Source organism: Cyanistes caeruleus, chromosome 6 (assembly GCF_971803275.1).
Source record: "Cyanistes caeruleus chromosome 6, bCyaCae1.hap1.1, whole genome shotgun sequence".
NCBI classification, from domain to species: Eukaryota; Metazoa; Chordata; class Aves; order Passeriformes; family Paridae; genus Cyanistes; species Cyanistes caeruleus.
Genome location: NC_141706.1, coordinates 5,279,853 through 5,494,900, shown reverse-complemented (window position 1 = coordinate 5,494,900; position 215,048 = coordinate 5,279,853). Strand labels below are relative to the sequence as shown.

At 46.4% G+C, this 215,048-nt stretch overlaps 8 protein-coding genes across 50 annotated transcripts; 2 read left to right on the top strand and 6 right to left on the bottom strand.

The window, feature by feature from the left end:
- Positions 1–3,543: 3,543 nt before the first annotated feature.
- IVD (isovaleryl-CoA dehydrogenase) lies at positions 3,544–18,623 on the bottom strand. Of its 2 annotated transcripts, none has more exons than XM_023928543.2 (12): positions 18,496–18,623; positions 15,110–15,199; positions 13,803–13,854; positions 11,011–11,180; positions 9,507–9,600; positions 9,120–9,256; positions 8,503–8,599; positions 7,340–7,433; positions 6,120–6,201; positions 5,569–5,673; positions 4,870–4,942; positions 3,544–4,743 (listed from the first exon to the last, which is right to left on the bottom strand). In XM_023928543.2, exons 2-12 carry the CDS (start codon positions 15,185–15,187, stop codon positions 4,610–4,612), a joined length of 1,116 nt encoding a protein of 371 aa, XP_023784311.1. In that variant the 5' UTR covers positions 15,188–15,199; positions 18,496–18,623; the 3' UTR covers positions 3,544–4,609. The 2 variants fall into 2 exon arrangements, with proteins under 2 accessions (XP_023784311.1, XP_086750771.1); XM_086894645.1 differs by lacking the exon at positions 18,496–18,623 and adding an exon at positions 18,064–18,216.
- On the bottom strand, positions 18,288–23,014 carry KNSTRN (kinetochore localized astrin (SPAG5) binding protein). The gene is made up of 8 exons (XM_023928545.2): positions 22,851–23,014; positions 21,791–21,923; positions 21,590–21,646; positions 20,880–20,967; positions 19,728–19,839; positions 19,378–19,430; positions 19,177–19,251; positions 18,288–18,623 (listed from the first exon to the last, which is right to left on the bottom strand). Exons 1-8 carry the CDS (start codon positions 22,912–22,914, stop codon positions 18,492–18,494), a joined length of 714 nt encoding a protein of 237 aa, XP_023784313.2. The 5' UTR covers positions 22,915–23,014; the 3' UTR covers positions 18,288–18,491.
- A 2-nt stretch (positions 23,015–23,016) lies between these two features.
- Positions 23,017–80,967, top strand: CCDC9B (coiled-coil domain containing 9B). 24 transcript variants are annotated; one of them, XM_086894633.1, is made up of 21 exons: positions 23,093–23,347; positions 24,409–27,594; positions 29,762–29,894; positions 32,412–32,465; positions 33,226–33,379; positions 39,576–39,786; positions 41,022–42,575; positions 45,528–45,681; positions 48,775–48,956; positions 56,738–56,851; positions 57,196–57,300; positions 58,478–58,642; positions 61,861–62,010; positions 67,793–67,867; positions 69,793–69,977; positions 71,293–71,354; positions 71,861–71,914; positions 72,347–72,452; positions 73,018–73,075; positions 73,417–74,229; positions 78,703–80,967. In XM_086894633.1, the coding sequence occupies exons 9-20, from the start codon at positions 48,891–48,893 to the stop codon at positions 74,197–74,199; spliced, it is 1,923 nt and encodes a 640-aa protein (XP_086750759.1). In that variant the 5' UTR covers positions 23,093–23,347; positions 24,409–27,594; positions 29,762–29,894; positions 32,412–32,465; positions 33,226–33,379; positions 39,576–39,786; positions 41,022–42,575; positions 45,528–45,681; positions 48,775–48,890; the 3' UTR covers positions 74,200–74,229; positions 78,703–80,967. The 24 variants fall into 24 exon arrangements, 23 of the variants coding, with proteins under 23 accessions (XP_086750753.1, XP_086750749.1, XP_086750760.1 ...); XM_086894629.1 differs by having other exon boundaries at positions 33,226–33,552; XM_086894637.1 differs by having other exon boundaries at positions 23,094–23,124.
- On the bottom strand, positions 23,807–43,530 carry DISP2 (dispatched RND transporter family member 2). Of its 3 annotated transcripts, XM_086894616.1 has the most exons (8): positions 43,377–43,530; positions 35,765–36,211; positions 33,415–33,444; positions 31,502–31,625; positions 30,565–30,680; positions 30,190–30,308; positions 29,175–29,272; positions 23,807–28,190 (listed from the first exon to the last, which is right to left on the bottom strand). In XM_086894616.1, exons 1-8 carry the CDS (start codon positions 43,448–43,450, stop codon positions 24,771–24,773), a joined length of 4,428 nt encoding a protein of 1,475 aa, XP_086750742.1. In that variant the 5' UTR covers positions 43,451–43,530; the 3' UTR covers positions 23,807–24,770. The 3 variants fall into 3 exon arrangements, with proteins under 3 accessions (XP_086750742.1, XP_086750741.1, XP_086750743.1); XM_086894615.1 differs by lacking the exon at positions 43,377–43,530 and having other exon boundaries at positions 24,771–28,190; positions 35,765–36,390; XM_086894617.1 differs by lacking the exons at positions 35,765–36,211; positions 43,377–43,530 and adding an exon at positions 34,037–34,301 and having other exon boundaries at positions 24,771–28,190.
- Positions 80,968–85,963: 4,996 nt separating the features above from the next.
- On the bottom strand, positions 85,964–86,647 carry INAFM2 (InaF motif containing 2). Its single transcript, XM_086894646.1, has one exon. The coding sequence runs from the start codon at positions 86,507–86,509 to the stop codon at positions 86,111–86,113; it is 399 nt and encodes a 132-aa protein (XP_086750772.1). The 5' UTR covers positions 86,510–86,647; the 3' UTR covers positions 85,964–86,110.
- Positions 86,648–86,723: 76 nt separating this feature from the next.
- PLCB2 (phospholipase C beta 2) lies at positions 86,724–128,156 on the top strand. 9 transcript variants are annotated; one of them, XM_023928531.2, is made up of 33 exons: positions 86,733–86,986; positions 96,815–96,892; positions 97,018–97,094; positions 98,420–98,488; positions 105,639–105,779; positions 106,438–106,517; positions 106,804–106,857; positions 108,848–108,923; positions 109,277–109,377; positions 109,670–109,836; positions 110,020–110,166; positions 110,374–110,531; positions 112,417–112,499; positions 112,707–112,791; positions 113,933–114,104; positions 114,896–114,993; positions 115,677–115,773; positions 115,891–115,975; positions 116,259–116,383; positions 117,339–117,493; positions 117,843–118,007; positions 118,969–119,068; positions 119,334–119,438; positions 120,355–120,440; positions 120,533–120,629; positions 120,802–120,855; positions 121,384–121,594; positions 121,791–121,962; positions 122,951–123,027; positions 124,649–124,744; positions 125,025–125,082; positions 126,877–126,963; positions 127,176–128,156. In XM_023928531.2, exons 1-33 carry the CDS (start codon positions 86,851–86,853, stop codon positions 127,446–127,448), a joined length of 3,765 nt encoding a protein of 1,254 aa, XP_023784299.2. In that variant the 5' UTR covers positions 86,733–86,850; the 3' UTR covers positions 127,449–128,156. The 9 variants fall into 9 exon arrangements, with proteins under 9 accessions (XP_086750732.1, XP_023784299.2, XP_023784303.2 ...); XM_023928530.2 differs by having other exon boundaries at positions 86,746–86,986; positions 97,015–97,094; XM_086894604.1 differs by lacking the exon at positions 86,733–86,986 and adding an exon at positions 91,941–93,605.
- Positions 128,157–131,077: 2,921 nt separating this feature from the next.
- Positions 131,078–157,003, bottom strand: PAK6 (p21 (RAC1) activated kinase 6). Of its 4 annotated transcripts, none has more exons than XM_023928527.2 (10): positions 156,914–157,003; positions 156,252–156,316; positions 147,397–147,605; positions 142,920–143,522; positions 139,267–139,758; positions 138,889–139,022; positions 136,158–136,284; positions 135,848–135,973; positions 135,040–135,174; positions 131,078–133,121 (listed from the first exon to the last, which is right to left on the bottom strand). In XM_023928527.2, the coding sequence occupies exons 3-10, from the start codon at positions 147,598–147,600 to the stop codon at positions 132,954–132,956; spliced, it is 1,989 nt and encodes a 662-aa protein (XP_023784295.1). In that variant the 5' UTR covers positions 147,601–147,605; positions 156,252–156,316; positions 156,914–157,003; the 3' UTR covers positions 131,078–132,953. The 4 variants fall into 4 exon arrangements, with proteins under 4 accessions (XP_023784295.1, XP_023784296.1, XP_086750739.1 ...); XM_023928528.2 differs by lacking the exons at positions 156,252–156,316; positions 156,914–157,003 and adding exons at positions 151,137–151,467; positions 151,619–151,750; XM_086894613.1 differs by lacking the exons at positions 156,252–156,316; positions 156,914–157,003 and adding an exon at positions 151,600–151,824.
- Positions 157,004–176,318: 19,315 nt separating this feature from the next.
- Positions 176,319–203,286, bottom strand: LOC111930493 (mitotic checkpoint serine/threonine-protein kinase BUB1 beta). 6 transcript variants are annotated; one of them, XM_086894609.1, is made up of 26 exons: positions 203,201–203,286; positions 202,707–202,812; positions 201,927–202,216; positions 201,205–201,258; positions 199,564–199,725; positions 199,159–199,218; positions 198,789–198,933; positions 197,868–198,064; positions 197,609–197,787; positions 197,301–197,494; positions 194,525–194,619; positions 192,522–192,748; positions 192,134–192,246; positions 191,523–191,620; positions 191,179–191,231; positions 190,296–190,380; positions 189,796–189,907; positions 189,020–189,309; positions 187,937–188,118; positions 185,813–185,959; positions 185,540–185,655; positions 185,107–185,268; positions 184,272–184,414; positions 181,046–181,217; positions 180,590–180,696; positions 176,319–176,882 (listed from the first exon to the last, which is right to left on the bottom strand). In XM_086894609.1, the coding sequence occupies exons 5-26, from the start codon at positions 199,704–199,706 to the stop codon at positions 176,693–176,695; spliced, it is 3,210 nt and encodes a 1,069-aa protein (XP_086750735.1). In that variant the 5' UTR covers positions 199,707–199,725; positions 201,205–201,258; positions 201,927–202,216; positions 202,707–202,812; positions 203,201–203,286; the 3' UTR covers positions 176,319–176,692. The 6 variants fall into 6 exon arrangements, with proteins under 6 accessions (XP_086750735.1, XP_086750733.1, XP_086750737.1 ...); XM_086894607.1 differs by lacking the exons at positions 201,927–202,216; positions 202,707–202,812; positions 203,201–203,286 and having other exon boundaries at positions 200,970–201,213; XM_086894611.1 differs by lacking the exons at positions 201,205–201,258; positions 201,927–202,216; positions 202,707–202,812; positions 203,201–203,286 and adding an exon at positions 200,751–200,955.
- Positions 203,287–215,048: the final 11,762 nt, after the last annotated feature.

The window sequence follows — 215,048 nt, the reverse complement described above, 5'->3', positions numbered from 1 at the left end:
GGATGGAGCATCACCGTAGGGCTTGGCTTCAGCACATCTCTGTACAGTGAAATCAGGACGCGATGACACTTTCGTTATGTGTCACCCTGTACTGAAATTGCTCAAAGCCCTGCACGGCAGGGAAACACCATCCTTCCCACAGGTTACCAAAGCCTCCCTTCCGCTCCTGGACCAGCTCCACAGGCAAGAAACCACATCCTCTGTCCCACATACACACGAGCACACTCTCGTGCTCGAGCTCCCCACTGCCCTGAAAGCAGGAGGGACAGGCAGTGGGACAGAGCAGGGGACAGAGGGGCTCTCCAGGGAGCTGCTGAGAGGGAGCCAGTGGTCCCACAGCAATGCAGTAGGCTGGAAATCCCATCTGCCAGCCCCAGCGGAACTCAGGACATCTTTTTGGGGAGGTAAACCACCACACCCAGGTCCCTGTGGAGGATAGGGGAGAGCCACTGCCTTGCCTGAGGTGCTGTGCAAGCGTGAGCTCCTCTCCCACATCCTGCACCTCTTGGTGTGGTTTGACCTCGCCTGACAAGGAAAGATTTGCTTTAACCACAGTCCAGCCCCACGACGGGGCCGTGGCTCCCTGGGCAAATGGGCTGTAAGCCCAGCTGGCCCCACAGACCCTCTGCAGCAGTTTCACCTCACAAACAGATTTTAACTCTGTATCCCTGGTGTGTTCATAAAGCAAACAGTTCTCTGATGCTGTAGGCAGCCCTACAAACACAGCCTCTGTTTAAACTCAAGCTCTGTCCAAAACTGTGAGGAGCTGTGGTCCCTTCTGCCCTGCGAAGCATGAGGCAGAACACTGCAGATATCCAACCCCATCTTCCCCACCGTATCTTCCACTTGTCCCTTGAGTTTCTGGATCAAACACTGGCAGTGTCTCAGCTCAGTGTGAGCCCAGATTTTCTACCACAAGCTGATTACCGAGTCCAACCTGTGCCTGATCCCCACCTTGTCACCCAGCCCAAAGCACTGAGTGCCACATCCAGTAATTCCCTGGACACCTCCAAGGATGGGAACTCCATCACCTTCACCTTCCTTGACATCCCCTTTCAGCGCCTGTCCACTCTTTCTGTAAAGAAATTCTTCTTAATATCCTACCTACCTGAACTTCCCCGGTGCACCTTGAGGCTATGCCCTCTCTTCCTGTCACTAATTTAACCTCATTCTGAATCCCACACTGCTGAAAAAAACTCTGTTACCTTGTACCATGGGTTTGCACGGCCAGGTTTTGGTACCCAGAGGGCTACAGGGGCGGCTTCAGTGAGAAGCTGCCAGGAGGTTTCCCCATGTCCAGCAGAGCCCATTCCAGACAGCTCCAAGATGCTACTGGCCAAGGCAAAGCCTAGCAGGAATGGTGGTGAACCTCCGGAATAACATACTTAAGAAGAAAAAAACTCAACTTACTAGGCAGATAGAATTGGGTCCAGACAAGAGTAGGGTGAGAATATGTGAGAGGAACAGCCATGCAGACAGCAAGGTGTGGTGTGGTCAGTGAAGAAGAAGGGGCAGGAGGTGCTCCAGGTGCGAGCTGAGATTCCCCTACAGCCTGTGGTACAGAGCATGGTGCAGCAGTTTATCCCCCCCACAGCCCATGGGTGTGCAGAGATCCACCTGCAGCCTGTGGAGGACCAGGGAGATGCCTGAGAGGAATCTGCGAGCCTGTAGGAAGCCCAGGCCTGTCCAGGGACCCGCAGACCCATGGAGAGAAGAGCCCATGCTGGAGCAGGTTTCCTGGTAGACTCGTGAACCTATGGGGGATCCACCTTGGAGGAGGCTGTCTGAAGGACTGACTCCATGGAAGAATGACCCACAATGCAGCAGGTCGTGAGAAGTTCATGGAGAGCCGTCTCCTGTGGGAGGGACCCCATGCTGGAGCACGGGAAGGGCTCCTCTCCCTGAGCAACAGCAGAAACAACTTGTGATGAACTGACTGTAACCACCATTTCCGTCCCCCTGCGCTGCTGTGGGGGGAGGAGTTAAAGCAGGGAAGGAGGGTTGGGTGGGGGGGAAGATGTTACCTCATTATCCTGCTCTGATTTTGTTAGTAATAATTTCAATTAACATATCAAATTCGAGTCAGTTTTGCCTGACAGTTTTGGGTGAAAGATCTCTCCAAATCCTTATTTCAACCCAAGAACCTTTGTTGTATATTCTCTCCCTGTCCAGCTGTGGTGGGCAGTGATAGAGAGGCTTCGGTGGGTGCCTGGCACCCAGCCAGGGTCAACCCACTGCATACCTTCATGAATAATTCCCCCCACTGTTCTCCATGCCTTCTCTGCTCAGTGGCCAGCCAGCTGCAAACAGGGCAAGGATCTTGAAAAGCAGGAAAGATGCAGCACATCCAGCCCTGCCACCAGCCAAATGCTGTCAGGCCAGGGCAATTTCCATCACATACCCACAGCAGAAACCATTCAGATGATATCCAGTGGCAGAGCCCCCTGTGTTTTCCCTGCTAGCTCTGCTGCTCTCCAGAGGAGCTAAAGCACAGCCCGCATGATCGCTGTAAATGTATTTCTTTGAAATGAGAATTATGGGGAAAAGCTGTGCTTGGGAAGACAGAGGGATAGGCAGGGAAAGCAACACCGTAGCTGTTGCTGCTGCCAGCCTGGATGTGCTTTGGTGGGTACCAGAGCCTGCACCTCCCCTCTGCTGGGGCCCCCCCAAGAGCACAGGCCACAGCAAAAGCTACATTTATTAGTATAGTATAAAGAGTAACCCTCATTTCTGCAGAAAAGCTCTGCCATCCCTTTTCCCAAGGCAGCTGCTGTAGAAAGGAGCGAGATTTGAATAACACAACCCTGCTGAGGATTTATGAATCTGTCCCTGCCCCTGTCCCAAGATTTGTTAGATATCGATTCATTTTACCTTCAACTCCAAGGTGCTGATCAGCCTGGAAAGTGAAGGTGTTATTTATTATCTGTATTAAAACCAGACCTCTCCAATGCTGAAGGACAGGTTTAAAAATCTCTGGGTTCCTTCCACCTTAGAAAACCTATTTTTAACAATCTGAATCTCACACCATCCTGTCATGGCTCTGACACTCCTTAGAAAAGTTCCTCTGGCAGGAATGGATCCAGGAATCTTTTTGTGATAAAACATCAATGTCAGGTCACATAACTAAATTCTTACCTCCGTGGACAGCAATGCACAGAGTATTTCCCCTATGAAGTGCACCTCAAGGTTCAGTTCCACAGCATTTCCAGATGCAGCTCAACAAAATATTCCTGACAAAGCACCTCTGTCCACCCTCTATCCAGAGACTTAGGCTGAAAATTAAACCCTGGGACGCTTCCTGCGTGACAGCCACCCACTGAGGCTGAATAAATATGAAGCTTTAGAGGAAGGTGCTACCACCAGGACTTCAGAAGCTCTTTCTGGCTCTTTGTGACTTTTATAAACTCTTGGGGACCTACCTGGCAATTAAGGAAGGTGAACTGTCTTCAATCTGTGGCATTTAAAATTCTGTGTTAGTCTACTGTCACCTGGTATAGACAGGAGTCAACTAAAACCAAAAAAATACACACAGTTGAAGGTGAGTTTTGCTAAAACTGCTGAGAAAAAACTGCCAACACGGCAACTGTTTAATTAACTGCTCAATCACATTTCCAGCAGCCCAATTCAACTGGTGATTCACACTTAAAGGCTGGCAGGTGCTGTGCAATTTCCTTTAAAAAGCCGGTTAAGCCCCGATTTGCTGGATACAAGATGCGCTGAGATCACTCACAAACACATTGCTCAGCTGCCTGGAGTTGGAGTGTGAGGACAGGCTTGGCCAAAACCACAACCTTCAGAGGGAACCAAACCCCAAAGAAGTCAGTTCCCTTCTGCCTGCTTCATTCATGGATGTCAAAACACAGCTCTGATGAGTTAACTGTCCCCAGAGTGATGGATGGTGACAACCCTGAGAGAATGATCTGGTGGGAGCAGTCAGTCAGCACAGCAAGGACTCAGGCCTGCACCCAAATAACTCCAGAAGCAGCCAGTATAGGAAAGACATTCTGCAAAGAAACATGCATGCGATTTAAAGAGGTTTTAGGATTCAGCACCTAAAACGCTGCTTGTGCGCAGATGACTTTAAACGCTTATGATTGCAACCCCACAATGTGGTTGGTGTCAAGTTCCTAAAATGGAAGGTATTAATCCCATTGGAAGGTCACAGTAGGAGGTTTCACCTTCCAATGGCAATATGCTAAATTCTAACTGTTCAATGGCACTCAGGGCTTTTTGGAAAGAACAAATTTGTTCCCTCATTGTTCATTTTGGTGGGTTTGGGTTGACTTTCTGTGTGCAGGAGTGGCTGCACATCCTCTGCCAGCCTGCCTGGTGAGGGGGATGAACCTCTGCCTTGCAAAGCTGAGAATCAACAGCTCATGAACACCATGAATAAGGATAATCACAAAAGAGAAAAAACACTTCTCCTTCCATGTACCCTCTGATTCATTTTGTCCAAGCCCAGTCCAGCAGCATTTGTTCCCAAAGCAGGCAGAGGGGACTCCACAAGTGACGATGCTGGAATGGCAGGCAGGAAGAAGCCGAGTTGTGCGCTCCAGCCTCACGGTCAAGGCCTCGTGGTGGTCACGGTGCTGCCCCTGCACCGGCGGCGTTACTTGAAGATGGCGTTGAAGGCCCTGCCGATGACGAGCCTGCGCACCTCGCTGGTGCCTGCCCCAATCTCATAGAGCTTGGCGTCGCGCAGGAAGCGCCCCATGGGGTAGTCATTGATGTAACCGTTCCCACCTGCCACACAAAAAAAGCCACAAGTCACACCCTGATTTCAGGGCTGAGGGTGGGACAGCAGAGAACAGAGACAGAGGGAAATGCTCCTGCACTGTGCTTGGCTCTGTCCAGCCATCAGTGACTCACCCAGGCACTGGATCCCATCCAGGGCCACCTGTGTTGCACACTCTGCTGAGTACAGGATCACTCCGGCGCAGTCCTACGGGACAGTCACAATGGGACAGTCAGGAAAGGTGTCACCTGCCCGTCTCCAGTCCCTGTGCTGCCCTCACGCTGCCATCTCTCTACAGACACCTGCTAAAAACCTAGAACTACTTGATCACAAAGCACAGGGACAGGGAGCTCCGGCAGTGTCCCTGTTATTATAGAACACTCACAGCAGGTCTGTAAAGGCCACGTGAAGACAGAAGAAGGATAAAAATAAGAAGTGCACCAGAGAAGCTGGCTCTCTCACAAAGGCCCATCAATCCCCCGGGAGACCAACGTGATTTGCTTTGGGATGCAGAGCTGTGTTCCCATTATTAAACATTTAACATCCTCCTCTAACAGAGGTGGGGGTGACAACACGTGTAACAACTGCTACAGCCCTTACAACAGCCAGGACTTCTGTCTGGGCTTCCAATAAACACCTACTGATGCTGCTAAATCTCTTGCCTTGTAGAAGGAGGCTTGATTTTAATTTGTGAGTGAAAATAGGTACTTTTGGTGTGAAAAGAAGACTCTTGGGGCTAAGGGGACTCATTGTACAGAGGCTCCCCCCAGCTGAGGCTCTGGGACTGGAGGAATTGCCCCAGGACACACAGCCCAGGTAGGAGTTGAGCTCACCTTGGGGTTGAAGTGGCCCTGGTCACAGGCTTTGGCCACGTTGTAGACGTACTGCCGGGAGGCCATGAGCCGCGTGTACATATCTGCCATCTTGCCCTGCATGAGCTGCACGGCCCAAAGACAAGGGACATTAATTAACACGAGTGAGCAGGGCCACCTGCTCCCCAAAATACCTCAGAAAAACTAGACAGGGGAGGAGACATGGACCCAGCAGATATGAGGCAGCTGGAGATTCTGTTAATTCACAGACCCCTAGACATCAGCCACAGTCCTTCACCCACCAACAGCGACCTCAGGGGAGCAGCAGGCTCAGAAGTCTTTTCACCTTCTCACCACACCTAGGATTTGTTGAGTTGAAAGGGACCTTAAAGTTCATCCAGTTTCATCCCCTTGCCATGAGCAGGAACCTTCCACAAGCCCAGGTGATCATTTTAACATCATGCAGCCCCAGCACCTTCTCCATGCAAAGCCCCCGCCACAACAAAGCTCTCAATCTTTTCAGTTTTAAAGAGAAAAGAGGACAGAAATTCCCAATTCCTTTTCTGCCTCACCTGGAAGTGACCAATTTTCTGTCCAAATGCTTCTCTGACATGAAGGTATGGAATTGCATGGTCAAGAACAGCTTGCATGAGCCTAAGAAGAGCAGAAGGAAAAGGGAAACAGCAGAACTATTACTTAATAATGATTTAACTTTGGAAGCGTAACCCAAGGCAAAAAGGTTCTCACAGCTAAAGTGATGTCCTGCTGTCTTCCTACAGCTCCACTCAAACAAGGCCAAGAATAAAATCCAAAGGTCCCATATTTCTCCCCAGTGCTCTTTTAGGACATCCTGTGGGAAGCTCTGTCCTTTTAATTCAGGGGACTGAGAATTGAAGAGCTTTCTCACAGCCACAGCCAGGACAGTTTGTGCTGCCTCTTATCTCCAGAGCCCCTCAGCTCAAGGAGTACCAGCCAATACCATAAAAAAAAAAAAGCACAGGTAAGAACAAGGAAGGGAAAAAATCCTCCTGCTGCTTTGTGGAAGTTGGTCTTTCCACAAGAGGATTAGCCCAGAGAGACCACTTGGGAGGACAAAAGGACTGTGGGGGGCCAATAATTACTGGGGAGCTTAAGGATTGAATAAATGAAGAATAAACCAGTTTGTGAGTCTCTGGACAGAGTGTTAGATTCTAAGGAATTGATAACACAAACGAGCTGGTTATTCCCTGAATAATAACGTAGGGATACACAAGCCAGCAACTGGGGACTGAAGCAGATTTATATCTCTGGAAAATTTTTTATCAAGACTGATCATTTCCAAAGCCTGCTCTGAAGGGTCAGTGGACACTGTCAGGCAGACTTGCAAACATTATTTCTGGCATTGCTTCTCTCATCCCTTGCTCCTCGCAGGGGGGTCCACAGAGATGCTTTCAAATTGGAAAACCACTGCATGAGGAGCTGAGAGCTCAAGGATGAGGCAGAGCACATTTGAGTGAGCTGTGGCTGCTGAGAGGGCCCTGAGCACTTCCAGCAGAATCCAGTTCAGCAGCTGTGCTGGTGCTGCAGTTTTGTGCTGGTTTTGACTGGGACACCCAGCAGCCACACCTTGCACCTTGCTTGCTTCCTTCCTACCTCTGACCCAGCCTCTCCTCTTCTGCTGCCCCGGTAACCCAGTTCTCCATCCAGGATCCACCCTACCAAGAGCTGCGGGCCCCAAGGGATCCCCATCAGGCTTGGCCATCACCAAGGACCCTTTTGGCCTTACAACCTATAAAAGATGACAAACCCTTACCCCAGGGGGCCCCCGGACAGCACGAGCCTCTCCAGGTCCAATCCACTCATCAGAACGTAGACTCCTTTGCTCAGTGTCCCCAAGACATTTTCAGCTGCAAAGAGCAAAGGAAATGTGATTTATTTATCTGCAAAACTCAGACAAGCTGCTGAGGGCCTGTATTCACTGGGGAGAGTAGCAACCTGGGCCAGTGGAAGGTGTCCCTGCCCATGGCAGGGGGTGGGACTGGATGACCTTAAGGTTCCCTCCAGCCCAAACTATCCTGGCATTCTATGAAAAATGAGTGAACAGCCTGAACCATTTCCTGGAAAAAACTGCTTCAGCTTCCAAAGCCAAAGATCAGAAGGAGCATTAATGGCCACAGTGCCAAGTGCATTAACTTCCAACACTGCAGTGATGTGCTTCTCCACGTCATCATCCTCTTTCCACGAGAACATGCTGCTGTGGATGATTCTTGGGACATGATCAGAGCACTGGGGCACTGGCCTTTATGACTTCAGGGTGGAGGGATCCAATACACTTAGAAATGTCAGACTTCACTGAAACCTTTCCACTTTAGCTTTTGAAGGTGTATATGGGGAGCAGGAGAGCTCCTTGCACTGCAAATGTGCAATTAGGATTTTTATGGTTCTGGATAAGACATCTTCTCCATTTGCTCTAGAAAGGCTAGAATTTTACTATCAACAAAAATTGCCACTGGAATAACAAATATTGCTATTACAGAGGCCTCTGCTGTATTAACCAGAAGGGAAAGGATGTCCATTTTCAGGCCCTGACCCCAAAAGAACTGAGAAATGTTACAAAAGCCTGTTGCAATGTCTGTAGTGAAAAAACCTTCAGAGCAACGTAGCTCACCTCCATACAAGACAAGAGCTCTAATGGAAACAAGTTTCTTGGGAAGCCTCAGCAGAGCTTTGGAGAAGCAGTGGTTAAGAATTAGGTCCATGAGGGTGAAAGAGCAGCGACCTGACAAGTGATGTGCTCCCTCCCTGCAATCCAGCAGATTGCACTTTTCCAGTTCCACCAGCTCCCTCAGAGGCTGCCAGAGAGCAGATAAGCATCTGCAAAGCCCTCCAGGTCACAGGCTGAACATGTGTGTAATTAGTGATCCAATTTATCTGATCAAGAAGACAGGAAACCACCATGATTTGAACTCAACTCACCAGGGACCTTGCAGTCTTCAAAGATCAGTTCACAGGTATTAGACCCTCTCATTCCCAGCTTATCCAGCTTCTGGGCTGTCCTGAAACCTGGCATTCCCTGCAAAGTCGAGGCAGTAAAAATGCATTTCACATCTCAGTTCTGACAGGCTAAAGAAAATCTCGAGATCTGTGAAATTCCCCTGACCACAGGAACATGTGTAGGGTGCCAGGAGGGAGATAAAGTGACCTCAGAAAGACCAGGTCTAAGTGCAAGTGCAGAGAAAACAAATGGACAGAGAAACACACACATATGAACCCTGTGTACTCATTTCCTAATGCATATAAACAGCAAACAAATAAATTATTTGGACAGCTGCCAACACAGGCTCTCCTACAGCAAGGGTTGGAAGCTGTGCCAGTAACCGAACTATTCTAATAATGAAGTTATGTCCATCAGAAGGTTTACTGATCTCAGATTTTATTTTATTAAAGGTTCCTTTCCTGACTGAAAGTCAGAAACGTAGTTTGTCTTTGAGGAAGAGGCTGGCAATTATGGAAGGAAAACCAGCTGACTTCCAAATGAGGCAGTTAGGATAAAGGATTCTGCTTTAAAACCCTGTGGGAATCAGTAAACCTACCTTCTCCACGATGAAGGCAGTTATGCCTCGGGAGGCCGGGACAGCGGTCATGTCGGTTTTAGCGTAGACGATGAGAACATCTGCGTCAGGCCCGTTGGTGATCCAGAATTTGTTCCCATTCAAAACAAAGTAGTCTCCTGGAAGCCAAGAGATGAAATCTGTTAGCTCATGACAGCAACACTGTATTACCACTCCATTAACTCCCTAACAGACTTCCCAGAGTCACTTAGGTTGGAAAATATCTCCAAGATCGTCAAGTCCAACCTCTGGCCCATCACCACCTCGTGAACCAGACCAGAGCACTGAGTGCCATGGCCAAATGTTCTTCGAACACCTGCAGGGATGGGGCCTCCAGCACCTCCCTGGGCAGCACAGGACAGAGTTTACCTTTCTTGTCTGCTTTCAGCTTCATGGACACAACATCAGAGCCAGAATTTGGCTCACTCATGGCTAAGGCTCCAATGTGCTCCCCGCTAATTAGCTGCAAGAAAAGACAGTATTAGCAAAAGATGAAGATCAGCAGCATTGTGTTTGCTCTTTAGCTCCCCCCTGCCTGTTTTCCTGCACTGAACCTCCACAGTTTTTGTTCTCTGCAGGAACTCAAAGGAGAGCTGCTGTTCCTGGCACAGCCCAAGCAAGGAGCTCCCTTGCCCTGTGCCGAGGGAACAGAACCAGATCCCGTTGGGATGAGAAGGGTGACTCAGCTCTAAGCTAGACAAGCACAGCCCTGCTTGCACAACATATGAGGAAGGTGCCAAGGAGCCATGCAGGCAGCCATATGCCTGTCCCCAGCTCCTGCCTGGGCTTTCTGCTGCTCTTTTACACAAACAGGAGCTGGTGAACACAAATGGCCAACGAGGGGGTGAAAAGGGATGGGAAAGTTCTCTGCGATGTTCTCATAGCCCAGTCCCCCCACACTCACCCCACAACAGCAGATGGACCCTCTTCCTGTGCCTGCTCACACCAGGCTCTGGCAGAGCTGGTGTGTCCACTTCACTGTTATTTCATCCCACCCTTTTCTCCTTGCCTCATTTTTCCCTCCCTGTGTACTTTCTTCTCCTCCTTTTGATCTCTACTTTTTTTTAAAAAAAGCAGACTCAATGCTTAAGATATGTTCAACCAATTCAATCCACCAGTGCATTGCTACAGAAGTCCCCATGAAGTGTTCAAATCCAGTTAAGCATCTTTAAGAGCTCTGTCAGGAGCCAAAACAAGTCAGAGCTGAAGTGACTTCACATCTCATTGAAAGGCAGAGTATGAAGCATGAAAAATACACCTGAGGAAGGAGGACAATTTGGGGTTACACATTTGCAGGCTGCATAGTGCTTTGAGGAAGTGATACTGCACTTTGCACGTCCTTTAAATCAAGTTTCTTGTGCTGATAATTTCACTGATAATCTCAGTAGCTGGGATTCAATGTGCTCATTGTTTTTACATGCATTTAAAAACTGAAATCTAATTAACGCACTTCTGAGTTACATCATCAATGCCCCAAGTGATGATGAAGTTTCACATGTAGTTAATTAACAGCCAAAGCAAGCGTTTGGGCGAGTGAGAAATTAAGAATATAAAATAAGAAAGGAGTGACTTTCATTCAGAGATCTCAAAATTATTTGGGAATTTAAAAAAACAACCTCCAGTTTCACCTCAAAGCCTCCCTTAGTAACACAACTCCATAGAGCTGGGCTATGCTGCCTGCAGACAAGGACCTGGGCATGGGATGAGGTCAATAGGGATTAATAGGACAAAAATTGACAGGCTAAGGAAGGGCAATTTAGCAAGTTCAGTACTTCCTAAGGTTTGGTCACCAAAATCTGCTGATGTTTAAGATGTCATCCTTGCAGCCAGAACCTAAATGCCTTCCAGTGCTGCCCCTCCTCCAGCCACATACCTTGGGCAGGTACTTCTGCTTCTGGGCCTCGTTGCCGTTGCGCACGAGCTGGTTGATGCACAGGTTGGAGTGGGCCCCATAGCTGAGCCCCACGGATGCTGACGCACGGGAGATCTCCTCCATCACCAGCACGTGGTCCAGGTATCCCAGGGCAGATCCACCGTATTCCGCTGGGAAGAGAGGAAAAAGCTCATGTTACCCACCACATGCACAAGATCCTGGGGCTGGGCTCAGTATCCAGTGAGATCCAAGACACTGAGAATGCTTCTGGGTTTGACTGTTGCCAGCTCTGAGCTGGGCACTTCTGGCTTTCCCCATCCTCTCTGAATTTCACTTTTCTCATTTTAAAGCCACAGGGATATTTTGTCTTCAGCATAATCTGTAATTGACTTGTAGAACATTTTATGTAGAAGATGCACAAGGACACATCTTGAATGTGCTACTGACATTGCACAATAATGGCTCCTTCTTATCAACTTTAGTATTATCACAAAAATTAAATCACCAAGTTGCTACCTCCTTAAGGTGAGAACAAAGGAACACAGGCAAGGTTTGAAAAATCCACGTATGTTTGCCCCTAAACAAGAAATTCTCAAACTGCTAAAAAAAGTGGCACTAAGAACTTTTCTAAGCCTACAAATGTGCAGGACACCAGAATTTTGATAAGTGTCTGACAAAGAAGGAGAATGATCCATAAATGCAAGTCATCAGTGACAAGCATGTCGATTTCAAGAGAGGATGAAAGAAGACAGAGCAGCACTGAGAGCCTAGCTAGGCACATGGAGTTGAGCCTAAAACTAATAGTAAAGATTACAGTCACACAGTAGATCAGAGAGAGAAGGCAGGTAAAAAGAGAAGGCTGAGAAATGCATAACAGCCTTGAAGAGCCAACAGCCTAAACAAGTATATACACATGTACCTCTAAACACATTTATGTACACACAAATACAGTCACCTCCCAACCTAAAAGCTTTGTTCTCCAGGTAGGAAACAAGTGGTTGTACTGCTAAGAGGTTGTACTGCACTACAACAGGACGTGAAGGCCGAGAAGCAACTGGGCAGATAAACTGGGAGCACTTACTCACCATCAATGTGGAAGCTGCAAGCAAAAGCAACAAGGGTAAATCTCTGTGTATGCTCAGAGTGACCAAAGGGCACAGGTCCAGGGGCTGCTGTCCCAAATTCCTCAAATGAACACCATAGCCACTGGCATCACACATGGTCTTTCCTGCAATGTCCCCCATTTTGACTCCTGCCTTTATCTGCAGGGCCCTTCAGCCTCTAAAATCTCCTCTCTCTACCACAAACCCAAGTTTAAGGGTTTGCTATCAGTACCCCAAAAGATGGACTTAACAATTTCTCATGTATGCCAAAACAAGAGGGCTTTTTATAATTTTTATTATTAATTCCTATATAATGTCTGGGTTTGGTGCTTTTGCCTCAAGAAAGGTGAGGTAACTGTGAGCAGCACAAATCCAGGACTGCTTTGCACTGGAAGAGGAACAGGAAAATGATCCTGCCAGACACCTCCTCATATAACACAAACCATAGAGTGATTTTGAATGATGCTGCCCTTTCAAAGCTACTCTTTGTATATGATATGCCTATATTATCATTCCATGGAAACTACATATTTACATTTCTTCACTTTGCACTTTATAAAACAAATGGAAAATTACGAACACCACGGTTATCTCAGTTCTAGGAAGAAAACAAACAGCACTGTTATTCAAAATGTTCCCTTAACAGATTTGAGGCACTGGTGCCCAAACATGCCATTTAATTGTGTACACCCTCCTAAGATTCCACACAATCCTCACATCCTAAATCCCAGTCTCCTCCAACAAAACCAATGTCAATAAAGAAACACACAACTCCACAATCCAAATTAAAGGGAAAAATCCTGGGTGTAGGAGGGTTTGAGAGGTAAACCTTTGAGGAAATCAAGAAGGACAGGGCTCGTGAGGGGATGGCTTATTTATAGTGTGGGAAACTGCTGTAAGCCTCAGGCACAACATCAAAGAAGAAAGAAGGTAAGAGTGAGGAAAAACAGGAGCAGCAGTAAATGGGGAAGAGGAGAGAAAGCAGAAATGCAGAATCCTTCAGCACTGAAAGCGAGGCAGAGGCATTATTCTGACGCATTGCTATTCAGCTGGATTCTGCAGAGCCTTTGCACAGCCACATCTAGAAAACAGATTTTTCCATAGGGAAAGAAAGGCCCCATCAGCCGCTTTTCTCCACTAAGGGCTTCTCCTCATTACCCTGCCTTGGTGCATTCAGCACAATCACGCTCATCTGTAACACTCATCACAACACTTTTCACCAACCTGCGCGAGGCTGAATAAGATTTCCCCTGATTTTTTTTTCTGACTGGTTGGCTGTGGTCAGCTCCCCATTAGTTATCACAGCTTTTCAAGGCATTATTTTAGACCCTTTGACTTCTCCCATTACAGATGGATGTTTGTTCTGGGATACTTTTATCTCTAGCTCTCCTTCTTCAAAACTTGTTTCATCTTAGAAAGGCACAAATACGTTTCAGCTACATGTGTTACATCTGGAGAAACCATTTCAGAGCAGTGCTTTTAAACTGTGAAAGGCATTTTGTCTAACAAGGAAAAAGGATTCAAAGTTAGAGAAGAAGAACAGTTGGGAAAGTTTCTTAAAACACAAAGATAGGACAAAATGGATGCCACATCACAAACAAGGCTGTTGTGAACTGGAAAGTGAGAGTTTAAGTAGTCTCTTGTCTGAGGAATCACCCATCGGAAGGTAAAAGATCGGAAGAGACTTACCAGGGGCTGTGATCCCCAGAACTCCCAATTCTCCAAGTTTCTTCCAGAAGTCCTACAAATACAGAACAAGCAGTCAGCCCAAACTGGCAGTCTGGGCATCAGCATAACAAGTTTCCCCAGGTATTTCACTGGACACATCTGTTTATCTGCGAGATATCATGAGAACGAGGGATAATACCTGTTCCTCCTGCACTGCAGCTCCATCCTCAGAACTGAAAAACGACACAGATTTAAGGACTCTAGTTATGCTACACATGGGAGGAGACTGTGGAATTCAGTGAAAGTTCACATGCCTAAATTTAATTCTGTAAGGATACCTCCTAAGATTTAACTCTTTGCCCACTCTAAGGAAAACTTCTGTGTTAATCCATTACCAAAACCCTGGAAATATAAAGCATTGCTATGAGCTGGCACTTTGAAACTCTTCCAGTAAAACAGGAGCTGGCAATTAGAGCCAAGGAAGCCTCCTTGGGGGAAGATTAAAAAAATGGGAATGTTACAGCCAAGACAAAATGCAGTGGCAAAGAATGTCACCAGGGAGGCCCACACGTGTCCTTTTTCTTGTGGAGCTCCTTTCCTCTGCTGTGTGGTGGACACATAGGTGAGTGCTCGTCATGTGGCCTCGGTGTCCATCAATAATTATCAGGGAATATCTCCAGAGACTTCAAGAAGTATCATACACAATAGCTCTGGATGACATCTGGAATGCCAGGCTAAATTTATACACTTCACTTCAAAGCTGCACATACATCCCTGGAAATGTCAACATCAGAACTCTGGGAAATCCTAGCAGATGTTTAGAGCTTTTTGAGTCTTGTGGAGTCTATAAAAAAACAATAGTCAGATCTCTCATTCCCATCAATCAAAGCACCCCATGGCACAGAATTTGTTTGGTTTATTAGAAAAGCAAGTTTCAGCTCAACAGTCAAACTCCACATTTCAACATTTGCACACAATATTTTCACAGCAGACCTGAGAGGAAATTCATGTCCAAGAAAGGGATTGAGCCAGGAGCATACAAAGCACATGTTGAGGAAGGAGCCAGAACAGACAGGCAGAAATCTCATGATAAGAATCCAAACGAGACCATTATCAATCTTTATTATGACTATTAGAGCTGGGTTCTGCCCCAGGTTGCTAAAAGTTGGTAACAAATGATAAAACAGGAAATCAAAAAAAGGTTTTCTCTGTGGCTTTTAAGTTTGAAAAGTTAACGCACATGTTCCTGTGGTGTGGCTTGGGATTGTCTGGACTAATGCAGAGATCAAAGCCCGAGAGGCTTTCAGAAGCACACATGAAATACTTGCCCGCATGCCTTTGAATTCGTTTTCCTGGTCAATCTGCTGGGCCTTTGGAGCCAAATGCTCTTGGCAGAACTTTGTCATGGTCTGTCTAAGCTGAGAAAAGAGGGGAGGAAAAACACATCCGTTATATCTCAGTGATGTATAGTTGTCTTCTTTCCCTGGATCCTGCCAGCATTCCCTCACCAGGCCACTCCAGCAACCCAAACCCAGAAGCACAAGACCATAAGGAAACCCATGGATCAGGTTACTGGCTGAAATACCACATAAAAGGGGCATTTCTTTAGTCTTTTAAAAAGGAGCTGATGTACGTTAGTCCCTCTCAGCATTTAACCTCAATTGTACCCTGACATGAGAGAATGTTCCTGAACTCCTGCCTGCACTGGGGCTTCAGGCATATTTTTGAGCAGGGAACCTTGGAAGTTGATGAACTGAGTTTATAATGTGCTAAACCCATCCAGTAGCTGCTTACAGCATCATTTAATTATGTGCAGATGCCTGTAATAAGCAGAGATATTAATTAAAATTACACTAATTGTGTGTCAAACTGGAACTACATTATCTACCTTACTACCTTCTACATTGTGGAAATTTGATAGAGCCAGGAATGTTCATTGATCCAAGTGTTAAAAATCCAAAATATTTTTCTTAATTGTAAACTCTGAACACTTACTTACATGTATGTTACAGAAGCCTATATGAATACTAACAATATATATACAGTATCTTAAATGTTTTTAACAGGAAGATTTAAAAACTTGGTCTGGATCTTATGGCAGAGTTTAATAATCTGTTTTTTTGTCTCCTTTTTGATTCTTTATTCCCACACATTAATTCTGGTGAAACAACAATTTTAAAGACTCAAATCCTGAGCTGTTAAACCAGAACCTGTATAAGGGGAAAGAGCAACATACCTGAGTATGCCCACACTCCTCTGCATTTCTCTGAGCCCCAAAACCTAAGCATCCTCTTTTTTACACTTGAGAAGCCATGTTAAATTTCCAGTCACATAGACCCTGGATTCCAGTACTACCAAACAAACTTTCTCCCCACTGCTAGATTTAGGAACTTAAAAAGAACCCCAAAAGCCATTAGATATCTTGCCACTGTGACAAAGCTGACTGCATTATACTTCAGCAAAAAGCTTAAAATAAATTAAAACAAGCTTAAAACAACAACAACAACAATAATAATAAGAAAATCTCAATCAGATATTGAGGATGGACTCATGGACTCAAGGCAGTCCTGATACCCTAAGCCAGTCTCTAACAGTTGTATTTCTTTTAATTCACAATTTCACTAATACTCCTGAAGATTATTTCTGATTTTTTTTTTTAGCTTTTCCACCAGACATATAGGAACAAGAGGAATATTTTATACTTTCTTTTATATTTGCTGAATATAGAAGTATAAATAAACATCAGTTCAAGCTGATAAGACCATAAACATTGACACACACGTGACAAGGAATAATTCTGTAGCAAGAAAGAAGAACAAGTAAGTTTATTTTGCAGATCTATATGCCTGCACCATCAGAATTATCTGGAAAGTGAGGCTGTAGCTCCAGTGTTTCATTGACAGGAGCCTGTGTGGAGCAGCCCTGGGAAGACACTGCCCTTCACTCCAAGAGCTGGGGCAGAAGGGAACACATCTGGAATGGTCAGCACTTGGCTGCTGTTGCACACAGAAAAACACAGCAAAGCTAAGGATCATAGAATCACAGAACATTCCAAGCTAGAAGGGACCCACAAGGATCATCAGTCTGTTGGAAATGACTTAACTCCCAATTTTTCATTAGCTGTTTTAAATTGGAAGCATGCCTACTTGTAGTCAGCACTAGTTAAGTTTCTTTTCCTCAGACACTTATTGATACTTTGATCATTAAATCACTAAAACCTTAAATTTGCTAAAACTAATCCTGAGAAGCTCCAATAAACAAAGCCTGAGGGAGTTGAAGATTGGACACCTGGGATCTTCAATTTATGGCCCTTCAAAGACATATTGGAGTAAGCAGAAGACACAGAGGAGACTGAAGCTTAGAAAGTTGGAAACTCCCCATTTGAGAAAAAATGATAAAACGGACTAAAGAAAGCGGGCCAGATTAGCATGAAGAGTGAGAAATCAATAACCAATAGAGGACAGAATACTAATTAATAAAGAGAATGATGCAACTTACAACCAATAAACATGAATTTGTTTGCTAAAAACGTGTAAGTGAAAATTTTTGTGTCTTGGTTTGGTGTGAAGGTCAGAAATTTGTCTGCCACACAAACACTAACGATAGTTAGTGTCTTAGAAAGTCTTACTTTTCCCAGCGTTTTCAGAGGTTTTCAGTAACAAGTCCAACTCCCAGCCCTGCACAGGAAACCCCAACTATCTCACCCCGTGCCTGAGAGCGTTGTCCAAGTGCTGCTCTGGCAGCCTGTGACCATTCCCTGGGGAGCTGTTCCAGTGCCCAACCACCTTCTGGAGGAAGAGCCTTTTCCCAATACCCAGCCTAAACCTCCCCTGACCCAGCTGTTGCCTTTCCCTGGGTTCCTGCCACTGGTCACCAAAACAGAGACTCGTTGCCCCTTACAGGAAAGCCGCAACCTGCAATGAGCTCTAAGAACCATCCTAAATCTTCAAGCGCCCCATTGGGCTGCACAACAAGCTGGGAGAGCTGCGACACTTCTTTTGGGAGATTGCGACGTGAGCGTTCCGCCACAGCGTCCCTTGGAGGATCACGTTTCTGACGATTCTCGCCGATCCAACAGGCCCAGCGCGGCCGCAGGGGCGGTCCGCTCCCGCAGCGCGCTCTTCCGCGCCGGAGCCTCGCGGGCCGGACCGGACCGGGTCGGTCGCTCCCGCGGGCCGCGCCCCCGCCGCACGCGCGGGGATTGGCCGGCCCTGCCCGGCCGCGGCCAATCGGCGCCCGCCCGCCCCGTCACACCCCCGCGGCCCGCCGGGCCGGGCCGTACCTGGCGCTGCTCGGCGCTCAGCCCGTTCACCGTGTCGTCCACAGCCAGCGCCGCGCCGCCGCGCCGCGGCACCGCCAGCGCCCGCCAGCGCCGCGCCCCGCCCGCCGCGCGCCTCAGCACCGCCATGGCCGCCATGGCCGCTCCCCGCCGCAGCACCGCGCGCAGGCGCGGCCACGCCCCGCCCCGCCCCGCCCCGCCCGCCTCCCGGCGCGGCCGAGCCCGAGTTTCTGCTGCACCTTTAATCAACCAAACCCACCAACACCCGACACACAACAGAGCGGCGACCCCCGACACCAGGCGAACCCTCGCTGCTGCCTCAGGCCCCCGTCCGTCCCTACCCCGGGAGGAAACAGCAGGAACTGGGCTTGACAAACAGGGACCGCTGAACTAGGGGTGAAAAAGCAAAAATCCCAGTCCATCCTCGTGCCTCACATTGCCAGGATATTCCCCAGCGCTTCAAGCGTGGCTGACCATTCCTTAATTTGAGCTTGGAAGTGGGAGTGCTTCTCCAGGGAACGCTGGTTTTCCTCTAGGACCGATTTCCATTTGGCCATCGCTGTCTGTGGAGAAGTCAGTGCACACCACATTTTACTAACACCAGAGTAAGGAACTGAAAAGCCAAGTCCTAAAGCACCTGAGCTCTTCCTCCTATAAGTCTGGGATTTCTTTTACCTTGCTTGCTTGTGGAAAATGTAAATTTATCTATGAGCAAAATTTAGGAAGTCTCCTATAACAGTTATATTTTAGCTCTTGGACTTCTTATCAAGAATTGTAGAACTGTACTTTGTAATTAAACTGTAATATTTTGGCCTGTATATTGGTAATAATTGAAGGCACTTGTGCTTGCACACTTCTCAGTTCTCCCGATGATTACCCAGGGTCACTGCTCTGCAACAGTTTCCAATTGAAATCAAATTATCTGACTTCCAGAACAACAACCAGGCCGAAGGATCCCTCTATTTAAATGGGGAATAACAGTTTCCTTAACAAGTGTGTTTATATTGAAAGAGGAACACTGCAGGTTTTCATCTGGTTCACCTGGAGAAAGGAGGACTAGGAGAAGAAAAATAACCTCCTTGAGCGTCTGGTGCTATCTGGTTGAGTCAGTCTTACCTCAAGCATCTCCTTCTCTTTTGCAACTGTTTGACAGTATAGCTTCAATTCTTCTGTGACCTTCTGAGTCAGCATCTGGAGAGTCAAAAGGAAAATGACTTTTAAAATAATGCAAATAAATGTGAGTCTCAGCTGTTTCAGCAGCAGGAGAGAAGGGTAGGGGCACACAGACCCCTCAAGGCCATTTCAAGCTTTTCTTACTGTTCTCTTTTCCCTGCAAGCACGTATCTCTTTTTCCTCCTCTATGTTTCCACCTGTAAGTAATTCAGGAGGTGCATTAGTAAACCTCTAATACATCACATTACATTGAGAACAAACAACTTTTCAAAGTAACTTTCCACAGCAAGAAATATTAAGTTAGTTTATCCAGGGCCTTCTACAGGAAACAGCTCTCTCAAGCCACAAAAAACTCCCCCAAATCCCCAAATCCCGGAATTCCAGCAATATTCCCTAAAAAAGGAAGGCCGAATTTCTTATGAATAGTTACAACAGAAGAGAAAAAAAGCATTCTGGAGAAGTGCCAGGATGTTAGCAAAGTGCAAAACCCCTACCAGGATTGATGTTTCTGCTTTCTATAATCATCATGGAAGTCTCCTGAATTTTCTTGAGCTTCTCAACTTCATGGACCAGCCCCTCATTCTTCTTTAACTCCCTAATAGTGCCCTGCCATTAAAACAGGCTGTAAGTGAGGCAAGTTTCCAAGGAGATTTTCTTCTCCTTAGTAGTACTGACAATAGCAAGTTCACAAGTGCTGCACTTGGCACCAAGAATTAGACCTTGCATTCTGTCTCTATCACCACAGAAAATTAGGCTGTTGCAGGTCCTTGCTCCAGCTTCTTGACAGGATTAATACATTTATTACATCCACACATCACACCAATTACTAGAAAAATTGATCATGGAGGAATTCCTTTTAGGCAACTCTATCTTTTCTTGTGCTCCCTTTTTTTTAGATAAATAATGTACACATGGAGGAACATACAAACATTGTGAAGAAAAGCCTGTCTTTAAGCCACAGCATTATTCCCTACACAACCCAGATATTACCAGGCAATTGGATAAGCTGATCAACCTCCCAAGTTGAATGCAATTCTTCAAGAGGATCAATAATCATGTGGATTAGGGTGATCTGGCTGATAATGTCAAAAGCTTTGGAAACATTTCATAGGAAGTCTCAGAGGCTCTTAAGAAAATCAAGCTGTGAGATAAGAGGAATGATCATCCCACAGATTGGGAACTGAAAAATAAAGTGAGGTTTTACAGCTGTCCATTACCAGGAGGGACTCCTGTACATGACAGAAGTAGAACTAGGTATATCTTAGAGTTATCTGTGAGAGCCAGGGAATAATAAAGTGCCAATTCTGAATCTCAACCTGATTCCACAAGATCAGGTCTATTTGAAACAGAAGTCCCTGAACAGTCCCAGCTCTCTCAGGCTTTCCTCCAGTCCCTTAACCATCTCTGTGGCCCTTTCTTGGACTCTGTCCAGTACATCCAGATGTACCAGGAGCCCAGGACCAGACAAAATATTCCCAGTTTGGCCTCCCCAGAGCTGAGCGGCTGGGAAAACAACTTGCAGAAGAATACAAAGACATTCTGATGAAGACAAGAAAACAAGCGAGACAATCCTTAACATGACTCTATGGATCAGAACATAGGAATTATAAAATAAAGATTTATTTATCTTTCTCTCCTATCTTTACCTCTGCTCTTGCTAGCTGTTTCTTGAGTGTTTCCACCAACTGATCCTTCTTTTTCAGCTCTGCTTCTAGTTGGTGTCTGCCGAGAGGGCTGTGGAGTTAAGGGGCAAAGACTCAGGGGAAAAAATGCCAGTGTTGCACACCTCCTAGTTGCACAACTATGCCCTTTTTTAAGTGTTTGCTTTTGTTTCTGACCAACAGATTTAACTAGAAAATTTGGCAGGAAGCTGCACATAGGTGAGAGCTTGTGCTATATAAGAAATGGCAAATGCATTACACAGACTCTCTTGCTGGGTTGCACAAGAGAGCAAGTTTTATTATTCCGGATCTTCTTTTATCAGCAGGTCCAAGAAGGTCCAAGAGGTAAAACCCTCATTGGTCATTAAACCAACACACCACCATCATTGGACAATTGGGAACACCACCTCTTGACTGTTTCTTGCAAGTAAGCAACAAGGATCCAAACAACACCTGCAAAGGTTGTTCTCCTTCTTCCAAGGACTCTTTTGATTCCTCCTTATGATTTTCCAAGCCACTCTTCTCAGGCCAGTCTGAGAAAGTTACGTGACTTGGCTTCACACAGGCTCAAGCTAATGCCTGAAGCCTAAAATCTCTTATTTGACCATTGGCAGTTCCCACAGAGAGCTCATTGCAGCCCTCCACAGGGGAACACCACAGCACAAGGACAGCTAACAGAGATGGGAGGGACATACCGCCTTGCCACTGTCTTCTTTGGAACTGGTTCCACTCTCTTGTCAGACTTAGGCAACCTTAAAAGAGAGATAAAATACAATTACCAGAAGACTACTGTGTTCCTGCAGATCACCAAGCCCGTTAGTTTGACAAAAGGTGCAAAATGAGGCATGTTTAGGACATCTGCCAATTAAATCCATTGATATTTTGCTTTGATTTACCCTTGGTTTGCAGCCTTGAAGACACTGTCCACTGTAACGTTTGAGACAAGCTGAAGACTGGGAACCCCGCTGAACTTTGGATCTGATGTTTTGCTGGCACATTTTCTCTTTGAAGGAAAAGCCACTTGCAATTCTGTGAGAAAAAGACAACTGTGGAAACACCTCAGCCTAGAAGTAACCTCCTTTAAGGTCTCTTAAGCCTTTAATTTGAGGTAAAGCAGTTATATCTGGATAAAATGGAGACTTTAAGGTAGAAGTAACTAAGAGCAGTCCTCAAGTTTTACCCAGGATCAAGTGTCCAGAATAAGCCACAAATAGGTCAGATGTGGACAGTGTTAAAATACAATTACCAGGCTAGCACTAATGAGAGTCTGAAATGATAATATACAATGAAGAAGGTCTCAGCATCAAGCAGACATCATGCCACAAGGTTGTTGTTCAATACTGGAAGCAAAACAAACATATGCCACATGAAACTCTGTTAAGAGACCTCCATATTTTGCTATGAGCAAATAGCTATGAAAAAAAACCCACAGAAAACTAGCTTTTTATGTGGAGTTTATTTCTCTTAAATCACAACTGTTTGAGTATATAAAGCTTTGTTCACTTAGTGGGCTCAGGAAGTTGCTTTTTCTTCCTCAAGTTAAATATTTTTCAAATGACACACCCATGAGCACATTTACATTAGAGCAATGCACAGCTCCCACCGATTTAGCCCAGCTTCCATGTTTTGAACAATAATCCTGGGTGCTTCCCGCTTATAAAATGCTATAAAGTGCTGTAAGCAGCATTAAAATATTTAAAAAAGTAAAGAGACTGTGAATGAAGCATCTTTCACATCAATGGGCCGCTGCCTTCAGCCGGTGGAGGGTACACACAGCAGGCTGAGCGTTAACCTAAATCGGGAAGAAACGGTGGAATAAAGCTTCTAATTAGATTCTGGAACAGCCTTCACGTAGCCAGGCAGAGATGGAGCTCCTTAACGCCAGCTCTCTGCTGCACCTCTCGGCCGAACCTCTCCAGCAGTGCTCCCGGGCCTCCCTCCGTGCCCCGCACTCACCTGCGGACGGCTCGGGGCGGCAGAACCGGGAGTGCAGGGGGATGCGGGAGCACCGTCCGTCCATGGCGGCCGCGCTCCCCTCAGCAGTTCAAACCGGACTGCGCGGGGACGGTTGGGCGGGTCTGCGCGTGCGCGGGGCGGGGCGGCGCGCGCCAGTGGGGATTGAGGGCGTGGGCGCTCGCGGGCCGCCTTTTTCGCGCCTTTTCTGCTCCGCTCCGTTTTCTGTCTCGCGCCCGCTCCCTCAGGGAAGGCGTTGGCCGCCATTACGGCCCAGGTGCGAGGTTCCTTCCTTCCCTTCCTTCCCTTCCTTCTCTTCCTTCCCTCCCTTCCCCTCGTCTCCCTTCCCCTCGTCTCCCTTCCCCTCGTCTCCCCCTCCCCTCCTCTCCCCTCCCTCCCATTTGGGCACTCGAGGCCCAAAGATCAAAGGGTTTGTGGCCGTCTATGCAGTCGTGTAGGACACAAAAGCTGTCAGGGCGCTGGTGCTGCTGGTGTGTGAGGTACGAAAATTGCCTCATCAAATGAGGCATCTGTATAAAGCGTTTCCCAGCTTAAAGACATTTTTACACTGCTTGCTACATGGATATCTTGATGGCTGGGCAATCTCTCCCGATAGCAACGAGGAGCATCTCCTTGAGGAGGATGCTGCAGTTCCAGCCTGAGGGTGGCTTTGGCTGCCTAAATACCCACCTGAACACTAACCATGACAATTTCAGGATAAAACCCTGAAACTGAAACATGAAATAAATACAGAATCACACACTTGACATATCTGACATATTTCAAACTCTGGTATTAGCTTTAGGGAGTTGCTGTCTCTCTCCCACAGTGCAGGGACAACTTGTGGATATCAGAAGAATAAGTATTTTAAAGATGTATACTTCCCTTTGGAAAATGTATTAGGCACTTAAAAGATGAATAACCACAGTGCTCTTGGTGAAAATGAAGCATCACATAGATTTTAGGAAAGGTTGTTAACAAGCATTTATTGTACATCAACTTGTAACTAGAGTGTTTTATTTTTTCAACAAATCAGGGCAAATAAATGTTTGTTTTCCTGTTTGTTTCTGGCAGAGGGGGAAAAAACCCTAAAATTCAACATTCAACAGATATGTGAATTTTAAAAAGTGACATATTTGAGTGGAATGCCTTGAGTGGAAACACACTGTAAAGAGGACACAACAAGGCACCTGAGTCCAGGGGGGACGAGGACTCTTTTCTCAAGGGGGAGATTCACACTGAAAATCTTTGGCAGTATTAGAATTCCTTCAGATAAAACAAACTGAAATTGTTACTGGAAATAGATTTGGGCTGGATTCTGCAGACTCTTCCATGGTCAGGAAGAGGCTGTGTCAACTCAGAAGTCTTGACGGGACTTTTTATAATATCTGAGCTATTTTGGTGGGGTCTGTGTATCTGGGCTTTGCATAAAGTAGAAAATTAAATACTTTAATTTTTATTATTCACAATACACTTCACTTGATACCTAGATTTTCAGTAGCTCAGTTTTGGATTTTTTTTAATTTTTTTTTTTTTTTTTTTTTTTTTTTTTTTACATTAGCACTCTGTCATTAAATACCTGGGGAGCTTCACCTCATTATTTCTTTCCAGCAAACAAAACCTAATCACCTTGTAGGAAATGACAAACCAGGTTTACTCAGTAAGTCCTGTGAACAGCTGTGAACATGGCACCAGATACTGGAAGTCAAGGGGCTTGTAGTCCATCACGATGGCTCCCACGTCCTCTCACTGGCATCAGATCTGCTGATTCCTGTAAAAACACACGTTTTGCACAGCTGAAATATTAAGAAATAGTCTCAGTCTCAGCTCTAGGCGAAGTGGGAGGAAAAAATTGATATTTACAGCTCTAAGGACATTCAGACTTCCCTTTTCCCTAGCAGCAGCTTTGCTTTCCGCAAGGTCTCAGCTGTTGTAACCGGAACTTTGTGCACTGGATCGTTTGATCCAAACATCAGGCATGTCTGGCTGGCTGTTGGGCAGCACGACCGGCCCTTCGTTCCCCAATCCAAACCGATTTTTCCATGAAGAGCTGTTCTGCTGTGATGCAGCTGGAGAGACATCAAAGACAGTCTCCCTCAGGTCCAGCCGCAGGGTATCTCTCTTCCCGTTCAGGTAACCTCGCTCCGCGTTACTGTAGGAGTCAGACAGCTCTAAGGCATCGGGACAGGAACTGGCTGATTCAGCAAGCTTCAGGCCTTGCTCAAAATCACTGATTGATGTCTCGCTGGAGATGTTGAGCATATCGAAAGAGCTGCCAAGAGAACAAAGGCATCTGTGAATTTTGTAGATGTCAGCAGCAGGGAGAGGGCTGTGGTCTGAGGTATAATCTGACTGCTGCTGGGCAGTGTCACTGGAGCACTGGGATTTATTGAGCTGCCCTTCTTCTTTCACGCCAGCCGGCTGGATGTGGTCCAGCCCAGACCCATCCCATGCTTTCAGACCGTACTTTCGACAGCGACAATCTCGGCAGAGTCTCTCCCTGTGAATTTCTGTTTCTGAGGTGCTGTGCTTGTAAGGAGAGGAAGTTTGCAAGGCGGGACACTGGCACAGGCTGACCTGCTGGTCTCCGAGGGCATCCTGCAGGCTCTGTCTCTCTCTTTCCAGGGAGGGGTGCATTCCCACGCGAGGGCATCTGCTGTCTTCAACTTGTATGTCTTCAGAGAGCACAGAGGGCCGGTTGGACAGCTTGCTTGTGGAAGTGCTGTTGTCAAAACTGTCACTGAGTTTCCTGGACAAGGGCTGGAGCTCGTATTGCTCGTTTGCAGTGTTGGACTCCTGGACCTTCCGCAACCGGTTTTGCTTCTCGCTGCCCCCACAGGCAAAGTTTCCATTTGGTCCAGAGTCATCAGAATAGTCTTTCATGGTGTGGGCACAAGGCCAAAGGATCTGCCCACAATTCTTCTCTGGGCCAAAGAAACAGCAGAGCGACTGGAAGAAGAGGCTGGCAAACCCACAGCTGATACAATTGATCATCATGATGAATATCCCCAGCTTCCTGTACGCCAGGACAGTGGCAGGCAACATAATGACCCCTGCAGAGAAGAGAGCAGAAGCTGCCATGGCTGTGGCACAGCTCATCTGCTTTAGGGAAAAGGCCACTCGGCTCAGGCGGTCGGAATGGGGACACAGGTGATAGGAGATGCAGTAGTTGACAGTGAAGTCAACAGAGAGACCTACTGCAGCTGAAATGAAGAGAGACTCCACTGCATTGAGCTGCCACTCCAAGAGGACCAAAAGGCCAACGGTTACCAGGACGGTGCCTGCAATGGCAGTAACTGAGAAAACACTAAGGAGAACATTCCAGGTCGTGAGCAGCAGCACCACGAAGGAAATGGCTATGGAGAGCCCCATGACCACCATGGTTTCTGTGCTGAGACTGTGCTGGAGGTTGTACAGCTCTAGTTTACTGGTAAACCATCCGTTCTGAAGCCCCATGGGGGCAGTTTTCATTTCCTCTGTTATCCAGAGGCTGATTTCCTCATAGAATTGTTTGGCTCTGCTGTAGTTGAAGGTATAGTGATAAATAGTTTGAAACTGCAGCACTAAGGCAGCGACATTTCCCTCCCCATCAAACCTGAGGCCCAGATCGTACATTTCTGCCCCTTCCCTGCCCTCTTCCAGGAGCATCATTTTGATGCAGTGCAGGAAGACTTCACTTCTGTAAGGGAAGGAGAACTGGTTACAGCAAAGGTTGAAGCTGTGGTCTCGCTGGGAGCACTGGCGACTGTCCATCCACCTGAGGAACTCCTCCATGAAGCACACAGTAGATTTCTGTTCTGAATCAGGATAATAAAAAGTTTTGTTCTTCACTTTTTGGCAGAATTCAAGAAGCCACTTCTGGGCATCAGGGTTTTGGATGGTGAAGGTGGTGTCTGTCACTAGGGTGCCGTTGCTTTTTGGATTGAAATGGTCCCCATTATCCACGGGCAGAATGCCCCAGACTATGATGACAGGCATGCGCTGGCCTTCTCCACGCTCCAGCCTCTCAAACATGAACTGGTGGCAGTACTCGGAATCGTACCTCTCAAAGGGGTGGCTCAGCCTGAACACTTGGACCGATGATGTTTCCAGAGTTGGGAGTTTGAGTTTGGGGTTGGAACAGGAAATGTAGGCACCTCCTATGGCTAGGGCAGCAAACCAGCATATCCAGATGTACCGAAACTTGATGACTCCACAAGGCAGAAGCTTTTCAAAGAGCAGCTTGGAGGTTTCAGACAGTGTGTTCTGGAGAGCCCGGAGGACGTAATGAACGGAGAGAGCGACTCTCTTGTGGCTGCTGTTGTTCCAGTAGGCTTCTGGCTTGTAAATGCAGGTCGTTGCGATGTAGCGCTCGTACAGCACGGCCGAAGAGGGCAGCCAGGTCATCATGAAAACCAGGTTCACCAGCACTGAGGTGCCCATGTAGACAGCGAAGCAGCGGATGGCTGTTATGTTGCTGATGTAGCTGGCGTAGAAGGCAGCACCAGTCGTGAAGCACGAGGCCAGCATGAGATAGGCAAAATGGTGCATGGTTTGACTCACCCACTGAGCAAGCCCAGCAGAAGGGTTCTGGCTCTTGCTGAGGTTCCACAGGTCGAAGAAGACGAAAGTGTGGTTGGCACAAATGCTGCTGAGAACAATGACTGCTGTCAGGTTGACAAAAGGGAAATAGGTGAATCTGAAGGCCACCTTGTACAAGAAGTAGGAGATCATCAAAGAGCTGACAACAGCAAGCAGGACCATCAAGGTAATAAACAGTGAACGTAAATAAAAAGAAATGCTTAGAAAAATAGCTAATATTGCCAGGACTGGATACTTAGTATCCAGTAAAAGGTAGTGGTGAAATAGCTTCTGTTTAAGGCCCAAGTCCATTCCAGTGATAGATGTGTAGTTATCAAACAGATCCCAGGTTTCAAGGTTGTCTAAGTAGATCCCCATCATAGATGCACCTTTCCTTGTAGGCAGGAAAAGCAGGCTGTATTTGAGAGAGGGCACTTGGTACTCCATCGTCTGGGGACTGAGAAAGTCCCTGTCGACCAAGAAGTGAAGCAGCTGGTAGATGGCGTTGAAGCGGGTGCATTTTTCTGGGACTTGGGCACACTGCGAGTGTTTCTGTCTGACAGCCTCGGGGCCTATGCAGGATGGAGTGAGGACACCTCGGTGGTAGTCTGGAGCACAGGCACGGAGCAGGGCCAGGGTGTGGGAGATGTCTCCTTGGGTTATCTCCAGACACGAAGACCTGTTGTACAGGACAGCAATGTAGTTCCCCAGGGACCAGCTTGGGCAGCATTCATTGGCTTCAGTGCGCTGGCACAGGTCTCTAAAATGCACATGTGAGCGTATCTGAAAAACATGAGGGGGCATCAGGTCAGACCCTTTCTTGCAGCCCCAGTGTTCCTTACTGACTCCAGTAATTCTCCTGTCCTGTTCCTGACCCGTCCTGACTCCTCTCCTCTCCTCTCCTCTCCTCTCCTCTCCTCTCCTCTCCTCTCCTCTCCTCTCCTCTCCTCTCCTCTCCTCTCCTCTCCTCTCCTCTCCTCTCCTCTCCTCTCCTCTCCTCTCCTCTCCTCTCCTCTCCTCTCCTCTCCTCTCCTCTCCTCTCCTCTCCTCTCCTCTCCTCTCCTCTCCTCTCCTCTCCTCTCCTCTCCTCTCCTCTCCTCTCCTCTCCTCTCCTCTCCTCTCCTCTCCTCTCCTCTCCTCTCCTCTCCTCTCCTCTCCTCTCCTCTCCTCTCCTCTCCTCTCCTCTCCTCTCCTCTCCTCTCCTCTCCTCTCCTCTCCTCTCCTCTCCTCTCCTCTCCTCTCCTCTCCTCTCCTCTCCCCCTTTCCCCTTGGTGTACCACCCATCCCTGGCCATCCTCCCAGTGACAAATCCCAAACACCAGTGCTATGGAAAGTTGGTAGACTTTAGTAAAAATTAAACCCTGTTCATTATTTATAAACACAGATTTGAAATTTTGGCTTCTATGGCAAATGCAGCTCATCCAATTAAGCTTCCCACTTGTAAAACTTGCCACCAGTCTCCAAGCTAGTAGCTCCACTTCCATAATTATGTTTTGCTGCATCAAATCCTCAGCAGCTTCTGATGGACACCTTTGGCTTCTGTACCAGCTCCTGTTCAGTTGCCATTTATTCTTGTTTAATTTGCAACTGGCAGGTGGGATTATCCCTATATTGCCAAGTCAGTGAAATGTTTCGGAATCCTCCAGGTGAAACTTCTTGTATAGCTTACATTGTTTTTTTGTCTGGCATCCTCTCAGCAAGACATCAAAGACTGCAGCAGACAGAAAAGAGACAGCCTGTACATGTGTTCTTCCTGCCATCACTGACCTTGTCTTGTTCCATTTGACACATAGACTGAATTGCTTGCAAGTTCCATAAGCTCCCAGCAGTTGTGGACATAAATACCAGCTGGGAATAGCTCTTTTCTGAAATAAAGAAGAAGAAGAAAAAAAAAAATCATAAAAGGATTAGATGATGAAGATGAATCAGACAGGGTGTTTGGAGTAGACTTTCTCTTCACAGAAAAAAGAAATTTATATCTCTGTCCATAGGACTGCTCTGGAGGGCTCCCTGGAGGGAAGCAGGTCACAAGGCAATAGTGAGCATGTGCCTTGTGTGACCTCACCCCTGCCCCTTGAAATTGGTCAGCAGCATTAGGCCATTTTCAAAATCAAATGTCAGCTTGCCTTCACTGACTGCTGGCATCTGGTTCTGCATCCCTGGAACAAGGGAGGAGCTTGAGCTCAGTCAAAAACCCCCAAGGACCTGCGGGTTTGGTGTGTGGCTTTTTTCAGAGGTGGATAGAAGGCAGGGAAGAGAATAAAAATATCTGCATGCTGTTCTTCTTTCTACTTATTAGTGCCCATTTTGGGACAAATTTGGGGGATGATGGAGTTTTCTGGTTTTCTCTACAGATTTTACTGCCATTTACATTTTTCAAGAAGGAAAGAAGGAACAGAGAGAGGGAGCAGACAAGGGAGAGGGAGCAGACAGCAAGCGGGGCATATGTTGTTTCTTCAGAGTATTCACTTTTGGTATGGGTAAACGGTGAGAACATTAGTCCTTTGATGTGTGCTTTCAAGGTATATTTCTAAAGGGCAAACAAGAAGTATGGCAAAGAGTTAAGAAGGAGAACCAACTCCTCTGAATTTCTAACTCAGCCTTTTCTGACCAGTGAGGTATGAAGTGCAGGGAGAGCACTGTCAGAGTTCTCACTGGTGGAATTGTACACAAGGCTTGCCTAGAGCAAATTCAGAGTATTCCCTGTGTCCTGAACTCTGACAGTTCTGTCAGTTGAGTTCTGGGTGTGCTGTATTTACTGCCCCATCAAGATTTCAGTCACCTGGGGGACCACAGAAGAATCCATCTGCTCCATAGATGGTTTCCACCATTCTCCGTGTCCTCGCTGCTTGTTCTCCCTGAGCAACCTTCTGTCCTCTGCCAATGCCAAGGTCATCATAGCTAGCAAGAGGGCAGATTATTGTTAATAACTATAATTATTAACAAGAGAGTGTCTGGCTGGGAGTTACATTCACTGACAAGGCTTACAGCAATAGGAAGCCGAAATCAATTGCAGGCACACAGACTTCAAACTCTCCAATGCCTCAGTTGATTTTAAGTGTAGGATATATGGAATTTACATAGATATTTTGGAATATTGAATATGTGACTTTGCAACCAACATGTTCCTCAAACCCCGTAAACCAAGCTCAAATACCTTTTCTTCTTGGCGTAGGGAGAAAGGGAAAGGGTCTTCTTGTAGCCTGTGTGGCTCTCGATATTCCTCCACACAATGAGCTTCCTGCCAATGTCAGTGTCCCGTGGCTCGAAACCCTGCACCAAGGAAAAGGGCTTTGTCACAGCTCCACTTCAGCTCAGCAGTTCTTAGGCCTTCTCTGACACATGGAAACTGTATGAGACTGTTACTGCATCTTGGAGAGATGCACAAATTGAACTTTCCCTGGAAATACTGCATCCCAGAGATAAGAGAAAAAATACAAACATGTTCCTTTTCCTTTTCTTCCTTTTCCTTTTCCTTCTTCTTTCCTTTCCTTTCCCATCAACAGTGGCTACAATTCTCTCTCCCTTATCTCCTAAGAATTTATCCTCCTGTACTAGTGTAGTAGTCCCTTACAGAAATGGCACTAATTTTCCTTTCTTTGGGCAAATTCTAGTGTGTTCTTATTTTCCCAAGATTCCTCCATGAACCAGAGGCAGGGATGATTTTAGGGAATGTGGCATTCCACATGGAAAACGTTCCATGTGCATAGTGCTCAGAACAGGGCATGCTCTCCAAATGAAAAGCCTCATGCACAGACTGTAGGAGCCAAAGCCAGCTCCTCTATCCAGTCTCTGCCAAGCCTAGCTATTCACTGTGGGCAATCCCAGCCTTCCAGTCTTGGAAAGGGAGCAAAGGGAGCAATCCCAGTTTGTGTCTGCAACATCTCCACACTGGAGTGAAGGCACTGGTGGGAGTGCACAGCACGGTTGAGGGATGGGCTGGTGGCTGCCGCTGGCATGGGCTGTGTTCTTCCTGTGTGTCAGGGGCAGCAGTGCAGGACTGGCACATTCTGCCCATCTTGGAGGGATGATATCACTGGTTGGGCATGGATTTTCCTTACATTCCTATTGATACCTCAGCTGTAGGGACTTACCATTAGGGGTTCTGAAAAGTCAGGCAGGTTCCCAACCAGCAGCCCAGCCACGGTGCAGATCGCTGCCACCGCGGAGCACAGCACCAGCACGGCCAGCGGCCACTCGGCCATCAGCTGCGAGTAACTGCAGTCAACAGGAGGAGAAAAAACGCAGCTGGTAAGATGCTTCTGCTCTGAGCACAAAACCTGCTGTTGAGCCAATGAGGTGTGAGTAACAGGAAGGAAAAAAATCAGGGTCTCTGGTTTGTGCAGTTATTTATTGTGAAGCTTGGAGTCTCTAGTGCAGCTATTAATGAACATATTACACCTCTAACTGGATATTTGCAGGCAGCTCTAATTAACTTGGGTAATTACATTTTGCCTCCCTGCGTTTTCCAGCTTTTTCAATCAGAAATAATAAAAACCAGACTCATGTGTCCTCGAGCAAAATGAAGCTTTAAACATTTAAGTTCAAAGAGTGCATTTAGAAAGAGCCTTTTAATTTCCCCCACATTGTGCAATGTTGGCTGGTTGCTGCAACAGTTTAGGCTACAGATTTACCAGTTGGACCCCGAGAAATCTTTGGATTATTCTGAAGAGTCCCTGAAGGTAACTGACCTGAGCAAGCCCACTGTCATTGATCTAAATTAATGTATTTAGACACTGCTCCAAATTAATATGAATTCACTAGAATACATACAATTTTAATGATGTATCACAAAATTTTGATGACATTAAAACCCTTCCAGGGAAGCAGCTTACTCTGCCTAAATATTATTTGCCAGTTACTTCTGTTCTTGAAGAGCTGGTGTAAAATTTTCTGTCCCCTTTGGAACAAACTATCTCCCATATAGGATGATCTATGAAAGTTACTCTTCCACTTTTTTTACCAGTGCAGGTTTTACTGTGTCAAGATTTTTGTCTTCTTCAGGAATATCAGTTGAGACATAAGAGATCAGAATGGATTCCTGCTCTGGTTTGGCAGGTTAGTTCTTTTGTGTTCTGATGTATTTCTGAAATATAACAAATTCTTTGTGCAAAAATAGTTGACAAGTATTTGTGAAGGGAAAGGAAATATTTATGAATTTTATTTGAGATGGAATGCTTCTCCTTGCCTGCTCTTTTGCCCCTTTTGCCTGGGACTCCACTATGGCTATTTTATCGTTAGAAGTCATCACAAGCACTTCAAACACCTTTGCACATGACTTTTGATTTTTAATTTTTTTTAAAATTTTGGTATTGTTTTGGGGTTTTTTTTTTCAGTTTACAATTGCCTTATCAAGTTTGTTTTCATAGACAAAGTCTTTACAATGAAAATTAACAAAACTGCTTTTTATTTATTAGAGTACCTAATTTCTGGAGGCTGTTTTGGATATTCCCATGTCCAATTACCAGAAAAGAAAGAACAAAACAAATCAGCTTCAGTCGCTGATGATGGAAGGTGCTTACCCAAACCATCCAGGAAAAAGTTAGATTTTAAAAAGTAGAAAGCAATCAAGTTATTTTAATTTTGATAAATGTATTTAAAATTTTCTGTCTTTTGAATAGATGAGTTTATTTCATGGATGTCTTTTCCTTATTTTCCTCTGATAGGATAAGCTGAATTAATCTTACATACATATATATATATATACACATACACAGAGACACATACAGAATTATATGTATAAAGCTACTGCATGGGTTAGAGCCAGGCACCTGCCCAAGAACAGCTACTGAGACAGTGTTACTATTCATTAATGCAGGTTAAATTGATCTCTCAAGCAAAAGGAGATTTTTCCAAGGAGTGGAAAGCCCCAGGAGCGCTGACCTCGCCTCTGGAGCCGGGCCTGCTGGGATGTCATCAGCAGTAACACTCTGCTTCTCCTAATATCAGGACAGGAGAGCACTGATCACAGGGTACAAGGACAGGAAGCTTTTGCTGTTAAACATACCTTTTTGGCATCCTGAAAGCTTTGTCATGTCTGCAGACAGAAAGGAAAAAAGATGTGATCATTTATTATTTTCCTGGGAAGTCCAGTGCTGGGCTGATCCCTGAGCAGGTTAACCCTTGCAGGGCTGTAAGCACCAAGGTGAGCCAGTGCTGACACAGTTCTATCACTGTGTGAATTAGTTTAATGAATAATAGAGTCTTTTTCTCTCCCATTTTAACCAAACAGGATGGGAAGTCATGCAGTCACTCCTCATTTTGCCCCTCTCAGAAAACCCTGCAGACAGTACTGGAAATTAGCAATGCAGTCCTATAGAAGTCCCATTTCAGATCTGATCCATTAAAATCTATCTGGTTTAAGTGCTTTCCATGCACTTCTTAAAGTATTTCTTGATGAAAGCAAACCTCTTTATCAAATCTCATGTGCTGAGCTAGCTACAACTGTAGATAGTTCTATATTTCCGGTTCAGCTCAGTGAGGATTTTCCCAAAAAGGTGGCTGTCATTTGTTTCCTGGGTCTCTTCAAAGACAGTGTCTTTTCAGGCTATAAGAGCAGAAAGTCAGTGGAACTGCTAAAAATATTTTATCTGGATTTTCTTCACCGATGAGCATTTGTCTCCTCCTACCTGAAGGTCTCTGAGGGGGGAAATAAAGAAGCCTTCTCCAGAGGATCTAAAGTTTGTCAATGAATCCCTGAGGACAAGCCTTCCACCAGCATCCTCTCAGAAAAGCTTCATCTTGGTGGGTCAGATATCTACAGGACCTTTTGTTCTGCTCTCTCTCTGCACTGAAAGGTCCCCTTGAAACATGCCCCAGAGTCTGGCACAGCCTTGGCTTGGTCACAACTTCCAGAGAACTGCTCCCACCTCCTTCTGCAGCTGTGCCAAGCTCTGCTCAGCCAGTGCTCCCTCCTCCTCTCACCCTCCTACGCTCCTGCTTAAACTGGGAGAAGGTCCTGCTGCACTCCAATATCTGTGTTGGGCAGATGGCCCCCCCTCCATGCAGCAGCCAACTGAGGACCTTGAGGCAGCTCATCCTTTCTAGCCTTGTTATGAGTGGGAGAAATGGAAAAGCAGTGGAGGAGAGCTCCCCATGGCAGTCACTCCGGGTGGCTCATGTAATAAATGATTCTGTGTTTTGCTCGTCACGCTAATGCTCTGTAGATTTGGGACAGAGAGGAGCAGAGCAAAAGCCTCCCCAGATTATCAAAGCGAGGTCTCTCTCCAGCAGTATACTGCCCATCCTGTGCTAATTCCCTCACAATAGCTCTTCAAGCAGATTTACTTGGATTAAAAACCTCATTCTGGCATTATTATGTTATCACTTTTCTGACTGCTGGTGCTGCACACTCTGCCAAGGATTTACAATCCAGCTGTGCTTCCTACTTAAATAACCTGTTACAGAGGACGTGGTTGGCAATCTTGTTGATGGCATATGAGTGAAAAAGGATCCAGAAAAAGGATCCAGGAAAGTGATTCAGATAAAGGACCTAGGCTCCTTTGACTGCAGTTCCTCTACACAAACACAAGCAAATTAAATCCTGTGTAAATAGCTGGAAAATGAGACTCTACAGGGCTTTTGTTCCTAACACTGCAAGGCTGTACACAGGCAAGGAATCCTGTGCCATCTTTTATCAGGATTCTGTGGCTACGACTACAGCAGTGAAGGGATCATGATCTCTTGTGCCAAGAGTGGACTCTAAAAGGCACACTCAGGAGGAAGGATGGTGCTGGCTGAAAGGAGTAGAGGTTGTAGCTCAGGCTGCTGTTAACCAGACACTACATACAAATGGATTCTGTCATGGACAACAAGGAATTCATACCCTGGTTGCTGCCGAACCTGGAAAGCCAAATAATGTTCACCCCTTTAGTATCTCTTACTGCTCAGCTGCAGCCAGTGCTTACCCTCTGCTGCCACTCCCTTCCGGCACTGGCAGCAGCTTCTGTGGGGGAAGGAAATGAACTCTGTTTCCACCACTGAGAACTCTGCCAAGATAAAGGACTGGCAGCTGGGTGGCTAGGAGTGCAAAGGGAGAAAATACAAAGGTAAAGGAAGATGGACATATTCACAGCTGCATGACCCAGGAGTGACTGAGTGACCTTGGCTTTAGCCAGCCACTCCCTTGAGAAGGAAATCCCACCTCTCCCTGGCATGGTAATGGCAGCTCTCTGTATGCCCATACAGAGGTAGAGAGCAAACTGGATCCTTCCATGTGTTTTGGAGCAGCTGCTGCCCCGAGCTGAAGAGCAAACCTGTGTTTCATCCATGCCAGCTCAGACCCTGCTCATCCCTCCCACTTCCCCCCACCAAGCCTGCAAGATGCCCTTTTGAGCCGCCCTCCGTGTGCCTCTTACCTGACTGTGACAACGTGATGTTGCACCGGCCGCCGCTGCCCGGGGGACCACTGCTTCCAGGGCATTTCCGAGGCCTCGTGGTGGGAAGCTGGCACAAGATCACCACTGGAAAGGTGGGAACACAGCACGGGCCTCTCACCATGCCCAGGGAGCGAGGGCAGGCCGTAGCTGCCTCGGGACTCCTCCTGGTTGCAGGGGTAATATGGGTGGTGCTGCTGTGAGTCCTGTGAGCTGGACGGCACCTGGCCATTGGACTGCGTGGAGCCTGGCCCAAGCGTGTGGCTGGAGGAGGGCAAGTTGTCTTCCCCCGGCCCGGGGGATGCAGGAATGGGGCAGTGATGGACTGGGCAGATTTTTTCCCAGGAAGTGCCACTGTAGCTGAGCTCAGCATTCCCGATCTCTGGCATGGCAAGGCAGGTCTGGCAAGGTCCTGCATTTTGTTTTTCCCTGTGAGAGAAATGAAGGGAAAGGTGGTTGAAAGGCTGCGCTGGGGAGCTGAATCCCAAGAACTGGAGATGCTCACATACCTCCCACATAACACAAATGTCAAACCTCACCCACTGTATCCTGTACCAGGAGTCAGCCCAAGGGCTGGACTGGATTATGCTTTTTATAAAGACGTCCATGACTCATTCAGGGATCCCAAGTGATGGAGAATCCTGTAATCCATCGTCTGTGTGCATTGCTCCAAAAGTTTGAAAAATTCTCCAGGATATTTCACTGTGGAGGGGGGTCCTAAATCAGGACCCAGAGAGATTACAGAGGCCTGGACAAATAGAAACCAAAGGAATCTGCATGTGAAGAAGCCACTCAATTATCTGCACTCCTTGGGAGGATTAATTAGTATGATTGCTCTGCAGGAGGACTGGCACTGCTCCATGTTGGGTCAGCAGGAGAGTGAGTCATCCCTGGCACTGACACAGCTGAGCAGTGAACTTGAGGGCTGTGACATCTAACAGGGCCTTCAGCCTCCAGCCTGGCACATTCCTTAAAGGCTCCCATGTCCTGCATGCTCCACCGGGCTCTTCAGGAACCAAGGATGACAGCAACAAATTTTATTTGTATTACCTTGTTGGAGGGGGATGGACTGGGATCTCTATAGATCCTTTGAAACTTGACCATCCTCTGGCTGCTGAATTTGCTTAGACAAAATATTTGCAGACTCCAGTTCCCAAGTGATGAGGTGTCTGCAGGATACACTTTCCTCTCTCCCAGGAATTTAAAACATTATTTCATTCCTATAGTTCTTGATTTATGGAGTCTGAGTGGTTTTGCTAGCTTGGAGAAAGTTTGAATAGTACTTTGAGGGACTGCTTAGTCTGTGTGACAACAAAAACCCCTTCACACAAAATAGATTGAGGTCCTTCTGACCCCAAAAATGCCTTAGGAATTGCTGTCACAAGAGATGCAGACACCAGCAGTTTCTGGTCCTTGTTCAGAGCACGTGCCATGGTCTCTTACAGCTGAATTATGTGTCTTGCTGCAGTGCCTGGCATCCAGGATTAAAAAGGACAAACAGTTCAGGCCAGCCAGAATCACAAAGTATCTCAAATCATCAAAGAATTATGAGTATTGGAGCAAGACTGCAGTGAGATGAACTTTAGCCTGAGGGACCTTGTGTGATATGGGAAAAAAATGAAGGTTAAAAGGTGGGGGAAGGATGTTTTTTATATTTTGTAGAGTCCCTCTCATTTATTTTTCTCATAGCCATAGAAAAAGGGCAAAATTTTAGTGATTACACGTCTCTGGAATTGCACCCAAAGTTAACTGGCAGGAGATTATCAGAGACAAAAGAGCCTGGAGAATACTATTAGCTCAGTATTGCTTGAAAATTGCTATTTTTTCCAGAAAGCAGGACATATTGGCCTTGGCAGTCTGTGCTGTGTACTTTCCAACATCGGCTGAGTTTATCAACACTGATAAACTATATTTAATTTTTGTACAAAATGGGTTTATTTCATTAAAATCATTACAGCAGAGTCACATTTGTGGTAGCAGTTACACCAGTGCTGATATGGACACTCATGCCACAGGCATCGCACTTAGCTTCATTTGCACACTGTACCAGTCCAGGGACCAGTAACAGAGAAATTTTGACTCATTAAGCCCCACCCAATGCTACATTTAGTTTCTAAGCCTAAAGAAAGCTGCAGCAGTTACAGACACACATAGCACATTCCTGGGTCCTGACTTCAGAAGCCATAATTGATATGTAAATGCAAAGTATCCGGAAAGAAGTCAGTGTCTGTACTGAAGCAGGTGCCAGAAAACCAGCAGACAGGTGTGTGCACACACCTTATCTCACCTCAGTGAGATAAGGTTGAGATCAGGTTGTCCCCAGCAGTTCCAGTGCTCATTTGCCTCTGAGCTGCAAGGCAAGGTACTGGTAAGACTTGAGCTGGTTCAATGCAGCAAGAGGTAGAGCAGCTGGCAAAGCAGAAGCTCTTGAACTGTGACAATGATACCCCAGTCAGCGACAGAACTTGTCAGATAACATCAACAATAGGCTTGATGTCCTTGCTGTCCTGTCCCAGGTGGATTAGTGACAGGATTACCTGGCCTTTCAAGCGTGTGATTTGTCTTAGAGCTCTTGTAAAGGTAGTTCACAACAGGAGACTCCACACTTGTCATATGTGAGATTACAAATGTGGTGCCAGCAAAGCTGCTCAGGAGATGCAATCTGAGCTGTTGTCTGGAGTTCTTACAGCCTCATCAGAGATGTCCCCGCACAGGCAGGGATTCAGGTGCAGCACAGGACAGGAGTGCTGCAGGCAGACCAAGGAAAGATTAGGGTCTATGGCAGTCAACACATAAAATCACATTTTTAATTAGTCATTACACTTCTCTACTAATTATAGAGGCAACCTGATAGGAGGATAGTAAACCATCACATCCCCTAGAGTGCTGGTGAGCTGCAGGGGCAGAGGTTGTTTGGGACAGCTGACCTGGAGGGTCCCTCAAGCCACACTCTCAAGCTTGAAGTGTAAATCATCCACTCTTCCCACGTGTCCAGTGACTTGTCTGTGGGGAGTTTGTAGTTTTGTACTATGTGGAATTTTCATCAGAGAGATGAAGTCATGGTAGTGTTATGCTTTGACAAGGTCTAGACCTTTTCTGACTCCCTTTTTGTTGCCTCTAAGTTCCTCTTTTTCCTTATCCTTGATCCCATTGTTTTCCCTAGTTTTTGCACACTTTAAATAGGTGATGCTCTCCTACAGTGCATAATAATTCATAAAGACACTGCCGCACTGACATCTTGTGTTTTGGTGTTCCTACACCTGTACTATGTTTCTAAACTTCTTTTTTCAAAGGAAAATCAAAATTCTTATCCCTTTAAACTACTCTATCTGCACAGCAATCTGGGACCAGAGGCTCTTCACGACTTAATTAGCCAGTCTGCCTCATCTGAGAGTGAGTATGTGACACTGAGCAGAACAAAAGGGCTTTTACAAAATACACTTTGAACATAGTCAGGGAGAGGCAGGAGACCATGCAATGAAAAATTCTTCCTCCACAAGCCTCTTGGCTACAAAACCTCCTGGTGGGGAAAGCAGATGCCAAACTCTTGGATATCACAGATTGCCTCCGGATTTTCCGCACATACGTTGGTAACGTTGAGTCTAATATTTCACATGAAATCACACTCTCCTTGTTTACCATCTTTGCTGTGAAATACTGTCAAGTTCTGCTCTTCCCCCGCATGTCATTTCCTAACTCAATCCCTGGCCTGCTCAGTGACTTCAGATTCTGGAATAACTTTGGCAAGTTTGGATTATTCACTCGTGACTTCTCTCCATTATCTCTTTTTCAGACTAAACAATTACAGCTCTATCAATCACCCTTCAGATATGAGTTCCCTTATGCTCATCCCTCTCCAACTCCATGACGATGTGACCTTGGCTGTCCACAATCTCCAGGGAAACCTGGGGCTTGCAAATAATGATCAGTTTGGATAATCACCGCTGGCAGCTCAGCAGAGTTCGAGTCTCCACTTGCTGCTCTCCCAATTAGCTGCAGTGCTGGTGAGCTTAACCTTTGGTCTGCTGAGGTCTGCACCAGACACGTAGGCTGCTCCTTCTTTGCCTGAAACCATGTTGCTATTACTTTTCTGGGCCCTCAGGACCCTGAACTATGCTAGAAAAAAGTTTCTGGGGATTTCTGATGTCTGTTTGCTGTCAGGCATGAGGAAAAGAGGGCAGAGCACCACACTGGACTCTATTTGCCACACTGACACTGACAAAGACTTTTATTTTTAACATTCATTCCCACTCTGGGCTGTGTCAGATATTCAATATCTTTGGGATTAAATGAACAGAAATGGTGTCTTGGCTGCAGAAAAGCCCCCAGAGGCAACTGACAGCCTCCATTTTCTTTTCCAGGTTCAGCTGGATACAATCTGAGAGATGCTGGGAAAGGAGAAAAGAAAGGGTGTAAGGGAAGGGACGGACTAGGGTTAACTGCTCCTGTTACCCACAGCAGTGAGCTGTGTTGCTCTTCCTTCCCTGTCTCTTGCCCTGAGATGTCTAGACAGAATAATAATCCAATTTATGGACCTGCCCGAGCCACTCTGAGTGCAGCAGTGCCTCTCAGACGAGTACCAGGGCACAAACACCCTACCTTGTATGGGAGATCCAGCAAAAGGACTGGAGCTTCTTCCCACAAGGAGACAGGAAAGAGAGGGTCAGGATTTTAAGGAGACAGCTTTCTGCCATTCCAGATCTGCAGAGATGTGGAGTAGTGGTGGAATACAGGGTCTGTGGCAGGAGCCAAGGGCTGTATGCTGTCAGTCCACCCCCCTGGCAGGGATTGTCTTCCTCTTCCAGAGACCAGCATCTTTCTGCTCCACAGAGAATGGCTGCAGGACCTGGCTTTAGGTTTTACCTGCTCACTCAGCCCCAGCAGGGTGGTTTACTAGAAACATGCTGTGTTGGCTTCTCGCTCCCAGCACATTCCCCTCAGGATGGTTCTGTTCTGCACCACACGGAGCCGAGCTGGGATAGAGGAAGCTTTGCAGGCAGGGAAATAGTAGCATATGGTCACCTTCCTTTCTCTAAGCAACTCCAGTTTTTGCCACTGCCTGGTCATGCTGTCCCCCACAAGCCACACAGCAGGAGAGCACATGTGGTTCTGAGAGGGTAATGGGCCAAAAATACTCAGCCTTTTGCAGGAATGGCTCCTTTCTCTGTCTGCCTAATTCCACCGGTTTCCCCCAAACCCATTTCTATACCCACTGCCTTTTTTTTTTTTTTTTTAATAGATCATTTTCCCCTTTGCATACTAAAGAGAGGATCAAGAAAGAAGCACTTTGCATATGAAAGATGGGAAACACCTACTGAGTGAATGGAGCTGTCTGATGCCTGACTCAAACTACAACTTCTTCTATTGCCAGAGGAATCTCAAGGGGGAATAAAAACAAGGAGAAAAATGGCAGAAGTCTGTACCTTGCCTACAACCAGAGCCCTTTTTCATCAGGAACTTTTGCTCAATTAGAAATTAAGTGCCACAAAATTTCATTCATTAAAAAAAAGAAACTAGTTTGATTCTCTTTACCTTTTTTTTCTTCCTCTAGCAAAGTTGTGTTTGCATATCAGCTGAGAAGTGTTCTCAAATGAAAAAGAAATATGAATTCTTTCTGGATTAAATCCATGTGCTATAGGTCAGCTTCCATCTAGACTAATAGCTTTTTCCTGGAGAGCTGTAAATGATTTTTTAAGAATGTGTTTTATAATGGAATTTAAATTTCTCTTTGAACATACCACCAGCAAAACTGCAGTGGAGCTCTTGAGAAAAAGAGGTTTTTTCGTTGTATTTTACAAGGAGATAAGAGTGCCCTTTCCCTGGGATTAGGGAAGGGTTCATTGCATTCACTGTCACCTCGTTATCTAGCTCCTGTCTCCCTGACAGGCAGAGACAGGCACTCCTGAGCAATCCATCTCCTCCTTTGGCTGCAGCAAATCCTTGTGAACTGAACAATTCCTGCGGAGTTCTTTTGTTTTGCTTTTTCAGTCTAGCAGCAGGATTGTGCATACCCTTGAGAAGACCTACAGTCTTTTTGTTAGTGAAACTCCTGAGTATGTTAAATCATCATGAAAAATTAATGAGACTGCAAAACTCTGCTTCCCACATAGTCTGCCAGGAAAAGTTTCATTTTATAATCCTTTCCATTGACTCGTGCTAACAGCCTTACCTTTACCCCAGGCAGCTGTTGCTGCTGCTGTGGGTACAGGTGTGTGTGCTGGGATAGAGCCAGACACGGAGGGCTCAAGGTTCCTACCCAACCTTCAGTGGCAGAACAGCTCTGTCTGCACTAGGAAAATCATGCTTGCTAAGCCTTGTTTTGAAGAAAAAAAAAAGAAAAAAAAAAAAGAGTGAAATGGAAAGGGAAAGGAAAAGACAATCCCCACCTCGGTGTCCCAGGCTGAAAGAGGACAGGAGGAAGGTGACGTTTTCTGATGTCTGTGTTTCTCTGCTGGTGAGGTGAGCATTGATGATGAAGAGCCTTGGCTAGGGCAGAGGGTGGGGACCACAGAGCTAGGACTGAGTGAGCAGCATGCGTGAAGTTTGAAATACACCTGTGTCAGGTGGCTTAACTCTGTAACTTACCTCTCACAGGCTGCAGTGTTCATTTCAAGACCTGTCCGAACGGCAAAGGAGTGCTCAGACAAGCAAAGAAAATGGCTCCAGTGACAGGTCAGCCCCCACTGAATGCGCGAGGTGTAAACCAGTGCTGGACTGTGTGAGAATTTCTGAAGACTGAGACCCACAGGCACTGCAGCCTCTGGCCGAGGACATCAGAGCTATCTGACGAGCAGTGAGTGCCCTGTCAGTGCCCCCGGGCGGGTGGGGCTCTTTCAGCCCGCATATCCTGTCCCAGACAGAAATGGAACCCTTTGACTTTCAGAAAGGATTTGTGTGCTGCTGACCTCGGGGTGTGCTCTGGTCAATCAGAATCTGAAGAGCTTATGTCTGTTGCCCGGGTCTAACAAGTGCCAATGTACTTGTGAATATGGGATGGCTCCTTGCCGATAATTATGGGCTTGTTGGTGTTTCCAGAAAATGTTGATGATTGTGGATGCTAACCTGGTTTAAGATACCAGGTAAAGGAGCATATGGCACAGAGGGATGAGGAATGTAGGGGTTTATGGAGGAGATCTTTGGACTGAAACACATGTTTGCCACAGCTGAGTGCAGTGAGGCTCTGTCTGAAACAGGCTGAGCTTCCCAACAATAGCTCTCCCGTTGCTGCAGAAGGGAAAGCACACCATGTTGCAGGATCGAAACCTGCCCGGGAGGCCAAACCAGGAAGCCCCCCCGGCACGACTGGCTCTACATGGTGTTCCTGGCCCCAGGGCAAGAACAGCCAGGGCTCCGGTTGGGCAGCGTACATCGCCAGAGCCCGAAGCGCGGGTGGGCAGCTGGGCAGGCAGCGAGGGACTCTGTCTTCTCCACCGGCGGGAGGACAGGAGGACAGTTCCTCGAGGGAACTGGGGGACTCTGGTCCCAGGAAAACCCAGTGGCACCGACCACTTCCACACACAGAGCCGGGAGTGGCGGCAGTTCCCACCCGCCGGGGCACCGGTTCCCCGCCCCGTCCCGATCGCGCAGCTCCTACCTGGGCGAGGCGGGGTCGCGACCGCGGTGCGTCCCCTCGGGCTCCCGGGGCGGCGGCGAGGGCGCGGCCTCCATGGCCGGCGGCGGCGGGCGCTGTCCGTGCCCGCGGTGCTGATCGCTCCGGAGCGGCGGCGGTAGCGCCCCGGCGCGTCCCGGCTCGGCTCGACTCTGCCCGATTCACCGCCGCTCCACCTGGCCCAGCCCCGCCCGGCTGGGCTCGGCCGGGCTCTGCTCGGTTCGGCTCAGCTCAGCTCGGCTCTGCCCGGCTGGGCTCTGCCCGGCTCGGCGCGGCGCTTGCGCGGCCGCGGAGGCGGGCCCGGCGCGGGGTGGGCAAGGGGGCGCAGCCGCCGGCACCAGGAGAGCTGCGGGGGGAACCGTGAGCCCCGGGGCCAGCCTGGCTGTCGGGGGTGGGGCTGAGCGTGTGGGTGTGGAACAGGAGCTCGGGGCACCGGGCATCTTTTGGGTGACAAGTGCCTCATCCCTGCGATTGTGCTCCTGCTTGGCCCGGGCTGGGAATGCTCCCAGACGTGCTCCTGGCCCTGTGTGACAATTGCAGGGCAGCGTTTTGAATTGTTGGCTTTTAGAAGCATTACATAAGTAAATGATTTTTTGAAATAGATGGTAGGTTTGTAACAACTAAGCCGAAAGCATGGAGAACACAAGGAGGTCAGGCATGTCCACCTCCTTGCAGGATCCTTCAGTCCTTGTCTATACATACCATGACATTGCTCTGAGCTGGGTGGTAGCCACATGTGTCTCCTTGTGCATGGGGATAGCTTCCCACAGAGCCGGTGGAAGGTGGCTGCTCCTTCTGTAGCTGCTCTCATGCCAATGACCATGCTAATAACTCGTGTAGAAAAGGCTTGGGGCTTTCTCGTGGCTGTGTGTATGGCACGGGAGTGGCAGTGACCCTCTCTGCCTTGTCATCATCTTTTGCATAACTGTGGGGACAGCTGTGACCTTCTTCCTCGTGGCCATGTCTGTGGACCTCACAGTGGCAGTGACCTTCCTCATGAGGGTGGCATCCTTTTTGCTTCACACATTCGGAACAGCTGAAGCAAAAAGGGAAAGTATTAGAGCGGAGAGTATCCTATAACTCCCACTAATCCTCTAGCTGCTTAGAGTAAGCCGTTCCTGCCTTAATGACTTAAATGCCCGAGGCAGTTTAAAGAACAAAAAGCTTTTCCTAATGCCAGGGTGGATGACTCTCTCCCACCAAAGGCCGACACCTCTCCAAACCCAGCAGGAGGGAGTTTCGAGGACAGGATGCGGGCAGTGCTGCTGGCCCAGCGTGGTGCTCCCAGCTGGCTGTGCTGCAGGGAACCAGCCTGCTGTTGTAAGCCTTAGCCACAGAAATGTCACTTGCCTGGTAGGATCAGATCCACTGCGAGGAGCAGCTCCAGAGCAGCTCGTATTGTGTGGCCCAGCAGGAAAGACTGAAACCTGGTATCTGCTGAAAAGATTGGCTGGTATTAATGTGGTGACAAGAACATGGGTGATATTTCCTTTTCATTCTCCCCGATACTAAATAATAATTCTTGCAACAGCAATGATAATAATAGAGCCATGTGAGCTGCAAGGATGGTGGGAATCAGCTGGATTACAAACATCCTACCGCTTCTGACAGACAGGCACATCTTACAGCTTTAGTTTGGCTCAGCCCGAGGTGTGAACTCCTTGTCTGGTAAGTGGGGGTGATCACGCTTCCTCACTCCCACAGCTTGGCAAGTTTCCTCTGTACTGCTGCAAGGTATTCAACACATGGATTAATTATTTTTCATTGCCCTTAGCCAGGGGCTACAGCAGGGCTTGTGCTCCCAGCTGGCTGCAAAGCGCTGCCTGAGGCAGGCAGCGGTGCTGCCCGCATCCCCCCTGGGGCTGCTGCCGCATGGCCAGGGCTGGGAGGGACCGGCTGTGGTGGCCAAGTCCGGGAATCCAGGAGTCCCTTACTTCAAAACCTGCTTGGCTTTCGCCCCTGCAGTGCAGCAGAGAAGGAGCTGCCTCTCCCAAGGAAGCTGATGCTCTCCTTAATGCATTGTGTCATTTGGCAATATTGCCACTCTGTGACATCCCTGTGCTTGGTGGCCAGTTTGAGACTCAGTGTCATTCTAAGGGAGGCATATGCTGATTCCAGGATTTCCTCTCCTTACAGAAACAACCTAAGGGTGAGCAGGAAGGACAAGTAAATGGGGTTTCCAAGCTGTTTCAGGAACATAAATATTTCCAACAAGATGATTTCATCAAGATGAGAACATCCTTCATCCAGAGGAGCTCCTTCTTTCACGGTGCCCAGCAAACCACGATGGGTAAGTCAGCAGGATGGAGGCCAAGTGGTCTGGAGCAGTTTGTTTGGATTGGGATGCATCCCTGCCTCTCCTTCTGCAGGCAATGCCACCCTTCATCTCAGGGAAACCATGCTCAAAGCTAACAGCTTGCAGTGGCGACACCACCGTGATGTTTTGCACAGTGCAAAAACACTCATGTCATGTGTTTTTTGGACACCCAAGCCCTTGAAGTCATCGTGGCCAAAGCAAGGTTGGGGATCATTGCGCAGCTGCCTTGGATTGCAGCAGACTGCTGGTTTCCAGGCAATGTGCAGTGGCTCATGGACCTGCAGCCAGCTTATGAACCCTGGTTTGTCACTGCTCACTGGAGCAATGAAATAGCCAGGGTATTTCTGCTGCTTGAAGCCAGTAACAGTGTGACAGATACCTCCCGTGCTGGAAGATTTCCATGGGTACAGCAGCAGTCCTGGCTGCTCCTGCTGCATTAACCTCCCATTGTCTCAGCCACTGAAATTGCTTCCTTAGCCAGAGAACAGCTCTCTGGTGGGGGCCCCACTATGTCAGCCAACTGAGCCCTAGTCACTTCACTGGGCAGAGCTTATTTTACAGGTGAATGTAGCTGCCCACCTTCTGAACCTTCAGGAGGGGTTAATTTAGAGATATAAAGTGCTTTAGTCATGGTTTCAGTGCTAGGACCTGAGTCAGAGATGTCTAAACATTTACATTTTACACCAAAGCCATTGGTGCTGGGTTACTGAAGAGAAGGGCCCAGATGGATGCTGGGTCTCTGTGACTGTACAGAACCAGTTTGATTTGCTGCCATCCCAGCAGCACGGCACAAGCAATGTCATTGTGCACAGGAGGATGTGTGTCTCTGCAGATGTTTGCACTCCACAGAGCCCACCTTTTTCCTCCTTGCTATGTCCATGGTCTGTGATGGCCTTTTTCTGATTCGTAGATGCAACAAAATTTTGAATTTTTAGGAGTATAACGACCTAAAAGAATAAGATTTAGCACCTGTTTTTTCAGTGCCATTTGTGACCACTCTGTACTGCAATTGGTTTGGAGGAGCTACCTTCCAAAATTTGTGCAACTGTCTGTGTTGATAAGAAGCATCCTTGCCAGCACACACCATTTTAAGGCAGGTTAAAAGGGGCTCAGGAATCAGGCTCACAGGCAGTTTTTGATTGTCAGTCATTATTTCTGTCCAGGGTGTGTGCTGGAGCATGGCCCACATGCTGCACAGAAAGGAGAGATCCATGCAGGGTACTTCTCTCTTTCTCCTCCTGCAGTGCTGGAAACCTCTGCATAGCTGTTGACTCAATACCAGGGCTGAGAAGGTTGCAGGCATATGGCAGTTATGTTTCTGGGCACCAGTACATTGCAAACTGAAGCAAATAAGAGATGTGCTGAATTTGCAGTGTGTTTGAAGGGGCAGGAGGTCCATGGAGACCCAATTCAGCTTTGTCTTGGCAGGGGAAGTCTCACTGTAGCAATACCGTCCCATTTTCCCTGGTGCTGCGTGCTGGGAGCGCAGCCACATTCGCTCTGAAGCTGCCCATATGTTCACACCACTTCCAAGCATGACTGACACTGAGCCAGTTCCCTCCGAGCATCCTGAGATATCCCAGACTAATTCATCCCTTGCACATAAATATTCTTCCTATGAGGATTTGGGACATAAATTCTCAGCCTGGAGAAGGCCGGAGAAGACACTGGGATATGTGACTAACTGTGCCTGTTAAAATACTTTCACAGCCTAAACAAGGTCCAAATGACACCAGTGCCAGTGAGTCAGCGCCATCCAGAGATGGCCCAGTTGACATTTTGGAGAGGAAATTGGCCCAAATGGCTTATTTCAGGAGAATCAGAGCCTTGGGGGAATGAAAATCAGTTCTTTTAGCTCAAGAGCAGTTAAATGAGTGGAGTGGAAATCTTACACTTCTCATGCTGTTGAAATGTTTCTGCTTTTTTTTTTTTTTAGCTTTTTTTTTTCTTGGTTAGAAACTGAGCTTCAGAAATGCTCCAAGTATTTAATCTGGTGCTTCCAGAAAAAGGCATCTTTATGTGTTTGTTCCAAACCTTTCTCATCAAAAGGTTTCAATAGCAATGGGGCAAAGGAAGAGCATTTTTAATCAGTTGCTTCTGAAGGTACTGAAAGGAACAAAAATATTCCAGGGAGAAAGGAAATGGAACATTTTTTTACAAACCCAGTTCTTAGCTCTGTATTGTAGCCCACCCTAATCCCATGTGTTTAGACTGCACAGTGTCCCCAAGCCTGAGCAATACCTCAGCCTTGCTGCAGAGATCAAATCAGAAGGGCCAACAAAATATCCACATTCCCAAAGGAGAATCACCTGGCTCAGGAGCTCACTCAGGGTTCATCCATCATCATTATGGATGCCCAGGGAATGGTATCACTACCACCTTCTTGAGTTATGATTTCCATCCTGTTGGAGCAGGAATTATTTTCACTTTCAGAAGTTTTCTGCCACTTGAATGAAGCACTCAGCAGCCAGGCACAGCTCAGCAAGTCTGTAAGTGCTTCATGTGATGCCCAAGATTTTTAACTTTTTTATATTTTTCATGTATTTGTAGCTTTGTAGATTACTAAAGCATGTCTATAGCTTCTAGTATTTTTCCTATCTTTCTTCCCTACATTAAGAACAATAAGATAACTTTATAAACCTAAATATCATGTAGTCATTCCAAGAAGAGAACCAACTACAAGGATGTCCTGTTTTCCAACCAGAATCTGGACTAGACATAAAAAAGTGGGGCAAAAGAAAGTTCTGGACTGCTTCCAGTGGGCACCCCAGGAATTATTCCCTAACCTTTTAATTGGACAGTATATGATAAGTATACTAATTGACTAGCCTTATAAAAATTGTAGAATTACTATACCATGTGTGATTTTTGCCATATCACGTGCTTGAAAGCTTTCAAGTAAAAGTTTGCTTTTATATTCTCTCTAACATTGTTGAAAAGATCTATTTTCCAGGCATCACATGCACCTCCACCCCTTCCTTTCACCCAAGTACTAATTATTGTTGAACTAGTCCTTTAATATTTAATTGCCACCTTGACTCCCCTTTTCATCTCCTCCCTTCCCAGGTGCCTCTGAGCCTCGTGCAGGCTGGTCCTTCCTGTGTTTGTCCTCCCAATCAGCTGCACACCTTGACCCTCCACACAAGAAAAGCCAGTCTTCCTGCTGAGCCCAGTCAGAATCCATGCAACATCCCTGTGAAGTGGAGCCCATGGAGAGTCTTCAGTCCAGTTCAGACCCTGGAGCCAAGGTTGGTCTCTGGAGCTTGCTTTTGAGTTCTGCTGGCAAAGGGAAATGAGATGATTTGTTAGGCTTTAATGGAGTTTGGCTGGGAGAGGCACCGAATTTGCCGCTTTCTTCTTCTTGCGTCAGACTCAAGGTTGGTCACTACCATTTGTGTAGCCCCAAAGCAGCCATACGTGGAATAATTTTGGCTTTTTGGAGTTCACAAATGGCATGTGACCATGTCAAGGGCAAGCTGTCTCCTGGCTGCTCATTTGCAGCTTGTGAGCCCAGGCCACTGGGCTGTCTGTGTCCTCCTAGATCTGGGCTGAAGCCGTGGGCTGGAATGGGGAAACTCCCTGGGCCCCTGCTGATGACAGAGCAAACAAGTTGCTGTCTGCAGCATTCCATGCTTTCCCCAAAGACTACATTTCCATAAAAGATGAAAAAACCGGCCCAACTGGCTGTCCCGGCCACTTTTCACAGCCTCACACCCTTCCAAGGCTGGATCCTGTGTCCTACATCTGAAGGCTGAGCAGTGAACAAGGTCAGCAAACCTGTATTTGTCCCTGCTGAGTGTGTCTGCAAGTGGGAAAAACTAAGTAGACAGATTAGTTTTTCATTTGCTCAGCCTATGACCACTTCAGAAGTCTTACACTGGAATGACAAGTTTTCAGGAGCAGAAAATATTGGGAGAGCTGACAAGATTAAAGGTTTTTCAAGGTGGCATTAAACATGGGTATGCACAGGACTTGAGGCAGGACCCTGCAGGCTGGGATGATGCACAGGGAAGGGGAAAAGAGGGGATGTCTTGTTCCGAATGGGAAGAGGGCTACTCTGCACATCCTGAGATGTTTCTGTGCTGTGCCATGACTGGTATCCCTTTGGGAAGTACCAACAGGCAGCTATGATCCTTACTGCTTTTAAGCAGGACCAAGCTGCCATTACATCCTTTAACTGTCTTTTGTAGTTTTAATTTTAATTGTATATTGATCCATTTAAAAACAAATGTCTCAACAGTCCTTTGATCCCCATGAGTCTCTCCAGCTAAAGCCCATTTAAGGGTCCTGCCTGGTCCCTCCTCCCAGTCAAGGGAACATGCTGACCTTTCTCCTCACCAGAGGAAACACCTCAACCCCTTTCTTATCCTGCAGTGCAGCTGCTTGAAGGACCAGAGCTGGGGGAGGCAAGAGGAATTCCCTTATTATGGACAAGTTTGCTCTGTGTTTGGCAGGAAGTATGCCTCCAGGCCTCTAGGAACTCTTCTTTGATACAGTGTTCCCTTCCCTCCCTGCATCTAAGGCCTGGAGAAGGATTGCTAGTTCAGCTCAGGAGCCTCGGGCAGCACATCGCTGCACACAGCCGTGCCTTCATACTCGGCTCTGTGCCTTATCTGCAGTCCTGACACATCATATAAAAACAGGCTCCCACGGCATCCAGGCTTCAGCTCCTTCAGTGGGCTTTTGGCAGCTGCCTCCCAGATCCTCCCAGCAGTTCCCGAGTGCCATCTGTTGACTCGATAGCGGTCATGCAAAAAATGGAGGGGAGCCAGGATAAGGCCGGGTGAAGTGCACTTGGGAAAAGTAGCAGCATGGGACTGAGTGGCTCTGGAGGAGTTTCACAGAGGGCAAAAGGAAAAGGAGGGAGGGCTCCAAACCAAAGCAGTTCCTGGTGGTGGAAGGGCTGATGAAGGGATGCCAGGAATACTTCTTGGGGCAGGCAAGTTTACATTTTTTGAAAAATCAGATTCTTTCCCTCAGTCTTTGTGTAAGGCAGAGAGACAGAGTCTTACCAATACAATATGGGGCAAAACTATGTGCCAGCTGCTGAGTGCTGTCCTGGAGCAGAGATATGGCAGGCTCCTGTCAGGGATGGTTCTTTGTGCCAAAACCGAAAGCCCTTGCAGCACACAATTAGAGAAAGGGACTGTTTTAATGTCACAAGCACAAAATGGAGAGGTCATTGCCCTGCTTTCATTCCTTGGCCCAGAAAAATCTCCAGCACACTTTGCCCAGAATGGAGAGTGAGAGCTCCAAGTAGGCAGCTGGAGGCTGTGCTTAAGGACAGTCAGTTGAGCCCCTGTGCAGCACAGCCACAGCAGGGAAATGCAGCAAAACCCCCTTTATATCCTCTTGATTCCTCCAGCTTCCAGGCCTTCCTGAAGGAAGCTGCTGTCCACCCCACATGCTGCTCCTTCAGGGGCAGCCCAATGTTAACAAGAGCTGACAGATCCATGAAGCCACAAAACCAACCTGAGTACACTCCATGTGCCCACTGTGCTGGGCAATTCTAGAGATGGCACCATCCAGAACACAAGAGAGCCCAGAATTAGACCATCCCACCTATGAAAGGTCTGGGATTTTGAAGAATAAAGAGATTAACTCTAGGTGTGGTGTACAGATTGCTGAGTGAGTAATGAGGCTGGTTTCTCCAGATGTCCTTCCTGTTGCACATGGATGCAGGATACACTCGCTGTCTGAAGTACTCTGTCAAGCTGCTGCATGTGGGAGTCACTGTCACCAACAGCCAGAGAGAGGAGGATTGGTGTCCTGCAGCCACCCAGGTGGGGGGATTGGTGTGAACAGGATTCAGTGTGTCCTTAAATCTTGCAGGACTCCCAAAATGTCATGCATACATCACACCCCACTCACAAAAGCAGGAGATTAGGAACCTTCTCTGTCTTCTTTTGTTCCCAAAAGCAAACCTCTGGGTACTGGAATCCCTGCTGCCTGGGTGATGGTCTAGAAGGCTTGCCCTAGCTTCATGTAGGCACAGACCACATGAGAAAGCAGTGCCAGTTTTGGGATTGACACTGCACTTTAGAGAAAATCAGGGGTTTTTGAGAGTTTTTTACTGGGTACAGCTGTGGTGTTACTGCAGCCTTTCCTGGCCACAGAGCTGGGAATGATTACATGCATATTCATAACCCCATAAAGTCTTAGCACATTTATAGGGTTCTGTTTTCTCCTCTGACTGTCCCACACAGGCACAAGCAAGTCCCCAAACCAGCCTGTTTTGCCCCACTGCTGCAGCTGTAGATGCTGCTCCCTTGGCTGTGCCCTTTTGCCCCTGGGTTTCTGTGTCTGCAGTGTTCACTGAGGATTCCCATTGATCTCAGATGATGATGCAGAAGTAAGTGCTTGTCATTTGTGCCACTCAGACATGGTAAAGGACAGTTGAGACATGTCAGCTCTTTGTATTGAGGTCAGGAGCAGCCGACACTGCCCTGGAGGGAAATGCAGCTCTCCAGCGACATCAGCAAAGGCAAAGGTGTTTTAAGGATCTTCACCCCTGCTCCTGGCACTGCTCATTGCTGGAAGAGCTTGGCCACACTGCCAGGAATGGTAGGGACGTAGGATGCTGTGAGGTCTGGAGAACTTTGGAGAAACTCCTTGGGAGCACTTGGCTTAAACCTTGATAATTTGAGCACGACATGGGCAGCACAATGGACCCAGCTGCACATGGTATTCACTCTGCACTGCACACAGAACCTGGCCTTGGAGTTTGGGGTTATGGTTTCTGCTTTAACCTGAACCTCAACATCAACATAGTGTGCAGTCTCCTTGAAGCCAGAGATATGTCCATGACACAAACAGGATAATGCACCAGTGCTGAACAAAGTGTTCCCATGAACACTCCCTGACTCAACCCAGTCCCTGGGTGACCTTGTCCCTATGGCCACCAGCCCAGATGAAAATGGGATATCACTCCACCCTCACAAGAGAGCATGCCAGCTTGGAAAACCAAGGCAGCGCCATCCCACAGTTCCCCTGTATTCCCAGGCCAAGGTAAAGCTCTACATGACTCTGCATCTCCTGCACAGCTGCGTCCACCACAAACCTCTTGACAATGGCTTGGGCTCTAGAAAAGCTCTTGTGTCTTTTTCCCAGTTTTCTGCCTACCTCTGAGTCTTCATTTCCTTCATTGAGCCTGAATCCAGAAGCACTGCCTTGGAAATGGTTTCAATTTCCTTTCATCATTGAGTAGCTACTAATTAATATAGGTCAGTCTGTCCCTCCAAGAGCTTTTACTAAGCTGTGCTTCCAGCTCCTTAGTGGTGATGTCCAACAACCCAGGTCACGCACAGAGTAGGGGCCAGCTTCTGAGTTCTGCAAAGTCTTTGCCAGGTTTTCCTTAAACCACTCCAGGTTTCAGGTCACACTCCTTGGATTTTGTGAGGAGCTGACCTGCTCAAAGGTCTTAGAGTGGATAGTGGGCAGCAGTGGACCAGCTTGTTTTTTTTAACATATGAACATAGCAGGGCCCACATTAAAGTTGGGCTGTGCATCAGTCCTTGGGCAGCAAAACATTCCCTGTTATTCTTCCATCTCCTGTTTGCCTCACACTCTATCTGTATCCCTTGGGACAGAGGGAGAGGGCAGCCAGTCTGTGCTGAGGAAGAGTGTAGCACATGGCCAGGACATGTGGCTGAGGCCGGTTCAGCCTGGAGGAGATTCATTGGGGTCCTCAGCTTCCTCACAAGGGGCAGCAGTGGGGACAGCTCTGATCTCTGATCTCTGTGACCAGGAACAGAAGCCGAGGGAACAGCTGGAGATGTGTCATGGGAGGGTTAGGCTAGATATCAGGAAAAGGTTCTTTCTTCCAGAGGGTGGTCAGGCACTGAGCAGGCTCCCCAGGGAATGGTCATGGCCGCAAAGCTGCCAGAGCTCAAGGAGGGTTTGAACAATGCTCTCAGGCACTGGGTGGGATTGTTGTGGTGTTTGGGCAGGGGCAGGAGTTGGGCTGGATGATTTGTGGATCCCTTCCAACTCAGGATATTCTATAGTGAGGTAAGGGTTCATGTGGTGACCCAAGATGCAGCAGCTGAATGCTGTTTCCTCAAAGCCCTGCTGCTACTTTTGACTCCTCTGGGGATTATTTTGGCAGCTTTCAGACAGGGACTTACAGGAGTCCCTCTGCTTTGGCTGTGTGCTTCCTGCTAGTCCTGCTGCCAGCTGGTGATGCCCACCCCACAGCACTCTTCTGTTCCTTCCTGAAAGGCCCACTTGAGCAGTGGGGAAATAATTTCCAGAGAATACTGAAATTAAACAGAAAAAGGCAAATCTGACCCATGTTTTCCTATGGAAGCTCATGCACACACTCACACTCACAAGACATCCAGGACCCCAGATATTTCCTGGCCCTGCCAGGCAGGGAGCCAGCCATGCATAACAAACAACACGACCCCGTGAATGGCCACGCAGCAAAGCCAAGCTGTTTGCCTGATCCATCCGTCACTGTTCACCCTTCTTTTCTCACTTTGAACGAGGGTTTGTGGCATCAGGAAGTTAAAAGGAGTCAGGAGGGGGGAAAAGGGGGAGTGTTTCTTTTAAAAAGAGAGTGAGATTGGAGAGGAGGACACAGGCACTCCAAACCCTGTCTGTGCTTGGTATATTAGGCAGCCAGTGCTCTTGGCAGGGAGCCCAGACGAGGCTTTTGTAATCAAAACATGATCTTGTATGCTGTGCAACCAGTGCTGAGAAAGGCCGTCTGATGGCTCTCCTCTTTTAGCTCTGCTCTGGAATCCGCCGGGCTCCGCCGCCGATGTCCAACATGCACCGAGCTGTGAGTGCTGCCTGCGCGGGGCCTGGGAGGGGCGGGGGCGCTGGGGTCCCTCACCCCAAAAGGCCACGCAAGGACTTGCACTCGCTTCCTTCAGGGTGGCCTTTCGGTGTTTGTCGCTTTGTTTTCTCGCCTCGCCTGGCTGCCAGCAGGCACAGGGAGCAAACAAGCCGTACCGCACCGCGGGGAGCGGTGCTGGGGGGGGCGCGCATTTTGGGTGCCGGGGTTTACATCCCTCGCCGGGGCAGGTTGTGGTGGCTGGCTCAGAACAAGGTGCCTCCAGGGAGGCAGATAACAAACAGAAACGCAGGCAGTGCTGGATGGTGCCTGTGCTGGTGAGGGCTTCAGCTGCAGCTGTCAAGTAAGAGGATATTTCTTAAAAAGAGCGGATATATTTGCTTACGCAGAAGAGCGTTTGTACGGGCCGCTCCTGTCCCCTTTCCCTCCCCCCACCTCCTGCCTTTCACACTTTCCCGACCCTGCTGTCTCCGAGGTCTCGCTGGAGAAGCAGCCGATCGTAGGAGCGTGTCTCTGTGCACGCAGAGACAGCCTGGAGCGAGGTGTCCCTCCAGCCCCCAAGGGGCTGCGTAGCCAGTGTGTGCCTCTTAGGAGAGGGGCTGTGACACAACGGGATGTCGTCATTTAAACTGAAGCCTGGAGACGATAGCTTTCCATTTTCTCCTTTTGTGACATTTTAATTTGCAGTAGAATGAGGCCTCCCGTTCCGTGGCTATGCCCTGCTCTTGGGGAGGCTTTGGGTTCAGCTGATTGCTGATTCAAAGCCATCGCACGTTTGTTCTGCCAAAGCCATTAATAACTCTCTGTCGCGGTGACATACGGGCACCTTGGCTCCCCGGAAGAGCTTTACTCTGGGGAGGGCACGGTGGAGCCACTTTCCATCCTGAGCATCAGCTTCAGCACGGGCTGGGGCAGCGGGTTCGTTCCAGAAACGGAGGAGAGGGCACGGCCCCCTGTTCTCGGCTGGCTCGGAGCGGCAGCTGACGAGCAAACGCTGACTGGGCTGAAGTGTACAATGGGTGAGCCCCTGGGAGCTGAGCGTGGGCTCCACACGCTGCCCAGCGCTTCGGCCGCGGGGCCCGGGTGTGCGGGCGAGCGACCACCTCTCGCCCGCAGCTCCCAGCACCTGCTGAAACAGGTTGTGCAGAGAGAAACACCTTAATGGCTTCGTTAATAAAGGGGAGGAGAAGGGCTGAACACCAGCAAACTTTCCTTCCAGTCACTAGCTTCCAGCTGGAAATGGAAGGACCCCCCTCCCCCTGGCACCAGCGTAGACAAAATGCTGACAAATGGGCAGAGGGAGAACAGCCTGGCAGGCCTTTTCCATTTTTTGCTTTGAAAAGAGAAGTGCACAAATACAACCTCTGCAGGAATTTTTAAATTTTTCTCAAGCCGGCAGCTCTGCCAGTTCTCCTTCAAAAGAATCTGAAGATGAAAGGGGTGTGTTTGAGGGCATGCACTACTTTGATCCCACCCTCAGCAGCCAACACCCCAGAGCTCGGTAAACAGTGAACCTGCCAATTTAGTGCTCCCAGAACAGCTTCTGCTCAGGTAAACACTGAATTTGGCTTTAATCAGCCTTGCAAAATGCCCATGGAACTATATCCACCCACAAAGGCAATCTGCTCATCTGTCACATACCCGATGATGGATGGCAATGGAAAAGCCATTTATTTTCCCACAGATCTTGACAAAATCCCATTGTCCAGCAGAAGAATGTGTGGAGGCGGTTTAAATGTTCCCGTTGTCCCACCTGGATGCAGATGTGTGCCTGTATCCCTGTGTCCTGGCAGAGCAGCCCTTGGCAGGGGCTGTTAAATCAGATACCCCTCACTGGGGATGCCAGTGGAGATGGGGCTGGCGCAGGAGCTGCGGTTTGTGCCATGGGCGGGTTCTGCTGCCTTTCCCTCACTGATGTCTGACACCCAGCACATCTCCTCCGTGCCCGAGAACACGTGAAGGTGAGGGTCATGTACTGCATGTAGATAAGCAGGGTGTTAACTCTGGAGCCCACTGACAGCCATCAAAGTGGGACATCAGTGCTTTGCTCAAACTACCTCATTGCAGAACAAAAATTAGAAGAAAAGGAAAGGTAAATTCTGTCATGAAAAAGTCAAGAAGAAGTGGTAGGGAAGGACGCTTTCACTTCCCACCTGGTCCAGACAGAAGGAGCAGGTTTTGTCCTCTTGGTATGATGACTGAGAAGGGCTTTGCTCCTTCTGTTTCCAGGATGCTGCTGTGGATGATGCCGTGTTAAGGAAGAAAGAGCAGAAAGATGTTGAACTTGATAAGAAAATCTTAGCTTTGCGGAAAAAGAATGAAGCGCTAATACGAAGGTACCAGGTGAGTCTGCAGGTCCTTACCTTCCTAGCTCTGATTTGGGGGCCTCCGCTCAAGAGTTGTAAAGTGTCTAAAGAAGATTGTCAGCACAGTCAGAATGACTGTGTTATATGGATCCCATGTTCATACTGGAAACACTCAAAGCAGGTGGGCAGAGCTCTGCCTTTAGCTTAGCCTTTGACTAAAATTCTTGAATTCCTTTGGAGACCAGACACTGACACTTGCCTCACTGCTGCAGAATCTCCACTCCCTCTTAGAGGTGGAGGTGGGTCCGTTTAGCAGAATTAAACAGGAAGATGAGCACCATCCAGTTACAGGCTTGTGATAAGGCAGTATCTGTGTTTCAGGAAATAGAAGAGGACAAAAAGCGAGCGGAACAGGAGGGAATGGCTGTTACCTCCAGAAGGCCCAAGCAGGATGGACTCACTATTACGATCACCAAAGCTCACAACGTAAGTGGTGCCTCTCCTTGACCACGGGCCAGTTCTCACTCCAGTCCTGCTGCTGCAAAGTGGCATTTCTGAGAGAGACAACAAAGTTCACAACGAAGTTCTTCGAGGCACAGGAAATAGCTCCTAAGCCCTGAAAAGTGTGGGTAAATTCTGCAGAGGTGTGTGATCAGAGTGATTTTAGGTGCTGCACATATGTTTCCAGCCATGCCCAGACACCCCTACCCATGCACAAAGAGATAACTGGCAGATGACTGGGTGTGTGAACAGGCACACTCGGCCCTGGACATGTGTCAGCACCACTGCAAATATGTAGGCAGAGGGTATTAGGTGGATGTATGTGTGTGTGTGTCACTGGAGGCATCAGGAGTGCCTCTGAGAATGCCATAGGCTGGGAAAACTTATGGTCTCCTTAGGCTTTGGGAGTGAGCAAAGCAAGTGGCCCTGGGCCAGAAGCTTTGAGTCCCAGGTTTCCTTCCTAACTGGACCAAATCTGATAAGCTCTGTCCACCCATCCTGGCAGCATGAGGCTTGGGAAGCCAGTCCTGCCTTAACCCATTGGTGAACTCCTCTGCCAGAGCACATGCAGAGCTTGCTGAGCCAGCCCACCCTGCTTTCAGCACTGTGGGTTGTTGGGTCCGGGCCAGTGCATTTCTCCCTTCCCACCCTGGCCACGGCCCTCGCCTCTCTCGCGGTGCGCTGCTGCACACATTTTTCTCTCATACAGGACCTGAAAGATGCAATTACCCAGACTGAACACTATGGACAAGATAGCCCAGCCCTCTTGATGGTGAGCAACACCCTCAGCCATCCACTTGGCTTCCAAGGCCACCTCCAGCAGGACTTAGGCTTTCCCAGGCTAACTCAGTGTGCTGCAGAAAGAGATGAGGATGACATTTCTTTCCCATAACTCTGGCATTCTAGTCTGAAATGTCAGATTTGTAAGTGCAAAGGATTTTTCAGCCCTGCTGTCTTTGTGAGTTTTGCTGCTGAGCAGACAACAAGCCCCTTGTTCTCCAGGAATGTCACAGTAGTGTGCTGGGCACAGAGAACTTCCTGGGGGCAAGGGCTGTCTGTTCTGTAGCTGCCTCCCCGCTTGTGTGCAGGTGTGTTTGGGGAAGGGAATCACATCCCTGAATCAAGGGCCTGGATTTGCTAATGGAGGTGGTTCGTTTTACAGGACAAAAGGGTGGTGAGTGAGAAATGGGGAAGCCCCTGTCCTACAAGCCCTGGGTTCGGTGTTGGCAGTGAGGAAGAGGAGGAGGAGGAGGAAGCAGATCATATGTTCACGTTCAGGATGGGGAAGAGGATGCAGCTGGCTGTTACCATGGACAACAAAGCAAAGGTGAGTAGGGAAGAGGATTGCTCTTACACTGCAGCCTCTTGACTTACAAAGGGGCTTCTGTTCTGCCTCTCACTTGAGCTTTCTGTCCAGTGTGACACATCCAAAGGGAATAGTTCCCTTCCTGTTTGTTTCCTCTCATTTCACAGTTCTTCAGCACAACCTCAGAGCTAAGACATGCTTCCCTCTCTCTGATTCTCAGGAATCAGCCCTCAGGCCTTTCTAACCCCCTCAGCAACACCCTCCACCCAACCATGTGTAGCCAGTTCCCCTTGTGAGGGATCAGTCACCTTATTGCCCTCCTGGGCCACTCTGGTGTTAAACGGTGTTGCTGTGCCAGGAAAGAGGGACTTGTTTGGTAGCACTGGTGTGACTGAATGGGGCACCACCATCCTTCCTGTGACTGCTGCAAGGTCCCAGCACAGAGCTCCTTGGCTGTGCAGAAAACCACTCACATTCAGTCCTCAATAACCTAAATCATAGTCAAGCAAGGTGCCCCAAAGAAAAGCCAGCTGGAAAGTTGCACAAACTGGACAGAAATCCAGGGGTTTCCTTTGTTCCCCTGTTCTTCCTGGCACATCTCGGATGAGTATTTTTAACACTGCCTCTGCAATCTGGGGCATGCCTCAGACATGAGATGGGCATGTCTCACCTTACAGTGTCTCTGTAAGGGGAGTGGTGTTGTTCTGACTAAGCTAAAAAGCTGGTGCCAGAGTTCCAGATCTCTGTCAGGCAGGGAATGACCCAGAACAAGCCCCGTGGAGGGGAGGAGTTGGCTCTGCCAGGCACTGTGGCTGTGACCCTGCTCTCTGTCCCTGTTGGCTGTGCATGGGTACTCTCCTTACATGACATCTCTCACTCTGGGAGCTGGGGCTCACTAAGGACCAGGATTTCCCAGTGTGGGACAAGCAGGCTGGGAGTTCATCCAGACTATTAAAATAAGAAAAAAGGAAAGAAGACACATGTGAGCCGACACATTGAGCAGAATGTGCCTTCGGGCGAGGCAGCTTAGCCAGAAGCAAAATGGGGAGGGAGAGAGGGAGGGATGGAGGGAAGAAAGGAGGGAAGGAGTGGTAAAGGGAGGGAGGGCAAAGGGCATTACACAGAAAATCTGGTGGTCTCCCAGCCTGCATGTGTCTAGCTACCACAGCTCTGTTAAATACCTGTTTCCTGTATTTCCTCTGAGGCTTCCTTGCCGCCTGCTCAATAAATGCAGGGCTTAAAGGCTTTGCCAACACACCAGCCTTCACACTGTGCCTTTTAACATCCAGTGTCACTTTCGTGTAATCCAGTGATGCTCTTCGAGGCTTCCCTTGTGCTCGAGGTGTTTTGGCACAAGGTTCTTTGTGTTTGGTCTCTTGAGGGACTTTCTCAGAAAGCAAGTGATGAAGTCACCTTCAGATATCCTCCCAGTGCCAGACCTCACTGGCGGGAGGTATCTGTGACCCTGTTATATGTCTAAAGCATGAGACATCAACACCTAAACACTGAAGAGCTCTAGGGAACAGCTGTTGACTTAAGATGAATAAATGTTTGATGTAATGTACAACTTGTGGATTAATAGCTTGCTGTTACCTTCTAAACCATTTCTGGGCTTACTTTCTTAGTAAAAAATTATGTTAACTAGGATGCCAAACATCTCATACCAGTGGTGTGGGTATGGCAGAGCCAGGCCAGTCTCCAGTTTAGGCTCTAACCTCAGCAGTATGGACTAGAATTACTGAACCCAACTGCAGAGCTAGAAATCCCCAAGGGAATATGTAACAAGGTTCCCACCGTGTCTGTTCATCTGGGGTTGACAGGACAGGCAGAACAGGGACCACTCTTCTCCCCTGCATCAGGCTGACTCAAGAACTGTCTCTGCTGAAACAGCAAAATCACACAGATGTGAAAGATGAATAAACAAGAGACTGAGATTCTGCTGCTGGAAATACTCCAGTGTCTCCTAAAACATTTATCATGTGCTAGGAAGCTCGATGACTGAGAAGCTGTAAAAAAGGTCATGCTGACGGAGGCTGTGCACAGCAAGGTCCCCTCCATGCTAACATCTGCACTCCTGGCAGAGCCGAGGGAAAATTAGGTTAATGTGAGGGTTCTTGGTATCACATGTCACGTCAAAGGCCCTGATTGCAAGTCTTCCCTACAAATCAGAGGTCCGAATGTGCTTTTTGTTTTTAAAAACAATTTCGTAGCAACAAAGAGTTCCCAAGTTTCACTGAAGTTTCCTTGGAGATTTTGAGTACCTTTTAAATCAAGACTCCAGTAAATGTGAAAGCCCAAGGTGGAAAACACAGTAAAATGCACCATCCTTTAGAGAGGGAAGCTGCTGAGGTTCCTTCATCCCTGGTGAAGTTGAGCAGACTTCATATGGATGAAGAGAAAGGAAAAAGATCAGAGATAACGATGGAGATGACTTATTAAGTCTCCCATTTCCTTGTAAGGCAAAAATAAAAAGGCACATGACCGACTTGAAAGATGATACTTTTAAATGAGAAAAAATATGTCTTTTTGTGCAAAAGATGTGCTCATTTTGTGGAATTGACGGCTGAGGGCACTGGCAGGACATCAGCCAGCAACAAAGATCATTAACGAAATAAGAACCAGATGTAAATCCATGTAGTGAAGTCATGACACTGATGCAGACAGCCGTAAATATCTGAGAGGGGCAAACTGCCCTTGCTCAAGGAATTTATATATCAGTTTTCTTAAGTATTCCACTGCTGAATAAATAATTCCAGAAATATGAACACGCAATGACTATGAAGTGATGAATTATCAAGTGTTAATACACTTCAGTGGAGTAAATGCTATGTGGAAGGGCTGGAGAGAAAGAACCTCCCTGTTCCCCTTCTCTTCCAGCTTCTAGGCTTGTGTTCCAAGGTAGCCTCACATTTTATTGAGATGTGTTGTGTGGGGAGGGGACAACCTCAAATTTGTTTCAAAGACACAGATGCAAGCTTAAAACAAAACCATCCCTCTCAGTGTTCTTGCTGCAAATTATCTGAGCAAGATAAATCCCACCATGCCAATGTTGTGCTCAGCTAAACACAATTCTGTAATATCACGGATCCCTTAGAGTGGGGTGGCAGCTTTATAAGCCAAGGGGAATGACTGTCTGGCTCATTTTCTGTTCTGCCAGCCCAAAATCCTTTGCAGTTTGGGATGGCCACTCTCCTAGAAGGGCTAATGGAGGTGTCCTTAACTCAGCCTGTGCCTTCCAGGGCAAGAGGATTGTCAGCGAGAAACGCACTGAGAGCTTCCCTGGCCCGGGCCGAGCTCCGGACCTGAGCGAGGAGGAGATGGACCATTTGGTGGCTTTCCGACGGGGAAGGAGGATGCAGATTGCCATCACCATGGATAACAAGGAAAAGGTAAGTACAGTGCTAGTGACTGGCCTGTAACCTATCCACAGCATCCACTTCTGCTGACATGAGGAGGGCCCAGCCACAGGATGTTGGAAGACACTGTATGTTAATAGTGCAGCTTATCTTCATATCCCTGCCTTTCATCCCTTTGAAAAAAAGAAAGCCACGATTTTTCCCTCCCTTGTGATCCTAGCTAAAGCTAGAAGTCTCCCAAACACACTGGGTTCATAGACCTGTGATGCTGCTTTGGAAGGATTGATGAAAGCACTGCCAGATATGGGGCATAAATCTCACCTCCTCTCTACCACCTTCTCTTTGAAGCCACATGGCAGACTGGGACAGGAGCAGTGTCCTCCTGACTCACACACAACTTAAACCTTAACAGAGCTGGGCAATATCTGCCTCTGAACCACATCCTGCTGTGCCTGGCCACCACCTGCTGAGTGAGATGGCTGAGCTTTGTTAATCTTTGAAACATATTTGAAATACTTCTTTACAAATACCTTTCTCTTTACACACACAGAGGCATGTGCTATTTTCCTCTTTGGGAGTTTTCACAGATAAGGAAGGATGCCGGCAGCAAACAGGGTCAGCAAAGACTGTGTAGAAAAACACTTGGAGTAGCTACCAAACACACCCAGGAATGTTGGGAGACATCTACAGCCCCTCTCTAGAATAGTGACAACCATTTGCTGCTACTGCTCATCTTTGCTCATCTTCAGCTTCTCCTCCCCAGGGCTTACCTGGGCTCCAAGAACCCAGCTGTGCTACTTTCTTGTGGCTGCCAAGCAGCATTTTGAATGCCATAAACCTTAAATGAGTTGCCTGATTGAGCCTGGTAACCCCAGAAGTCCCCATGACTGATATCACTGCTTCAATCTAGGCATCACCAACACTCCTGGATGTAATGGGATTGTCCTGTTCCTGCCCTTGAGGCTGTCAAATGTACTCCTGTAATGTGCCATGCAAGTGTTGTCTTCTGCTCTCTGCTGGGACTGTTTAAACACTTGTCTCTGAGGTCATCAAGGTTGGGGCTGTACTAGGAGAGAGCAGGAGGAGTGCCTGGATGTTGACTTTAGATCCTGTGCCCTCTTTTAAGTGTATGGTCTGCCCTGGAAGGTCATCTCTCATGTGGTTTCATTATGGAATATGAAATTTGAGGCTGAGCATCCATATATGTGTTTTTGGCAACGCTTTGCTTATACTGGCCTCAAAGCATCTGGATTCAGAGTGTGTATGAGGGCAGGCCTAAGGCTTCACTGGCTAAAGCCATAGAAGAATCATTGAAGCTTATGAATCCCAGACTGGTTCAGCCTTGTTTCCTGAAAGCTCCATTTGCTGTTCTTGCATCAGGGGAAGTAGTGAATAGATCATTCCCTGGTCACTTCCCAAAGCACAAATGATTTTATCGACCTGTTTCACATCTCCCTTCAGCTATCTCATGTAACTTAAGAGATTGCCCCTATTTAGACTTGTCTGCTGCGGACTGTTCTTTATTTCTGAACATTCTCATTGTCCCCATTTGTGCTTTTGTTATTTTTACCATATTCTTTCAGTACAAGCAGACCAGAACTGCACATGGTATTCCAGCTGCGGGCTCTCCAGGATGTACTCAGTGACATAGCAATGTTCTGGCTTGTTCTCTATTCTTCTCCCAACAAGTCTGCATTTTCTTTGCTTTTTTTTTTCTCTAAATAATTGAGCTAACATTTTCAGAGAACTAGTCACAGTAACACCAAAATTTCATTCCTGACTGTTAATCATAGCTCAGGACTCATTACTGCATGTGTGTATACAAGAAAGGACATTTTTAACTCTGTGTGAGTTATTTTGTATTACTGATATTGAATTTTAGCTTTAATTTTATGATGCAGGCATTCAATGGCAAGAGATCTTTTGCAGCTCTTTCCGGGCAAATTACATTCTTTGCCCTGGATGATTTAGTATCATCAGCAAACTGTCATCCCTCTCTTCAGCTCCTTTTCCAGACCATTTATGAGCATGTTGAGCAGCACATGTTCCAGTGGCACACTCCTGCTAATCTTCTGCCATGGAAACCACCATTTTCTTGCCGCTCTTTTATTTTCTATCCTTCAATCAGTTGTTAAAAGAGAGACTTCATTTTCATCCCCAAATCAATCAGCTGCAGGAGAGCCTGGTGGGGTGTCAGTGGTGTTGGCTGGGTAGCTGTGTGTTAGGACATATGCTGGGATCCTTGATTCAAGGATTAACTTTCATTCTGTCATTAATCCCAGCATGTTTTATCCTTTGGGCCTTTTTACCTCATGCCCCAACGGGTTCCCTGCTCTTTTGGGGTTCCCACAAAGGCCTAAGAGAAAGAGCCACATCCATCACTCCCCCTCCAGTAGCCTGGCCACTGTCAAATTTGCTTCCTCCTCTGTGCACTTGTCAGATTTATCCTATTAAAGTATTTGATGGGTGTCCTTGTTACCACACATTTTCTCTATTCATTATGAAATTCAATAAAGAAAAAAAACCCTGAACAAACAAAACAAAACAAAACAAAACAAAACAAAACAAAGAAGAAAACTACTTCCATTCTTGCTGCCCATGGTACTTCTGGCTGACCCCACACTGTCAGTCCCAGACTGCAGCACAGCTGGGGCAGGAGCTGCCAGAGAGGAAATGCAAGGGAAAAAAGCTGCTTTCATGATCTCCTTTTCTCAGACAGCCCCAGTGCCATAAGTAGAAAGACTCTTTCACTCTCTGTTAGCCCACAGGGCTGAAGGGACCAAATTATCCTGTCTCCTTGCGGAGCGCATAACTCTACTGGTGCAGCTTCACGACCTCCAGTGCTGCTGCTGGCTTGGAAGTGCCACATCTGGGACCCATCTTTGCCTGGCTGCCCCTAAACCTGTCTCAGGACTCTCCTGCATGTAGGGCTGGAGACAATCCTTCATTTTCAGCCCAAAAAAGCCACTCCATGCTTTGGCAGTGTTTCAGGCTCATTAGTATATTAGAGCTGGGAGCCAGCAGCCCAGGACCAGTGGAGCACAATGGCTAATTAACAGGTTACAAATCATCTTTTAAATGGGCAGTTGATAGAGCTTCAGGGCTTTTAAACTGTCCTTTTATTAACAGAGTTTCCCAGGATGGTGTATCAGAAATGACTGTAATCAAGAGACACAAAAGCTGCTTTCAGAGACTAAATTGGAGGAGATGGACTTGGTGCTTGCAGAGGAGAGGAACCAAACCTATGGCAGGAGAAATACTTGCTTTTACATTGCAGATGGGAGGGGAAAATAGGCAGAGAGAGAAGCTGAAGTCTTTAGCTCCCTTCAGGCAGCACAATTAAGAAGGCAGATTTTTCAAAAGAGTTATAAAAAAAAAAAATCCTCTCATGTACTAGTTTCAAAAATCCTGCCCAGTGGGGATTCTGAGCACAAGAGAAACAGCTTTAAGCTCCTACAAAAATCTCCTCATTTCTTCAGGAATAAATGCCAGTTGTGGTGCTGACACGTGCCTGGAGAAGTGGGTACCAAAAGGTTTATTTAACTCATCTGATAGTCCTTATTTTTTGAAAAAAGAAGGCACTGAACTAGCCCTGAGATGTGGAAGGCTGTTAAAGCTTCTGGAGAGCTGCTAGTACAAACCAGTGCTTGGCTGGATAATGGCATCAGCACTGTCACCACTGCACAGTGACATTAGCTGGGAATATGTGTGCCAGGGAGTCAGAAAAACCCAGTGGCAGAAGGCATTTGGGATCCCAGGGCTAGTTTGGAGCAGGCTCTGCCCGACCCTGGGCCCCACCCTGAACCATTCTGGACTGAGAAACCGAGAAATCTTGGCAGAAGCATCAGGATAAACAATCATAATCTTCCTGGACTGCTTCAGGCTTTTGTGTCCTCCTCCTGCTCTGCAGGAACAGTTATACTAGGAATGATAATGTCTGTGTAATTTTTCTTAATTTTGGGGGGCAGAGAGGAAGAAGATAAACATGTTTTGCTCCCTCTTGGCCTGGGTGTGTGATAACAGGAATAGCAGTTCTGAGGCAGCAGGACAACAGCAATTCTGCTTCTGAGCCAGTGCAAGAACCAAGCTGACTGTTCTCTGCAGTGCTCAGACCTGGTGTCCTGGTACAAAAGAACCACATTTTTGTGGTATTCTCCATTTTCCACAGTGCCCTCTGAGAAGCAAAAATAGAAGCAGACTAAGGCAAAAGGCAGCTGGCTTACAGTGAGGTGTAAATGGATGGAGGGTTGTGCAGGGTCTCTCTGACCCAGCTTTGTGGGGGGCACTGTTGAGTGAGCATTCCAAATGGGATAGCCACTGGGATGCAGGGCTCTGGGAGAGCAAATTTCCAGATTTCTGCTGTTTAATCTCTCTGTAAATGCTCAGTTTGGGACTGCAGAGACTCATTCAATCTCTCACTACAGGGTTCTTCAAACAGGGCTGCTAGAGCAGGTGACTTAGAATCCAGAGGGAGCATTTTTTGGTTATATAAGTTTCCCCAGCAACATTTTGAAGTAAATCCCCAGTGTCATCTTTCACCATATCCCCTTTTGCAACAGGTATAGTAGGGGCACCTTCTCTGAGCACAGACCCCTCTGCATTTTTCCCAAATCTTGGCTGAGAAATCCCAGGACAATATAGCTAACATTTTCCTTGTTATTTCCCAGGATCTGTTTGAACAAACCTTCATCTGTACTGGAGCTACCAGTCAGACCAGTGAAGTATCATGGTATCATGCACCAAGCTACCATGCAATGACACTGTATGGCCACACTTCCCACCTGCCTCAAGCTTAGCATGTGTGGGCAGTCCCCCCAAAAACGTGTTCCCAGATCATTCCCTGCATGATTCCATGGGGTATGTGAGAACAAGCTGCAGCAACATGAGTTGCCTTAGGAGACTGGGCAGAGCTGCAGGTATCAAGACTGATATCCCGAGTTTCCCTGTAAAACTAAAGCTGTGTCTGGTGAATGCACAGAATAAAAACCCTGTTTCCAGCCTGGGCTGGACCTCACCACGCTGCCGCTTTCTGGAAGGGCTGAGCTGGCAGTTCATGCTGCCACATTCCTCTTTGTGTTTCAGTTCTGCTTGGCACTGCAAAATGGCAGCAGGACAAGCTCAGCCCCCCACAGCCCCAGCCCTGTAGATGTCAAACCAGGCAGGAAGCCTTTCCTAAAACATGTTTATGCTCTGCAGATCCCACTCTGGCTTCTGACATGGCTCTGTCTCTATTATTCATGGCATATGGGGACAGAGAACCCCTGGCTTGGTCCATATTTGGTGTCTGTAGCTCACTAAGAAACTCCTGCCAGGCAGGGGAATATCAACACCAGAGCAGAGCTTGCCAATCTGGCAGCATGGATAAACCCCATGGGAGCAGGGATGGACCCTGTGAGAAGGATGCCATGTTTGCCAGGGACTAAAATCACTCCTAGTTTGACCATGCTGGATTATAGCTGCACCTCAGATAGGCTCCCAGATCTTGTACAGTGGAATCCTAAAATGGCCCAAATCTGTAAAGGTACCTGAAACTTGGTCTGCCTTGAAAAGAAACAGGACCATGCAGGACACAACTCTGCTTCCAACCTGGGAGAAGGAGGGACCTGTGGGAATGTTTTTCTCATACAACCCTTGTTTTCTGTCTTTTTTTTTCTACTTCAGTTTGATTTGGGGCCCCAGAAACAATCCTTTCTCTTTTGCTGATCTTTTCTGAGAAGTTCTTACATGTCCTGGTCGGCTTAGGTTCAGACCTGATTTTCCTTCCAGGAATCCTTACTTAATCCTTGGAAAAATTCCTGTTCCCATTCTCTTGCAGGCAGAAGAGCGGAGAACAGCAGAGAAGAGGAGATCAGACAGTGACAGAGGCCCAGAAAGTGAGCACAGCCGGAAGGTGAGTGGGGCCCAGGTCCCTTTGTGGGGACTCTTGACTTGGAAGAGGAAACCTCTTCCAAGAAGAAGAGGAATGTGCCTCCCCACTGTAGTCCTAAAGGAAGATGACCTTTGAGTCTTCAGACCCAAACCATCCTGTAATTCTGTGAAGCAGCACTGTGCTCTGACATGGCTCCCACTGTTCATCACTCTCATCATCCAAAGCTTTGCTGAGCAGCTGACACACCTGGAGCAAGCAGCACTGGAAAGGTGACAGGAACCTGTCTCCACACCTTGTCATGGCTGCTCAAGCCCTTCACACAGCCATGGGGATATTATGCTCACCCCTGTGCCGGCAAAGCTTTGGCTGGTTCCTCTCCCAAAACTATTTCTTTGTGGATTGAAAAGCTCAGGCTGTATTAGCTACAGCTCCTCACTTCAGCAGGAGCTGAGTAGGATGGAGGTAAATTAAAGCACAGGCCTTCCCACTGACTGTTTAATGCAAAGCCTGGAGACATGCTGGCTCCCTCGAGCCTGCAGATGCTTTAATTAATGGAGCACAAATAGAATAACCCCACCTCAGTGTGATTCATTAGGAGGACACAGATGGGCTCTTAGACACTAATTCCAGCTGAGCCCCTCAGAGCAGGAAGGGGGAGCATGATAGCCTGTGGTCCAGCTAACCACAGCTACGCTGTAATTGAGGTGAGGGACCAGCTCCTGTTGCTCCCTGGGCCCTCAGCCACTTCTGCCTCTCCCCACAAGAGAGCACAGGTATCAGCCTCAGTCCTTCCCTCGCTTTTGGCTTTCTGGATGCAGCAGGATCCATCCTGGCAGGACCCACAGTGCCTTACTGTGGGGCTGGAAGCAGTGGGAGCACTCCCAGGCTGTGCCCCAGCTGAGGGACAGTACTTGCTCTGGCTTTACTCTGCTGTGCCTTGCCTTTCTGTGGACCTCATCTCTCCCTCCTTGGGGCCATGGTGGCAGGTCCCCAGCTCCTGCCAGCTGAGGAATGGAGGAGCAATTGGTGCCACCCCAGCTCCGGCCCACGCAGGTGGGTCACCTTGGTAACAGGGCTTTCAGTCCCTTCTTCCCGCTGCTTCTCTTACCCGCAGTGCAAGGCTGAGGAGTTAATTCCTCTTTGGGGAAGGTGTGAGGGTGGCTGGCATGGAAGGACACGTGTATGAGGTGATGAATTACCCACTGGTAATTAGCACCCCAGGACTCAGCTCTGCACTAAGCTATTCCCTACACACTGTTGCTTGACAACACACCACAGCCTGTCGGCTCCTGCTTCCACCTCATCCATTAACCTGACAGCTGGGCTACTTCCCCCCCCACATGCTCCATCAGCTCTGAACTGTCTTTCCATTAAGCTTTAAATTTTTGAGCAGTGTCAGCCCTTAACCAGTCTGTCATGAGGAGCAATAAACTACCTGACAGCAGTGAAGGTTTAAGAGCCCTTTTGCTCTGGGAATGCTGCTCTCGGGCACAGGGTTGGCCCCAGCTCCTTGACTGTGGGCTCCTGTGGATGCCTGGTGGTCACACAAGGCTGGCTTCCTTCCCTGCCTTTTCACTGTGAAGGATTTCACAGGCATAACTTTGATTTATGTATCCCAAAGACATCAGGTTGGGGGACTCATTGAAACCCTGTTGAGGGATGTTGCAAGCATCCAGGAGCTGACTCTATGCCATAACTTAGCATAACTTAGCAAAGGTTCCTGGCTCAGTTTCCCCTGCTGTAGAGCCAAACACCCCCAGTGTATTTAGGCTTTGGGTAAAGCAGAGTCCTGCTGTGCACACATCACACATCAGAGAAAGGAGCTGACCTTGTCCCAGGTTGTTTTCAAATATTCCTGAGCATTTGTGGTGGTGACAGTACAAAGCACCCTGAATGTAGGTGTTTCAGACAGTTTTATTAACCAGAAGTACTTTTTCCTCCATCAGGATGGTGGGAAGCCAGTCCAGAAGAGCCCTGGAGACCTGAGTTTCCCCATGACTGGCCGGGAGCGCTCTGAGTACATCCGCTGGAAGAGGGAGCGAGACCAGATTGATCTGGAGCGCCTGGCACGTCACAAGAATGCCAAGGGCGAGTGGCGACGGGCTTGGGATGTGGAGAAGTCAGAGCACATGTAGGTCCTTCCCTGTCCCAGGGTGCTTTGCCTGCAGCAGGCCTAAAGCCAGTGGTGGGATCTTGTGCAGATACTTATCAATCCCATGCTGTCATGTGCCTGACCAGATCCATACTGCTGCCTCTTCCTCCCCAGACTATGCCCATAAATGGGATCTGGTATCAGAGTGATTCTCATGTTTTCTTCCTGATACGAGCTCTCTTGAGAGGGGATACCATGTGCTGACAAAGATTGCCTGCCTTTGGTCCAACCAGGATATGGACTATAGAAGGGAGGGGAGCATGAACCAAGGCTCAGTCTGCATCTGGAGGATCCTCTCCACTTCCACATGAATAAATCCAGTGGCAGGAGGGTACAGGTGCTCTTCCAGAAACGTGGATGGACAAACTTGTATTACTAGTCCACAGGTTCTCTCACTGCCCCCCCCTTGTTTGTCTTTTTCAAGCACAGGAGAGCCCAACATGCCTAAATCCTCCTCATCCCATAAACAGAGCCTGTTCAGGCACTCTGGGGCAAGGAGGTCACTTCAAAAGGCCGCCTGTGTCATACAGGGACAATGCTGAGAACAGCTGGGAAAACTGGGAATGGGGCCGGACATGTTCCTGCCTTAATCACTGTCCCTCTGACCCTGCTGGTTCAGCTGGGTCACATCAGCTAGAGAGCTTTGGAGCATGACTTGGCACCTGTAGCAGGATGAGCTTCTGGTAGGGTGTGGAATTAGGGACTGTTGCAGAGGTGAAGTTTGTACAGGACAGGCAGGTGGGACAATCCTTTGGCTGAGAAATGGAACCAAACACATCAATGTTCAGTCGCTGAGACCCCAATAATTGGGGTGAATTGGCTTAAGTAGGTGCTGAATGTTGATGGCAAGACAGCCCTGAGCCCTACTGTTTTTCAAAAAAATCCATTTTTAAGAGAAAAGCCATAATATAAAACAAGCAGGACTAGAAGCCAACCAAATGGTCTGATTTGAGATGACAAGTCCTGAAACTACGTCAGATTGTGTTTGGAAGCTTGGGAAGCTGTATTTGAGTGTAGTACAGCTACACTACATCTACAGGATGTTAATAGAATTTAATATATACATATGGGTACTGATGTAAAGGTTTTAGAGGTTCTTTGGGGTAGAACTACCTCACAGCCTCAGTTAGCACATGCAGCCTCAGCTGCTGCTGAGAAAACTGCACAGGTTTGCCTGTGGGCAGGTGCAGAAGGGCCAAAGGCTGGAGCTTGTGTCGTGCCAAGGGCTCCTGCCCACGCTTTGCACACTGGAGGAGGATGGTCAGGTCTGACAATGCCTGTTTTTAACCTGCAGGTTTGAAGAGGACTTTGTTAAGGATGGGCAGCCAGCCTTGGATAATCCCAGCAATAAGAAAGGTTGGCAAGGGACACCTAGACTCTGTCCTGACGCTAGTGAACGCTGATCGTGCGCGTCCCAGTGCCGCAGCAGCTGCCGTGGCTGTCAGCTGTGAAGCTCTGCTTTCCTGGGCAAACGCCTCTGAGCTGGGGGCTCAGCCCTCCCTGCTGGGCAGAGGGCTCGGGGGATGGGATTTGAGCAGCTGGGTGCTAGAGCTTTGGACCTTCCCAGGGAGAGAAGTGGCTTCTGTAACCTGGTACAACATAGTGTGGAGGCTCAGCCCTGCCTCCTTTCACACAAACTCGTATAAGAGGCAATCCTGTTCCAGAGCACATCATCTCTGATCCCTATGGCACATGCTGGCTTCTTTACTAGTGTAAGTCCATCCTGACTCCTGTTTCTCAGGAGATGGACTGGCTAAACAAAGCTTTCCCTCGTGACACCCTATTTGAACATCAGGCTTTTTGCTGCCTGTCCATTACAGACCCTTACTCACTTTGGTGCATTCTTTCTTGTGTCCTTGCAGGGGGAAGGAATGCAAAGAAATTCCAGCACAGGTCCTTTCCTGCGGAAGGGAGAGGTGAGTAAACCAGAGGATTATGTTATGTCACCTCACTAAATGCCAGCACCTCTGATACCCCTCAGAGAGAGTGTTCTCTCCAGACACTTGCAGATTTGGAGAGCCTTTTGGAACACACCACATGGCTGCTCTCATAGCTGTGTGCGGGGGAGAAGTCTCCCAAAGAACAGCACAAGTAAGACTGTATCCAAGGAATCAGATTTAAAGTTAGAATTGGAATTTGGAATAAAAAAAAGCCACACAAGAAATACCCTGAATTCTTGGTATGTCTTTATTACTTTAGAAAATATACGTGCAGTATGCACACAGCTTCAAAGGCTTCCCACCTTGGAGGTCTTTTTCCAAGGATACAAGGGTGTTGGCCTGTTCAGTGGTGCATCAGCTGCTTCTGCCTGCTTTTTGCATGGCTTTTCCAACCTGTTTGTTTTCTAGGTGGAGGACATCATGGAGTGAATGTGAGCGACCCTGGTCCGAAAGCAGTGCCTGCTGTGAGCAGCCGAGCCAAGGGGAAGGACAGACTGACAGGCAGAGCCAGAAGGTGAGGAGTTGGAAGCACTGCCATGGTGTACACGTCCATGTCTCACTCCCTGCCTAATTATGAAGAGGCAACCTGTGCCAGGGCCTCACCACTCTCACATGGAAGCATATCCCACCTAACACTGCCCTCTGTTAGTAGGAAGTCATTGGCCCTGGTCACTGCAGGCCCTTGTAAATAGTCTCTCTGACTTCCAAGCTACTTCCAAGCAATTTTAGCCTTCAGTATCTGCCTCTGTGTTTGCTGTCGTGGAGATCTGGGACACTTGGGCACTGTCAGGCAAGCAGGACCAGACTTTGGTAGGCATAAGCCCAAATAAACTCTATCTTCGTCTGACTCAACTGTCTGTTCTGGCAATTGGAGCTTATGTGTTCATTTCAGTTAGAATTACAACAACCAGTTCATTAAGATTTAGTGGTTTTAAATGAGTGTCTCTGGATAGGCCTGGACAGGGGGCTCAGATAAGGAATACATGGCCCTGGAGGAAATCCCTATCTGGGTGTCAGGCAAGAGACACTGGCTTTGTAAGAACTTCAGGGCCTAAAATCTGATTAATTTTTCTTGACAGATGGGATGCAAAAGAAGGCGAAGACATGTCTCTTCTGAAGGATGACCTTGATGGCCAGGTGAGTTCCTGAGTTGCAGGCTGGCAGCTGAGTTTTCTCAACACATGCACTATAAGGAAAATTGGAATCTAATCTGTTCCAGAGCTGGGAGACCTCTGTTTTTAGGTAGCTGTACTCGTCACAAACAAGTACTCCTCACATGGCCAGGTGTGACAGCAGCTTCACTGCTTACACTGACCCTCTGTCAGCACAACCACCTCTCCTATTCTGGTCTCTGAACACTTCTCCACCTACATCCTTTTACATCCTTTTTCCTCAGGTTTTCAGAACCATCACAGACCAGAAATACAATATACTGGCAATTTTAATAAGCTGAATTTATTACATCCTTTGTTTTTCAGAAAAGCCTTGGTGTGGAGAGGCGGAAGAGCAGAGGTGACGAGGAGGTGGAAGAGAACTGCACAGCTGAGCTGGAGGAAAAGGGGAAACAGCCAAGCCTCCAGGATCACGGGGCCTCCTCCTCACAGCAGCTGCGAAGTGGGAAGGTCCAGCCTGCCCAGAATGGCCAGAAGGAGGAGCAGAGGGGAATGAGGGACTGCAGCACAGAGGTATCTGTGGCCAGTGCCGGGGACTCGGAGCCAGGGCCCAAGCCAAGCAATGAAAGTGTTGGGGAAGATGCCAGCGGGAAGCCTGGCACTACTGACATCTCCCAGGAGAAGGAGAGCACTGACAGCACTACTTCACAGAGCAGCCTTCAGAGCACTGTGCAAGGCAGCAGGCCTGGCAGCAAGGAGACCTCGTCACTGCCCGTGGGAGTGAATGTAGATGGAGCTGGATTGGAGAAACAGCCAGCTTCAGAACAGGAGTCCTCTGAGAACTCTTCCAACAACCACGGAGGAGAGCTCGACACAGCAGCAGGAGACAGACTGGATGCAGACCAAGGACAGCTGGTGAGCAGAGGAGGGGAAGAAGTGACCCAAACCACTGCTCTTGAGGGACAGGCGCTTGCACTGAAAGGAAGTGAAGATGCTGGAGGCACTGAACACCATGAACCTTCACCCCAAGGGAAAGCCAGCTCTGATGGGACTGTTGTGCCTGAGCAGGACACGGCAAAATCCCAGTCTGGGGAAGGGGACCAGCCTGAGGATTGCAAGGACAAGGACAGTGGGGACACTCACAACTAGCAGATTGTACCGCCTTGCCTGAAACATAAGGTGAGTCATCTCATTAGTGCTCTCAGCCATAATACAGGGCCACAACTCCATTTTCTGTGGTACAATAGCATCATAGCAGGTAACTGTTATGAAATGTTCATTAGCAGTGCTATGGATCTCTAAGGTAACTAAATCTGTGGATCCCAAAGTCCTGGGGAGGAATGGAAAGCCAGACAGAAAATTTTGGACAGAAAACTGGGCTGGTAAAGTTGGTTGATGGGACACATTAGTTAGGGCACATACTGATCTATTCATGGGAAACTGTGACCTTAGAAAGGATGGGAGGAATAACCTCACTGGGATGAGTTTATTTCTCTCTCTGGGGTGATCACAACTTGAAGTCAGTGTGGTCCTTCCCCAAAACACTTGCAAAGCCACAGGGGCCCACCTCATGGGCAGAGCTTGGGAGAAGGTTGATTGTACGTGGGATTTTCTTCCCAGCAGAAGTTCTGTGAGTGCTGCACTTTGAATTACAGATGGTAACCCTAATGCGCAGGGCAGGGTATAAATACACAGGGTGAGATGATTCCTGGTGCAAAGGCCCATGAACCAAACAGAAGGGAGGGAGGACAGAGCCAGTTATGGAGCAATGCTCCAGGTTGCACACAAACAAACAATTTTCTTCCATCAAGGCAAATGCAAAACCAGGAGATGGAGCAAAGGATGACAAGCACAAAGGTAAGGTAGAAATTAGGAGGAAAGGGAAGGGAGAGGGTAGGGGCTCTTTGCAAGGTGTGTTTTTTCCAGGCAGTGTCCCACAGAACAGGACATCACACTGAACAGAGATGGGCGTTTCCAGAACACAACACAGCTTGCCTAACACAGGAGTGGCTCTCAGGATACTCCTGCCTCTCTCCTTCACAGAGACAGCAGCTCTGTTCCATAAGTAGGCACTTGAGGCAGTGAGTTTCTCAGAGCCAGACAAGCAGATCCCCCCTCCAAGTGCCTTTCCTGGATTCCAGAAGCTTTTCTGCAGACCCTACACAGAAGCGTGTCCCCCGGTGCTGCTCAGTATTCCTCCCAGAGGTACAAATGAGCTTAGGGATGAAGTGGCTAAGCTGCTAACAAAGACTTTCCCTATAATCCAATCCATACAAAAGGCAGGGAGAAGTGCAAGCGTCATAGTGATTTCTAAAAGACAAAACATCAAGAACCAGCAGGAGCTGGTTCTATGTTTGAGCTAAAATTCCTTCAAGTGAGGGAAATTAATTCCAACAGCATTTAGGAGAATGTTATGAAACACCTGGATGGACATAGTGGGAAATTACTGTCCAGCCACGCCTCTCCAATTTACCAAAATTCCCACCAAATCAGAGGATGAAGGAATTAATGACTATTTTGCTCACTCAGGATAACTTCAATTAGACACCAATTAAGAGGAAACAATAAATTAGAGTGGTCCATTTTCATCTCAGTGATGGAGATTCTCATGGTTTGGTAATAGGGCCCTGAGTCCACTTCAGAGCTCAGCAGGTATATGTAACAGCTGGAAACATCTGTACTCAGTGATAATGATGTGCTGGCACCCTGCCCTGTTCGGGGGCTCTGTGGGGCCCGTGTCCCACTCACATTAAATGCTGATCTCACATCCCTTCCTGCACAACTGCAGCCCTGTGCAGTCACCACGTGGGTTTCCCAACTCCCCCTCCCAACCTCTATTTATGGCACTAAAAATCTCCAGCACCTTCAAATCAGTGGGAGATGCTGTGCAGAGAGTGTGGTGGGGCTTTCATCCTTCGCTTCAAACAACAAGGAATAAATATTTACTCCAAGTGCAGGACTGGAATCCCTGGAGAATGTCCAATAAGTCCCAGAGAAGTAAACGATACACAAAAACCACAAAAGCTTTTCCCTGAATTCTCTTGAGAAAATTAATCTTAACATCTTTAGAGAAAATGCAGCTGGGGGTAGATTTCCAGAGCAGCTCCAGGGATCTGACCTTGCAGCACTGGCTGACGTAAACAGGAGTGGGGCAGGCAGGGCCTGAGTGCTGCAGGACAGAGGAGGTCAGCAGAGGTCGGCTCTGATGCAAACCAGCGCCCAAGGTTGGTGCAGGAAGCAGCACAAGCAGAAACCAGCACTTCCCAAACCAGTTGCGGAGCTGCGGAAGAACAACCAGCTTCCCTGAGGTTCAGGAGACAGGAAGATACCATCTGCTGGTACGTCTGGGGAGTTGGCCTAGGATTGGCAGGGTCAAGGGCTTGCCTTGAATAGCATTGGCTTCTCTGGACCTTCCTGCAGCCCACACCACCCTCTGGAGCCACGGGCATCTGAAATTCCCAGAGCACCTCTGAGTACCACCTAAGTGGAGAGCTCAGTCTTTATGCAGTCAGGGAGAGGGATTTGACATAGTTGTCCCCATATCTCTGAAGTGATGGCACAACATGGGAGGACAGTATTAACATTGGAAAACAAAGGGATTCTGTGAGAATGGTGTAAGGTGCACAGGGAAGGCTCCAAGGCTGTTGAGGGAATGTTGTTTTTTCTAGGAAGATGAAGGCAGAAAGCAGTGGAATTGTGATCTCTGTAGATACACATGGGTAATGAACACCAGGAAAGGGGAAGAAACATCCAAGCCAGAACACAGTGCTGGGGCAGGAACCAATGTCTTGGAGAAGCCCAGGAGTAAATATGGGAAAATTAGGAAAAGGTGACTACCTGCCAGAGCACTTGGAAGCTCACCATGGCTGAATCCTGAGGGGCACTTACTGGAGCTTAACACATCTAAACATAACTCAGGGCTCTGATGGGTGAGCTGCTGCCATTCCAAACACCAGGAATGGAGCTGCTCTCATATCCCAGTCGTTTCTGCTATCCCAGACCTTCATCAGCTATGTTCAGCTGCAGCTTCAGGGAGTTCTGTACATCCCTCCATCACGTGGGGCCTGACCAGTAGGTCCCACAAGGACCTGCTGTTGGCTTGGATCCCAGTGACATCCCCCAGCCAGCTAGGCTGGGAGGTGTGAGACAGATAGCAGTGATCTGCAACAGTCCTCTCCTGTGACACTGACACACAGAGGGAATTCTGCCACCACAGAATTCCCATTCTGCTGGCACGGCCCAGGAAGCACATGGGGGCATTGCTGCCCTGAGCCCCAGCCCACAGCCAGCCCACAGCTGCTCCATCTCCCACTGGCCCTGGAGTTCATATGGGAAAGAGGATACAGTGGGAAATGTGTGAAAGGCTAATCACTCTGGCTAATTACCAAGGGAAGTAATGACTTTAAAGCCCACCAGTGTCTTGGCTGTAAAGACTCACTCACGCATAGGAAGAAGATGTGTGTATTGAAAAGGATAATACAGCAAAGCAGGAAAGGGAATTGTCTCCTAGCACTGAAACACAGTCAGAGCTTTCTAAAAGCATAAGTGATCAAATAGATCCACAACAGGGAGAACTCATGCTGGGGTCAGCTCAGATTCATAAACCAGATTACTTTACAATATCTGGACCACCAAGTGTGACTGACAGTCTGCTTTGGCCCTTCCCAGTCCCATTAAATCCCAGTGTGTTGCCACAGCACTGAGCAGCTCTCAGCAGCAGGACACAGCCAGCCCTCACTGCTGCATGCAGACAGGAGTTAAATCTCCAGCAACAATCAAAAAACTCAGCTGTACAACAGCATCAGTTGTGTCAGCACCTCAGGTCTGATTTCAGTGCAGTTCCTTATTAAATATCTGTGGCTGTGTCTTTAGATGATTCCTTGAGAAGTTCCTTTTTTATGCAAGCCAAGCTTCCTGTGGTCTCTCCTGCTTTTGTAGGATTTAATCTTTTTTTGGGGTTTTGTTTTAATCCCCCTCCCTGACCTTTCTTGGGAGCTTTGGGTGCTGAAATCTGCATCAGCAAAAGGCACATCTACAAATTTAGACATGGATGCAGGAAAATGCCAGCTCAGCTATTCTGAGCAGCACCCAAGCATCTGGCAGCTAGAAAAGAATAAAAAGTCTGCATTTCCCAATTAAAATCAGCATGTCTGGGTCTGGAAAGCAGCTATAGGACAGCAGGCTCCACTCACAGGATAGTTTTTCATTGGGAAAAGCTGATTCAGCCTCTGTCCTTGGGGTTCACAAATGCTGCACACCCAGGCCAGGTTCACCAGTAAGGATCACAAAGCCCTACCTGAAATCAGCTTCTTCTCTTGATGCTCCAGGTGCTGAACTAGAACACACAAGAACATGTCAGGATTGTTGTTCCTGAGATATAAGGGAAGAGTAAACTTGATGGATCCATCCCAGAGGAGGACTGAGAGTGTTTAATCCAGACTGGCAGAGTCAGCTCATCCCCTGGGCTGCAAAGCCCCCACTACTCCTGTCAGATTTGGCAGCAGGTATCTGGGTTATGCCCCAGTGGTGCCTCCCAAGCAGCCCCAGCCATGCAGGAAGGGCAGGGTGGAACTCAGCAGACATTTTAATTTACAGCTCAGCAGTTCTCTGGAGACTGATAATCCCGCGGCTGTCTCTGCTCTCGTTTCGCAGGATAACGTGCTGGAGGCGGTGGAGGAGAAGAGGAGCGCAAGCTTGTCCTCACTCTTTTACCTTCTATGAAATCAGCTTTCAGCACCTGCCTAGTGCCCTTCAGCACCATTCACAACACGTGGGGTCCCCATCACCACCCCCACCCACAGTTCTGGCATCCCCCTTCCCTATCCGTGTGTCAAAGGACAGGGAAGGGTGCACACACTCCCACCCTACAAAGAAAACGCCATCACTTACCTGTTTGTTTGGCATATATTGCAGCTGCGTGGCAAGCCAAGGAAATGTCTACTGGATGCACTTTATTTTATTTAACTAATTCTTTTTAAACTTATGGCTTGGGTTTCTGGGCACACCCCCCATTTTTTTCCCAAAGGCTGGAGGCACGTGTCAGGGGCTGTGCCAGCAAGTGGAACAGCAGGAAGAGGTGACTGGCAAAGCAGAGGGGTGAGGAGTTAGGGTGTAGTTCAGTAGGTGGGTGAAGAAGTTGTGTTCAGAGCTCTTGTACTACAGGTTTGCACGTGGTTGAAGTGTTGGCAGAGGTACATGGTAGTGACAGGGGCTGCGGGGCATGAGCAGGATGGATGGATGGACAGAGCACTTCTGACAAGCACAGATCAACCCCAGCACCTCCTCCTTGAAGAACCTCCAGCTCTCCTCCCCTTTTAGAGGCTGAGGAGCACATCAGGACAGTGCTTTGTGCCAAGGAAGGTGGCTGCTTGGGTGACCAGATGTGTGCATAACTCAGCAAACTCCACTGCCCCTTCCCAAGCGTAACTGGGCATCCCTGCAGCACGGCAAGGAGGGGGACAGCACAATAATCTTCCTCCTCCACCACACTGCCCAAAGCAGTTGGCAGCAGGACCCGGGCCAAACTGGAGCTGGAGGTCCAAGACTTCATATCAAACATTTTCACCTTCCTGGTAGTGCCTTCCATAGTCTATAAGGGAGTAGGAATCCTCTCTAAGCTGCCCTGCAGACCTTCTGACCTGGCCTTAAAGATACCTTTCAAATGGAGGATCTGGAGGAGCTTTACAAGCACAAACATGCAGGAATTCCAGCTGCTTGGCTTTCCAGTTACAGCAAGCTAGGACCCAGCTGGAATACAGCTACCAGTTAAGGAGAAGGCACAAGGAATAACACAACATAATTTCTGACTTCTGAATGACAGGGCAGAGTGGGCATCACCCTGACTTCAAGGTGCTGCTCTAAATTTGATGCCAGAGTATGCGTCTCTGGGACAGGTATGTGTGGAGACTGCCAGGAATGTCCTGCAGGATGTTGGCTGACCAGGCTGGCAGACTTCCCTGGAGATCAGGTTGGCACGTGTGGACTGAAATACTCTATGCTGCTTTAATAAACTAATATTTGCACAGACAAACATTTGTTTTTCCACGTGACTTAGACCCGTAACACCTATCATGAAGCACAAGCCTGGGAATTTCCTCCCTATGCCAAATTCAGGAGACTTTATTGGCATCACACCAGGTATTATCAAGAAACAGAGCGTGCAGCTTTTGTATTTTATCAGTAGAAACATCTCCACCTCACCAAAGCCCAGACTGAGTTTATTTGGATTTACCCAACAGATAAACAGAAGATTGTAAAACTGCTCCAGGTCCTGGAGCTTCTCCATTGCTTAAGTTAAAGGCTGATTTTCCTTATCTGACTGGCTCAAAAACCTGTTTGCAATTGTTTAGTTTTAAAATTTATTATTATTTTGTACATCAGGTCTCTGACCTGACTCTTGGTCCAGTCAGACTGAGTCATTACCAGCATTTCCCAGGAGCCAGTTTGCCTCATGGTCCATGGAACAAACAGTTTCAGCTCAAGAGCTGTTGCACTCCAGGAGCAGTTGGACACATGGCCAGGCAGGATTTTCACACTGCTCTGGTTCAGTACTGTGTTGAAGAGATAAAAAACCTTATTGCCCTAGACTCCATTCTGAAAGGAAAACCATCACTGGTCCTCCATTCCCTCCTTTTTTTCCTTTCTTCCAAGTGACTTTGCAGATAATGATGCCCAGGAAAGACTGAGTCTGATCCAGGCTCTGAGGATGGGACTGGACAGGTTGTGCCTGTTCTAAGTGTATTTTTTCCTGCTCATTAACACTTTGCTCAATGCACTTTGTTTGGTGCCTGGGTTGTGATTTTTCAGACAACTGTGGCTTAGCTGTTTCTTCTTTATGGTGAGAGAAAAAACTGAAAAGTTGACAAATCTGATGTAGAGGGATTATTTATATGAAATAAAAGTTGGAATGAGGAAAAACCTCCTGTTTCTTACTGTTTCTCATTTACACGTGTAGAGATTTCCAAACTGAATCAGTAATGTCTGCTTTTTAGAGCAACAGCTCCAGTTCAGAGCACTGATTCCTTCAGGAAACACTGAACTCCTGGACTCGGCTTTCTCACCACAAAAGCTCCCTGCAGTGATGCCAGGAAGATGAGGATCAATTCTTCATTGAGGCACCAGAGCCACCATCTCATCACCACTGTACTTTTCTTGAAAGCAAATATAAGGGCAGCTCACAGACTTCAGAGCCACACCTGCCTGCACAGGACCCATTCCTTCCCAACAGTGGCTGGTAGCTCAGGGATTTGGTGGAAGTTGCTGCAGCTTTTCCAGACACAAGGGAAGCAGCAGCACTCCCAGGCAGAATGCTTTTTCCTTCAAACTAAAGGATCAGCTGGCCACTAGACCTTGTTCTTTTCCTTAAAAATTTACAATCAGTTGCAATACAGCAACCCTGTAGCTAAAACTTCCAGAAGTGATCCCAGACTAGTGAGTCAGCTCTTGCATAAAGGATGTAATTTAAAAAAAAGAATCAAGCCAAGGACAAAGCTGCATTTGGATAAAGTTGGAGGTACTTGCTTCTGAAGCAACTACTGAAGGAGACAATAACACAAAATCCTGACAGCAGTTCAGCTCTCCATTCCTGCTACAAGTCCAATACATGGTAGCAGGAGCACACACACAGACCACTAACCAGTAAAGGCCAATACAGAGTCTTTAGATATAAAAATAACAGAAAATTTCACTGGTTTTCCACAACAATCTTCCTCCAGATAAACTGGTTGCAGGTGGCAGAGAGCACTGGCACTTAGCCATTGAATTTGTATTTTAAATGCATAATACAGTAATTAGTGCTTTTCAAGTCAATGAGAGGCCCAGAACAGCAGCAGGATACAGCACTGCTGGGAAGTTTAGGACATTGCCTGCTGCCTTCCCTGGAAAGGTTGCACAGAAACAGCTCAACCAGCTCCCAGGCTCTGCAGCACTGGCAGGTAACACTGGGAAGTCCGTGGCTGATTCCTGCTCACGCCATCCCAGTGCAGTGACACAGCACCTGGCCAGCTTTCCCTAAACTGCCTCTGAACACCTGTGGAACAGCCACAAGCCAAGCTTCATCTCCTTAGCTTCATGCTCCAGCTCAGCTATGACTGTTACGCCATTCCCCTCGCTGTGTGCTCCAGGACTCAGAGCCAGCCATTGGTAACACCCCCTTGAGCAGCCCACCGAGATCAGCTTTGACTTCTCTGAGGGAAATCCCTGATGCCCAGAAGCAGCCACTGATTTTGTTATCATCACTACACCACACAACTGCTTTTCAGCTACGCTCAGGGATTAAGTCAAGATTCCCTGTCAGAAGAACTGCACAGGAATCTGGGATTAAGATGACGTGCATTGCATCAGATGAGCCACCAAGAGAATGCGCACGGGGAAAAGAGAGCTTTTAGAGATGGAAACGTGAGCCAGCTGCTGGAGCAGATTATATGCTCCAGTAACTCTTTTTCCTGTTATTTCCCTTCTGGTCCCTCTGCACGTGAGTTACACTAAATGCTCTCCTTGGACAAACTGGGCTCATTGGGACAAGACCAGTGTGCACAGGCCGAGGGCAGGTATTAGATGTCTATCACAAAAGCAAAAGGCTTTAAGGTAATTCGCTCACATTTGAGTACCTCCTTCGTCCAAATGACTTCCAGACGCCTCCCTTCCTCACTGATGTGCACACACTGGGAATATGGCACAGCTCTGTTGGCAGGTGACATGCAGGAGCACAGTTGTGTGAAGGGAATAACCCTCCCCAGCAATTCCAAGGAGTCAACATCTTGAATCACAAGGTTACAGTAATTTCTACCCAGGAAGCAACTCACAACCCTGTGCCTTGTCTTGCCTGATACAATCTATCAGACTAAGTGAACCACAATTTTATTATTTTTTTGAGGAGCAATGAAGGGAAAGGGTGAACTGGAGCTGAAGTAACACAACAGATGACACAACCATCTGCCTTTTAAACCTCAGCTTTACCCCAGACTGGTGACTGCACCATTTTAGGGCTCTAAAGCAATTCTGTTGAGATGCAGATGACTCTCTCAGTACAAAGATGGCAACATAATGCAAAAATTCCCAGTCCAAGTATCTATTGCAGCCAATCTACTTACAAAGAAATCCCTAGTGCCCTGAATTTTAAGTTAGCTTACACCTAGAAACCAGTCCAGATGAGCTATTTTTCTTACTCCAGTATTTGCAAAGTACGCTTAGTCACCGATTTCTTCGACAGTCTGTCATGATGAGAGTAAGAAGCACAGCAACGGGCTCATTACAGGCTGACAACAGCTCCCAACGGGAGCACATCTGCCTCCGGAGGGCTATGATTCCTGGCTAGGAAAGGGATGGGGAAAAGATTGTAGCTGGAGAATATGGTTCCAGAAGATTTGGAAAACCAGGCTGCAGAAATCACCAAAGGTCCCTGGCCATTAAGCCAGCAGCCCACAACCCTTCTGCGTCTTCCTCAGGCAGATTCCCCTCCCTTGCACACTCAGTACAACCAGAGTGAAGCCCCAGGATGCTCCAAAGCCAGTTGTAAAAGGTACAGAAATAGCAGCATTTCACTGAAATCTGTTTGTCAGCAGAGGAGAAGATGCAAAAACACAGTCTGGGAACTCACCAAGCCTGCACTTTCCTACAGGAATGCAGACAGCCACAACCATCCTCGTACTGGCTCATCAACTATTTTTAGCACCAGAAGGGGAGGCAGCCATCAGTGAAAGGCCTGTTCCCTTTGATCCAGCGGATTTGAGCACTGTCTCTGTCCCAGAGATCCTTTGCTACCAAAACCACAAACCAGGTAAAGAGCTTTAGGTTGTTCCTGCTCCCAAGTACAAGGCGTCTCTCAGCAGTTACACTACAGGTTGGAAGAGGGCCACGCAGCCCATTTAATTCCATTCACTTCCTCTCCCCTCTGCACCATGCAACCAGGCTCTATTAGTCTTCTGAGAGCAATTGTAGTTAAAGTGAAGGATGCCAGGAGGCCCTGGGCACTCAGCACAGACTGGATGCAGCGTTCAGAGACGCTAGAGTCACCAGCTCCAAGCTGCAGGCCAGCAGCAGAGAAATCCCAGCATCCATGTCATTGCACGCAGCTTTATTTATCTCCAAAGGTTTTACAAGTTAAACACAAGCTCCTTCTCAGAGACACTTCCCAACTGGTTCTGCATTTAGCACCCGAGCTAAGGAGCAGACTAAACTCAACTGGCACCACAATGAGCCTGGTTTCTCTGTCGCTCATTCCTCCCTTGGGTAGCTGCAGGAACTTTCCCCCACAACCAGAGGTGTATCCCAAGGCCAGCAAATGGCATTGCTGTCACCAGGACCTGGAACTGCCGTGGGCATGAGCAGTCCCACAGAAAGGGATCAACACACTGCGGGCAGAACCATCAAAGGAACACAATTCCCCACTCACAGAACAGACACCCGTGGGGCCCGGAGCCAGTGCTGCTGTGGGACACTCAGCCTTCCTTCCACAGATAAACAGCAAGAGCAGAGAAGCAGCTCGGGAGGTGACAGCTGCAGGGCACCCATCTGCTGACACAGTGCTTCCAGCACTTCCACCTGCCCCGCAGGAGGGTGGCAGCAATCCCATGATTTTGGCTAAAGTGACTAAGCGGGATCGTTTTATCCTTCCCACCAGGTTTTCGTTCCAACAAGACAAAGCCTTCCCTGCACGCTCCCCAGAACACTGGAAAGGAGGGTGAAAAGGTCACAAACCACTCTCCTTTTACCTCATTTCTCCCTACAAGCCCTCTGGTCCTGGTTCTACCTTTCACAGATGCTGTAAAGGCAATGCCCAGCTGAGGATGCAGCCTTAACAAACCAACACAGTCTCAAACCCTGATTTTGATATGAAACAGCTCTTTTCAAGCAGCCAAGTGCTGTATTTTATGGTTCCTTTGTGATCTGCACAACTGAAATACGTACGCCACGTTACAGCACATTTGCATCCCTCAGCAGAAGGAATCTGAACTGCTGTGATTCTTTCATAGGGATGCAGCACAGCCTGGCAGCCTCACAGATTCAGCCGAATTCATCCATCTGGAAAGCAGCAGCTTGGAACAACATGGCTCTTAGAGTTTCTAGTTTATATCCCACATCCCAGAGTCATTAAAGGCCATTTTTTCACACTGTTCATCCAGGAACAGAAGATTTCTGAGGACCACAGGGCAGGAAACCAAGGAGCTGGGAGTAGAGCCTTCCTAGGACACAGCAAGAGCTGCCTGGCCCAGACCTACCCTGGTTCCGCATGCCCCAGAGGTGCGGGGATGATCTGTAAGCGCTGCCATCCCTTGCAGGCAGCAGCACGCGGGTTCAACTGCGCAGCAGCTCAGAGCCCACCAGCACCCACCGCCACAGCTCCACCTGCTCTGCCAGCACAGATCAAACCTTTCCAGCACCACTGCTTCGTTTCCACAATTAGCCACGTATAGAGGTTTCTCCAGCCTCACCTACAGAGACCAATGACAAATGAATCAACATCATATACCACAGTTGCCCATTGCAGTGGCCAAATTTTTGCTACTCAGACCCCTTCCAGTTCAGCAGTCCTCCTCCCACCACCGAAGAGAACATACTTTGTTACAGAGACTTTCATATTGGGAAAATATTTTAATATAGTAAACAAGTCAATTTACCTTCCACATATTTTAAATAAGTTTATGCTCATCGTTAAACAAAACTGTTTTTACTTCAACAACGGATTACAGCCTCTAAATTCGTATTGTTCCCAGCTGATCCTGTAAATAGCGAGGAATTTTGGACACCGATATCCTTGTATAGGTAACAGACTGGCATAAACAGCGCAGGAATTCAATGCGGGTTCAAAGGGAGAAGCTAGCCCTGGTGAGGAAGAAAACGAAGCCACAAAATTCCCTTTTGAGGAAAAACCGGGGGGAAAAAGAAGATACCGCAGTTCCACCGAGTCCAAACGGGGCCGAGTCAGTCTCCAGGTCGGTCTCCGGTCAGTCTCCACGGGCGCTGCACGGTGCCGCAGGGACGGGCGAGCCATCGGTCTCCATCCTCGGCCGAGCCCCGCGGCCGCATCCCCGGCGGCGCGGCCTCCCGCGGCCCGCCCGGCTCAGGGGCTGCCGGCGCCCGGCCCGCTCCCAGCCGCGGGCGGGGGGGACGCGGCCGGCGGGGCGGTGGCGGCGGGGCCGGGGCCGGTGCCGGGGCCGGTGCGCGGCGGTGCGGGCGGAGGCCCCGCCGTGGGTCCGGCGGGCGCGGCGCGGAGCTGCGCGGGGGTGGCGGCGGCGCCGGGGCCGGGGCTGGAGGAGCCGCCGCTGCCGCGCACCGGCTGCCAGATGAGGCTGTAGTAGACGGCGAGCACGATGGCGGCCAGCGAGACGGAGAGCACGTAGGCCAGCACGGTGGCCAGGCGCACCCACTTCTTGTTGGTCTTGGCCGCCATGCGCGCCTTCTTGTCCCCGGTGTAAGTGGCGGGCTTGCCCCGCTCCGCGCCCGCCTCCTTCTCCTTCATGGGGGCCCGGCCCTTGGCCCGCTGCTCCACCGAGCCCTCCGTGCTGGCTCCGGCCCGGATCGGCCGCCGCCGCCGCTCAGGACATGCCGGTACCACCCGCGCTGCCGCCGGTGCCGCTGCCCGCGCTGCCCCGCCGGGGGCGAGGGGCGGAGCGTAGGGGGCAACCCCGCCCTGAGGGGTGGGAACCACAGGAGGGCAGGGGAGGAGAGGGGCCGGGAGGGGAGGAGGGAGGGCAGGGGGAGGAGCCCGGGACACCTTTAAAAGGAGCCCCCCGGCACGCGCGCCTCCCCCCGATTCCCGCCCCGGCGTGAGGGGAGGCCGCTGAGCGGAGCCTCGGGGACATGGGCAGCACCCGCCGAGCCGCAGGAAGGCTTCTGGCACGGCCTCCTGGAACATGCCTAGTGCTGGAGGAGGTCAGGAGTCTCCTCTCTGCTCTGGCTTCCCGACGGAGTTACTTCTTGTGTCTCCCTGATGAAGGTACGTGCTGCCTGCACCTCTGTGAGGCGGCAAGGGTGCCTGAGCCACGAAGCAGTTTTTAGAGGGAAGGGCTGCCTTAGTTTTGTTCAAACTTGGCTCTTCCCGAACCCATTATTGATGTAATCTAAACCTTCTCCTAAGGTATGGCTTCACCTTACACCACAGATGTTAGTTCTCTACAAAATTATTCTATTTTCTTGTTCAAAAGACAGCTAAAATGCTGATTTGGGGTATAAATTAGCCTTGTTTTCTTAATGGGGCAAGAAGATTACTTTTGGGAATGATGTAATTGACACTTTCTGTAATCATTTTCTCCCTCCCTTCAATCTGAGGTCAATCAGGTGTAGGCGTTGCAGCAGAAACCTCTTCTAAACCAGGACTTGTAGTTCTGGAAGAGGCTGCAGCAGCTGGAGAGCCGCCTATTACCCAAAGAGGCTTCCCCAAGAAGATATATTATGGAACAAATGGAGTAGCTGCAAAATAATTGTCATTCTTGGAAAGGGAGGACTGTGTTGGCTTCAAGCTCCAGGTGTGCTGTCTGTACATGGAGGGGTTGCACTGCCATGGTGGTCTGTGTGCACTGAGCAGGCAGGGCAGGAGCTCCCAGAGACCAGCAGCGAAAGGAGCATCTAGGAGAAGCTGTGAAGCTCCTCAAGTATGGAGTGTGTGGCTGATTGTTCTTACACAGGCAACGCAGTTTTGGGGGCAAAACCAAAAACAAGGTCTGTTCCATCCTGAACGATTTTGAACTACATGCTTTGGCCTCTTGGAGTATTTAATGTTCATTAAATCCGGCTGCATGTCTGGGAAATGTTTGTTAGCCAGTTTTGGGACTTCTCTGTGTGTCCTGGGCCTCTCTTGTGCTGATTGGTTACACCTGATTGGATTGTCACACCTGTGTTCTCCTTAAAGTCAAATGTCTCACACCTAAACAGAATTAGCTGATGATTCCCAGCTGGCAGAACTTTCATGGGTTATAGAATTGCCTCTTCTGTGGTTATGGAGAGGTTATATACACAAAATTGCTTGAGCTGTATATGTTTAATTGTACACATGAATTTACAGCAATTCCTACAAAATGGATTTGCTAGTAATTTATCAATGTGTTTTCCCTCAATTATGGGTTTGCTCCAGTTCCTTCCCCTGTTCTGTTCAGCAGGTGAAATGATGATGCGTTACTACCTCCCACAAGTCCCTTCCCTATGCTCTTGCTTAATCCCAGTTAAGAGGCAGAGGATTGACATGTACAGGGAGTGCCTCTGGGACTTAGTGAGGTCTTGACAGTTTTTGCCTGGTGCTTGTCGGGTTGAAGTGCTGAGGCCTGAACAACAGGCCCTGATCCAAAGCTGACCTCTCCATGAACCCTCCAACCAAATGTTATATGTAGCCACTCATATCAACCAATACCATTAGCATGATAGATATATCTTCTCATTGTCAAAACATGTGGTCACCTTTCCCTATTTAGGAACTGGATAAAGTCAGACGTGCAGGGGAATTGTTGGAACATTCCCAGCAAATATATTGAGTGTGATGGGCTTGTGATGTTCTGCCTTCAGCCCAACAGCTTCATCTCCCTGTTGCATTTATTTGTGACTCACTCATGCTGCAGTGGAGACTTCCCCTTCCTAAACCACACAATTCCATGGTATTATTCAAGAAATTAGGTGTTCTTAAGGCTCTCTTCTCCCTGTCAACCCTCTGCTCTCAGGGCTTTGAGTAAGACAAGGTTTGTGTTCATTAAATGTGAAGTCTTGGCTTTTGAGAAAGTCAGCTGAAAGCTTTCCATTTTATTGTGGACAAATAACTGGGTGTGAGCTTCTCTCCAAGCAGCTGTGAGCAGGTCTGTGCCTTTCCTAAATGGAACTCCTTGCTAACAAGTACTCCCTAAAGGAGCTGTAGTAATGGTGTTTGCTTTGTCCTTGGGGTTTTATCAAAAACACCAAGTTGTGCTCTGAGTGGACTCCTGTGGTACAAAACTGGAGCTCTGGGGTCTTGTCAAGTCAGTGACTATGTCTGACAGTAGACACAGCTTGAAAATTATCCCTCTCTAGGATTCTCCTAAGGAGCACAAAAGAGATTACTTGCTGGAGACAGAGTCAGGGGTATGTGATGCACTCAGGGACTCCTACCAAGGAAGGAGAGCTGCAGAACCCCTGAACAGTCTTCCTCCCACCACTCCAAAAACTGCTCTGCAGGCTCCTGTTCTCTATAAGCTCCTTTAATTTTGACTTCTCACATCTGAGGGTCCACTAGAAAGCTTGAATTCTGCTGCTACCTGTTGCAGTGGGATGTTTGTTTGCTCTCCAAAGGTCCCTGAAGGATGTAGCTAAATGAATCTTGTTATTGATTTCCCATGATCACAGTCAGTGAATAGCATCCCAGTGCTGCAGGATAGGGATGACTTAATTAAGGGAAGATTGCTGGCCTGAGATTGACTCTTTCCATGCAGACCCTGCTTCTGAGAGGAGCAGAATACTGGATGGGCTGCCTGGGACATCTCTCTGAGCTGTGCAAAGGCCTTTTCAGGGAGGAGGAGAATGCTGTAGGTTGAGGGTGGATATTACAGAAATGAGAGCTTTGAGCTAGCATGTGAAGAAGTGAAATTTGTGGAAGGGCTGGGGGAGACCATGGCTGATACCTGTTCAGTTCCACGAACTGAGTAGGCAAACAGTTGGAGTAAGTTGGGCTGGTGGAGTTGGAAGGAAAGTTGATGAACTTAAGAGCAGAAAGGGGCTTTTCCCCCCAGTATCCTGATTTCCTGAGCGGTGTTTTATACTGGAGGTACTGGGGGGGAACTGGCTGCATCCACCTCCAGGAGTGGTACAGGTTGCTTTCCTGTTCTTGTTACTCTGCTACTCAAGTGTACCATGGGATGGGCATGTTGTTTATGTGCTGCTGCTGCTCCTCATGCTCTTCCTTTCCTGTTAATGATCTGTCTTGGAAAGTCTTGCTCTTTTCCCAGCAGTCAGGAATGGCATGGTTCAGCCAGCCCTGGGTAGCAGTGACCTGGCACTGCAGGAATGTATGGGATGTTTAAATATGGTGTGATCCTGCTTGCAGCACTCGCTGCGCTGGCTGGAAGTACCCCGAAAGCTGTCAATGCTGTAAACACAATGCACTCTGCCCAGTGAGCAGTTAATTATAGGCCTAACCATGTCTTGGTGGTTGGACAGATAGTTTCTTGGGGTTTGGGGTTTTTTTTTGCACAAGACCTCACTGCTTTTATGGTTTTGTGGCATCTGTGGCCGCTTCTCTGGGCCATAGTCCACTGCCCTCTGACTTGTGCAGATCAAGCTGAAGAGTCGTGCTGAGAACTGTCAGGAGTCCTTGTGGTTTCAGCTTGAAGTGAGACACAAGATATGCCCCTGTACACACACTCAGCAGTTCTTCTCTCCAGGGTGGTGAGAAAATACTGGCTTTGTGGTCTCAATGGTATCATTAATCCTTTCTGGATTGCCAGCGCTTTGAGGGCAGAGCAGCCACAGGAGCAGTGGGATGGGTTGGCATTTGCAGAGCTGGGAGTTCATTGCTGATGTGCAGTGTCACAGCTCTTCACTAGAGGACAGCATTATACACGGCAAAGTAATTATCCTGCAACAATGCTGGGAGAGACGTTTTACGGATTTTCTGTGTGCCAGGAGTAAACTGGGGTGGAGGTTACAGAGTATTTTGCTGGAAGTCAGGAGCCATCCTCTCAGGGAGATTTAAGAGTGTGGCTTAAATCAGTGTCTGCAAACCTTGTCTGAAGGGTGATGCTGCCTGCCTTGCTGCTGCATGCACCTTGGGGGAGATACAGGCTGCTGGATAGGTAGCACGGACAGAGAAGGAAGAATATTAAACAAAAAAAAAAAAAAAAAGGAAACGTTTGCATCTCCAAACTGCTGCAGCAAGTGGCTGGTTGGCTGGTGGTGAAGGCATGGGAGGAAAGCAAGGAGACAGAGGGATGTGGGATGAGTGTGCACTGTGTGATGTGCCTTACAGGAGAGAGAAAATAAAGGATGGTTTGAATAAACAAATACTGTTTGAGTGCTGCTGTTCCTGCCTGCTCTGATGTTGAAGCTCTCTGCAGAGGGCAGGACTGCTGCTCTATCCTATCGTGGCTCCATCAGCCATCTCTGCATGCAAGGGACAGAGGCTCCCACAGAGCAAGGAGTGTGAAGTGGAAGATAAGGAAAGCTGGGCTGGGCAAGAGGGAGGGAGCTGCAGCTTTTGTGACAACCTTTGTGCAAGTGGGGGTTTGGCCCTTGCTGTTGGGCATCACATGGCCTTGTAGGGCAGCCACCAGCTTGGGCACTGCTCTTCATGCTGCTTGTGTTTGGTTGGGTGTTAATTATGATTTCATTAGTTATTGAATTAAGGCTTTATTCCATAGGGGAAGCTGATCTTGAGCGACACGTGAGTTAAGCTGTAGCAGGATTCTTGCTTACTTTCTTGATGAGGCAGAGAAAGCTGATGAATATCTGGGTGTGAGAGAAAGACAGAAGCAGCCTCTCAGTGAGGCCCTAGCAGGAAGGTTCTGGGAGGAAGCACTCTATGTTCACAAAGCTGTGATAATTGATAATACCAGTCAAACTGCTGGATCCAGTAGCTATGACTGATCTCACCTGCCCTTGGCAGTACCAGGTGGCAAAGCTCATCCCACCTCTCACTGCTTTGGAGTTGTGACCTCCAGAGTCTTCCTGCAGTGCTGTGAGTGTTCCAGAGGCTGGGAGGACTGCAGCACCTCTGAGCAAGATTGATGCTCTCTATTCTCTCCATTGCTGCTCCCTAATTTAAAGGGAAACAGCCCTGAAGCTGCCCTGGCCTTGCAGAAGAGACCAGGCAAGTTTAGAGAACTTTCACTCCTCCCTACACCCTTTGTCATCTTCTGCTTCTCTGCTTGGGAGTAGCCACTTTCCCTGAGAGTGGGATCTTGGTGAAACTGGCTTAGCTGGGCCTGGAATATCCCAGTGACCCTAAGGAAAGAGAGCTAACAGCCTTCTGTTGGATAGCCAGTTCCTGTAAGTGCAAGATTGATAAGTGCAGAAAATGCCATGGTAGCTGGAATTGTAGAAGCTCTCTTATTCCCAGGTTTTTTTTGGCAGGTAAATCCCTTGAAAGACAAAGGATGTTGGGTTTGCTCAGAGTTCTCTTTTCCTGCAGCAGGGAGCTCTGATTCCTGCCTTTATTTATTTTTAAGTTGGAGCACTTGCTGGAGTTCCACTTAATCTCTCCTGCCTCTTGCCACTAACACCTGAGAATGCCCTTAGGATTCCTTCAGTGACCAAACCCCAGCTGTCCAGGCTGCTTCGAAGTGCCAGACTTATCAGGGCTGGGCAGAAAGGAAGGAACAAAACATGCAGTTGGCTCCCCTTGCACAGTGAGGGGGTTTGTTCCCCCTTCTTAGAGAGTCTGTGCTACTTTTGCCAGCAGCTTGTTCCTCTTGAGCAATGGCAACCTTGGCTTTGATAGGAGATGAGGATGACATCCCACCATGTGCCTGGGAATCCACAGCAATCATAGCACAGTTATTTCCACTTGTAATTAGTTGTGAGGCTCTGTCTCTGACGAAAATTGATCTTGCCCATGTCAGGCTGTTTCATAAGCTGCTCTCCAGGTTAGCCAGTGCCTGTCAGCCAGTGGAGCTCCTTTCCTCCTCTGCTGCCCACATGGAATTCCTTCATTCCAAGATCAGGAGCAGAGACTTGTTTTGGCTCTGCTTGCCTTTAACCTGTTCTGGTTTTGGTCACCTGCCTGCTGCTTTGTCACTATAATCCCCACCTTGCCCACCTCTCCTGTTCTGTGTCCCACGTATCTGCCGCAAAGCCAAGTGACTCTGCGGAAGAGCACAGTTCCTTGAGACTCTGGGAATGTTTTATTTCAGCTGGGGAATTTCCAGCTGCCCTGCTGGTCTGTCTCACTTTGAGGATGACATTCAGAAGAGCCCATAAGAGAAAGGAAAACTTAAGACTGGACAGTGCAGTGCGTGGCCTCAGAAATGGAATCTGTCCAGAGCAAGGAATGAGTTTGTTTCCTGGGACATCTGGCCTGTTGCATGAAGGGGGCAGTCTGCTTGTGTAGCCAGAGCTGAGCTGTTCTGTAACCACAGCTGCTGAAGCAGTTGGAGCATTTCTGGCAATGCCTGTAGTTCGTCAAGAGAGCATTTAAGGAAGTTGAGTTGCGGAAGTTCACCGAGCCGGGTGCCTCACCAGCACAGCTCCAAGGAGTGGATCCCTCCCGGAGGGGCGGTGGGTGTTCGTGCCCACAAGCAGCCCAGCCATCGCCAGCCTTCCTCTGGGTGACCTTGGGTGAGGCTCTGCTTGCCTGGAGAGCAGCTGATTTACAATGCAGATTCATCGCTCCTCGCCTGCCTGTCCCTGCCCCTCCTAAATTGGGCTGGGATATAAGAGGTTGTTTGCTCTCCGATGCCAACAGTGGCCATGGCAGAACGCCCTGCCACGTGAGAGGCAGAGATAGAGGAGAGGGGGCTAAGGAGGAGTGAACTGTGCAGCTGCTCTTGCTTCTGGTAGCTGAGGAGCACATCTGCAGGACCATGTCTCTGCTGAACCCTGTCCTGCAGCCCATGGAGGTGAAGGAGTACCTGTGCAAGGGTGACCGCTTCATCAAATGGGATGATGTGAGTATTGGCATGTTCCTTCCCTAGGCTGTGCCTGTGGTGGCAGGGAGACATTGGTTGGGTCACAGTTTGTGGGGAGGCTGGGAGCCTGTGTTCGGTGTGATATCCCACCTGACAGCAGAGATCTCTGGACAGGGAGAGGGAAATGGGAAGAACAGGAAAGCTGAGGACTAAAATTAAGGGAGTGTGTGTAAGGGGTTGGGGATGTGATTTCTACACTTCTTGTAGTGGAGGATGGAAACAAATGGAGTGAGTGTGCACTGGGTCTGTGTGTGCAGCCCCTGGCGTAGGACACAAGGTCCAGCCCTTGGGAAGGTGGTTGCTGCTGGGAGTCTCTGTGGGATGAGATACAAATGCCACATTTGGACTTTCTGGAGGAGCATGAGGGGTAGTATCTACTCCAGAGCAGAGAGCACTCACTGCACTTTGCAGATAGAGATGAAATCAGGCTCCAAGTTGCTTCCTCTTATGGCCCTGTTGCCTGAGTGGATCGGGGGTGAGCCATGGCCTCCCACGCCTGCCCGGCCTCTGGGTCTGGGAATGACTGAGCAGTGAAGGGCCTGTGCTTTAACAGGGCTGAAGCCTCAGGGAGCTGCAGCAAGCTGCTGCTCTCTCCAGCTCATTGTCCTCTTTACCTTCAAAACAGCTGCTTTGCAGTCACTGCATTTCTGTATGAGGGGAAGAAAGTATAGAGCAGCAGCAGTTCATTGGAAGGGGAGGGCTGCCCTCCTCACTTTCTAAGGAGGCAAAGGAGTGCTTACCCCTGCACCCACAAACCTGAGCAGGGGGAGAGCAGCTGCCCACCTGTGCTGTCTGGAAATGGACTGTCTGCTGTTGAGCATGAATGTTGATAAAAGGGGGAGAGCCCAGATTATGGTTATTCACAGAGATCTGGGGAGATGGTTCATGTGGTGTTGCAAATGAGATGGTCAGAAGGAGCCTGCAGCAGCAGCGCAGGAGGGATTAGCACTTCTGTGGGTATGAACCTGGAATAGAGGGTTAAGTCCCAAAGGAGTGTGTGGGGGAGTGGATCACCTATGAGCAACATCAGCAGGGTGGTCCAGCAGCACTGAGAATGAGAGCAGTGTCCTGTGCAGCTGGCAGGAAGGATGGATGTGAGGAATGAGTTGGAATATGGCTGCCAGCTGCTCTGTTAGCAGTGCAGGAAGGAGGATGACACTGGGGTGCAGTGAAAAGCACAGCCTTCCTCTTCCCTGTGGGCCCACTGCCTGCAGAGTGCACTTGGAGCTTCTTGGAATTTGAAATCTGCTTTCTCAGAATAACAGTAGCAAAACTTGTCTAAAATTATTGATGACTGTGTGCTCAGTCCTTGGGGACCACTCTCTCAAGAACTGGAAGCTGTTAAGTGCTTTACTGGGTGTTCCTGGGATGGGTTCCCCTGAAACCCAAGGTAGGTCAAGTTGGGTTTCCAAGACCCACCAAGTGTTTATTTCCTGCTGTAGCTGTTGATTAGTGAGCTCAATTCCTGCTGGATCTTTCCTTAAGGTTTATATATTTGTAAACATTTTTAAGAGGTTGCCTCAACTAAGTAGTTTACAGGCTTGATCTCCACCAATAAAGAAAGGCTTTCTCCATGAGTGGGCTGTTCTGGTCACATTTCCATTGCATTGGGCTTTCCCAATCCATGGTTAGAACAGGCTGCAGAGATGATGGTGAGAGCTCCAGACTGCAGGATTGCTGTGCTTTAGAATTTGTGAGTGTTGTGTTTTTTGTATCTCTTTCAGTTGACCCGACTGTACTGTTGACAGTTTTGAACTCCTTCCAGGATAAGGGAGGCAAAGGAGTTAAGGAAGATCAGATTGGCCTCTTGCATCACTGTTCAGCTTGGGGCTGAACTAGGGCCTTCCAGCAAAAAAGCAAACCCACGCTTTTTCTACAGAGCCCTCACCTTATCCAGCTTTAGTAAGGCACTGTCTAGAGGAGAGAGCAACAAATCCCTGACAGGCAGGACTGTTCTGACCTGTCCCACAGAGTTGGTTGCAGGACCTTGGGGTAAGGAGCAGCTCTGCAGTGCTTTGTTCAGCATCCAGCAAGCTGGGGCTCCTAAGCAGACTGAAGAGGTGAAGTCCTACTACATGGGTGGTAGCTGAATTAAAGAACAGCTGGAAACCGTGTCAGAATCCCAGGTAGGGCACGAGGTAGTAGCTGACCTCTTGAGCAGGGCAGGGTTTGGTTCTGTGATGCCTCTGAGCGCTTGTAGTAGAGTCAGAACTGTTGCTATCCCTGAAAGATTATGAATCACAGGATTTTAGCAGACAGTGTTTGCTTTTTGTCCCACAGCGTTAGAAGCGGCCATTTTGGCTGCCAGACCATCTTCTGTAGGATTGCCTGTTTCCTTTGCTGCCAGGAGCTGCCCCATTGGAGAGGCTGCCTGCACCCCCATGCAAGGCCTGGCCCTGCCCAGGAGCCTGGTTGGCAGCAGCTTCCTTGCAGCCTCAGCTTGCCCTCCAGAAAGGTGCTCTGTGGGAGATAAGGGTAATCTAGAACATGGCACAATACTGTGTGGTGGTACTATGGGGCCTGTTCTGCTCTCTGTGGCCATGTGTGCAGGGAGCCAGCCAAGACATGGGAACATGGATGTGATGCTGGGCAGGCCCTGGCGCAGTGGGAGGAAGACAGGAGGCAGTAAAAGGACTACAAACAATGTGCTGTGCAATGAGCAGTTTACTGTAAATATTGTGTATGGAAATGTTTCAGAATCCCCATCTAAAGCAGCATCATGATGCTGCATTGATGCATTCCCTTCTTGAAGCCTTCCTCACTAGGAGCCCAGATAATCTGCATGAACACCTGAATGGGAGATGCCATGCCTGAATGCTTTCTCTGCTTGGCCTGGGCTACTCCTGAGCTTGTAGAATAAAGCAGGTCAAGAAAGAAGACTTTTCAAATGAAACAAATAATTGAATCTCCAGATTCTTTGTTCTCTCAGTTCTTTGTGTAGAAAGCTCTAGGAGAGCTATTCTTGTTAAATGGATAGGTTAGGTGAGATTCAGGATTCAGCTTCCAGGGCCTCACAGGTGTCACTGTGGAGATGTCCTAAAATAGTTGTGTTTGTTTTCATAAATCCCAGAGGGTGTTCACCTGTCTGAGTCTGTGTTTGAGCTGGGAACCTGGTGTCCCAGGATGTTTTCTCCAAGTCACCCAAGGTGCCAACATTCTTTCTTTTGTTGTTTTTATTTATTTGTCAGGAAACATCAAATGCTTCTCCTGTGATTCTCCGAGTGGATCCCCAGGGCTTTTACGTGTACTGGACCCATCAGAGCACGGTAAGTGCTGAGACTGCACAGCTCAGGCTCCAACCAGCCAGGTCAGCTTTGTGTGAGATGACAACACTGAAACTGCTCAAGTCCTGCACTTGGGAGCAAACTGCCAAACTCATTCCTCTTAGCAGGGACACCCCACCAAGGAATGGGAGCTGGTCAGTGGCAGGTTGGTCTTCAGAGCACCAGGAAAGTGCAAGAACTGAAGGTTTGAGTGTGACCTTTCTGTGCCTTTCATACTTTCACCATTTTTGACTCCTGCAAAGCTCACTATGTGTCCTTCAAAGGACTTAATGGAGAACAGTTGTGCTGATGTTAACCAGCAAGAAACAGGGTTCTTCTAACCTGTACAGTGGGGCCGTTAAATGACTCATTGGGGTTTTAGATATTTTAACTAGAAAGTAGTGACCATAGTGATGTAGGGCCTGCATGGAGTTTGGAGGGCAAGTTGTGCTCAGGATGATGTTTACAGGCTGCTGGAGCAAAGCACAAGATGCCAGCTGCTGGAGGAGAGGGAGAGGCAACACATGGAGGAAAGAGAATTCAGTTCCTCACAGATGAGTAGCATCAAGGGATGGAGAGGGAGGTGGAAGCCTGGGCTTACTTCTGCTTTCCAGAGCAGGCTGTGGTTCAGCTCTACTTCCTCCGCCTGACCTACATGCCATGGCAGATTCAGACAGTCCTGCACAGGCCCTGGCCAGGGACCTAGTGGGTTTGGGTGAGCTTTGCCTTTCCAGAGATTGTGCCCAGTGCCAGCTGGGACTGGGCACTGCCACAGCCACATCCCCTGAGAACAGTGTCACAGCACTGGGGACTGTCACACCCTTTGATGTCTCTGTCACTCCTGTTCTGCTTTCAGGGTCCACTCAGGCAGTAGAATTTCTGTTCTTAGGGTTCCAGCAGGAAGAAGTGGAGCACAAAGTGATGCAAGGGAATCTGGTGTCACCATGGAAAGGGAGATACTTCATTGGGATGCTGGGGAAAGGAAGCATAGCTACCACAAGGAAACCCAGACTGGAAAGGGTCTGGCATTCCTGGAAAATGCTGTTGATCGGCAGCTAAAGTAAACTGAACTGCTTTTGCACTACAGACTCAGAAAGGAGTGGGATTAGGAGTAAAATTACTTCCTGCTTAACAATAAAACTGGGATACAGCCAGAAGACATAGCATCTACATTGTCCTGTACAGCAATCTTGGAAAATAATATTATCTGCTGCAACAAGTATAATTTGTTCTCCAGACCCATGGTGAGAAGAAAAATTAGTAACAGAGGAAGGAAATTCAGGTTGGATATTAAAAGAACAAACAAGACAGTAAGCCAGGAGTGAGGACGTGGAGGGGCTGCCTGGGGAAGGCTGTGCAGTGTCCTCTGTGGGATTGGCTTCCCTCCCTGCATTGCACCTGCTGGGAGATCTCTTCCACAGGGAAAGACACTAAGCCAAACCTGATTTACAGCTTCTGGGGGCTCTGTCATGGAGTGCTTTCTTTCCTCCTTTGTCTTTCTTCATTTTCCTTGTCCTTATTCTGTTGTAGGAAAGGGAAATTCTGGATATCACCAGCATCCGAGACACCCGAGCAGGGAGATTTGCCAAAATGCCCAAGGTGAGTCCGCAACTTCTTTCTGTCCAGTGCTTAAACAGAAAGGCAAGGCTGCCTGTGGTTTTGGTGGGCTCAGGCAGTTTGTCCTGGATTTCTCTAGAAGCAAGGCAGAGAGGATCTCATCTCCTATGTAAATACAGAAAAGCTGTTTTGTCCCTAATCTCCCAGTCCCCTGTGCACCCAAAAGCAGCACTCTCACACTATGGTAGATGGGCTTATTGGAAGGAATATGTCCTCCCAAGACAGGAAAACCAATTGCCCTTCCAAGTGCCCTGCTGCACTGGTAAGTCCTGCTGGGGACACTCTGATGGTCCTGCACTGAGTCACTGCTCTTGTGTACCCACAAACCTGGAGTTACAATGCCAATCCAACAGTGTGTGCTGGAGTTTTTCACTTTAAAGAGATGGAAATGCATTTTCAGAAAAATTAGGGGGTCTTTTGTTGGTTTTTTCCTCCCATGTATTTTTACATTTGCACATGATCGGGGCTTTGTTCTCTATTTCAGTTATAGTTGAAGCTTCTTGCAGCCTTTGTTAGGACTTTATTTCTGGGACTTCTTTATTTTTTGTTTGTTTTTAACTTTTCCATGTATGGAAAAGGCAAACAGAAAACTGCAGTAAAGCTCAAAGGTGGAAAAGGGACTGAAGAAGTAAAGCTGATGGGTCATGTGGTGACATAGGTGGCTCTCTAAAGCAAAAGGGAAAGGTTTTGCAATATCTCCTGAGCCTCAAGCAGCCTTTTGCATAAGTTGTGCAGCTGTTTTCTCAATCTGCTCTGAAAATGTTTATTCAGAGCTCCCCAAGACCAATATTTCTCAAAATACCATAATAAGGTGGGTGCTAAAGGCATGACAGAGAACATTACCCATCTTCTTAAAAAAATCATATTTCGTTCAGAGAAACTGCCTTTCTCCTTACAAATTCAGTAGAATGGAACATACTTCAGTTTTCAGTGAGCCTAGAACTTGGTCAGCAACTTGTTTTGTGGGAATTATACTTTAAAAATACTGTTTATAAAATTTGGGGCTGCCCAAATATTCGAGTTGGTGCTGCCCTCCAGATGGGACATACTAAGGAAGAGGCTGACATAAAGGAGAGGTATGAGATACTCTTTTCTAGGGTGTTAAACTTTGAGGAATAACTTGTTAGCAAAATGAATTGATCTTTGATATAGATGATAAATTGCTGGGGGAAGTACTGAGGCCATGTCTGCATGTCCTGGTGGTTACAGGAGGCTGGAAAAACATGTCCTAGATTTTAGGAATTTGTTAAGGAAGACTAATTGGAGAGTACCAGGAGAAGACAGTTTGCCAATGGTACAAAGTTATTTGAGGTAATAGAATCAGGCTGCTTTGTAGGAAGACCTTGAATTGCTGATTGACTGCATGATCTAGTGAGTGATACATTTTATACAGATAAAAATCAGGCAATGCACACAGAAAAAAATCCCTGATCCTTCTGTAATAACAGAAGGCCCTGAGTTGACTGTTGCTACTCAGAAAACATCGTGGGTGTATGGTAAAACATCAATGTAGTGTTCAGCAGTATTTGTCCCCTAAAAGCAAATTGTGTATTGGGAGTTATAAGGAAATCATTAGGAAGTCATGCTATTGTGTACATCTCAAATGGATCCATATTTATGTGCAATTCTAGTGTACTCTCAAATTAGGTAAGAACTGGAAAAGGCATGGAGGAGCAGCAGGATTAACAAAGGAATGCAGTGGCTGCTGGGGGCAGAGCATCTGAGTAGGAGGGACTGTGTTCTGGCAGGAGGAGTAAGGTGAATGGGATGTGGAGTGCTGTAGTATCAGGAGGTGGATGGAGAAGGGAAGCATGAAGCAGTTGCTCAAGGTTTCTTCCAGTGCAGGATCTCCATATAAGGTGGAATTTTCCAGAGGTAGGAGCAGCACAAGTAGGAGGTGCTGCTGCTGTCCCACCTCATATCACCAGGCCTTGGGTGATGCTTCCTGTACAGTCATGGCAATGTGAATATAAAATGTCAGTACAAGAAGGAAATGCCCTTAGAGGGTTATTGAATGTGAGATAATGCCTCTGGGTTAGGAAGCTGCTGAATCCTATATTGCTGGGGGCTGCAGGGATGTGTCAGGGAAGTGCCAGTGCATTTGCCCTGTTCCAGAACTTTTCCCATGGCACCTGGATAGAGCAGCTCTGTTCTAACTGTTGTAATAGGCCAGGGATGGGATTTTTGTGTCCTGGGAATTGGCTGCAGCTCATTTTTGAAGAACAGCGAAGCAAAGTTCAAGCACTGACTGATTTATTAAGTATTCTCAGTGGGTAGAAGTGATGGACTTGATGACAACCTTTGCTGTGAAAATCCCAAGTGCTTTTTGAATTCTGTATTTTACAGAGATTATTTGAAATAAGTCCCCTTTTTATTTCAGGGAGTTTTCTGGAATTCTGTGGTAACATGTAGTAAAATACACTAGACTGGCTTCTTATTCACCTTTTCCTTGTGGATCCTGGAAGGTCTTGTGTGGGCACTGAAGGGGTGTTGAACAAAGATGTGCCATCTGGATCTGGAAAATTCTTACTCATAGCTCTTCTATCCTTGATGCCTCTGGCTTAAAGCCCTCAGGGTTGTGTTCATTTGGCTCTCCTGAGAACAGAAGTTCACAAAAGAATGCAGAAAGCAGGGAAAAATTCTTCACATGAGCCACCACACCCTCCACATGGGGCGGCTGTGTTCTGGGGCGTTGTTACAAAAGGCATGAATATAAAAACTGGTGTGGTGAAGCAAATAAAAATCTGTTTTGAGGTGGAAGAATGAACATGGGTGCTGTTCTGCCTGTTAACAAAATAGAGGCTTGGGATGGTTGTGGAACTGTTGGAATTGATACGAAGAGTCACTTGTTTAGCTGCCTGAAGGTGGAGAAGAAATGAGCCCTTGGCCTTATTTAGGACAAGAATTAGGACAAGGAGAGCAGGATCACAGCTGTGGGAAGAGCTGTGGATGGCACCAGCAATAAAAGGAGCATCCTTTCTCCCTCCCTGCAAGTGATGCCCCAATCAATCTGCAGCTGCTCTGAGGCAAAGCTTGTGGCCTGGTTTTCCTGCTGGATTGTGACTGAAGGAATTCCAGAGGAAGGAGAGTGCTGTATGGAGAGAGTGTCTGTGCCACTGGTTTCCACAGCAAGGGGCTGTGCAGGTTTGGGCTGTGGCTCAAGGATGTAACCTGCCCTGAGTTTTCCAGTCCCATGGCACGGACAAGTCTCTCTGGGAGGGGTGGGTGGGTCGCTGTGATTGTGGGCAGTTCCCTGCTCTCAGTAGCACTTTCCCACCACTGCCCAGCAGGAGGTTTGGGGTTTTTCTTTGTAACCTCTACACACAGCGAGAAGAGTAACACCAAAGCACCCACACGGAAAACCACTTGAGAAGGGACGTGTTGCCGTGAGCGCTGCCGGCACAGGTCACAGCTGGGACTCCATCAGTGCTTCAGGGATGCTTAGGGAGCAGGGAGTGCCCAGCACAGCGTGAAAAGGGACTCACTAAGGGCTGCCAGCCATAGGCACCACCACCAAATGGAAATGGCCCTCGCCTGCCTTCCCCAGCCCTCGTCTCACCGCAGAGCAGAATCCTCCCTGGCCCCTCCTACGCCGGGCTCCCCTGCTCACCCGCCCGTGCGAGGTTCTTTGAGAGCGGCTTCGCCTTTCTGCCGTGACTTTTCTTCGCGGATTTTATTTTTTTTCTTTTTTAGATGTGGCAGAACGAACTTTGGCGTGTGTTCAAGAGAAAAAATAAAGATAAGAGTGAGCAGCGCCTTTAAACAGAAAGGAGGCAAGATTAAAAAGCTATTGACTATAATTCAGCAGTGTGCCAATACAGATCAGGCTGTTATTTACAATTAGGTCTGTGTTTTCATTTCAGTAATGAGGAACGGTAAAGGCTGCTCCATTTGTGGGGCTTTTTGCGGTTTTTTTTTTAAGGCACCGTGACCCCAGAATACTGACAGAGAATCTAATAATAATTCAAGCTAAACTACACACTGTTTTAGGCCAGACTTCTGGGCTGTTGGCCGTGTCTTGGTGTTTGTTTAGATGTTTCAGGAGGCATTGGCTTTGAGACAGGCATATTTTTTAATAAAAACCGAAGTTTTACTTTCTGATTGTCATGATTTTAAACTAGCTTCATCCTCTGTCTACATTCTGTTGGTGTTGAACCTGGAGATGCAACCTGAACTGCACGTGTACAGGGAGAAAATGATACTGAGGCATTTGACTCATCATGTTTTGAGACAATAAAGTTGAAGGCAGTGGGAATGTTCAGGAACCATGCAGGACAATCACAGTGCCCTCAGAGCTGAGCTGTGGCTGTGAGCCACAGGCTGTGAACAGTGCAGTTGGTCAGTGGTTTTGCTGCAGGATAGGGGATGAGCAGCTCTGGCATTGGGATTCAGCAGTTTGTGAGCCCAGGATGGAGCTGAACTAAGTCTAATTCCAGCCCTCCACTGGAGAGTGATCATATGGAGCCATGTGGAGACACCAATCTGTGAGTGTGCAAGAGAGAGGCAGGTACAAGCCTGTGTCTGGCAAAGGATTTATAAATGGTGGAGAAGGAGCTAAGCAAGGAAATGGGCACATGTGAGTGATGGGCCCTCCTGCTTCTGCCATCGTTGTGCAGTGAGCTTGGGGCAACACATTCCCATCTGTCCCTGGCAGTGTGTCCCTGCTGGATTACATGGGCTATTCTGTGCCTGGGAATCTGCTGCATTTTCCAGTTCCTTTAGGTAAGACACTGAGAGCTGACAGTGCTTCACTGTGGATTTTTGTCTGCCTGTGTCCCTGAGATGCTTGGCAATGGACAGGCTGGCCCTCCCCATCCTGCAGCCATTATCTCCAGCATGGAGCAGCAAGGCTAACAGGGACAGGAGTGTTACCTCAATAGTCAAAGGCATTAGAAATATCTTGGGGCTTCCTTTTTCCCTTCTGGCAACCAAACAAGACCTCTTGTTTGTTCTCAGAAAGAGAAGATTTTTTGTCCTAGTGCCACAAGACACAGTTCTGCCAGGGCACAGTGACATGAGAGGTCCTGCAGTCAGCTCTGCCCCCGTTCAAGCAGAAAAAGGACCATCCCTCTCTGTCCTGTGTCTGTCTCTATTTGCATGAGAATTTGTTTTTCTCTGGACTATGGATCTCTGCATAGCTGAGGATTTTAGGGAAATCAGGAGGGTGGGATGTGAAACAGTAGCTGACTCCTTGTTTCAGCCACTCTGCTAGTAGGTTGTTTTCTGCTTGTCTGAGTTTAAGGGAATTTGCTAAGAGTCTTTCCTTTCTGATTTGCATGGCTAATATGCATGTCTCCTGCTTTTCATGCAGCCTTTTCTATTTTTCCTTTATGGCTAGCTGCAAGGTGACAGTAATCCCAGAGTGAAGCTGTGGCACAAGGTGCTGAAGGAGGAGTGCAGGTTGTGAAAGAACCATCAGGGTCAGAGCTCCTGCACACAGTCTTTGGTCCTCTCTCCACATCTTCATTGGGTGTTGGATGCATCACTGCCTGGATAAGGGCAAAAGTGCTCAGCTTGCTGGGGACATAGCCTGGACAGAGAGGTCTGGAGAAAGCCAGGTGACGAGTGTCTGCTGGAGAGCAGCGTGCAGAGAAGGAAGGGCTGGGAGGAGCCCCAGATAACAAATACAGGAAATGAGTTCAGCACAACCACAAGCTCACCATTGTTTGGGCCTCCTCTCCTGTACAGCCCTAGAGCTGAACAAATGCTGGTGCATTTGCAAGATGAAGTTAAGTCTGGAGTTAAAATCCCAACACTTTGATACTGGCACTGGAAAGTTGAGCTCCAACAAGGAATCGCCACGAGCGTGGGAAGGAGATGTGGATATTTGGGGGTGCTCAGTTCTGCACAGGAAAATGGCTCACAAGGAAAGAAGGAGCCATTTTAGAAATTCCCTTGTAGAAAATAGGCAAATCATATTCTTTCCCATATTCCCATAAATCATATTCCTCCCTCTAAATGTTCTGGAATTAAGCAGGTTTCAGAGTTACCCTCTCAGAGAGGTGCCTTTCCAAAATAAGAGACATCAGTCAGATGATCCTGAGTTACAATCCAGCCCATCCTGTTTTCCTTAAAGATGCCTGTTTGTTACAGATGTGTCAAAATTGCAAATGCCCCAGAAATTAGGAAAATTGAAGTAAAAAAATTCTGCAGTTGCTTATAAAATGTGTGTACAGCTGTGTATGTGAAGTGGTGCAGACTGAAACCTGAAGGTGTGCTCAGATTCCAACTCCAGTTTAACTGGAGACTTAAAGTCTGACCTGCTCTAACAATCCCAGACTGTGGATTTTGCCCTGTTTCTAAAGGAGCAGGTGCTCTGACAGCTCCCTGTTTGCTTGGACAGGGATTTGTCCTGCACTTCAGATAATGGATTGCTATGCTTTATTCTAGGAATGGAAATTTTATCTTCCCATTATAAATAGCACCATCAGTAAAACTCTGGGATACCTTGGATACCTCAGCTTAGTGACACCATGCATAGGAATGCAGAAAATGCTGAATAATTTAAAGGATTCTATAAATACTTTCATATGGTGCTGCAATCCAAGTACCACTAATCGGATGAGCCTTGCACTTAACAAAACAAGTCTCTGGTGAGCCATTGCTGTAGGGTACTGGAATTGCTATGGAAAAAAACACTACTAGCAACTGACAGAAGCAGAAAATGGGGCTTGAAGGGGAAGAACTCAACTCTGAGGTGACAGGGGGTCCCAAAAACATCTTTCTTGTGGAGGGAGGTTACATATAAGGATATCACACTTTCTAATGTTTTGATAAAATCAACTGGTTACACACCTCTGGCACAAGCAGGCCAAACCCTTCCCTGCTTGTTTGCAAGTCCAGGCTGAAGATTCAGAAGAAATTTCTTTAAGAGCAGTCTCCAGTTTTGACTTTATCAGACTTTTGCCAGGGGTGTTATAGTGGTTTGCCCCATGGAGGATCCAGTAATGCGAACTCCAGAATAAAGATGAAAAATAAGGAAAGTCAAGGAAAGAAAGATTGCACTAAGCAATTTTGCAACCCTTGAGATGCTTTCTTTGAATTTGGGCCAGTGTGTGTATTGGGGTCTGATTTTTTGGGGTAGTTTTCCTTCATTCTCCAGTTGCTCCCATCTGTTCCATTTCTTTTGCAGTCCCTGAAGCTCCGAGAGGTTTTTAACTTGGATCACCCTTGCAGCACCTTCCTGCTGAAGACCCTGACAATCGTATCTGGCCCTGACATGGTTGACCTCACTTTCCATAACTTTGTGTCTTACAAGGAGAATATTTCCAAGGTATTGGGGTCTGAGGTCATGGAAGTACTGGGAGCCACTAAGGATTGGGGCATTCAGTGGGAAGCAGGAAAGGAGAGGATAAGACAGGACCCTGAGCCCTTTCAGCATTACTGACAAGGTTATAAACCAGCAGGTTTATGTTACAGTCAGGTGTGGTGTCTCCATAATTCTAGAAGCTTCTGTCCTGCACAGAGAAGGACCGGTAGAAGACTGGTCATTGTCTTTGATGTGTTTTGTATGGATGAATAGGCAGCTGAGAAGTGGAAAAGCTTCAGCTCCTAGGTAGGAGGAAAGTGATAAAGTCAAGCCTGGAAGTATCAGACAGGATAAGGAGTAACAGTTTTAAACTGGAGGAGGGTAGATTTTGATTGGATGTGAGATGACTTTCTTTCCTGTGAGAGTGGGGGGGCCCTGGCACAGGTTGCCCAGAGCAGCTGTGGCTGTCCCATCCCCGGAAGTCAAGGTCAGGTTGGATGGGGCTTGGAACAACCTGGGATAGTGGAAGATGTCCCTGCCCATGGCAGGATGTGGGACTGGATGGACTTTAAGGTTCCTTCCAACCCAAACCATTCCAGGATACTGTGCCCCGTCCATGTTTGCTGTGTACTTCTTGGAGCAGTTCAGTAGTGCCTAATTACCTCTGCCCTGTTTGTTCCAGGACTGGGCTGAGGATATTATGGCCATTGCCCGGAATCCCCTCACGTACAACGCTCCCCGCTACACATTCCTAGAGAAAATGTAAGTCCTTTCTAAGAAACCTTTTTCTCTGAAACATCCACGTCCTGCCCTTTCTTACAGTACTGGAAAAAACCAAAGACTTCTAGGCATCCAGATCCCTTGGCAGCCTCCAGACCAAGGCCTGGGTCATGCCAAGGTTAAGCTGACAGTCTATAGGAACCCGATTTTCCGTTCATAGTTAGATTATTTGCCCAATTGCATGTTTTTCCTTTCTTCCTGCTTAGTAGGATCTCTTAAGATGGTACAAATGCATTTTTGTAATCTTGTTTGGGTTTTTTTTTCACAGTCTAGTGAAGCTGAAGTTGCAACTGAATGAAGAGGGAAAGATTCCTGTCCGGAAGTGAGTGTGGATCTTTGTTTTATTGTGTGTTCAGTCAGACTACAGGCAGAGCAGCTGGTGAGAGGATGTCTGATCAGTGGCTTCAGCTGTCTGCTCCTGCTGCACCTAAGAGGTGGAGAACTTTGCCTCTGTGTCCAGGCCATGGAAGTGTTCCTGCTGCACCTAGATGACACATAATTTGAGTCTGAAAAGGAGACTTTGTGGCCTTCATCTACAGCAACAAATGGCTTTAATTGCTACAGATATCACTTCCTGGTTGTTGCCAAGAAAAAAAGTAACAAAATGAAGCAACTTTGGTAAAATTCAGATCACAGATTATTTTGCAAACCTGAGATGAAAGGTGGATGAGATGTAGGATAGTCTCCCTTTCCTGTAAGGAGTTCTATATTTGGAGAGCTTTTTGCTGGACTCACCTGCAGCAGGGTTCCCTTGCTTTTCTTGTCTCCTCTCTCCCATGTGACCACTTCAGTCCTTCCCCACTTCCTCTGTCCCTCAGCCTTCACTCTGGATGTGCATGAGAGTGAAGCAGCCTCTGGGCCAGTGTTAGTGCTAGTTTAGGAGCAGAAAAGATTTGTCCTTCCCTGTCCCCATCTTGGCCTTGTGCATCAGGTGGGGCTCCCATTAGAATGGGAAGCAGGGCTCAGCCTGTCCCTTCTCCCCTGCACTATGTGGCATGAATCTGGAACTGATTTTATGCCATTCAGTGTCTTCCCAAGTAAAATTGCTCCAGGGCTGGTCCTGTGGTTCCTCTGTGTTGATTTAGCTTGTAGAATGACAAAAGGCAGCACTGCCATGTTGAATTCCCTTTTGGTCCATAAATTACCTTTTGTTTTAAGAATAAGGAGCTGCAGACAGTGCATTTGAGAAGTTCTGAACCACTCTGCTCTAGGTCTGTGCTATGTTACAGCAGCACAAGAGGTGAGCACTAATCACCCCAAATAAACACAGGCCCCAGGGTGTGTTGTAAGGCAGAACTGTGCTGGATTAAGGCTGTGCTGACTAAATGGGCTCCTGGAGGGCTGAGCTTTATTCAACACAAAACATTTTTTGTTACTTGTTTTCTAAACCATCAACCAGCAGAACTTAATTGTCAAAACCCAGAATATTCATCAAAGGGCTGTTAAAAATGTGTAGGTTTGTAATGAATAACACACTAGGGAAGAGTGCTTTGAATTGATCTTTAAAATGCAAGCAAGGTAGCATTGTGGCAGGGAGAAACCAGCTTATTCCTCTGAAACAAGCTAGAAAAAAATATCTGATACAGGATGTACCTCAGTGCCCATTTCTTGTAGAATGGTAAAAATGCAGACTATGAAATAGTCCAGATTAAGAACACGGTGTATAAAAATACTCAGTATCTCCAGCTGCAGGTAAATATAAGGCTTTCAAAACTCCTGAAAATTCTATGAACATTTGCCTTTCCTTTACATATGTAAATCCCTTTGGAATCATACCAAGGCTGGTGCAGTTTTGCCTTGCAAAGGGCAGGGTTTGCATGAGCTGCTGCAGCCCCCCCAAGGCACTCCCACCTGGCAGCACAGGGCACTCCTTGTTCCTGTTTCCTGTGTGCACCTGTGATTCCAGGAGCTTGACAGAACTGAGGCTGGATTTATCTGTGGAGGAGAACATGGTGCTGTTGACAGGGATGTTCTAAAATGAGGAAAAATTCAGTTTCTTCTCCACAGTACCATAGGAAGCACCTCCAAGAGGGGCAGAAAAGGACAGGAGAGGGATTTTGAGTGACAGGGCTCTTTCAGAGTCCATAGCAGAAACATAGAACTTCTGCTTTGAGTCAGCAGTCAAAAAACCCTGTGTAGGTTTATCAGTCTCTGTCCCTCTGTTACTCCCCTGGAGAGTTTGCTGGTTCATGCTTACAGTTCTCTTGCCTGTCTCCCTTGCTGTGTATTTGGAGTGTCCTGCACTGCCTGCAGCTCCAGCCCCCTGACCTCCCTCCTGCTCCATGGTGATGTTTGTTTTCCTGTCTGGTCAGTATTTTTCAGATGTTCCCTGCAGACAAGAAGAGGGTGGAAGAAGCATTAAGTGCTTGTCACCTACCAAATGGCAAGGTAAGGGTTTCTCTGGGTATCCAGAAGTCTCATGAGCTTGAGAAGATCTTTTTCCCTGCCCTGACTGGAATGCCCTTGGCTGTAAAAATCCATCAGCTGAGATGTTTGTAGTTGCTTACCTTACCCTGCCACTGCCAGGCCTTAACTCCGGCCTGCTGGCATCAGTTCTTACATCTTCCAATAATACTGGTGACTCCAGCACTTGCACCGTGTGGCACAAGGTGCAGCAACATCTGGCCAGATGTTCTGTCACTTACTGGGGTAGTCACAGCCTGAGCTGAGCTGTGGGTGTTCATGATAGGTAAGAGCTGTCATGGGTTTGTGGTCCTGACACATCTTCATTGCGTTCTCAGAATGATGCCATCAACCCCGAGGACTTTCCCGAGCCAGTGTACAAGACGTTCCTCATGAATCTGTGTCCACGGCCCGAGATTGATGAGATATTTACCTCACAGTAAGTTTCCCTCAAGCCACAGTTCAGAACTTGCTCTCTTGTGGCAAAAGTTAGACAGGAAGGAAGGGATTTAATGTTGTGTGGTTTGTCTGGCCTTCAGCCTTACAAGGGCAGGATCCCAGGTCACTTAATGCCTTCACTCACAGCCTGAATAAAAAGGATGAGACCTCACTGTGCTACGGGACCCTGAAATATATGGGCCCAGAGGGAGGATCAACCTCTCCCATGTGCAAAGATTTCTGGGGTAATTCCCAGGCCGTAGCTCTGCCCCTCTGTGATTCTCTCACTGCAGCCATCTAAAAGCAAAGCCCTACATGACCAAAGAGCACCTGGCAAAGTTCATCAACAAGAAGCAGCGAGACACCCGCCTCAATGACATCCTCTTCCCACCAGCCAAACCCGAGCAGGTGCAGAGCCTGATAGAGAAGTATGAGCCCAGTGCGTTTAACATCCAGAGAGGTGAGTCTTGTTCAGCTCAAAGGTCTTGCTATAGAGGTGGGATGAAAGAGCAGAAGATCTTGTGCCCTCTGCCATCCTGCTTCCCAGGGGAGCAGTCAGCCTGGCTCCCACAGCTCTCCACTTCCAAAGAGGTGCCAGAACCATTACATTTGGTGACCATTAACAGCTCTGTTTGCCATGCAGGGCAGCTGTCTCCGGAGGGGATGGTCTGGTTCCTCTGTGGCCCCGAGAACAACCTGATAGTGCTGGACAAGCTGATGCTGTACCAGGACATGACCCAGCCGCTCTCGCACTACTACATCAATTCCTCTCACAACACCTATCTGACAGGTGTGCCAGTCCAGGGACGGGGGAGGGACACAGCCAGGCAGATGTGTGTGCCCTGGGCTGACTCTAAATGCTGTGTCGCCCTGCAACTGAAAACATCTTGTCAGTCTGCTGCATTCACCTGCTGAAGGCTGGCAGAGATTGCTGTTGCCCCTGCTTGTGCTGGAGCTGTCCCGTGTGAGTAGCTAACGCTGAGCCTCTCTCCTGCAGCTGGGCAGTTTTCTGGGACATCTTCTCCGGAAATGTACCGCCAGACGCTGCTGGCCGGCTGCCGCTGCGTGGAGCTGGACTGCTGGAAGGGCCGGCCCCCGGACGAGGAGCCCATCATCACCCACGGCTTCACCATGACAACTGAGATCCTCTTCAAGGTAGGGAAGAGCTTTCTCCATGGATTCTTTCCCCTGCCTGCTTTTAGACTGATTGCTGAGGGAGCCAGATGGCTGAGGGCAAAGATGTTTGAGAGGAAAAGATTGATGGCGAGGTGACAAAGTGAATGAATGTGTAGGTAGAAGGAAAAGTGAACAGATAAGCACTAGGTTGGAGTTAGCACATTTTTTGAATGGGAGGAGTAGCAGAGAGGTTGATAGCTGGATGAAGATGGATAGAGGAATGAATAAGGGAAATGTGGGAAGTCAGGCAGAAGCCACGGAGGGGTGGCTGAGCAGAGGTGTGTGTGTACACATGGGTTGTGTCACAGGATGGATGCACAGGGTGTGCCATGAGGCTGGTGAATTTATAGATAGAGACACATCAGAGGAGCAAACAGGATGGCTTTTAGAAAACACACAGTTAAAATGAGTTTATCTTCTGGTCTGCAGCAGGTTTCTATGGCTGACAGCCTCAAGTGGAGGCTTTTGGAAGAACAGGGTTCAATTCCTTCCTAATGACCTGTGCTGGAATGTGTTTTGTGGAGCAGCTGGCTTCCCTGAGGATTCAGCTCCCAGGCTTCGGAAGCACAGCACAAAGCCAGGCAGTACAGGGCATTTATCCACAGCTTGCAAGTTACAAATAAAGGCATCATACTGAGTTTTTTTTCCTGCAGTCCTTTACACAGCTGCTGCCAACAGGTAGAGGTGCTTTAGATGTTTTTTTCCCAGCTCTTTATTTTTCTTCTGTACCTTCCCCCCAGTTCCCACACTCCACTATTACTAAAATATTTATGTGTGAGGGAGGGGAAAAAACAACAAACCAAACCAGTCCTTAAGGTCAGAGGTGTTGTCATCCTCAGACTCAGTAATTTCTAAAGCCCTGTGGTATCACTGCTGCTTTTTGCACAGCAGTTCACTGCAGATAGAACAGAAATAATGGCATTTGTAGCTGCTGTAATTGCAGAGTTCTGCTGAAGCCTGGGACCATTCCTCAAGGAAATTACAACCTGCTAACACAGCATGTGTTGGGTTTTGGTTTTACATAACACACAGTCCTTCCTTCCATTACAATTACTGTGGCCTTTTAGTAGCATTGTCTGAGGCTTCTTCTCAGAACCTTGAGGCTTCCATGACAGACTGCCAGTGGTCCATGCAGGGGCAGCTGTGGCAGCCTCCCTCCATGCTGAGGTCATGGCTGATCCAGGATTTGGGATGATCAAGAGACTAATTGCAAAGGAGCAAATAGCACTTCTTTACCAATTAGCAAGACTAGAAAGGAACAGAATGGAAAGTTTGTGGCAGTTTAACAGGGGCTTGGGGAAAATATTATTTTTTCTTACATCGTTAATGCTGAGAAGGTTTCTATGGTATTTGCATTTGAAATGTCAGCACAGCTGGTGACTGAACACTCCAGCCCTCTGTTGCCAGGCAAAAGGATTTTATAAGCAGCAGAAATGATAGAAAATTGGGCAGGTTCAGAGGTAAGTATGGATAGAGTTTGCAGTGCTTTAATCTGGTGCTGCACACACCTTTCTTTGCCAGTTCAAGGTGCTTGAGGCAGGCGAGTTCGTCCCTCTTGGCCAGATGCTCTCGCATGCAGTGATGTGTACACTGACCTGTGCAGCAAAACCAAAACTCACCTTCTTGCATCTTCAGCTTCATTTTGGTGCAAGCTGTTGAGTTTAGCTCAGTGTAGATCCTCTGGAGCTGGAAATCTGGGTAGGCGTGAAAAAGATGACACTTCTCACCTTCTTACTGGGAGAAGTTTAGTGACTTTGAAAGGGGCTCCTGAGAGAAAATTGTGGAGTCTCTTCAGTGGGAGGTCAGCTGTGTGTCTGTTATTAATGAGTGCTGAGCTTCTCTCTGATCATGGCCTCTCCTTCAGGATGCCATCGAGGCCATTGCAGAAAGTGCTTTTAAAACATCTCCATACCCTGTGATCCTGTCCTTCGAGAACCACGTGGACTCGTGAGTATTTGGTGACTGGGAGAATTGTCTGCTGTGTCCAGAGCAGAAAATACACAGGCAAGGGCTGCTGGGTTGGAATGGGACCTTAACATCTGCATAGCTGAGGTGGTTTTCTGTGAAGAGGACATGGATCTCAATCTTTTGCCCATGCCAAACTCTGGATTTGAGAATTTGGTTTCTTCTCCACTCCTGCCTGATCTCTCTTAGGCCCAAGCAGCAGGCAAAGATGGCCGAGTACTGCCGAACCATTTTTGGAGACATGCTGCTGACAGAGCCACTGGAGAAGTACCCGGTATGAGGGAGCTGGGCCAGGAGGCCACTGGAGGGAGGGAGGCCTTTCTGGAAAACTCGGTCACTCCTGGTGCTTGGAGGTGCCACAACAGACACAATGCCACAGACATGGATCCTGGTTCATGGGGGTGGGTGGAAGACTGTCACAGAGGTTTTCTTGTTTAGCACTCTGTCACCTGAGGGGCTCTGGGCACTGAGCTCTGAGTGGCCAGGATGCACTGAGGGTACCAGTTGTGTTTTGTACATGGCACTGGTCCAGCTCTGTCTGCCAGCTCTTGGAAACAGAAGTAAAGGCCTAATCCTGCTTCTAGCCTGGAAATACTCCCTTCCAGGCATAGGTGGGCAAGTCAGTGTTATGTGCTTGGAATAACTGAGGAAAGCTCCCCACCTGCTTGACCCCAGTCTTCATCTTACCTGTACAACAAGTATTTCTGTAGGCCCAGTGACTCCTTTGGTGCCACAACTGCCCCGCCAGGGGACATGTTTTAAACATCTGAGCAGGACCTGTGTTCTGCAGGGCATGAGACAGGTCCTTGGGGTTCACAGAGGAGGGTCAGCTGAGGCACCTGGCACAAACAGGTGTTTGAAAGCACTGAGACCCAAAGAAGAGCTGGAAAGAAGCAGTGAGCCAGCAGCAGCTGCCCATTGTCCAGCCCTATGTCCAGGCAATAGGAACAGAGAGGGATGAGGGAGGGAACAAGACAAGAGATCAGCTAAGCTATTAACAGGCCTTTGCTGTCTGTGCAGTCTGTCACATGTCCTTGTCTTGAGCCACCTCCTCTGGGATCTCTTTTAAATCTCCTGCAGGCAGTGTTTAAATCTGGCTTGAGGGACCGAGGATCTGGCATATAATGAGAGAAGTAGGTGGAATGGGAAGCCAGAGGAATTCGGATGCCTTCAGGCCATGTAGGTGTTTTTTTAGCAGGATGGGTAGCTAGGCAGCATGGCAAAGCCTGAGAGGTGCAAAATGCTGGTCTGAAACCATAGGTGAAGTTTTAGGAAAAATCTGCATTAATCTAGTGGGATATGCTGGCAGATGGAGGAAAATTAGGAGTGTAGTGGGTGAGAGATGTGTCTGTGCACTGCCAGGGGGACAGGAGAGGTGAGTGTTTGAATTCTATGATGAAGTTTATCTGTTGCAGCTGAAGCCAGGAGTTCCTCTGCCAAGTCCTAAGGATCTTTTAAGGAAAATCTTGATTAAAAACAAGAAGAACCAATCTATGTCTGGGAAGAGGCAGAACTCTTTGAAGAAAGGGAGGAATGTGGAACCAGAAACCACTGAGCAGCCAACCTCTGTGGATGCTGAAGATACTGGTATGTCTGAAGGGAAGGAGGACTACTAAAATTGATGGACAAAGCCTTCCTAAATCATCCAGTACGAGCTTGGGGCAAGCCAGCACTAATCATTAAATCAGTTATCCCAAGCAGCAGCAGAATACTGGAATAGAAATTAAGTCTTCAGAATACTTTGAACACTTAGTCCAACAAAAAGAGACAATCATTTACAACTTGCCCATCATCCCTTAGTGATCCACTAATGCACTCTGGCTTTTCAGTTGAGGGAAGGGGAATAATTTGTTACTACTTGTAACTCTTTGATAACCACAAATTCACCGCAGCCTAGTTCTTCACCATGAGGGTCTTGGACATCCATGAAACCTTCAGCCCCTCTCTCTTCCCTTCCTGTCACATTTTGGGCTCAGGGCCCCTGTGGCAGAACAGTCCCTGTTGTGGAAAGAGCACATGTCATGTGACATGAAGTCATATGAGAACAAGTGAGCACCACTGCAGAACACCTGGAAATGGGCATTTTATTCCTACAAATATGTGTGACTTTGGAGGGGAAACAGCCCAGTGACTGTCACTCCTGGGTATGAGTGACATGAGGGGAGCCTCCAGCAGGAATGGTTTGGTCTCTTGGGTGTGCTGGTCCTCAGTGTACCAGTTCATATTTGGATTTGGCCGATAAAATTGTAGGATTCTTCCCTTAGTGTTCCAGCATTACTTGGTGATGAGGTTTGGCAGAACTCTCCACTGCCAGCAGCCTGCAGAGTCCTATCTGTGTCCTCCTGATCCATATCACTGATGAGGGCCTGTGTGCTTAGTCTGGGCAGGTGATGTGGCTGAAGAGGAGCCAGAGGAAGAGGATGAACAGCTCAGAAACCTGGATGAAGAGGAAATCAAAAAGATGCAGTCAGATGAGGTACTGTCACTATTAGTTTTTTCCTTTTCTCTTTGGATTTTTGCTGGCTTCCATTTTTTTCTGGGGCCTCACCCTACGGAATAGAGATGAACTCAAAGTGCAAAGGGGAATGAACCTGTCCGGGCTTTCCATCCCCCACACAAGATTTTTGCATGAGAAACTGAAGAAGATTTTGTTGCAAGCATAAAGAATGTGGCAGAGGAGTTCCTGCTGACTCTGCATGATTTGGAGATAACTGTTTGCCTTGGGGGTGTTGGACAGGCTTAGCTTTGGTCGGTGAAGTTGTTACTGAAAGTGCTGCTGCTGAAGGGGGAGGGAAGAGATCAGCATTCCATGAATAAAAGGTCTATTTCCCATTTCCCTGGTATCCTTTGGAGAGAAGGAAAAACAATATCTACAGTTCATCCCAGACTCCCTGTTCCTGAGGGGTCAAAGAGGTCCCCTGGGCTTTGTACATTCTCCCTGCAACCTCTCCATTTGCCTTGATTCCATTTTTGCCTGGCTGCCTGGAGAGTCTGTGCCCCTGCCCATCATGGAGCTGTAGGACTGGGAAGCCAGAGAAAGTGGAGCACTCTGGTCAGGGCAGCCACCAGAGCTCTTTGATTGGGAGGCCCTGGTGCAGTTTGTTCCATCTCCAGGGAAGGTCTCTTCATCTGTTTCCTTTTGGATTGTTTTCTCCTCAGGGCACAGCTGGCCTGGAAGTGACGGCGTACGAGGAGATGTCCAGCCTGGTTAACTACATACAGCCCATCAAATTCAACTCCTTCGAGCTCTCTGCCAGTAAGTCAGGCTCAGTCCCTTCAGAATCCAGGCCAAGTGCTTCCTGGTTCTGTTGGTCCCCCATGCAGAACAGGGACTGGGCGTGCCTTGCTCCTAAATGCAATCTCCTGTTTCTAGAGAAGAACCGGAGTTACGTCATCTCTTCCTTCACCGAGATGAAGGCTTACGATCTACTGAGCAAGTTCCCCATGCAGTTTGTAGAGTATCCTTTTGGCAGCCCTTTCCCAGTGCCATCGGGTGCTTGGAGTGCGAGGGAGATTCTTGACAGGATGCATCCTGCAGTAGCCAATGTCGAGGCTGCCAAACGCTTGTCCTTGGGTGAAAAGCGTATGGACAAGGACCCTGAGCCTCTCTGGGGTCTTGTCCGGATGGAAGGCTCTGAGCATTTGGTAGCAGAGCTCCAACAGTTTTTATAATAGGAATATGTGGGCTGGCCCCAGGGCACAACAGGAGCACTCCCAACTTGTTTCCTATAGAGGCTGTAGATACAACAAGTGGCAGATGAGCCGCATTTACCCCAAAGGCACCCGCATGGACTCCTCCAATTACCAGCCCCAGATGTTCTGGAATGTCGGCTGTCAGATGGTGGCACTCAACTTCCAGACCATGGGTGAGTGTTGGGGTGTGCTCCAAGCAGGTGAGGTCAGGTGTTGCTGGTCCCTGGGCGCTCCTGGTCTGTGTCTCTTCCTTTTCTGCCATTTCCCTGGTCATTATTCTATATGCCTTTTCCCAAAGTGCTGTTCTCCTCTGATTTGATTTCCCACAGACCAACAGCACTTGGTCCATGCCCAGCACAGACCTGGCACACACACACTCGTGGACTGCTGTCACCCTGTGTCTGGGCACTGTCCCTGGCTGTCCTGTTCCATGATGTCACACTGAATCATATCCATGAGGGCACCTGCAGCTCCCATCCCCCAAGTTGCTACCTTTACAAGGCAGAGGCAGAGCTCCATCTGGCCACAGCACTGGCCTGTCTGTGCCATTATTTCCAGGATTTTGACCTGACCAGAGAGGAAGGGCGTTTCCTTGCTGCACAACCAGCATAAGAAGGAAAGAAAAGCCTTGAGAGAAAGCTGTACCTCTTCCTTCCTCAGAGGGCTGTGTTATGTATAGAGCATAGGAGACAAAAGGGTGCGAGTGCAAGGTTTGTTCTGAAGAGGATGACAGTGCAGGCAGGTGCAGCAACCACCAGGCAGTGTCCTCAGAAGCATCAGAGAGGAGATGGACTCAGAGGAGGCCCAAAATGAAAGGCGGAAGGAGCAGAGGGGCTTAGGCAGCTACTTATTCCCACCCAAAAATAGCAGGTGCTCCTTAAAGCAGGTTTTAATTTAGTTCTGCCCATGACTTAAGGTGCAAGAGCAAGCAAACCACTTCCCTTCCTTACAACAGCTGCTGTAATATTTTTCCCTGTAGGGTGCTGAGAGGCTTAATTAGTTTTCAAGATGGCTTTGTAAGCCGTGGGCTGGCAGGGGCTGGAAGCTTCCGGCAGCTTTCAGCTCCCTCGTAGCACACAGGCTGCCTGTCCCCCCCAGCCCTGTCTCAATGTCTTGCTCTGCTCTCAGATGTCCCCATGCAGCAGAACATGGCCCTGTTTGAGTTCAATGGGCACTGTGGATACCTGCTCAAGCACGAGTTCATGCGGCGCCCTGATAAGCAGTTTGACCCCTTCTCTGTGGACCACATCGATGGGCTGGTGGCCACCACTGTCTGTGTCACGGCAAGTACACCCTGGGGACCCCATCCTGTGTCACCCAGGGGGCCTCTCAGTGCCACATGAACCCGTGGAGTCCTGGGGGAAAATGTTACTGTGGCAACTCCCAGGCTTGTCGCTATTTTAAATTAATCATAATCACATGAAAATGGAAAATGAGCATCTGCCGTGCAGAGGCAGCCAAGGCTGTGCTGGTGGGGAGAGAGGAAGTGCTGAAGCAAGAAATAGAGGTGGAGGTAAAAGAAGAGCTGGAGCAGAAAAGCTGTTTTGGGGTGGGAGAGTGACTTTGGGGTGAAGGAATGTGTTGGTCTCTCTGTTTTATTCTTCTCAGCAGTTGCTAACTCTGTGTTCACAGGTGCTCTCTGGCCAGTTCCTCTCAGACCGCAGTGTGAAGACCTACGTGGAAGTGGAGCTCCTTGGGCTGCCAAGGGATGCCAAACGCAAACACAGAACCAAACTGACGTCCACAGCCAACTCCATTAACCCTGTGTGGAAAGAGGAGGCTTTTGTTTTTGAAAAGGTGAGAACATTTGATAGTAATTTAGACAGAGAATCCTTAAAGCTCCTGATGACCATGAGCACCTCCTTGGGAGAGATGAGTCCCAGCAGAAGGGACTCCCCACTGGAGACCTCAGGCCTGGCTTTGGACACTCTCAGGTAACATCCAAACAACAATATCCAAAACAACTCTGCATCAGTGTTTCCCAGAACAGACAAGGAGTAGCTGGGAATGGTTCTGGAAATAACAGGCATGCCAAGTCTCCCCTCTGTGATGCCCTCTTTGGACTGACCAGTTTGGAAAATTTCAGGTACCAGAAAGGAACTGAATTTCTGTGGTTAAATTGTCAATGAGAAACAACCAAACTGGAGCAGTAATGGGACCAGTTTTCAGTTGTGCCAGAATGTAGAAAGCTGCCCTGTCTCTCCCCAGGAATTCAGTGATCACCAATCCAGCTGCAGGGCACAGGGAAGTTAAGTCAAGTACACATTATACAATTCATCTGTCAGGCACAGTAGGAAGCTACAGATATTTTCAGACTGCTTGGCTGAAATATCCTCCTTTCAGAAACACACTGAAGCTTCACTCCTGGCAGAATATTTTATGGCACAAGAATACAGGGAAGGAGGGAATCCAAAGCCTTTATTTAGCAGTGTTACCATGCTTGCTAAATTATCTATCCCAGTTCACTCCATTCTCGAGTGAGTTCTTCCTGGAAGCAGTGGTTTGGAGGGTTTGTTGCCCTATTTTTGTCTTTAGGGAACCTGTGAACTCTGGGCAGGCTGAGCAGCCTGCATTTGGTGGAGTTTATGGGCATTCAGCCATGATGTCTATGGTAAACTGTGCCCTTAAATTACAAGATGCAGGAATAGGCAGTGCCATCCTGGAAGAGATGGAATTGTTTGGTTGGAAGGAGGAGGAGGATGCTTCTATCAGGAGTTAGAGGTGAGGACACTGGTGTCTTACTCTGCTTTTCCCTTAGATCATGATGCCCGAGTTGGCATCTCTCAAAATTGTGGCTTGGGAAGAAGGAGGGAAGTTCATTGGCCAGCGTATCATTCCCATCATCGCAATGCACCCAGGTAAATCCATGGAAATTCCTTCAGCTTTTGTGCCCTCGACACCTGTCCAGGGGGAGCCGTAGAGACAATATAATACAAACAGCTGCATACTTTACTCCTTAATCTCCATGCCCACAGACAGTGGAACCTTCAAATCCATCTTGTTATAGCCTTGGCTTTATGCTATGGTATCACCTCTTCTGTAAAGAGGGGCTTGGGCTGCTGGAGCAGAGGCAGGGAAGGGACAGGATTCCACCAGCTCAGCTTCCTCCCCTCTCTGTCCCAGGCTACCACCACGTGTGCCTGCGCAGCGAGAGCAACATGCCGCTCACCTTGCCCGCCCTCTTCGTGTTCCTGGAGATCAAGGACTATGTGCCGGATGCTTGGGCAGGTAGGGAGCGCTGGAATGTGCAGGGGGTGCTTCTGACCTCCTCCAAACTCTGATTCAGAAGCATTTTTCCAGCCTGGGAAGTGCTTTCCTGCTGCACCCTCAGTTCCTTGTCAGGGTGGGACTTGAGCGTATGCCAGCATCCTGTCACAGCCTCGCTGCCTTGGGAGATGCATGGAGGCTCCCACTGCAGCTGTGCCTGGTTCCCACCTGAGGTGCAGTGCAGGACTACCAGGCTCCAGGAATGGCTCAGCCCTACTCTTGTTCAGAGGCAGGGAGAGGTTTCCTTGGAGGAATAGGTGACATCTCTCAGGGTCTGCAGAGAACAGGCGTTTTAGGGAGGTTTTAGGAGTGATGCTCTTTCCTGTTGGAAGAGAAGGGAGGTTCTTTCTGGTACTAAGATACGGGGACTTCCTTTGAGAAGGGACAGAGCTGGATGTGACAGAAGCCTCACCAGAGGGATCAACAGTCATGACCAAACCCAGAGCGCAACAGTATCAGCCACAGGAGCTCTTGTAAATACTTCTCCTCCCCTATGTTCATACAAATGAACATTACTCACTGGGGAAATCCTGAGAAATTTGGTTTATCAGATTTTTATTAAAAATGAGGTTTATACAGTGTTGGGCTGGAATTGGAGCAGGGAGCTGTCCAAGTGGGAAAAGTCTTAACCTAGCCCTGGCTTTTGGGAGCAGAGTTCCCAAAATCACTTCACAGTGCTGCCCTGAACAGTTGTGAGCCATGGCCTTGGGCTGAGGTGAAGGAGGTTCCCTTCCTCCCTCCCTTATGCTGTCATGGAGACATTGGTTACAAACAAAGAACACAAACTATTCCTTCTTCACAGTACCCTGTTCTGGGCAGGGAAAATGAGTCCATGAGTTGTTTGCTATCCAAGCCAAGCCCTGTTCTCTGTTTCCAGATCTCACTATTGCCCTTTCCAACCCCATCAAGTTCTTCAGCCTGCAGGACAAGTGCTTGGTGAAGCTCAAGGATACCTCAGAGGAGGTGAGTTTTTCCAAGTTCTGTTCTCTAGAGCACCTTGCATGGATTCAGCCTGAAATAATGGAGTTTTCATTTACCTCTGATCTTTGTTTTAGAGGCCTGGCACACAGACAAACCTCTCATCTGCTGAGACTAATGGGGTGGCAGGCTCCACTAGGAAACCCAGTGTTCCTCCCTCTAATGGCTCCACAGGTAAGTTTCCAAGAGTTTCCAATCATTTAAGCGTCTTGGCAGCTTAATTAATTCTTCTGTACTGACACCAACATCCTTCACGTGGGCTGTGTTCTGGTGAGCTCTCCTCTGTCCATTTCCAGCCGGGGCATCCAAGATGAGACATTAACAGGAACTTCTTTTGGGATTTCAGGAGCAGCAGTGCTCATCAAGGATGAAGCTGTGTTAGAAGTAATGCAGATGGCAGGTAACTCCTCATGCTGGTCACCTGGGCTGAGGCCCTGCCTGTCACCTTACATTTCCAAATTAAAAAGACATGTCCCAACCCTGCCTGGTGTAGCCAGCACTAAAGACACATCCCTGCAATCCTGGGGCTCAAGGACAGATTACCTTCAGCACACCAGCACTCCCTGTGCAAGGTGTTGTTCACCTGCTTTCGGTGTCTGTGCCTGGATGCAGTGTGATGCCAATTCCTGCAAACACAGGGCCTAATGGTGCCTCAAAACTGAACTGAAGGCACAAGAGGAAACCTGTTTCACTTGGGATATGTTGGCAAGTAACTGTTAAGTACATTGCTTTTTTTAGAAGTTATTCCTAAAGAGAAGTGTTTGCCAGGACAGAATATGTACCTGGGGAGAGGCATCCCAAGGTGTGGAGCAGAGGGGGCTCTGGTTTGGATCGAGGGACATGTGTTGGAGCTGTATGCTCCAGTTTCCTCACTCCAAGCCTTGGGAAGGAGCTGGCCCTGTTTCAGCCTTTTTACTTTGTGTTTCAGAGCCCGAGACAATCACCCTTGCTGAGCTGCAGCAGAAGAAGCGCTTCCTGAAGCTGCTGAAGAGGCAAGAGAAGGAGCTGAGGGAGCTGGAGCGGAAGGGAAGCAAACAGAGGGAGGAGCTGCTGCAGAAATACTCGGCGCTCTTTTCAGAGCTGGCCTGCCCTGGGGGCAAGAAAAGGACAGTGCGCACAAGGAAAACCCAGAAGAAGAGGTAACCACAGCCTGGGAGTCATCTTCCCAAACCAAAACAAGGATCCCCAGGGACACATGGGCTCCCCTTCTCTGCAGGAAGATGGAGCAGTGCAGGCATCTACGTGTCCTGGGTTGTTCCCACTGAGGGTGGGTGGGAAGGTTGGGATTGTACTGGCGTGGTGAGAAGCAGCACAGCCCTGGATTCTGTTCTGCAGGAGTGTGACCCCAAGTGATGCTGGTAGCAGTGCAAATCCTGTAAAAGCCGCAGAGAGCATCGACTGCCACTGGCTTGTGGAGCTGAGGGAGAGGCTGGAGATGGACCTCATCCACCTTGGGGAGGAGCACCACAATCGGATCCGAAGGAAGAAAGAGCAGCATGCTACTGAGGTGAGGGCTGTGAGTGCCACCTGAAAACATATCCTGGGACAGCCCAAAAAATCCCAAGTTATCCACTAAACTGAGCTTGGGAATGTGGGCCCAGAACACACCTGACACATGCATTGTCAGGTCCATGCCAGGTAACTGAGAATGAAGACATGAAGCTTGTTTGTTTAGAAGCCCTAAAAATCCTGCAGAAACATTTTTATATGTCTGCTTTTTTAAAAAAAAAAAATAGTAGCATTGTCCTGGGGCACATCAGGCACCATCTGCTCCAGCTCTTCTGATGCCTTTGTATGAAGTACAGATGGAGTAACTGTGGTGTTTAGTGGCTTCACACCTTGCCAGGTGCCACCTCTCTGGGAGCCGGGGTGATGTGGAGGTAGGCTGAGGGCTGACCAGTGGCACCATCAGAGTGTGTTCTGCTATTTGACTTGGTGGGAGTCAGAGTCCTGCAGGCTGAGCTCAGCCAAGGCCAGGAGCCACAGTGGTGCCCAGGGACAGAGTGCAGGCTGTGGGATGGTGGTGGTAAATCCAGCATATGCAATCTGTTCCAGTGAAAGGGGAGTGATTCCATGCTTGGGAGGCCTTTTCCCATTAGTGTTTTCTGAAGGAATTTGCACTGATACACCTTCAGTCTTCAGTTCCCTGGTGCACCTTAGGCTTGATGTGTCTCTTGCAAGCTGTGTGCAACCCTGAGAAGAAAATAACACTTGGGCACTGGCTCACTTGGGAATCAAGTTTCTTACCTGGGAGAGGAGCCAGGGATGAAACTTCCCTGTCTCACAAGTGTCAGTCCACTGGCACAGTGGGGCCTGTGTGCACAGCTCAGTCCTGTGCCAGTGTTTGCACCGAGCCTCAGGGATTCAGAATTTGTTGCTCCTGGAATTCAGTGCAGGGAGGTGTACAGCTGGCTTGGGTGCAATTGGATACAGTTGGGGTGCAGTGTCTCATCCTGGTTTGTTCCCTTTTGGCCTTGTGTTCATCCCTTAAACAGCAAGTTGCCAGGATCCTGGAGCTGGCCAGGGAGAAGCAGGCAGCTGAGCTGCAGGTGCTGAAGGACACGTCGGAAAGGTAAATACAGCAGTGGAATCACAAATAATGCCCAGTTCTGCTCTGGGGCAGCACTCTCTGCTGCATCTCAAAGCTCTGCTCTGTAGCTGGGGAGTGAGGAGGGGGAAGAGAAGATTTTTTTTTTTTCCTTTGGTGAGAAACTGAGGCAGGGGGATGTGACACAGAATCTCACACAGTGGCATGGCGGGAGGATGCCTCTTGTGATCCCCAGAACAGTGTTCCTGCCACAAGGCACCAAGCAGGATACAGTGTTCCATCTGCAATGAGCAGCTTGGAGCCACTGATGGGGAAGGATGGGAAATAGCACTGCTGGTCCCTGGCTGCCTCCTCTGTCTCTTGCAGTCAGGGCCTCACATTAATCCCTTCCAGGGACTGATTGGCTCCATCTTCTAAATGAATTGAACCTTTGCTCCAATATTTAAACAAACTGGCAGAATCTATTGACCAGTCTCTAGTCAGACATGTATCAATTTCTTGCAAGAACTTTTGTCTTGAAGCCAAAAATCCTCACTCATTCCTACTGTCCATTAAATTCTGTCTCAGTCTTTAGTTGCAAATTCAGATAAAACTCCCTTTTTTTGTGTCCTGTCCCAAGCCAGACTCTTTTTACTCAGCTATTCAGAATATTCAGGTCTAAGCAAACAGGTGAGTAGCCAGGTAGCGGTTTGCTGACAGTAGGATGTCATTAATACAGTCACATCTTCTTGGCTGGGAGAAGCTTCAGAAAGATTTCAAGATCTGGAGCAACAGGCAATGAAATGACAGTTTCATTGGAATAAATATAAAATAATCTGAATGGAAAACGCTGGCTACAGCCCAGCTGTGCACTGGTGTTGGCACTCAGGTAAGAGATCTTGAGGTGCTGTGGCTGCTCTTCATTCCCAGGCTCTGGAGGGGCCAGAGTAGCAAACAGGATTTTGGGAAGTGTACAGGAAAACAAAAAAATGATTGAGTCAGCCTTGTGCCACTGGATGTGTCTGTGTAGAGCTGTCCCCTTCTCAATGTACCATCTCAAACAAAAAGTCTGTGAAAGAGCAAGAAGGACAGCCAGCACTGAGGAGGAATTTGTGCACAAAAAGGAATTAAATGGGACAGCTACGAGAACAGATGTTTGAGGGAATGTGACAGGAATGTGTAAATGATGAATGGCATGGAAGAGGGAAGTGATTGCTTTCTGTTTTTCATTGGAATGAAGGGTGGGACAGCCAGTGAATGTCCCAGGTGTCTCAGTGTATAAATTAAATATTGTAACTTTCATGGCAAAGAGCTGTGAAATCCAATAGTAGAGGTAAACTCCAAAATATGAGTGACATCATGAAACATGATACATGCATAGATACTGGAGGATAGACTGGAAACTGGGAAGGTGGAGGAGGGAAAATTTCCTGTCCATTTGTTCTTTCTTACACTTGCCTTTAGCATGGCCTGCCTCCACAGCTGGGCCAGGACACGTTCTGAGTCAGGACTTAAGATATCCCGAAGACTCCAGGCCTCATGATGTACAGTCTTCCACATTTGGTGTTTCTGAACAGTGAAACGCTCCAGAGAGCTGTGGCTGGAGGACTGCTCTGCTGTCTTGGGGTTGGTAACCAGGCCTGTATCTCCTCTCTTCTCTCCACAGCAACATTAAAGACATTAAGAAGAGGATGGAGGCAAAGAGAGTGGAGAGGGTCCAGGCCATGCTGAGGAATACCAGTGACAAGGCTGCGCAGGAGAGGTACGGGAGTGGATGTTCCTGGGCTTTTTCCATGCAGGATCTCCTGCTGACTTGGAAGCTGAAAAAGTACAATTTTGCATTCAGTTATTTGTCTTATGGCTCAGCCAAATTTGAGTGGTGTTTTATTTGTCCTTCCTAAAATTACAGCAGCTTCTCCCTGTGGCAGGAGAGTGTGGGAATGTAATACACCTGTTGATCACTATGACACTGGTCAGTACTGACAAATGTGTTTTATGGAAGAACAGCTGGATTTCACAGGGTTTTATAATTTTCTTTAAAGGTTGAAGAAAGAAATTAACAACTCCCACATTCAGGAAGTGGTGCAGACAGTCAAAAGGGTGAGTTCTGGGGCATCAGGCTGCCCCAGCAGCTCTGGCTTCTGCAGGGGTGTGGCTGGGGGATTTGTAACCCGTGGCTCAGGAACAGTGGGAAGGCCTGGCAGGAGGAAAGACACCTCAAGGACCCAGCTCTGCCCTCTGAAGATCCAGTGCCAGACAAAGCCGAGTCCATGTCTGTCTGTCTGTGAGTGTCAGCATTTGAGTCCATGTGTCCGTCCATGTCCGTGTGTGTGTCTGACTGGCCACGTGTGATCACGTGTCCAGCTGTGTGTGTGTGTCCCTGCTCCTGCAAGTGTGTGTTTGTCTGTGTGTGTGTGTTGAGTCCGTGTGTCTGTGTCCATGGCTGTGTGTCTCTGTGCATCTGTCTGTGGCCAGGTCTGTCTGTCCCTTTGTGTATCTGTGTTCATTTGATTGTGTCTGTCTGTCTGTTTGGGTATCTGAGTGCATGTGTCTGTGCATCCAGGTGTCTGTATGTCCTCCTGTGTCTGCATGCCCATTTGTGTCCATGTATGTCTTTGTGTCTGTGCATGTGTGTGTGTCTATCCATGTGTCCCGTGTCCACGTATGTCTGTGTACGTGCGTCCATCTGTGCCTGTCCATGGGTGTGTGTCTGTGTCCCCCCCATGTCCTTAGGTGAGTCTGCGTTTTGTGGATCTCCTCCAGCTGTGTCCCTGTGTGTGTCAGTGTATACCTGTGTTGATCTGTGTGTGTCCATGAGTGTGTCCTTGTGTGTGTGTCTGTGGGTCCGTGTGTCCTTGTGTGTGTGTGTCTGTGGGTCCGTGTGTCCTTGTGTGTGTGTGTCTGTGGGTCCGTGTGTGTGCTCCCATTTATGTGTTCATATCCTGTGCCTGTGTCCATGTGCGTATCTGTGGTCCACATCTGCCTCTGTCCATGTGTGTCAGTCTGTCTGTGTCCATGTCTGTGTTTATGTATTCTGTGCCTGTGTGTGCATGTCCATGTGTCTGCATCCATGTCTGTGCCTGTGTCCAGTTCCATGTGTGTGTCTGCCTGTCTGTCACATGTCTCTGTGTCCATGTGTGTGTCCATACATTCACATCCAGGTGGGTGTGTGTGTCAAGGTGTGTTCATGTGTCCATGTCTATATGTCTGCCTACGTCCATGCATATCAGTGTATTTGTGTCTGTATCCCTGCATCTGTCCATGTGCTTGCCTCTGTCTGTGTGTCTGTGCCTGCCACGTCTGTGTCCATGTGCCTGCTTGTGTCCATGAGTTTTGTCTATCCATGTGTTGCCTCCTGGTGTCCATGTGTATGTCTCTGTATGCCTGTGTGTGCATCTGTGTCCATGTGTGTATCCGTGTCCGTGTCCACATGTCCTTGTGTGTCTCCATCTGTCTGCCTGTGTCCATGTGTCTGTCTGTGCCTGTGGGTCTGTGTCCATGTGTCTCCATCTGTCTCCATGTCTGTGTTTCTGTGTCCATATCCATACATGTCCGTGTTCCTCTGTGTGGGTGTCCATGGGTGTTTGTGTCTGTGTCCAGCTGTCTTGTGTCTATGGGTGTGTCCGTGCTCCTGTGTCCATGTCTGTCTGTCCATGTATACCTGTGCCTGATGGTGTACATGTATCTGTGTGCCTGTGTGTGTCCAGGTGTCTGTCCTTACACAAGTCTGTGTATCCATGTATGTCTGTGTCCCTGTCCCTATGTCCCACTCACCTGCCAGGCTGTTGTGGTGTCCCCAACTCCAGGCCCATCCTGCTGGGCTGAGCTTGGGCTGTCCAAGCCCCCTCCCTATAAAACTGGGGTCTGAGGGGGGTCAATTTATTCTTTTTAAAGGTGACAGAGAAGACTGACAGATACCAGCAGAAACTGGAGGAGAAGCAGGCAGCAAGGCTTCAGTCTATCAAGGAGAGAGAAGGCCAGGTATGGATGACATTTAGGGTCAGGGCTTGTTTCTTGACACAAGAAGTCCAAACCCCCAGAGAATCTTTATTCCCACCCAGTCCCAGGGGGTGAGAAAGTGGATGAGAGGCCCACATAGACCCCAGAAGGACCAACAGCTCACCCCAGAACTCCTGGTCTGACAGACAGGCTTGGCTCCAGTGTGTGGGAATGACTTGATTCTCAATTTGCAGCTCCAGCAGCAGGTACAGGTGGAATATGAGGAGAAGCTGAGAGCTCTGAACATGGAGGTTCAGGAGATGGTGAAGAACTACACCAAAGCCAGCTTTCCTGGAGAGCCACAGACTGGGAAGGAAGCAGGTCAGAGCATTCCTGAGGGAGAACAAGGCTCTACAGATCAACTGGAAGCAAATATCCCAGTGGCAGAGATGTCTAGGCTTACACTGGCAATGACTGAGCCTGCAGGAGCTGGAATGGATGTGGAGATAGAAGAGAGCATATTCTGAGATTGGGTCCCTTCCTTACTGTTCATTGTAAGAAGGTGTATGGTGAAAGTAACAACCAGTTTCACAAACTACTGCCATCCCTTTCCATTCTGGGGAGCTCCTGAAATCCTTCAGGAATGTACTACATTTTCCCAGATATCTGGAAGCAGTCTGGAGAGCTCACCCTTCAGAGTACTTTACTCTGTCTTTCCCAGCCTGAGTTCTGAGGTATTTCAGCAGTGGGAAAGTGCCTGCAGACCAGCTCCCTGTTGGCATCACAGCAGCAGCTACAGGAATATTTACTTTGCATTCCTCATCGTTCCTCACATGTATCCCTTCACACCAGTCCAACTCCTCCTAACATCTTCCACACGGTTCAGTGAAACAGCAATAAACAAACCAAACAAAAACCCTAAACACTGATACAAAGAGACACCACAGGTGGGGATGGGGGTGGAAGGTGGGTTCAATCACAGCAAACCACACCAGGCTATGCATCCTACAGGAAAACAGTTACACATGAAGCTGCATTAATTAAGGATTACAAATGCTGCTAAAACCAAACCAAACCCCAGGTCAAGTAGGTATGAGACAGCATGTTCCAAGCCTAGTCTGAGCACCCAAGAGTCCACATCTCCCCTGTGATGTCATCAGAGTACTGGAATTATGGATTGTACATTTCTGAGCTATTTATTTTCTAAAAAAAATTAAAACATTGCTGTTCTTAAACAACTGGGTCACTTGTCACTTAGCTGCAGTTAGTGTGTCCAATATCTGGTCGCGTGTCTTGATGTCTGTGTCCAGGTGTGTACATGTACATCTGCACATGTCCTTGCTTGTGTGCCAGGCTGTCTGTCCATTTGTATGTCCATATGTGTGTCATCCCTGCCTCAGTGTGTCTGTGTCCATCTATCCAGCTGTGTCTGTATTTCTCTGTGCCTGAGCGTGTGTTTGTGTCTGTCTGTATCAGTGCATCTCTATGTGTCCATGTCTGTGAGCACGTGTGTCTGTATGTCTGTGTCTCTGTGTCCAGGAGTGCGTGTCCATGTGTCTGTCCATGTCCTTGTGTCTCTGTTCATGTCTCTGTCACAGTGTCTGTGGGTCCATGTGGCTGTGTCCATGTGTGTCTGTCCCTGACTGTCCACCTCTGGCTGTGTCCACGGCTGTGCCCCTGTGTGTCTATATCTCTTTTTGTGTGTCTGTGTGTCCAGGTCCCTGGGTGTTTGTCTGTCTACCTGTCTATCCCTGTGCTGTTTGAGGCCCTTCCTCACCAGAGGACAAGCATCCCAGTGAGATCCAACAGCAGCCAGGGAGCAGTTGGAGATTTTACCTTAAATCCAGACAGGCAGCACTGGCAGTCCCAAACTGGAGCACAGGGGCACTGAACCCTGCATCCCACACCAGTATGTCACCAGCTCCAGCCACTCAAACCCCTCCAGAGGAGCTTTTTGGAGGTTATTTTAAAGGAATCTCTCCCTGGAGGGAATCTTCTACACAGATTTCACCTCAGTGCTAAAAAACACCTTCTAAATGTACTTTTCAGAGTGCACATGGAAGCATCACTATAAGCAAAGCCAGGGCTGCCATGAAGCAGACCACACTCTTTCGCCCCAGGGTGAAGCCGCTCTGAGCCCATGTGTGCCATGATGCCTCCCTCACCTCCCTGTCTGCACAAAATGGGGAAAAGTTCTGCAAGATGGGAAATGGACAAATAAATAAATAATAATAAATAAAGGCACTAAACCAAACGTTACTGCAAGGGTTCCTGAGCACAACTTGAGCTCAGCCATCCCTCCCCAGCAGCACAATTCAGTCACACCAGGGTTTGGTTACTCACGGACTCCAGAGGAGAGAGGCCATCCTGACTTTCCAGCACTGTTTCTTCCCATAGGATTCAGACATTCCTCGAGGATTCCCTCCTGTGCAGCCCTGCCTGTGTTTTTGTTTACCTGCTGAGCACAGGGTGATGTGGCACTTGGCTCAGACAGGCCTCTCATCAGGCTGTTACACACACAACTCCAATTCAGTGGGAGACAATAACGTCTGGTCAGACACTGAACGGCAGCAGATTTAGATACAACCTCTGAGCCTTTCCAAATTTTCATCTTTTAAGTGGCACACTCCTGATCTCATTCTCTGGCCCAAAATATTTAAGTGAGGCCAACCTTTGCACTATCTAATTAAAAATTAGATAATGGGGATGTCTAAAGCAGAGGAGGACTCCAACCCCTGCAAGGGACACAAACAGGAGACACTGTACCTATAAATGACCCCAATCCTTTTTACCTCCATAACAGAGATAATGCTGATGTGCCTAAGGCACTCAAAGAAGGAGCTGCTGCACAGTAACTATTCCATTTTAGAGACACCCACCCTGCCTCCACATGTATCCCACATATCAAGATTCTCCAAGATTATCTAGCTTATTACTTGTTATCTCCATTTATACCCCAGACCTAGGGCACAGCCAGCAGCTCTCCCCAGTCTGCAGTGGAAGGGTGCCCTTTGTCTCAAACAATGTTTCAAACAAAATTCAATGTCAAATTCAGGAGCCTCATTTCAGCTGGGGTCCTTCTGTTGCCACTGGTTAAAACAGGGGCCTCTAGACAAAGATTTGTTCTGTTCCAAAATAAATGGGATAATAAGCTGCTGCATCCAACATCAGAGGCCTGTTGAAGGAAGACAGGCACCATCACAGACAAACCAGTGCAACTGGGATGTGACAGCACTGACAGACTCCCCGTTTGATTCAGCAAATTGTTCATATAAATATACCATGTGCCATCTTCAAAGGCCTCCTGGATGCTGATTGCCAGGGCTATGCCAGCAAGGAAAATGCTCCATACTAACAAAACTGAAAGGAAGGAAAATAAAAGGGAAGTATTCAGGGGAAACATGACATAGAACAGCAGCAAACCCCGAGACAAGAGTGCACTCTTGTAAGAAAGGAAAAATACTCAGAGAAAACATCATCTCTGAGCATAATTACCCACAGAGTAGGCTCTGAGCTAGTCAGAGAAGAGACTACACCTTGTTATACAGTCAGATGTCACCAAGCATACATTAAATCCTGACCTGAACACTACTGCAATACAAATTCCAAACCTGCTCTGTATCCTCATTGTCCTGCCTGGTTTCTGGGGAAGGAGCTGTTGGCCCTGGAGACAGAGCTTCAATCTTTCAGCTAATCTACGTTTATCTTAGGATTTATGTTTGATTCCACACTCATCTAAGTAATGGAGCAGTTAATTGGTGCTGTGGCGTGCATGAACTGCAAAGAGAGAAACGTAAGAAGCAGGAATTAAATTCTACACTGCACAGGAAGATGGATCCTTTCTGCATTCCTCACAAATATGCTAATGAGATTTTAAAATTTTATAAGATACTTGAATGCAATTTTTCCAGGGCCTTCCCTCACTATGTTCAGTCAGATTTGGGCTAAAGTATAAAATGGTGTCAAAATGCTAAACCTGTCACCCCTGTCTCCAAGAAACCTTTGTTTCAGGACTCAGGATCCAGGCTCCTGCTCCAGTCTCCTCTAGTTTTAGAAGCCATATAGCGACAGAAGGAAGTTAGAACAGATTCCAAGGTTCACATTCACGTCTCTGAACTACAGACACATTTTTAAGCATCTCAACACTGTAACAGGCTTATGAATAAATCAAGAACTACTTTAATTTAAAACACAAGTGCAAAGGCTTCACAACTAAAGACGAGCAGGACTGTTTGTTTCAAATTATAAATCTTTTCCAAGCCCTGCTTTTTTTGCATTAAAAAAAAGCAATATATCTGGAATACAGAAACATTTTACATCAAAAATTTTCCAGTGCAGCTAAGGAGGAGCTTAATGAATTAATTTCAACCAACTCCATCAGCTCCAAACTTAGACATCCAGTCTACAGAAACCCCCTACGACCTCTACCTGCCATGGGTAAGAGAGAGAGTGATTTTGTCCTTCAGCAGGTGTCTGAACCAAGGGGATGGACCACCTCCAGAGCTGTTCCCCCAGGGGTGTTCCTCTCCCCGTGGGCTACAGAACCAATGTACAGCTCTGCAGACTGGGTGCCCACCCTTTGACGGCTGGCAGCAGTGCAGATGAATTCCGTCCCAAATTACTTCAAGTAATCAACCGTGGCTTCAATTTTGAAGCAGAATCTGTAGCTGGAGCAAATAGCAGAGGTTATGAACATCTTCTGAAGAAAACGCAGTTCTGAGGTCAGTTTCTGAGACAGCAGGACTGTCCTGAGAATAACTAAAAGTCCAAAACCTTGGTATCTGGAGTTCCAAAACAAGATCCCAGTTCCACATGTACGAATATATTCTTGAGACCTCACAACAACACACATCATCACTGTACAATGTTAATCCTGACCTAGAGTCCAATTACCTTGAGGATCTCACTGATCAGAGAGTGCAGCATACAAAATATCTAAAACTATGTTAAAATAACTGAAAGAGCCGTTTAGACAACCAGAAACCATCCAGAAGTAAAGGGCTGATGGGGAAGGGCAGACCAATAGCCAGACAGCAGCACACAAACACAAAAATCAATCCTGGGATATGCAGGATAGCTCAAATATTTCCATTTAGTCTCCTATGGCATCCCCAAAATGCTACCCAATAACTGCCCCAGGGAAGCACTTCTCAGCCTCTTCTGGGAGTAAGGACTGGGAAAGCAAGGTGCCTGGAGACCAGCCACAGGAACACACTGTTCACATTCCAACCAGCACACAGAGTGTTGCAAATGGTGAATTTTCAACCATTAGATCCTGGTGGTAAGAGCACCTGGTCTTCATAGAGTCCACTTTGAGGACCATATCCAAGGGTTTCCCCCTTCAGAAGTTTAAAATTATGAAATGGATTCAAGACTGACCACTAAACCATACATATTCTGCAGCAAGAGAAGCATGTTGATGCAAGAGAGCCACTTAGAAACAAATATATACATATCACATCTGCTCCCTAAGGAAGTGTATGCAGGTTTCTAGGTCCATGTTTAACCAAAGGAAATTAAAATCATCTGTGAAAATGTCTCAGAGGAAAAAAAAAAAAGTCTTTGTGCATTTACAGTTTAAAGGTGTCTGTGCCCCAAAGAGAGTCAGCTCATGGCTCCAGTGTACAATGAAGGAAACAAAGATCACATTTCTAAGTGGGAAATATTGTTGCAGCTCAGTAGTCAGCAGCCAGGGTGTGCAGAAACCCACAGACATTCAGATACACAACTTCAGACTCCATTTTTGAATGCCATCCTTCGGCAGCAGCGATCCACAAGCCATGGAATACCCGCTTTATCCTTGAGACAGACTTAGTCTCACTTAGATCTAGTCTGTTTTGATTGTCTTCAGCAATGAAGAAGCCACATAAGGCTGAGGATGCACGGAAAGGATTCACATTCGTCCTCCAAAAACAATCACTGGCAAGTTCCAAGCACCATTCACAGGTCGAGACTGCCTGGGCTCTTAATTTTTTCTCTATGATTTTTTTTTTATAAACATTCTTTTCCCCTACAGTTTCCCTCATATAAAGTCAGCAGGTGGAGGTGCGCTTCCTGTACTGCTGGATAAGGGGCACCAAGCACTCTGGAAGTCCTGTCTGGAGCAAAAAGGGGTGATCCAGAAGTTCTTGTGCCGTTGCTCTTTTCAGCGGATCCCGTGTCAACATCCTTTCCAAGAAATCTCTCAGAACTGGGGAGGTCTGTGAAAAAGCAACCAACCAAAAGTCAACCACACAAAGGGACCAGGCACAGCTCATGCAACACCAGGCTGCTGAGATGAGTGTGGTTAAAAGGATCCTGCTCATTACCAATCTGTATCCCTGTTTTTTTCCAGCAATGTGACACAGGCCACATGCTTTTTATGCTACGGACATAACTTTCTGTCACTGCTACGCACAACACTTAGGTTGTTTTCTTTTGAATGAGATACAGTCTGCAACATCCTTCCATTTGGGTTGCTTTTGCTTCCCATTTTGTTACCTAAACTTTCTTGGATTTCAGCTCAAAAACTCAGCAGGATTCCTGCTACATGAGCACATCACCTGGGCAGGAAGGGGGCATTAATCCATTCTTTCACTGGTCACAGATAATGGAAAGGTAGTTAAATAGAGTTCTCCAATAGGTTCTAAAAGCCTGAAAAACCTTTGTGCTAATGCTACAAGAAGATGGAGAAGCTGCAGAACAAGTACCAAAAAGCTCAATGACCTCACAGGTTTGTCCTTTGGAAGAGGTGTAAAAGCCTGGGAGTAGCCAGCCCCAAGCACCACCTCAAGACCCTGCACATCTCTGGCTGGTTTAATCCTCTGCAAAAAATTATCTTGGCATGTATTTCTTTATTTTAATGCTGATAATTACATCCAGTTAGACTGGGAGAATTTTTCCAGCTCTGGTTCCCTTAGTAGATCCTGAAATACTGTTCCTGCTGAGATACTTCTCATCTCAGGAGCGCTTTGGATGACTTCACTTGGGATTGCTGCAGAAGGCACTGCACAGCTCAGGATGAGTGCCAGGATCCAGCCTGTATCCCTGTCAACAAATCTGCCCATGCTTTAGCAATGCAGCAGGGATTATCCTAGGTGCCATCCCTTTAACCTGCTGCCCCCAGTGCTGCAGTCACTGACCACAGTGAGCCATGAGTTGGCACCAGAACAGAGGGCTGGACCCACAGCTGGAGCTGCACTCCAGCAGGACATTGGGGAGGAGGCCCACTGGTCTGTAAATCAGAGGTCTGCTGGAAGCCAGTTTGCTTCCCAGTACAAAGTGGAGCAGAGCAACACCATACTCAACTCTGGCTGTCACAGTCTGTGGCAGGCCCATGTCACCAAGCAAGGTATGACCCAGGCCAGGATGGTTTTACACTGCCCACGGAGGGCAAGCACCAGGTCCAGAATGTGACCGTGAAATTTTAATTAGCGTTGCAAAAGCAAAAAGGAAAGAACAGCTGTTGATGTTGGAATGTGTGCTGTTAGTTCAGCAGTCTACTCTCTTAAATAATTCAGTTTTAGCAGCTGCAGATGCTCTGATTAATTGGAAAGGCTGGGAAGCTCAGGATACTGCAGAAGCTGTTTGATCTCAGGGGCTGGGCATGGAATGAAAGGAAGACTGCTTTAAGCGGGCACTGAAAGGTGATCACTATTTCTTATGTCACTGCTATTTTTTCCTAAGAAGACATGAAGCCAAGTTCATCTTCTGAGCTGCTGCAGTGTCTCCATGAGTTTGCATCTGTCCTGAGCTCTCCTGCTCTGACCATAATGCAGCCTTTGTAGTCCTGAAGGTCATGAAGCTGGAAACTCCCAAGAACAGGGATCCTCCTGTTCCCTTTCCTGGATGATGAGCTACTCAATCCACATCAGCAAGCTGGGAACTGCTGGGTCCACCTGAAGCAGCTCTGACCTGCACTCTCAGTTTATGCCCAGGTGCCCTGACACTGCCAGGGCTGTTTCCCAAAGTAGCCACCAGCTGTCAGCAGCAGCTTGCAGCCACTATGACCCTGAGGCCAAAGCTGCTCCCCAAGAAACACGTCCTAGCAAGACCATTTCCACAGCCACTGGGAACAGCTGATACAGATGTTTGCCTGTGATAACCATCAGGCTTACAAGTGTTTGGCAGCACGCTCACCCTGTGGAAGTTTTTCAGTTTGGGAGGAGGGCTGTCACGGAGTCTCTTCATTGCCTGGACTGGAGAATCACTGAAGTAGGGGGGTTCTCCATCTACCATCTCTATCACCATGATCCCCAGGGACCAGATATCCACCTGTGGGACACAATGGCACATCAATACACACACTCTAGAGGAGCAAGTCCTTGTTTTGTTGCTTTCACAATGACCACAACACCCCACCCATGACAAATGGTACCAAGAGAGTCCAACACTGATGCCCCTAATGCTTTTGGGCTCCTTACATGAGTTTAACAAAGTCAATTTTTCACCCAGGACTGAGCCATGCTGGTGTTGCAACATGTAAAGGTGTGCAAGTAACTGCTTGTACCACACCTGGTTGGTTGATAAACAAAACTAGTCAGTCTGCTGCCACCTGCCCAGAACTCCAGAGCTCCCATGTCTGCTTCCCCTGAGGTGAGCCTCTCAGAGCTCACATCTCCCCCATTTCCTTTATGGAATTTATTTACTTATATTTGTCATGTCACAGGCTGCCCCTTGCTCACATCTGTCCACAGCAGATACAAGCCTAGGCCAAGCTTTAAGTGTAAGACTAGAACAAGTTGATGCTTTGTTCCTAGAAGCAGAACAATCTGGCTTACTACTGATTCCGGAAATATTGATGTCATCACCATCAAAGCTGTAGTCATAGTTGGGTTTATTTACTAAATAGAATCTAGAGACTTCCTAGACAAGCCAGTAGTTATTTTCCTGTGGCACTTCAGAATATTACTTGTTCTCTCCTGCTATTAGGGAGGCGGTCCCTTACCTCAGTGGTGTATGGTATCCTTGCAATGACTTCTGGAGCCATCCAATAAGGAGTACCTACCAGGGATTTTCTTTTAGGTACATCTTTACTGATCTGAGCACAGAAGCCAAAATCAGAGAGTTTGACCTGTACAAAGAGAAAATCAACCAACCTTAAAAATACGCCTTAAACAACACAGCGGGAAACAACACAGACAAAGATGACAGAGTAAGAGGACGAAGGGAAAACAAGGGACTGGAAACAGAAAGGAAATAACAGATAGAGGCTGCAGCAGCAGAAGACAGGAAACAATTTGTCTGAGGAAACACACCCTGCCATCCAAGGTCAGAAGAATGGAGTCACTCTTGATGTCTCGGTGAATGACCCCCTGAGAGTGGAGATAGGACAGAGCCTGCAGCACCGACTCACACACTGTGGCAATCTGCTCCTCATTCAGCCTGCAATTAGAGACAGAGGACTAAAACTGTGCAGGGCACAGTGCTCCTGCACAGGGGCACAGGGGGTTAAAACACAGACACTTCGGTTCCCTATTATTCTTCCATGTCTGTTACTGAGCAAAACGTTTTTTACTTGATGGTTGAAAACTTAAAGTTTTCATAGGTTTAATACAGAGAAATTGCACTTTGAATTTTGTACCTAAGTTGATTCTGCAAGATGCTGTTTCAAGCAGCTCTGACAAGCAGCAGTGCTGCTTGATGCCAAGGTGCCGTGGTAACTGGTGAGACAGCTTTTTTAAAGCAAATACAGTAAAGATATTATTCTCAAGGCTTATTGTGCACCTGTATTCACAAAACGTGCAAACACATCATTTGTCAGCAAATATAGGGATCCTTTAGGTGTTTCCTGCAGACACTTGGGCTACACTCACACCTAACTAAAGGTAGCACAAGCTACAAGCAGGGAAGACACTACTGATTTCCACCACTGTTAGCACATGGAATATGAGTCCCAAAGCCCCCTCTTTAGAAGCTGTTGCTGTTTAGAATAGCAATACAAAAACCTTCACAATCAAGTGAAAATGGTAGAAATTAAAATTCTCTCCTGTACCTGGGGACAGTGACAGCTCTGCAAGTCTACACCAAGTAATGCTAGAAGTAAATTATTTCAAAGAATAGCTGAAGTACCCAGTTTGAGTACTGTGGATTCTCAGCCTGTCTCTAGCAGTTGTTCTGAACACCCTCCTGTTGAGGACAAAGAAATGAAACATTCTCAAATTTGGATCTGCAAATGAACCCAAGGAGAAGAGAGCACTCAGAAGGCAGAACTGTGCAGTGAACCATCACCTTCTAAACCCATAACAATTTCAATAGCATCAGCTGAGAAATCTACACTTGTGCTGTTGTTTGGCATCCCTTACTGCTCCAAACCAGGACAGCTACAAGGTTGTAGCTGCACTGTGCCACACTGACGGCAACTAAATCTGAAGGGTGTCAGGGGGCTACTTCTGCCTTTATGATTTAACCTGAGAAAAGGGAGAGGGACAAAGGCTACCTGTGGGACTTCCCAGCATAGAACCAAATATTTTGGGAGCTTTTCATTTCATAGTGCCTGAGCTAATGCACCTGAAAGCCCTGTGGTTCCAGAAGATCACAAGAGGTGCACTCTCACCCTGTCACGTATGGAATTTGGTTTCAGTCAAGTGACTGCATAGTGTAAAACAGATTACTGGAGGATTACCTCACTCCTGGAGATGTAAATCACTTATCCCCCTCAGCAAAAGTTTAATGACTGTAATGATGGTATTTTCCTTCCTGGGAAAAACTGATAAAGGTTTGCAGCTTACTTCTGATAAATTTTCTGATAAATATGAAAGATCCTGCTTCCATCATGAGGGAAAAAAAAAAAAAAAAGCATTCATTAACAGGTTCAAAGGAAGCTTCTTAAAACAAATCTAGGCTGAGGTCTCACTGGTGGATATAAATACACAGACCCTTCATAAACCTCTTCACCACTTTTTATCTGTAATTCAGTACCAGCCAAGAGCCCCAAGAGTTTCACTGGCCCTGTAAGCTGTAACTCAACACTCTTTAGGATTAAATGTTGGCTTGCAGACCCTGAGATGCCTCTGAACTCAATTCTGGAAGGGCCTGCCAAGGTAAATGTCTCCAGGACACTCCATCCAGGTGTGGCTGAGGAGGTTACAGAGGACAATGTGGCTCTTGATGCCTCTCAAAATTGTGTTTCCAAAACACAGAACCCAACAGAGCAAGACACGTGCCTTAAACCCACCACAGGACCTAGCAATATGTGAACTAAAGGCATACTATGATTTTGTAAAAAATGAATACAATCTCTGCTAGCAATACTGCCTAACTCTTATCCAATTAAGATCCTGAATCTTCCAAAGAGAAACTCTCATCCTACTTGGTCAGTCTTTCCCCTGGCATTCCCTGCCCCAGTTTCCAGCCTCACAGGACTGCTCTGAGGCAGGAGGAGGGTGCTCCAGAGCCAGAGTAGGACATGATCATCATAACTGCATCATCAGAACACCTGAGAGGTACCAGAGGCCATCTGAGAACAACTTCTTTGCCCTACAGAAATGATTTGAGCACTATTGAATATGAAGCAGTGTAGATAAAGAAGCAAATTTAGGAGAGTGTCCAGTAGTTGCTATCTTTAGGCAATGAAATTTGGGAAGGAGTCCAGATCTCAAGGCTCTGCTGCACTTCTCCAGAAGCGATACTGAGGTTGAATTTGTGGCTAAGGTTACACCACAGAAAACTATTTCTGCATGTTCTTTAATACTTTTTCAATGAAGCTCCTGGCCAGGATTCAACAGATATAGTAAACAACACTTTTTATATGAGTGTTGTGCTTTACAGGAAAGGTCATCAAGGAGATGATTAGTGGATATCTAAAGGGATCAGTACTTTAAATTAGTCCCTTCTACATCAGAAGTATTATCACATATTCAAAATGGGTAACATTTATAAACTTTAGTAGTTCAGGGCACTGCAAGCACAAGGGCTCTGAGGGAACCTATTTGTCCCAGAAATCCCCACTCTGCTCTCCCATGTTGTGTCTGGGATTTTGCTTTCTACCTGATCTGAGACACGATGTCTGTGAGGGCTCCTCCCTGTAGGAACTCCATCAGCACCCAGAGTTCCTCTCCCACAAGGTAGCTCTTGTACATCTCCACGACATTGATGTGTTGATAGTCCCTCATTATCACCACCTGTAAAACCACAGTGGACAAGTGACCACCACAAAATCACTCACCACACTTCATCTTATCCAACAAAAGTGAAGCGCACACAGCCCTGCGACTACAGCGCAGAGCCTCCATCCCCCCAGCAATAGCTGTTCTTGGTACGAGCATAATGCTACTAGAAGGAGGATAATCCTGCTCTTCCCTTCCTTTTGCCACACTGATTGTTCCAATGAGGACAGCAGCATCCCCCTGTCTTCAGCACACTCACCTCATTGAAGAGGAGCTCCCTGCGCTGCTGCTTCCTCAGATCCATCATTTTCACGGCCACCTGGCGCCCCGAGTGCTTTTCCCGAGCAATGCACACGATTCCTGTGGAGCCTTCCCCAATCTTGATGTAATTCTCCAGCAATGTCCTGGGATCTCCTTGGTCCACAACCATCCTGAGGGCAGCTTTGAACTGCTCATGAGTCACAACCACAGGGTCCTCGCTGGCTGGCTGCCCCTTCCCAGCAGAGTCCTGGGGCAGGTGGAGGTTGCTGGAACTGGTCTGGGTCTGCCGGTTCCTGGGGGACCCCGCCGGGGAGGGCCGGCCTGGCGGCACTGCCACAGCTTTCTCTGCTGTTGGGGACTTCTGGGGGGTCCCAGCTTCAGAGATCATCCTGGGGAACTCAGAGGCAGGTTGGTCTGGGGGGAGAGACTGGGCTTTGGCTGCGGGGCTGTGGGGGGAACCCCACTGCTGGGGCTTGAAGAAAGCATTAGGCTTCAAGAAGAACAAAGAGGAAAGTGAGAGAAAAAAAAATGGTTGGATTAACAAACAGAGCAGTGAGGACTGAGTTCAGTGTCATCCCTCTCCATTCTAAGCACACCTTGGAGCAGACTGGAGTCAAGAGCTTCCGGTTCTTGTCTCCATGTCTGCCCAACACATGGCTTGAATGAAGATCTCCTTAGATGCAGATATTCAAGAATCCCTTAGGGAATGGGTGCTATGCTTTAGCAGTCTCCAAATTGAGGCAGTTTAAAGGGAACATGCTTTAAAAAACCACCAAGACACAAAACCCACGGAAAAAAAAACCAGCTACTAAAAAGCATTCCAACCTTGCCACCAAAACTCAGGGGCAACCTGTGCTGCAGAGAACTTGAAAATCCTTTATCCCTCTGTGCCTCTGATCTTCCTTTGTATAAAAGGAAAGGGGATTCATGCCAAGGCTGTAAATCACTTTGATGTCTTGGCCTAATTCCCTTTGGGTAATTACACTCTGCCTACTGAAAACACTCTCTGCACTTTCCACTGGTACCTGCAGAGCATTCCTGTCGATCAGGCATGGAATTAGCTCTCCACTTTGGGAAAAGCACCAGGCACCAGGACAGCTGGAGGCAGCCAACGTGAGACTCCAGCTACACAGAGCCACCTGCCACCTCACTGACTTAAAACTAACCTACAGTGAATTTGGATTAGCACTGCTCAAGGTTTTTGGAGACCTCCCACTCAAATGACAAGCAGGCCCAACTCTACTTAGTGCAGGAGATGTAGTAAGATCACAGGCTGTGGGACTGTGACTTTGGGATAAGCATTCCCATGCCAGGAAGGATAAATATTGTCATATGTCATAATACTCACCCTGAAAATGTTGATTAATTAAAATTCAACAACATTTAGCAGGTGGGGTACAAAATACACTACATTTGTACAAATGTATATGTAAAATATATATATTATATGTATATAAATATATGTAAAACAATAGCAGATCTGTCAAAGAAGCAACTTCAGAAAGAGCAAACCCATAATTTATATTATAGGGCAAGACAGAAACTTCAAAGCAAAAAGCTTTTTCTCTCTCACAATTCAGAGAGATTAATAAAGTTAATAATATGGGCATGGGAACTGAAAACTGCCAATCGAGAATTTTTTACAAGAGCTCTTATTTTTCTTGTCTCAGACAGGGAATAATTGTGTAGGATTTAATTCTATGCACTTTGGGTTTTAATCTAGGATTTTTGTCAAGAGCAGAATCTGTATAAGCCTCACACACAGACAGGCCCTGGAAAACACGATTTAGCAGCATCAGGGCACAGCACAAACACAACTGCCTGTCAGGAGTTCCTTCCTCCCCATACACCAGCTCCACCCCTGCAGTCCTGTGCTGACATGCTCACAGCAACACAGAATTTATTTCCCAAATCTTGTTTTGTCTCAGGAGAGAGAAAAAAACACAGGTTTTACATAATCCAGAGCATGCAGAAGTGCACACAACATGCGTGCGAGCTCACACAGGTTTGCTTAACCAGGTCTAAGTCTTACTTCCTGCTCGTGTAATCTGACAGTCCCCATGTACGTGTTTTCTGTCTTGGGACATTTTGAGGCGCCACTGGCTCTCCCACTCCTTCCCTTCATAAGGAAGTTGCACTCAAACTTCCCATGGTGCTTTTCAAGGCACCACCTTCCCATTTCAGCCAGCTACCCAGCCAGGTGTAGCTGTTCCATCTCTGGAAATGTTCAAGACCAGGCTGGAGCAGCATGGTCTAGTGGAAGGTGTCCCTGCCCATGGCAGGGTGTGGAACCCGACAGACACTGAGGTCTCTACCAACCCAAATCAGTCTAGGATTCCATGATTCAGTTATATCCCTATGCCTTTCATCTGCAATTACACATTTCTTACACATCATAGGCTCCATCAGAGCAGGAGACACAGGTTTTCATCATCAGAGGCTGGTAAGAACATCTTAGATAAAAACTACCAGGGATGGCACAGATCCCTCACTGGAGTAGGGAGATGGATTAGTCTTCAAGGTCTTCCCTACTCCTCTCCTCTGACAAAAAGGTGGAGTTCAAACACTCCCAAGCACATCCACTTGGCTGTCCTGCTCCTGGAAGTACTGAGCACAGCAAAGACACTCTGTCTGGGGAACGTTCTGAGTTATAGGCACTCAGGGGACAGGCCTTGCAGCAGTGTAGATCAGCCCAGAGTCACTGAGACAGCAGTAAGTGTAATTTGCGTTACACAAGGACTGCATTCCTTCAAAATCCTCTCCCTTGGAAAGGAAACCCACTGTGCTCAAAGCCTTGAGCCTGGATCCTTACGCAGACTGCAAGAAGCTGGATTGGAGACATCCCCTCCCTGCAATACCCTTCAGAGCAGTCAGGTTGGTTTGGAGAGTGGTTCCTGCCATTGTCCTCCCCGTTCAGGCACTTCACAGCTGCTGGGAATCAGCCTGACCCAGCACCAGCTTTGAAGCCACCAGACAAGCCATGCAAGGAAGATGGATGATGGGCCAGCTCAGAATGGAAAAGAAATAATGGCTGCATTTCCTATCCAGTACCAGGAACCAGAGATTTTCTCCAGTTTAATAAGAAATGAGTCATCCATTCAGGACAGCTTTCCTGGGGGAACTGAAGCTATGAGCTGTCCCACCCTTTCCAAAATCCAACAGGCTGACTTCCTGTGTGACAGCGCTGTGGGCGCTGATGCAAACTGTGCTGCTGTCATGGCCTGGCAGATACAGCTATAACCAACACACTCTCCCTGGGTAGTTCTGGTTTGCACAGGCAGAAGAATACACTGCTAATGCAAATCATGGCAATTTACCAAATGGCAAAGGTTCTTTGGTGCCAGCAGAATGGCACTGCAGTTATGCCTTTACCTCACAGAAGGTAATGACTAAGACCCCTCGTCCTTCCCAGCCCACGCTCCTGCAGCTCTGCCAAACCTTCTGCTGGAGATCTGGCTGCCATCCTGAGCTGTGCCTTGCAGCATCTCATGAAGCTCAGGCCACACACATTTCCCCTGCCCAGGACTATTTTGATTCCAGCATTAATCATAACAAGAACAGATGGTTGCCTGATGTCTGCAATTAAATTGGCTGCATATGTAACCTCTGGAATTGTAAAGGCAACATTGCAGTCCAGTGAAGAACTCCTACCTTGATCTGCAGGGGAGGGCCTGGCTTGTTTGAGGTGTTGGACGATGGGAACACGCTGCGCAGGAGCCTCCTCTTCAGGCTGTTCTCCCGTGATTTGGAGTTGGGGCTGCCCTCACCTGAGGGTCTGGCATTGGGCTGTCGCTGAAGCCAGCCCTCCTCTGGGCTCTTCACTGGCGTCTCGCTGTCCCCTGGCACAGCAGGCACGTGCTGCAGCCCAGAGGTGCGCTGCAGACAGCTGCCATCAGCACCCTGGAACTCTGATGGCCCCAGGGACTGGGCTTTTGTCACCATCCCGTTGGGATGAGACTGCCCTTCCAGGCGGGATTTGTAATCCGGCCACATGGTCTGCCTCCGGGCCACCTTGGACCCACCGTTGCAGTTGAGGTAGTTCCCATACTTGTCTGCCCAGTCTCCTTCAGGACTCTGAAGGTACATGTCTGGGGGTCTCTCGTCTCCCAGGAGCCCAAGGGACTGGGCTCTCCTCCTGCTGGTGGGGCTCCTGCCCCTCAGAGTGTTTGAGCTGATGGCAGAAAGCTTCTGGATGTCATTGAGCAAACCAGAGATGTAGCCTTCCACTTCCACGGTGCTGCCCCTCACCACGGTCTGGGAAACACAGAGAAGGTGAGAAGCGAGTCAGAGCTGTAAGAAGCAAGGCTCAATTTCTCTTGTCAAAGGTTAGATTTTGTACATACAGCCAAAGACAACTCAAGGAATTCAGGAAAAATTACCAATTTCACTCTTTTGTTTCACTGTCCTTTACTAAAGGAAAAAAAAGAGTCCTTGGGTTACATCCCGCTGTCAGAGTAGCAGTGCTGTCAGCCAGAGCAGTCAGTGCTGCTGTTGTGCTCATATTCTAAAAGACAACATTAGAGCAAAACTGGGATATTTCAACACTCCTGGATTTCTTGTGCTCAAACTGTGTGACACTACATCACTAATGCACTCACCAAGCTCCTGAAATATTAGTTCTCAGAAGTTCCAGCATGCTGCAAGCTCCATTTGCAAAACTCACCTTTGCTGTGCCAATACAAGGCTCATCTCTCCCCTGAAGCACTCTCAATAGCATTGTAATCAGAGTCCCTCAGTCTGCTTCTCTACAATTTCTGCTAATACATCCCAATCCTGACCAGTGCAGACCGTGCTGTTCCAACTCTGCCTCCCTGCTCTGCCCTGCCAAGCTATTATAATTAAAAATGACGAACAAAGGGTCACAGCAGCTCACAACTGCCTTGTAAGCAAACACTGAAGAACAAGGCTTCCATCCAAACAGGCACCAGCTCTGTACAAGTAGGACACTTGAAGCTGTTGGTATATTATGTAGTGTTCTACCTTGTTTTTTTTCTGGAACTGAAAAGCTTACAGAAGATTTTCTAGTGCTGGGAACCAAAATGTTTCATTTCTCCACAAAAATTTGCAGCACAGGTTCACTCCTACACTTTCATGAACCTCTGCCTGAGGAAAGTCCTTCCCTGGAGTGACAGCAATCTCCTGTTTGCTAACTGAGCTCCAGGGATCTTCTAAACATGCTGAATTAATTACACTGAGACTAATATTTAGCTGGTGCAACATAGCAGCTCCAGTAATTTCAACAGAACACCACCACAGTGCACAAACGAGCACCTGGCTTGCTCAGTGTCTGAGAATGAAAGGCAGAACAGAAGATTTTTGTTCAACAAGGTGAAGAAAGGACAACTCAGCTCACTCCATGGCACACACACCAGCTGCAGCTGGAAATTCTGGTCTTCATTCCTCCTCCCTCACCACACACACACACCCCCTTCCTCCACAGCCCAGCTGCTGTCACAGAACAATGTACTGGGGACATGAACTTTTTGTCCAAATTGGACAGAAGTCATTCCAGAAAGATGTGCATATTCTCAAAATGAGAAGTCTCCAACAATATGCTATGGCCTCTCCAGAAAATCCACTGCAGTTCTCTTTTCCCCTTCTGTCTAAAACTCCCTAGAATTAGACTCAGGTCACTCCCATGAAGTCAGACCTAGCCCAAGCAGACGGGGAGAGGGGAGTTAATCTTGCTTCACTGCTGTGTTAAAGGGCTGCATCAGATTAATGAGGAAACATCCAAATTCGAGCCAAATCTATATGGAGTGCTTCTCCACAGCTCATGCCTTACTGACCAAAACTAAGAAATTATAAGAAAAGCACCATTTTATAAGCTACACACAAACCCAGGAACTACTCTGATAACTGAATCCAGGACTATATATGAGGGCTTGGAAAAAGAAAAATATCCAATTTATTGATATCATTGAACAGGAATTAATTCAAATGGAGTTTACCAGAAACAGTAAGCTTTGTTATGCAGTCTATGAGAGCATTTGCATTTGGAATTACTGGGAGAAACAGTGCTCATTTAAGATGATTCTTTAGCTTTTAAAGCCTGTTGGGTATTCTGTCCCTGTTCTCTTAAGGATTTGCACCTCCTTTCAAGCTTTTACCACCCTCAGGTTTAGTAAGTCAGACATGAAAGTCCTGACCAGCATAAGGCTCAGGGCAAACTCCAGGAAATCTCTTCACACACATTTCTGTTTCAAAAGTGATGCCTCACACTATTTTTTGAGCATCCATTGCCTAATGCTTGAGGAAACTTGGTTTGCTCTGGAAATGCCATCGGTCCAGTGTCCAGAGCCTCACTGAAGTCAAGGTACACGGGAGTGCTATCACTTCTCGCTGACCCAAAGCCCCCTACCCTGTGATTAATGAAAATTGGGTTGCTTGACGTGATTCTTTTCTTGATAAATCCATACTGTCTGCCAGCTATTATGGCTGCTATCTCCTTAGAAGTGGCTGCAAATAGATTACTTGCTTATTTGTTCCAGTCTCATTCTGGGGATAGAAATTATTCTGACTGATCTGCAATTCTTTGAATTTCATTAGGCCCAGCTGACTTGAAAATATGCAACTTCTTAGATAAAACTCATTTCTGTTCCTGTTCTTTTTTTATTCTGGCCTGCATTCTCAACCCTTCATGCTCATGCTAATTGTCAGCCCACTGATCACACCTAATGAAGACCAGAGAAAAATCATTAAACACTTAGGAATGCTCAGTGTCATCTGTTAACTTTTTTCCAAAACCAGCAGTGAACAAATTCTTTCCTTCATCCTCCTTCTCCTCCTCAGTGCACTCATGATGTGTCCTTACTGCCCTTTATGTTCTTTGAGAATAACATCTCTTTTTGTGCCTTGGCCTTCCAGTTTTGCTCCTACATGAATTTCTTTTCTCTTTGCCCTTTATAACTTGACCTAGTTTCCACCCTTCTGAGCAATCCTCCTGCAGTTTAAGCTCATTACAGAGCTCCTGATCTAACAAAGTTGGTCTCTTATTACACATTTTATCTCTTCTCTGGATTGTGCTCCTATCCTCTACTACATTTTGAACCTCAAAGCACATTCAGGACACCAGGAAATACCTCCTGCTTTTTTTTTTTTTCCACCTATTCTTTCTAAGCAAGTTTTTCCTTTATAAACCAGCCTGCTGCTCAAAGATCCTGATGGACCATTTCATTTGCAGGTTTGATTAGGTACTGAACCACACATTAAACCAAATATAGTCCCCTTCAGTTCCCATGTTTTAAAGTACCTGTACACAAAAAGCTAAATATATTCATCAGATAGCCAACTCTTTTTTATATCCCTCCTAAAAGCAGGTAAGCAACATCTCTGTTTTACAACACACCTTTCAGTTTTTAGACCCCTGCAGTGTTTTTTTTTTTTGAACTGGGAACAAAAACCTCTCCCAAGCAAACAAGACTTTAAGCACAATATTTCTGTCACCATCTTTCATTTCTTCTCCTGAAAGGTCAACACAAAGTTGCCTTTTCCCACAGCACGTTCCTGCTGTCACACAGTCTCCAGACGCCAGTACTAGCAGCCATCTAAACCCACCCATCTACAGGAATCACTTGTTTTTCCTTACTGAAGGACATTGTCCCATTACTATGTCCCACTTTCTATTAAAATCCTGGTTTATTAACCATTTTAGCCCAGACCCTAGTTTAATCCTTGTTGTCCTCACTTGTTCATGAACAGCAAGGCAGTGGTACACTGCTCTCTCTCCCACTTTGGCTTTCCTGGCAACTTAATTACCAGCCAAATTTGCTCACCCACAAGAATGACAAACCTGCTAAAACAGGTCTCTCCATGAACTCTTCTCTTGACTTCCCTGTACGACAGCTGAACGCATCCTGGGTCCTGTCAGCAACCACAGGAGCTTTCACAGGTCCCCATCACTGTGACAGGCAGCCAGCTGGTTATTTCAACAGTGACAGCAACAGGTCAGGATCCTACTGTCCTTATTCCTGATGAAGTTGCTATCACCTTGGGCTATCAAAGCCTGCTACCCACTGAATTCCATACAGATACTACCCTTAGTCCCATTTATGGGACACCAGAAACAGTGCCTCAGCTTGGAGACAAACTCCCTGAGGAGCAGGAAAGAACTGTCTCCCTCCCTTACCTTCATAGGCTGGAGCTGCATCCTTGTGATCCTTGAAGGATCTACCACTGGCTTGGGGCGCCTCAGTGTGTCCAGAATATTCTGCCATTGAGGTGGCAGGCCCACAAATTTGCCCTCCTTTGGGTCAAATGAGGTGTGGACACGGTGCTCAAAGTTCTGCGGGGCCGAGATCTCCGGGCGTTTCTTCTTCTTCTTACGAAACATGATGCCTGAAGGGGAGAAGGCAACACCGTCAGTGCCTGTCTAGGGCTGAAGGGCCCAAGCAGTAAAATCAGGTATCAATTCTACAAGCTAATTGTGCTGTACTGAGAACATTTTCCAGTGAAAAGAATTTTATCAGGAGTTGATCACCTGCTTTTACAGATGAGGAAACAGGCACCAAGAGAGAGATGATTTTGCCCAAGGCCACCTTGCAGGTTCATGGCTCAGATGTGATTTCTAGTGGCTTCCTTTATTTCTACAAATTCATATTGCCTGATAAAATGATTTTAAAAGTAATTAAGATATACATATTTATATTTTACCTGCTTGTAACTACATTAAATGTCTTTGGAGTCCAGCCAGTTAGACAGAATTGATTCCACCACAAGCCTGAAATTTAAGGTGGCTATGAACAGGGCTCAGGTTGTCTTCTCATTGCTTACTCCAAGTAAGTAATATCCACTTGGCTCCCACTTAAAGACAGCAGAACTATTGCCAAAGGAAGAGCTGCTCAAGACTGACTCTGGATCTCAGTTTTTCTTGCTTAGACAGAGAGCTTGGGAGGGAGAGAGGAGGTGGTAGGTGGAAATAAAACTCTGTCAGCAGGTAGCTGAAGAAGCTAAAATTAAAAACTAAGATTCTTTTCCCTTGGGGGCTGAGAGAGACAGCTTGTGTGAACAGCCAGTGCAAGTGCAACAAGCCAGAAGCACCTAACACTGAAATATACCCAAACACAGGAGACTTCAAAATCTGAATTAAGAATTTATAACCAAAAAAAGATAGATAGAAAGCTAAGAGATTGGACCTTTCTGAAATCTGGAAGGTATGAAGGAAAATGAAGCAGAGCTCTGTATACAGTCAAGAGGTGGGAAAGCTGGAGGACTGCAGTGGATTGACATAACCTCTTCACAAAACCAGACAGGGAAGACAGGGTGAGGCAAGGAGATTTTCTATGGAGAGCCAGGTTTTTCACAGTGGGAGTGGTGGGAGTGAGAGACAGGCATAAATCAAAACAGGAGTGGTCCCAACAGCATAGAAGGAAAAGCTTTCCTGTGACCAGGAGAGTCCAACATTGAAGCAGCCTGTCCAGACAGGCTGGGCAGGCTCCATCCTCAGGGGTTTGCTCTCAAAACCAAAGCCCTGAGTAATCCAGCCTGACCCTGACCCTCCAACCTCCCCTTGAGCAGGGGGGTTGGGCTGCACCTCTCAAGGTCCCTTCTGCCCTGAAATGTTCTATGACTCTACTCACTGCTTTGGGAAAAAGCTGCACAGGCTTTTTAAAGCAGCTAACATCCCCCAATAAACAAAAATAACATTTACATGCTCTTCCACAGACAACATTACTATTGGCATTTGCTTCTCACTAACACTAACACATGGTTTACAGTCATGAATGCCATCTCTTCCCTAACATCAAGTTCAGGATTTTTGCCACTTAATCTTCAACTTTGTAGCAGTCACTCTTCCCCTGTACAGGACCTCAGCTTCCAACTATTTGTGCTGGATAAATATTTACAAGGGTCAGAGAGACAGACCGCATAGAGAGATAACCCACTATGGTGTAGACATGAGCACACTTGTAGACAACATCAGTCTCCAAAATCAGCACATCACAGTGAAATCTATGTCAAACATTTTCCAGGTTGTCCCATTCTAAACTTGTTTAAGGAGCAAAGTGCAGCCACCATCTGAACAATGACTTTGCTCCCTGGTGCTAGACTGGGGTCTTGAAAATCCAATACACAGCAGCTCCCAGTTTGGTTACCATGATCCTGCAGTCACAGGGATAGGAAGTGTTTGTATGGCAGAGAAGGACCTTTGCTCCATCTAACCCCCCAGTCATGCAACCCATCCTTGGTGAAACACCAACTTCACACGCTCTGTCCATTGCGACAGACTGCTAAAGATAACTCCCAGGTGAAAAAGAAAACAAAAGATTAGGAAACAAAAAAAAAACCCACCAAAAAACAAACAAACAAAAAAACAACAACCCACTTACAAAAGAGACTGGAAGCAACTGCTCTGCCTAGGAGAGATTTTGCAGCCAGAATAATCTTTGCTTAGAACAAGCTCCAACAAAAACTCAAATACATCTTAATGGAGAGCTTATGGGAAGGGTGTCTGTGCTCCAGGTCTGTATTGCAGCTCCTCAAACACAGTGATTCATCTCTCAGGCCCCTTAGGTGCTGCTTATTAACTAATAATCAAGACTAAAGTCAGAGGGCAATTCTTTAAGGAAAAAAAAGCGCAGACAATCCCAGAAAGGAAAGATACTCTAATAGCTCGTGGTGTTAGTGCTCAAACCAACAGCTGGAGCTGCTGAGGAGCTTGAGAGCCTCCAAGGAAAGCAGGGAGTATCTCTTCAGTATTACAGCAAGTGGTTCAGTTCTGAACCCTTGACTACATGTGAGTTTTGACAGCTCCTTGATCCACCTTGACCTGGCCACAGCAATCCCGGTGATCTTACTATTTCAACCAGTACCTCTTCTTCTGCTCCTACTCTCACAGCTTCATAATGAGAGGATACACAGGGCATAGCAGACAGTCTCAAGTTTGCTCTTTTAAGTGCTTCATGTGGCAAAGGGTCCTGTAAAAAAGGGTGTTACAAATGCCACAATCATTAGCAATTGTAGCATCAATGGTTTTCTGAACATGTCAGGTATTTCCCCATAAGGAGAATGATTCTGGCTTAGGTGCTTCAAAATGCAAAATATTAAAGCCCAGGTGATATTTTGGCCCCAACCAGAACAGTGGCTCTATTTCACCATCTCACTTTGCAGAAGCATAAACACAACAGTACATTTTTATATTTACATAAAATCCCTATCCCTGACAATCAACATGTGGACTATACTTAGATCCCATAGCCAAAAGCATGCTTCCAAAACCCAGAAAGGAGCACCTACTGAGTTCATGGTCTGTTTTAGGAGACTGGTTGGCATGGTCTGCATCTACCTTATTGGCTTAAAACAGACAGCTTAAAAACAACAAAATGTAATCAGCTCCAAATACAACACACCCCTGGGCATCCAATGGCATTTGCTTTATATGGTCAGCATCAATCCCTGATTATAAAGAGATCAGACAGGTGGTTTAAAGGTAAACTGCATTAGGATCAAATTAAATACATACACTAAAAATAGTTATTTGAAATCCAATGAATTCTAATAATCTTGGTAGGTTTTGCATCTCATTGAGGAGATCTGTATTTAACCAGTCTCCTTTCACTTTGTGGTTTTCATGCAAGAGCTGTTTACTTGTATTTCCAATACCCAGCTAAAGAACGTTTATTGTTAAATAAAACACATAAAACCAGGCCCTTTCTAAGTCAGTGAGAAATTCATAAGAACATTTTATGCATATAAGATTTTGTAATTCAAGCCAAACCTGTATTTAAACACAGACAGCATCCCTTTAATATAACAAAACAAATACTGTGACACTGATTTTATAATAATCTACTAGACTTTAGTCTTTCATTCAGTGCTGACAACCGTACTGTAAGAAATGTCACAAACATAAATAATAAAAGTCACTACCACAAGACAAAAGCAGTCGGAGATTGAAATTCTCTCAGCGATCCATTCCTGCTGCCTGGGAAACCACGTTAGGTTTTTCAACTCCAGATATAGCTGTTCCTAGATGATACAGTTCCAAAAGCTGTCACATCTGCCAGTGAGCACGAGAAAAAATCCCACAGCCAGCAGATCCAGAGCAGGGGGAGGGATCAACTGGGAAGGAGGGGCAAGAAGAGAGAGGGGTCAGCCTCAGATGAGAGGAAGGGGTGGGAAGATTAAGGATGGAAGGGGAATGAGAGTTAGGAAGGAAGAGAGAAATGGGTGGGAGACAGGCAACCCGAGGAGGAGGGCACTGAAAAGAAGCAACATCACCCGGAGAGGGGGGGGAAAAAAAAAAAAAAAAAGAAGTAGATAAATGTTATCAAGAGTGGCTCGTTCCAACGCCCAGACAAAGACAGCAGCGTGCACTGCCTTTTCACCCGACCTGCCTCCACCCTGCTCACGTCCAGCCACACGTTCCGCCAGGACACCGCGCCGTCCGGAGCCGTGCTCATACCCTCCCTCACTCACACATGCACTTGATGATAGCACGGCAGCACAGAGCTACTTCAGTCTCACTTGTGCAGTTTCCAGTTAAAAATAAGCTCTCCCTCCCCCTCCTTGCTGCAGCACTGAACTCGTTCATCAGCTCATTGCGTCGCTATCGCAGATCTGGACGCAGCTCCCTACATTCCTCCTGCCCCGGACCAGAGATAACGCTTGGTCCCTGGGCTCAAGAAAGCCATTCCCATCATTTCCAAGTCCTCCCACAGCTGATCTGCCAAACTGCTCTGGCCAGCTCCAAAAGGAGAGGGAGAGAAGAACTCTTCCTACAGGACCTGAGGAACTGCAATATGCAGATCGAGTTTGCAGTAGGAAGATGAAGATCCCAGAGAACCTGCCAATTAAAAGGAAAAATGTATTTCCATACTCTGCTACTCAGGTCACTGTCATATGCTGCATTTGAAATGGATTACAGGATAACTAGGCCATTATCCATGCATGTCATATGCATGTGTTCACACAAATGTATGTGTGAATATGCACATCAGGAATTTCACTGCATCCCATACCTTCTAAAATACTCATGTTTGCCTTCTTGAGGTTTCCAACACTCTTATTATTTATAACAAGCCATAAACGATCATAGCAGTTTGCAAACAAAGGGAAATGACAGGTTAGGTCCCTGAAGAGCTGACAAACCCAGATGTGACTTTACACAGCAAGGAATGGCAACAAGGGTCAGTGAAAGGGAAAAAGAAAAGCCAAATGGTCCAAAAATCTGAAACAGGATCCTAGAGCATTGTCCTGACACCTTCCAACATTTGTCTGCAATTCTAGTTTTAGAAATACTGGTTGAAGTACTTTTTTTCCTCCCAAAGGAAGAGTGGATATTTCCTTGCTGTGCTGTCCCTTTCCTCATTTCAAGTCCTTTCCTTCTATTCCTTTCTCCCTCACCAGCCCCCCATGGCCAAGCTGCGTGTTGGAGCAAAGCAACAGCACAGCAAACTGATGTAATGCTCTAAATCCTGACCAAACACACATGAGAGCACAGATTAATATTACATTAGAAATAAGCTTAGGGACAGACATATTTGTTTTATTGGTGGGTTTATTTCTGAGGAATGAGAAGAACAGCACAACTGGCTTGATATTTTTTGACATGCCTCCACTGAGCAAGGTCTGAAGGCATCTGAAGGCTTTGGTGCTTCCTCTCTCTCCCCTGCTCCATTTCCTTGCTCATAAATTAGGACTAAAACCTACAACACAGTGAACGCCTATTTGCTCAGCTTGTTTGGGACGCTGCTGGGTTACATACTTTTAGATGTGTTTTAGCTATACCATACCAAATTCATTCTGAGACATAAATAAAAGCACTTGCAAAGAAAAGACCTCTTGAACTTTCCAAAACCAGTACAGGCATGTCCCAAATGCTAATGAGTTTTATCCCTTGACAAATAACAAAGTTTTCCATTATTTACAGTCCCCTAGAAATCCCAGCTGAAGAAGTCACCATCCCATTGTCTGTCTCTGAAGTCAGGCCCCACCCTCTAGAGGTTTCATCTGAACAGACGAAAGGTGAAGAAAGGGAATTATTATCCTCATTTGCAGATGAGACAGAAAAAAAATTACTAGCCCTGTTTCTTCCCACCTATGTCTAGATTAGCAGATATACAGCATCTCCCAGGTATGTCTCCTGGCTGCTTTTTAACTTTATATTAAGGCCAGATCCAGGCCCAACACTTCCACAGAGAGAAAACTTGGGTGCAGGGCCCCAGTAGAAGCCAATACATGCTGTGACCACAGGTTTGATCTGGACACCAGCACGTAGGTCCAGAAGCCCTGACAGAACCCAGCAGCAGAGACAGAAATCACACCCAAACCTCAGCTGCAGTCCAGCGCCTTCATTACAAGAGCAGCCTTTCCCACCTGGGGCTCAGTGTGTGAGAGGGTACAGCCACCAAATGCTGCAGCAGCAACAGGGAGGGCGCCTCACTCATTGTGTCCTTGGCACGCAGAGCCAGCAGGACGTGTGCTGCAGGTCACCAGGCTGAGACCAAAGCCACAATAAATCTGACCCTTTTCCCCACCTTTTACATGATTCACGTGGCTCATGTCCTGTTCTGGCTATACCAAACCACGCTGTGCTGCACCTCTGACACTCATCTCACACCTATGCCTCTCCCTGATCCCTGTCCAAAGAGCAGCTGCACTGTTCCACATGGATTTCCTGACGTTATTTGGCCATGAAGGATGCATCAGAGTCAAAAACAAGTTGCTGTATTTTGCTGTTAATGCAAAGCACCACAGAGCTTCAAGACAGGGCTTCACTCTCAGCTGTCTTGTGTGACAGATACATTCAAAATCAGCATAAAAGTACTATCAAGATTAGAGTAAGAACATTTAAGGTCCTGTCTCCAAAAATTCACATGAATAGCAACATCTTACATATGAGAAAAGAGGTTACGCTGGGACAAGCCAAGGGGCCACATCTGGCATGTGGGGTCACATGGCAGGGGAAGGAGCCAAGGCACTGGGCACCACATCCTGCGGCTCCATGTGAGCCCTGGAACCTCAGTGTGCTCTTGCACAGCTCGCAGATCCAGCTGCCTCTGGCACACGGGGTTACGAGAGGGAAGCTGCAGCTCCGTGCTGCAAATGGGCACAGCACAGATTTTACTGTATGCAGGAAGAGTCACACTCTCAGGGAGCAGGGCTGAATTCTCACAAGCAGAGCTGTCCCAGCAGAGGCACTGGTGATCACTGTCCTGGATCACCATAATCACTCCAGCAGCACAGCAAAGGGCTGAAGAGACACCCCAGCAATTCCCCAGATCACCCAAGTATAGAGATGCAAGAGTTAAACTTCCTTCCAGGCAGCACTAAACAATCTCAGTCCCTAGTTACGCTCATCATGTTCTCCCAAAGAGAGATACAAATATACTTAATTGCTGTCAGCAGCCTGCAAGGCAGTTTGCTTGTGCTATCCCCACGGTATAACTGATGGGAAAACTGCAGCCAAGGCAGTGCTCCCCAAAACATGGAGGGACAGATTCACTTAAACCCTACAACCTGCCTGACTCTCAGTGCCTTCCTGCTCACTGCTGCCAACACTGAGATGCAAATTTAAATCGCAACAGACAAGTCTTCTCTCAGGGAATATCGGTTATCCTGCTCTGTTTGCCACGACTGTGAGTGTTCACACAGCCCTCTGTACATTAAAACCTGAGGTGCACTCCCTACATGAGATAAATGACTGCTATTGGCTACAGCTACACTCTGTTCATCAATTAATTACAAAATAATCTAATTACTAACACTACAAGTTAAATGGCTGAGCCCTAGGGAAAGTATAATTTCCTGAGACATTTTTGAGGGAAATAGGTTTCAACTTTTAGTCCATGGGCACCCTCCATCCCCACTGTTCTCTTTTGCCAGACAAATGGAAGGTCAGTCTCAGAACAGCAGTATCATTGCTAAGACCGAATGGCAGTGCATTAGTCCTCAAACCACATGGTAATCCTGCAGCTTTAGAAACCATAATGAGAAATTCCTTAAAAACAAGACCTGTAGCAGCCAAGTGCTGATTTTGCGCTCCACTGCACTAAGTCTATGCCATTATAACTCAAAGTCAGTGAGAGTGGTGCAGGAGAAGTGTTAGTGCCACAGACAAGGAAGCTGCTCCCCAGACCAGAACCCACCCTGAGGAGGTTTTTGCTGTGCTCTCTGCAGCTCTCAGTGCTGAGCAGTGCTTCAGCTACTCCTGCTCACTTGTGTCCTGTCCAGGTACAGAGCTCATGTGCTGCTCTGACAGGGATGGAACTTCAGCAGGGTGCCCCTGTAGGTACCCAAAAAACTCTCAAGTGCAATACAGAGCTCAGAGCCTGGCTGTGTGTTTTCACTTGCAGTTGGGTTAAGCTAGTCCAATCTGCTTTAAGCAATTTTGTTTAAAGCAATTTACACAAATATTTAGCGCTTTTCTCTGCCTGTGAATTTCCCTAAGCATATTACAGAAGTAGGTTAAAAAGAGCTCTTTTTTTTCCTGTTTAGAGGCAGGACAGCCAAACTTTAAAAAATTCTCCTTAATTTCATTCTCCTTGGGAATGAAAACCATTTTGTGACCAAACAAGTGCTGTTTCTTGCTTTGCAAGCCTTGGCAGCAGGACTCAAGGTGGCCTTCCCAGGTACATCCATACTTACACCCATCTAGACAGAAACATCCCCTATGCACAGAGCAGGCTTTCCATCTGGGAGCACAGTTACTAATCCAGCAAGCTATTTGCTGATAGCTCTTTCCACTATTTGATCAGCTTTGCTTCTAGATTCAGAAATCATTGTTCACACACCTCGCAGGATGTACATACCAAGGCAGCACTGAATGTTAAAAGCAATATAAAGCTTCATCACACCATCAGGAATGAGACTTTTCTGTGAGAGAGGGCTGGAGAGAAAGCGAGGCAACAGCTTCCCTTCCCCAGCAGCTGTGTTAGGGGCTGACTCAGGTTGTACCCAAACAGAGAACTCAGAAAAGCAGACAAAGAGAGGGCAAAGGTCTCTTACTCTCTCCCCCAGCCTCACCTGAGAGTTCACACTCACCAGACACAAATTGCTCTTCTGTATTTTCAGTGCTCTGTCCCCAAATACATTAAAGCATTAATGTCCTGGCAAAGAAGAAACCAAGTATTAATAGATAGAACTATTTTCTGTCACTGCAAATACCTGCCTGTATGCACTGCTTACCTGATAAAAATGAGTACAAATGCCCAATAAAACTGTATATTGTAATTAAAATAGGACGAAATTAGGCAGCGTTCAGCCAGCCAAAATACACACACCCAGCCCCACACGAGTACTCCAGCATAGTTTCAGGAGGTGTTCTGAAAGGATCCTGGCCAGCACAGCTGCCAGAAGGATGGGAATACACATGGGAAATGCTTAAACTAGACTTCTCTGTAAGGTATGGTGAGGGTCCTTGCAGATACAAGACACTGAAGAGCAGATATTGCTCTGTCTCCTGTAAAGGCAATGAGTATGCATGTTCCTGACATGCTGTCTGCTCTCTCAAGCATCATCCAGAGTAACTTTTAACCCCTTCTTCACCCCAAGGTTTTAAGAGCATCACCCTGCAAGATTCAATAAGGCATTTTCCCTCCACATTCCCCATCCTCTTAAGTGTCAGTTGGCTGAACTGCCAGACCTCAGCCCCACACATTGTCCCACCTCATAGACCCTGGAAAGCAAAAACCAGAAGATCTTACTGGCAGTCCTGCAGCAACAATGCCGGTGGTGGACAGTTCCAAGGGAGAGGAGAAGGAAGGGTCCTGGAGGTAAACTCTCCCACTGTCATGCAGCAAATCCGATTGGAGGACGGTGTTGCTGGGCTATAGGAGTAAAGATGAAACAAACTCCTTCCCAAAGGAATCCAGCTCCCAGTTTTTCTTCCCTTCCAGAAACATCCCTTGAGAGAAAAAATTGTATGACCCCTCGAACTATTCCACTCTCACTTCACCCCAGGTTGGCACTGCCAACACACGTGTGATCATTACGCTAATCCTTGGCAGTGGCACGGCTCAGCTCCGAAGGGAAGGGGTTAAGCAGAGGCAGCACAGCCACTGGGAAGCAGAGACTTAGTTTAAACTGACAAACCCAGTCCTCCGTAAACACAGGGAACAAATCCCACGAAACAGCAGCCATTAGGACGGTTGTTCTGGCTTTAAAGCAAGCAAGCAAGCTAATCAATGTTGATCCCCAAATCTGCGGGAGGGTGCTTACCCCTGACTCCTCATTGCTCCGTGACCAGAGGTGAAGTGAGAATGCTCTGCCACTGGAATCCGCTGACGCGTCGATAAACTTGAGAGAGAAAGACGGCAGGAGAAAGCGGGAGAAGAAAAAGGGGTGGAGGCAAGTCTGACATGTTTGTACAGTGCCTGGTTCACCTAAGCTGCCGAGTTTGATTTCAGGGTGTGGTAGCAGATGGGACACAGAAGCGCTCAGCTTGGAGAAGCCTCAGATTCCTGTTCCATGGAAAACAACAGATGCCAATAGCAGAGCCTGTTGGAACCATCTCACCTTCTTCTCACTGTCTCCTCTCTTGGTCCCTAGAGGGAATGAAAGAAAGAGCTCAGAGTCACACCTGGACACCACGATGTGCAATGTCTCAGGCAAGAACCTTGGGAAGATCATCTCCCATTCCCCTCTGCCCTATTTCACACCCCACTTCACTGTGACTTATTAAAGCTCCACTCGTCAGCTCTTCTCTCTCGGCTCCACAGCCTCGGGGCCAGGAGCTGCTGAACCTTCTAACAAACCCGACATCTCCGCCTGTGTCGCCTGGCTGCAAATTTCAGGACCTGCCACCAATCCCTTGTCATTCCAGGAAGGAAAGCTTTGATTGCTTGCTTTATGGCTCGCTGTAGAAGAATTCATTCCATTTATTTGCATTGCAGATGAGCAGCACATGACCTAGTGCTTTTACTTTTCCCCTGTCCTCGCCATGAGTCAGTGCTGCCAGATCTGGAGTCTGGGATCACCCTCTAATCCAGTTGCGCTGCCTGTGCCTCAGGGTTTACTGACTCCTGGAAATAGACTTTCCACAAGCAGCAGGACACCAGCTCCGGCAGTAGCAGTGCCAGCTGGGCTCGGCGACTGGGCCATCATCAGAGGACACTTTGGGGATTACAGCCTGGAGCAGTCAGAGTTCATGGCAGCAAACCCATCAGCTGCCCTTGCTCCATTGCAAACAAACCTCTTTGGCCTCTGCAAACTACTGACAATGCTGGCTTAACCCTCAGATATTTTTAGGTCCAAAGAACAGAGATATAAAGCATAAAAACCCACTGCAGTGACTTTTTAGGGGTTTTTTTATAACATTGGTTTTGTTGAACCACCCTTAAATAAATGAGAGACATGCTACAAATAATCATTAGGTGGTCATTATTATTGCTGAGAGTGGCTTGTCCCACAGTGAACAGGCCAGCCCAGTGACCTTTCAGCCATGTTCCCCTCATTCCCATTTTCCTCCCTACCTGTTCATTCCAACTGAAAGAGCTGCAGTATCTTTGTACAAGCGCCAGAGTCCCAGCTGTAGTTGGAATTCATGAGCTCTACAGTACTATCATGGAGAAGGAACAGAACCAAAGTTCATAGAGAGAATGTTTTGGAGCAGATGGGTCAGACTGAAGTTCCTAGTCTTCATTTCCCAACCTGTTAGCTAAGTTGTGGAAGGCTGCTTCCTGAACATGCAGTCACCCATTCTACATTACACTGCAGGTCCCTGCCTGTAACAGTGACCCAGGTTTCCTGCCTGTTCCCTCCCCAGGGTATAGGAAATAGAGCTAGCCAGATTCCTTTCTGTCTGAGGATTAGCTTCTCTCTCCTATGGGGCAGGCCCCATACACAGATGTAATTAAAAGAAGGAAAGTTCCCTTTAATAGTAAAAAATCGCAGTAAATAATAAAGGGGGACAGCATTCTTTCCCAAAGCACTGGAACTCACAGAGCAGAGCAGCGTGGTGGAGAATCAGGGATGAGGAAGCAGAGCGTGAACCTGGTAGGTGTGGATGGCAAACTGTCCCTGTCATCTGTGCACCTGGGCTTTGCTGCTGTGCCAGGCAGTGAGGAGTCATCTGCACAACCGTGGCGTGGGGAGCGTCACACACAAACAGCTTCTACAGTCTACAAGGAGTCATGCAGCCTTGGAGCTGGCTCCACATTTGCATGAGTATTGTATTTCCTGGGTTACATGCTAGCACAGTCTTCTAGAACAAGACTTGAGTTCATTATAAATGGCAAAGCCTGATTTTACTTGTCAAGGCACAAGCTTAGATGAAACCAAGGCGGTTCTGAGTCAGTGTGAACTCTGCTGCCTACAATCTTAATGAAAAATTAGGACATTTTCCAGTCTTTATATTCACAAGTTTGGTCCCAGCAGTCCCGCACACTTTAAAGAAAAATTTCCCAGTAAAAGTGACACGTCTCTAATTTTCCCCTTCAGCAACTATCCCTTCATTACACATTTTACTGCTCCTTGCCTGCCTACTGCTCCCTTCTTACCTAGAGAATTGCACAAGACAATATAAATAATTATACTGGCACATTTATATAAACACGCAATACACGCCCCACTCCTCCTACGGCTGCTCTGTGCTTCTCACTCAGGTCCCGTCAGTCTCTGGGACAGCCATTCCTGGCAGCAACAAGTGCTGCAGGGTGCGTTGACTAAACGTCTGCATTGCAGCCTGCCTGATTTATCTTCCCAGCAAAGGCCATTCCATATTCCATGTCCCCTCCCCAGACACAAAGCAAAGCAAATTTCAGATCCAAATTGCTGATCTCACCTTGTTCCTCACCCTGCCCAGCCACATCACTGTGCTAGGAGAGCTCCAGGATCTCACATCCTGCAATACTGCTGCAGTAGGTTCCATTTAATCACCACTGGAGAAGGATTTTGTGATGAAAACCCTATTATTAAATGTTTTCCTATTCCAATAGGCAACACTGGGGACTTTTGACTTAAAAAATAAAAGGTCAGAGACACCCAGGCCAACTGTACCATATATAATGTCTGTCTTCTACCTCAGCCAGAAGAAACATACCTGCCCACCTGTCTGAAGCTTGTGGGAACTGGGAAAACTGCTAAGGAAAATGGATCTGTATTCAACACAGCTTCCAGGAAAAGCGTAACACCAAGCCAGAGGAAATCTGATACATTTAGGAAATCCCAGTAAGAACTACAGCAGTTCCACCTATGAAGCCAGGCTGTGGGGCCAGACTTTCCATCAAATCTCTGTGCTCAGGAATCAGATAGCAAGCAGAAATGCTCTTCCACACAGAACCCCTTCCTTTTTCATGTTCTGTAAATCCAGAGAAGCTGGCCAGGGAAGTGAAAGAATACACTTAAGGAGTGGGACAAAGGGGTCACTATGAGAGAGGGCGTGTTGCAAATTCAAATATCAGCACCAACCAGTGGGAGGAAGCACGAGATAGTAATCAAGTCTGGGAGTCTATAATCAACACATGACGTGAAGTCAGGACTGGAGATAAGGAAGGAGCAATCCAGAGGCAGTTTCACTTTAAATAAGTGCTTACAGTTTAGCCACCTTTCCTCAAGGGTATCCCATTCAGAGGTGGGCAGAACATTCCAGGAGAGCATTACCTGGATAGCCAGCTCCAGTGTTTGGGTTATCCTCCTGCTTACTATGCATTGCTGCCATTATCCAGGTAGTGTCCTGAGATGCCAGCAGGACAAAGCCCTGCTTGCACTCCAGCTGCAAGAGCTCACCCAGAGTTTTTATCCAAGGTTTGCAGTCTAAACCAGGGCAGGTTGTTTTCTGATTCAAAACAAAACACAAATGCATGAGAACTGAAGAACTGGAAGTTCGTCGAGCAAGTCCTTTGCCTCTGCCAGAGCTCTGGGTGCTGTTGAAGATCTGGACACATCCCCACATGCCTATCTGGCAGGGCCATGGGGAGCTCAGAGTCCCACTTTATGCCAAACAATGCAGACTGGGGCACATGGAAGAAGGGAATTTGTCCTGCTTCAGGCTCACATTGGGTTACAGCCAGGTTCTCCTGGGCCAAACAACTCCTGTGGTGGGGCAAAACACAGCCAGCAAGGAAACAGAACGAGGGCCTGCAAATTCTGCCAAACTGAGAATGCCAGAGGCAAGAAGCACAGAATCATTAAGGTTGGAAAAGACCTCTAAGATCATCAATCTGACCTTTGACCCATCACCACCTTGTCAACCAGACCAGAGCACTGAGTGCCACATCCAGTCCTTCCTTGAACACCTCCAAGGATGGTGACACCACCACTGCCCTGGTGCAGTGCCCCAGTGCCTGATAACTTTCAGTGAAGAAAGCAGGTTAAGCTTAGAGAGGGTAAGAAAACATCAGACTCTTTGAAAATTTTAACTCCCGCTCTCATGAGAAACTGAAGTTAAAGCTCAAGAAAAATCACCTGAACACAGCACATGCTATTTTGCTACTGGTTAAATTCCTGTGGCTTGGTAGACATTCCCTGCAGATAATATCAATACAGCTTGGAACACAGCCACCTCACACTTCTTCCAGATCTTTTACTTGCAAAAATTCACAGACTTATTTGGTTATAACAGAAGTAATGTCATGGTCCACCACACAAGCCTGTGCTACCCTCTACAAAAGGTGCATCTTCTGCTTCCCACAAAAGTCACGACGATCTGTCCTGCAATGGCGACATCACAGCAGAAGCCAACGTTGCCTACAGATTCCCAGGTCACCTTGGGAAAGGCATTCTGCACGCTGGTAAAATGACTGTGACAATGCTCAACTCCCCCAGAACAGAGGCGGCTTAATCTGTTGTTTTTCCAAGCATGCTGCGATCCTTAAGGATGCTATAGAAATGCAGATTGAAATCCCTCGCTGGCACCAGAGGAATACAGACCGCAGCCTCTGTTCTGAATAACTAGGTCAGTCAGCTATCGCTGAGGTATTAGCCAGAATCCAGCGAATTCCTAGTGGCTAAAATAACGGCTGCAAAAGTCTAACACCATTTGCTGCCATTAGTCACTCTACCTCTGGGTACATTCAAACCCAACTCTCAAGAGCTTAGAATAATTTGAGGGTTGGAGCCTATGCTTGTCAAAATCCAAGCACGTGTCTCTGTGCAGCACAGGTTTCCCATCCCACTTGCAGCCTTGTGGAGGCAGGGAACAACTCTCCTCGCAGCCAACTCAGCCTTACCCTGAAAGCATTCAGCCCAGGAAAATCAGGAAGATGCACTGCTAATCCCGTGCCAGGGAACAGAAATCCCTCCCAGCAGCAGCTTCCCTAAGGCAAGTACAGGAGAGGGCTTTGACCTATGGTGGTGAGTGGGTGACATTTTTTGGGGAGAAGGCTGATGGAGGCAGAGCAGCTATTCCTCTCTGGAAGAAAAGGGGAGGGGCTGACAATTGCAATAGGAACAAGTATCCAAAATTTATTTCAAGCCCTTCCAGCTGCTGAGGCTGGATCAAGCGTTTGGTTTCCTCTCCCTGGAAATAGGAAGCAGTTGAAAGGTTAAAACCTGTTTTGTTTTGTATGATTTTTTTTTACTATTATTTAATTTATTTTCAGGCTCTGGTGTTTCAGGAGCCTGGCCTACAGTTCAGTCAGGCAAAGTCATGCCACAACACAGCAGCCACAACCTGCAATGCAGGAACTGGACCTTCTTGTTCTGCCACTGAGAGCAGCCTCTCACAATACTGTACCCTCGGTTTCTCTTATCTCCACAAGCAGTGAATGCTCTGGAGTCCACAGGAGGGGTCGCAAAGGATTAAATTATTATAATCCCCATTTAGAGATTTATTGATATAGCACAGAAAAATGGTAGCCGAGACATCCTTGTCTTGTGTTCTAACTGCTACAACAGAGGAACAAGTAAATTCCTACCTCCCCGAGAGTGACTTTTGGTCTTTCCTGATTGCAGTTACAGAAGTCTCTTATTTTCTTTATCCTTAGCAATCTCCTCCAGCCTTCATTTAGGCTGGAATTTTTAATAGCCTGAATACTGCCCAAGACAGAAGGAGGCGCTGGTTGTTCTGAGGTACCAGTTTCAGCACAACAAGAGTGGCCAAACAGTAGAGTTCCAACTACCACCTGTCTCCATTAAAAACAAGTTTCCAAACTACCCAAAACATCTGTGCAACTACTAAGGCTGTCAGATTCCACAATAAGGAACTAAAGCATGCACACAGTCAGGCAATGCAGGTTAGAAGACTGGAACACCCTGGCCGTCTTTGGTACTTAGGAAAAATGTTTAGGAACATTTTTCTACCATAGCCCTACCCTACAATTAAGGGAGGCCAAACTGAGCACAGTCACAGCCTAGCTGAGCACATGGACCTGCTGGCACTTGGCAGGGTGAATGCCCGTCCTTTGGAAGGAGTCTAGATCCTGCTGGCTGCTGACAGAGGGGAACCATGGTGGAACAACTCAACCAGAATCCTCTTCAACATGACACCAGAAACTAGTCCACTGATACACACATATGTGTGTGTGTGTATATATCTAAATATCAAAGATCTCCATCATCATCCTTAAAGAAGAAAAGAGCAATATACAACATAGCCATTTAAACTATAAATAAGATGTAATGTTTCCTAATCTGCATGTTTAGAGATTCTGAGGCTAGCATTGTAAAAATAACTGAAAAACTTCAATTAATCTTCTACTTAATCACCACTCCTCAAACTACTAATTCAAAAAAGCCCTTTTCTTGTTCTTGTGCTGAATTGCCAAATAAGTTCTATCAATAAATGAATTTTAAAAAATACATTCCAATACAGAAAATATTAACTAGCTCATTTCCCCACGTGACCTTTGGGGTGAAAAAGAAAAGGGTTATTAACACTTTAAATGACCGTTTTCTTATTTAGTTCTTCAGAATTCTAATGAAAACTGAAGGCCTGGATAACAGTTGTGCCCAAAGATGTCCTACAGAAATACTTGAGCATTTATCTGGAAAATTCCTTCATTTTCTTCTTTCCACAAGTGGCAGTCCCAGTCTAAGCACGGCCACAAACCACTGACGGTGATCCCAGACCACAGGTTAGGAGTAGCCAGAATATTCAGGTGAGCCCAAGTTCTATGGGACTCTTTTAAAACCATGTTTTTAAATGAATAAAAGGTAATATTCCTTAAATAAGTTATTGGCTCAGCTTTATGTCATCCAGGCTACTGTTTCAAGATGCTTTGGGAGAACATATTTAGAACTTGGAAGAGAACACAAAAGCCCAAAGAGGTTTGCAAATTTCTAGTTTGGGAGCATGCAGAATTAGTATTCTGCATGCTCCCAAATTCAGACATTTTTTCCCCTTAACACCAAACAGTATTCTACAAGAAAGAGGCAGAAATCAGGAGGTTTTCTCAGCAGCAGTCACAGACAGAAGCATTTTGTCTATTGACAATCTCATGGTTGATGAGGTGCCACAAGATTCTAAGCTATTTGTGCCATTATTTAATACATTTAAGTTTCTAATGAAATAAACACAAGCAGGCATTTTTCCTTTTAGGGCCCAATTATTCTATCCCAGTGCTAGGTTTGTAGCCTGACTTTCCCCCTTTCCCTGCACACTCAGGAGCTCTGATGGCTGTGGACTGTGAGTGTCCCCAAAGTGGACAGCTTGCTGCAGCGTGACCAGCTCAGAGATGACTTGCCCAGACAGACTTCTTCCCAAAATCAGCTGTAACATCTGTTCTTCGGATGCAATCCCAAATCCCTTCAAACCAGAGCTTTTTTACTGACTTCCACAAGTGCTAGAAAGATCCTCATTCTAAGCTGGATGTTACAGGAAAGAAGTTAATTTCTAGCATTATTGTATGCAGTGATGTACTTTCTTGGCCAAGGCCCAAAGTACTCATTTTGTAGTGTAACACCCTGCTTAATTCTTCCAGAAGCCAATCATAAGGCTACTATGAATTTTAATGAGAACTGAATCAAGACCCAGATGGTTTTTTAAGCCAAATTATCCTGTTCTTGGTTATTTTAAGATGTGTGTAGTGCCTTCTGGCCACTACATGTTAACTCCTCTGTTCCTGGCCCAGATTAAGGACAGACTTGCACCCTTCTCCCTCTGTAAGCACAGCCCTCCAGCTGTGCTGTGAAGACACTCAGCTCCTCCTGTGTCTTGAAAAGTCACGGATTTAGAAGACTTAAAGGTAAGGTCAAAGGTGATGCAGGTGGGGTAAAAAGGTTCCCACAACAGTTGGCAGGGAAGAAAGTAAAAAAACTAGAAGGCCATCAGTAAGGTAACACTGACCCTGCAGACAGTCCTATTTAACCAATTCTCAGGGAGACAATTGAGCTCAGAGCCATCAAGTTGACATTATCGGTTTACAGAGTCACTGTCTCTGCTGAAGTTGCTGTGTACATTTGCTTTCTAGCTTGCAATGCCATGTTTCATTTTAACAACTACACCATCTTGTCTATATGCTCTGTCTGTGCCTTATCAGCAGGCCACCTGCCCCTGGCTAGGGGATGCTGCTGCAGTGCCTCAGCTGTGTCTACACCAAAAATGACATTGCTCAAAGCCACAGTTTGGCTACATTGATTCTTCAGAACAGGTTACAGATTACTTTCCACATGTACCACAAGCCACTATCCTTACTCTTTCCTTTGACTAAACTTGGGGGTTCTGAAGGGGAGCTGTTGGTTGTTTTCACAGATGGGGGAAGAGGGGGAGGAAAGGAAGAAGAACATAAAAGGGAAAAGGGTCTGTTATCTGCTTTCCTGGTCCCCAAGTATCCAGGACCTTCTCTCACTGCAATAGCAGTTCTCATTCCAGTGTCCCAATGCCTTTGTTATTCATTAAATCCACTTTATATGCTCATAGAAATCACAGAATAGTTTGGGTTGGAAGAGACCTTAAAGATCATCCAGTTCTAACCCCCTTCTATAGGCAAGGAACCCTCCAATAGACCAGACTCCTCCAAGCCCCATCCAGCCTCACTTGTATGGGTTTTTCTTTTTGTATGCTGGGACTGTTTCCACCCCCTAACTCCCCCAACCTTGTCTGGTAAACAGATGGATGTCATAGAAATGAAAAAGTATGAAATGGAAAGAGTAACCAAAACTGAAATGCAGCATAATGCAAGGCAGCTATGGAGAAGAAACAATGTACATGGCTGTTACTCAGTCAAGAGTGGTTAATGAGTTCATGCTATTTAACCACATCCCCAGAATGGGCATCACAGCCTGAGGAATGCAGATAGACCTCTAAAATGATAGAAAATCAGGAGTGGGAGGGAAATAAAGAAGTAAAAGCTGGTTTAATGTCCTTTCTTGCTGTCAGATGCATGACACATGGCACAGTTGTCCTAAGTCTGGGTCTGAAATATTTATTTTTAATTCACTGAAAACACCCTGACAGAGCAGCAAAAGTGCAAGTGACACACAGAACTTGCCATCATTTGCTAAAGCAGAGGAGGAGCTTGGTCTCTGTGCTGGGATTGCCAAGTCCAGCAAGAACATACAGCTCAGGATCTTAGACAGCTCCGCCTTTGGAAGCAGCTCAAGGAGCATGTGCTTTAACCAGCACTGGTCCCTTTTCACTTGAACCACATTTGAACTTCTTAGCAGTGAAAAATCATTCTGCCCTATTCCTATTCCTCTGAGCAATTGCACACAGGCCCCCTCTTATTACTACATTAGTGTAATTTTGTCTCAGACATTCCCCCCGAGAGGAATTACTCATGTCCTGCTATTACTTATTTTACAGCTAAGAGCCTGGGTTTTAGGAGTTATTTTAATTAAATACCAATCCTCCTCCTCCTCCTCAACTAGGATCACCTTTATCTAGGTTGCTGTGCTTTGCATTCTCCAACAGCAACTCTTATTTCTTCTTATTTATTCCTCCTTCCATAGTTCTCTCTGGAACTCAAGAAAGTAAAGGTAAAGCTCCCCTCTACCATCAAATCATATCAGCCAAAATACAAGGTTTTACCAGATGTAAAGAATCATCCCATGGAAGATAACCTGATGTTTAACACTGGTTATGTAGAATTCCAGTTTAAAATTATGTCAAGCGGCACTGCCAAAAGCAGCAGCTTCTGTAGCCCCCCAAAACCACAGGTTGCTGTGCTGGCCTGTCCACCAGTCCACGGCACTGGTGGCTACTACCATCCCTTTCCAGTTTCCCTGCTCCTTTGGGGCCTTGCTTGCAGTTCCCTTGCTCCCCCCTACACTCTCATGTTGTGGTTTTCTTTGGGAGTTTGAAGTGTAGCATGGCCACCCCCCTGGGGTAAACACCTCTTTGCTGTCTCTGGATAATTCCAGATAATGTATTCCAGACTTGGGTACACAGGATTCTTGGAAGCTGCCCTAGATTAATGATTTAAGAGTTATTCATTCATGCTCCCCAAGTGATAGAGGCAGAACTGATGACTCCTGCCTGTGAAGTTGGCAGGAATATCCTCAACTATTTCTACGGAATGGAATCAAGCTGCAGCAACTACATCCAAGTGCCTGAGCTGATCCAGCGCCTGGCAGCTCCAGCTGCAGAGACAGCACAATGTTACACAACCACTGCTGGCACCAAGGGCCTCCTGGCCACCAGCCCCTGCCTCAACATTGATCACAGGTGCCCTTCCCCGGGCAACCTCACCCAGCCACTCTGCAGCCCGCACAGAGCACAGTTTCCCTCCAGACATTGCTCGGTTCCCACCTTCCCTAGGGTAAAGAAGAGGCAACAAAGTATTTTGATTTCACTCTCCACAGACTTGACAAGGCTTTTTTCCAAAAGTTTACTGACTAGTTACTTCCCTAACCAGAAGGTGGTTTTTTTTTATGAGTATATGTTATTCCTTTTCCAAGAGCAAAATGGGACTGCATTCAAGTATAAACACCGTTAGCGCGCAAAGAGAAAGCGTGGATGCTCTGCCCTGCACTTCCGGGCTCAGTGCCTTCCCTCCACGGCTCCAGCAGCTCTGCCAAATCCATGCTCTGCTGTACTCCCATCAAGGACTGAAATTTATACCCCACAACCTAAGCACACATTTCTCAGACTGAAGGGCTCCCAGCTAGGAATAGTTTCAGTATAAGGAAGGGATGCTGATGATCAAACATTTTTTAGGTGTTACCAGTTTTTTTCAGAACCATCTCTGTATGTTTAAGGTATTTTTTTCTTACCTTTAACTTTTCCTGCAGCTAGGACAAGCTCTCTACTACTTTCTGGCTTCCCAACCAATAGTTTTTAACAGCAATAAACTGGTTGTTCAGGTGTCATTCAAATTTTTTAAAAAATAATCTTATCTCCTTGCTCTTGGTTTCAATACCATTTCTTCAAACCATGCCAATTAAAAATCTTTAAGTCCAAGTTCCCAAGGCAGGAAGCATCTTCATTTTGCCTCCTACAGAACAACAAATAATCTAGCAAAGTTGAAACCCACTAAATTAATAAACCATAAGGTGATGTCTATTTACTAAATTTTACTTTAATTTACCTCCTCTTTTTTCAATACCCATCATTCTGCTATTTAAATACATGCTTTAGAGGCACGGTCCATGGGATTTATTCACCACTAGGACACAGGCAGTGTTAAAAACTCTACATGCCCAAGGCAGTGTTAAAAACATTCTCCCTCACCCATTTTTATGGCTTCAGACCTCAGAAAATTAGCTCTTATTGGCTGATTTTTCAGCCAGAAAGCCTAAAAAGGGACTACCAGAGACATAATACATTTATCTGAGTTCTGCAAACTGGGAAGGTAACAAAAATGCAGAAGTCATTTCAGTTTCAGTGCTCAGAATGCTGAACCCTGTTGCCCCCTCTACCTCCCATATAAATAGGCTTACCTTGAAAAAAGATCCCGGAGAAATACTTTTGGAGTGAATTCAGCCCCTTCTTCCTTCTGACTGCAGGTTGCTTCTTGTCTTAAACACGGGAAACATCCCTTGCTTCAGGCAAAAATTCTCAGCAATTTAGTCTTAAAGCTTCTGCAGAAAACTCCTCATGCACATGCAAACCCCCCCGGCTCCAGCTGCTTCCTCAGCAGCACTGCCCCGTGCCAGGTGCTGGGCAGTGATCCCAGTGCTCCCACCCCTGTTCCCGGCAGGCAGTACAGGTGGTAGCACAACTCAGGGAAGGTAAAACAGCTTCACAATCACCAATTCCATTGAAACCTCGCAGCTCCAGCTGAGGAGATCTCACTGCAGATATATAGCCCTGTCAGGATGCTGGGATGCAGTGAGTCAATGTTTTCTGGGACCTTTTTTTATCGTGGGCTGATGCTGTGAGCTCAGCAAAGAGGATGGCACAGTGCCTTGAGTGGCATTTTGCACAAAAGGCAAGAGCAAGATACTAATCAAGATTCTGGTGTGTAGAGACTCCATGCATTTTCCCCTCAACCAAGCCTAGAAATCACAGGTTTAGCATCACACTAGGGTGGGGAGAGAGCTACAGACATAACGGAGCCTTACACTTCGAGAATCTCTGATTAAAGACTCTCATGCCCTGCAAACTGCAGGCCACGAGGAGCAAATACAGTGTTATTCTGTCACAGACTTCCTTCTCTATGTGGAGAGCATTGCCACATCCTTTTGTAGATGTCAGGACTCTGGGCATTGTGCTGGTCTTGCATAACTTGCCTGGGTCCCAAGTCATGCAATTTCAAAAAAAATGCAAAAGCTAATACAAAGTTGACACTTCTGCAGGCTACATTTCAGCAACAGTTCTCCTGGCACGCTGAGAAGGAAGGTAAATTGTTCTGAGGCTTCAGACTTCATAGGGATGTAAATGAGGACAGATTTATTAAGCTGATTGAAACAGCTCATACTGGCTGAAACTCTACAGCTGTAACCATTACATTCCTGATCCTTGAGTCCCAAATGCAACCCAGCAGAATCCAATGCTGTAGTCAAGACAGCAAGTGCCATGGCTTTTCCCCACTGCAATCGGTTTAGAAATCAACACAAGCAGGGCTGCCAGGAAGGCAGGTAGGTATTTTCCATAGGTATCCTGATAAAGAAGCCAGTTATTTACAGCTTCCTGGCACATCAGTTACTTAAGTATTTCCTACACAACATTTGGAAAAAAAAAGCACTTTTTTATTTTTTTTCTTCCAGATAAAGGTGTTGTTTCCAAGAGCCAATTCATTTTTCTTACTGTCTGAGTTGGCTTCTATTTCCTCACCTGGATAACCACAAGCACATTTTTGTGAACATTAGGTAACAAGAAAGCCTGCTGCTAATTCTTCCTCATCAGAGCCTGGGGAAAAATCTGAGCTGTTGGGTGAAAGCTAAAAAACAAACAGAATAGATGGGAGGGGGAAGAGGAGTGAGAAATAATTCAGGAGTGAGTCAGTCATGCTCCTCCTGCTTAGTCACCTGTAGTTCTGCTCTCCAGACACACTGGAGATTGAGAATAAGATGCCTGCCTGCCACCTACCTCCTCTTGACAAAGACTTGAAAAAGAGATAGGGCAGAGTTTGGGGAACCAGCCACTAGAGATGCTTGTTTTCCAGAGTAACAGAGCTGCCAATAGCCCCTGTAGTTTCCCACCTCCTTCTGTTTCCCCTGCACTATTTTGCAGTTAAATCATCTTAATTCAACCTGTTCATCTGCTGGTCTGAGTTCCTGTGATGGTGCCCTGCAGTTTTGACATCGTAGGGGGTTGCCATGGAGAAGAGGGTGATGTCATTGACACAAAAAGCACCGAACTTACAAATACAACAGGAACTGAGCTATTTATAAGAGCTGCTTCTCTTCCCCCACTCTTTGCTGGGGTGGGTGGAAGCAAAGGCAGCAGCTCCATTCTTGATGTTTCTGTCAACAAGTCTCAGAAATGAATTTTCTTGTCAGTAAATATCCCAAGCCTGTGAAATTACTGAATGCTGTCAGCTTTTGGACTTCATTCATTAGAGCTAGATTTATCTCTCCAGCTCCTCACTCGGTTTGAGGTTAAATAACACTCATGTTTGTAGAGTAACTTCTACCCTGAAAATCTCTGCAGCATTACTGAGATACAATCACTTCTGGAAGGAAAGACATGTCACAACAAGAGAGGGGACAGAGACCCTGGTTTATGTAAAGGCTTCATACTGCTTGTAACCACTGAGTAATAACTCACGGAATCACAGAACTGCATGAGCTGGAAGGGACCCCAGAGGATCCTGTGACTGTTGGTTTGGCCTTATCTATGTGGGGTGCCACTGCACATAACACAACTCTCACAGAATGTTTAGTGCATGTAAAAATTGCAAAACAAAGAGAAAAAGGGAGATCATAAACTTAGAGAGGAACAAAAATAATAATTTTAGAATGCATTTGGAATAAGAGGGTGGTTTAAGAATAGCCCAAACTGTAGCCAGTTCAGTTCACATACAGGTAAGGTACTAATCTAGGTTGGCTCTTCAGGACTGGATACAGATGTGGCAGAACAGTCCAGTGCCTTTACTGGATATCAAGGAAGCACACCAGTAAGTCATATCCACCACTGAATTCTGCAATATTCCAACATTTTTTTTCTCTACAAATGATTCCCAAGTGAATGATAATATCAAGTATTACACTACAAAGTACATTACTACTTTAGCTTCAAGGAACTATACAACTTGAAATACTGAAAATTCAAGAGAATCCAAAGCACTGGGAAGACAAACATCAGCTCAGGCCTAGAAACTGAATATTATCATTTGTCTTTTGTCAGTATTGTGGCATCCAGCTGCTGGTCCTGGTTTGCAAATCACACTTCCATGCCAGTTGGAACCACGAGGTCAATTAATTAGCTTTACATCATTATTACAAAAGGAAAGTAGGGAACAAACATTTCTAGAACCAACAAAAGGAACAACATTCTCCCTCAGTCTTTACTGAATGACCTGGATATTCACGTGTTTAATAATTTAAACTACTATGGAAATGAAACCTTCTTATTTCTAAGCTTCCAAACAGCATCCAGCTTCTTCCAGATTAATTGAGCAGAGGGGCAACGAGTGTGAAATACTAAGAACCAAAAGAATGAAACTGTTAAAGGAACTCCATGTTCTTTGTCAAGCTTTAAGGGTGATCTGTATAAGCACAGGCACATCCGTGTGACTGCAGTGCTCATAGCCTGAGGCTAAAGAAAGACTCCAACCACCAATTCCCCATCCCACAGTGAAATAACACACTTCAAATAAGAACTCAGCTTTTCTACATCGAGGCATCCCTGGAGAAATCACCAGGGCACAGGAGGGAGCACTACACCTCAGAAACTGCACTTCAGCCCAAAGGCATTTTGGAATATTATTTGGGAAATCAGCAGTAGAACAGAAGATGCAGAATTACTTACTGGTACTCATGCAGGGGTGATTTCTCTTCTTTAAATAATAGAATCATTAAGACTGGAAAAGGTCTCCAGGAGTCCACCCAAGTTCACCACTAAATCAGGTCATCCCCAAGTGCCACCTCTATATATTATTTAAATCCTGCTAGGGACGCTGACTCGACCACTTCTTACAAAAGAGTACCCCAAAGTCCCATAAGGATGGAGAGTCTTCTCAACCATTTTGTTGTTTGTTTATTTATAGGAGCATTTTGATACTGTCTTATCTTATAGAAGCATTTTGATACAGCAGTACCCAGATTAAGTTTTAGTTGGGCTTTGGCCCTTTTAATTTTGTCCCTGCATAACCTAACAACATTCTTATAGCGCTCCTCAACTGCCTGTCCCTTTTAGTTCACTCTGGAAAAACCAAAAATCCTACTTTATTCTGTGAAATCATTTTATCTGCTACCACAAGCTCAAGCTTACACTTCTGATAATGTACCAGTTATCAGGTGCATCGTTCTCTTCTGAAGTTTTCTTAATCTTTCTATTGAACACAGACCCCAGGCTGGAAAAGTCTCAGATACATATATTCTGAGTGCACTTATCTGATAAATTTTAGGATATTTCCCAGTTATCTCAGAGCTAGAATTTTAAATCTACAAACATACCTTGGAAAACCAGCAGATGATGAGTACTCTTCACTTTTCCTCAAAATTATGTTTTCAGATGTTAAGTGAGCAAATAAAATGAGTTTCAGAGCACACAACCAACTCGTGTCTGTAGGTGTACCTTAAAAAGCAATTAGATTCTGTGCTCCACAGCTGTAGGAGGCAGTGAACTGACCAGCAGGGTAACCACTCCCCCCTGGAGGGGCAGCCCTTAAGATTCAGTTTGCCACCCGCCCCCTTGGGGAGAAGCCCTGATTAATAGCCCTGAGTTGTGGTGGGGAAAAGAAGTCACCTCCCGGCATGCTTGCAGCCTACATAGATTCTAGGTGTCACATTGGTTCTTCCCCTTTTCCCTGGCCCTAGGCCTCAGGGATAAAACCCTCTCTTTTCTCTGTATCCTGAGCTATTTGTTACAGGATTTCTTGGAAGAAGGAGCTGATTAAAACCTTCTGAGAGATCTATTATGAAAGCTCCATCTCTTTCTTCTGAGTCGCCTCAGAAAGCTGGACTTTCACTCAAAAGCCCTTCTGAGGGCTCAGAGCTGGGACCACAGGAGCAGCTTCAGGGGTTCCTGGACTTCCAGGAAGTCCCCTTCTCGGGACACATCCCTTGATAGTCACGGCACCTGACTGCTATACACAGCCACCTCACACAGCCACTAAGGAGGTAACCTGGCCCACCTGTCCTACACAGGTATAAGCAATATCTTTGTGAGCCCTTAGAACAGTGGAATCAACTCCAGCTGCAGCTTCCAGAGCTTAAGGAGAGGAAAATGGCTCACACCTGTGATGTTTGCCCCATCTACAGCTCAAGCACATTTGATCAGCTTCCATTTTTTACCTTTAGTATTTTTGGGTGCTCGGTGATTTCCTGCAAATATTTCTAGACCACTTTCCGCTTAACAGAGTGGACAGTAACAATTTGATTCTTTCAGGTTCTGAATCAAAGCAGCTGAAGCCTGCAGATAATCTTCTTCAAGACATCCCTCTTGTATCTCTGGTCAAGTTTTGTTCTCAAGCAACCTGCTACAACCATGATCCATCACATTCCTATTTTTCTTTGTGCATTTTTATTTATATAATAAGCATTAAAATTTGCCATAGCCCAGACTCCATTACTCTATTTTTTAGTGATAACCTCACTAGGACTTCCACGTCTGGCTGTCACACAATTTCATTTTACCCTCTACCTGGTGTGGAACATTCTGTCATGTCAGGATTTATAGATCCTTCTTTTCCCTTGGAAAATGTTACAACAATTTTCATCTCCAAATTTCCTGTGGACAAGGCTGGTGTGTCTCCTACTTCATGACAAGTCCATGACAATCCCAGCCTGCAAGGTCACAGCGCATCCATGTGTTACACAATGATTCAAAAAAGGATGCTCAGGAAAAGCTTGTTTAAGGTTGGAGGCAGAATTACTTGAACAGACAACAGGGATGTCCAAATTGCTCCCTGAGCTCCTGTTACATGTTGGTACAAGCAGCTCATGGCATAGGGGAGGCAGAGACTGACCTGTGCAGCAGAGATGCAGAATTCCATCGAAGGAAAAGTGGGAACAAACATCAGAAGAGGCGACTGCTCATTCTTGTTATACCTGCTTGCTCCTCTTCATTATTTGTGTGTTTATTATGGAGAAATTTATTTATGCCATTGTCTGTTTCTTATTTTACAGTACTGGGGGGCAGTTTTGTGTTGTCTGGGACGTACATGAAGAGTAATTGATCATGGGCAGCTGTATTAGACAAAGGATTAGCACACTTTTTGTTTAGAAAGAAAACAGATGTCAAGTCCACAAAAAATTAATAGTGGAGTATTGCAGCTTTGATTTAGATCTTATTTAAGTAAAGACAAATAGGTTCACTTACATTTTTTAAAGACCTGAAGAACAGATTTCCTTTACTGAACTTCTGCTGAGAGCTCTTATCTCTGTGTTCAGACTGTACTCAAAAGCTTTCTGTGTGAATTAGACACAGTGAAGTTGTTCTGTACTGGCTAAATACACATCTTGTCTGAGAAGTCCTTGGGATGATTGATACTTTGTTAGGAGCCTTCTCTTCCTAATCTACCTGGTATTCAGCTCAGTGCTGCAGGATATAAACTGAAAAAGTTGCAAATGAGAGGACAGCAAGTGAGATTCCCCAGATTTTGTCTAAAAGGCAGTTAGAGGATCAGCAAAAGCAAACAAATTTCAGCCGAATAAAAGAACAGACATGCCATCTTTTTAGAGCTAGCAGAAGTTAGCTATGCATTGGATTCCTGAGTGCTCTACCACTGATCTTGGCCCTAAACTCTGGTTAGATAGATCATTGTCTGCTAGCTCAATAGATGACTAACTGTTGTGCTACAAGAAGCATTATTAAAGGCATTAATGGACCAAAATAAATTCTTCAGCAGCAGTTTACGTTCTATATTAAAGCTGGTCTACCAGGGCATTTCAGTCCTATTCCTGAATTAGAAGAATATATAACCCTCTCAGAGAAAGTGTAAAAAAAAGGCATTAGGAATCCATGAGAGCAAAAAGAAGACAGGCCAAAGTAAGAGGAACAGTAATGGAATATGCAGAAACAGCAGGAAAGAAGGTGGCTTGAAGCAATGTGGAAATGACAAAGCTGAGTTCCACCCCAAAATTTGAGATAACATGAAAAAGAACCAAACAGAACCATGGAAAATTCAGTTAAACGAAAAAATACAGCCAATTAGGCTTCTAAGAGGGAAGAAATTGCTAATGATGCTAATGATGCTTGGGTTTGGATCCAGTAAATTCTGTTGTCTTGAATAAAATGAAGCCTTTGTACTGGTTTAGTAAATGCCGTACACAAAAGGTTAACACATCTCACTATCCACAAAACCTCCCACAAAAGCCTGCCAACACTTCACTTAGGGCAAATTGAGATTTCAGCTCAAATCCAGTCAGGAACTCCAGCCCTTGCAAAAGTAAAAAAATCTCTTGCCTTAAGAAGCAAAAAGGTTTATGTGTGCAGCTTTTCCACTCGTGACTTCATCTACTTCTTCTTATGACAACTTTCTACAAGAGCACATTCCCAGTAGAATCATTCAAGTTGTAATCAAGTATCCAGGAAATCCCATGTGATTATGAAAGCTGACACAAAATGAGGGGGGCTTTTGCATCCAGCAGCCACAAAATATTTCCAGCCATGCAGCAGCACTCCTACATGGATTCTAAATGAAGTCTTTTGAAACCATTTGATAGCAATGTTAAATACGACACTTGCTACCAAAACACAACTTTATTGATTAAACACAAATTAAAAGACCAACAGAACACAAGACAAAGACATTTCAAAGAGTGTGGTGCAAGTTAGGTGCTAAATTTTTAAGGAGCTGTACAAGAAGGGAACTAGAAGGGCAGGTGGCAGTTAAGACAAACAATTTTTTCTCGCAAACTGCCCCAACACAGAAAGGTTCATGTAGAGAGGCTCAGGAGGTTTTCTATGCACTCATGCAATAGAAACATTCTTGAGCAAGTCTCATGTGAAGTATTGCAGAAATGGCTCCAATCACTCTCATATTTACATTTGAAAACATAAGAAAGCAACAACAAATTCCTCTCTAGAATACAAAATGTGTTTGTCTTCTATGAAGTCACTGGAAGTTCACCAGGAGGAAAGTTTCTCCCACAGCAGCTAAGGTCAACAAAAGTCGTTCTTTGAAAGAGTTGTCAAACATTTCACTAATTTCCCCTCTCAACTCACTCAGCAGAGGTACTGTGGACTTGCCATCTGCATTCAGAATTCTCTCAAAAAGTTTACTCCAGAAATCACTGTCAGGGGTCCTAAAACAAATAGAGCAGTGTTTAGTGGAACAGTACACAACACACACATGTCTATCAAGATGTCTATTGATATTCAGCACTAAACATCCTACGAGAACCACGCCTGAAATGATAATAATTTCACTCACAAGAGTAAATATAAAGGAAAACTAGGAATGTATTATTCATTTTATATGTATGAACCCCATTCTCTTTCTCCAATAAGTTTCTGAATAGTAGCTACAAAGGTCTAAAACAACTGCTTATACAGTTACCTCTTCTAGTATATCTGACCACTACCACCATTCACACCAAGCCATGGCAGTTTTAAGTTTAGAGGAATTATCAAGAACATTTTTGAATCAAACAACTTGGGAAACTCCTTTCATGAATAAAGGGCAGAGGTAAATCTTATTTACCCACTTGCAAGATAACAGGGCAATATTAAAGGAAAGCTGCAAGAAAAATTAAAAAAAAAAAAAAAAATTCAAAAAAAAATAAAAATGGTGGTTTAGAGCCAGTTTTGCTTCCTTTTTTCCATGCCTTCCATCTGCCAGACTTCTGTACAGATAACATTTTGGAGACAATTAATAGTAATAAATCCCCCCTCTCCCAGATGTACCCACATAACATGAATAAAAAGGTTAAGTGACTCATTTAAGTCTCAGAAAACTGATATTAGAGCAAACCCTTTGTTCTTCAGTCTTGCACTGCTACTGACTACTGAAGCACTTTTCTCCCTGGAGCTAGGAGTTACAGTGGCTTTGAAACAAATTATCTGCCTCTGCTTTAAGTGACTCACAAAACAGCAGCAGCCAGTCTCAGAATGAATCCAGCCTGTACTATTTCACTGGTAACTCTTATATTTGCTAAAATAATTAAGTCAGTGCAGAACCTAACCAAGAAAAAAATATGCAAGACTTGAGTCCATTTTCTTAGTGGGATTAGATGAGCAAGAGATGTGGCAGAGGAGATAAAATGTTGGTAAGGAGGTGTAGTGTAAGGAGTTGAGTGACAAAAATAGTCCTAAAAATTCAAACACAGCTTCTATATCCTGCCTCACATAAACCTGCACTGATGAAGTTTCCTAAAATAGTACAGTGAAAACAGAAAAAAAATCACCACATCCATTCTTTAATAATGGTAAAACTTCTCCCCTGAAAAACAGGCTGTCAGCATATACTCAGAGGTGAAAAAACCAACTTGATCAGAATGTACATTCTACCTTCTCCTAAATCTCTACCACAGTGTTTCAGTGCTTTCCATTCATTCTGTCACCTTTTAAGTGGGTTCTATTTTATTGAATGCCATTGACCTTGGAAGAAAAATGTTGTGCTCTGCCCTGCAATTCCCCATGGTTTTGGTATTTTGCTGAACTGGTAGTAAAATCAGTAACTCTTGCAATCATTCTGCTATATCTACTTTTGTTTAATAAAAATAATTAAGTCCTGTTTAAAAAGCTTTCTTAAGATAAGAGGGCCATAGTGGTTGTATTTAACACCAGTCAGCCTTCTAGTAAGAAGCCCTCTTTCTAGTTGTCAATATCTGAATTCTCAGAACCTTTTTTGAGGAAAGTTATTCTGTCAATACAATCCTTGGAAAAACAAAACCAAACAAAAAAAACCAACAAACCAACAATCAAAAAAAACCAAAACAACCCCCCCCCCCCAAAAAAAAACCACAACCCTCCAAACAAACTCAAATGAAATTCAAAAAAATAATAAAAAAAAATCACTTTCCAAATTATTTGGAGAACTCTGAACACAAAGGATGGAAGCAATGTCATCTTTACAAAAGTAGAATTACTAAAAGCATCAGGAAGAAGGATCCTGTGTCTTCAGGGGTGTTACAAGTGTCACCAGCACACATGGCTGTATGCAAAGGATGAAGAACAAAACTGATCTCCATCAGCTGACTCTTCTCCCAGGGAATACTTAATTGTGGAGCCTCTTCTGGTGGATGAAGGCTCCCTGCAGCAGTGAATTTGCTAGTCACAGATCAGTGGAAAGTTTCAAACTGACTAGAGGAAGTGTCATCAGTCAATAAGAACCAGACGGACTAAAAGATCCATGGGTGAATGGAAATGGATTCAGTGCAAATTCCTTATTCCCACATAATGAAATGCCTCATTTATACTGTTGACATAAGACTTCAGTACAATGTGTAACTAAAGCACCTGTGCAGACATTTCTTGGAATAACTTACACTGAAAAGTAAGTATAGGTGATGAATGATAAATCTAAAACACTTTCAGAAGCAAAGCAGAAGAGAGGGTGGCAAAGAAATTCCTTATTTGTACTCTGAACTCCCAGATTATGAACTGATGCATGCAGGTGAGTAAGAAGCTATTATAGCCTGGTTCCAGCTCCACAGAATTCATGCCCAGCCTTTACCTTCTTCCTGCTGTGTCTCCTTTAGCCTTTCACAGGTCTCACTCCTCAAGTCTCCCTCAAAGTTCTACCTCGGGCCAAAATCCTACTTTTTACGATCCAGCATCCCCAGTTTTGACTACAATTCCTTTCTAATTAACCTCTCCCCTCCAAACTCCACTGACAGCCAGCCCTATCCTTCCCAATTCAGACTTACAATTCCTCCTGTTCCAGTTATCCAGACAGTTACTGCTCTTTTTCCCATACCTACATCCTGATCAGGTCCCTGACACCATGTCCCAGCCTTTTCAACTCAGTCATTATGCAGCTCATTTGCAGTAGTTTCATTTAATCTCTTACAGAATTAAATGAAGGATATCATAGTAGAAAAACACACATATACCCAGTAAAGATAAAAAAATAAAAGAAAAAATAAAAAAGGCATTTTTTTCCCTCTGTACACAGCTTAAGAAGATTGGATTTTTTTCCAAAGGCTAAATACAACAAACTGGGAGATGCAAGCAGTGCAGGTTGCTAGGGAACTGGACAACTCCCATGCTGGTAGTAGGTTTTCTTAAAGCAATGATCCTAGGAGTGATCTGTGATCTGAATCAGACACCTGTCCAGCAACTGCTGTCATGAGTGCAGAGTTCTGGAAAATCCTTATGAAATGCCAAGGCAAAACACCTGCAGTATTTGCCTAACAAAATAAACAAGTGTTCAGTCTAAGAACAAACAAAGGGCATGGGAAGGCAGAGCAGACTTATAGCCAAAACACACGGCTAAAAGAGAGCAGTAGAATTTAATACTTGAGACAAACAGAAGCTTCAAAAAAGCAGCTGTTTGCACACTTACATCTTAGATGACAGTTTCAAATTTTTTTCTTTGCTGTACAAGTGTACTGTTTTTACAACTGTTACACCCTCCCATTAGTGATTTAGTAGAATGAAGAAAAAAAGAAGAAAAAAGCAAAGCAGAAAGCCAAACTAATCCATTTCTGAGTTAACATGCTCATGTGATCTTTGCCCCCCTCACCACCCACCCACTTAAAAACTTCTCCAAGCTTGATCTGTAAGTTGCAGAGAGACTAAGTCAGTCTCATCTGAAAGGATGGAAAAAGAAAAATCATCTCAACTAGATTATTCATATTCAACTTAAAATTGTCTCCTACACAGTGCTGAGGCTATCAGTGAACAAGTCCAACAACTTCACAATTTCAGGCTCCACAAAACTAACACTTTTTGGCCAAAACAGCCCCCAGTTATTGTATGTTCTAAGGTCTGAAGATAGTATCACTATAAAGTAAATGAAGTTAGATGTCCCTTCTTTCCCAGCACCCCCCTCTGCAAAAGGACTTACTTTGTTAAGTTTTGGCTGATTTTCCAGATGGAATTCTCCTGATAGACCTGGATATGATCTCCAAACAACATCAAATGGACTATATCTGCAATGCCAACCAAGTCTACCTGTAATCACAACAAACATCACAAAGTTCAATGTCTATCACTTTCTGCTCTTACTGCACACATTTAAGTTGGAACCATTTTTGCACCAGAATCTTCCAGGGACCTGTTGAGCAAGAAAACTTCAAAAGGTAAAATTCTGTTTTCACTGTAGGTTTCTAAATAAATACAGTAATTACAGTCACTGAACAGCACTGCTAATCCTTTTACTTAATGCCAGATTCCAACAAATGCAAAATTCTCTTTATTTGGTATTTCATCAGAGCTTTCCACAGCACATGTAAATTTTAACTTAAGAAAGTGGGTTTTGTAAAGGAAAGAAATTAAGATGTCCTGCTAAACAGAGACTAACCTGATAAGGATGAGAACTTTCTGCCAGAAGCTGTTGTCCATGAGGGGTCTGAGCCGTGGGAAAGTTGTAGGGCAAGCTGACTCGAGGCATTACCCTCAAATCCAGACTGTGAGAGAAATCCACCACTTTCAGAGCGTTTGGTACCTCCTCATTGGAAAACGCATCGCAGATCCTGAGCAGAGGAAGCACATGAGGCAGCAGACAAGCCAACAAACTTTTTCTTTATTTAAGAATTAAATTTAACAGCACAGTGAAGGTGAGTCTTAGCCATGTCAATGCTCCCCTCTGATGGCTGCTGTCAGAACTACTGCTGCAAGGGCTGCCCTGGATGGCAAGGGCTCAAAGCAGGGAGCTTAGGGATGATACTGCTTTCTGTACAGTAAGCAATAGGAAACAATAAAGGGTTGAGGATGATGCTAATTTTGTATTTGTCACAGTTATCTGAAACAAAGTTTGTGGACTGTGGGAATAGTGTAATGCCTTTTCACTGCTCCTGAAATTATGAGCCAGACAGGTGATTAAAAAGGGGTTACCTTTTTAAAGATCCTTATGGTGCACAACACACCAGATGAAAACTGCCAAAGATGCACACATAAAGCATATTCAATTTTTATATGTTTATCTAATTAGCATAACTGAAAAGAATGCCCAATTAGAGACATAGGTGATGAGGTAATTCCCCCCCGGTTCTACCCTTTTCTGAGCCATCCCCCTCAGATAGGAACTAAACTTTGTATATGAAAATGTGTCTTGAAGAGCTGGTTTTCAACCTTTGCTCTCAGAGGGCCTAACCTTGGACTCCAAGGCTTGGAGCCACTGGGGAATTTATTTTGTCTTTCTAACAGAGTAGGTAAAATGCTAGCTACAAATGCAATAATAGGCTATACAGCTACAAATATACATCCGTAAAGAATATAAAAAATAGATAAAAGCAAAAATGAAAGAATCAATTTGGCATCTGTGTAATGTTTTGCACTTCTCCCTCTCCTTCTAGATCTCAAAATACTTGATACAAAAAAAAAAAAAAATTAAGCTTGATAATACTTTCACAAACTTCTCCTAGTCTACAGGTGAGGGAGGACAAACCAGAAGGGCAGGGAGGAGTATCTCTATCAACAACTGCCAAGCCAACATCCACATAGCTCTCACTACTACTCTTCTTACATACTTATATGCTGTGAGCTTATTTTGTAATTTATACTATGCACTTGTCCTTTTGCTATCCGAAAACCACAGTCATCTTTTTTGGCAGTTGTTTTGTATTTGCTACAGAGAAATCCAGCAGGAGATATCCAAGTTCATCAAGCCACTGTAAGATCAGTGACTTCCAAAATAGGATGCAGCACCCCAAGGGGTGTGCGAGACAGCCCATTGCAGGATGTGAAGAAAATATTAAAACTTGCATAGTACAGGTATGTAATTTATAAATAACAATGTAAATAAGTTATTAATAAAATAATCACAAATAAATTATAAGTAAAATATATAGTGAGCATGCATGTTAGATGTCTGTAGGCTCAAAGTAAATTTAAATTTAATAGCTGTTTTTAACATATTGGTGATAACTAAAAACAGCCACAGTGAATTTATGTAATGGAATTAGATCTGATTCATTAGACATTCTGGATGCTGGCTTCCCACTGATGCCCAAAGATTTTAGCTTTTATGTATTTTTCATGTATTTGTAGCTTTGTAGACTGTTAAATGCCTCAGTGTAACTCCCAGTACTTTTCCAGCTTTCCTTCCGACAATAAACAGGCGCTTATTGACACATTCCTAAAATTTTGTTATGTCTTCCCTGTTTCTCCAAAGACATTTTATTTTGTACCACATAATCACAGGCATAATACAGGTAGGTAGAAGGGCAGAACCCAGGTGGGAGATTACCTAAGCAACTGCTCCTCTCATTGGACAATACTGGCCAGTTATTATAATTGCCTGATCTTATCAATTGCAAGGATCTAATGTGGGGCACTGTTTTTCACCATATTGTGTACCTGAATGCACACAACCTTTAAGTAAAGGCTGGCTTTCATATTATCATTCTTAACATGGTATTTAATTTCCAGACATCACCACATTTAGTTCACAGATCACATTCCAAGGGATATGCAACTTTTTCCCATGTTATGTTAATAAAGCTTAAAGAATAAAATTAGGTCTATGCATCAAGGTACAAGCTGGACTGCAGAGGAAGCAGAACACTTTGTTTAGGGTATCTGGATACTCCAGTCCCACCTGTCTTATGTCTTCTAATTTCATGGGTTACAGATATAAAGGCAAGTTACAAACCATATTGAGTTAGTGGTCCAGAACCTTGGTAAAGCACAAGCTTAAAAACACAGGTAACTGAAAAATCATTTTGTTGAGCATAAGTTTTACAACATCCATATATACTGCTTCTACAGCAGGTTTTATTCCTAAATTAAGTGTTTTCATTTTTATCAGAATGCACTGGAGCCTAAAATACCTGGACTGTAAAATCATGACTATTTTGCCAGTGGGCAGGTTCAGCACAAGAGGCACAGAAACCAACTTAAGGAATAGTGTCATTTTCTATAATGCAAGATTGTAAAGAATTACACAAGGAGAAGCTCAGCAATGCACCTCATCATTGCTACTAAAAATTGCCTACACCAATTAAGATACAGCACCAGTTGCCCTAAGACGTCACCATCCTCCAGAGCTGCACAGCAGCTGGGGAGCTCCAGTCACAGCCAAGCACTGGAGAGCCCCTCCCAGAACTGGGAATTCCAATGGGTGCATCCACCCACAGGCAAAGAGACTTCCGACTGTGCTGGGACAGGGTACAATAAACAAGCTCACAGCACTTCCAGTGCAGGAACATCTGGGGTCAGCCTCCTCCTGGCTTCCTCCCAAAGCCTGGCCAGGGCTCAGGGAACAACCCAGGGAGTTGCCTTTGCTCCTACATCCCCAAACCCAGGTGTAGCCATATCTGGTTTCTAAATGCAGGAAGGTGAATACATGTGTCAACAGTAAGTAGGTACATAGATCATATTGCTAATGATTCTTTGTTAATGAGTGGATGCAAATATAACATTTGGTTGGAAAGTTTATCTAGAGGTCAACTTTGCCTCAGGGCCTGTTGTTGCTCAGGGTCTCAGTACTTCAGAACACCAACTCAAGGGGAAAAGTTACAGCAGCATGGGAGCTGTAGCTGAAATGACTGTTCTGTACCCTCCCATATTCATAGGCAGAGACAAACCTGTCTCCCAGAAACAACACCTCTGGCCTCAGATCTCCATGGACAATCTCTGCTTTGTGCAGCCTCTCCACCACATGCAGAAGATCATGAACAACCAAGAAGATTATTTCCTTTGTGATGAACTTGCGGTCACGGAGAATATCCTGAAAAGACAATAAACATCTATCTCTGTACCCTTCTACCTCAGATTAGGTGAAATATTTATAGCTCACCTTTCATTTCATTATTCATCTGTACAGAGGTAACAATCCCACCTTAAATTCACTATAATCACATTTTGCCCAGACAAAATTACAATAACTGTAAGCTAGGAAACAATATTATTTTGTCCAGAATCGGACAAAAGATCCAAAGGAGGGGGAAATTGAACTAAATACTGAAATCACAATTTCAGTCCTATTTCCAGTATCCAACAATTCAAAATGCATTAGCAAGACTTTAAGTGTGAATCATTCAAGATTAAGACATTAATTGCTATGACTTTGCTGTAGCTGACTGGAATGTATTGAAAGAGGTCAAGTTAAACAACAGCTTTAGATACAAATTTTGCTTAACATGTGGTTCTTGGCTCCAGTCCTTTATGACTCACAGAGACAGAAAATGTGAAAAATTGGTTCAAGATTGTCTCTGAGAAGCACATGATCTATGAATGAGAAACCAGACCCAACTGAGGCACAGCCCTGATTTGTACACAGATAAAGACCAGAGTATCTGTACTGCAGGATTAAACAGGAGCAGCTCTTCAGCAAGGAGCATAACACCATTCCAAACTCACTACTGGCACACAAGCAGGAGTTTGGAGCCTCCCATTATCCTTGTTCTGTCTGTTACTGACCGTGAGCGTGAAGCAATTTGTATCCTTGTGCACAATGGCACAGCCATCCTGGTACAGGTAACAGCTGCAATTCTCACTGAAGCTCTGGTCAAAGTCAGAATTCAAACGCTTCTGTAACTCAAGGGTGATATAAAAATCCCAAGGCACAGGCTGAGAATACACCTACAAGAAGGTATGTAAGAAGAACATTTATTTTTGGAATAAAGTGAAAATTGCTTATTTGCATATTCTTCTCATCCTCTTTTTTTCTCCCCTCCCACTTGACCAAGGAAGACATTTTTCACCATCAGAAACTTTTAATCTAGATCCACAATTAGGAAGAGGACTTGAAGTAGCAAACTTCCTGTATGCAATTCAGAAATTAAGAGTTTATATTAATGGATGAGATTTTACCAGTTCACACTTCTTGTACAATAACCATCATGTGTGTTACCTTTATCGCAAATCCCTTTGCATCCCACTGGAAAATGCCTCCAGTTGGAATGGCAAAAAACATCTTGTATTCTTCATTGTTCCAGTATTCCATTTTGATGCAGTAAGTCTCATTTCCTGTGTTAAAAGTTTACATTCATAAGCTGTCACAGTAAATAGCTGTTCCCAAGTCATTCCCCACCTGCACCATATAAAACTAAGAGGGTAAATATGAACCATAATTCAAGCCCATTAGAACACAAACTCTGCACTGCAGAGGGTCTGGCACACCTACCAAGCTCAACATCTTTCTCAACCTCCATGTGAGGCACAGCTCCAGTCTCCAAGTGAAAATCTGGAGAAGCAACCAGTGATGATAGCACAGAACCTAAAAGCTTTTTACGCTGTTCAGGGCTCCACAGGAACTGAGCCACATCATCTCCTGAGAAAACAAACATGAAGAGATGAGCTGAAATTGTGTTAACTCTCTGCAACTTGGTTATATCTGTCAGTAAAAGTAACCTGGATACTGGAAACTTTTGATCCACATTCTGATTTACTATTCATCTCTTAGCAAGTCAACTCATCTCTTTCCAATAGCTCTGGGAAGTCAATGTGACCCTTGTCTTTAAAACTCCCTGACAGACTTTCATCATGAGGTGTCAAGGGTTTTACTGTAGCATTATGCAAAACTTATCTTTCACAAGAGACAAAGGTCTGAATTATTTCAGCCACAGCAGAATTCAAACTCATTCTGCAAATTAACACTCCTTTTTTAAATCTATGCCCAGAGGAAGTGATTAGTTTGGGGGTTTTGCATTATGGGGTTTAGGGAAATTTAGTCCTTTGATTACAGCAGAGGTTTTATGTAAGAAAAAGTTGGACTCCAACTCTGCTGCCCACTGCAATGTTAAGAATTTAATGGCTTTTAGCTCCTGGAAGACACCTGTAGGACTGGACTCATTTTCCTTCGTAACAGAACATATGGTCATTCAATAGATGAGTTGATCTGTAAAAAAAATCAAGGTAGCCTCAAGTGTTTACTGTGCTTGATCATTTGAGATAAAACACAAGAACTAGATGGCCTCTATTGCGTTCTCCCAAATGCTATGGCTGTAGTGAGGGAGAACATTTTAAACTTTCACAGTACACAGGTAAGAACCAGACCATCTGCTGTAATGCCCATACTTATTTGAAAAGCATTGCAGTAAGTTCTGCTCAGAAAGCAGCTCTGTGAAAGATCTATGAAACAGTGTAGGGCAGAGGCTACAATGTGTTCCAAACTTTTGCCATCACAAACCTAGGAAATTTACTGACATATTTTGCAGGAGTAAACTGACAGACATCTGAAGTAATTTTTACTCTTTACACAGTACTAAGAATTACTACACCCAGGGTGAGAGCTGCAGTTCAAGCGAGATGTGCAGAAATCAAGAAACAAAGCAACTGGAGAGATCCAAAGTTTAAGAAAGGACCATTAAAACATCTGAACAAATGCTTTCTTATTTTCTGAAGAGATTTCCCATCTTGCTCTAAAGTTTAGTATATATGATAAAAAGAAGACAAAGATCCATCCAAAATATCCCAGCTATTTCAGTGACATCACTTCTAATTGTATTTTTATTCCAAGTCACAAGCATGCTTCATCAAATTAGTCTGCAAGCACATGAGAACATAACTCTCCAGAGTAGATACACTGAGTCATCAAATACACAATTCTAATAAAGCAAAATCAAAGGAATTAAAGCAGGTTAAACACCTTGAAAACCATCATGCTACACATCTAATTCACAAGCCAGGTTTTGAAGGCTTTTTGTGACCATTTCTGGTAACTGTAATCTAAATATTTAAAACAAGAGCCTTTAACTAGAAGAAAAATAAGCAAAGAAATTGACTATTTAAGTACCAGTACTGTTTTCCCTCAATAGGAATAAGAAGAATACAATGAAGCAGCAGAACAGTTCACAGTATAGTTAAAAAGCAAATTTAAACCAAAATTATGCGACTTGCACTAGACTCCAAATTCGTATCCATCCTTTTCAAAGCAGTAGCTTATCAGCACATCAGGAGACACACAGTATGATTATAGAGAAAAAACAAAGACAAACCAAAACAAAGCTACCTTAGAAGTTATTACTGCCATCCAATCCAAATTTTTAATTTTGGAATTTGACCTCATTACTCCTACAAACTTGCCTGCTTTACTACCCTAAGTAACTTCTCTGTCACCTTAATACTGACATGCTAGGGATGCTGACAAGCATCCTGTACTGCACCTCACTATTGCTGCAGACAAGGGAGACAAGTTCAGTCACATAGTAATGGGAAACACACAAAGCAGAGTGGGATACAGGAAACCCCCACGTTTAGTGACAGCTGCAAGTTATTTGTTGTGAGTGAAAGTCAGGTTAGTACTAACCAGTAATGTTTCCACCTCCAGAATCAGTAACCACTTCAACAGGCAAGCTCTGAGCCAGCTCCAGTTTCTCACTGATCTGCAGGTATTTAATAGCAGACATTTGTGTAACAGAGGACAGAGAACCTCCCGAGACTGAAGAACCTGATGAGCGAGTATCTTCCAGGCTTGCTTCCATGATCGGGCTGTAAATAAAGCCATCAACTACTCAGATTTCCCAAAGATACCAGTTGTAGATAATGTCAACCCAGGGCCTAGGAGAGGATATTGTGCACACCCAGATTTAATTAACATAAAGAAATTCTTTCCCATCTCTAGCAGAAAGCCAGAAGTCATGTCAGAGCTTCATTTCAGTTTTAATGATTGATTATACTCAGAATCTTAGTCTACAGATAATTTTTTTAATCTTCTCTTCCACCAAATTCACCTGCTACAACAGAAGACATCCCGAATATTTAGCACTCCCTTTGCTACAAAATTTCAGTACTTTCAAAGCAGTGAAGGGTTGGGTGGGAAATATCTCCTCCTAATTATAATCAGTAGGGTTTTCAAGGAACCACTTGAAAAAAAAACGCCTTCAGAATGGTAGAAATGTTTAAATACTAAGAGCCAGCAAATACAACATAGCTCAAGATTAAGAAACTCCCCTACAACAGGTGTTTTTTCTTCACAATGCCAAAAAAGTTTTTCTTCTCTCCAATTTTTTTACTCTGTAGAAGAACTAAATTACAAACAAAACACATTTTATATGGTCAAAATAAATGCAGGGGCCTATGACTATAAAAGGAAGTGGTGATTCTGCTTTTCATGTTTGATAATGAAGACAGAATGCATTTATTAATTTCGCTGCAAGTTACTTGGTTAAGCAAACTTGCCCTTAAAGTCCCACAGCAGTAATGCTGAAAAGCCAAGGGGGCTGCTATTACCTCTTCAATCTGCTCAAGGCAAAGGGGACCCTGAGCTAAAGAAATGCCTCTCTCCAGGATATTCTGGTCTTTTCAGAAAACTCCTTCCTTAGCAACACTAAAACCACAACAGTGAAAGACATGCAGAAGAAGGGGCTTAAGCTCTTTTACTGTTAATTACCTCAGTTTTTTTACACTGAGAGCTTCAGTGTATGCTCCTTCACACACTGGTGTCTCCTGAGTCAGAGGTGCACTCCTGGATTCTGGACTATCTTCTTCCTTCAGTTCACTCTGAGAGAAAGCAGGAGCTGGGACTCTCTGAGCCACCACCCCGTGGAAGGGCGTTGAGGCCAGGTGGGCAGCCCTGTTAAAGTCACACGTGTCCTCTGGGTTGGCACAAAGGGTCTTGTTCTTGTAGGAGCCTGTCACAATTGCATCCTCAGCCAAACGTTCAATTCCATTCAGCTCATTCTGAAAAAAAACCCAAAAAACACAGTGAAAGCCTGCAGATTTTATGACAAATTTTTCTTCAGTTAAAAGCTGAATATTTCCCTTCCCTCTCTTCCACTTCACCTCCATCCAACATGAACAGGACATTCAGTCTTCATGAAATCTATCATAGACTCCCAGAACAGTCTGGGATGGAAGGGACCTCAAAGACCATCACCCTCCACCCCCTCACCATGGGCAAGGACACCTTCCACATGTTGCTCCAAGCCCCATCCAGCCTGGCCTGGAACACTTCCTGGGACAAGGCAGCCACAGCCACAAGATGATATTTCCAGTATAATCTCATCATCACCCCTGTTCCATTACTGCCATGCCAGGCAGCACTTTGGAAGCCTTGCTTTTACACATGATGCCACTCCAGCCAAGCTGACTCAGTGTGACAGCAGCACAGGCTGCCCTGGTGCCTCCTGGGCAGGAAATCTGCCATGGGCTGAACTGTTTCCTTACACAGGCTGCTGCTGCTGCTGCTGCTGCGCTTTCCTTGGCACTCAGAGAATCCACAGGCTTAAGAACAGTGAGAGGGGGACGGGCACTTTTCCGGCTACGATCTGCTGAACAACTAAGAAGAAGTTACAGTCAGTTACATTTTTATTGGAGCAGCTTCCCAGCTCCAGCAAATTCCTCCCAAGAGTTTAAGTCTATGGATCATCTCAGTCAATCAGTTTCTACTACGGAACTAACAGGAAGCCACAGATACAGCTCTCCAGAATGAGGGAAGGTTATAGAGCAGTTTAAATACTTCTAGGCTGAAGATGAAGAACAGAAGAGCATTTCCTCATCATGGCCTATGAGTAATTAAATAAAAAATACCAATATAAACAAAACAAAACACAACACACACCCCCACACATCCCTGCAAGAAACAGTTATTTCAGCTGCTACAGCAGGGGCTTTGGTGCTTCCGTTTTCCTTCCCTCTGAAATCATCTAGGCCTTGAATAATTCTACCTTATGTTCTGATTTGTCAAAGTAGAGGATTCATCAAATATAGAGAAAAATGGAGCAGCAGCTGGTGGGGGAAGCAGACCTGCATCTGTAAAGAAAAACCAAGAGGTTCTTTCATATCCACAGTTCTTCCAAAACAGCCTATACAGCATTACTTAAAATAGTTAATACCCAGTCTTAAAAGTCCTGTTCCTAGCTGGAAGTTACAGACCTGGTGTATAAAGAAACCTATTTAAAAAGCTTGGTTTTGTCAGGTTAATGAACTACCCCTTTACCACCATATAATGTGAGCTAACTTGTTGGGGTTTAGACTATGCTTCAGAATCTGTACAGTTTTCTGCAAGACTGCCCTCATTTCTCTGTTCCTCCTTAGAGTTTAAAAACGCATTTCCACTGTGGCTATCTGGGAGTACATCAGGAGTCTGGATAACCTCTGTCAACAGCAAGAAGAGACAACTCTGATCAGAAGTAAAGTTCTTCAGGATGTGAACTTCCCAAAAAAGCTTACCAAAATCAACAATATACAATTTCTGGCTGTATTCCCCTAGCAAAACATCTGAGGAAAAGGGACTTAAAAGTAGTTGTCAATCTAATGATAGCATTAAGCTCTTCTGAGATGTCAGTAAGACTGCAAACAAGAAAGATGGAAGAAAACTTTCCTGCTACTGAAAGAAAAACGCTCTTTTGCTTGTAAGTCCTTTCAAATAGTGGCAGTTCTCAGATGCTCCATGTTTTGCCCAATATGGTAAAAAGCACTACTAGCACACACAGTCATACTTCTAATCCATCTAAGCTTTGGGTTTTATTTTGCTGCCTTCTTGGTATTCATGCAACAATGCCCTTTAACAAAACCTTCTCATTAATGGTAAAAACTTGACTACTTTACCCTTAGAATAAGATGATTTATGTAGTTGAGTATCTTCATAGACCCGGAATTCACTGTAAAAAAGATCAAATAAACAAGTTTGTTTTCTACAGACCTTCACAAATCGTAAGTAAACTCTATAAAAAAGGCAAGCCAAGATGACAAATGCCACTTGCAAGAAGTTAAGATTCCCTCAGACAAATAACCAAACACATGGAGAAAGAGCACAGATCCTGGTTACAGGTTGATGCCAAGGCTATATTCCGTTCTACCTGACAAAACAGGCTGTTGGTGATCCATGTTACTCGGCGTAAATACATAGCCTCACAAGTGTTCTTCCTGCTGGCTAAAAAATCCTCTATTACCTTTGTGACTGAGGCTGTTTCTCCCCATGTTCAGTTGCACTGGAAAAAGTAAATCCTTGCGTTCCCAAAGGTATGGAAGCTCCCATTACCTCTGCTGCCTGTGGAAACAAAGCTGCATTTTGGTTCTACAGTGGTAGAATCACAAGCCAGGCAAAAAGGTTTGAAAGACATGAAGATAATCCCACATACTCATTAAAACTCTGATAGATAATGGCTGCCTTTAGCCGCTTTTATTTGCACTTAGCATTACCTACATGAAGCAAGTCCACTTTTATTGCATAGTGTAGTTAAAATGCAAAATTTATTCTTTGCAACCATATTTATACTTTCATAGGAGATTTTAGTTACTCTTCAACTGTTAAGGACACATGTAAGCAGTTACATAGTCACCAAAGTCACAAATATGTTTCATTATTTAAAATTCTTACTATAAAGACATTGTTTGGCAAACAGGGAAGGAAGGGAGAGAAAGAAAATATACTTTACTAGTGAAGAATTCTTTCAAAAGAGGTTTAAAATGTGTTAGAATATAGGAAATGCTTCCTTTTGGCTTTCTTGGGTACTTCTATTTAAAACTACAGCTACTTGGAAAAGAACAATGAGGACAATACCTGTTCATGTGGTTGTTGCTGCTTGTCCTCTTCTTTCTTCTTTAATTTCTGTTCCAGCTCCTCAATTTTCCTTTGTATTTCTTCCTTCTTTCGTTCTATGGCTTGTATTTCATCTAAGGAAAAAAGACCTCTAAGGCCCGATGCCTATTTCACATACAATTGGTGGCTGCAGCCTAAATTGTCAAGGGGTCGAAATTTCTGGTGGTGTTTCCCTGTCCCACAGCTTCCATGTAAAGCTGTTGAATGTGTTACTGTCTCTGTACCTCACAGCAGCTAAACAACTATTCCAGTAGAAAAAAGAAGCAGCTGCAATCACAGACAGAAGCAAATACAATTTTATGATTCCATCTGGAAAGATTTACTTGCTTCAGCCCACTTTGGAACATACCTTCGTCTTTCTTTCTCGCTTTCTTCCTGTAGATTTCAGCTCGGATCTCTTCGAAAGAGAATTCATCAACTCCGGCATAAACTTTCTCTTTGCAGTACATCACCATCTCTTTCTTTGCCTGAGCGTCCTGCTGCTGATGCTGCACTCGCTGCAGTGGGTCCTCCCGCTCCTCAGGTTTGCGAGTACTTAACACACAGTTTATGCTGGGCTCAATTTTGCAGGGGGTCCTGAAAAATCAGGAATTTATTACTTGGGCTTTGAGAACTTCTCAGTAGCACAGGAAAGCAGGCACAGGAGACAACAGGGATAATTTCAAAACCTGGTTTTGGAGTAGTGTAAAGACATTCTGTTCTGTGCTTAGAAAAAATATGCAAGAAAATTGGAATGAGTAATACTAAAGGCCACCATACTACTCAGAACTGTGTGGTAACTAAAACAAAACAAACAACAAAACACAAATCCAACCTAAAGTGTTTATAAGGTCCAGTCAAAAGCAAATAAAATTTTTATGATGCCTGAACTGCCGTGCATCCTGAAGCAGGATCTGTTCAATTTAGTTCCATTGAGCTGTGTGACCACAGGCATGACAAGTCCCTAAACTCTGGTTTGTAGGATGGTTATCTGGGAGAGAAGTGACACATAGGAAAAGGGACTTAAAAATGGAAACTCTTGGGCCAGATAAAACATACATGCTAATTTCAGGAGAGAAGAAGCAATGCCAACACCAGCAATCCAGCTGACTTAAGCTGGATATACTCACATCTTGGCGAGATCATGAGACAAAAAGGTGTTCTTAATGTCTGGGGTTTTAAAGCTTTATTGCAGAAGTCTGGGTATCAATACCAGGATAACAACAGGGCTCTTCTGCCTGGATGAAAGCTGATGGCATGATTTGCATCACATTTACACAGTTTCAGCATAACACTTCCACATTTGGCAGGTGACCGTGGTATCATGAGGAAATTGATTCAAAGATAGAAAAAAACCCAAAACTACTTTTAAGATTTCAACTACATAATCTAAACCTACATAAGAAGACTCTGCCTAAGTTGCTCAGAGCTAACTTAGCCTGGTGTTCAGTTCTACCCACACCTTCCCTCTCCCTGCTCTGCAAAGCTGCTGCCTTTGGAGTAACAAATCTTCATTCAAGACATACCAAGAGATTTACCAGTGTGGCATCAGTGACTTTCAGGAGAAAGAAACAATCTTACAGTTTAAACAGGAATGCAGTTTCTACACATTCATCAACTAAACAATAGCACAGCCAAGGTCAGAGCCATTCTGCAGCCCAAGTGCAATCCGTGCTGCTCACCACCCCTCAGCATTCCTTGATTCCATGCAATTCAACCTGTGGGAACTGTCTGCAATTCCCAACAGCCTCTTCCACTCCTCTCTCACAAGGAGCCTGTCTATTCCCTGGCCATCTTTAGCCACAGAAAGGCAGAGCAACCTTGCAAAAGAATGTGTTTTCCTCTGCTCTAACTAAACCACCCCATCTCCTGGGATTTATCAGCATTTCAGGGAGCACTGTACAAGCAGCACACTCACTCCTCCATGACCTAAGCAACACTGTTGGCATGGCAACTCTGATAGCTTATTTCAGAATAAAACTCCAGATATGCTGAGCACAGAGTTCCCAAGACAGAAAAAATCAGCCACAAGTCTGCCTCAATTTGGAGCTGCTTCACAGCAAACAGCACCCTAAGACAGGTAGCTTGTGGTTTTGTGTAAACACACTAAGTTAAGCCATTAAACTCATTAGCATATATAAATATGATATAGGCTTCCACATCATGAGCAGCATTGAACACTTCCCATGTCCTTATGCAACCTCTGCTGAAGCCTCTGTCATCAAGCTGCAGCACTAATTGCTTCCAGGCTGACAGATTTTTAAATTCTTCTAGCTTAGGAGAAGCTTAAGTACTTGGCAAAACAAGTCCCAATTTTAGGAAGCAGCTTTGAGAATTCCAAATGCAATCTCCCGTCTCAGACTCAAAACTCACATTATTTGTGGCTGAGCTGACTCGTCCACATAGGGGGTGAAACTGGGTAGGGGGTGAGCCACTTCCAAGCCAGAGCTCACAGTGCTGCGAGGACGCTGCGGAAGGAAAGGCAACATTAACAACTTCAAGATTCATTCCAGTCCCCACACCCCTCTGCACTCTGCCTCTCCCTTTTCCTCATCTTCTGCTCAGTTGCAGGTTTTCTTCTACAGAAAATTAAACTTGATGGAGACTTTGCCAGGATGAATTCCCTTCTGACACAGCCACAGCCCAGCACCTGAACACTGGCACCCAAAAGGCAAGGAACACTCCTCCTCCTGCGTGTCCCCACCAGCCCCGGTTCCTGTTATCCTGAGCCAATGTTTTATACATATTGAGGGCTATATACACACATTATCCTGCTCAGGCTGGGTATTCCAGCTGCTTCTTATTTTACACAGATGCCGCAGTTCTCCTTTGACAGTCAAGACTGTCCCAGTTCTAAGATAAGATTCTAAAGATAATTCTTAGATTCTAAGATTCTCTCGTCCACGAAAAAGAACCAGACCTGGAGTTTGAGTTTTTTTTTCAATTTTTCCATCAGAAGCTGTTTCAGTACCACAAACATTTCAGCACCTTAACAGCATCCAGGATCTATTATTTAGAAGAATAGGTGTAATTTAGTTTGAAAACACACTACTCTCATCTGCTATTTCAATTCCCTCAGACTCATCAGCACAAAAAGTTACATGGTGGGAATATTTCACAAACTCACTCCTCTTGTCCATCATTTCCCAAACTGCTTCCTGAGACACCTTGAAACCAATAAGACAAACCCCTTCTTCCCTGTACAGGTTTTAGTAGCTCAGAGCAATCACCAAAGGTTATTCTTGAACTGCCCTTCAGTGGAATGGAATTAAACATCCTCAAATCTTCTGCCACAAACAGGATATTTTATTTCATTCAATCTAAGAAATTTCATTAAGAGGACAGCAGAGACTACTCTAAGGGCAGACATGAAAAGCAATATGGAAGCATTTGAGGACGAGAATTAATGTTTTAAGCAGCACAAAGAGACCGGTAAAAGAAATTTTATACTAATAATTCCTCATCGCTCTTCTCAGCTATATTAAACCTGTGCTTTACTGAACTTGTCCATTCATTTAACCAAACTGCTTTTTACCTGAAAAGAACGTTCCTGGAGCTTCCATAAATTTTAGCCTGGCTGCATCCCTCCCTCATTCCAGATTTCATTACCAAGCTTCACTTATAACAACATCCATACTGAGAAGATGAAATTATTTTCATCATCTTGATACCTAAGGTTTTCAGCTTTTATGTATTCTTCATTATTTGTAGATCTGTAGACTGTTAAAAGCCTCAGTGTAACTCCCAGTACTTTCTCACTTTTCTTTCCCACAGTGAACAGGCACTTATTGACACATTCCTCAAGTTTTGTTTTGTCTTGCCTGTTACTTCTCCAGGGACATTTTATTCTGCACCATGTCATCACTGGCACAATAAAGGTAGGGGAGGAGGGCAGAAGCCAGGCAGATTACCTAATCCTAACCAACTGCTCCTCTCATTGGACAATATTGGCCAGATACTCAAACTGCCCAATCCTATCAATTCTAAACATCGAATTCTGAGCGCTCTTTTTTCCCATTTTGGGTACCTCAAGGCTTTCAAGACTTTGCTTTTAACATTATCATTCTAACATGGTCTGGAACAGTTGGTGTTCTGTTTCCAGGCATCAATCTCGTGACTTTCTATTCTTCTTTTCTCAGCTACAAGGAACATGGCAACACTGGGGGTTATCTGAGCACCTGTGAAACAAACCTGATCTCACAGGATTGATTCCCTTCAGACAGTGTCTTGCATCACTTCTCTAGAACAGCCCTAAACACCTGTAGCACAGCTGCTGCTTTTGATGCTTAGTTTAAGCCATTGGAAGCTACTTTCTGTCATCCTGTTGCCAGGATAAATATTCCATTGATACAACACTTGAATTCTTTTGATCTGCACTCTTCTGTTTCCTCACAAGCACTTCAAAACAAGACTTGCAGAACGTTGTACATGCCTTCTTTGCACAAGACAGACAACAAGGTCTTCCTTCAGGTTGTATTTTCCAATGTAATTCAACTCTTACACTTCTTTCTTACAGATTTAACTAAGGCCTGGCTTCTCTCCCCTTCCCTGGCTAACATTTTCCCTCTTACATTGCTCTTCTGCCCTCCAAACTCTTCAGCAGGCCACCTCTGCCAATTCCTTTGCTTAGCAAGAACTTTCATTTCTTGATTTTAAAACTCCACAGAGATTTTAAACCTTATTCTAGCAATATCACCTTGCTGAACTTGAACAGAGTACACATGGCCAGGGACTCATTAGAAGGAGAGTGATCGTTCACAAGGGCATGCAGTGACAGGACAAGGGGGAATGGCCTTAAGCTGAATGGGGGGTGGCTTTGGATAAGATACTGGGAAGAAATTCTTCCCAGGGACAGTGATGAGTGCCTGGCACAGGTTGCTCACAGAAGCAGTGGCTACCCCAGCCCTGCAAGTGTCCAAGACCAGGTTGGATGGGGCTTGGAGCAACTTGGGCTAGTGGAAGGTGAAACTGGATCTTCTGTAAGGTTCCTCCCAACCCAAACAATGTCACAATTCTATCATTAAATCTGTATTTGCAACAGGCACAAACCACAGGCAAAGGAGAAAGACACTACCTCTGTCTGAGTTTAGAAGACATCAGCTTACACACAACTTCCTCTCATTCCCCCGTTTACTTTGAGCATCCTTACCCTGCCTGAGTTCCACGGTCCTGCGCTGAGCTCATTCTCCTTGGCCCTGGGAACTGGAGGTGCTGGCCATGACTGTGCTGTAAGTGTGGGAATCTCGGGTCCAGACACAGAATTTTCATCAAACACAGCAAAACTTGGAGCATTTGGAACTTGCAGAGGAGCCCGAGGCTGGCAGCTTCTGTTTGGGTTCATGGCTACAAGCAAGAAGATTTATATCAATTACCTTCAACAGTCACATTCAATTGCAAATCTCATGTTAAAGAGATGAAACTCCTCCAATAGCAAGTTGTTTTAGCTCTTGAATATACCTTTAACTGCATCTCCCACACGACTAATGGGGGCTCTCACTTTCTTCTTCCCTCTGCCTTTGAGATCTGCCAGTGAGCTTCTCTGAGGCTCTGCAATTTCCAGCAATCCCATATTGTCCCCATCAGGACTTTCCTCAAGTGCCAGTAGTGTCTGCCGAGAAACACGGGCCTGAAACTGCCTAGAACAAAAACATTGGAGAAGTCAGGATAACCTTCCCTATCCCAGCAATTCAGATAAACACCTAAGTTCTTCCCTTACTTGTGATGAGCCTGCAGTTTGTCCAAAGGCTCAGCCTTGCGCTGGAGCCCTTCCTGGAATATGAGATCTGCTTTCCTGAAGCTGCCCCTGGCCTCGAGCGCCTCTGCCCAGGTGATGTAGAGCGGGGCCAGTGTGGTGCCGATCTCCTGGCTGTGCAGGTAACTGTACAGATCCAAGGGCTCATTGCAGCAATCACCCTGAAACAACCCAAGTATGTCTGTAATGACACGGAACTGCAGAGGGACCCAGTCAAAATCTGCATTTCAAGGCCTCCAGCAAGACCCCAGTGACTTCAATACTAATCTAACAGGAGCAGCTGTAAGGCCAGTACACAGAATTTTATCATTTCTTGTTTGAATGTTAGGTAATTCAATGATTGAATTACACCATATTAGTATTCATGAGAATGAATTATTTTAGCTTCAGATGAAGTATAGCACATTCCTTGCCAGTTTTGGAGCTGGTAAATTAGCTCAGTAAGCTAGAGCTGCTTTGAAAAGAAGTAGACAACAAAAATTATAGCAATAGAGAGACTGGACCATAACACGCTTAGCTAGGTTTAGAGTTTAAAAGGATGTGGCTAGAGACTAAAATATCTGGTAGAACAAATATATTTTAGTTGTTGTATCTTTAAACCACTTCTCTTTCTCCATAAATAAATATTTGAACTCTATTTATTCAAGGCAGCTTTTCCAAAACAAAAATATCTGGAGTTTGTAGCTGTCCAAAGTGAACAACCCTAAAAAATAGTCTGGAAATGAGATGCAGAATTCAAGAGTAACATGTTTGCAGAAAAATATATCTAATATAGCATCTTGTTGTACAAGACTCTCGTCACCAGAATCAGCTTAGCTGTGTGCAGACATTATGACAAGGTCCCAAGGAAAAGCAGCACCCAAGAGATGTTCCCAAAACACTCACAAACTTGAGCCAGAGATTAAGATAGCGAGGATCTTTGTAGTATTGCTGCTGCCCATGGAGGGCTCTCACTGCCCTTTCCAGAACTGCTGCGAGGTTGCCATCCTTGCCACCCCCAGGGAAGGCCTGCTCTGTCCACTTGATGTACCTAGAGACAGAATGTGTTCATAGCAAGTCAGTTCTTAACAAGCACCTATAAAATATAAAGACATTAAGAAAAAAATAGGCATAACACTGAAACATAATCTAATATTTAAAAACAATTATAGAACTTAGCTTTCAATGAGTTACTTATTAAATTAGAATGTGTTTCCCTTGCTTTTACAAGGATATCTGACTGTTCAACTCTTTTCTGAAAGAAAAGGAAACTTACCGTTCCCACACATCCAGAGGATCATCTCCAGAGTAAAATCGTATTTCTGCTTCAAACTCCCTAAAACATAACATTATTCATCCAATAAATACATTTGTATCACTGTATATTTATCTTGCATATTACAAATTAGGAGTTAATTATTTATTAAAAAGCACAGCTAAATCTCCCTACTATTTGCTGTTTAAATGCTCCATTGCAAACCTAAAAAGTTGAAGTCTCTACTACACAGTACCTGCAGTGAGTAGTTCTAAAATTCTACAATGTGGTAATAGCAGACATCAGTTATCAAACTTATTTTATACCTTTTTTTAATTCCTATGAGACTAATGCAGTTAAAGAACACATAGATAAAATGAGAAGGGAGGATGATAAGGGAAAAGGAGCTGTTATAACATCACTTACTGTTTTTTAAGCTGCACAGCAGTGTGGCTGGAGGAGTCCTGTTGAGCCAGTGCCTCTTGCAAGCTGGACATCACCCGCCCCTGCCTGAGGGGCTGCACATTCTCCTTGCTCAGCTCCCACTCGTGGCTGTCCTCCTGGGACATGACCACCTCTCCTTTAATCCTGCATTCACAAGAAACCGACACCTGTAAGGCTGGGTACTGACCTGAAACCTGACAGAGACGGCTTTCCTCAGCCCATTCACCCCGAATTTCCTGTGCAGCCAAAACACACCGCTTAGATACCAAACTTTTAGAGGGACTTCAGCGTTTAATTCCCCATTATAGGAAATACATGAAAAAAGAGCCAATCTTGACAATGAAGAAACGCACGCAGGCAATCTTGGCAGCAAAAGCCACTAAGATTAACCCGTCTCCCTCCCCAGTGATAGCTCCATTCCCTGCCCCGAGATCCCCCAACCTCCTCACGGGGGCTGCAGATGGCTGCGCTCCGGCCACGGGGAGCCTCAGCCAGCCTTAGTCAGGATCCTCTGATCCTTCACCAGTCAGGCGAGGGGTTGCAGCAGGAGGGGGACACAGCCGAGCCTCGACCCCTGCCCGGCAGGGACCCCCGCTGGCACAGAGGGGAGGCGAGGCTGTTGGTTTCCCGGGACGCACCGCCCCACGCCGGGACCGGGCACCCCGCGCTGTCCGGGCAGCCCCAGCGCCGTGCCAGGCAGAAAAAATACGGCTCAGAGCGCCACAGCCACCCGCGCTATGTACCTCATCCCCTAAAGCCCCTCAAGGATCCCACACAGCCCCTCAGGCCGCCTCCGCTCTCAGCCCCTCAGAGCTCCAGAAACACCCACAGCCCCACACACCTCACAAACTACAGCCCCTCACGGATCTCCGAGCGCCCCTCAGCCCCGCGCACCCCACAGCCCTCAGTCGCCCGCCCCTCACGAGTCCCGCAGCCTTCAGAGGCCCGCGCACCTCACAACTTAGAGCCCCTCCACCCCACAGGGATGCCTCAAACCCTACACACACCTTACGACTCCTCAGCCCGACAGGGATCCCACAGCCCCCCTCAGCCCTTCACGGATCCCCGAGCGCCTCTCAAGGACCCCACAAGCATCAATTCCATGCACCTCACAGCGCCGAAGGCCGCCTCAGTCCCTTATGGACTGCACAACCATCAGCCCCAAGCACCTCGCAGCTTCTCAGGGACCCTACAGCTCCCGCAGATCCTCGAGGGCCCGTCGCGGCACACAGCCCCTCACAGACTCCAGAGCCGCTCAGCCCCTCCCCCAGCCCCACCGGCGCGCGCGCGCCCCTCACGGACCCCACAGCCCTCAGCTCCGCGCATCTCACAGCCCCTGAGGCCGCCTCGGTCCCTCAGGGACCCCACAACCCTCAGCCCCCGCGCACCTTTCACCCCACAGCGGATCCGCGCACCGCTCACGGACACCACAGCAGCGCAGGCCGCTCTAGCACCGGGGGCTGCCCCAGTTCCACGAACCCCTCCCAGCCGGGAGTAGCGCACACAGCTCCCAGCGAGCCGCCCGGACCGACACAGGGCCCCAGCAGCGTAAAAGCCGTAACGGCGGCGACGCCTCGGAATTCAAACCTCTCCCGCCTCCCCATTGGCCGCGCCCCGCCCCACCTGATTGGCGCCGTCCTGCGTCACCTCGGGGCATCACGGGAAATGAAGTTTCCGCTTCAACCGCAGCGCCGGTGGGAAAAAATAAGAAATTTTATAAATAATGCGCTCGCAGTTAATCTCATCTAAAAGGAATGCTCCTTTTCCCGCTCGCGTGTGTTCCTGCTCTATTCTTCTGGTAACAGCTAGCACCTGCTGATTCCCCACGTTATTTCTCTGACTCAAACTCATCCTGTCATTTTTCCTGAGGCGCTCTCCTCATGCAACTGGCCATGAGTTCTGCTTTCGTATCACAGAAAACCTCACTTTTTGGATATCCCTAAATAATAAATAGTTTGACACCCCCAAAGTGGCTCCCAGAAACAGAGGGCTGCATTAATATGATGCTCAGTCCCATTAGTCACCTTCTCTCTGCAAGTATAAAAGGAAGTGGTGATTCTGCTTTTCATGTTTCATAATGAAGACAGAATGCATTTATTAATTTCGCTGCAATTTATTTGGTTAAACAAACTTGTACTTAAGTCCCACAGCAGTAATGCTGAAAAGCCAAGCGGGCTGCTATTACCTCTTCAATCTGCTCAAGGCAAAGGGGACCCTGAGCTAAAGAAATGCCCCTCTCCAGGATATTCTGGTCTTTTCAGAAAACTCCTTCCTTAGCAACACTAAAACCACAACAGTGAAAGACATGCAGAAGAAGGGGCTTAAGCTCTTTTACTGTTAATTACCTCAGTTTTTTTACACTGAGAGCTTCAGTGTATGCTCCTTCACACACTGGTGTCTCCTGAGTCAGAGGTGCACTCCTGGATTCTGGACTATCTTCTTCCTTCAGTTCACTCTGAGAGAAAGCAGGAGCTGGGACCCTTTGAGCCACCACCCTGTGGAAGGGCGTTGAGGCCAGGTGGGCAGCCCTGTTAAAGTCACACGTGTCCTCTGGGTTGGCACAAAGGGTCTTGTTCTTGTAGGAGCCTGTCACAATTGCATCCTCAGCCAAACGTTCAATTCCATTCAGCTCATTCTGAAACAAAACCCAAAAAACACAGTGAAAGCCTGCAGATTTTATGACAAATTTTTCTTCAGTTAAAAGCTGAATATTTCCCTTCCCTCTCTTCCACTTCACCTCCATCCAACATGAACAGGACATTCAGTCTTCATGAACTCTATTTATCATAGAATCCAAGAACAGTCTGAGATGGAAGGGACCTCAAAGACCATCACCCTCCACCCCCTCACCATGGGCAAGGACACCTTCCACATGTTGCTCCAAGCCCCATCCAGCCTGGCCTGGAACACTTCCTGGGACAAGGCAGCCACAGCCACAAGATGGTATTTCCAGTATAATCTCATCATCACCCCTGTTCCATTACTGCCATGCCAGGCAGCACTTTGGAAGCCTTGCTTTTACACGTGATGCCACTCCAGCCAAGCTGACTCAGTGTGACAGCAGCACAGGCTGCCCTGGTGCCTCCTGGGCAAGAAATCTGCCATGGGCTGAACTGTTTCCTTACACAGGCTGCTGCTGCTGCTGCGCTTTCCTTGGCACTCAGAGAATCCACAGGCTTAAGAACAGCGAGAGGGGGACGGGCACTTTTCCGGCTACGATCTGCTGAACAACTAAGAAGAAGTTACAGTCAGTTACATTTTTATTGGAGCAGCTTCCCAGCTCCAACAAATTCCTCCCAAGAGTTTAAGTCTATGGATCATCTCAGTCAATCAGTTTCTACTACAGAACTAACAGGAAGCCACAGATACAGCTCTCCAGAATGAGGGAAGGTTATAGAGCAGTTTAAATACTTCTAGGCTGAAGATGAAGAACAGAAGAGCATTTCCTCATCATGGCCTATGAGTAATTAAATAAAAAATACCAATATAAACAAAACAAAACACAACACACACCCCCACACATCCCTGCAAGAAACAGTTATTTCAGCTGCTACAGCAGGGGCTTTGGTGCTTCCGTTTTCCTTCCCTCTGAAATCATCTAGGCCTTGAATAATTCTACCTTATGTTCTGATTTGTCAAAGTAGAGGATTCATCAAATATAGAGAAAAATGGAGCAGCAGCTGGTGGGGGAAGCAGACCTGCATCTGTAAAGAAAAACCAAGAGGTTCTCTCATATCCACAGTTCTTCCAAAACAGCCTATACAGCATTACTTAAAATAGTTAATACCCAGTCTTAAAAGTCCTGTTCCTAGCAGGTGGCCAGCAAGCCAGGAGGAAATGGATTCAAAGATAGAAAAAAAATGAAAAAACTACTTTTAAGATTTCAACTACATAACCTAAACCTACATAAGAAGACTCTGCCTAAGTTGCTCAGAGCTAACTTAGCCTGGTGTTCAGTTCTACCCACACCTTCCCTCTCCCTGCTCTGCAAAGCTGCTGCCTTTGGAGTAACAAATCTTCATTCAAGACATACCAAGAGATTTACCAGTGTGGCATCAGTGACTTTCAGGAGAAAGAAACAATCTTACAGTTTAAACAGGAATGCAGTTTCTACACATTCATCAACTAAACAATAGCACAGCCAAGGTCAGAGCCATTCTGCAGCCCAAGTGCAATCCCTGCTGCTCACCACCCCTCAGCATTCCTTGATTCCATGCAATTCAACCTGTGGGAACTGTCTGCAATTCCCAACAGCCTCTTCCACTCCTCTCTCACAAGGAGCCTGTCTATTCCCTGGCCATCTTTAGCCACAGAAAGGCAGAGCAACCTTGCAAAAGAATGTGTTTTCCTCTGCTCTAAACCACCCCATCTCCTGGGATTTATCAGCATTTCAGGGAGCACTGTACAAGCAGCACACTCACTCCTCCATGACCTAAGCAACACTGTTGGCATGGCAACTCTGATAGCTTATTTCAGAATAAAACTCCAGATATGCTGAGCACAGAGTTCCCAAGACAGAAAAAATCAGCCACAAGTCTGCCTCAATTTGGAGCTGCTTCACAGCAAACAGCACCCTAAGACAGGTAGCTTGTGGTTTTGTGTAAACACACTGAGTTACGCCATTAAACTCATTAGCATATATAAATATGATATAGGCTTCCACATCATGAGCAGCATTGAACACTTCCCATGTCCTTGTGTCGCAGTAGAGAGGGACACAACATTCCAAGGTTCAAGAGGCAATAGCTCTCTTTATTGTTCACAGCTCGTGTTTATATGATTTTCAAAAGCAGCACGTTCAATCCCAGCTGGCTGGTAACTTGTTGCCCCCCAGTTCACTGTGCAATAGCTGCCTTCGCACTTGCTCACCAAAGATTTGGCCAGCATCCATTCCTTGCAGTTAAGTCCTGCTTTTCAGGGCTTTCTTCCTGAAAGGTGTTCACTTCCTTTCCTCACAGGTACAGGCTGATCAAGACAAGGTCAGGGTTACTTGTGTCTGTGAAGCCTTCAGGCCAGCTCTTAGCCATCATAATTCCCCCTTTTTGTTTTTCACTACAGAGGCAGTCTTTATCAGCCTCTGCAGAGCCCTTTGCAGACAGGATAACAAATATGGCACAATGAGCAAAATAAATATGATAATACAAAAAACGATTAACCCAGTTTGAATGAAGCTCTTCACCCAGCTTGATAAACCTAACCCTTCCAGCCAGTGATCTATCCCAGAAAATCCTCCATATAACACATGCCATCAAACTCTTCACAACCATGTCCATGAGCTAACAAAAAAAAATCAAGAGCATGCTGCATGCTATCTACATCCATTGCCAAAGCACTCAAAATTAAGGAAGAGGTTTCATTTACTCTTTTTGCTACAAAGCAAGCCAATCTATTTAACTGAGAAAATATCAGTGGTAACTTCCTGTTCCAATTTGGTCCCACATATCATTTCCCAGTGTATAATTAAAAAATACACATCCTTCTGCTAATAATGTCCCTAAAACATCTAACTCTTTGGGTTCAAGTGAAGAAGCAGGTAAATTGTCATCTCAAAGATCCCACAGTTCCATACAGCAGGCTGTGGTATTACAATTGCTCTGGGAAGAGCGTGGCATTTTCACATTTTGTGTTACTTGTACATTTTGTGTGCCATTCAAGTGTCCTCCCATTAAGCAGGTGTGAAAAGGTTGTTCTGGTTGTGCCATGGATGCACAAAATCGCATCTGATTCAATGCATGGACCCCCAAACATGGTTAGAGCTCCTCAGCATCAGCTGAGGGGCTGTCAGGGAGGCCCTGCTGGTGGTGATCCAGAGCAGAGCGCAGAGCAGGGCACACACACCCGGACAGCTGTCCATCAAATTTCAGCATCTGTAGAAACACAAGCATACCTGTGCCCCCAAAGGACAAGGTCCCAAGGACCTTCCCACTTGTTGGTAATGAGGTTCCATACCCATGCCTTAGCCTTGGGTGACTGGACATCACTAGAGGACTGCAACAACAACAAAAATATTTAAAATAATAGGGTTTTGGGATTCTGGAAATATAAGGTGATGCAGTGTATACAGAGCTTTGGCCATCCTACTTTGTGGAGTTTCACCAGATATTCTCCCTTTTTGCTTTTTGAGGATGCGCTTCAAAGTGCCGTGGGCATGCTCAACAATGGCTTGGCCTGTAGGGGAATGAGGAATGCCAGTGATAGGCGACACACCCCATAATTGCAAGAATTGATGAGTTTTGTGTGAGACATAAGTGGGGTCATTATCAATTTTAATGGTGTGGCAAATGCCTAGGAGAGCAAGGGCTAACTGCCAGTGTGTGATAGCATCATGCCTTTTATCTCCTGCACAAACTGAGGCCCATATAGCAGATGAAAAGGTGCCTACTGAAACATGTACATACTTTAGACGACCAAATTCAGAAATGTGTGTAACATTTGTCTGCCAAACTTGTAATGCTCACAGACCACGAGGGTTAACACCCATCTGCAGTGGTGCAGTGTGGCCTTGACAGTCAGCACAGGTATTAACAACACTTTTGTGTTGGTTGTTGTTGTTGTTGATTTTGTAAGGCCTGAACACCTTGGTGAAAAAGGCACATGATGCTCTTCCTTGTGCCAGCACGTCTGGCTGTGGCGCTGTCCAGGCAGGGCTGGTTAACCAGTCAGCTCAGGCATTACCTTCTGCTATAAAGCCAGGCAAATTTGTATTGACTCTGAACATGCAACACATAACAGAGACAAGTTCTGGCTTGGATTACATGCCACAAAGTTTTTAACAATTCAAATAGTGCAGTATTATCAATTTCTTTTAATAATGTCCGGTCCAATCGTTGTGTGATGTCTGAAACATAAGCAGAATCAGTTATAATATTTAAAGGAACATGAGGGGAAATGTTCAAAAGCCATGGCTACAACATGTAATTCAACTAGGTGAGGTGATCTGCTATCCAGATCCTCTAGTGCTTGTCATTCATTCTCATCTTTCCAGGTTACCATGGCTTTTCCTGTTTTCCCAGACTCATCAGTAAAAACAATGAGACCTTTCAAGGCTGTATCATTATTTAGCAGTTTCAAAGACAACACAGTGGTCCCACTCAGTTGCAACAGTTTGTGACTGGGCAGATGATAAGTAATTTGCCCCTTAAAGTTTTGTAAGGCACTTTGTAGTGCTGTGCTATTTGCAAAGCACCATTCTAAGTGTTCTTGTGGTACTGGAATGATAATCTTAGAGCAATCCCTAGCATTCAGCTGTGAACTTCTCTGAAGGTATTTAATAATTAACTGCACAATCAATTCAAAAATAGTGGGTGCTGCCTTTTAAGGTTGGTGGGGCAAAAAGACCCGTTCTAAAATGTGTAGTGGGTCAGACCACTGAGCGTCCACTTGACCAATAATACCTGTAGCATGTAAATCAGCAATTACAATGAATATTGTAATAGAAACCTCAGGGCATAATTGATAAAATTGCCTGTTTGTTATGGCCCTCTCTACTGCTTCAAGTGCAGCTTTTGCTTCTGGAGCCAATTTCCTTGGTGCAGTGGGTCTAGTGCTGGCCAAATGCCAGTGCATCCACCAGAATTATTTACTCATTTTCTGTTGCGAGATAAGGATTAGGAGGAGGGCAAAAGAGGTTTTAACTAAAAGCCAAGCTGTGTTAAACTACAGCATTTGGAGAAGTTAACTCAGGGTCAGCTTTAAGAATATTAAACAAAGGTGATAATTGTGGGGTAGTTAACCCTAAATAGGGTCATACCCAGTTGATGATACCAAAAAATTTTTGTGCATAATTTAATGTTTGGATCTTGGTTGAAAATTGAATTGTTTGTGGCTGTATTGTTTGCTCTAATATTTTAACTCCTAAGAATTGCCATGGGGATTGTTGTTGCACCTTTTCAGGTGCAAGTTGCAACCCGAACTCTTGCAGGGCTTGCATCAATTTTGTCCAAACGTGTAGAAGGCCTTCCTTGGTTGAAGTTGCTATTAAAATGTCATTCATGTAATGATAACAATAAGCTCCTGGGAATTGTTCTCTTACTGCTGATAGCGCCTGAACAACATACCATAGGCAAATTATTGGATTATTTTTCATGTCCTGTGTCTGCACTTTCTATTGATATTGTTTAACTGGTGGTGCATGATTGACAGAGGACACTGTAAATGCAAACTTTGGGGTATCATCAGGATGTAAAGGAATGGGAAAGAAACAGTCTTTTAAATTGACAATCAGATTGTCCCAAGTAGTAGGTATCACGATAGGGGATGGCATTCTGGGCTGTAAAGCACCCATACTTTCCCTAACTGTATTAATTTTTCTTAAGTCATGGGGTAACTTCCATCTACCTGATTTCTTTTTAATCACAAACACAGGGGTGTTCCATGGACTTGCTGATGGCTCAGTATGTCCTTGATTTAATTGTTCTTGAACCAACAACTAAAGGGTGTCTAGTTTTTTCTTTTTCAAGGGGCCACTGATCAACCCACACAGGTCATTATGTGAGTCATTTTATAACTAATGTAGGATGCTTTACACCCTTCAGCACAGTGGCTCCTGTTAAAAATCCATTCCCAGCCAAACCCCCCACACTGACAAGACATCCCCTCCCCATAGCTTGAGTGGCACAACAGTAACATAGGGATGGCTCGTGGCTGTCTGTTCTTCTGGATTTTAACACAGGCTTATTACTCAAGTAATTTTGTGTGGTACCTCCAAGGTCAGCAACAACAGATCCTACAGCCATGCTGGACCATGACTGAGGCCATGTGTTAACAGATATGATAGTAACATCTACTCCAGTATCTGTCATCCCATTACCATTGACACGGGATGGATTTGTCTGAGGCATTGTAAGAGTATAAACCATGTTTGGTCTTCTATCAGATATGACCTGAGTCCGGTATACTTGAGGTTCCCCCACTGAGCCAGAACCTCGGATTGCTTGCAGCTTTGAGACTGTTTTAGGAACAAAAGATTTAAAAGGTACAAGTTGAACAATATGACTTTTAGCTGGAATGGTTACAGAAGGAGTAGGTGTTGGTACCATAGCACATATTTGTCCAGTATAGTCTGCATCTGTAACTCCAGGGTGAACAAAAATACCCTGTCATATTGCACTTGATTGTCCTAATAATAATGCATGTAAACCTTTCCCAATAGGCCCATGGGCCTCAAGGGGGATTTTATATACCTTTAATGAGTCCATAGTTATTGTGTCAGTGATGGAAACAACCACGACAGCTGATCCTCTTGTTTTCCCTGTGAGCTGGTCACATAGGCCTGCACTGGGGGACAGGAAGGTGCTTGTGTCTGCACACGCTTCCCCTTGGCAATCTTGTTCCTGTTTTCCTGTCCACTAAGAGGTTGTCTGTTAGCATGGAATTTAGACTTGCATTGCTTGGCAAAATGACCGGGTTTTCTGCATCACTAACAGTTTCCCACTATAGGCAGAGCTCTCTGTTTCTGATGTGTCCCCAGTGAGATGGACTTCCAGGGACAATTTGCTTTTATATGGCCTTACTGCCTGCATCCATAGCATTGGCACGACAACTTCATAGCACCTACTAAGTAATCAGCTAACAAAGCCATGTTATAGGATACAGTTCCAACTTCAGCATGTGCATCAATCATTTCATCTAAGAATGGATTTTATTTTGGTAATAGTTCTATAGCTTTCCTGCAGTCTTCATTTGCATTGTCTCGTGCCAGTAGCAATATCAGCTGATTTTTTTCATCATTATTTACTATTTCCTTTTCCACTGCATCTTGTAATCATTCTATAAATTGCATATAAGGCTCTTTGGGGCCCCGCTTAATTGTTGCGTATCTCTGAGTTGCTGTTACTATTGCTTCCAAATTGTTTCCAACTTTCATCAGGGCCTGCATTCCTAAATCTCTTGCCTGTGAAAAATATTAAGGGATTTAGGCATGCTTGCAACGGGGGGTCATTTACGGGAGGCAATCCCAGAAGTTCAGTGACCCCCACCCCAAAGCGTGGATCTTGCTGCAGCACCTTTAAATTACACAGCCCTTGCTCTTCCCCAAATTGCCAGCAGGTGAACTCAAGCAGCAAGTATTGAATCTGGGTACAGAGCAACCTCACTATTTGCTTTATATCAAAGGTTGTCATTTCCTCAGCAGGTAGAAACTGTAACATGTCTGCTACAGCTGGAGACCCCAGTCCACATTTGGTGGCCAGCTGGCGTAACTGGGAGAGAACTTTAACGGCGACATGTATATATGGCACAGTCCTGTTGTTTTGCAGCTCTAGGCCACCTGAGAACAGCTGGGGCATAGGTACAGAAATTCATCCAGTGCCTTTGAGATCCCCACTAACAACTGCCATTAATTTCATATGCTGCCAAAACCTAACTGGATCGTATGCCAAGATAGTAGCTGATGGTAAAAACATCCTCCTGAGGGCCAGCAGGGGGCGACAATGCCCCCCCCCCCCCCATTAAGATCCAATAAATTTATTAATGGAGGGGGTTCCTTGGGCTTCTCAGGCTCTGGCTGTGGACATGGTGGGATGTGGCATCCCATGGCCCTGGGTGCTGGCAGCTCCCTGTTGGAACTCTCAGTGCCAAGTGCTGCTCTGTCCCCAGCTCCTATTTCCACGCTGAGGCTGTGATTGGGCATATTGAGCACTGGTGGGGCTGTCGGCATGTCCATTACCTCTCCAGTCACCTGTAGGCAGAGGAACATAGAACGGGTTTGTAGAAACCGGGGGTGTAGGACAAGGTATGCATGGCATGGGCAGTGTTGCAGGGATAGGAGGCTCAGATGACAGCCACTCCCCTTCTAGTTTCTCATCAGTCCTTTCTGCCTGTGAACTCAATGTGGCACCTACTCCCCCAACCGCTCCCTCTTGTGCTCCACCATCACTGGGTGCCTTGTCGGGGGTGCCCATGGTGTCTCAGCTGCTGCTCCTGCGTTGCTCAGCTTTCAGCAGTTTCAAGATATCCAGCACCAGCCCCCAGTGAGTGATAATATTTATACCAGTCTCATTGCCTCTAAAGACTGACTCAAAAAATCAATTCACCAGCCCTTTCCCAGTTTTTAAAACTAAATGCAGCTTCTATGGTAGCATCCACCCCTTGGCTCTTACACCACAGCAATAAAGTTTGCAGCACCTGTTTATCAGATTTTATCCCTCGTTCGCCCAACGAAAGAGTCCATAAAACCACTAGAGCTTTCTCTGAACCAGCCTTTATCGCACTGGTTCCCCCAAAGCTCACAAAGCCCCTTTGTGTCCTTTGGAGAGCTTTGGAGAGCTGAGCTTTATACAGTTTTTTCGGCCTGAGGCTATGCAGCTTCAGTTTTTTTGTCCTTCTTGTGTTTTTACATATTCCTATTTCTGCCGCTGATCTGTTGATGAGATTTCGGAGAAGGGAAGAGTTTGAGTAGATTTTTGGGAACTGGACATTAAGATGCATAGTCCTGAGGAATTAGACATTAGACTCGATTGGTATCAGGCATTAATCACTGGGTCGTTGGTGAGCCCATCTTGCCCGGGTGGACCCATCTTCTCTCGGTGCTATCTTTGTTTTCTTGCAAATTACTCCTCTTCCTGGGTTCTCAGCAGCAGCTTTTGCAATCCCAAGTCGTTTGTGTTTTATACAAGAAAAAAATGCTTTATACCTGATTTTAAGACGTGAATTATACCAACATATATTAAGGACACTTTCCCAGGAAAGTAACTATAAACATAGTTTATATAATCCTTCTAAGAAATGTCTTTTGGTGGACATTTCGCATGACCAGTGTCATTGCAAAGATGGTAAAAATTATTGTTATAAATGAAATGCAGCCCAATTTATCAATAATAATTTTACTGAAAAATCTGTAAAATTTAGTTATGGAAACAACCACAATCACAATTAAGGTTGAAATGTCGAGCCCAGGATCGGTGCTGGGTGAACTCTGAATCAGTCTCTACCGCCCTGATTCCCCCAAGGTCACCCAAAGGTCTGTCCTTTGGAGGAGTGAGTTTTTATACAGTTTCTACAGCCTTTATACAGTTTCTACAGCCTGAGGCTGTACAGTTCTTTTTCCCAGGGTTTGTTGCATATTCACATTTACTGTAGGTTTGTTAACTAAGGGAGGAAATGTTTGAGAGGCTTTACAGGAACTGAGTTTTGAGATGCATGATCTGGAGATATTTTCTGTTTGGTTTGTTAATGAAGTTCCACAGAAGGGGGAGTTATGGGAACTGAGTATTGAAATGCATGGTTTGGAGAATCAGATCAGTCGGTATCAGGCGTAAATCACTGAGTTGTTAGTACGCAGATCTTGCTTGGGTGGGCCTTGTTCTCCTTGGTGCCATTCTGTTCCTTTGCAAATTGTCCTTCTCCTTTGGCTCCGGGCTGTCGTGTTGCAACTCCTTGCTATGCATGTGTGTTTGATACATGTAACCAGTTTATATTTCTTCTTACTGCTTATATACATGTATAATAAAACACAAATTATACAACCATATATTACAATCCCTTGCTGTTTTATATTGTTATTATAATTCAATGTTTGCTGTATTATCTTTATAAAATTTGAATTCTTAGGGCAGGGTCCTATTATCTTTTCCTTCCTCTTCCATTCGGATGCAATAGCTCTCATATTCCCCTTTTCTATCTTTCACTTGGGCCTTGAATTTTGCCAGTATTGTAGCTGCTGTTATAAATTCAATGGCAAAATAGGGTTAATATAAACAGTGATTTATTATAAAACAATTTCAATCACAAACGAGAGAAAAACCCACAATAAAATAAATCAGCGCAGCGCTGGGTGGACAGGGGTCTATACCCAGAGGTACAGATTTACCCAAATCCACGATCGAGGGGTTTCAGGTCTGGGTTTTTATAGGGATTTTGTGTCCTGAGGCCAAATTCCAAGCAGGCACCATTCACCAAAGGTCCTTGATTGTTGGGTGAATGGATTTCCTGGCATTGGAGAATAGAGTTAATAGATGTCCGGGCAGAGTCTCCTCATATGTAAAGAGAGTCTTGATTTCATTTTGGTTTGGGCCATCAGGATGGAGTGGTGGGATCCGGGTTGGAGCTGATGAATATCTTGGCTGGGCTTTTCCCTTTGTCCAGTCTGATTGCTTTTTCAACAGTGGTTTGCCGGGTGGGGTGTTCAAGTCTGGCGATGGGCATCTCCTCCGAGCTCGTTCCTTTGTCAGCCTGATTGCTTCCCCAACAGTGGTTGGCCAGGTGGGATGTTCAGGTCCAGAGATGGGTATCTCCTCCAAGCTCGTTTCTTTGTTAGCTTGATGGCCCGTGTCCTGCTCATTCTTTTCGGTTGATGGGCGCTGGCTAGGATCTTTATCGGGGTTTCTGCTTGTATTGTTATCTCCTGAATGGGAATTCGCGACTAGATCTGGGAAAAGACTTTCTGGCCACACTGTATTTTCCATTTTATATTCTCTCATGTTATTATAAGTACAGATATATTTATTTAGGTCTTTACGAATTTTTATTCATAACTATATTTATTACAGTCCCCAGCCTAATATTTCATCACATTAAAAATTCGTGTTATTTTATCTAATTTTACGGAAGAAGGACTATATGTAATTTTTATTCACATTCGTTTTCCTCCCAGTCCGTTAGCGAATTCCCACAATATTCTTGAGACAGGTTATGTTTATTTTCAAAGTTCTTTAAAGCTTTAATTGCGTTTTTGTTTTCTTTTTCCTCCTCTAATTTCATTAGCTTGGAGAGGGAAGTAGGTTTCCCTTGTGCCTTTTCAGGATCAATTGGAAGGGCGGCAATCTGCATTCCTTGCACAACAGACTGAATTAGTCTGATGAAGCAAGGAATTAAGCAGGGAAGAAAAATGATTCCGGCAATTGAACAGACTATGAAGAATACTAACTTCTTCCACCAAGCCCCTTGCCCGAATATTTGGTCCCACCAGGAGGCTTGTAGGATTGAATTCCATTTTTGGACTGGTACATGTGCTACTTTCTTTATTTCAGCAGCCAATCCTTTTATTGTTTCCCCGTAATCGTCTATTTCCATACAGCACTCGGATTCATTGTATCTGCCGCACACTCCTCCCTCCTCCGCTAGCAGATAATCGAGAGCTAATCGGTTTTGATACACAAAAGCTCTCATCTGCGAATGTTGTTTTGCTAGGAGTTCCAGGGCTTCTGAAGTGTGATTGGAAACTACCTCTACCACCGCTTGCAACCTGATAAGTCGGTTGAGGAGATAAATGGGGGTTCTGTAACCCCAGCTGCCGTCATCTGCCCACATAGCGGGCCCATAATATTGAATAATCCTTTCGGCAGGCCATTCTTCCTCCTTCCATTTATGGTTGCCTCCCGCCATTGGTAATTCCCGTTTTAATTCCCTATTTTGTCTAGCTAATGTTTCAAAGAGGGGAGCTCCCAAAGACTCACTCTCGTCTTTGGGCAAAGTAAAGAAAAAGGGCCGAATTATTCTGAGTGTGCAGGATCCTTTCCACCTTCTAGGTAACTCACTGTATGCTTTCTTTCCACATATCCAATATATGCCGTCCGGTGCTTCCCAGCCCTTGTTCGATCTTGCCGGATCATCCCAATATTCTCTCAGGCCTATTAATGCATGGAAGGGATTGGCCCCAGGATTCTTGTACCAACAAAGTCCAATTATTTCTATCCATTCACAGTTATTATCCCGAGAGTGACTCCAATAACCCTCGGGTGGTTCGGGTTGCCAGACTTTTGTTTTGCTGTCTGAATTCACCGTGAGGGTGTTTATACACGGGGTATAACCTACCAAATCGGTGAATTCTTTTCCTTCTCTGCTAATGCAGAAAGTCCCAATTATTCTCTGATCTATCACCCATCCCTCGGGTCTTCGTGTAGTTTTTGACAATTTTAGGCCTTTCCATTTTAAAAGTTGTTCTGGGGTTAGTCCTTCTCCCTTCCATGGCCATCTTTCGGCCGATTTCAAGCCACCACATATCTAACAATTCAATAGACCTAATTCGGTGGCTATTTCTTGCATCAGGTCTATGAATAGGTTTTGATTGGGGCTTGGTAATCCCCAATTACTATAATGTTTTTCCAATTGTTCGTAATGTTCACTGAGAGAGTTTAGTCTCTCTTGTTCCAACCTTTTTCTTTTATTCTCTATTTCTAGTCTTTTTAATTCTAGGGTCAGTTGTTTTATTTTGCTTTCTGGATCTAATCCTTCCTCATCTCTAGAAAAACAGAATACCTGGTCGAATTGCAAACACACCCGGTCGTCATCACTTTTTAACAAATCCAAAATTATGGGCTCGTTGTTGAAGGAAGTTTTTGTTTCATGTTTTAAATTTCTACCTTCCCAATACATTTTTCCACCTATAGTACACGTTTTCAAGTTCGCTTTATTGTAACATAGGGGGTTGATTTTGTAGTATGCTATAAAAGTAGACCGCCTTTTTCTTCCGATCCAGACGGTTTTATTACATTGGCCACATATTGAGATCGGAGGGACTCCCCCCACCT

Bases quoted from the DNA above. Each gene is read 5' to 3' on its own strand.
- IVD (XM_086894645.1), bottom strand. From the start codon at position 18,198: ATGGCGGCCATGGCGGTGCTGAGGCGCGCGGCGGGCGGGGCGCGGCGC. The intron at 8,600-9,119 runs GTAGGTTTACTG...TCGACTTTGCAG, and splicing joins CTGCCTTCATCGTGGAGAAG to GGAATGCCAGGTTTCAGGAC. The intron at 6,202-7,339 runs GTAAGGGTTTGT...TGCTCTTCTTAG, and splicing joins CTGTCCGGGGGCCCCCTGGG to GCTCATGCAAGCTGTTCTTG.
- KNSTRN (XM_023928545.2), bottom strand. From the start codon at position 22,914: ATGGACGGACGGTGCTCCCGCATCCCCCTGCACTCCCGGTTCTGCCGC. The intron at 21,647-21,790 runs GTAAATCAAAGC...CTCTCTTTTAAG, and splicing joins TTCAAGGCTGCAAACCAAGG to GTTGCCTAAGTCTGACAAGA. The intron at 19,431-19,727 runs GTAGGGGTTTTG...AATTACTTACAG, and splicing joins AAGCAGAAACATCAATCCTG to GTGGAAACATAGAGGAGGAA.
- DISP2 (XM_086894615.1), bottom strand. From the start codon at position 36,390: ATGGACGTCTTTATAAAAAGCATAATCCAGTCCAGCCCTTGGGCTGAC. The intron at 30,309-30,564 runs GTATTTGAGCTT...CCCTCTTGCTAG, and splicing joins CCCTACGCCAAGAAGAAAAG to CTATGATGACCTTGGCATTG. The intron at 28,191-29,174 runs GTCAGTGATGGC...CATGTTTTTCAG, and splicing joins GTCAAATGGAACAAGACAAG to ATACGCTCACATGTGCATTT.
- CCDC9B (XM_086894621.1), top strand. From the start codon at position 48,891: ATGCAACATCCCTGTGAAGTGGAGCCCATGGAGAGTCTTCAGTCCAGT. The intron at 54,494-56,737 runs GTGAGTGCTGCC...TTCTGTTTCCAG, and splicing joins TGTCCAACATGCACCGAGCT to GATGCTGCTGTGGATGATGC. The intron at 73,076-73,416 runs GTGAGTTCCTGA...TTTGTTTTTCAG, and splicing joins AGGATGACCTTGATGGCCAG to AAAAGCCTTGGTGTGGAGAG.
- INAFM2 (XM_086894646.1), bottom strand. From the start codon at position 86,509: ATGAAGGAGAAGGAGGCGGGCGCGGAGCGGGGCAAGCCCGCCACTTAC.
- PLCB2 (XM_023928530.2), top strand. From the start codon at position 86,851: ATGGGCAGCACCCGCCGAGCCGCAGGAAGGCTTCTGGCACGGCCTCCT. The intron at 108,924-109,276 runs GTAAGGGTTTCT...TTGCGTTCTCAG, and splicing joins GTCACCTACCAAATGGCAAG to AATGATGCCATCAACCCCGA. The intron at 114,105-114,895 runs GTATGTCTGAAG...CTGTGTGCTTAG, and splicing joins TGTGGATGCTGAAGATACTG to TCTGGGCAGGTGATGTGGCT.
- PAK6 (XM_086894613.1), bottom strand. From the start codon at position 151,669: ATGAGCACGGCTCCGGACGGCGCGGTGTCCTGGCGGAACGTGTGGCTG. The intron at 143,523-147,396 runs GTAAGGGAGGGA...TGTGTTTCCCAG, and splicing joins TGCAGCTCCAGCCTATGAAG to ACCGTGGTGAGGGGCAGCAC. The intron at 133,122-135,039 runs GTGAGCGTGCTG...GCTTTTTCACAG, and splicing joins AACTGAAAAACTTCCACAGG to ACCTCCCCAGTTCTGAGAGA.
- LOC111930493 (XM_086894609.1), bottom strand. From the start codon at position 199,706: ATGTCCCAGGAGGACAGCCACGAGTGGGAGCTGAGCAAGGAGAATGTG. The intron at 198,934-199,158 runs GTAAGTTTCCTT...TTCTGTCTCTAG, and splicing joins CCTCTGGATGTGTGGGAACG to GTACATCAAGTGGACAGAGC. The intron at 185,656-185,812 runs GTAGGTGTGCCA...CTTTTAACACAG, and splicing joins TGAGAAAGATGTTGAGCTTG to GAAATGAGACTTACTGCATC.